General features: G+C 38.0%; 15 protein-coding genes across 17 annotated transcripts; 5 read left to right on the forward strand and 10 right to left on the reverse strand.

Moving 5' to 3' along the window:
• Window positions 1-1,929: 1,929 nt before the first annotated feature.
• Window positions 1,930-10,885, reverse strand: traf3ip2l (TRAF3 interacting protein 2-like). The gene is made up of 10 exons (XM_042484110.1): window positions 10,625-10,885; window positions 9,319-9,414; window positions 7,748-8,418; window positions 6,756-6,798; window positions 6,199-6,263; window positions 6,007-6,104; window positions 5,827-5,895; window positions 5,505-5,621; window positions 5,331-5,405; window positions 1,930-3,871 (listed from the first exon to the last, which is right to left on the reverse strand). The coding sequence occupies exons 2-10, from the start codon at window positions 9,378-9,380 to the stop codon at window positions 3,725-3,727; spliced, it is 1,347 nt and encodes a 448-aa protein (XP_042340044.1). The 5' UTR covers window positions 9,381-9,414; window positions 10,625-10,885; the 3' UTR covers window positions 1,930-3,724.
• Window positions 10,886-13,153: 2,268 nt separating this feature from the next.
• chd1l (chromodomain helicase DNA binding protein 1-like) lies at window positions 13,154-31,126 on the reverse strand. 2 transcript variants are annotated; one of them, XM_042484052.1, is made up of 25 exons: window positions 30,939-31,126; window positions 30,626-30,738; window positions 29,695-29,801; window positions 29,448-29,559; window positions 29,274-29,305; window positions 28,257-28,338; window positions 27,998-28,160; window positions 26,763-26,918; window positions 26,423-26,515; window positions 26,246-26,342; window positions 25,398-25,471; window positions 25,116-25,226; window positions 24,272-24,386; window positions 23,029-23,182; window positions 22,681-22,873; window positions 21,082-21,227; window positions 20,066-20,229; window positions 19,786-19,979; window positions 19,577-19,675; window positions 18,176-18,246; window positions 17,847-17,961; window positions 15,576-15,684; window positions 15,230-15,496; window positions 13,659-13,740; window positions 13,154-13,560 (listed from the first exon to the last, which is right to left on the reverse strand). In XM_042484052.1, exons 1-25 carry the CDS (start codon window positions 31,033-31,035, stop codon window positions 13,438-13,440), a joined length of 3,069 nt encoding a protein of 1,022 aa, XP_042339986.1. In that variant the 5' UTR covers window positions 31,036-31,126; the 3' UTR covers window positions 13,154-13,437. The 2 variants fall into 2 exon arrangements, with proteins under 2 accessions (XP_042339986.1, XP_042339987.1); XM_042484053.1 differs by having other exon boundaries at window positions 30,626-30,767; window positions 30,939-30,975.
• Window positions 31,127-31,667: 541 nt separating this feature from the next.
• Window positions 31,668-34,522, reverse strand: LOC121941288 (vesicle transport protein SFT2B-like). The gene is made up of 8 exons (XM_042484048.1): window positions 34,341-34,522; window positions 34,173-34,262; window positions 33,820-33,905; window positions 32,829-32,910; window positions 32,332-32,367; window positions 32,165-32,223; window positions 32,056-32,085; window positions 31,668-31,959 (listed from the first exon to the last, which is right to left on the reverse strand). The coding sequence occupies exons 1-8, from the start codon at window positions 34,404-34,406 to the stop codon at window positions 31,920-31,922; spliced, it is 489 nt and encodes a 162-aa protein (XP_042339982.1). The 5' UTR covers window positions 34,407-34,522; the 3' UTR covers window positions 31,668-31,919.
• Window positions 34,523-36,451: 1,929 nt separating this feature from the next.
• Window positions 36,452-46,254, reverse strand: tmem45a (transmembrane protein 45a). The gene is made up of 6 exons (XM_042516914.1): window positions 46,103-46,254; window positions 40,990-41,192; window positions 40,150-40,362; window positions 38,502-38,686; window positions 38,278-38,420; window positions 36,452-37,081 (listed from the first exon to the last, which is right to left on the reverse strand). The coding sequence occupies exons 2-6, from the start codon at window positions 41,183-41,185 to the stop codon at window positions 36,985-36,987; spliced, it is 834 nt and encodes a 277-aa protein (XP_042372848.1). The 5' UTR covers window positions 41,186-41,192; window positions 46,103-46,254; the 3' UTR covers window positions 36,452-36,984.
• Window positions 46,255-53,328: 7,074 nt separating this feature from the next.
• Window positions 53,329-60,915, reverse strand: lnp1 (leukemia NUP98 fusion partner 1). The gene is made up of 4 exons (XM_042512005.1): window positions 60,733-60,915; window positions 56,695-56,940; window positions 55,217-55,315; window positions 53,329-53,496 (listed from the first exon to the last, which is right to left on the reverse strand). Exons 1-4 carry the CDS (start codon window positions 60,913-60,915, stop codon window positions 53,329-53,331), a joined length of 696 nt encoding a protein of 231 aa, XP_042367939.1.
• Window positions 60,916-66,688: 5,773 nt separating this feature from the next.
• Window positions 66,689-76,650, forward strand: tomm70a (translocase of outer mitochondrial membrane 70 homolog A (S. cerevisiae)). Its single transcript, XM_042483992.1, has 12 exons — window positions 66,689-67,001; window positions 69,051-69,224; window positions 71,061-71,187; window positions 71,281-71,390; window positions 71,487-71,635; window positions 72,337-72,544; window positions 73,281-73,415; window positions 73,525-73,632; window positions 73,748-73,864; window positions 73,958-74,055; window positions 74,715-74,837; window positions 74,926-76,650. The coding sequence occupies exons 1-12, from the start codon at window positions 66,768-66,770 to the stop codon at window positions 75,077-75,079; spliced, it is 1,737 nt and encodes a 578-aa protein (XP_042339926.1). The 5' UTR covers window positions 66,689-66,767; the 3' UTR covers window positions 75,080-76,650.
• A 1,351-nt stretch (window positions 76,651-78,001) lies between these two features.
• On the forward strand, window positions 78,002-94,728 carry tbc1d23 (TBC1 domain family, member 23). 2 transcript variants are annotated; one of them, XM_042483664.1, is made up of 19 exons: window positions 78,002-78,054; window positions 80,994-81,105; window positions 83,017-83,122; window positions 83,691-83,895; window positions 83,994-84,117; window positions 84,896-85,020; window positions 85,492-85,538; window positions 85,623-85,726; window positions 85,884-86,006; window positions 86,091-86,183; window positions 86,280-86,450; window positions 87,015-87,057; window positions 87,707-87,813; window positions 87,945-88,087; window positions 89,154-89,198; window positions 90,829-90,917; window positions 91,013-91,148; window positions 92,034-92,228; window positions 92,859-94,728. In XM_042483664.1, exons 1-19 carry the CDS (start codon window positions 78,017-78,019, stop codon window positions 92,941-92,943), a joined length of 2,091 nt encoding a protein of 696 aa, XP_042339598.1. In that variant the 5' UTR covers window positions 78,002-78,016; the 3' UTR covers window positions 92,944-94,728. The 2 variants fall into 2 exon arrangements, with proteins under 2 accessions (XP_042339598.1, XP_042339600.1); XM_042483666.1 differs by lacking the exon at window positions 89,154-89,198.
• A 2,391-nt stretch (window positions 94,729-97,119) lies between these two features.
• nit2 (nitrilase family, member 2) lies at window positions 97,120-106,219 on the forward strand. Its single transcript, XM_042483914.1, has 10 exons — window positions 97,120-97,191; window positions 97,392-97,510; window positions 99,424-99,544; window positions 101,869-101,957; window positions 102,596-102,689; window positions 102,776-102,850; window positions 102,929-103,007; window positions 104,247-104,345; window positions 104,977-105,032; window positions 106,109-106,219. The coding sequence occupies exons 1-10, from the start codon at window positions 97,164-97,166 to the stop codon at window positions 106,207-106,209; spliced, it is 861 nt and encodes a 286-aa protein (XP_042339848.1). The 5' UTR covers window positions 97,120-97,163; the 3' UTR covers window positions 106,210-106,219.
• Window positions 106,220-107,150: 931 nt separating this feature from the next.
• LOC121941201 (T-lymphocyte activation antigen CD80-like) lies at window positions 107,151-111,784 on the reverse strand. Its single transcript, XM_042483942.1, has 5 exons — window positions 111,562-111,784; window positions 111,129-111,455; window positions 109,613-109,894; window positions 108,855-109,037; window positions 107,151-107,488 (listed from the first exon to the last, which is right to left on the reverse strand). Exons 1-5 carry the CDS (start codon window positions 111,623-111,625, stop codon window positions 107,385-107,387), a joined length of 960 nt encoding a protein of 319 aa, XP_042339876.1. The 5' UTR covers window positions 111,626-111,784; the 3' UTR covers window positions 107,151-107,384.
• A 1,043-nt stretch (window positions 111,785-112,827) lies between these two features.
• On the forward strand, window positions 112,828-118,846 carry gtpbp6 (GTP binding protein 6 (putative)). Its single transcript, XM_042483874.1, is given in 12 exon segments — window positions 112,828-113,034; window positions 113,037-113,167; window positions 113,169-113,316; window positions 114,227-114,364; window positions 115,262-115,332; window positions 115,412-115,542; window positions 115,636-115,706; window positions 115,802-115,959; window positions 116,727-116,936; window positions 117,082-117,230; window positions 118,111-118,263; window positions 118,342-118,846. Coding segments are annotated over 12 exon segments (1,590 nt in total). The 5' UTR covers window positions 112,828-112,931; the 3' UTR covers window positions 118,469-118,846.
• Window positions 118,847-119,292: 446 nt separating this feature from the next.
• si:dkey-66a8.7 (PI-PLC X domain-containing protein 1) lies at window positions 119,293-123,398 on the reverse strand. Its single transcript, XM_042483745.1, is given in 7 exon segments — window positions 119,293-119,684; window positions 120,696-120,879; window positions 120,957-120,979; window positions 120,982-121,111; window positions 121,900-122,028; window positions 122,126-122,262; window positions 123,180-123,398. Coding segments are annotated over 7 exon segments (936 nt in total). The 5' UTR covers window positions 123,262-123,398; the 3' UTR covers window positions 119,293-119,433.
• A 2,383-nt stretch (window positions 123,399-125,781) lies between these two features.
• plcxd1 (phosphatidylinositol-specific phospholipase C, X domain containing 1) lies at window positions 125,782-133,723 on the reverse strand. The gene is made up of 7 exons (XM_042512303.1): window positions 133,206-133,723; window positions 132,905-133,031; window positions 131,949-132,091; window positions 131,716-131,844; window positions 130,116-130,271; window positions 126,774-126,954; window positions 125,782-126,674 (listed from the first exon to the last, which is right to left on the reverse strand). The coding sequence occupies exons 2-7, from the start codon at window positions 133,014-133,016 to the stop codon at window positions 126,430-126,432; spliced, it is 966 nt and encodes a 321-aa protein (XP_042368237.1). The 5' UTR covers window positions 133,017-133,031; window positions 133,206-133,723; the 3' UTR covers window positions 125,782-126,429.
• A 3,717-nt stretch (window positions 133,724-137,440) lies between these two features.
• On the reverse strand, window positions 137,441-151,235 carry jade3 (jade family PHD finger 3). Its single transcript, XM_042515006.1, has 11 exons — window positions 151,070-151,235; window positions 144,940-144,999; window positions 144,759-144,841; window positions 144,100-144,257; window positions 143,794-143,984; window positions 143,380-143,591; window positions 142,455-142,622; window positions 142,242-142,358; window positions 140,651-141,109; window positions 139,272-139,389; window positions 137,441-139,093 (listed from the first exon to the last, which is right to left on the reverse strand). Exons 1-11 carry the CDS (start codon window positions 151,134-151,136, stop codon window positions 138,276-138,278), a joined length of 2,451 nt encoding a protein of 816 aa, XP_042370940.1. The 5' UTR covers window positions 151,137-151,235; the 3' UTR covers window positions 137,441-138,275.
• A 2,959-nt stretch (window positions 151,236-154,194) lies between these two features.
• rp2 (RP2 activator of ARL3 GTPase) lies at window positions 154,195-160,321 on the reverse strand. The gene is made up of 5 exons (XM_042484065.1): window positions 160,037-160,321; window positions 157,902-158,570; window positions 156,830-156,944; window positions 155,174-155,259; window positions 154,195-155,071 (listed from the first exon to the last, which is right to left on the reverse strand). The coding sequence occupies exons 1-5, from the start codon at window positions 160,199-160,201 to the stop codon at window positions 154,988-154,990; spliced, it is 1,119 nt and encodes a 372-aa protein (XP_042339999.1). The 5' UTR covers window positions 160,202-160,321; the 3' UTR covers window positions 154,195-154,987.
• Window positions 160,322-163,814: 3,493 nt separating this feature from the next.
• slc9a7 (solute carrier family 9 member 7) lies at window positions 163,815-200,442 on the forward strand. The gene is made up of 16 exons (XM_042483655.1): window positions 163,815-164,599; window positions 169,275-169,477; window positions 169,560-169,637; window positions 173,230-173,306; window positions 174,767-174,879; window positions 174,968-175,073; window positions 175,481-175,622; window positions 175,763-175,868; window positions 178,492-178,580; window positions 179,551-179,664; window positions 179,933-180,044; window positions 180,248-180,401; window positions 189,321-189,381; window positions 190,939-191,021; window positions 193,511-193,616; window positions 197,996-200,442. Exons 1-16 carry the CDS (start codon window positions 164,326-164,328, stop codon window positions 198,257-198,259), a joined length of 2,082 nt encoding a protein of 693 aa, XP_042339589.1. The 5' UTR covers window positions 163,815-164,325; the 3' UTR covers window positions 198,260-200,442.
• The last annotated feature ends 9,007 nt before the right edge of the window (window positions 200,443-209,449 follow it).

Consider the following 209,449-nt stretch of genomic DNA (forward strand, 5'->3'; position numbering starts at 1 on the left):
CTTGTAAAGTTGCTCAGGTTTCAAGGGGATAACTAGTCAAAATGACATTTTGAAATGTCAGTGTCAAACTCAAGCTGGATTCCTCCTGAGCAGTGGTGGAAGTAAAAGTACAAATACTGTGAAAATACTCCACTAAAAAGTAAACTGGACAGGAAGGAAATGAAAACTATAATCTGAAAAGTAAATAAAGCTGTCAGAAAAACACAGTGGAGAAAAAGGTGCAGTATTTCTCTCAAAGATAAGGTGGAGTATAAAGGTGCTTAAAAAAGAAATACTTAGGTAAGGTACCAATTTATACTAAAGTTCTGCATTTGAGTAAAAGTACTTAGTTACATTCGACCACCGCTCCTGAGCGCAGAGAGACAAACAGCACAAACTGTCTAACACAGTCAGCGTGTTGACAGATCTGTTGTTAGCATCAAAGCATTCCTACACTTTTGCGTCCTTGTGCGTCACTCTTAAACAGAAAAAATGCAGCTCACCGTTTGAAAAAAGCCCACGAAGCCCTGCAGGCGAAACCAGTCCCAGGTTTCTGCATGTCTGTGGTTAACTGTCACGTCTGGGATCAGCATCACAAATACTGATTAATGGTGTCCCAGAGGAGAAGGTATTACTGCAGAGACGCCGTCCAGCACACCTGCAAACACAGCTCTACAATTCTGATTATTAGAACATTTTCAAAATTAGTTTTATGATTAATCCACTGAAAAACAGCTCCTGTGCAACAACGTAATTAACCGACAGAAATATCAACGTATGATTCATATAACTTCATGTTTCTGTTGGTTTCTTTCAGGGGTTAAATTGGCTTTAGCACCCAGTGAAACATAAATTTAGTAATCTTTCAGTTCACATTGCAGCTGCTCTTGTGGTTAACCAGCAGTTTGTGATTTGTAGAAAAAAAGGGCTAAAATGTGCCAAAACAATGTGGCCTTCCGAGCATTCAGGAAGTTGGCACCTTGTTTACCAGTGAAGACAATTTCTTAAAAAACAAGAGTGTGACATAATCTTTCTTACCATAATCGTCCCTCTGAGACCTGAGCAAACTGGCTTGTTTTCTTTTGTAAAAACATGGAATATGAGTTTCAAAAAAAAGGTAAAATAAATAAATAATGATAATAAAAATATGGCTTTCTGGAAATGTTTTTTCCATGTTTTTATTACTATAAACTTAAAAATAATTTCTATCAGTCTCTGTTAAAACGATATCTAATGTCATTTTCTTGTCACCTTTTCAGAATTTCTTACAATTTGTCAAAAACAAAGAGAAGAAAAAAAAATACACAACAACAAATAAACAGATAAAAGAGATGGATATAGATTTAAAAACAGTTCATACAATTTTTTTTATAAATATTGATTTCTGGACTTTTTTTAAATTATTATTATCAACTTTTAATGATTTACCCCCAAAGAGGGTGTGGCATTAGATTTTAAATTAGTGAGAGTGATTAGTGAACAGATTTTTGAGTCACATTAAACATGATTTTGAAGTTTTATGAGCATATTTTGAACATTAGCTGAAACACAGTATATTTCCAAAACATCCTGGTTACTCCACATGATTTCCCGACCAGTAAAACATTTTTTTTTAGTTTTAAAACTTTTCCAGGAAATTTGTGACCATGGGAGCCCTGTTTTATAAATAAATGTTTAATTCTAATGCTGCCAATTCAGCGGTTGTAGAAGACCCAAAAAAAAGTTTGGATATAAACTGTAAAGATATCCAAATCTGCCTCCACTTTAAATAATATCTGTCATGCCCCAAGTGTCATTGCTAATCTCTTACAAATAAAACACTAACTCCATCCAGGTGCAGCTGTTTGCATTAGATAAACACTGTAATAAGAAAGATAACAGCGCTGAGGCAGCGCGTGCTGCTGCCAGTGTTTACTTCTCATAAATGAAAACTCTACAGAGTCATCAAACTATTCATCATATCTGTCATCTCTTTAATTATAGAACACGTGCACACGTGAGTCCCAATTAAATATCAAAAATCTTTCATTTACAATCATACATGTTCAAATTAGATAAGCCATGAATTTTAAATTCTGCTTTTCAAGAATAAACATTGTACTTGTCAGGTTGTGAAGGTAATTAACCTCAAGTAGCACCAGTAAACATCAACATGCAGCGTGGTGCACACTGAGACCAAAAGCAATATATTACCTCCAATTCACATCAAAAACTGGCATTTTTCTGTGAGTTATGTGGAATTTAAAGGCACTAATTACACTTAAACAAAATATTCCAGTAGAAAAGATCACACAGCACCCTTAAAGGAATACATTAACCCCCAGATAATCATCTTTACATCAAATATTCAACCTGAAAAAAAGTTGTTTTCTCCCATGCCTCCACTGTGAATGAACAATCCAAACACTGAGGGTGAGAGTGAGGAGCTCGCTTTGAACAACAGCAAAACTGTATCAAAACATCAGTTTACAAACTCTCACACAACCTTTGCAGGATGATCCAAGGCCACTGATCCAGCTGTAGGATCCGTACTTCTATTTTCTGACGCGGAACTAAACTGAAAGTGACAAAGCTTTGTTCTCAGACTCCACCGATACCGAGAAACGCGTCACGCGGTTGGACGCCTCCCCGCACCACACTGCACTTTACATCCATGTCTGTTAAAACATGAATGCTTCAAAAAACAGATCAGGATCTATAAAATCAGCACAGTTTCAAGGTGTTTTTTGAGGGTTCTTGAGTTACGGCTAAAAATGCATTGGATGACGTCACCATGACCTTGATTTTCCTCCACCAGATTCGAATCAGTTCATTCTTGAGTCGAAATGGATGTTTGTGTAAAATTTGAGGAAACTACTTCAAGGACATCTTGAGATATCCAGTTCACAAAAATGAGATGGATGCAAGGTCACTGTGACCTTGACCTTTATCTTTCTGATGCAAATTTTAAAAATGCACTGCAGGAATTAAATTATGCCACAAGCAACAACACGCCTGAGCAATCAGATGGAAATTTCATAGTAGCTGGTGATTTTTGGGGCACCTGCTCTACCAACTGAGCCACTGGACGCCTCGTAGCTGGTGAATTTAATCAACTCATCCTTCAACTTGTAACTATAATTTTGCCTTTTAAACTTTGTTTAAAAAAATGACTAATAAATCTGCATTCTACTTTCTACCTTTAAACATCAAAATCTAATCAGCTCAGAGTCCAAGTAACTGTTTGTGTCAGATTTGAAGAATTTCCCTCAAGGTTTTCTTGAAGAAACAAGAATGTGAAGAATGTGCCGGTTGGACAACCAGAAAACATAATGCCTCCAGCCACGGCTATCACCGGCACGAAGGAAAAAAACTGTCCTCAATGCCATGAGTTATCCTTTGATTGGACAAAATGGTGCAAAAAAGGACTAAATTACAAGTTGAACGCACTGATGGCAACACTTAAGCGGACAACTACGACTTCAATTTTTCAAGAATTTTCTGTTTCTGGATTCTTCATTCAGCATGGAGGCATACTAGAAAAACAGAGTTTTCCTCAGTTTTCAGTGTAACATGGGGTGAGTAACTGACAAATGTTGTTTTCCTGAGGATCGAAGTATTCCTTTAACATCACACTTAAACTCAGGAAACATAAAAGCGTTCTGGACGTGTTTTCCCGTTCACCTCAAGAATGACCAGCAGTTCTCCAGAGAGCAAGTTTCTTTCAAAGATTTCAGTCCAGTCTGAGTCTACAGGTCGGAGGTCTCTATATGGGGATGGAAACAATAGTCGGTAGTTCCCCGATAGGAGGTGGATTGTACTTCTCGACCCTCATCAGCCGCCGCAGGATGTCATCCCGATGGAGCGGCCATTCGTAAATATGCGTGTTTTGGAGCCAGTTTGGGACGTGACACTATGATCATAGAAACACAGAAGAGAAAGACAATCAGACGGCTGAGGAGAAAGGTCCAGTGTGCAGGATTTAGGGGGATTTATCTGCAGAAATTGAATATGATATATCGAGTATGTTTTCTTTGGTGTATAATCAACTGAAAATAAGTTTTTGTTACTTTTAAATGAGCCGTTTATATCTACACAGAGAGCGGATTCTCATCCATGGAGATCACCATGTTGCACCGTCATGTTTCTACAGCAGCCCAGAATGGACAAATCACACACTAGCCTCCTTTACACTTCCTGTTCAAGGTGGAAATATTGTGCCATTATGCCACTTCGCCATTCTGTATAAAAGGCGCAATGTGGAATCGTAAGATAGATTCATCTTCAGTAAAAGAGCCGAAACAGTGTCTCTGTAAAGGGGACAGCTGGCAGGACGGATGTGATGTTTTGACGGTGTGTTATTCATGCAAACCACCATGGCAGATTTTAAATAGCAGCTGATAGCAGTTAGCGGCTAACTCGCAGAAGAACAGCAGCCAAAAATATCCACAACTTAAGAAAACAATTCGAGAGCTCCTTACCCGTCGAGCAGAGGACGAGATCGGCCGCCATATAACAGAGAAGTTAGAGGATTGTTATTGCCATGTAAAGCCATTATTGTTGAGAAAGAGGTGTTCGTGTGCTGTTTTCTATCATACTCAATGCCGTTTTATTTCTGCAATGCCGGCATGCTGTCTATAGTCACACACTGGAGTAGCATGATGCTGTCGGTGTTTGGTTTTGTATAAAATTGCAGAAAAGGCCTGAATAGGGCCATTCGTGTTGCACACCGTCATTAGCAGCCCCTGCCTGGAGAGCATCGGAAAAATGCTGATTTATTTAATCATGAAACTGCTTTATTCAGTGTTTTTAATGGTTTAAATCATCTTATCCGTTTGTTTTGGAGAGAAGAAGACCCCTACTAATAATTCGGCTCCCACTCCAAACCTCCTGAACTTCTGCATCTTAAATTATCAAAGAAAAAAGATGAGCATACAGAAGAGGGCGGTGGTCTCCGACATGCCAAACAGCGTTGGAGGCGCATTGATTTGTAATATGAAGCAGCTTCATTTAGTGGTTTGACCTGTTTAAATTCAGTCCGTTTGTTTTGGAGAGGAAGACACCTCTGCGGATAATTCAGCTCCCAAAATAATAAACTGACTGGGAAAAGTTTCAGATGGTTGCGATCCGCCATCCTCACCGCTAGACAACACAAAAACTCCCGAAATCTTCCGCAATGTTCCTTCAAAACACAGACAGCGACGCAAATTTTGTCTTTGCTCTGCAAATATTTAAAAGGAAATCCTCATATAGTGTGTCACTGTACATATGTACGGTGTGTTTACCCGCACAGGAAATTGCATAATCACACAGCAGGATGTGAATAAAGATCAATGAGTTTATTCTCCTTTTCATGAGGCAAAGAAACTAACCTTTTTAGCTCCGGGGAACACGATGGGAATAAACCTGAAATTCTTGCTCCCATTTTGGATGAACTCATTCTGGAGCTAAATGCAAAACGGATGAAAAAAAGGAGACTTAAAGGATCAAATTAAAAGATTTTATAGTGAATATTTCTTCGTTTGGACTCGGTAAGAGCTGCCCACCTGTTTATGTATGTAGACGGTGTTGAAGGTCCTCTCGTCGTTCTCCAGGCCGACCGGGGAGGCCGTCACTGTCTCGTAGTACTTGGGACTGATGATGATGATGATCAGGTACTCTTTCTGGGTGAGGGGGCAAAAGAAATATCACTGCTTTGCAAACGCTCACTGAGATATTTTCAGAGTTATACATGCTTGATAAAACATGTTCACTCTTGCAGGAAGAAAATGAGCTCAAGATGATGCAACAACGTCCCCAGTTAAGCAGATTACTGCATAAGAAGGGCTTCGTCTTTTTATGCATTTTTTATTTTGGAAAGCTTCTTACCTCGCTGAGGTACCGCTCCATGAAGTCTATCTTGCTTATACTCCTGAACTGCTGCTCAAAAATATCAATCTGAAACAAATGAACACATCAGTCAAAAAGTTCGCCCCCTAAAAAAAAAACATGCAACATTCAATTTTATTTAACAGCTCGTGACAAAACATAAAAACACGTTATACGTACGTGTGTGTCAAAGCCATTGTGTCGCAGCAGAGCTACAAAGTTGATGATCTCGTTGACGTGCTTGTCGTTGTCCGCTTCATAAGTGACAAACACCTTCCCTGTATTTGAGACAACGATTAAATAATGAAGGAGCATAAATAGACAGATTGGTAAATACTTTGATGACCTGCAGACGGACTGATGGACACTTACTCTGCTCCAGAGAGAGCGACGTGCTCGGAGGAGGGTGCTTCTCTTTCGCGGGAGCGTTGCGGCCGCTGCAGTAAATTAAAGATAGTGAGTTAAAAACATGCAGCAAGAGTGGCTCAAAGATGCTCACTGTGATGCAGAAATTTTCAATGTTCACACATATTTTCCCGGACAAAATTTCAAAACTTTTTCATGGCTTTTCGGGTATCCATTGTAATGTTTTTCCTATTGCACTTTTTTCAAACACATCTGATTCAAACTCTATTCAAACGTCACTGACAGACGTAAAAGGTGAGAGGGGAGGTGGGGAGAAAATGAAGAACCACCGTCAACCACTACAGAAAAAATGTGCCGTTTTCTAACATTATGTCAAAGGTTACAAACCTAAGATTACTACAACACTTCCGTTACACACAACACAATTTCACGATTTTTCTAAAACTTTCAGAGATATCTACCACTTTCTTGACTTTTCCAAGACTGAACATTTTTATTGTGAAATTTCAGACTTTTTCCAGGTTTTCCATGAAGGTGGAAACTGATTATATTAAAAAACTTACATGTGTGTGTATCCAGCTCCAGGAAGTCTGCAAGCGCCTGGATCTAAAGAAAGACAGAAAAATCCATTAACCCTTTGAAACCTGGATCAACATCAGTTTTCTTGTGCTGTTTTCAGACGCCTTAAACAAGCATTTACACCGTTTTCTCCAAAAAAACATGGCAAAAAGGCTACTCAGCTACTTTCCATGTTTTTGGCAGAAATCAAGCCAGTCTGCTCAGGTTTCAAGGGGTTAAAGGGATTGTGCTTCAGATAGTGAAGCAGCATTAGTTTACTGCTCGTCATTGTTTTCTGAATGCCATGCAGCATGTGTCTGTGCAAAAGTGTATATTTCGAGGGGATGCAGGGGACACTTTTTTTTGATTTTGTTCAAAAACATGGGAAGAAGGCAATGAGCAACTAAATGGAAATGGCCAAAAAATAGCACAAGATTTCTTGAAGAAAATTACCTTAAAAGAAGCAACAAAAAATAAAAGTAAATAAATAAGGGGAAATATATATATATATATATTATATATATATATATATATATATATATATATATATATATATATATATATATATATATATATATATATACTTTTTTAAATATAGTTTTAGATATATAATTATAAGATTTAGGAATTTTGTTTTCTGGACATTTTTCCCTATTTTTTTGGATTTCTAATAACCCCAATACAGGGGTCACCATTTTCCTTTTGTTTTTGTTTTTTTTGTTTGTTTTTTTTTGCACTTTGTGGGACTTTTCTTGACAAGCTGCTCATTGCATTTTTCGCCATGAACGAAACAAACCCTTTTCTCATGTTTTAAGAGGTCTTAATGCTTGTGAAAGAAGAAAAACTGATATCAATGTAAGTGTTAAACGGTTGATATTTAGTTAATTGTGCAGCTCTACCAGAATGGAGAAAAATAAGCGACATTCAAAATTTTGTGGCATATGTTTCTCCCCTCTGTGTGCCATGGTGTCTGCGTAAAAAAAAGTGGTAGACTTACGGTACGGGCCGTGCGCTGGGTGGTACTGAGGCCAGGGGTGTTTGTTGGCCATGGGCCCCTGTTGAAGGCGTCTGCAGGGCACTGAGCGCAGCAGGGGGCTCCCTGTGGCGAGCACGAGTATGGAGATAACGTGTGGTGACACATGTTGCCTGAAGGCGGGTTGGAGCAGAGAGAGAGCGGCTGCTCTAAGCTGCTCATGCAGGTGCTGCCAGGGAGCGAGCGACAGGAACTTGTACCCTGAGAGGCAGCTGTCTCCAGAGCAGCCGGAGTAATCTTTGCGGTTCAGAGAGGACGGCAGGCTGTTGGGATACCCCGACCAGCTGCTGGCGAAGCTCGGGTGGAGCCAGGCGCCGTCAGCCTGGCTGGGGAACGGAGTGGGCTGGCCGTACCCGGCAGGTAAGCTGCGGGGAGGCTGGTAGGAGCAGAAGCTGGAGGCAGGATGAGGGACAGTGTGTGTGTTTTCCTGCTGTCGGTCCAGCTGCTGTCTGCTGAACAGGGAGTCACCGGAGAAGACGGCGTGCTCCAGAGGGCGGCGGTGGCCATTAGGGTCAGAGATGGAGTCCGGCTTGTGGACTGTGCTGGCTTCTCGCTCCTCTGTGCTCATGGTCTCATCGTCCTCTTCAGGCGTGTTGTGATGGCTGTAAAAGTATCTGCTCAGCTGGCTGACGTGACTGTGAGTGAGAAACAGATTTTATTATTTTTTCTTACAGTTTTATTAATTGAAATTTTCAGGGCGATTATTTATCAGCAGTGTCTAAGGTTTAATGCCATTTCCAGACAGGAAAATACACTCAGTACATGGAAAGCATAATGACAATAATATTTGAATAATAAAGGCTGAATTAAAATTAATACATGAATAGTAGATTATTTATTTTCTTCCATTTGAGGAAGAAATTTTAATAGACATAATGCTAAAAAATAATAATATAGATTGAAATAATAAAAAGAAAATTAGAACTAAAAGTAAATATGGAAAAATAAAATAAAATAGTTGGTAAGAGTAATTTATAAATAAATAAATAGATAAGTTATTGGCCTCTATTTGGGGAAAAATTGTAAAAATAATAACAATTACAGACTAACAAAAAAAAATTAAAAATTAATTAAGAATAAATTTAAATATACATATGTAAATAAAATTAAATCAATGAATGTAATAGTGGTCTATAAAAAATAATCTAAAAAAATAAATCAACAATAAAAAATAAACAAAAATGTCCCCCATTTGAGGAAAATTGTTGTAATAATAATATTAAATAATTTTAAAAAAAAAAGAGTAATAAATAATGAGTTAAAAACACTATTAATTGGTAGATTCCTTAGCATCATTAATGTAGATGAATATTGATAAGGTTGACCGTCACTTTCTGTGGAGCTGCTATTTCACTCTCACAGGTTTGCAGAGCGCAACAGTGCGCTCTGCTGTCATTATTTCTTATCAAAGTCAGAGATCTACAGTGGCGAGTTGAAACAACATCCGTATTAAAATATTTGCATATAAACTGAACAGCAAAAAGCAGCATGTTGAGTTGTGTCCCGCATATTGTAGCAGTGTTTTTTGTTTTTACCTATTGGGTGCTGAAGCTGAGTAGATTGAAGTGGGGAGCATCATTGGGCCGCCTCGAGACATCCATGTGTGTCCGGTTTAAGATGCACCTGAAATTCTGTGGAAGACATTTCGAACAATTAACCAAACTGACGACACATAACACAATATTTGAAAGTAAAACAGGCTAAATTTTGCATTTCAACACATATAAAGTAAAACTGTAACATCCCACACTTCTGCTGCTGGTTTGCATTTACATGAGCCCACATTTCAAGTTTCACCCACACAGGGGACTTTTCTCAAAATGTTTGGTGGGTAAATTCTCAAGAGACAAATCAGCTCACTTGTGGGAATGAAGACATGATGCCTCTGGCTGACAGAAACAAGACTCAGATGGGAAAACCACAAAGCTTTCAAAAGAGTCAAAAGACTCTGGATTTCTCAGTAATAAGATAATTCACAGCTATATTCCCACAGTTCTGTTCACAGCATTATTCATAACAGACACTAAAAACCAGCTTCCCACAAACAGCATTTAAAAGTCTGTGTTGTTATCACCTAAAAACAATATGCTAATTTTGACACAAAAAGTTATTTTCAGGGCAATATACATTATTTTTTGAAATGTAAATATGCTTATTAATTTCAGAGATACATAATGTTTCCATAAAGGCTTAATATGAATGTAGGTCTATAAAATTTCACTTTTAAGTGTTGTAACCCTACAATAAACCCCTAGTAGTTCCTGTATATGTAAATATACATTCATTTATTAATTTGTTTTGTCCTGAAAGTCACATAAATTAATTTTTCCATAACTCAGTGCAACATAAAGATACTTAATATGAATGTAAGTCAATAAAACCTCACTTTAGGTGTTGTTATCCTCCAATAAACCGCTGATAGTTCCTGTAAATGTAAGTACACACTCATTAAAAACCTCTGTGGTCGCGCACACACACAGTTTGCACTTTCCACTGTGTAACTGACCCAGATAGGCTCCGTCTAACCTTTTATTCCGTGCTGATTTTATTCACTTTAACACAAAAAACACACCTCCAATAACACATTTTGACGGAGTTTTTATAAACTTTGGTTGGAACAATATTTTTTTAGCACTGAAATGATCTTTTAAACACAATTCAAGAGTGACGGTTAAGGTTATAACAGCTAAATAAAGATCTTTGTCAGTGAAAGGCTGCTTACTTGCGTGTAAACTGGCGTTTGATTAAAAGCGACAAAAGTACACGTAAACAACTTTATATGTGGAAAACAAACAGGCAACATGTTGTGTAAGTCAAGTGCAATTACCTGACGAAACTTACCGTCACTGCTGTAAATGGACGAGTCAGGTAACTCAGCCTCCGCGTGCGTCCACAAAATTACCGGCAAAAATGTGACCTTTAAAAGGTATTTTGGTTAAAAAAAAACAACAACAAACAAACAAAAAAAGCGTAACGACTTTAACGTAAATGACACGAATAAACTCTAAACATACAGACGTCCTTTTCGTGTTGTCTCCGCGAGGTAAAAGACAAATATTTGCGCACGAGAGCACTGTGCTGTACAGTTTCCAGCTGAGCAGCACCGCCCAGCTGACTAACTCCACCTTTCAGCCTCCCACACACACACACACACACACAGAGTAGCCTATATTTATGACACAAACTCGGGTTAATTAGTGTTTCTACTGAATCAACTGTAACCAGGCAGCACTTGCGTCAGCACGAACCTCCCACACAGCAGCTGTTACAGGAAGGTGACTCCTGATTTTACTTACAAATAATAATTTAAAAAAACAACATTTCTTTGTTTAGAGAAGGGGTAGGCAACCTGTGGCTCTAGAGCCACATGCGGCTCTTTGGCCCCTCTACAGTGGCTCCTGTGTCTCTGACTAAAATTATATGGAAATGAATGGCGATTATTTTTCAAAAGATTTTCATTCAATTTTTCAATTGCATAAATATGTAGCCTGTACACAGAATGTGAAAATGTATTAGCATTTCATTAACTAAAATATGCATCATATTTCTGTGGCTTTGGTGCCTTTTCTGCTAAATTTTGCCAAATCTCAAAAGTGATTGACTAGCTATGGACTCCAAACCCAACATAGGCGAAGTCTCAGAGGAAAATGGTGAAGTTAATAGTGCATGGATAGATCTTTTAATTTTTACCACCAACACTGCAAAGTTTAACCAGTAAGTAAAAAAAATAATAAATGGAGGTAAAACATATTAACGAATGCTCATATAGACCCATTAATAATATTGATAGGCTAGTTTTACTACATCCCTTGTGTTACCTGCGGCTCTTGTGTTTAACTGTGTGTAGTAAAGAGCGAGAAGCTGATGATTTATGGACCGACACCATGATAAAATATCAATATGGTACTTAAAGTTATGCATTAAATAATTTATATATATCTTGAAAAGGTAATGACACTACTCTTGCTAAAAATCACAACATATGGATCTTTGTCGAGAGTATTTCTTGAATATTGTTAGTATGTTAGTAGAAACGTTAGTATAACCAATAAATTGTGATGCTGAGCAAGAGCAGCGTGCAAAATATTCTTTTAAAGACTTAAGTGATGCTTCTTCTTATGCAGCATTTAGATGCTCTTCACAAGCATTTAAACCTCTGAAGCCTCAGAAATTGGTTTGATTTTCTTTGAAAACAGGGAAAAACTTGGTAAGAAATTCCCCGCAAATTGCAAAAGTGTTAAAAGTTGAAAAGAAAAATGACCTCAAAATTGGGGGGACTGTTAGATATTTTTAAAAAATGGGGAAAAATGTCCAAAAAATATATTTATACATTTTAAATTTTTGTTACAAAATATAAGCATTATTTATTTATTTTGTTTAAGGCCATTCAGGCCATTTTCTTGTTTGTTTGTTTTATTTTATATTTTACTACACCTTTTTATTGCTTATTATCTGATAATTTTCCTGTACTTTTTTACTGATTACTTTCCAATTTTTGGGGTAATTTCTTGTGAAGTTGCTAATTGCCTCCCTCCCATGCTTTTGAAAGAAATCAAGCCATTTTGCTCAGGTTTCAAAGGTTGTAATTTATATAAAAAAACAAACTGTGCGCAGCTTAGATCTGGTATTTTACTACTTTCTGTTGAAACTCGACTGTGTTTCAGACTGAGAAGAAATATTGTTTAATGTGCTGTTTGACTGACAGAAATAAGTTTGTTTTCTATTGCTCTTTTTATTGAAACCTGCAGCAATACTTTGTTTAATAACATAAAAACAAATATTGATTTGGATGATGCACAAAGATGCTGGTTGCACATGAAATATTTTGATTATCTAGTGACTTGAAGAAAGTCTGGGAAACTGGGAAAAATAAGCTCTGCATCAGGATAAACTGCAAGTTTTATAGCTGTTCTTTCCAGTGAACACTTCATATCAAAATGTTATATGACAGATAACAGTAGTATTTTTATGGGGTGGGAAAATAAATTGATACAGCATAGTATTGCAATACTTTGCATGGAAATGTTTCATTGGCACAGAGATGCCAAATACTGTTTTTCCCTTTTCAGTGTATAAATTGCCAAAAGTCAAATACAAATTTAACTTTTGTTGGCTTCCTAAAATAACAAAAGTGCTTTTTTAGTCCACTAGAAACATTTTGCTACAGTGAGAATGATTGAAGTGAACTTTAACTTATTAAATAATACAGATGTTGGCAAAGTTTCATTTGTGGTTTCAAAAAAAGTAATAATCTTAATATATGTTATTCCAATCCTCATCATATCAAAAAACATTAAAAATTGCAATAATGTATTGTGACTGAAGTATCGTAAGGCCTCAGGTGATTCGCACCCATACTTACTGCGCACACTACTTATAATGTAGCAAGTGACGTGCATTTCTTTTTAGCTCTTTGGTTTTTAAATGTGTGTGTTTGTTTCATCAGATGTTTTATAATCAAGTGCGATTATAAAGATAATTGTCATGACACAGCAATAATAATAAACTACCTATAAATCGGTAATTGTAAACTGTTTTGATATAATTTAACACAAATTGCATTTTCAAGTAACCCCCCGAATTTAACTCAAGCTTGACCCAGAAGAATAGTTTCAATAAAAAAAGAGAGTTTAAAAAAACAATGAAGCAGAGTGTTATCTGAGCCGATGGAGGAACGGGGAAGTGTCGACTCTTCGTTGTTTGGAGAAGCAGGACTCCAGCCAGTCCTTCTGCACGGGGACAGCCTGCGTGTACTGACGCACCAGATCCTGGAGCTCCTGAGTCACACAAAGCACACAGTACATTTTTAATAAATAAATCATTTTGGGTTCGGGCATTTTTGGCAGCGTGCAAATTAATCAGTGAAGATACTGACAAGCGAGTGGACGCTGTTCTCCACCTCTGCGACGATGTGTGTGACCTCCGGACTCATGATCTCCTCCTCATCTCCATCATAAGTGCACTGCAGCTAAGGACATTTCTGACTACAAATCTTTATTTCACTGTAGTGAGATTTTTATGCTTTTGACATCAGGGTGTCTTCAGGTATCAGACACTTACATTTGATGCTTTAAGACCTTTTTCAAGATTATTTTTAACTATATTTAAGAGTCTTTTGGGGTTATTAGAGCATAGTAGTACATATGTAGTCCCATGCAGAGGCAGGATTGATGCAGGAATATGATTGTTGAGTGATTTAGGTTAAGCTACATTTAGCTGACAGGTAAGTGCATGAAAAAACGGCATTAGATACTGCGCTGGGATTAAAGTCGGGATGTGCATTATTAGGTGATTGGTTGGTTAAACATTGCTACCCCCACTAGCCTGCACCAGAAATACTAGTTGGTTAAACATGTTATTGAAATAATTAATATTTTAGTTAAAACATGCTTTACACAAAAATGTCATGTTGCCCTAGTCAAATGTTGCTTTATAAATGAACATCATTTTTTAACAATATAAATAGCGCAGATTAATGTGCAAAGTGTTACACATTTTGGCGGCGATTAAATTACGTTTTTGCTATTGAAAAATGGGATAAATGATATTAAATGGCTCATATAATATGTGCAATACTTTAGTATGTTTTATAGGTTAAATTTTGCTCAATTTTGACTTCTCTGATTTTTTTTTTTTGCTGTTAGACTAGTCTATGTTTAAACTTAAGTTTATGTGTCAGGGAAATTAGTCGTTTACAGATTTGTAACATCAGATACGCGGACCTTCATGCTGAAGCGTGGGGACTCACAAAACAAAAACAAATCAAGAGATGAAAAAATGGAATTAGGTGAAATGGTGGCCTCGAAAACACAATTAATGACTATTAAGGCCTCACATTTACAACACTGAACCTGTGTGTGGGATTTAGTGGCATCTAGCAGTGAGGATTAGGTGAAACTTCTCCACTTCCAGTTAGAACTGCTTTAGTATTAACTGTTTAGATGTTCATTATGTTGTATTATTATGTTTAATTTGTACTCTTGTATATTATTTGCATTCTTTGATCATTTTTACTATGTAAAGCGTCTTTGAGTTCTATAAATAAAATGTATTATTATTATTATTATTGTTTCCTCCTTTCCAAAACAAAGGGAACTCACCGATTTAAAACAGAAAATATGTAATGAGGCAATTTCACATGAAAAATTCAGTCTTTTTTCCCCAAAAATTCATTGCCCGTGGCCAACACAAAAACGTGACTGTCCCTATCTAGAGGCAGCTTCTGGTTTGTCCGTTTTCAAGTACTGCAGAAACATGGCGGGGCAACATGGATTTCTCAATTATTATCACATTTTTGCAAATTTGTCCCTCTAAATCCACCACACTGGACTTTTAAGACTTTTAAAGACTTTTTAAGGACCTACAGACATCCTGGACATATATCATGAATTATCTGACAACAATCATTTCAGTTCAAAAGCACAATGCTTCCGGTCTGAAGGATATGTGATGAGGTAGCGGGACAGCCTCTTCCTCTCTGATGCAGGCAGGTTGTAGAAAAACACACGGACCCCCCTCATGAAATCTGGGAGCTCTGTGGGGCCGCGGCTCTGAGGAGCAGCTGAAGGGCCGGGGGTTTCTGCCTCTGTCTCGTCTTCAGACAGCCTGTCGGAGTCGTGCGGCTGTGGTAAAAGGGAGGAAGTTGAGGATGAGGTCACAGGTGTGGGCGTCAGACCTGGAGCCGTTTTCTTTGCTGCTCTGTTGTGATAGTATCTGTCAGGTGAGTTAAGGGAAAATGACTCCAAAATTCAGAGATTCTCTGAAATATAACATTTTAGATTTTGAAAGATACATGAACGTGGGGATGCCTCTGGAGGCCAGGTGTTTCCTGATGAGCCTCTCTGTGCCGTACCAGTTGAAGCCTTTTGTGGAGTGGCCGATGCGAGGAAGATGTACGCTTGCTTTGTAGAGGAAAAAAAAAACAAAGGTAAGCATGACTAAGCATGAATATTTCACTGCTAAAAAGATTTTTTTTTTCATAAATATGGGCTGTCTGTGCAGTAGAAAGACACAGATACATTTAAAATTTGTGCTATTTGAACACAGAAAACAGAGAGAAAGGGGTGCTGTATTTGCTTTTGCTCAAGAAGTAGAAAACCTACAACTACCAGAATGCACTGCGCTGCCGCCAGACTAATATAGGCTCATGTGGGTGGGTGACAAAGTGCAAGGTTGTTCATTGAGCTAAAATGGTGAGCTAAAACATGCCTTCAAAAAATGGGTGAGAAATGAGCAACACAGTAGGAGAATCTTGGTTTCAATTTGAGTACTTTTACCTTTTGATCTCAGTATTTTTAGCCTATGTCATCCAACAATACAATATTATGGTCATGGACAAAGTTCATATTGACAATGCAATGAGGAAATGACCCAATAATTAACAAAAGTACCAAAAAATTCCTGAAAATTTGCAAAAAAAAAACACCATGTAATATTCAAGATTTCTGTACTTTGTATAAATGTAATAAAATCTGGTTTTGGCGTCTGCTTTAATTTTTTTTTATGTTTTTACATTTTTTATTTTTTTTAATTGTTGCTGTTTTTGTTTGGTTTGTCAACATATAAGATAAATTTGCAGAAGAAAGTCGCCAAAGACTGTTTTATTTATAAGTAATATCTGCTATGATTAAAAACCCAAATAAAGACACTGTTAAAAAAACAACAAAAACATGTAACTGACCTGGGAAAAAGTGCTTTCTTAAAAATAATTTTAAATATTTAATTATGTTAATTAGAAATATAGTTTTCTTGGCATTTTCCCTAGCTTTTTAAAAATATTTTAAATAAAAATATTTTAAAAGCTTGTCTGAGCTGTAAACTGAGAGACGAGCAGGGAGATTTTGGCGCTGGTGAGATGAAGGGAAATTTACCACAGTTCATTTACATATACTACACAAAGCAAGTTACAAATCTTTAAATTATCTCCTGAACTGCTGCCTCCTGCATTTCCTGTGTTTAATGCTCTGCTAGAGCTGAACTGCAGTAGCACAAAATTTTTGCTTTAAGTGTTCACCTATTGTGTCAAGTAACCTGAAAGAAAATTGAAGTCTTCTCATGCATTGTTCTCCAGTTAATTGTGGTTGTGAGACTTTTCCTGAGGACACAACGTGACGCTAAGATGTTCTGCAAATCTTGTCAGTCAAGTCTAACAACTCTCATACCCCTCCTTTCTGTCTGTCCTCACAGAGACTTAATTATCAGCATGAATGTGTTATTGGCAAGAAACAAATGTCAGCAGACAAGATGACATGACTAAAAATATCTTGATTTTACAGACGACATGAAAAAGATTTTGTACTTTTTGTTTAACCCTTAGGGACTGATTGGCGCATTTTACGTGCCTTTCATTCTTCATTTTTTCATAATTGTTGTTGTTTGTTCATGCATGATTGTGTCTTTTTGTTTAATGTGGCAATTTCCAGCTCAGCTCCTACAATAAAATACACCGTGGAAACAAAATAGTTACATTCAGACTGTTAAGTGCAAAAAATGTGCCATTGAAACCCATTCAAACTGCAATCCCACAGTCATCAAAGCGTAAAAACATGCTTTGTATTATTTCTGGGTGTCAGTCTGGACTTTTTCCTTGGAAATAGTCATTTTATACTATTTTCCACATGATCACATCTTTTTTTTTTGCCATATTTGGCATATGGAGAAAATACATGCTTTTTCTACAAGGTGCACTTTCACAAGTAATGTTGCTGCCAATTATTGACATATCCCAGGCTGTGAAGATCAAAAATAAAATAAATCAACTGCATGTACTATACTGAAAATCATTTATTTTGCTTTTTTTTCATCTAAAAACATACAGCACCATGAAAAAAAAAGCATTTAAAGGGTTAAAATTCTCAAAAAATTATGAAAATTCTATAATTATGATTTGGACTGATATTAGTCAAAAATTAATTCAATGAAAGGAGAAAATAATATTAATGTATAATATTTTTTAAAGCTTGATTTTGAAAAGTGCATTTTGTTTGCAGAGAGATACGAGTGTGTGCAGTATTCAAGCAGGCGCTAAGGGTTAATAACGTTAATATTGTGTACTTGTCTGTACCCTTGTGTCTTTTAGCTGCTGCGTAGATCTTCTTCAGACCTTCATCCAGAGCCGTCAGAAGGATCCCGGACAGGTTGTTCGCTCTGTCTCGTTGCTGTGCGACAATCAGGGCCAGCTGAGGTAACAGGAAGAAGATCAAAACAGCAATATTTTATCACCGCCACTGTTTTATCTGCTGCAGCTCTGCATATCTTCACATTTCTGTAACCACACCTAAACCCAAACCCAGTGTATCACACTGTTGATCACTACTACTGCAAAGACCCAAGCATGCATTTCCAGTTAGCTTTGAGTTTTCCTGTGCAGAGTTCAATTTTAACAGAACCTACCTGATCCTGGCCGTCTAATCTGGACTGTTTGTCATCGATGGGGAAGAGCAGCACATTTCCAAGGTCCAAATCTGAAACATGTTTACACTTAAAATCTGTCATGTATTTTCATTTATGTCAATCAGACATTACAGATGAAGATGTGCAAAGGGAAAACTCTACGTCTTTCATGTAATCGATTGGAGCAACAAATTCCTCAGCTCGAGTTCGAAGCTGAAAAACTTCAGTTCTCCCTCCATCAAGAGCCGTCATTTGACTTGAAAGTGACAAATTTGGAGGCAGGAAGAATAACTGGCTAGATTTCACGTCTGGGCAGTCGGAAGGCGTACTCTAACGCTGCTCAAAAACAGAACTTTTTGTTTGATTCCTATGTTTCCAGAATTGAAAACTGCATCTCAAAACATGAGTGAAGAGGATGTTATGGACAGTGACATTTTGTCAGTGTTTTGGCTGACTCGGATATTCGAGCTAGAGTATACCTCGCAGCCAAAGGACGCGTCTGGTGGGGATGAGCCAGAGCCTGAGCTGCTGAGAGCAAACACACACTGATGGTGCCTTTGCTCAAATTACCATCTGATGCCAACAGAAACAATCATTCTGCTGCGATAACTTTCGGCATGGGAAGCTGCTGACGACACCAACCACGAGATTTTGCTCACAATTTTCTTATTTATAGCGTAAATTAAGCTACTTTTTAATCCTTCCTTGTGGTAACTTTATTTTGTGTTTATTATTGTTGCTTTGGAGTTGTATATTTTGGTTTTGTATTTTTGCTCCATGTTGTCTGTAACTTTTGTTGCTGCCTGTCTTGGTCAGGACAAAAGAGATTTTTTATCTCGAGGTTTTTCTGGTGAGATAAAGGTTAAATTAGAATATATATATATTAGAAATTACAGTGCGAACTAAGCAGGTCAGATCAGGCTCAGGCAAATAACTGACATAAATCCATCCATCCACTGTCGTCTGCTTATCCGGGGCAGCAGGCTGAGCAAAGGCCTCCAGATGTCCCTCTCCCCCAGCAACACTTTCCAGCTCCTCCTGTGGGACCCCGAGGCATCCCCAGGCCAGATGAGATATGTAATCCCTCCGGTATATTCTGTTGGATGTGCCCAAAACACGTCTAGCGTGAGGCGCCGAGGAGGCTTTCTGATCAGATGCCTGAACCACCTCAGCTGGGCCATTTCGGCACAAAGGAGGAGCGGCTCTCCTCCGGATGTTTCAGCTCCTCACTCGATCTCCAAGGCTGAGCGCAGCCATCTTCCAGAGGAAACTTATTTCAGTTGCTCGTATCCGCGATCTCATTCTTTTGGTGACTACCCAGAGCTCATGACATAAATGGTGACCAATTTTCCCTTAAATGGCACAAATCTTCCTTTTCTTTGTAATCATGGTTAATCTCACCTTTCATCTTGCCAGCCAACTCATATGTCTTCCGTGGTTCATCTGATCTCACCTCCAGAGCTGTAAACAAGCCTCCCCGTCCCCACCGGCCTGAGTCATCTACACACAAATCCATACTTTAATCAAAAACAAGACAAACTGGAGACATCAGTTTATCACGATAACTGACATGTTGCTATGGTAACGATAAGGTTATAAAGGTTTCATACCGACACAGTGGACGATGATAGCATCTCCCTGAGCGGTGTGAGGGTGAGTAACATCCCCCAGGACGTAGTTGATGGCCATGCTGTCAGAGTCTGTGGAGCAAACGCTGCTGTCGTCCTCCTCTTCGTCGTCTTCTTCGCTGTCCACAGACGGCAGGCAACGTGATCTGTAGCCGCACGACTCCCACCACGCCATTCTGCAGGATAAGAAAACAGCTTAGCCTGCGTCTAATTCGTGAAGTCACTAAGAAGATGAAAAATTACTTAATTGACAAATATTTACTTTTTCTTATATTTCTGCTCTTGTTGCTTCTTCTTCGCCTCCTCCTGAATTTTGGCTCTCTTGGCTGCAGCCTCCTCACGCCTCTGGCGCCGCAGCTCCAGTTCAGCCTCGGTGAGAGGTTTCCTCTTCCTCGTGGGAATCCCAAGAGTGACTGACAGTGAAACCTGGGAACGTGCAGTAAAAAAAGAAAAAATCACACAATGTTGACTTTATTATTTTATAGCACCTTTAACCCTTTAACCGTCACATTTTACACGCTTTACGTTCTTCTTTTTTTTTTTTTTTTACAATTTTGGCAGTGTTCATACATATGGCATACATATATGCAAGGTTGTGTATTTTTGTTTAATTTTGAAATTTCCAGATCTGCTTCTACAATAAGTCTTAAATATTTTGTGTAAACAAAATTGTTACATTTATACTGTTAAGTGCAAAAAAATGCCCCAATGAAACCCATTCAAACCGCAATTTTTGATCCCACAGCCATGAAAGCATAAAAACATGCTTTGGATTATTTCTGGGTGTCATTCTGGGCTTTTGTCTTGGAATTTGTAATTTTTACTATTTTCCACCTGATGATGTTGTCGATGACGTTTGTGTGTTATTTTTACTTCATATAAAAACAGTGGTATCATGACAAAAACCTGCCATTTAAAGGGTTAAAAATTCTGAAAATCACTGAATATTTGATATTTATGATTAGGACTAATTGGATGGTTAAAAAAAATAAACTGAGAAATGAAATTAGAAAATCATATTAATGTATAATAGTTATATAGCCTGATTTTGAGAGGCCCACATTGTGTGCAGAGCGGTATGAGTGTGAGTATTTGACACTGCACAAAAAATAATAATGTATAAAAATAAATGCATTGACATATTTTGGCTGTGATAATAAAAAAATCTAATTAGCATGTAGTATATTTAAAATCATCATACAGCCCCACTCCAAAAGATCCAAATTATTCCTTTTAAACACGTTGCCATCAGCTGTGACTGACGGAGACAGAACTTACTCCAGCTTTGTGTCTCAGAGCTCGTCCCTCTCCTGCAGCTCTCTGAAACTCGGCCAGCTGCTCCTCCAACAAACGGTCAAAGCTCATCTGGTCTTCGGAGCTCGGGTCTTTACTGTAGTCTTTCCCCTCAAAGTAGTACATGTGGTCTGAGGGACAGGAGAGCATGATGGTGATGATTAGCCTTTACCGTAGTTACTGAACGAGAGTAAAACAGGCAATCCTGTTCAAAACAGCATAGCATGATAGTGAGGGCAGCAGCCATTTTCACATGTACCATTGCCACTGCAACCTTTGCAGCTGGCTAACGTTCACGTATTGCAGCACGTCGTGAACTCACGGAGGTGAGGTACTGCAGTAACATACAAATGAGCAGTGGAGTCGTCATTTTCTAAATTAGCACTCTGTTACTTTTAAAGTATCACCCTACCTGTTATTTTCCTCCTTTTCTTTTGTTGCCATTAATTTCATGTTTTTGAAACACAATGTTTCGTAGGTGCCTCTGAAGTGACGGCTGCTGCTCAGCGGACAGCAAAGAGAGACAGCAGGGATAAACAGCGTGTCGATCAGCATCAGCGCATTATCAGTGTTTCCCAGAAATGATAACTATTGATGGTTGTAGCTGAGGACAGGGGGGTTTATCCTGTGTGTACACGTGCTACTTTTTTCATCATTTTGTATCAGGTCTCTAAACTAGGACATTTTTGCGGCTCTGTGAGTGCAGCTTTTTTTCCTCAGCAGCAGTTTGTGGTGGATGACTGATCTGTCAATGATAGAGATGATAGTCCACGATTTCACAGAGGAATTGTGGATTCATAACTTCCATGTGATACGCTCAACTTTTGAACAGTTATGCGATGCGATAACACCCCGTAGTGCCCGCTGCATCATGCCCGAGGGAACCAGTTCCTACCGACACACACAAAGCCATAACATCATGTGACTTATGAAAGCGATAAAAGCATTTCCATCACAGCTTTGCTAAATATGGCTTTTTCTAATCACCTGAAATACCCCTTATGCATGTGTAAAACCACCTCATGCATGTGTAAAAATGTTTTTGAAGCAAATGGGAATTTTTTCGAAATTGACACGTATTGATTAGGCATATTTTATATTCGTGATTTCAGTTTGAACAATTTAAGGGTTAATGGAAACCTGCCAAGAGAAACACTTTTTTTTCCTGTTTAATAAGAGAAAAAGATGTAAAAACAGACCAAAAAAAGATCTGAAACTTGATATCTGTTGTCACCACAACAACTAATAACAATCTGTTATTTTCTTTTTTTTTTGTACTAGTCAACTGACCACTGCAAACAGTTCAAGGTTTCTATGATTACTACTTATAACTTTTAAAAATAAATATGAACCCACTTGACCCACCCATCTGTGGTGCATTTTCATGCATGGCTAAGTCTGCACGGTGAGAACCAAAAGTAAAAGTGAGATGTTTCCACGCCAGAACAATCTGTTTAACAACAGAGCGCGCAGCCGTGTTCTCACCAAACCGTGAGATAAAAGTCACGTGTTTGACCTCAAACCAGCTTAAATACTCTGAATATTCAGCACACAAAAAACAGAGATTTCAAAGATAAAACGTACTCTGGCCGTCAGATTCAAGGCCGCTCTCTTCCTCCTCCTCCTCTTCCATCTCTTCTCGGAGCGATGTGAAGTCTTCATCCACCCACTGACCATCGTGTGTCGGACCGAGGATCTTCTCCAGTTTCACATCCTGTACAGAGCTCTCCTCTGATGACAGAAGCTTATCAACCCCAAACTTCAAGATCTCACTGAGCTGTGGGGGACAGGAAACATGAGTGGTGATGAGAACTGGTGGAAACAGAAAAACATAAAAGTGGACACAAACACTGAAACTGGGGGCTGCAGGATTCGAGGAACATAGATAATGGTTGTTTTGGGTTTTTCTGTGAGATATCAAAGTTCACAGACCTGCAGTCCTGCAGCAGCGGACTGAGCCTGGTCCAGCAGAGAGAAGCGTCCTTCTTCAATAACAGTGTTGGTGAGGTGCAACTTAGATACGGCACGAGCGTACATTATTTCCTCCACAGTGTCTCTTGCCAAAAGGCGGATCACTTTTACAGGCCTGTAATGAGTCACAGGCAATTTAAGGTAGTTTTGTATATAAATATACAAACACATATACTTCACATTCAAGCTCATGCCAAAAAGCTCACACAACAATAATAAAGTCTTTCGCCAACAAATAAAGCTATATGTATTTCAAAGTATGCTGGAGTTTTGGTGTCTGTAGAGTTCTCAAAGGGCCAAAAAGTCATAAACCAAACTGACCCATGTTTGATAGCTATTTTTTTTAATTGAATAATTCGGGCCTTGATAATCGTGTAGTGAACATCTGATATCGTGACAGTCCTGAGCTGGGGGACCCACAGTTTTAGTCGAAAGTACAGAGTATGGATCAAGATTCATTAAGCAGGGTATTTCTGTGAAGTCTTAAAGGGGAACTCCAAAAATTCAGAAGATCAAAGTTAGTTTAAAGGTCTAGTGAGCATCTCTACATATGTGAAACAAGCTGTATAGAGACTTTTGTGACTCCCGTGTGAAGTCTGATAAATGTCAACTCAGTGATGTTAATTTTGACAACATATGTTACTTATATTAATAACGAAATTGGGGGAAGACTGGAGTTGGAAATAAATGAGCTCGCCAGACCTCTTTAGCCCGCTCCTCATCTCTGCTTCAGGTTAGCCACCTGAGACTACATGAGCTGCCATTAGCATAGCATACCTGAATTTCTGAATCTGAATTGCAAGCGTCAGAGCTGCATTGTGGGTAATGTGGGCTGAGAGATCAACCACCATACAACAGAGAGAGTAAATAATTGTTGTTTACATGTTATGCTATTGTTATTATTGAGAGAGTGCTGCCAACGTGTATGTTATAAGTCACGCTGTTGTGTTAAACATCACAGTCGTCACGCTTCTTTTGCTTCTGTGATGCCAGCATGCTGTCTTTAATCACACTCTGGAGCGTCATGATGCTGCTGTTGTTTGGTTCTGTGTAACAATCAAAAGGCCGCGGAAATAAAGGGACTCTATAGTGCAATCTTCGGTAAAAAGGGCAAGCGAAAAATGCACCTTTAACAAATACTACAGCGACTCAAAGTGGTATATTATAATGTAGTCTGCTTTAAGTAATCTGTAATTATCATCACCTGTTCTGACCAATCCGATGGCAGCGAGCAGCAGCCTGCAGGTCATTCTGGGGGTTGAAGTCGCTGTCCATAAAAATGACCGTGTCAGCAGCTGTGAGGTTCAGACCCACTCCACCTGACACACAAAGCACACAACATATGAAAAAAGTGCACGCTTATTACTTATACATTTATTTACTCATGGAGCTTCAAAAAATATACACAAAATGTGACCATCTGTGACAGGAAATTTGGTTTCTCTGCTGACTTTCACAAAGCGGTGAGAGAAGTCGCTGGCCTTATTTACATCGCAGTGTGTCATCCTGCCGCAGCTCATATCTCTGTGTGATCAGCCCCCTTTCCTCTCTCAGCGAGTTCTATGAAACCGACTGTAGGTTTACACGAGCAGCTCAGTCAATGTTGACTTATGATACAAAATTACTCTGTTATCAAATCTGCCGCGATGTTGTCGAGAAGATGAAATTCATCACTTGCAGCACCTTTGACGAACATATTAACTATAGTTAGCACAGAAACTCTGAGCTGCAAATATGTAAAACTGTCTCATCAGCAGCTCCGAGCAATTTATGTAACAAAAGCGGCTGCAAAATTAAATAGTTTAATATGTTTGTGATACACACAACAACCGACCATAATTAAAGTGAAAAAAAAAACCCTCTGAAATATAACTCAACAATAGTCCAAATAATAAAAAAAACGTAAATCCTGCTTCTAATATTCTGTATCCTTGATATATTAAAAACCACAATATGAAGATTATTGATGCCTGACAATGTTCAAGTTACTCCTACACGTAAAAAGGAAACATTTTGCTTTCCTGTTCTCGGTTTGGGGTTTCAGTCACCTGCTTTAGTGCTGAGGAGAAAGACAAAGATGTCTTTGTTGCTGAAGTTCTTCACTGCTAGATTTCTTTCCTCCCCTCGGACGGACCCATCCAGACGTTCATAGCTGTAATCTGAACAGAGAAGCTCAGTTTCGAAATTACTTGTGAATGAAAATAAAAAATATATTGTTGATTTTTTGCAGTTAGCAAGGAGATTAAAAATAGCGTAGACGGTTGCCCCTGTGAGTTTAGAAACATAATTAAAATGAGGTAAAGTTACTGAAACATCAGACAGATCTTTACCTCTGTACTCCATGTAATCCTGAAGTATGTCCAGCATCCTCGTCATCTGAGAGAACAGCAGGACCCGATGGCCCCTTCACCCGCCAACATGAAAAGAGAAATTAAGTGAGACTCTGACAATCAACTGCTTTGTTATCAGTACACTCCACATTCTCTACTTTTCAATAGTTTTACTATATTTAAATTATTGTGCTGAGGTTTGGGGCAGTAATTACAAAAGTTTCACTTTTCATTTTTAATGTCAGATATCTGGATCAAACTAACTCAATATTCTTACAGTCAAAACTATTAAAATTCATAGATCTTGTGGAACTTCAAACTGCACTAAATTAATGTTTAAGGCTAAAAATTACCTAAAATGTTCCAAAATTGTTCAGTAATTGAAAGGGCGGTTACAAAACGTAATTTAATGTGGAGCTAAAACAATGTCCAAACATAAATCAGTTTAAAATAAAGTATAAAAACATGATTTTCACAAGTCACAGGGATCAAAAGGAGGTTTGACAATCACAAGCTGTTTACATGGGTTACTGTTTATTTATTTGACTATTTTATTTTTTCCTAGTTTCTCTTCTTTTTTGTAAAAAATAATGAAAAACAGTAAATATTTCATTATTTGAGCATAGGTTTAAATTAATAAGGAAGCTGGTTAATTAAATTCAATGACTTATGGAGAAGGGATGACATCTATCTGCATTTGTATAATAATTTCTCTATTTCCTTTTTTACATGTTAAAAAAAAATCAAACCAGAAGTACTTTGTACCAGTATCTAGTTCATGTGGTGTGACAGTCAGACTGAGATAAAATGCCACCAGGTGGAGCCCAACACCAAACAGACAGACTAACCCTCTGTGAAGAAAAGTCAGTATGCTGTCCAAAAGGCAAAGTTTCCCACTGGCTTCAACGAGATGCTCCCCCATCTCAAAAGGCTCTGGCTCCACTCCTACGCAAGAAACCGGAGGAAACTTTAAAGTTTCATATATAATTCCCCTAAGATCTCGCTTGTTTCATCATTCATCTCACCATCAAACAGGTACGGGTGGTCAACACACTTTCTCAGGTTCATCAAGATGTTCAGCAGCCGGTTCTTGTTGCCCTGCTCGTTTCCAAAAACCTCTGAAAACAGAGATTCATGTCCTCAAAAACAGAATTCTAATGGTGCACATTAGTAGCGTTAAACTGATAAACTGTCCAGGATATATTAGCCATTATTATCTTATTGTAGATTAGCATATCAGGTTTGTGTGTTTTGTTGATAAGAAACATAAAAAAATGCCGTACAGAAATGGCAAACTAGGTTTGGAGATAAAACAGCATGAAAATTTAATTTCTCCATTATGGTGATAAATGACAGGAGTCTCACCCAGATCCTTCATCAGAATGGCTTTGTAGTATTTTTTCTGCAGAGCCGACATGCCGTGGTACACCACCAGCTCCGTCTTCTTCGGCAGATCGACAGCCACCTCTGACTTGACTCGACGGAGCAGGAAGGGCTCCAGGACGCTCTGCAGCTCAGCAGCTGGAAACAAAAAGCACAGTGTGAGGGATGCAGTAAGCCGGTGTTGATTTAATGAGCAATTACCCGGGTTATTTGTGCAAGTTTTCCCTGAACAGAACTTTTCAACAACAAGTAACGTACATCAAACACATCCCAGTTAATGTAACTATTTATTTGCCAGTTGATGAGTGAAAGAAGGGTAGAAACAGGTACAGAAGAAATGCTGCTTTGAGTCATGTTTTTATAAATAAATTAAAATTCATTTTATGTTTCTTTTATTAAACATAAACCCCTTTTTTATTTTATTAAATTTGGTGTAATTATCTGTTGTATTTTTGAAAAAAAAAAGAACATCCTTATTTTTTATTGACTTATTTGTTAAACTGTTTCACTTTTTTTTTAAAGATTTTTTTTGGCATTTTTGCCTTTATTAGATAGGACAGAGTGGTAGCGTGAAAGGGGGAGAGAGAGGGGACACTGCCTTCATATATGGGGCACCTGCTTTATCCACTAAGCCACCGGATGCCCTAAACTGTTTCACTTTTAAAATACATTTCTTTATCTTTAATATCAGCTCTTTTAATCTTATTTTTCACCATTTTTAATTGCTTTTCAATACACTGTATCAGCAATTTTTTAAAAAAAAAAACAACACCATATTCCACACTGCAAAAAAAGAGAGAAATATAATAAATAAAAAATAAAACGTAAAAAATCAAATAAAAATGTTTTTTTTTAAATAATTAAAATTAAGTACTGTTAATAAAGTAAATTAGGTTAACTACTTACAAAGTTATATTTTGCATAGATTTAAGAGACAATAAATACATTTCAACTAAGCATGTGCAAGGCTGCCATGATTTAAGAATCTGACATTAGACCCATGAAGAGCAAATCTCATATTCTCTAAAACTTAAGACTCTTAAAGTATTCTCAATCCAACGTTTAAAGTATATTATCTATTTTATATCTGTGAATAAAAACAAATATAATTTTAGAATTATTTCATCATGTTGACGATGGTGATACTTCATCTCATGATGATCATGTGACGTGATTTTAGGCTCAGAGACAATAACACAAATGATATCCTTTCATACCAAGAGCAGGTTGACTTTTCACATCGGAGTAAGATTTGGCGAAACTGTCCGACTCATCAGCTGTGAAGATGTTGGGCTGAATGAAGCTCAGCAGGGAGTGGAGCTCCTGCAGGTTGTTCTGGATGGGCGTCCCCGTCAGCAGGACTCTGAAACCAACTGAGAACTACACAGAGAAAAGCACAGGGGAAAGTTAGAGCTAAGAGAGGGAAAGACAGACAAAAGAGCGACTTGACAGCTCAAACCATGTGCAGCTTTGCACCTGCGTCAAGACTTTGTGCAAAAGTGAGTTCTGGTTCTTCAGTCGGTGAGCTTCGTCCACCACGAGCACCCTCCACTTCCACCTGAGGAGCAGAGTGAGGAAGAACTGATTACATCGAAACAAGATGAGTGCATGAGAACTGACCTATAGCTATTTAACATAAGTCCTTATGGTGAGATTTATTTCTAACAAGTAAACTACTTTTAATATCTATGATGCAAATGCATAAAGTCTACTTTTAAACACACACAAAAGCACCAAATGTCTAATGCACAAATTACACATTAGACAGCTGCTGTGTGTAAATATAGGCATTAATTCATTCAAATGCCAATGCATTACTTGGTTCAATAAATAAGTTCTTTGCTGGTAATGTCCCTTAAAGTGACAGTTGGTAACTAGATAAGACAAATAATCTGTGAAAAAAATATTACACCTCTACCTGCTCTATTGCCTTGTAGCTGTTGATGAACTGTGGTCAAACTGGACTGTGTATGATCAAATATGAATTGATTTTCTGTTTGTTTTGTGTTTTTTATTAAAGTTTAACACATTTAATAACAAATCAGACAATTTTGAAACTGTTTCACTCTCAAAAAACAATATTTTATCTTTAATATAATCTCTTTTAGTCTTATTTTTTAACCAGTTTAATTGGTTTTCAAAACATTGCATCAGCATTGAAATAATCAATACATCCCTCTAAGTGAAAAGGGAGCAAAATATAACACATCAAAAATTAAACATATCAATTTAGCTTTTTCATATTTGCTGGAACTATTTTAGTTTCTTTTATTAAATGTAAACACTTTTTTCCTGTTAAGTTTTTAGAAACTTTTTGGTGTACTGTTAGCTGTAAATTGAAAAAGTTAATCATTCTGGTGGGAGGTGCTTGATATACCCATTTATCTGTATCCGACACGGCTGTCAAACTTTCTCATTTGGTAAAACAAACAAACCTCATTCTTGCTATGTTTTGCCAAAAGATCAAATCAGAGTTTCTGATAAGACACTCACTGTTTTAAGAACGAAGTATCTTTGAGACAAAGCTGTAAAGAAAAGATTAAAAAACATGTCACAGATGGAACTTAAAAAACATTATTTGTTCTTGTAATATAGCCACAGAGCAGATGTATCATGTTCAAGCTGTATTTGATTTTTGTGATATATTTGAAAAAAAAAGCTTCAGACCTCATATGTAGTGAGCAGAACATGAAATTCCTGTGTGTCTGTTTCCATCTGCAGCTCAGCGCGTCTCTCTTTGTCTCCTTTGTAACACACAACAGTCAGAGACGGGGCGAAGCTGTGACCAAGTAAAACACAACTTTAAAAGTTTTCTAACAAGTAGTTTACATTCTATAATGGACAATGTTATAGGTAAAATATTGTTTTAAATATAAATTTTTGGTTGCAGATGAATTAATAAATGTGACTGTACCATTCCAGCTCCTTTCTCCAGTTTTCCATGACAGACAGCGGGCTCAGCACCAAAAACGGACCTTTCTTCCCCAGAGCCCCTGACATGTAAACCAGCAGAGAGATCGTCTGAAGACACAAATCATGATAATTAACTCTTGTCGCACGAATAAATGACATAAAATCAACAGTCTTGACACTTTTTTTGAAGCAGTCAACAGCTCCTATATCATTATTGTAGTAATGGGAAAAAGGCTGTAATAAATAATTGATTACTTGATCAACAGAAAATTACTCTGATCATCATATAATCACTTTGGTATTTTTTAAAGAAAAAAAGCCAAACATTTGCTAGTTTCAATTGTTTTATTAACTGTGGGGTTTCTAGCAACTGCTTTGCTTTTTTTTGTAAACTGTGTTTTTAAAGATGCTATATAAATAAAGCTATTATTGTTATCATTATCATTTTTATTATTATTATTACCGTCCTGGATTTGATGCCACTCTCTAATAAGTCACCTTTTTATAAAGTGTTACATATTTAATTTTTTTAACAATTTATGAAGTTAACCCTTTGAATTGTAAGAATTTCGGTTATAGTTCTTGTAAATAAATAAATAAAGAAGGGAGAAGGAAATGAGCAACTTAGACAAGCCATGCCCAAAAAATCAGCAAGAAATTAGGAAAAAGTCACAAAACAAATTACCTGAAAATAAACAACAAAAAATGAATAATAAAAAGAAATGGACTCAGAAAAAATGAAAAAGTATATGTACACATTTTTTATTCTGTAACACACTTTTTAATATATTATTATAGTAACTATGAACACAATTTTCTATTTTTCCCTCTATTTTTCCCCTTTTGAAAACTAATTTTTTGTTACTATATACTTTTTTTTTCTTTAGCAATTTGTGGGACATTATCATTAATATTATTTACATATTTCCCACCTGACAGGTTTTCCCCAAGCCCATCTCGTCTCCTAAAATGCATCCCTGCTGGCTCCTCAGGCACTGAGCTAACCACTGCACACCGTCCAGCTGGTAGGGTCTCAGCTGGATCCCTGAGAGGACACAGAGCAACATGAAACTCCTAATGGAAATAAAAGTAGGTTAAAAAGGAGAAACGCCTGAATCATAAGCCTAAAAGCACAAAACAAGACTGTCAAAGTAGTTTAAACGCAGCCGGTAGCTAGCTAGCGTTAGCTTGCTAAAATGAATGAGCACGATAGTGACTTCGCGGTAAGTTCACGAGCCTCCGCACCTCTTAAACCCCACTTCTGTAGGTCGCTCTGAGACACGGAATCCGTCTTCTTTTTCTCCGCCACGCTGTTTTTTATTTTTGACAAAATGTCTGTCATGTTTGCAAACCGACGGAGTTAGCACAGACACTCAACTTTCCCCGGACATGTACGGACAAGTGAGTCCCGCTCCGTGTTGTTGTGGTCTGAAGTCCGGCTGCACTTCCTGCTTCCGAGTCACGCGAGACTACGACAAAAGCACGCGATAGGCGGAGCCGCGCGCGTTTAGTGCAGTACTTATATGATTCGTACCATCAAATATTAAAAAAAAGAAAAAAGTTTAGAAATATGATCAGGAAAAAGTACTTTGAGAATTAACAGTCAAAATATGCTATGCAGAAAACTTAAAGAAAGTATAAAAAAGTATGGAAACAAACAACTTTTGGAAAAAATAAAATAAAATAAAAAGCACACACCTAAAAAAGAGCAATTTAAGATCAAAATAGTAATTCAACTGAGTCTCACCTATTTGTGTTTCTCATAAATATTATTTAGATTATAGAACAATTTAAGATAAGATTTATTATTTCCCTTCTGAGAAATTTGTCTTGTTGACAAATATAAGGAGCATTAAAGTAGCAGAAAACTTTTGCTTTTTGTCAAAATTAAAGACATACACACCATAAAGTGATGCAGAAGAAAGCACAAATTGGTGCTCCTCTCAGTGATGGAAATAATGAGGCTGTCCTGTGTTCATTTTAAAAAATCATTAATATTTATTACAAATATTTACACATATTGCAAACCCACCCAGGCTCATACTTGATAAAATTGTAGTCAAAAAGTAATTTATACATACAAAAAAAAAATCTATCAGCTCAGTTAATGCAGGCTAAGGACTCTGAAGCAGAACCACGAGGAGGCCGATCAGTAACTTCAGTAAGAGACCGTCGTCTTTCTAAAAACACTTCATGCAGCCGGAGCCGTCCGATCAGAGACACGACTCACTTCATGAACACCGACACCAGCTTCAGTATCGCCTCCCTGGAAAGTAAAACACATAAAATCAGACATTCAGACGGGATATGAATGACATTTAAATGTCTGCAGCTGGTTTGAACAAATATATAAAAGACAAACCTGACAAACGGGATGTACGACAGACTGTACCTAAAAAACAAAACACATTTGATGTCACAAATTACAACTCATTACAGACAGAAATCCACGATCAGACACTGTGACTCACCAGGCAAACGCCAGGACTTGCAGGATGCAAAATAACAAAGCAAGTCCAAAGTTCTTCCACTGCAAGAAAAGATATGTATAATCACTGATCAGGTGATATCAGACTTAATCAATACTGTATAATGTTTTTAAGTAATCAGAGGTGATGATAACTGTTTTTGTACTGACCCAGAAGGCTGCGCAGAGAGTCAACACCAGGCAGGTCTACAGGAAGAAACAGCACAAATTTAACTCACAATATGGATTTTTTTGTGCCTTCATCCTCCATAATGATAGAATAATAATTTCAACTTTTATTTAACAGCTTTGGTCACATTTGACCTTCTTTAATGCTTGACGATTCTCTTATTTTATGCCTCATGACTATTGTCTTACAATAAAATTCCAGTATGTGATATAATTGTATTTCTTTCTCTGTCATTGTCCCAAAAACAAGCCCCATTTGAAAGAAGAGTGATAAAAAAAAATGTTTTAAAGGTGAAATTCACAAGAGGTGGAATCAGGTGACTTTTTAAAAATATATATATAATCTAATAATAATTCATCTTGAAAAAACTTGGATATATGCATGACACACATTTCAAGATATTTATGATATAAGAAACTGTAACCTCTATCACACCTTCATACAAACGTGTGAAACACATGAACATTTGTGCACTCACAATCATAATCGTCGTGGCCAGCGCTCTCGTTTTATCACACATCCTTTTCAACTGCTTCAGCGGCCCCAACAGAAACATGGTGCTGTTGGACAAGATCACAGGATAAAAACAATATAAACACAATTTATGCAAATTCCTCCTTAAAGTAAAACAATTAATATTTCATCATCAGCTGCTTCAATGTGATTTTTTTTTCTGCTACAGTTTTTGTCTTTGAAATCTTCAGTGAAATAGTAGTTCAGTTATTGGATCAGACACACAGACTATTAATCTCCACAAAGCATAGGCAGATCCAATTTATTATATTTCACAGAAATATGATGTGATATAACTTCTTGCTTTTCCTTCTTAACTTTGATCATTTACAATCCATTTGTGATTTTATACACATACGTTAGTACCTCTAAATGTCCCTAAAGTTGTTATTTGTCTTTTTTTGTATTGTTTTGTTTTGTCTTTGCCTCGTGGCTTTGATTTTTGATTGGTATTTTTAGACTTTTCGTTTTTAAAATAATTATTTTTAAATGCACAAGTGGAAATGTGATATATTTCTGGAACTGCAATCGTACTATAATTTGAGCAACTGTAAATAAAAACAAATCATTGCAAAAAAAATTAAAGAAAAAGTTAATGATTAAAAGTTACGTTAATTTAATTAGACATTAAATAAGTGCTAAAAATTTTTAAATAAAACAATAAAAAAGTGAAAAAAAAGAAATAAAATAGAAAAACGATCATAGTGATTAAAATATCGAATTTAATTATTAATAGAATTAATAGAAAATAGCTAAATAATTCAAAGAAGAGTACATTTTACAAAGGAAAAAAACAATAAAGGGAAAACAGCAAAGACAACAAAAAAGAGTGACTCACACAGTCTGATCACCCATCAGACACAATGCATTAATACATATATTTATGCATACCAAACTTATACAATAGCAAGCAAGACATGAGTAATCTGATTAGTTCTTGTGTTGTGGACACTGACCTGCACAGAGTACAAATGTTTCCAAAAGTGTAAAAAACAATGAAGAGTGTGAGGCCGATCCTGGGGAGGAAGAGACAACACACTCCCTGCAAGACACACATGAACACAGTTTATCTGTAGCATTATTTCTGACCTCGTGGGTCACACATTAACCTTAAATTTCCTCTCTGAGCTGCAGTTTAAGGCAGCACTGCTTCAGAGTTACTGCCTTAATGAATGAGCATCACAGCTGCAACATTCCTCAGATCCAGAAGAACCAGTATGATCACATCTCCTCTCCCTCTCTCTTCCTTGTTATGTGGATCTCCAGATGACAAAATGAGGTTATTATTAAAATTATTAAGCATGCTTACCAAAAGTGTGCACACGCCCCCCACCACGAAACAGGCGACGAATCCCTTCACACGTGTCCCCCAGCCCAGAGTCGACGCTTCATTCACAGTCTGCGATAAATCAAGATTTATGAATTAAAACCTCAGCTGAGGTCGATTTAAAGTGGTGTAGGCTGACTTTATTTTTACCTCTAAAATGGTCCGGTCGTCTCTGCGCGCCTCCTCACCGCTTAAAACCGATTTTAATTTATCCATAGTTTAAAAAAATCTCCAAAAACTTGACTGGATTAATGAAGAAATCTGGTTGTTTCCCGGAGCGACAGAGAAAAATTGCCGGTTTCCTCAAATCTGTGTGGATGGACAACAACGTCACGTGGCTGCTGCCGAGATGAGGAGCCGTCAGGTATCCTACCTGCACAGGTGAGGCAGCAGAGAGGTCTCACTCTGATCTTTTTTTGCACCACATTAATCTATATCACAGCACAACAGCGAAAGATTGACCAAAATGAGCCCAATGAAAAAGTTATGAAATATCATAAACAAATAAGGACACTATAGACACTATTTACTTTCTAATATTCCAATTTATTTTAGATGATTAGCCTATTTAACATCTATTTTCTAATATTTGTGATAGCCCGTACTTGTTGATGGCTGTTGACTATACAGACAAAATTCCAAATCAAGCAAAGTAGCATATTGTTGCTTTTAGGCTCATGACATAGTTAAACTAGTTAGTGGATCATCAAAAATAATCAACAGCTGTTTTGTTTATGGATTTATAATTTAAGTTATTTATATGCAACAAGAGGACACATTCCTATTTCTTTTACAAGTGAGGATTTGCTATTTTTCTGTCTTGTGTGATAATAAACTAAGCGTCTTTGACTGTACCAGTAAATCTTACTATACTAAACTAAATATTGATATTGGTATTCAAGGGTCTTTAATGTTGCAAAGGGAGATGCTGTCATGCAAGAAAAACTCCATCTTGATCTGACAATAATAGCATCATCATTATCATGTTCTTTTTGACATCTTTTACAGTTTTACATTATTCTATAAGCTACCTCATTTGTTAATGAATCAATAATCAATATAGTTTTCAGTTACTCGAAGGCCTCAGTATATGCAATTGCCCCAAACTGTTTGTGTATACCAGGATATCTGGAAAATAAACTTCAGTATCAAAGCCACGGTTGTCAGACACAATGCATGGTGCACAATTTAAAGAACAGAGTGACTGGTCTTCTTCAGCACAGACGATCTTTGTTGAAGCCTGTTGCCAGTAGATACTTCATGTTGTGTTGTGCTGTGGTGACAAAATTAACAGGAGCAATTTGTGGCACATATGATACCATTACTACCTCCTGCTGGGATGACTCTGTGGTGCACAAGCTGGTTTAAATGTGGTAAAGTGCGATTTTACTTATGTAATTAGGAATATGAGTTAACACGTGTAGTGTCAGATTTTGGTCATATAAACCTTAGTGTCACAGAGGCATTAATTCTGTGAATTCTTATTCTTATATTTCTCTTATAACTTTTTAAATAGAAAGGTGTTACTAAAAACTCTGACTAGAACCATAATCAGGATCTGAAAAGGATTTATTACCTAGTAACCTAGTATTACCTAAAACATATTAAGAGGAAATAAAAACAAGGTAAAGTACTCCAACTCTTAAGAATATAAATATAGATAGAAAAAAAAAAATAGAAAAAATATGACTTATATATATATATATATATATATATATATATATATATATATATATATATATAGTTGCCTGCAGATATTTCCTAAAGATTATCTCTGTACATTGCACACTTTATTAGTTTTATACTTCATCCTGTGAGTTTTGCACATTCTTTGCACATCTCTGCATGTTGTCTTTGAGTTCCTTTAAAAGCACTTTATAAATAAAATCTATTATTATTATTATTACCCCACACAGTTCTGCACAAAACTACCACTACTAAAAACTGGACCAGTTTTTTCAGATGTATTTTGCCTATTTTTAAAAAACTATAGAATTTTTTTCATTGTCAATTTATATATTTATGTGTGATTTTTGCAATTCTTGCTTTTATTGTTAAATTATTTTTCTCTTTGTGAAACACCAAAATTCCAAAGTAAATTTCCTTGTATGTTAAAACCTACATGGCAATGAACTGAGTTCTGATTTAATGACTAAATGCTACATTGTATTAATACTAAAAAAAACCCAAAAAACAAAACATGCATGAACAATTATAGCAACTATGACATTTTCAGTAATCAAATCAAATAGCAAAATCAAAACATTTTAACAATTTTAATAAAATTATTATTTTTTTGGCATTTGGGTTAGGCTCCCATGTGTGACTCAATATTATGAAACAAAAATGCATGTAAAATACCTAAAGACATGCTTTCCAGTATTATAAAATAAAGTGGTGATGATGATTGTTTTCACCTCATGATGGTGCCACAACACCAAAATGTCTGACGAGAAGTTTGTCAAGTCGAGTGAAAAGCGTGCAATCCATAAAAAGCTGACTGTTATGAGTTCACTTGTACTGCATGTGCAAATGAATAATGAAAAGTATAAGAAAGGTGTGTTAGGCCACAGTAAAATAAATAGCACTGAACGATGAGAGTAAGGCTAAAGGGGTTTACAGCTGACTGTATAAGGCAGAGGTAGAGATATATTTCTAAAGTAAAGCATCCAGAAAACAACGTCCGTGTCCCTCTTCCGTCTGCACGCTTTGCTTCGAGTCGTACTGCTGCTTGAACTGCAAACATCATATCCCTGATTTAATTGTGATAAACACGAGTCACAAGCAGTCCTCTTCATAAAATCTCGTCCTCTGACTCTGGATCGCGGTCTCTGGGCTTCAGAAGTCCCATTTCCATCGGAGGAGTCTTCCTCAGTCTGGAACGAACCACGCTGCAGAGAAAACACGAAAAACAGTCAAACATAACATGAACTGTTCTAAGAGACGCACTCAAATTGTTATTCCCAGTGTGGATAAATATTCCAGGACAAAAGCAGCAGATCCAGACTGGACTGCAGCATTTAAGGACAGCCCTATAAATGAGTGAGTGAGTGAGTGAGTGAGTGAGTTAGTGAGTGAGTGAGTGAGAGAGTGAGCGAGTGAGTTAGTGAGTGAGTTAGTGAGTGAGTGGAGTGAGTGAGAGAGTGAGTGAGAGAGAGAGTGAGAGAGTGAGTGAGTGAGGAGTGAGTGAGTGAGTGAGTGTGAGTGAGTGAGTGAGTGAGTGAGTGAGTGAGTGAGTGAGTGAGAGTGAGTTAGTGAGTGAGTGAGTGAGTGAGTGAGTGGGTGAGTGAGTGAGTGAGTGAGAGAGTGAGTGAGTGAGTGAGAGTGAGTGACTGAGTGAGTGGGTGAGTGAGGAGCGAGTGAGAGAGAGAGAGTGGGTGAGTGAGTGAGTGAGTGAGTGAGTGAGTGAGTGGGTGAGTGAGAGAGTGAGAGAGAGTGAGTGAGTGAGTGAGTGAGAGAGTGGGTGAGTGAGTGAGTGAGCGAGCGAGGTGAGGATGAGCGGGTGAGAGAGTGAGCGAGTGGTGAGTGAGTGTGAGTGAGTGGTGGGTGAGTGAGAGAGTGAGAGAGAGAGAGTGAGTGACTGAGTGAGTGAGTGAGTGAGTGAGTGAGTGAGTGAGTGGGTGAGAGAGAGAGTGGGTGAGTGAGTGAGCAAGTGAGTGAGCAGGTGAGCGGGTGAGCGAGTGGGTGAGTGAGCGAGTGAGTGAGCGAGCTAGCGAGTGAGAGAGTGGGTGAGAGTGAGTGAGTGAGTGAGTGAGTGAGTGGGTAAGCGAGTGAGCGAGCGAGCTAGCGAGTGAGAGAGTGGGTGAGTGAGTGAGCGAGTGAGCGAGTGAGTGAGTGAAATTATCTGCTCAAAATTCATCAGAATCGCTAATCTAACACACTCACTCACTCACTCACTCAAATGTCCTGCAGTTTGGCAGTTGGGTTTAATGTACATTTACTCAGTTGTCCTCTTCTGTTATTGTTGTGAATTTTATATTATATGAAATATGCCTCAATGAGTAATCAGTTCACTCAATGATGGTAAAGAGGAACCAGTTCAGCCATATATTAGCTTTTAACCTCGTCTTGTTGGTTTGGTTCTTACCATCCGACGATGCAATAGATGGCGCTCACGATGAGCATGGCGAAGGCGAGATGCCACGAGTAACACATGGTGACGAACATCATGTTGTTGTGATCCTTTAGGTCCCACTCAGGGCCGTGAGGAGGATACAGCACAAAACCGATCTGGATCCAAAGAGAGCATGAGGAGTTACTACCTTTTGCCATAAACTTCCACTCATACGTGCAGCACGTGCTCAGATTTACCTGCCAGAACCAGCTTCCCTGCAGCAGAGTGAGCGTGCAGCGCAGCAGCTCCAGAATGATGTTTCCTCGGTGGAAAACCTCCAGGAAGGCGACCAGAGCCTGGCCAAAGACGGCGTAGAGAAGGAGCTGGTGCACATGGACGTCTAGCATGCTCCTGCCGTGGAGGTGGTAGAAGAAAAGAAATCCTGCAGAAACAAGAGACAGAGATAGAGGTGGAGAGACATTGCCTTTAAGTTTCATGCTGACATTTGTTTGATTTTCGAGCTGTCAAATGGCATCTTGACTGCAGGTCTTTTCATCTGCTCGTCTCCTTTGACCAACATGAAGGAACATTTCCACCAGTGTGACAAAAAAAATGTCCGTCTAAGCCATTATAATGAGAAAGTTCTCAAAGTAATGACTCGGTATCTCAAAATAATGAGAAACTTCTTTCAAAGTGCTGACTAAATATCTCATTAAGAATGATAAACCTAAGTAATTCAGATTTACTTTGGCAGAACTGTATGGAAGACAATTTACGCAAGTATGATAAAAAAAAAATTAAAAATCCTGTAAGTCATTATAATTCAAAACTTTCCTGAAATAATGAGTTAGTTAATCAAAATAATAAGTTAATATTGTAAAATAAGAAACTTTCCCAAAACAATGAGAAATGTGAGATTTCACATCTCATATTACTGAGTTAGTATCTCAAAATAATGTCTTTGTATCATTTCCCTTTTTTTCAACATATTTTAACACAACATTTTGAGATACTAAGTCATCACTTTAAAAAAATCACATTATTTTGAGATTGATAAATCTTTTTGAAGAACTTTCTTATTATTTTGAGATACTACGTAATTATTTTTTACCATACACATTCATTATTTTGAAAAAGCTTTTCATTGTTTTAAAATAATAAGTCATCATTTTAGGAAGGTTTCTTGTTATAATGACTTGCAGGATCATTTTTTTTCATCACATTTGAAAAAATGGGCTTCTATAGCATAAAAAACTGCTGATGTATAGTAGAATACACAGTTTATCTATTATAAATCAGTGATTTACCAATAATCTATTTAATGAGTCCTAAACACAATGTGTTGCAAATTTTTATTTTATTTATTTATGAAGGGACAGTGTGCGATGATATCAGAGTGCAATAAAACATTTAGTAATCAAGTATTTAAAATGAATGAATAAAGAGTTTAATTTGGCAAACTGAAACCAATGGATAAACGGCTGAAAGAGTTAACTCAAAGTAATGAACGCCTGGCTTCTGCAACTCCTGTAGTACAAATAAAAAATTTGACCCAACTTACCTAAACATTTACGGTTAAAATTTAATTTGTATTTAATTTTGTAAAAACTGTATTTTTTTTTTACACACATTAAACAACATAAAATCCAGATTATGAAACATGAAAAAGTGTGTCAGGAGAGGTCAGTAGTCCTTGATAATATCCAGTTCATGCATGAATTTGGAAAAAAATTTGGAAAACACTGATCTAAATAAATAACACTGAAGTGAAGACAAATTCAAATTATGTATTTTAATGTATTCCATTTTATTATCTTTTTTTTTTTTTTTTACCTCTGTTAAGTTTTTTGGGAGTTTCTTTAAAAAGCGCTCTAAAAGGAAATGTATTAACTGTCCTTTTCTTACCTTCATTAAAGAAAGCGATGGCCAGCATTATCCTGTCCAGAGCCAGCGGCGCGGCCTCGGTGGTGTGGATGATCAGAGACACGGTCGCAGCCAGGCCAAAGAACAGATACATGGTGGCGTGCTGCCAGTTCATCAGTTGTTCCCAGTGTTTGTCTGCAGAGTCGTACAGCTGGAGTCTCGGCCCGCCTGCTGCAAACTGCTCTGCCAGCATCCCTGAGGGGGCGCACAACGGAGCAAACACTCAGATCTCCGTCATCAGAGAGTCAATACTGCAACACTACTATACTGTGCAGATACAATACTTTTTTTTATAGCCAAATTTTACAGATGCATTTACCCCTTGAAACCTGGAGCATACATCACTTTACTTGTGCTGCTTTCAGATGTCCTCCACAAATATCTACACCTTTGAGCTCCTAATTTGTGCAATTTCCGTCAAAAACATGTGGGAAAAGGCAATGAGCAACTTGGAAAATGTCCTGCAAATTGTAAAAAAAAAATAAAAAAAACAGTAGATTTAGATTTTTTTAGCTTGTGAAACAGTCATGAAAACTATATATTTATGATGATCATATTTATGTATAATGTATGTATATATGTATAATTTTTTAAGCAGTTATTTAGCTAATTTTTTTAATTTATTTATCCATTTTTTACTAATTTCTTGCCATTTCTTTTGGATGATTACTCCTCATGACCTTCTTCCCATGTTTTTGAAAGATATCAAGCAAATCTGCCCAGGTTTTAAAGGGTTAACAGGCTCATTTAAAAGCCACTGTTTTTCACAAGTTCACAGCATCTGTTTTTGTGTTTTGTCAGTGAAAACAGAGATCTGCTCACCGACGAAAGAGAAGAAGAGTATGACAGAGCTTTCGATGATCTCCAGACGGCGCTGTGACGCTCTGCTGGCCAGCCGAGTGGAACCGATGTTCTTGTTCCTGCGGCTGGCGTGCCAGAGCGAGTGCTTTCCTGCCCACCAGATTCCAGCTACCAGGAAGAAGCTTCCAGGGAGCGCGTGGCCCTTAAAGCTTCCCATTACTCACCTGAATCACAGGAGGAGAAAAATGTATTAAAATAAATATAGAAATAGCAGCATTATAAAGTAATGATGGCAGGAAACCATGATTTTTGTTTTCTTTGAAACCTTGCCTTTAATGAGCCGTATGACCCTTTGAAAACGAGCAAATTTGTTTTTATTTCTTTTGAAAACATAGATAAAAAAGGCAATGGAAAACTTGGAAAGAAATGTCCCAAGAAGAAAGAAATTTTACCCCTAAAAAAAATTGATAAAAGAGTGGGGGATTCCTTCAATACAACCCCAAAAATAGGGAAAGATGTCCAGAAAAAAATATATATTTATAATTATAACAACTTAATATTTAGAATTATAATACGAATATAATAAAACATGAAATAAAATATATAAATCTATAATTTATAATATATATTTTTTAAATATATAATTTATTTTCAGGTAATTTTCCAAAAAAACGAAAAAAAAAACAAACAAAAAGGGAAAATATATGTTTCATTTATTTACTATCTTGATTACATATTTAAAATTATGTCACAGAATTATTATAATTTTTTATCACTTTTTTCAGGTCATTATCTTTTTTTTTTTTTTTTTTTTTTACTTTTTTTCCCCTTTTTTTAAATACTTATTTCAAAAAATTTTCTTGTACTTGTTACTGTTTTTTTGCTCATTTTTGGCCATGTCTTGTTAAGTAGTTAGCTTCTCAGTATGTTTTTGAAAAAAATCAAAACAGCACACTCAGGTTTTCAAGGAGTTAATGGTCTACAAATTTAATTTCTTCTTGATCTGCTGAGTACAAAGCAGGGTTTTATTCTCAATATTGCCTTCATATTACACCAGCAAGAAAAATATGCTGGTTTCTTTTAAATGCAGATTGCAAATGTAGGAAAAACAAAAGATAATTTCACCTCGAATACAGTTTCTTATACAGTTTCATAAAGTACATATACAGTGTTCTTAGACAGTATATTTAGCCTGGCTGGTGTAGAAATAATAAATGGGAACAGAAAAGTGGAGGAGTGCCTGCAATTTAGTTAAACAGCATAATCAGTCATAATTACTGTGTGTGTGTGTGTGTGTGTGTGTGTGTGTGTGTGTGTGTGTGTGTGTGTGTGTGTGTGTGTGTGTGTGTGTGTGTGTGTGTGTGTGTGTGTGTGTGTGTGTGGTGACAGCCCTTCATCTGACCTCAGGAGAAGTGTGTCTAGAAAGGGAAAAAAAACCCATTAAAGGGGCAGTTCAATCCCAAAATCAAAAATACATATTTTTCTTATCTGTAGTGCTCTTTACCGCTCTAGATTGTTTTGGTGTGAGCTGCCGAGTCCTGGAGACAGAGGTGTTTGCTTTCTCTCTATTACAATGAAACTAGATGGTACTCAGCTTGTGGTGCCCAAAGCACCCAAAAAATACGTACAGACAGACATGTCTCTTTCCAGAAATCATGACCTGGTTACTAACCTTCTTGATAAATAGCACTACATAGCAAAGTCAACACAGCAAAGTCAACACAGAAATGTTGAGTTCCCCAAAGTTTCATGTTATAAATGCATAGTTTGGGTCCCAAACATTAGGAAGCTGTCGGATTCAAACTTGCATCTGTTGGGCATTTTGCAAAATTGACCTAGTTTGTATAAATGTGCAGAATCACATATAGTGACAGTATTTCAGCCACTGCTTGGCCAATTTGGAAACTATCTGGTTGATTTTGGGTTATTTTGAGGATGATGAATCCATCTCTTATCAGTTCTTATAGCGCATGTAACTAGTGTACATATAATCCTCTGTTCTGATATATTTGGATATAATTTTGTTTTAAAAAACAAAACGAAACTGTTTTTAGGACTTGTGTGTACCACCTGTTAAACATGACTTTATTATACTTTATTTGCCATGCTACCTGCCGTTCTTACTAACATTTACCAACTGTGTATATCAACTCAGTGTGATGATCTGCGAATTTAATGTTAACCTCGAGCATTGTTCTATCCATGTGTTTATAAATAAAGTACTATTTATAACTAATGTGAAGTTATTTCAATTATTTCAAATACATTAAATATACAGCGTAAATTACCTGTGTAATCCAGCAAATTCAATGTCCTCTAAAATGTCTAAATTAGATAAATATTAATTCAAAATCAGCCCAAATGCAGTTAAAATATGCAGACTTCTGGTTTAAAACATAAATGCTAAATTTTGAAATTATAAATGGAATCAGCACCCTCAAAAAAAACCCAAACCATGCAAATAATGTCCAAATGGGCAAAGCAGCAGCTGAAATTATGTCAGTATATGCTATTATGCAAATGTATGCAAGTTGGGTATATTATGCAAATTGACCAACATATGCATGTTAGCATCTGGCAGTTTCCTGATGTTGGGGACCCATATTATGCATTTATAATGTATTTTTTTGTTCATTTCTGGGTTCACAATGGAGCTGTATGGCTGGCAAACTAACAGGTGAGAGGTGAAAAATGTGTATTTTTGATTTTGGGGTGAACTGCTCCTTTAACAGTGTCAGCCCTGTACCTTTAAAGATGTGATTCTGGTTGCAGTTTTTCTGTTTGGGTCATACAGTGGCACAGTGATTGCATGCTGTCTCTGGTAATCATTAGCCATCATTTTCACAATTAAACCTGCACTGAGTGATGTGTGCTGCTGTCAGACAAGGCCGCTGCACATTTACTCTCTCCGGGGAACAAACGAACGCACAACAAAAGAGAAAATGATAAAAAAACAAACAGATTTCAAAGTCGGTCATGTGTTGTGCACTCTTTTATCCATTGTGTGGCTTCACTGTAAATATGAAATTAGGAGCATAAAGACACTTTTTCAACCTGTTTGACCTCTTAGCAACATATAATGGTTTGTAAACTCTGAGAGCAAAGCAGCAGTGATTTCAATAGTGAGCAGAGGATGAGAATAAGGTGCACTTATTCGGCTCTTTTGTGATGGAGATGACAGACAATATTCTGCCCGGCAACAAAGGGGAGCTTTTGAAGGCGGACACTGAATACAAACAATTGTTTGAGATGTTAAACTGAGCTCATCTGTGTCTGATGGCCTCTTTTTTGCCTGTGCGACCTCTCCAGACGGAGGAAAACACTTCGGTCGCCATGGCAATCACTCTCTCATGTCACTGGAGCGCTGCTGGAAGAGTCTTCAGTGTTAAGCTGATTTACTCGTAATCAACAACGACATCTGTGCAGCTTTGAGTTCAGACTACTTCAGTCGAGGGTTTCTGTGAATAAATACACATTACATTATCACTGGAGAGTACATTTACTCAAGTACTGCGCTTGAGTACAGTTTTGAAGTGCTTTAGTTGGGCCTTTCCAGTTTATGTTACAAAATTAAAATAATGAAATGGAATGGAAATAATGGAAAATAATGTCGAGAAAGTACATTATTTTTATCCAGATAATTATTTTTATTTTATTTTTTTTTTTTTTTTTTATCTGATTCTGAATTGTAATGGACTTTTACTTTGTAAAACCTGAGGGAGATATTTTCATCCAAAATTTTTCTCTATGAATTTTCACTGAATTTTATAGGAATTAAACATTTGCTAATTGCATTTAAACTAAATTTTGTGTTGGAGTTTGCTATATAACAAATTCTAAATTTCATCAGAAATATTTATATTTTTATTGTAAATGCATATCACCTGCAAATATTGGTTATCGCTTTCATTAAGTACGAATAATTGGTTTCAGCCTTGAAAAAACAATATTGGCCGACCGTCTATTTCTATAGTGCTGGACGTTTTTCCCTCTACTCCTGATTACACTTAGTCATAACTGGAGTGTGAGAAAATATCAGTACACTGAGCAGTACTGTACTGATTCTAAATAATTGTTTACATTTTGTAAAGTTTCTTAATTTGTTTACCTAAAGAATCCTGCAAGGGAGTGTGACAAATACTTTTGTTCACATGTTTAGTGGTGAGTTCTTTATATTTTAACATTTTTCTTATATTAGAATTTTAAAAATCACATACATCATCTTGCCAACAGTACTGTAATATAAAATGTATTCTTATTTATATACAAAAAAAGAAAACATATTTATCATCTTTAAAATGCAATTTTAATGTATTAAATGTAATGTATTTCTATGCTACTGTAAAGCACTTTTACTTCTGTGTCTGAATGGTGCTATAAAAATAAACTTGCATTTCCTTGCACTGTATATACAATATACATTGTACTGCCAGATTATTATATTTTTGTATATTAAAGTTTCTATCTTGCCAATGCATAGCTCTAGTCATAACAATTGTACTTTATTTTATTTAAAATAGTATAATTAAGCTACCTATCCACTGAGTGATGGGTCTTAAATCTATAATCATACCTTTCTCATTTTTACAGTTATACAAACAATATGCAGGTTGAGATAAATCATGGGTATTTTTAATTTGTTGATGACATCATGGAGATGTTTTTCTGAAGGTGTAGTTTCTAACTAAGGAAAAATGGAAAAAAGAAAAGTCTCTATCAGTGACTAAGCTTTAAAAATCAACATTTAAGCACACTGACACAAAGTGCTTGCTGTGGTTTTTGCTGTGGAAGAGCAGACTGAGGCTGTAAACTTTATGAAAGAGAATAAGAGCTTACTAAGCAAATAGAAACATAGAAAGTAAATCATTAAAGTCTCACCATGTGATACACGAGGCAACATCTGAGATTATGGGGTGTAAAGATCAGCATAATGATGAGTTTGGTGGTTTAATGAGTCTAATATAAGAGTTTCTTGTAGTAAAAAAACAAACTTTTATGGTATTTTTGTAGAGTAAAAGCAAAATGTTTCTTTGAAACTACAGAGTATCTTATATAGGTATAACTTCATGAGTTAATGAACAGGATGCAGAAACCGAGAAGATCTTTACAGCAGAGAGAAAAAAGGGGGTCTTACCCAAGTATGTTTGTCTCTGGAGATGAATAAACAGCTTCAGTCAGAAAAAAAATCAAAGCATCTTCATTTCTCACAAACTGTCCAAAGAAGATAAAAATCTCCTCAGTTCCTGCAGGACTCGAAGTAAACATCAGCTGTCTGCTCTCGGTCTGAGTCCCTGCAGCCTCGAAACGTTTCACAACCCTTTTTCTCCCAATTTTTCCGACTCCAAACAATTTAGTTTTTTTTTTTAACCCCTTAAATGAACTATCCTATTGGATCACAGAGGCGAGCTTGCGTCATCAGGCCGTGCTGTCATTGGCTGGAATCCACGTCACTCCCAGGTGTCCTCTGTCCACGTGTGCACTTTCACTCCGCCCGCTCGTGCTCGGCTCGGTCCCTCCCTGCTCGGAGGAAACCGCTACTTTCCACCCAGACAGGGCAGGCCGAGCCGGTCCGGGACAAGACCTCCGCACGTAGGCTGGAAGACTTCCTGATGTTCCGGCTGGAGGTTCACGGCCTCCACTGTAGTTGTCTTATTCACTCAAAATCGAGAGGCAGTGATTGTTGTGTAAGGAATTTTTTTTTTTTTTTTTTTTTTTTTTTAAAAAAAGCCTTTAGTGTCAATAAATAAATAAAAAAAATAAATAAATAAAACGGAAATAAATAAATGCGTTAATAGATAAAAATAAATAAATAAGGAAAAATAATTATATAAAAGAAAAATAAGTACAGAAACAGACTGAAGAATAAATAAATAAATAACAGACGTTGAAATAAAAAAAAAAAGGTTAAATGCATAGATAAATGAAATTTTTTTTAAAAAACTTATTTTTTTCTACTGTTTTTTTAGCATGGTATTATTTATTTTGTTAATTTCGCTTTTTTGTTTATATCCACATTTATTCTTTAGGGTGTATTTGCTCTTTCAGTTTTTTTTTTTTTGTTCTTGGTATTTTATTTATTTTTTGTATTTATTCTCTAGCTTTTATTTCTGTTTTTTTCAGTTTTTAGTACTTATCTAAACATTTAGTCTCTTTTTTACTGATTAACGTCTGTATTAATCTTTTTCATTTTTATTTATTATACACCAATCTCAAAAAACACTTATTTTAGGGTAGTTTAGTACTCCTGTCACATTTAAACTTTATAAATTTATTTATAAAGGGTAAAACAGGAAGTGTTGTGTGCTGTTTCTCTTTTCCACAATTGCTCCACACAATCAGGAATAACATTTTGAGAAAAGAAAAGCTGAAATCTTCATTACATTATGATGGCCTGTGAACAGTAAAGTTTTAGGGCAATGTGTAGTGTTTTCGACCACTGGTTGTGCTCTGGAGCGATGTTTTTATAAGTATGCCTTGAGGTGATGTAATGCACATTCCTGACATTAACTTCATGTTATTCTGGAGTCTGTTGGGCTTCAAAAAACTCAGCATATAAAATATGTACAGTTTTAATTAAGAATTGACATGCAAAAACACAGGATAAACTCAAAACAAGGAAGTACGATGACAGTTAAACAGTGAATAAGATTAGCACCATGTAGACCACTTAAAATACACATTACATTACAGCCATATTGACCTTTTTTTCTCAAACACAGGTGTAACTAATAACGTTGACAATGACCACATTCCTGTCAGGTTTGTCTGTGACAGCTGTTATATTGTACATGCTGACACACAGATGGAGTCAAACAAACATTAACATCATCTGTTACACCTGTGCTTTTTAGTCAAAACATCTGTCTCAAGACAGGTGTATTATGGTATTACCATTGTTATTATGGGATTTGAATAGCTTTGAATACTTGTTATTACTGGTCTTTTTACAGGTCACATTGTTATAATCTGGACATTGTACACAACTTGACAGAGAATAATTATTGTAAATAATTCAGAAGACACTGAAAAGTGTATGTTTGTAGCTAGTGTTACATCAGTGTGTACTTGGCTTATTGTTTGTTGATCCTGGTCTTACTTCAGCGTTTAAAGCCTTCGCAGTGTGAAACTGGCTGTACACAGCTAGTCTGTATTTATTGTTCTGAGTAAAAATACTTGAAAATGTGGGACATCAACAGAAAGAAAAGACAATCCAGAAACCACATTTGTGTAAATATAGCTCACTTCCAATGTAATTTTGTCTTTAAAGAAATAAAAATTGACTTGGATACCTTTAAGATAATTAGAGGTGTAACGATCCATCGATCTGCATCGATATATTGATTAAATGAGCAACTATCACGTAACAACAGTGCAAAGTGTAAACATCAATCCATATCATCCTCTTTCAGGCGAGCCTTTATTTTGAAAGTCTGTGTCACCGTCACACAGTGTCCGGCAGATGATGGCGAGCAGCCGAGAGAAAGACAATGAGGATAACGCTGTTAACTCAGGAATAAATCATCAGTGTGATATTGTAAATACTTATTTATCTTATATGGAGATGTTTTGTTTTTGGAGAAACTGCGAGTCCGCAGATAGCGCACATCATATGTAAACAAAAAGCCGTACTGAGGAAAACAATATACCTGCCGGGCCACTTCACTGACTTCTTGCTAACGTTACGTTATCCGTGATGTTCTGTCAGGAGATGCGGGGACTTAAAGCAGCAGTGAGTAGGAGAAAGCATAAATAATAGTAACTAAAAAGTTATGAGTAGAGGAAAAGTCTGCTAGCCGCTAAGCTAATTTCTGCAATTTAAAATGCCATAGGCTTATGCTAATAACATTAGCATGTTGTATATGTGGGGGAAATGTGACCTACGAAAGACAGTCGTTGTGTCTATGACAGTTATTATTGAGTTTTATACTTTAGTGAAAAGATCTTGATGTTAATCCATGTTTTGAGGAGCTTGTCTTCAAGTCAGACAACCCAGAAGTTTTAGGAAAAAAGATCTTGGTTTGATTTAAAATGAAAACATTTTTTTTTTCCAGAAAGTGTTTTTCAAACTTATGAACCAATTTTGATTATCTCTAATTATGTATGTGTTGTTTTTATATATTCTGGCCAAAAGCAAAAAGAAAGGGGTGGCAGCTTTTACTGTAACCGACTGTGATAAATGAGCATATAATATCGGCCCATATCGATCACAGGCCCCTAAATTGAATTGAATTGAATCGAAACTTTAATCTAATTTTAATCTTTAATCTTTTCAATATCAACAAATATCCTATAATAGTCCAAAGTATTGATATAATATTGTATTGCAATGAAACCCAGTGTTTTACACCCCTAATACTAATCCTAATACAACTTTAACTACAAACACATACATTTTGGTTGGACATACAGTAAATCCAAACAAGATCACAGTGGATTACCAGGATTAATGAATTAACCCTTTGAAACCTGAACAACCTGGTTTGGTTTCTTCCAGAAACTTGGGGAGAAGGGAATTTTACAAAAAATTACCCAAAATGTAGCAAAAAAAATTACCTTAAAATATGAAAAAAGGTAAAAACAACCCCCCCCCCCCCCAAATCCAACAACAAAATGAGCTAAAAAAAACCCACAACAAAATGCTAAAAATATTTTTTATTTTATTTTATATATACATATGTGTGTGTGTGTGTGTGTGTGTGTGTGTGTACACTCGGGCTTGGCACACTCTGGTCTCAGTCAAGTCTTTATTCATTCATTCATTCAAAACTTCATTAAAGACTCAGCTCAGAGAGAGGTCCATAGGTGTCTTTATTGTTTTGTGTAGTATTTTTGTGCTTGTAAAAAGATTCTTAAGTAGGCTAATAAAGCCCAAACTCAAAGCCAAAGGGAGCTCTCTCTGCTCCTAAACTGCCTGAAACAGCTCATTTGAGTTTCAGTGTTTACTTCCGTAACTTGGTGACATCACAATGTAACATATAGAACAGAACATGCATAGAGAGAGCCAGCTGACCAATCAGAGCAGACTGGGCTCCCAGATGACCAATCAGAGACACATAATGCGTTATTTGAACAGTAATGCATGAAAACCTATTCTAGTAGACCCCCAAAATAGAAATTTGATGCCAAAAATGAGCACAATGGGGTCTCTTTTAATGGGAATTATCAGAAGTTAAAGAAATCATAGATACGGGTACAAAAGGTATATCGACCAGCGTGTTTAAAACACTGTTAGTGCATTAAATGGCCATGGTTATTGCTATGTGGCTGTGGAGGAAGTCAGCCCAACTGGTCACCAATGTATTTTGACATTGATTTTTGGTTAAATTTAGGTTGTGACCTCAGGTGACCAAAATTCAATGCCAGGAAATTGTCTAATGCCTAGACAGTTGATGTAGAATACTGACATAAGATGATTCGGACATTTTGTTCCTTTCAAGTTGTGTTAAGTCCACATCTTCCAAATGTCTCATGCCATTGTCATCTTGATGAAAAATACTGACATTTAGCCATGAGGTATGAAGGACAAAACCCAACATCTGCAAAATGTCATTTAACATAAAATTCAATATGGGTGTACCTTCATATTTAAGATATTGTTAATTAAGTCTCGCCAAGAAAGCAAATCAATTCCAAAATGACAAATTATTCCTTTAAGGTAAACAAGATGTGCAGAAATAAAAAAGTATAAAAAGAATATAAATAAAAAATATAATAATAATATTAATAATAACAATAATACATGATATATATATAATAAATCTTAAGGAAATCTGCTCTGTAATTTTGCATTTCTTATCTGACAAAAAAAAACTCATATTTGGTCATTAATTCAGACATTAAATTCTTATCTGATGAAATTTAACAAATGTGCATCAAATTTCAAGTTCTCTCTCTTATTAAGGGGCTGTTGACTCTCACACAGTGTGCAGAGTGTTTCAAACACCGAGGAGGATTTAAAATCGAGTGCTGCTTTGAGTAAAACCTCACATGCTGATGAAGGAGCAGCGGGAGTTCATGCAGGAGGTGGAGGGTCAGTGTGTCACATGCAGGCATGGCAGGTGTGGGTCCTGGACTGTTATGGGACTTTGATGCGGGACGAAGACCAGTAGAGGGGCTTCGGCATGAACACATGGACACGGCATGCAGGACACGTCTGTTTTTTCCACAGCCACTGCTCCATGCACTGAAACACATTTTTAAAAATATGTTACAATATCTGGTGCATCTATTTTTCACTCAGGCTGAATGTTTATGATTAATGCAGGTATTGATTTCTCTCCCTCATGCCAGGAGCTAATTTCCAACATGCTATAGAAAGCATATGCACGACAGGATGACCCTGACCCCGCCGTGAGGAGTTGTCACATGCTTTACCCTGTTGTCAGGAGTGCAGTTATAAAAGAGTCCGAGCACATTATGAAGCAGCTCCAAAGTACATACATTTAAACTTCAGACTTTATTTTCTTGGTTATTTATGGACTTTTTTCTGTTACAAGACAAAATACATACACTGAAGTCATGACTGAACACAAAAACGTGCATCAAATACGTCTCAATTTTGAGCAACAACGACTAAAAGTTACTGGAAACAGTGAAAGGAAAGACACACCCAAATAAACTGGACCAAATCAATTAGATCTACTTTAATCACATAGTTAAACTTTTTTTTTTTACTTTCCACGCTATTGAAATCACATTATTGTTGCGCAGAAAGGCTCTTGGTTAATCTCCTTGTGTGATACTCATTTGATGAATGTAACCAGAAAGATATTGGCATATATCTTGAGGTCAAAGTCAAGTTAAAAACTATGAGTCCTAATTGGACAAAAAGTACTTTTACATGAAAAAGAACATTATGACATGCTTTCTATAATACTATGAAGCATTTTTTATTATTATTATTATTTTTTTCTCCTTTGGAAATTTCAGGCAAGAAAAAGTACATGGTTGCGTTAGGTCAATAAGAGAATGTAGTTTGGTTTAGAAAAAAGATACATTAGTATTAAAAATATTAGAATATGTACATTTTAATAACTTATGTTAATTTACATCACATGACATATGTCACCAGCATAGTATCCTACACATACTAACACCCTGTGTTGACACATGAACAGCGGGCTCGCACGTAAAAGTCCAGAGTTTGTTTGACCCTTTAATCTCGCCTCTTGCTCTTGTTATTACGGCAGTTAGCAGGACAGTTTTCAAATGACGCCGTCAAGAGCTTCTCATGCCACCACTTGAAGATGCTTCTGTTCGTCGGTATCTGACACCAACTGGTCACTGACCAAGCATTGATATTTGACAAGTTTGGAGTGAGACCCAGGTTGTTTTCAAATGTTCTGCAGATCAGAACGATAAATCAATCAGTCAAGAAAATAATATACAGATTCATCGTTAACCCTCTCAAACCTGAATCAGCTTCCCTTTTCTTGTGCTGCATTCACATGCCTTTTACAAGTATTTAAACCTTTGAACTCTTTCAAAAAGCATAGGGGAAAAAGTCACGAAATTTGCAAGAAATTTGTAGCTTTGGAAAATCACTTTAATAAAGAGCTAGGAAAAAATATCTGCAGAACTGTTTCAGCTTATCATTATTATGTATTTAGAATTATTTTTTACATAATTATTATAATTTTTAATTATATGATTATTATAGAATTGTTAGAATTTTTGCTTCCTTGTATTTTTCTTCTTTTTTTGATAGATTTCTTACTTTTTTTTTTTTTTTTTTTAGATTTTTTTAGAACTAATTTTTAGGTTATTTTCTTGTACTTTTGACTTTTTTTTTTGCTAATTTCTGGGTCATTTCCTCTTAAGTTGCTCATTGCCTTCAATTTTTTCTTTATTTTAAAATTTTATCATTATCATTTATCATTATTATCATTAGCTGCAGCTCTAATCTCATTTATAAAAGAGGCACATATATATTTTACCACTGTTAAAGTAGGTCCAGCACATATTTCCATGTGACAGTACGTAAAGCAAACACAAGCAGGAAACTTTAAGCACTTGTCATTTCTTTTCATTTCATACTCAGGTTTTTTTCTAACAAGGATTTTTAAATCCCATTTATTTTAGGCAAAAAGATTTGATTTTTAAAATGTTTTATCGTTTCTTTTTATTTAAATTCTGATTTACACATCCTCCTAAATTTGGCTTTTGACACTGAGGAGACAGAGTGGCAGACGCCGTGATGGGATCCAGTGGAAAGTTGTAGGTCAGGCACAGCCAAGGCCCTGAGATTTTAACACGTGAACTTCACAAAGTTCAGCAGACAGTCCCGACGTTTGGCTCAAAGTTTCCATTTTTCCATTTTTCCACGGATGACAGGACACCTCCTCCCTTTACAGAATGATATCAGCGATGTCTCCGCAGGGAGAGTTGACGGCGGGGCGTGTGCTGCTCCTTCTCCATGGAGATCGGTCCGTCTGCAGACTTCCTCCTCTCATCTGAGAGCTTCCTCAGCTGACAGGCCGCCGCCTCGCTGCCGCTGCGGGGCCGACCCTGCTCTGACCTCCGAGCCGCCTTCAGCACCCACCAAACGGAGACATCGTGATAAGTCAGTCCTCAGCTGATAGGGCGCTCCATGAAAGGTTTCAAACCAGTGTTTTCATACCGCTTCACATCATGCATATCCGGGAAAGAGCTGCAATCATGCCTGTTTGATCTGATAATGCAGGGTCTGACATGCAGGGATTGGAGTGAACGCTGCTTTGCAATGGGAAGGTAAATACATTGTAAAGGAGACACGTGGGCAGATTACTGAACAGGCCTGACAGGCACAGGCCGAGCAACCCAAAGAGTCAGGACAGCCCTGTTACCAGAAAAAAACGTTTGCGTTGTACCTTCCTGCAAACCACAGATAAGTTACCTTTGTATTAATTATATGTAGTCAATCAAAGTTTCTGATTTTGTCATCAGGTGGTGGAGGGGAAGGAGGATGGTGTGACACTTAGGTGAGACTGCTGCAAACCTGCAGACTACTGTTCCATATGGAGGGCCGACAAACCAACAACACTGTTTTTTGGCAAGTTATTGCAGTCAGTGTGTTTACATGATGGTAGAAAAACTTAAATTATTGTGTTAGTCCGACTAAAACTGAACTTTTAAAATACATTTTAACATGTTAATCCGACTGAAAGAGTACATTGCATCAGAGTACATTGCATTTTTTTTTTTAGAAATCGGACTAGCACATCCTGTTAATAAGATCTGAAATAGTTTCTTCCATCATGTTAACGCCTCAGTTGGACTTGAGCTGGACTCGGTGTTCCTCCGTACTGTAAAACGGGTCAGGCATTAAAATAAATATAAGCACTGAGAAGGGGTTAAATCAATTAAATTAAACATATTTTTTAAATCTTAGCTTAGGTGAAAGACATACAACTTGAAAAGGTAGTATTTTATATTTATTTTAAATAAAAAAGTCCCACCCCACCATATCAGTTTAAGTGACGCAGCGGTTTTTGTAGTTAGTAAATAGTAGGTTTTGTAAATAAACAGTTTTGATTGTGATTTGGTCCAAATCATAGACTGTATATAAAATACAAATTTATTCCAACTAGCTGAAAGGGGTCATATCTCCACCTGCTGTGGAGGAGTCGGACAGATTTCCATCAATAAATCGATTCTCCCCCCCGGTGCTTGTATACTGGGACAAGGACAGTAGTTAAATTAAATGGCCTAATTGAGCTTTAACTGTAGCTTGACTAAATTTTGCAAGTAAATGCGTCACAAAACATCACCAGGTTTCCTTTCAGCATTTGAGCCCTCAAACCTTCGTGTTTTTTTTACTGACCCATTCCTGCTTTTCCATCAGCTTTTTGTGCCAAAAACTGCGTGTTTTAAGACGAAGCACGATTTCATCTAAACCACGACAAAGTGTTTTTAACAGCTCAACCTAATCACATGTTCACCACAGCGTTGTTGAGAAGGTTTTATCTGAGACAAAATCATGGGAAAATGTAACATATTCTTGGTTTGCAGAAGCATACAACATGAACATTATTTCTGGAGACTGAGTTAGTCAGGGACACCCATGACCTTCACTTACAAAATGTTACTCATATTAATGTGTACCGACCAGGAGGAGTACCAAAAAGAGACACAAAATGACAACAGGAAGACACAACAACCAGAAAAAGACACTAAACAACACAGATGCCCTGTGTCCACAGATCCCACTGTCTCATAACCCGCCCATGAGGAGACATGCAGTGAGTACGACCTGTAAAATATGTTTTACCTCTTTGTGGAAGCGATGTGTGCAGTGCAGCTCTTGAACTCCTCCTCCATTATTCTTCATGTCCTCATGACAGATCAGGCACAACTTGTCGTCCTCAATCTGTAAAAGAAAAAAAAAGAATCAACTTTGTTTTTAAAGCTCAACTTCTGACCTTAATGAAATACTACAGTAATTAGCAGTTAATCTCTGGTATATTTAAAGTATTAATGCTTGCACTTTACTTTCACAACTCCAGTGTACTGGCAAAACACAAATATATTTTCAAAGAGTGAATGGAAAAAGAAGCTTGAAGTTGATAACAAAAAAAAACATACAACAGTTTAGCTCCTTTTGAAAAGCTTTGTTGGCTACAGTACACATTTAATCACAGATCATTCTCTAGAAATCGAATCTGAATAATGCAAACTATAAATGCACTGTATGCTGTAATGAAAAGCAAATATACAGTATGTATACGCAGTGTGAGCATACAGAGAAGTCTGTTTTCCCTTTCATATTGAACAACAGAAAACTTCAGAAAGTAAATATTAACTTAAACTGTTTTTTACATTACCAGAAATAAAAATTAACAAAAAAGTTAAAACTACAAAATTGTGAAATGTTTAAATAATACCAATGTGTAAAATACAGCGGTGATCTGTCCCTTTCATAAAATGTGAAAAATCTTTTTCTTTGTCCTGACAGTATCAGAAAAGATCAGTGGTGAAATAAGTACATATACTCAAGTAAGCACAGTTTTGAGGTAGTTACTTGAGTATACTCATTTTATACTTATACTCCCCTACATCTTAGGCCAGTAGGCCAGTATGGTAGTTTTTACTCCACTGTGTTTATTTGGAAACATGAGTTTCTTTGCAGATAAATAAAAAAAAGGAATAAACAAATGTTGAAATAAATATGGAAATAAATGATAAAATCATATTTTTTAAATTAACTAAACAGGACACAATTAGATAAAGATCTTATATATGTTTATTTATGTCTGTGTTTCTGTGTCACTGTGAGGTACCAGTCTCTGCATTTATTTCTTCATTTATTTTATTTATTTACACATTCATTTACTCTTTTATTTATTTATTTTTATTCCTGTATTTTTTTTTTTTTACATATCATTTATATAAATAATGATTTAGATTATTTATAATATTGTCATATTTATTGATTGATTGATAGTAAACATTTGATTGCAGGACTTTTACTTTGTAAAAGATCTGAATACTTCTTACACCTCAGCAAAATATACTGTGGACTTTACAATAAATAATATGAGTTTTGGGGACACGTCCATAATCCTGTCAATATACTAAGATAATACACCTTATAATGCTCTTTCGAAGCTCTTTAAGGGCTTCATAATACCCGATTAGAGTAAAACCTGATTCACCCTCCAGTTAAAAGGTTAATCTAAAACACACTGGGCCAGTAAAAAAAAACTGTATAAACTGCTTAAATTTGAACTTTATAATACCCCAGCTCACCAGAGACATGGTCCTCTTGTCCCGGAGAATCAGCCTCTTCTCCAGTGACTCTGTGAGCTCGGGGATGGTGGTGATGCGGTTCTCTGGGATGGCGGTCTTGGGGCGGCTGTTGTCGTCTGAGGAGGAGCGGCGAGCTCTCTGGTGGGGCCTGGCCTCCCCCTTCTCCTCCCTGGTTTTGATGTGGCTCGGGCTGGGAGCCATCGTCGCTGCGTGCAGCTTGTTGAGCTTCATGGCGTCTAATTGTGACTGTGGAGTGAGCAGAGGAAGAGTGCTGTTACACAACTTCAGTCTCAGCTCAAAGAGAAACGTGAAAGTTTCTCATAAGATCAACTGTGAGAACATAAAAGCAGCAGGCGGACGACCAGGCTGAGCGTCTGTCTGTCAGTTCACTTAATCACTCTTAATATTCTTAAGCAACGTGTTTGTAAAGCACCAATCTAATTATAGTTTTCCTCTCGACTCGGGTCATTCAGTTCACTGATGATTTACACAACAGCAGTAATCAGATTACACATAAGTTACAAAACAGTTTTTTTTGTTGTTTTTTTTTTTTTGAGGGTGCAGTCAGAATAAAGCTAATAAAAGTTAATATTCTGATTTTGACTTGGTCCACTCTCATCAGTCACTGCTAACGTTTAATTAGGTTTGTTGATGATAAAATTAACTTAAGGAAAAATATGCATTTAATCAGACTTGATGCAGCAGAGTCCTACATTTCCCACAGTGCAATTCAATAGCATCTGTTATTTAGATCCTACTGTTTAGTAAATGTCCACCTTATTTACCAGTTTCTTACACAGATCTTCTTTAATGAATTTTAAGTCTCAAAACTAAAAATTATCCCTCATACCTGATAGCAGTTTCTCCCAGTTTAAGATATTTAATCATTTAGACTGAAGTATATATAGTTTATCTAATAAACTACCTAAATTTATTCATTTATTCTTTTTTTATACGTGTATTTATGTCTGTTTTTATACAAATTACTTTGATTATTTATGTATTTATTAATATTTTTTTTAACCAATCAATTTATTTAATTTTTAATATAAAGCATCATTAATATGATAAGCGACACAATTCTGTTTTGAAAATAAATAAATAAATAAATAATACGACATTTTTAAAAATGAAATCAAATTTTAAAAAAAGAAGATGAAAGAAAGAAAACCAATAATAACCCAAAGATGATAAGATAGTCAACACTATCATAAGTTACAAAGCTACATTTTGCATTGATTTGACAAAAGATAAGTACAAACTGGTTAACCAACCACGTGATTAAGGGCTTCCACGCTTTCCAAAATCTGTAGAATTAATATTAGTTTTTGTCAGCTTGTATTTATAACGGGGCTTAGATAAAGAAAAGTTTGGCCCATTTATGTGTCTCTTCACTTAAATGTTGTGGATGTATTTGGGTAATATGCCTGTAAGTCTCAAAGGTAAAGCTTAAATAAGTCAGTGCAGTGGTGCTTGGTGGTGGTGTGAAGCGTATTTATAATGTATTTATCCTAAAACATGAACATATATCCAGTACACAATATACTATATCCTTATGATTATCAGTGGTAGCATTAGCAGAATACATGTCAAGTCAATTTTATTTATAAAGCTCATATGACACTCTGTCCTTAGACCCTCACAACGACTAAGGAAAAACTCCCCCAAAAACCCTATAACGAGGAAAAACGTAGAAACCTCAGGAAGAGCGACTGAGAAGGGATCCCTCTTCCAGGACAGACAGACGTGCAATTGATGTCGTAAAAAGCATTTAAATTACAGTAGATGGCAAAAGAGTGCATATGTAAGCATAATGTGTGTAGTAATGAGTGATTCTGTGTCACAGTGTGTGTGTGTGTGTGTGTGTGTGTGTGTGTGTGTGTGTGTGTGTGTGAAGCGAGAAAAAGTGTATGTGTTCTTAATTCTTCTCACTCTTTTTATTGTTTTTTTTTTTATTTTCAAGCTTTAGAAATTATTCTCTGATTGTATATTTGAGTCCATGAACAGTGTGTAAAAACACTGCATACAGTACATATACAGTTTATCAATCGATTTATGGATTAATAGCTGGGTCATTGTTGGGTCATGTGACTCATCTGTCCTCTGTTGGCAGAAGCTTTCACATTGAAAAAAAATCAAACTTTCAGCTGAGCTGCAGCCATCAGGGCTTTTTTTTGACTCCATCTAGAGCCCGATCTATATCAGCATGTGTCCTCATGTCTCTTATCAGCTGCTTTTGTTCCCCCACAAAATTTACCAGTTAACTCTGAGATGATTTTTTCTTTGGTTCCTTCAAATGTGAGCAAAACGTTAGTGCAGATTTAATCATATAACAATATGCCAACAACACTTCCTGTGTGGAAACACAGATAAATTACGCGTACACTCACTTGTGCTCATCCCGACACAAATCCATCTAAAGCACACAGGCTGATGTCTACATTTTGGTAAACGGTGAACAACAAGTGTGTGACACAGGGAGCCATCCACTATTTGAAATGTTTGGTGGTATTTTCAGCATTTGTTGTATGTTTTGTTGTTTTGTAGTTTTATGGTTAAATGTTGTTTTAAATTAAGTAACTTTGTGTTTGATGTTAAATCATCCTGGGATGATACATTTCAGAATTTTTAAAGTGAAATCAAATTAAATCAAGTGAAATCAAATCATAGTGAAGCAGTGAACTGAGTCTAGTCAGGTGGTCACTGTTCGACCACAGTGATGTAAAGTACTACAGAGAACTAGTACTCACTAGTAAGACACTCACAGCGTTACTGACTGCACTTTGTTGGTTTTCTTTTGAAATTTTGCATTTTGCCAAAAAACAGTAGAGGGAGTTAAATAAACTCATGTTTCTGTATGTTGTTTATATCTGTGCATGTCTGTGTTTGTGTGTAAGCATCATGTACTTGTACTTGTACTTTCGGTTGGTGGACACAAATTACAGGTCAGGACACCCTATAACTAAACACATTAACAGACCTACAGAGCCGGCATAGCGCTCATACCAGTGTGTGGGTTTTCCACGTCTGCACAGTGTTCGCATGCATTAATCTATCGTCGTTGTCTGCTGAAATATAAATAAGATCATGCTCTGTTTCTTTTACAACAACATCACCTAAATATACTGTCCATATTTTTATATGTGTTTTCAAACTGACACAGTTTGGTTCATGAAGGTAGTTGCATTAAGAAGTTTACGTCAGTTTAAAATGCTCTTTGTGCTGTGATAAGACAGGTTTTATGAATAGAGGAAAAACTTAAGATGAGACCGTTAAAAACTGGATCGACATCAGTTTTCTTGTGCTGTTTTCAGACACTTTTCACAAGGTATTTAACCTTGTAAAACCTGAGAAAAAAGGTCTGATTTCTTCTGAAAACATGGGGGAGAATCAGGGAGATTCAGTAAGATTCAGGGAGCTACTTGGCAAGAAATGTACATTTAATTGCAACTAGTAAGAGGTGACATGAAACATTAAATGACAATTTGTTTTTTAAAAGGGGGGGGGGGGGGGGGGGGGGGGGGTCAAAGGTAGGAAATGTATACTTGATTTCAAATTTCAGCACTTTTTTTTAGAGCATCTTCTTGTTTGTTTTTGTTTTTAGGTTTTTTTTTTACTTTCTTTCTTTCTTTTACTCATTTTCAGGCAATTTTCTTGTTACGTTTTACTAATTTCATGTTTATTTTTGGGTTATGTCTTGTTAAGTTGCTCATTGCCTCTTGCTTGGGTTCCTAAGGGTTAATTTCACACACACACACACACACACACACACACACACACACGTTAAAGCAGCTTAAAAAACTTGCAACACATATACAGATACTTCATGTATTAATAGTTGCACAGGATAATTGTAGTAGAGTAGTATTTTCACTGGAAAAATGCAGAAATAGATAAATATTTTTGCACAGTAAGTGTTACAAATATTGCACAGTAGGAACGTGTGTGTTGCAGCTGTTTATATATCAGTGCAAATACATTTTGTGCACTAAACAAAGTCACACATGCATGCATCCATTCAGTGCTGGTGATTCTTACCACAGTTGGGAGTGATCTTCGATCAGCTTGTGTTTTTGCAGTTCTTCTGAAACTGCGCTTCCTTTCTCTGGAGTGTCCACCTTCTGCTCCGTGACCCCAGTAACTACTCATCCATTTTGTGAAGTTACCGTCATCATCGTCATCGTTATCCACAACGAAAGCAGGCAGCAGTCTGAGAGACATGCCGGAGTTGTGCAGGGAGTCCCGGTCCAACAAATGAAAGTGTGATCTCAGCCCAGTGAGCTGACCTACTGAGCCTGTGACTGACTGGCTGCTCTACCACACAACAATCCCACAAGGCAAAGGTAAACTCAGATCCCTGTGCAGCCTGCACCACTCTCGCTTTAGTTGTGTTATTCTTGGATGATCCAAAAATAAACAGCAGAGCTTTTCCTGGAGTCTTTACACAAGTGAATCCGCTCTAATCTATTTAACGTAGCTGGTAGAAAGTAAAACTGGAGGTGATGGGAATGAGCAGGGAGGCGGGAGGCAGAGAGGAGTGTATAGTATTTTGTATCTGGGTGGCTGATGTGACTACTGCTTTTCCATTACAGTCATGGGCCTGGGGCTAGACAACTGAAACTCCAATTTCCCCATACTTTCCACTCGCTGAGTACATCAAACCTGTCAATAATTATGGAGTGCAGGCTCTCCTGTCTGCTGCACTGTGAGCCCGGGGCCTGTGTGATACACGACAGAGGGAGTGCATCCTTTATATTGCACTATGGCACTACTGAATCATATTTACTTCCCTCTTGTCTTTGTTTTTTTTTTTTTTTTTTCAAATCTCTTCAGTGCAATTGTCAGCAACTGGAAAAGCAACATGTGCACAATTTGGAACCAATGTATCTGTGATTCCTGCTAAATGTCACTGAAATTAACATGAATTAGCCACGAAGAGAAATAAACACAAAATTATCTCAAAGACACACAGTACAACTATGAAGAAACACAAAATTACAAAAATAGACAAACGTATCACAGAGTGGAAACAAAACAACTAAAAAGAGACACAAAACAACCAAAAAAGACACAAAATAACCTTAGAGACACAAAACAAGCAAAATAGACAGATTGATCTCAAAGAGACACAAAATAACCAAAAATAGACACAAAATTATCTCAAATAGACACAAAATTATCTCAAACAGACACAAAATAACCAAAAAAGACACAAAATAACCAAAAAAGACACAAAATTATCTCAGACACAAAATAACCAAAAAAGACACAAAATAACCAAAAAAACACACAAAATGATCTCAGATTACAACTTTAAAGACTCACAAAACAACCCAAAAAGACACAATAAATGACAGAGACACAAAACGACTGCGAGACACTAAAGAAACATTGAAGACAATGAGACATAAAGTGACAAAAAAGACACAAAGTGACTACAAGGAGAAACAAATTTACTACTAAGAGACGCAAAACAGCCACAAAATAAATACAAAGAGACACAAAATGACCAAAAAGATGTATAACGACTATAAAGAAATGCAAAATTACAATGACAACAAAAAAATAAGCAAAAAACAGCACAAAGTCTGTGTGTCTAGAGAAGTGGTGGGGCCTTTTGCATGTCTGTGTTCAGGGACTTATTGTCTAATATCCACTCACACATATAAAATTCAATCTCATATTTGAATACAAGTTGTTTGGAGGACAGTATTTCTCTTTTTATACAAACATTGTTTAGTCCCAAAAGTACAAAAAAACCCAAACAAACCATAAATTGTGCAGATTAATTGAGGATGAGAGAATCTGACTGTGAACATCTGATTTAATACATATTATTTATTTCAGTGAATTCAGTGAAGAACATATTATTACCAGCATTAAACATGCAGGATGCTACAGAGTCATAGTCGAGTCTTAAAGTGTTCAACACGAGTCATCGGAGCGCTCTGAAAGTGACATAAGAGACACGTGTGTCACTGAGCGTGTTATTTAAAGTTACCATATCCTGTTATATCACTCCAGTGACTTATATTCTCATACAGTTTTCTAAATGTATAATTTGTATTTTAAGTTTTTGTTTGCATAAAAACTTTGCATGGTAATTATGTATAAGCTGCAAAGTAAATATCAGATGAATAACCACTTTTAAAAGTTTTTTTGCCTTATGTTTTCAGCCCTAGGTTTAGAGGAATTTCTTAATATGGAACGCACACTTGAACATGAACAAAATCTTCCCTCACACCTTCACAAACTGAAATGTTAAAACTTCTGCTAATCGTTTCAGGGAGCTGAGTCTCCGGGAGGAGACTAATCTGGTGGAGTGCCGTTATGAGACATCCACGCTGCTTTATCATGTAACCTTAAATCAAGATTACAGTAATCTGTTGTTTTTCCAAAGATGGAAGCCAGGTAAGGTCGCACCTGATCTCAAACAACAAAGAATAATGAAATAACAATAAAGTCTTTGTACATATCCCAAAAAGATATTAGATTTTTTAAAAATCTTCCATGCACATTTTTTTTGAATATCATTCAGTGGTTTATAGATCTAGAAAGATTAGTCAAATTGACATGTTTTTAGTGCCTTTAGGGGACAATTCAGCCCAAAACCAACACCACATGTTTTCCCTCTTAGCTGTAGTGCTATTTATAAATCTAGATTGTTTTAGTGAGTCACAGTGTTGGAGATATCGGCCGTCTGCCTTTTCTCTAATACTGACTGCATGAAAAATTTAAGTACATATAACTATTAGTCTTAATTTATGTTAACAATATATTTAATTGTATATATTAATATATTAAAATATATTATTATATGATTTTTTAGTTATATTAATTTAATATTGTGAAGTTGTTGCAACTTAAAAATGACAAGTTTAATTAAATCAATCATCCAACTGCTCACAACTTCAGTAAACTAGGTCTGCTGTGCTATATATGTTTGCATTCTGCTGGTTGCAAACTAGTTAATCGTGATGGTATATTCTTTTTTTTATTTTATTTTTTGTGATTAAATTCTAATTTAGCTTTTGTGCATTGTATAATATAAATCATATACACATAGCCGCATCTCATGCATATGTGCCCACATGTTTTACAAATTTAAACAGGTATAAAAAACAAAACAAAACAGAAAACAAAACACATTTAGTATAGTAAATCAAATAATAATGACCAAGCTAATTCTTTAAAAACAAATTCGCCTGACCTTTTCCATTACCTTAGCCAAAGCTTATTTACCATGGCTTCATTTGACTGGGCATTAGAGAGTTCCAGAGATATTATGTTGTATAGTACAGTAACCCTTTGAGTAATATGGAGAGTGTGTATGTTTGTATTTACTTAAACATGTTAACAAAACAGAACTTGCAGATCTCCTCACTTCATCACTGGCAAAATCCACTTTGTCATGATCAAATTAAGTCAGACCAACTTGGTTAACTGAAGTTTCTAACACTTAGAAAGAACGAGATAATTTCACTTTTTATTTTTAAGTTGCAACAACTTTCCAAAATTAAGTAAATACAACTTAATTTCAAGTAAACTTAACAATTACATGTAAAGTAAATAGAAATTAAGATTAATAGCTATACATGGTTACATTTTTCAAGGCAATTACTCTGTGTGTGTGTGTGTGTGTGTGTGTGTGTGTGTGTGACAAATCTACTAAACAGTATTAGAAAATACATTTTTTGGAACCAATAAACCAGACAATACGAGGCCAACAACAAACTGTATACCTGCAGGAGCATCTGAAGTTAATCTGATTAAATTATCTAACTGGAACAATTAAGAGTATTTACGCAGTTGATCCTAAAAGATTTCCAAAGCATTTCACTTCTCAGCATTAAAGCAGCACAAACATTTCCCAGTGATCACAGACTACCAAACATCAGGCGGCACCGGGCGGCTAAAACTAAGCCGGGCTGTGCTAACAATAGCAGACACATTTTACAGGAATAACACACAGACAGTCAGGAATAGCTGGAAGATCAGACATTATTATTGTGACCTCTGTCAGTCGCCCCTCTTCACCTCTTTAACGCAACATCAGCAACTTCATCACATGGAAGATGCAAAGCTATTGTGTCGCATCGTGTGTTACATATATTTTTAGTGGCAAAACTGGTTTATTTACTTTTCAAAACAGGCTGCTGTGTCAATGTAGAATGGATTATTTTGGGGTCAGCGACATGTGTTAAACTATTTAACCAGAATAGACCAAAATTTCTTTTACCTTTTTAATTTACTTTTTTTTAAATTTTATTTCCTTTCATTTGTGGTTTGATTGCTTTTATTGTTTCCTTTGTTGTTGTTTTTGATATATTTCTTTATATTATTTTATACTGACATCATGTATCCTGCATCTTGCATTATTTGTCATCTGGTTTTAACTTTATCCTAACTCTACCCTTGTTTTTAATAGGACTGTTTGGTTTTCTGTTTTTGTATCGCCGTCTGTGTACCCCATTTCTGCTTTGCTTTGTCAAAGGACTTTGTAAACTCTGTAAAAGGCGCTACATAAATAAAGTTATTATTATTATTATTATTAAAAAGTACACAATTTCTACATCTTTCATTCCTAATTCATAAATTTAAAAAAATATGTTTATTAAGAACAAAAACGCCACTTTTTATTTTAGTGCAAATCCAAAAGAAACATGATGTGCCAGACAGTCTGCATTTTCCCCTCATGAGGGAACAGTTGTCCTATCAGGAGTCTGTGTTTCTCTTCATAACATAGGCTCTTCTCTAACCAGCCAAATACAGTTGACTTTGGAAACTGTTCATTGCTGATCTCTGTTTGAGGACAGATGTCCTTGGGCACAAATTGAGCAGTCAGGCTGCAGAGCCGTCCACACAGACCAGCACAGAGCTCTGAAATGGGACGCAGAGGAGACTGAACCTGGCAAAGACACAAATACAATCCAACTGAAATGATAAATCAACACTGATCCTGACAGAATGTAGGGCATTGGTTTTGAGTCTGGAAAACATGTGTGCAATTTAAAAAAGGAAAATATCCTTCACTGTTGGAAACTATTAGACTGAATTTCAGCAGTATTTCTATCAATAATAAGCATTTTCTACAAAGTATTTTCGTAAAGAACGAGAACATGCACAATATACACACAGCAATTATTATTCAAGTGAGGATGTCTGAACAAGAGTGGTTCAGAGGGAGAGTCAGCAACAATGTCACCTAGTGGCTGGACTCAACCTGCACGCAGATAAAGTGAATAATTATTATAACTTTGGCACAATTTTTATTTCAGCTCAAATTCGAGAAAGTCGAGAAAATTAGATTTGTTTGTTTATTTATTTATGCATAATTTTTTTTTTTTTAGTAAAGAAATTAGTAAAAAGTTACAAGCCAGTTATTTGAAATTAACACACACACACACACACACACACACACACACAAAAAAATAACCAGAGAATGGCCTTAAAAATATACATTTATGTGACATCATTTCAAACATATAATTATATAAAATATATAAAAATAAATAATATATATATAATATATATTAAAATATATAATTATGAGAATTTTCCCAGTTTTTTCACCTTTTACACGTTTTTTGTTGTTGTTTAAATTCGCGGGAAATTTCTTGACAAGATGCTCATTATCTTTTCTCCCTTCAGAGGTTTAAATGTGAAAAGCTTCTGAACGCAGCACAAGAAAACTGATGTCGATCCTGGCGTTAAAGGGTTAAAACATTTATTATTAATCAAAAGGTAATCAAATATATCCACTTAGCCCTGCATTGCCTGTATGCAGTACTTAAAATACTTTATAAATAAATACTTTATTAATTGAGCCTATCACTTTTTTAAACAGGCAGGTCTGTAACACTTTACATTTTAAAACCGCTCTGATATCCTGTTTGGACTACAATATGCTACGGTCGTACTACAACTACACACAGCCCCGTGGCTCCTTCGCCAGTATCCCATGATTCCTCGGTGTCGCTGTGACCTCGCGGAGCACGGGAAGAAGAAGCAGCGCTCGCGCTCACGCTGTGTAGTAACGTTACTGGCTGCTAACTGCCTCTCGGTTGTAGATCATGGCTGCCTCTAAGCCAGTCGAGCCGCAGTCCGGGACCGGGCTACCCCGCTGGCAGCTGGCGTTGTTAGTCGGGACTCCCATAGTGCTGGGGGTCGGCGCGGTTTACCTGTGGAACCGGAGCCGGACGAAGGAGAAGAAGGGGACCGGGGAGCGGAAAACACCAGAAGGCAGCGCGAGCCCCGTGCAGGGCCAAGACGGCGCAGCTCGAGCCAGCCGAGAGCAGGAGAACATGGTAACGACACCTGCGGACACCGGGCCTCCGGTACCGCTAATGTAGCATTTCACACGTTAACAGGATCCGCCTCAGTGCGCGGCGCTCATTTTACTCACTAAATGCGCCGTTGCTGTTTAAGTGCCGTCAAGGACACCAAACGTTACTGACACTGACAGCTACCTGCACGAGAGCAAGGCCGACAGCAGCCGGTTCAACGGTGCTGGATTAGCAGCTAGCTCCCGTAAGCTATTAGGGCAGTTAGGTTAACCAGCGCCGTTACAAATGTTTAACAGCTAGTAAATTAGTCGTTAAAGCGCAAGTGGAGCTAATTTAGCAAGACGTTACAACTCCAGCGAGGCTGCTTAACTGTAGTGTTTCGGCCATGCTAGCTAACGTTATCTCAACTGAGAGAGGGTTGCCACCTTAAGTGTGGAAAAATAAGGGACACCTTGTCACTCCCACGGCCACGGAAAACCTGGAGAAGTCATGTAATTTCACGTTCTCGTTTTCCAGGCCTTGGAAAGTCAAGAATTTGTAAAAATCACTGCAGAATATTGTAACCCCCTCCTCCCCCGGATATATACGAAGTCGTATACCAATATAGATATCGTTTTATCCACTTTTCCGCCTAATGTTGGTGATCATCAAGTGTTTTCCGTTTTGTGAAATCAGCATGCTGTCCGGACTACTTGAAAAGTTATGGAAAGGCCTTGGAAAATGGCACGTGAAATCAACAAAGTGGCAAGAGCATGAAAACAGCAAAGTGGCATAAACTCTTAATCACAGCTTTGTGACTGTAATGTTTTTGGCCATGCTAGCTAACGTTATCTCAACAGTGTGGAAAAAGAAGGGACACCTTGTCACTCTCACGGCCATGGAAAACCTGGAAAAGTCATGGAATTTCAAAATTCCTAAGCCTGGGAAAGTTATGGAATTAGTGAAAATCATTGATAGTTTTGCAAAAGGAATTTTTTAAGGATGCACGATAGTGTTTTTCTTTCTGATATCCGCTATGCTGATGTATAAAAAGTCATTTGACAGATACAGATATGGTTTTATCCACTTTTTTTCCCACCTAATTTCAGTGATCATTAAATCTCTTCTGTATTGAAAGTAACGTAATACTATGCATACTCTTACGTGTAACCCAGTGCTTTTAATGTATGTAATTTACTCCACAAAATAAGAAAATACTTAAAGTTAGGGTTGATGTATTGTACATACTCACTTTGTTTAAAAAGACAGGTTTATGATATCGTCATATCGTCATAATCGTCATCCACATGTTTACCAATACTGATATTTCCCTTAAAAGCCAACATCTGCTGATACCAATGACATGCTGATATTATTTTGCATCCCTAATTACTCATCACATGTTGTAAATTTTCATCAACTTTTGTAGTTGGTTCCTTGGAAAATCATGGAAAAGCCTTGAAATATGATCCATGAAAACAGCAAAGTTTGCAACAACAAATACATCCATTCGTTGCACATGGGAATAATTAAAAATTGCACACATATTACAACAGTGCTGTTCTGAACAGTAAAATAAGAAATACAATCATACACATTCAAGCTTAGGTGGTTGTGTTTGGTGCTTCCAAAATAAGTTGAATTGGCTCGACTTCGGCCCTTTCTGACAAGACGCCGTTCTGACAGACTTAAAGTGAAAGCATAGATTAGCCTCCCCTTTCTTCCCAGTTTACTTTGTAAATGGACTGCTTTTATATAGCACTTTTTTTTTTTTACCTTTACAGAGAAAGTGTTTTACAAAATCTCAAACCTTGTGATTAATGAGCAACTGCTCCACCTCCCGAGCCACAGCCACCCAAATTTTTAGGAATATTGTCAATTTGATGGCATTAAATCCTTGATACAAACCCACAGTTCAATTGCAGGGCACTTTGTAAGATGCTAAGGGATCTTTAATGATGTAGAAAACTGTCTTTAGGCCCCGAAATCCTTAAACCAGTCCACCGAGTCACAGGGGACATCATTTAATCAATAACTGTTGCCTTCTCTCTCTCTCTCTCTCTCTCTCTCTCTCTCTTCCCCCCCATTCAGAGCCCGTTGGATCGGGCCCAAGCAGCAAAGAACAAGGGCAACAAGTACTTCAAGGCTGGCAAGTATGAGAACGCCATCCAGTGCTACACAGAGGCCATTGCTCTCTGCCCCTCAGACCAAAAGACTGATCTGTCGACATTTTACCAGAACAGAGCAGCAGCCTACGAGCAACAGGTTGGCACCACCTTTGTTTAATCTGTGCAGAGATTGTTGTTGAATGTCCTCGGAAAAACACCTGTCTCTTGCTGTTATGACAGTGTGGCATTGATTTTACATTGATTCTTTTGCAGAAATTAACAAAATACAACATTGTAGCTGTATTCAGAGTTGAAAAGCCTTCAAGGTCAATACTTTTTGCTAACTCCTTTTCACAACTTGAGGAGAGTTCAGACTTTTTAAAGTGCGCTTGTATAATGTACTTATCCATAGTCAGTGTATTACATACAGTATATGGCACTCAGCACGCCGCCAGAGAATGAGAGCGGAGCGGAAACTGTATACCATAATATGAAAATTGACTTTTATCATGCCATGTATATTTGCTTATCTATGGTATTGAAAAAAAGAAAAAGAATCTCACCGGCGCACGCACATATCCTATTCTCCTCAACTGCCTGTCAGACGTTTTACACATATTTCCAAAAAAGGCTCTCAAGTCTGTTTTATAATGAAACATTTGTTCAAGTGAATAAAACGCCTTTGTTTTCATTCTTTAAGGGTTCATTGTAAGGGACAATAATAATTGTGCAATACTGTGATATCGTGAAACAGTTGTATTGTCTGAAACAAAACTTCCACTACCACACCATTGCAACCCTAATCTTAACTATACCATACATTTAAACTGATATTCATTTATTTATCGATTTATTTTTTAGGACGCTAAAATACATTTTGCTGCTGCCCCCTTTCACAGCAGTACATTGCTTAGCTTCTTTGTGGGTACTCCTGCTGGCTTCTCTCCACTCCACTCTCATTCTCCGGCGGTGTCTCCCTTGTGTCTCTTAATGTCCACTCCGCTCTCATTCTTCGCCAGTGTCTCCGCCAGTGTCTCCGAATGTCCACTTGCTTTTATTCTCCATCGTTGTTTCCGAATGTCCGCTCCACTCTCATTCTCGGCCGGTGTCTCCGCTGGTGTCCGCTCCGCTGTCATTTTTTTGCCGGTGTCTGTCTCGCGTGTGCATTATTGTGCATCACTGGTCTTACATATTGGTTATTATTATATTGGGATATGGAATAAATAGTGTTTTTTTCCCAGATTTTAATGGTTGCATTACAGTAAAGTGAAATACTTCTCAGCTTATCAGAGAGTTGTTTTAATACTTGCCTTTACCCATTTGGTCATTATATCTACATTATTGATGTGAAATTGTGGTCATATTTTAAGTACCAATAGTTATTCCTACAATATTGTCACATCAAAGAGGGTATTTGGTTAAAAACAAAAAGTTAGATTCTGTCTCTCAGTCCTAGCATTAATGAAGTGCTTTTAGGAGAATCAAAAATATCGATATATATATTGTCTATCGAGATATAGCCTAAAAAAAGAAATGTAATTTTCAGCCCATCTCGCCCAGTAATACTGACCATGGATAAGCACCTCATACAACCCTACTTAAAAAAATCAGATCTGTCTCTTTAGAGCAAGAAGAGATTGCATGCCCCTGCATCTAACATTAGTTACTCTGGTCGATGTGATTCTCTGTAAACCATCAAATCTTGTCAAATCTTTATACCCTCATGTTTGACTGAAGGTTTTCTGCACAATGCTTAATACAGCGTCATAATGTCTTACTTTAGCTCCTCAACTACAAGTGTCATATTGAAACTTTGCTACAGATGCTGTTTCTGTTTTAGAGACTGGTGTTATATGTCGGTCTTCACACATCAGTTTCACTATGCTGTAGGTTTCTAGGTCCACTTCCAAACATACGCGTCTGTGTCTGCATGTCTGTATATTCAGATGCACATATGTTTTGGAAGATAACCAGCCTGTGACTGTTATTTCAGATGAAATGGACAGAAGTGGTCCAGGACTGCTGTCAGGCTGTGGAAATGAATCCACGTTATGTCAAGGCTCTGTTCAGGCGGGCTAAAGCTCTGGAAAAACTAGACAACAAGAAGGAGTGCCTAGAAGGTCAGGCACTCCGCTTTCTTTCTGTTCTTTTACAAATTTAACTTAAAATGTGACAGTTACTGAAAGTCTGTTTGTTCTCTGTGTATCCTCCAGACGTCACAGCGGTGTGTATCCTCGAAGCCTTCCAGAACCAACAGAGCATGCTGCTGGCAGACAAGGTGCTGAAACAGCTGGGAAAAGAGAAGGCCAAAGAGAAATACAAGGTACTTGCCTTTTTTTTTTTTAGAGTTTGATTAGTTTTTATTTCCCTGAATTGTCACAGTAAACTCATTCTCTTTCTTTAAACCCCTCTCCCGTAGAACCGTGAGCCGATGATGCCTTCTCCTCAGTTCATCAAATCCTACTTTAGCTCGTTCACTGACGACATCATCTCACAGCCGCTGCAGAAAGGGGAGAAGAAAGACGAAGACAAGGACAAGGAGGGCGAGGCAGCCGAGGTCACTGAAAGGTTAGACAGTCCTTGCTCAGTATCAATTTAATTGGTACATTTAGGCCGGAGATATATTTGCTGTCTAACTTTTTTTTGCGTACGAATCCGACTGTGTCTGGCTGCCTCATGAGCTTTTCTGTATATACTTGACTATACGTGATGTCTGTTACTGGGGGATACCTCTAGAGGGCACATGAGAGAGCTCAGGCCGTGTACAACTACTGGATGTGTGGGATGCAAACAACGGACATAACAACACTTGAGGAGGTTACTGTCATGTTAATGCTGAGATCAAGGCAGAGAAGGTGACAGCAGCGACAATGTTGGTGGCGTGCGAGGCCTCTAAATAAAGCCCGTCAGAACAATTGGGATAACGTGTTTCTTGGCTGCCAATGCGAGAGATTGATGATGAAAAGCACCACCAGTACTTTCACATGTCTGCTATGACTCTACACAGCCCCTGCTGTTTGTGTACATACTGCATCTTGCATCTGTACAACCTTTTTCTTTTTTTTTCTTTTTTTTTTTGAGGATGGCCAACGCACCAAACTGTCTTCTCTTTTTAAAATACTTGAAATAATGGTAACCAGTGGTTAGAAAATAATTAATAGATAGTGGGCTAACACTACAGCATCTCATCTCACCTCAGAGCTCTTAAAAAGTATGATCTACCACCAGGTAGATTAAACTTTTCCTTATCTGTTTTCTCTCCTCTTTAGCTCCGGCTACCTGAAGGCAAAGCAGTACATGGAGGAGGAGAACTACGACAAAATCATCAGTGAATGCACCAAGGAGATTGAGTCCGGTGGCCGATACACTGCAGAGGCCCTGCTGCTGCGCGCCACATTTTACCTGCTGATTGGTAACGCTACTGCTGCTCAGCCTGATTTGGACCGAGTAATCAACATGCAGGACGCCAATGTGAAGGTTGGGACTGTTTATTTTATTTGTCTGTTCTTAGTTGATTATGCCAGGGCAGTTCAGCTGCTGGGATAGTGAATTAGTAAGACTTTAAGGGACTGCCAAAATTTATTGCCACATTTCCTTTGCATGGTTTGATTCTATTCAGCTCATTTTTGGTGCTTTTCTCTATTTTGTTTCCTACTGCGGCTTGCATCCCCTCAGTGTAGGCAGCATTCTCAGCTGATTGTCGTAGCATTGCCACATTAAACTGCCATGACATCATCTTTGCAACCAAACAGAGAAATGTCTGCACTTTGTCAATTTCACAGTGTAGTGTACGCTGTGGTGTTTGTGGTTTGTGTTATTAAAAAAAAAAAAAAAAAGCGGTCTGCTCAGCGTGCTTGAATCCTCATCTGAAGTGGTAAAGTAAAAGGTACCACAACTTTTTTCTAATGAAGAAAAAAAGAGTGAGTCAAGTTAAGTTGAGTAGAGCTGCGCTGTACCATGCAGTGCAAATGCTTTGGATTTGATTAAATGTACTGTGCAAGACACCAATGTTGGGAATAGATTGATATAAATACTGAGAAACACAAAAGGGACAGAGTGAAAAACACTGGAATAGACTTAATATCGGTGCATGCATTTTCTCACAGTTTATCGCATGAATTGTCTCCATAAATAAAGAGGTCCGTTATGAAACACTTGGAAAGCTACAACCTGACAGCCTCTCTTTCTTTGTACTATTTTCTAATTTTAACAGCTACGAGCAAACGCTCTGATCAAGCGGGGAAGCATGTACATGCAGCAGCAGCAGCCCATGCTCTCCACACAAGATTTCAACATGGCAGCCGAGATTGACACATGCAACCCTGATGTCTATCACCACAGGGGTCAGGTAGGAGTGTAGTTGAATTTCTTTATCATCAGTTAAACTGCTCAGTTATTGTCAGAGGTGTCTTGAAGCATGCTACAGTGCCTCCTCTAAAATATGTATTCCCTCTCAGCTGAAAATCCTGCTGGACCAGGTGGACGAGGCGGTGGGAGACTTTGATGAGTGCATCCTGCTCAGGCCCGACTCTGCTCTCGCCCAGGCTCAGAAATGCTTCGCTCTTGTAAGTAATCCACTACAGATCATTTAAAGAGTGCTTTTACCTAACATATACAGGACGATAATGGATGCTACAATTCAAGTTCAGCAGTTGAGTTTCTTTTTCTTGTGTCCTTCAGTACAGACAAGCATACACTGGAAACAACCCGTCACAAGTGCAGACAGCCATGGACGGCTTCGAGGACGTTATCAGGAGGTTCCCCAAGTGTGCCGAGGGCTACGCTCTCTATGCTCAGGTACAGAATATTTACACATCAGTAGGTGGCTGGATATGTAATTCAGACAGAAAATAGCAGCTTTAAGTCTTCTTTATCTGTGTGCATTTTCAGGCTTTGACTGATCAGCAGCAGTTTGGGAAAGCAGACGAGATGTACGACAAATGTATTGAACTGGAACCAGACAATGCTACCACATATGTCCACAAGGGGTAGGCATTTTTCCCTTTATGTAGGCATATTGTTGAAGCCACTGGAAACATGGCATAGTAGAAATAGACAAAAGTGTCTCCTCAAATATCTGCAAAAACCTGAGTGAAAGACTACATTCACAATAATTAGGAAGCATTGTTCAAAAACGTCTTATTGTGCTGTTAAGACCATTTTTCCTGACTGTTAAGTTGTGGCAGATCATGTTTTCGGTTGACATCTCCCTCGTTTTGAGTTAATGTTTTATTTATCTGAGATTTAGAGGCATTGTTGAAACTGATACAAGGCGATGCATACAAGGCTCAGTGTGTTTTATGCAAAAAGGGCGACACGGGAATTGAGAAATACAAAATCGACAAGAAAACTCACCTTGAATTTAATTCAAATTGACATTAAAAAGTTTTAAATCTAACTTAAACTTAAACTATGCAAATCCTATAAAAAAAAGAAATCCAAACATGACCAAGACCAATTCAAACCCCAAAAGCAGTGAAGTTCACAAAACTTAAGCGACAATATTTTGAATTTGGATTGAAACGTGGACCCTAAATTACATGTTTTGAGTGCTATTGTAGATTTTAGCTTCGAGTGGCTTTAAAATAACATCTTATTCGTGCATGTAAATTATTCCTGTCACTAAATGTTCAATGTTTGTTTCCAGTTTGTTACAGCTTCAGTGGAAGCAGGACCTTGACTTGGGTCTAGAGCTCATCAGTAAGGCAATTGAAATCGACAACAAATGTGATTTTGCCTATGAAACCATGGGAACCATTGAAGTCCAACGGTGAGTTAACAGTTCGACTCATTCCACGAATCACATAGATCATAGTGTTTTAGAAGAGCTTGAAATAACCAGAGCGTTTTCTTTTCAGGGGAAATCTGGACAAGGCGATAGAAATGTTCAACAAGGCAATTAACCTGGCCAAGTCCGAGATGGAGATGGCCCATTTGTACTCGTTATGTGACGCAGCGTACGCCCAGACTGAAGTGGCGAGGAAGTACGGGCTGAAACCTCCGACACTGTAACGTCTTATGCCAACCGATCGCCAATCTCAGTCTTCATTGCTGAACCTAACCGTGTTAAAATGCAACTGTCTGACTTAGCTTTTGATTTGTTGAAAAAAAAAGAGTACTGGATAATGAAAGGAAGAACCCTGAATATTTACACCGTGTTTACATCACTTTAAAAGGGTGGTTTGTTCTCGCTGAAAGAAGGATTGCTATTCACAATGAAGCCGAGGCTGCGCTCCTCTAGTTGTTTTGGTGGTTTGCTATCGGGGGACGGTGGGTGGGGGCTCTTATCGGAGACAGCCCATTGCTGACACTTTATTCAGTCATCATCAACCCTTTTTATGGCTCAGAATAAAACGAAAGATAGTGTCGTCTAGAGAGAAAAACATACATGAAAGGCCATGTATTCCTGTCTGAATTAATAGTAACTATGTGAAATGTAAGTGAACTGCAGTCTCTTGAAACAATTCCCGACATTACGGCTTTCGTGACTCTTTTAAATCTACAGAAAATACTGTGAGAGCTTTACATAGTTCTAATGGACTGCTCACTTGTTAATTTATGCAGATCTAAAGTGTTTGGGTTTTTTTCAGCTCCTTTCATGTGTAACATACACTATCAGTTCCGAATGCAAGATTAAAATTATAGTCAAATGTGTAATGTCTGTGTTTGTAATGCTGGAATCTGATCCCATGGATACGGGGCTACAGAGAGGTTAGTTTAGCATCCTCAAGTTCGTTTGTTTTTTTTTTTAAAGATGGGATTGCCTGTTTTTTTTTATATATATATACTTTGTGCAGCATGTTCACTTTATAAATAAATGTAAATGCAATGCTCGTGCTGTCTTGAACACTAGGAGAACTTCAACCATAATATATAAGAGACTTTGGGCAAAAACATTTTTGATTAGAAAAACTTCACAACTTAATGTATTTAGTTTTTTTGAAAATGTTATTTTTTAATTGCCTCTAGTGTCAGACGATGTCACAAGGGATTGGATATTCAGCGTTTTTTCTTAGCTCAACTTAAATTGAGAAACATGGTTTCTTTTCTATTTTATTGTAAAATGTTTATTTTTCATGCTACATTGCATCTTTTGACAGAGTAACCCGAAGACAGTGGTTTTATTTTTTCTGTCCTTATCAAATTATATTCTCACAAACCGAGCCTTATTGTTTCCGAACCACATGCAGCCCCGAGAATCTCTTGGTCCAGTGCAAGATTTGGTTCTCAAGTAGCATCTATACTGTAGTCTGTAAAAAAATAAAGTGAGCCAACACTGCTGAATGTTTGTGTGCTTTAACACTTTCAGCAGTTTTGGCTAAATTTCATTAAATGTGTGGTAATGCCAAAGAACCAAGTCATGCATTCCAGCTGCAGCTGCTGAGGACGACTCCTCCGCAAAAATCATCTTTTCTTAAAACTTACAAATGAGTTTACCTTTGAGAAATCGATGCAACCATCAGCAGATGACCTGCCGATATCCACAAAAATTTTGGCTGTTTAATAGAAATTATACTGATATGTATGGTGACCAAAGTGAAAGAGAATATGAATCCTAATAAAGTTATAATTCCTGGAATGAACTTCAACTGCAAGTTTATTTTAGACTATAAATCATCACATTCTGCAACTCAGTCTTTCTGTATTGACTGAAATCTGGAACTTTGTCACAGTTTTCATGCCATGCATCAAGACTGTTTTTTTTTTGTTTTTTTTGATTTGTTTACTTCTCTTGCTTAACAAAAAAAAACAGTATTTCACTCTTAAAAGGGGCTTTTAATTCAGCACATTTGTCAGAATGAATGTTGGCATTGCACATTTGTATGTTATAATGTAGGAGATATGTTGAATTTTACAGCTTTTTTTATGTGTGACGATGCTGTGGTTTTGTGAGGTTCGGGTAAAATACCTGCTTTTGTCTCTACAAGCACGGCTGGAAATTCTTAATTGAAAAATACCTACTTTTCCTGGTCTCCAGCAGTGGTCTCGCCTCAGTGTCACATCATCCAAAATCTCCTACTCTTTAATCCTTTGAAACCTGGAATGTTATACCTCTTTTGTGCAGCGTTCAGACATCCTTCACAAGTATTTAAACCTTCGAACCCTGAGCAGGTTTTATTTCATTCAAAAAACAAATGAAAAGGCATTATTTAATTAAAAAAAACATGAGAAAAGGCACTGAGATGCTTCAGTGCCTTTTAATAACACTCATTTTTTGCAAGAAAAAAATGGTAAAAAAATAAATAAAAAAGCTAGGGAAAGTGTTCAGACAACTATAGTTAAAATAACTGAAAATTAATTAAAATGATTGTACATCATTTGTTTTTTAGAATACCTTTTCAACTAATTTTATTGTTTTTATTTTTTAATTTTTTTGTTTAATTGTATTCTTTTTTTTTAACTTTTTGCTCATCTTAGTGTAGTTTTCTTAAACTTTTTTCCTATTTTTAATAATAGTTATTATTGTTACTATTATTATTATTATTATTATAAACTTTTATATAGCACCTTTTTATACAAAAAATGCAGCAAAAGTGTAAAAAAAAGAATACAATTAAACAAAAAAAATAAAAAATAAAAACAATAAAATAGGTTGAAAAGGTGGACACACAAGATCAGTCTAAAAAATTTAAAATAAATAAATAAATAAATAAATGCATCATAGCTCAATAACAGAAAAAGCATAAATCTTAAAATAATAAAACCTAAAAATGTTAAATCATAAAATATAATATATATAATATATTATTATATAATACATATATATAATAAAGTATTTTAAAATTTATGGTATAATATATAACAAGAAAACAGTATGTTCAGGTATTTGATCAATTACATAAGAATGATTAGTTTCGGTCACGAGACAATCCCTCATCGAGCAGTGACAGCGTCTCGCGACAGCTCGGCCGAGTTGACGGCACCTGACGTGTCTCCGTCAACACAACAATGGCGGACGCCGCGGAGGAAGCTCTTCAGGGCAGCTGGTGAGACGATTTCTTATCGGACTAACATCACGAGAGGCGTCTTCTTTCGATGTCAAACAACTGCGTCGGTTTTATCTGACAGTATTTGATATAAAATAACTGAATTTAAGTTTGAGTCGTTGATGTGCTCCGCTGACAGACGCTAACAGCTAACCTGAAGCCAGTCTGTACCGTTACTGCTCGGCAGCTAGCCAGCTAACGTAAATTAGCCAAGTTGTTTCTGATAAATTGGCACATCAGTCGTTAAAAAAAGACACAAATAACTAAAGAGTTTTTGAGAAAGTTCCGTTAAGTTATCTTTTTTTTTCATCACTTTCTTTCGAGCACAGATGAGTTTATAGGAAAAGCCTGTTAGCCAGCAAGCTAACAATAACTAGCTAGATAGCCGGTGTTTGACGAGTTCTGCTTCCCTTTTTTTTAGATCATAGATAAATACATTTGTTTATTGATTTTCAATCAGATTTTGAATCAGAATGAGGTCTACATAATGTGAGCACATACAAGATTGTGACGTACATATAAAGCGTGACACGAAAGAGGAGCAGAGATTTTAGATTGAGCAAATTAAAAACATTGTTAAGATAAAGTTATAATCTGTAAACATTAAATAGTTAATCACCTTTTACCTTTTTTGGTAAAAAAGGTCGCGCTTTAACCATGGGTTAATCAGTGGAGTGCAACATCCAAAATCCAGTGAGCTTAAACATTAAAAAGGTTGCACGTTTAAAATCTTTAAATTAAGGAGGAAAAAATACTAATTTATTTGGTTGACATTACTATTATAGTAAATGTAAAGAGAAGATGAGGAAAAGGTAATGGAAAAAGATGTTGATATATACAGCAGTAAAGGTGGGAATCCCCTCCTCATGATCCTTAAGTCACAGTATAATATTATTGTTATTTTAAATGTTGCTATAATATTTATTGCGATATATAGCAAACTATTACCTTTTTTCAGCTGTAAATAATGCCACCAGAGGACAACTTCAAAGTTATTTTTTCCATTAAGATAAAGTGTTCAGAATCAGAAAAATGCCACTTTCAAACAATTTTTGGTGCAAACATTAAACATACAATAAACATATTAAGAGGAATGAAAGTATTATGAATATAAAAATGTACATTAAAAACGTGGTAGAGATACTTTTTAAGGGTATATAACATGACAAGAATGTACAAAACAGCTGTTTCAGAAGCTGTTGTTTTTTAATTGTGGAAAATATGTATCTAGTAGACTAAAAAATGAACTGATTTTATTATTCTAGTAGGCTATCAAAAGTATAATTAATATTTACAATATTAATAATATCTATGATAAGAAATTAGTAAATCAGTGCTTGCCATCCCTGTACCGATCCAACTTAACCACAAAAAAATTAAAATTTTTCCCCGACCCCAAAATGCAAAGTAGTTATTGAATATTTGTCCCCTGAAAGTTTTCTTAAGAAGAACTTAAAGCTTTATTGATAAGCACAGCTTTTTATCTTGAGGTAAATTTATTATTTTCTCTACTTTAAGCTCATATAAAGCATCCCACACCTATTGACATTAAAATGACAGTTAGGCAATCTTCCAATTCAAGAAAATGAGTTGTTGGGCTAAAAGAGTTTGAATCAGTCTGTTTAGCTGCCAGTTTAAGTTTTTCAGGAAGAATGCCAAATAGAGCTGTCAAAATGTCTAAATCAGTGATAATAATACATGGAAAAATATTCAAAGATTTTCACCTAAAACTGACGTAGTCTAGGGCATGAACAGAAAGTACTGAACAAAGACGCTGGTTCTGTTGTGCAGTGAGGATCCATTACTGGAGAATATTTTATTTCATTTTGCTCAGTTTCCGGTCAGTCAGTCTGACGTGAGTTCTGCTTCCTTTTAAATCCTGCTATAGCCCTGACCCTTACTCCAGTTTGTTCCTTTCATGTCTTATACTCAACATGAGTTTAGTGATATCTGATTAAGGTAATCGTGAATTTTTGGACTTATTGTGACTGTAAGAGCTGGGCGTGTGGAGATAAATATCATAAACAGATTTCCATATCTGTGTGCGTCATGATGATATCTGCCTGGAATGGAAAATCACCTGTTATCTGGTTGAGCACAAGTCATTTGTTTTGCAGTGATAATTTGTTGCACAACAATTTTTGGGCTGTAGTAAATGAATCAAAGGAAGCTCCTTTATAATATTGCCAAATCTACACGCTGAAGAAAGGTGTCTGGGCAAAAATGTCGGTGTGGCAATAAAATAGTTAGAATTTGATTGTTGTCCTGATCTTTACTGCACTGATATACACAAGTTTAATCGCTAGTGTGCACGTTGTCTTATTTTTACAAATTGTTTAAAAAATGTCAAACATAATCACAAGTGTTCATTACAAGTTTCTGGAGAGCAGAGTTATGGCTTAAAATCCTGTTTAATCCTGTTTTGACAGCATTGAAATAAGAAAAGTTTATTATGTTTTTTATTTTTTTTCTCAAATAACAGTTAATGGATTTATCGATTAAATTTCACCTGTTCGATCAAATTCTTAACGACCGATTAATCAGTCATTAAAAAATTGTTATCATCCGTAATTGTCATTATTTAGTGTTTGGTAATTTCACTTGAGAAGTGACTTAAATCCAATGATTAATGGGTTTTCAAAAAATAATCTTTGTTGCGTTATTGTTGTTTAATTACTCGTTATAGTATTATGAGTATACTCACAGTATAAAAGGACACGAATAATAATAATAATAATAATATTTATACAGCGGCTTTCACGATATCCAAAAGACAACTACAAATAAATTATTAATGATTTTCTGTGATGAATTTACAACATTGTGGCAATGACTGATGAATGTTACACATAAAAAAATCTTATCTTTGTTTTTATGAACATTTATACTTGGCTTGATCTGTTAACTTTTGTAACTCTGTGCTGTTCTGTCCTCTTCAGGGACCAGGATCTAGCTGAGGCTCTGGACTCGGGCGGCTCTGACATGGAGATGGAGCGGAGCATCATCCAGGTCCAGGAGCATTCAGCTCAACACCGGGCCAAGATGTGGAAGGTGAGAGGGCGTGATGGAGTCCACACACACTGAAAGTGACAATGTACTCAGCAAAATATAAAACATGTAATCAGCAAGATATTATGTAGATGTATGAATCAGCAGTGCTTCTGTTATTAGAGTCCACATGTTATAACGAATTACTCTCGTCAGACACAAGTCAGCGGACTGGAAAGACCAGCATCTCAGGTTCACATAACGTAAAGGCTGTCACTGTCACACACCCTCATCTGAGGCGTCAGCTGTTTGAAAACACATACCTGCAGCATGTTTTTACATATGTGAACAAAAGATGAACGGTTTTTGTTTGTACAGTTACTCAACACCCAAACATTTCAGTAAACACCAGCCACCAGCCTGCTAAAATATGCAAGTGGCTGCTTGATTTTCTTCACTCACCAACCAAAAAAAAACAAACAAATGTAATTAATTGACCGGCTGAAAGATTTTGTAATACCAAAAAGTTAATTTCCAACCATGGCACATTCCTGCTTGTTTGTACTTTAACTCTAAAAAGTGCCACCAGGAGAAGAAGAAAAGCTCTCCTTTTTGGGTTTATAGATTTCACGTTGTTGTTGGCTGTGCTTGCAAAATGCCACTCTGTGAAAAGATATATTGTCTACTCCACCTTTTTGTTAAGCTGCTTTTGAAAAAGGTGTTTGTATAACATCCATCAGCAGGGTGTTTGACACCCAGCGTCCCTGATCCTGGGCTACCGAAGCAGATGTGTAACATCCTAAAACAAAAGGAGATTGTACTGTTGTCTTACCTGTGCTGTGAGGAACATTTTGTAGCCCTAGATTAACTAAAAGTATTAGTAAGGCAGAGAGTGCCTTTTAGTTTTAGTGCTATTTGAGTACATAAGGTTCAAGCATATTACATCCAAAAACAGGCCAGTTTTATGAAATCTGGGAACCCTGCCTGAACGACACACAGCCTGGTGATTTTCCCATCATGCTGCAGGAATTTTCATAATTGTTCTTATTTTACATTATCATTGTAACCTCTGGTGTTGCATGTATAAATCTGAGGTGTTGTTCTGCGTTTTGTGTTTTGTTTCTGTTGTACTTTTTCCTCTTCTGTGGATTTCATAAAGTATCCAACTAAATGTTGTTTTTATTATCAAATAATTTCATTTTAAAGATGAATTGATAAATCATGAAGTCTGTAAAATGTGAAAGAAAATGTTGAAATTGCTATTCATAACATCCCAGAGCCCAAAGTGACGTCTTACAACCAACAGTCCAAAACCTAAACATTTTGCTTTAAAAGTAACTCAAATGATTAATCAGTTATCAAAATAATTGGAAATTGATTGTCTTTCGACTAACCGGTTAATCGACTAATCATCGCAGCTCTAATGTATCCATCTTGTACTTGATGTAAAAGTGAAAAATAATAAATATATTGTCACAAAAGCATGTTTAACTGTTGCTGTAGATAAGCTTAACCAGTTCAGACCATGCAGTATAGCATTTATAAAGCCTCCTTTCTTGGTTTAGTGGTTATTTAATTGTTTGAAATGAATTGATACAGTCGGGACAGACAGTACATTTTGCCAAGAGCACCATCTGTCATTTCTGATTCGTTAATTGGTTGTAATTATGTCTGTTTATATCAACATGTAAAGCTTTGCACCTAACAAATTCTTAAATGGTGTAAATAACTTAAGCTAGTTTATTTTGTTGCAAACACATAACTGGGACTGCAAAAATTCCTGTTTTTGTCTCCTAATATCAAACGTTAATATATCAAATCATGCGGCTACATCTGTAGGGAGAAGATGTTCGTTGGTGGAGCAGCAGTTGAGTTACTGATTGCAGATTAGTCTCAGTCATGTGTTTTATTAATTGTCCTTTAATCGCTCTGTAGCTGCATGTTTATCATCGATTCTTTGTTTTATGTTGGCAGATCGCTCTGAATGTCTCTGGAAAAGGAGACAGCCTGTCTCCCTGGGACGGCGTGCTCGATTTACCAGAACAGACTCTCATTCACAACCGCAGTCAACAGCTGATTGGTGAGTAAATGAATGTGCCCCTAATTCCTTGATGCAATCCCGGATTTTGGAATCGCTGCAATAAAAGTATGTAGTCAGCAGCAAAACAATGAACAGAAGGAGCTGTTTGTGCAGGGCCGACATGTGAATCCCCCTCCAAATGAAAAGTCCCAGACATGATTTAAACAACTTATATGATATAATAAAGTCCACGTACAAAATGGTAATAGCAGCAAAAAGTAAAACTAGAGATTTGTGTTTATTTTCTTATTTGCAGTCTTCTAGTAGCTGAAGAACATGGTTTCAGAGAAACAAATTACTTTAAATAGTCTGAGCTTGTGACATGTTGACAACAGGATGTGCTGGAGCTCAAAATAGAAAGCCACTTTTGAGAGTGGAGCCTAGAAAAAGTATGCACACAGAAAAAATGCTCTTTTCATGTATTATTTAATAGCTGTGCTAAACCTGTGATCAGCTGTCTTTGTCTTCACTGCTCAGCTTCTCGCTTTTTGAATGTGGTCACTTTTGTTTGTGATGTTTCTATTGAAAAAGCTTCTGACACACAGTCTGTGTTGGTTCCCGTGTTTAGATCAGCTGGAAGCATCCGAGGAGGAGAGGAGTGACATGGTGTCTGACGTTGAGTCGGTCATCACGTTCTACTGCAAGTCCCGTAACATCTCCTTCACCCCGGAGCTGAGCTGGCCGCACCTGCTCAAACCTCTGCTGGGACTTCAGCTTCCCCGCAGCGATCTCTACAACTGCTTCTACGCCGTCATGAACAAATACATCCCCAGGTGAGCCGTGTGTTTTCACTGCTTCACATACCACTCAGTAAGAGGTTAGGAAAAGGATACTTTATAATTTTAAAGCGTCTTAAATCTGTCTGTTTCAGGGACTGCGTGCCAAACGGCCGACCCTTCCACCTGTACAGACTACTGCTGCAGTACCATGAGCCAGAGCTCTGCTCCTTCCTGGACACCAAAAAGATCACACCTGACTCCTACGCCATCAACTGGGTACGCATGTCTTCACAGTCACAGCTTCTCTGAGTCATTCTGACATGTTTTTGCAAAAACTATGACAAAATATTTTCGTTGACAGTGTTTTTTTCCCATGACTAAGTCAAAACGATGCCAAGACGGCACTTGCATCATAAATACCTGGAGCACACCGCATGTGTGAGCAGTGCATGGTGCACGATTTTCCACATTTAGGACCACATATCTCGCTCAAACATTAAGTCGTGAAAGCTCCTGCATTGTCAGCAACACGGTCCTGCAAATATTTCACAATAAAATGCATTGTGTCGACAACAGACGGGATTCTGTCGACAGAGACGTTGTCAGATGACTTTTATTTTAAAACAGAAGCAGGAAAGTTTGATTTAAACAGATATTTTTGTATTTCTCTGTCACAGATAAAGACGATGAAACTGTAATAAAAGGCTGTATGGAATCAATTTAATTATCAAAACACGATTTTCACTGTCTGTTTCTGCTGACAACCGTGCATTACGTGCGGAAAAAAAAGGCGAACCACTCTTTCTCTTGACGTGCTGCGGCTGCTCACACAGGCAGTGTGGCGGCTCTTACTTGTTAACATGGCTGCTAATCATCACTCTAGCTTTAAAAGTGAAATGCTCAGATTTTTAGTCAACTAAAACTTGACTAAAAAAGAAAACAGGATGTGGTTGACAAAATCTGATAAAATTAACGAGGACATTTGAAACAGGACGAAGACTAAACTTAAAAAATAACACCAGTGTGAACTCCTGTGTTTTCGTTTCCTCCACAGATGGGCAGTCTGTTTTCCAGCCACTGCCTTCCCGACGTCACCCAGGCCTTGTGGGACTGCTACTTCCAGCAGGCCGACCCCTTCCTCATCTTCTTCCTCATGCTCATCATCCTCGTCAATGCCAAGTAGGCAGCCGCTCGTGAAAGCGCCACACAAACATGATCATATTAAAGAGCCCTTTGAAACCTGAGCAGATAGGCTTCATTTTTTTAGAAAACAAGGGAAAAAGGCAATGAGCAATTTCAGACACCAAAAAACTGCAAGAAATTTGTGAAAACGTTAGTACAAAATTCCCTCAAAATTGGCAAAAAAGAAAGAAAAATAAACTTCAAAAACAAGCAAATTACATTTCAATTCCAATTACAATTCAATACAACATTTTTGGACATTTTTCAAAAATCTTGCAATTTGCAGGACATTTGCTGCTATGTTGTTCATTGCCTTTTTTTCGCATGTTTCTGAAGAAGAAATCAAAACAATCAGCTCTGGTTACTAAAGTTAAAATACTTCAAACACAATACAAGAAATGTGATGTTGATCCAGGCTTAAAGGGTTAAATGTGAAATGTGATTTGTGTTTGTTTGATTCACCCTCAGAGAGTCCATCCTTTCACAAGAAGGACAAAGCAAAGAGGACATCATCAGTAAGTCGCTGCCGTTTGATTTGTGGTTTTTGTGTTTAAACTCACGTTGAACGTTGGAGTTAAACGAGGCTTTCTCCGTCACAGAAATGCTGGAATCGTCCCCATCTCACCTGGAAGCCGAAGACATTGAAGATTTGTTTTCTCTGGCTCAGTATTACCAGAGTAAGACCCCTCTGTCCCTCAGAAAGGTGAGTCTCTGCGTGCAGTCCGTGTTTGTGTTTGGAGAAGTGCTGAGCAGAACAAAGACGGTGACGAGGATGCTGACAAAGAGAGAAAGGCAGCTGCACAAGAGACCTCGTTGTTTCAAAGCCGTCATTGTTTGTTTTGCTTTTCCCGCCCTGACAGATGAACCAGAATCTGTTTGGGAGCAGCCTGGTGGCTCTGAAAGAAGAGGACACGGACCTGAGTCAGGCGCTGTGTCTCCCGGTGTCTGTCCCTGAGATCCTGCAGGCCAACCAGCTGCAGCAGGTCAGTAACACTCAGCTCCCTGAAGTCAGCTATGAGATAAGACAGAGAGAGATATAATGTGATGATAATGGATTTGACTTCCAGGACGGGGTGCGTTTCTTTGTGGTGGATTGTCGGCCTGCAGAGCAGTACAATGCTGGACACCTGTCCACGGCCTTCCACCTGGACTCTGACCTGGTGAGAGTATAATGCAGAATGTTGATTCTGTGGTCAAATGAATGCAGTATATGAATGTTTTCAGAGTAAGAAATGTGTTTTCTTTTTCTCTCACAGATGCTCCAGAACCCCTCTGAGTTCGCCCTCTCTGTGAAGTCCCTCTTGGAGGCTCAGAAACAGTCTTTGGAGTCCGGCTCCATTGCCAGCGGAGAGCACCTGTGCTTCATGGGCAGCGGCAGGGAGGAGGAGGACATGTACATGAACATGGTGTTGGCCCACTTTCTACAGGTGAGAGATATCACCAGAGACGATAGTCGGAAAAAAAATAGCTCTAGATCAGCGATACTCAACTTGCTTTTTGGGGGCAATTTTTGCAAAAAGAGAGGAAGCCGGGGGCCTTTTAAAAAACAATAATTAATTATTAATAATCTATAATTATCTGTATATATTAAATAAATGTATGCTTCTTTTCAATCTTTTATTTTTTGTTGTCCTCACTCATATTTGTCAAAATCCAGTTGCAGCGGGTCAGCTGTACACAGAGGCTTTTTTAGGATTTTAGGACATTTGGAGCTTAGCTGGACCTCTGTTGGTGGTCGGGGGCTTTTTTTGTTTTTATGTTCCAGAAAAATCCCAGCCTGAATAACTTTATTTTAATGTTGCATTAGAAAATAGTGGGCGGGCCACACATCACCCCATGGTTCAGATTTGGCTCACATGCCTTAAGCTGAGTAACACTGTTCTAGTGCCATTTGCTTCCCTTTTTTGTGTAACTGAAATTGTAACATGATCTGTAGTTACCAGTTTTTGTTTTTGCTAACATCTTTGCTAATTTAAGGTTTTCTGTTACAGAAAAACAAAGAATACGTCAGCATTGCTAAAGGAGGTTTCATGGGTAAGTAGGTGAATATAAGAATACTGACACACTGGAGCTAAATTCTGCATTAAATTCTGTGTAGATTTATCACTAAAACTCTGCACACAAAGACAGAAATATCCACACACATTATAAAGCCGTGCATACGCCTGGTTCTGTTTATGAATTTCTATTAGTGTGAAACTGGGAGTACGAGCTTCATTTCCACAGAGCAGCTGTCATTTTCAGTGATTTCATTCATTTAACTTGTATCAAAGCAGACTTGATAAAATGCTTCATATTAAATGGTAAATGAAAAAATCAATATATGATGTGAAAAAAAAACAATAAAAGACCACACTAGTAATTAAAGATCGTACTGACATATAAACTGAAGACAAAAAAAACAAAATCTGAATTTGGCAGCCTAAACAAGGTTTTATTATTAGATTATGTGACTCACCATGTGTCTCATCTCCACCTTATATCTCAAGAAAACATTTACGTATGGTCTGAAGGAGGTATTAGAAGCACACTTTCTGACCACACAGTCTTCTGTAATGAACAAAATAATCACCTCTGGAAAACTGTGTGTGCATGTTTTTAATAAGAACACATTGTTAATATTTTTTGCCCATTTTGGATATTTGTGTGAAGCAAAAACTCAGTGGACTTTGTGTGATTTCAGCTCTCCAAAAGCATCTGGTGGACATGAATATTGAGGGTTTGGACTCTTCATACCTCCACTGGATCGTCAGCACGTCAGGATCTCACAGCAGCCTCAGCTCGGCTGATGTAAGTGGACAGAAACATTTTTGCTCAGTAGTTTGACTTTAAATCAATGAGATATTATGTTTTTATCGGCTGAGCGCTGCTATATTTGACATGTTCTGATTACATTTTTACTTCTTTTTATCCTGTTACAGGGAGAGTCACTAAGTAGCCCTGGAGACGGCAAAGGCGTCAAGTCTTTGGTCAACAAAATGACGTTTGCTCTAAAGTCCAAATCAGTGAACGTGAAGGAGAAGATGATCAGCTTCATCGAGAATACCTCCACTCCTGTAGACAGGTGAGACCCGAGTTCTTCCTCTGAAGCCCAAACCTGCACTCCCGAATCACACACTACATCTGCTGTCGTCACAATTACCAATTTATCAGTTTTTAACACATTGATTCTGAATATTTGAAACGGTTTTAATACTTATTTTCCACTTTATCAATACACTGGCACCAGCTGCGCTCTCTCACGCCAACTTATTCTTAATGTTTAATACTTTCATTCAGCTGTTCTCTGCTACTAATCAAGCAAAAAAAACAAGTTGTTGTCATGTTGTAGCATTGTTGTATTTTTCTTTTAATGAAATTAAGTTCAGATTTTAATTCTGTGACTTCAGTCATTTTTTTACAGGGGTATTGACTCACAATATAAGTAAAGGAATTGAATTAAAGTAAGAAATTCCAGTTTTGTGACAACAAAATACATTTTTATCCTTTACCTTGTCATTTTTAGGGGATTAAAGTTTTGCTACATTTGGTTTGTAAGGCTTCAATTATATATGAATTCAAGATTTTAAAGGTATAATTCTTCTAAAAATATATAATACTAAAAATAGAACAAAAAACAATGAAATCACTTTATCTGGTAAACAAATGTGACATTTCTTTTCACAATTCGCAGTAAATAAATGTGTTTAATAGTTTATTGAAAATAGAATAATAATAAAATAATAACTTAGTATCTCAAATTTATGATGTAGTATCTTAAAATGAGATGAAATAATGAGTTATATTTTCATTATTTTGGGAAAATGTCTCTTTATATGACTCAGCAGGATCTTTTGTTTTCATCACACTAGTAGAAATGGGCTTCCATAATAGTAAATACTTAAATGTGTTTTTGTCCTCTTTGCATCTGACTGAACACATTGTCGGGTGTGAACTCTGTGGCCTGTAAAAATGTTGAAAGGCTTTTCTTCTCACACATTTAATGTCCCACTGGTCTGATATAAACATGGACTTGACTATAAAATCTGAGAAATTAAGTCATTTGATGACTGTAAAGTTACATTTAGTCTCACAGTTTTTTGGATTTTTTAATTTAAGTGTACCATACCTTGTGCCTTATTCCATGCTAGAATATCTTTCAATCTGCCGTGGCCAGAGAAGGTGATTCCAGATCGGTAAGAGCTCCCTGACATCGAGCTGTTCGTCACCAGCATGCCCACTGGCTGTAGACCCGCACCGGTCGGCGGGATCGTAGGCGCGTTAGCCTGTCTCACATTAACGCATGCTTAGTAAATCAGCATCTCACTCATGTAACAGCCCTACACGTTCAAGAAGTTTAAAGGGACAGTTTGGATTTTTTGAAGAGCGGTTATATGAGGCACTTATCCATCAGCATGCCCCAGTTAAGAGAAGCTGCAGGAGCACCACCACAGAGGCTAAGCAATGTAATATTATGTACTTTTGCCCCCTAAAAAACATCAGTTTAAATGTACGCTATATTTAGGATATTTTCACTGCTTTACCATGTGGTCAGACAGCCCTTTCTTACAGGGAGCTAAAGCTGTAATCTATGCTCTCTCTAAAGCCAACAGACTGCTTTGACAAAAACTGTGATTTTACCTCACAGGACACAGCAGATGTTGCTCACAGGAGTTAGTTTGTTTGTTATTGTTAGGGTTGGGTACCGAAAACCCAGTGCGAGTATGTGCACTTGGACCTATTGAGCGGTAAAATGTTATATTGCAAGCTCAAATTTGCATTTGCAGTAACAAAAATGCAATTCTTTCCTGTCGTTGACTGTCGTTTTCTGCTTAATTTTGAAAAAAGAATCAATCCAGGCAGCATTTAGGTAACAGTACAGTTTTAAAAATATTGTTTGGAACCAGTATCGGGGTAAAAAACCCAAACAATACCCAACCCTAGTAACTGTGTAACTTAAGTGTTAATTTGAATCTATCAAAGTCACACAATAACAAGCGAACTCATCGAGGCAGCGATAGACCAGCAAATCCCATGTTGTGCGAAGTAAAGTGGCTGTTTTCTGTTTTCTCAGTGAAGTCTGGTGGCTTCAGAGAGCAGAGATAACTGCTTCAGTTCTTGTTGGAAAGAGAGAAAAAATATTCTCAATAAAGCGTACCCTTGAACTGCTCTCTCCGTCCGCAGCAGCACATTACATAACGTCAGTGTCGGTATTCTTGATTGCGTCTCTAAACTTGAAACGAAGTGCAGTCTGTCACACACTGACTGCAGAAAAGTACCTCATACAACCGCACTTCCAAAAATCCAAACTATCCCTTTAATCTGTCGTCATGCTTTCACTAACAACATTCAGCACTGCTGTTTAGTGGCACCACTGAAGCTGCTGTGGCCTCTCAGGGAGCATCGAGCCATCTTTACATCCACAACTCACTGAGGCTGTCGTCTGAGTAACATGAGGTGTTTAAGATCAAAACTTTAGCTTCTCTGCTGTTTGCTTTGAGATGCTCTTAACAGTCTGTCTGTCCATTTCATTGTAGATGATAGTCAGGGCTATGCAGCACTTTTAATCCACTCTAAAAAAAATAAATCTACACTGCTGATAGCCCTGAATATCATGCACTGACTAATCTAGCTCTTCTGGAGTATAAATGTCTCATTTAACCTCTTTCTTTGTGATAAACAGCATAACTCGGCAGGACATGACATGGCTATTTGTGTGCAACCTTGCTGGGGTGTTTTTGTTTTCATCAGAGGCATTTACGTGCCTCGCGTCCTTCGCTCAGTGCAGATGTGACGCTCTAAGTCTTGTTTTGTTTTCCGTCTCAGGCATGTGAGCAGCAGCGACCGCGTCGGCAAACCTTACCGGGGGGTGAAGCCCGTGTTCAGTATTGGTGACGAGGAGGAGTACGATACAGGTAAACCCACACTGAGCCCGTGGAAATTTAAAGAGTTTTCAAGATTAAAAATGTTTGAATAATCTGACGTTTATCTCATCTGCTGTTCTCCACAGATGAGATCGACAGCTCATCCATGTCAGACGATGACAGGAAGGAGATCGTCAACATTCAGACCTGGATAAACAAACCAGACGTAAAACATCACATTCCATGTAATGAGGTGAAAGAAACAGGTCACATGTTCCCCAGGTGAGCTCCTGAACTGATTTGGTTAAAATGAAAACTGAAAACTTTTCCTCTACAACATTTCCAAGTGGTGTTTTTCTTGTTGCCTTTATATATATGCCTTTAAATATATATTTAGTAATTTCCACACCTCAAAAATGTGCTTAAAATCCAAGCAAATCCCTGTGTTTTAGCTGCTTAAATGGCTTTGAAATTAGCTTCATGGCGCACTGTGAATGACATCACAATCAAGGAGTGCTGCTGATTGGTTTGTTGTGAATCCTGGACAGAGTTAGTCATTGATCCAAGGACAACACTTACGTGGAGATATCAGATATCGTGCTTTCTTGTCACTCCTGGTTCGTTTTCTGGCTGCTAGTGTTAATTTACGTAAGCAACATGGATTTGAACCGGAGTCCTGATCTCACTGTAATTAAGACAGAGTCAAATATACGGTAATATTATAAATACACTGTTACTTGAAATAAATGTGAAATAGTTGATGTACCTTTTTTGTGACGTAAATCAAGCCATTTTCCTCGTAGGGGAATTTTACCAAGTCAAACGCAGAATTGAAAAGTGAAAACGAGGCTAATAGGGAACAAATCCAAATGCAGCTGATGCCATTATTCTATAGCCATCACATTGTGCAATCAACATTTACTTTCTAACAATAAATGTAAGTATTTCAACTTTAATGTGTGCAGAAATACACACATTAAATTCCTCACATGAATCCCTGACTCTCATAGCCTCGAGCTGTCGTGGGTGTTTCAGGTTGAATTGGGTAATTAGGGGAGGAAGTTGCATTTAAAGGTGACTAATCGTCACTGCCTTAAACATGAGTGAACGGTGATTCAGGAATCCGTGAATCACGGCTCTGACTCTGTTCTCCTGTCGTTCTTCCAGCCACTTGTTGATCACAGCCACTCACATGTACTGCCTGCGCGAGATCGCCTCGAGGAAAGGTTTCGCCTACATCCAATCCAGACAAGCACTGAACTCCGTGGTGAAGATCACATCCAAAAAGAAGCACCCAGAACTGATCACGTTCAAGTTCGGCACCAACAACTCAGCTGGAGTGGAGATATCAGCAGTCGAGAGGTGCTTTTCTACAGAAGCAGAGTTCAAATTTAATATCCTAATGATCAGAAAAAGCCCTAAATGGGTGTAATTTTAGGATGGAGATGCAGCCCAGCGTGCACCAAGTTCTTCACATCAAAACACACAGAAGACAAAAAGACATAATAATAAAACCTGCATTTAAAAATAAAATCAGATTAGAATAGAAAACATAGTATGTATCTTCAAATTGAAAAAAACCCAGTAAGATAAAATAAGGATAAAAATTGAATGCACAGAATGCACAACATAAGAAGGAAAATGAAATAAAACCCAGCATAAAAATAGAGTATATAAAATGCATTTTTTTTTTTCAAAAATGATTTTTTTAGGGCTTTTATTGCCTTTATTTGATAGGACAGCCATAGTGTGAAAGGGGGAGAGAGAAAGGGGATGACATGCAGCAAAGGGCCGAGGCCAGACTCGAACCTGCGGCTGCTGCGAGGACACAGCCGCTGTACACGGGGCGCCTGCTCTATCAGCTGAGCCACCGTGCGCCCCAAAAAATGCATAAAATTAAATGCAATAAAAACACGTGTACAGCTGCAGAATTTATTTGTTACTGTCAGTCTTGTCTCCTGTGTGCTCACGTTTTCTCCTCCCTCCTCTCAGATATTTGATACCCAACGCAGGCGATGCCACCAAGGTCATCAAGCAGCAGATCATGAAGGTCCTCGACGCTCTGGAGAGCTCGTAAAGCGAGACGACGGGGTCGTGACGGCCAGCCGTGACACGAACTGTAAGAAGAGTCTCTGTCTGCCGAGAGTGACACCTTCTCCTCCCGCTCTCCCTCCTGGACAGACCCGGTGCAGCGTTGACCGTGAGGCCCTGTGTGTCAGTGTTTGGGACCTGGGTGTGCACACTGCTGGCTGCGGGCCTGTGGGACACGCTGTGTGTGTTGAAATACTTAGGTGCTCCGCAGTCATCTTCTTAAACTAAGTTAAGAAATATTAGTTATGCTGTATGTTCTTCTTCATTGTTCAAACATGGGATCTCATCAGTGCAATTCTACTTTTGGCGACGTCCCTCTGGCCTTAACGTAGCGGACTGACCGACCTGCTCGATCACTACATGACTGACCTTTGACTTCTCGATTCTGACCCGTTTGTTTTGCTTTTTGCAGTGAACAGTATTGCTGCTCAGTCGTGTCTCTTAGTTTAGCTCTCGGATGCTCTGAGAGCAGATTTAACGATCGTTGTTCTGGTCGGACTACTTTAACAACATCAACACGCACATTTTCAAAAAAACGAAGCATTGCTGGCACATGAGTCGGGTTTCCTACAACTGTTTTTGATAACTTTGATTTCCCAGCAGGCCGCCTTAAAGAGAAATTATTTGAGGACGTTTATAAATACACAGAACTTTGCAATGTCGTTTTAAAAGCATATCCTGATAGTTAAAACTGCAGTGAAACTTAAACTGGCTTCTAAACCAGCTGAAGCTCCCCTTCTTTCTAGAGTGAGAAGTTCGCCTTTTACGGTTTTCTGGAGTTGATTTATTCTTTGTTTTTACATATAAATATGAATAAAAGTTATGTTAGGCTCTTTAATTTTGACGACATTGGGCAAAAGTACCAATGAGCACATTTATTCAAGTGGTCTGTGAGAACACTTGACGTCTGCTTGGCTTCATTTTCTGGCTTCAGAATATACAGCCTGTGATGCAAATTTTGGCCATTTTCAGAGAGAACAGCTGTCAGTCATGTCAATCACTGATCTCGAACTGTGATTTAAACTGATTTTGACACTTAGTTCATTTAGTTAAAGCGACAGCTCACATCTCAGTGCTATTCATCGTTTTTACAGACTACTTTAGATAAAACCATTTCCTTTCTGTTGGAGAATGTGCAGTCTGTGCAGCGCTGGGTCTGAAATTTAGCTTTGACTCGCCTCTGCAGCAGCTGCTCCTGTTGTATGCAGGACGGCGAGGCGGCACAACGGCGTGATATTCCTGCCTTGAGCAAGCTGTGTAAATGCTGCTTATGAAAAAACTATTTTAGGCTTTTTTTCTCATTTTGGTCAACATGACACTTGGCTTTAAAACGTGGTGCACTTTTGGGGGTCCTGGTTTGACCCCAGTTTGCAAGCAGCGATCGACATGATTGACAGCTGTGTGTCAGAGACTCCTTTGCTCTGATTGGTTGTTTTAAGGTTCTTACAGACGCCATCAGGAGCACTCTGAGGAGACAGAGGAGCATGATTTTTTCACAGATTATCTGTCTCATGTACGACTGTCAAGATCTTGTGATGGTTAAAGAAAACTAACTTTTTGTTGTTTTTGCTAAAAAATGACCTACTGTAGCTTTAACTTTGTCTCACAGCAGTCTGATGTAGCTCTCAGAAAGCGCCGCTCGCTGCCCCTCTGGACTACATTAGTATTATAACAGGAGCGTCAGTGACTGTCGTTGTTAAACCTTTGAACCCAAAGCAAATTGGTGAAATTTCACTTTTAAAAAACAGGAAAAAAAGCAATGAGCAACTTGAAGTATTACACAAATTGCTAGAAATCAGTAGATTTTGAAATGTATTTAGAAAAGGCAAGGGAAAAAAGAAAAGGTTAGGGAAAAACTATGTTCGAATTATCAGAATTGTATATTTTCAATTGTTACGAAATTATTATAATTAAGAACTTCTTCCAGGTCATTTTTTTGTATTTTTTTTTCTCTTTTTTAAATTTTTTTTTCGATACTTTTTTGGTAATTTTATTGGTACTTTGTTCACTTAACTTTTTACTAATATCTTTCTATTTTTTTTATTACTTTTTTCCAGATTTCTTTTTTTTTTCTTGCTTTTTCTTTTTTCTTGCTGTTTTTTTTTACTTTTAGCTTTTTTTTTTCTTTTTTTTTTTTAACTTTTTGGGGTGTTTTTTTTTTCAGTTCACTTTTTACGAATTTCTTGCTCATTTTTGGGTCATTTTTCTTTCGCTGCTCATTGCTCTCTTTCCATGTTTTTGAATTGTATCAAGCCGATTTGTCTCAAAGGGTTAAGAGCTTGAGCACCTCAGTATTTTTTCCATCCCATTCTGATTCAGTATGTGAAAGATAACCAGTTAACCTGTTAGAAAATGTCTGGGTGAAATAAATTATTATAGCAGCTGGACGTCTGTTACTGTAACCGAAGTTTAGAGAGAAGAGATCGCTGTAACGAGGACTGTGTTTTTCACAGCTTTGAAAGGAATGAAAAGATAATTTGTAAAAAGAAAAGTCATTATATATCTATGTTTTCAGATCTGTCTTGTCTCATCGTATTATATCTCAGCAGCTTTAGTGTGCTTGCCACTGTTGCCTTCGGCCTCATGCCTGTGATGTGTGATATTGGCACCAGCAGTGGCAACATATCACAGAATATTGCTGCTTCTCCTCTAATCTTTAACTCGGTTTCGGGACATTTTCCTCGCTTTGTTCTTGCTTATTCATTCATCCGAAGTCTAGTCGTGCAGGTTCAAAGTGTCAAAGCGTCTGAAGTGATGCGGCTCCAGTTGAAACTTCTGTCCAGAGAGGGTTAATCCCCGTCATCTCTTTAACTTTAACAAGGGGAGAGGTCAAACTGAGTAAAAACGTGGCACATTTGGGTGACGAAAACTTGAATTACAGACTCTTAAATCTGGTCTTTCTTCACTCCAGTCTTTCACAGCATTCCCATGTAATCCATGCATTGTGTTGTAATTTTGTGATATTTTTCAGTATTGACTGGAAACTCCTCGATCGGGAGTCTTTACTCGGTAACATCGGTGGCAGAGGATGTCAACCACTAGTCGAAATGCAAAATGTCTCAAGTGTAATTTGCACCTTACTGTACTGCTATTATTTTCTAAGCGTTTCTGTTTTTAATAAATGGAGATTATTCGACTGCACCTGTGGAAGTCAAGTCATTTATGCATTATTTCACTTCTTTTTTTTCTTTTTCCTTTTCCCCCCTTTTTTAAAATAAAAATTCTTAGTAAGTTGTTCAGTTCACTTTTACAAATTTTTTGGTGGTGACTTCATTTTTCTTTACCTGTTTTTATTTCTTTTTTTACTTTATTTTTTTTCCCTGTTTTTGTATTTAGTTTGATTATATTACAATACGAAAGAGACGATTCACACAGCAGGCACATTTGCACATCTGGATAAAGTTGTTTTTTGCAGAGTAATTATTGCTTTATGTTCTGGAAATTATAAAAACACAAATTATATCAATTAAGTATGTTAGTTATAAGATATTCGTCACTTATTTACTGATAAGAGTTGACTTGAACTGTTTTTGTTTGTATTTTTACACAAAATTATTTAGCAAAAAAAAGTTTTTTTTAAAGGGAAATAAAACAAAAAAAAAACAATGCAGTGAGAGACAGATAAAAAAATACTAGATAAGTAAAAAAAAAATTATTACAATTATAATAATGCAAAAAGATAAAGAAAATCTTAATTAGAAAAATAAATTTAATTTTAAAAAAGGAGGGATAATGAAGATAATGAACCTAAAAACTTGTGTTCATTAATTTGGAATTTTCCCAATATTATTAAAAAACAAGTTGACGACATAATTTAGGGATTTTAGTAAATATATTAGCCTACTGATGCTGTCATTGGAAAAAATATATTTTTAATAAACACTGAAACCGGATTGGCAGCTGAACACCCGCCCCCTGCTGACGTAGGTTCAGCTCCAACTTTCACAATAAAGGTCCTTAACTTTACATGAGCGCTAGTATGTATCATAAAATGACTTAAAGTCAGAGAAACAACTAATTACTTTATCATGCATTCATTATCACTGTTTCGTATCGTTACGCTTTGTTTTACCGGAGCTCTTTAACAGCATAAAACCGTGCCAGAGTCTTACACTAACTTTATACTCTTATTTTGAAAAACACACACCGGAATCACGTGCCCTGTCTGCCGTGGACTGTGAGACCAAACAGGACTTTTCTGCATACATGTCCACTTTAGCCAAAGCCATGTCCAGTAAGTACAAAGTCTTCCACCGTGTGTTATGTTTTTATTAAACTTTATTAAACCGAGAGCGTTTACAGCTGCAGCCTAAACTCCTCCTCTGAGTGTCGACACCGATTTATGATCGATCCGTGGTCGACCCCACGGATCGATCATCGACAGACACTCAGAGAGTCTCTGAGCTCTAACAGTCACGTGTCCTGTGCTCACAGAGTTCAGGCTGGCGGTGGTCCAGCTGCAGGTGAGCAGCGTGAAGACGGACAACCTGAGCAGAGCCCGGAGGCTGGTGAAGGAGGCTGCGGGACAGGGGAGCAAGCTGGTGCTGCTGCCGGTGAGGAGGAGCAGGGGGGAGGAGGAGGAGGAGCAGGAGCAGGGGGGAGGAGGAGGCTGGTGAAGGAGGCTGCGGGACAGGGGAGCAAGCTGGTGCTGCTGCCGGTGAGGAGGAGCAGGGGGGAGGAGGAGGGAGGAGCAGGGGGGAGGAGGAGGCAGGGTGAAGGAGGCTGCGGGACAGGGGAGCAAGCTGGTGCTGCTGCCGGTGAGGAGGAGAGGGGGGGGAGGGAGGAGGAGGAGGGGGAGGAGGGAGGCTGGTGAAGGAGGCTGCGGGACAGGGGAGCAAGCTGGTGCTGCTGCCGGTGAGGAGGAGCAGGGGGGGGGGGGAGGGGAGGAGGAGGAGGAGCAGGGGAGGAGGCTGCGGGAGGAGCAAGCTGGTGCTGGCTGAGGGAGAGAGGAGGAGCAGGGGGGAGGAGGCTGGTGAAGGAGGCTGCGGGACAGGGGTGCAAGCTGGTGCTGCTGCCGGTGAGGAGGAGCAGGGGGGGAGGAGGAGGAGGAGGAGGGAGAGAGGAGCAGGGGGGGGAGGAGGCTGGTAAAGGAGGCTGCAGGACAGGGGAGCAAGCTGGTGCTGCTGCCGGTGAGGAGGAGCAGGGGGGAGGAGGAGGAGGAGGAGGAGCAGGGGAGGAGGAGGCTGGTGAAGGAGGCTGCGGGACAGGGGAGCAAGCTGGTGCGCTGCCGGTGAGGAGGAGCAGGGGGGAGGAGGAGGAGGAGGAGGAGCAGGGGGGGGAGGAGGAGGGTGAAGGAGGCTGCGGGACAGGGAGCAAGCTGGTGCTGCTGCCGGTGAGGAGGAGCAGGGGGGGGGAGGAGGGAGCAGGAGCAGGGGGGAGGAGGAGGCTGGTGAAGGAGGCTGCGGGACAGGGGAGCAAGCTGGTGCTGCTGCTGGTGAGGAGGAGCAGGGGGGAGGAGGGGGGGAGGAGGAGGAGGAGGAGCAGGGAGGAGGAGGCTGCGGGACAGGGGAGCAAGCTGGTGCTGCTGCCGGTGAGGAGGAGCAGGGGGGAGGAGGAGGCTGGTGAAGGAGGCTGCGGGACAGGGGTGCAAGCTGGTGCTGCTGCCGGTGAGGAGGAGGAGCAGGGGGAGGAGGAGGAGCAGGGAGGAGGAGAAGGAGCAGGGGGGAGGAGGCTGGTAAAGGAGGGCTGCAGGACAGGGGAGCAAGCTGGTGCTGCTGCCGGTGAGGAGGAGCAGGGGGGAGGAGGAGGAGCAGGGAGGAGGAGGCTGCGGGACAGGGGAGCAAGCTGGTGCTGCTGCCGGTGAGGAGGAGCAGGGGGGAGGAGGAGGAGCAGGGAGGAGGAGGAGGAGGAGGAGGACCAGGGGGGAGGAGGAGGCTGGTGAAGGAGGCTGCGGGACAGGGGAGCAAGCTGGTGCTGCTGCCGGTGAGGAGGAGCAGGGGGGAGGAGGAGGAGCAGAGAGGAGGAGGAGGGAGGAGGAGGCTGGTGAAGGAGGCTGTGGGACAGGGGAGCAAGCTGGTGCTGCTGCTGGTGAGGAGAAGCAGGGGGGAGGAGGAGGAGCAGGGGGGAGGAGGAAGAGGAGCAGGGAGGAGGAGGACCAGGGGGGAGGAGGATGCTGGTGAAGGAGGCTGCGGGACAGGGGAGCAAGCTGGTGCTGCTGCCTAGTGGTGAGGAGGAGCGGGGGGGGGGGGGGGGGGTGGAGGAGGAGGAGGAGGAGGAGAAGGAGGCTGCGAGGCTCCTGTTTTTTTGTGTGTGTTAAAATGTTTTGTTTGTCATTGTTGTGTTTTTTTTTTTTTTTTATTCTTTTTTCAGATTTTAATTTCAGGTTCTTTTCTTTTTACTTATGTCTAATCTCTTCTTATCTCTGCCTGCTTCCCCTGTTTTGAAGGAAATCGTCCCAGATTTCAAAGGGTTAAATTCTGACTCTGAGTCTGAGAAACTGATCGTTTCTTCTCTGTCACGAATGCAGGAATGCTTTAATTCTCCGTACGGGACCGGCTACTTCCCTCAGTACGCAGAGCGGATCCCCGGAGAGTCGACCCGGCTGCTGTCAGAGGCGGCCGCGGAGAGCAGGGTGTACCTGGTGGGAGGTAAGAAACCGTCTGAGACTGACGTAAACTGTTTATACAGAAATATAAAATCTTTATTTACAGTCTACGGCACGGACACACCGCGCGGGTCCACAGAGGGACAGAAGCTTTTCTGTAAATCTGAATTTGAACGTTTACTTATTATAATAAAAGTAAAAGAAGTCAGTCACCGATAAGTTTAATACTGTTTATTATATTATAAACAGCAGACAAAAACGGACGCGTTTCCGCTTTCTTCAGCGTTACTGTGTCGATGTGTGTGACCCACAAATTCATAATTTGATCATCGGCAACAAGAATTTAATGTTTCTTCTAAATCCATGAAAACAAATACAACATAATTACAGGAAAAACATACTTTTACATGCATAAATATGTTGAGGAAAAAACACTTACATGTACATTAACTGCGAATAACAACCACGACCTAATAATCAGTATTCGGAAAATGTTTTACTGTTTTCTAAATCTGCCAAAACTCTGAAGAAACACTTTTGACCCACAAACAGCATATTTAAGTCTGTATATTCAACTCTTTGTATAAAGAATAAGAAGAAAACATTTCCATTATTTTGATAAAAGTAGTAAGGACAATATTAATTACAAAAATTAGGCCCCAAAATACTAAGTACATAAGAAACATAAAATAATAAACGATGTAAGACTTTTTTTTTTATCAGCTGCAGAGTTAAAAAATGATCCCAGTTACGGAAATATTTGTTTTTAGTGGAGGCGGCAGCTTAAAAAAATGGCACCGCAAAGCAGGTGGTCGTAGTTACATCACTATTCCTCATTTAGGTTTAAGATTTTAGTAGCAATTCAACAAAAATTAATGGGTATAACAAAATACGAAAGGATTTTTTTAAAAACTTTTTAATATTTGGGACACACGTTTCTGTATTAGAGATTAATAAAAAAAATGTTTTCATGAATTTTAGTCCTGCGGAAAATTCCCCTTTTTTTTTTAAAAAAAAAATATTTTTATTAAATTTTCAATGTTGAAGGCAAACTACAATAAATGTTATGGACACCATATACAATTTTTTATTTATTTTTTATCTTTTAAAGCTTTGACAAAGACCCATTGTTGTAGAAACATGTTGGCTTTTTTTTTTAATGATTTTTCCACATTAATAAAGGCTTTTTTTTTTTATTATTAAACCTTTTATTTAAAGAAACTGCTCATACACGTTGCTCTTAATTTGTACACATATCATCATCAAAGCAGATAAGGAAAATAAAATAGGCTAAAAAAGAAAAGGGAAAAAAACAAAAAAAATCACATAATCACAAAAGAAATTTTGAGAAATTATAATGATAACTGGAGAATAACATTAACAGCCATGAAAATAACTGAGTTTGTCTGCCGCATATGCACCGTCCTTTATCTGTGATTTCTCCTGCGAACAGTAAGTTAACGTGGGACGATAACAGCGATGACAACAGCAACACAAATGATAATAATAAATGAAATTAAGATAGTTTGCTGCAAACGTTTATAGCACCAACTAATAAAGGTTTAATTGCTGAACAGAAACAGAAAACAGAACCAGATGAGTGGAGTCAGAAACCAGAGGGTTTTATCACTTTACTCAGCCTCTTGCCTAGAAGTTTCTAGATATTTTATCAGATTTTCCAGTAACTTTCAAACTTGTTCAAGCCTAAGAACGAATGTTAGCTTCTCCATTATGAAAATATCCTGAACCAGTGAACCTGTGATTGCTTTTTTACTCGCTTATATTAAAATATTACACATATATTTGTTTTCAGGGCCCTTTACAAAATCCGGTCCTTTAATGTAATTCCTCCTCGTTGCCTGGATTTATTTCCTCTTTATCCCATTTAATTAAATGCATCTATAGAATAATCTTTATCAGGTCACTTTGATTTCGTACCATAAAACCCACAATAGTTTTTTTTTTAGTGACGACAGACGTTTTGCACGTATGATGTGTGCATGAAGCATGAAACATGTACAGCAGAAGTGAACTGGCGCACCTCAACGCTCTGCAAACATCATTATTGTTATTAATTGCAGGTGTGATTTACCTGCAGTGACATGTCGAGATGCTGCGGAAATACATTAAAGTGTCTCCAGGAGTCGTTAGAAGTCATTTTAGACGCGAGAGAAGTCCGTAATATTTGCAGAGGAGGGTAACTGAGGAGAATATCTGTTTTTTTGCACCTGCAAAAATGACTTTGTAGTTCTTCCTGCAGCAACGAAAAGCTTGTTTTATGTGCACGGATCAGTGAAATCATACAAACACATAAACACTTTTTTTTCCACAGTGGAGGAATAAATCATGTGACTTGTTGTTGTCCAGGATCCATCCCTGAAGAGGACGGAGGGAAGCTGTACAACAGCTGCACGGTGTTCGGACCCGACGGAGAGCTGATCCTGAAACACAGGAAGGTGCGTGTGCATACAATTAAACATGAAGAATAAAGAATTAATTAAAGACAAACTTTAAATATACGAATTAAAATGGACGACATCACGTAAAAGCAAGTCTGTAAAAAAATGGGTTTTAAGATGTGATTTAAAGTGCTAATTTTCTAGTATTTCTTCTTCATTTTACCTTTTTTGTTATTTTTATTTTTTCAAATTTCCGGGTCATTTCTTCCTATGTTGCTTCTTGTCCGCGTTCTATGTTTTTAAAAGAAATAAAGCCAATTTTCCCAGGATTTCAAAGGGTTAAATTCTGACTTCAAGTCTTCAACGCGCGAATCCGAGTCCAAGAAACTGATAATTTCTTATCTGTGCATCAGCCACTGTGTTTATAGATTATAAATTGTTTTCTGTAACAACCTAATAGAGATTACAGCTGACATTCACCACTTTAAAATGTATTTATTTTTATTTGACATCTTGAGATTTAAAAAAAATAAATAAATAATAATTTTTCAGGAGTGTCTTCACCAATACAGGCAGCAACAAAAAGTTACAACATGGATAAAAAAATAAAATAAAATAAAAAAATAAAACTCCACAATAATCTAAAACAAGAACAGAAATGTTCCCCTTCACCTCTCAGTGTTTCCTCCTTTAAGATTCACCTCTTTGACATCGACGTTCCAGGAAAAATCCGCTTCCAGGAGTCTGAGACTTTGACCCCGGGCCACAGTTTGTCAATGTTTGAAACACGTAAGTGAAGTTTCTGAATTCGGTTTATTTCTCGGCAGCTGGACGAGCTTCTCGTGAGTCCGTTTCTCTGTGATTTCCTCCCGCAGCGTTCTGTAAAGTGGGCGTGGGGATTTGCTACGACATGAGGTTTGCAGAGCTCGCGCAGCTCTACGGCAGGAAAGGTAAAGTGATTATGGCGTTACTGTTGCTGTTTTTTAAAAGCGTGCGGGAGAATAAATCCGTTTTCTTTTCGTCGTCAGGCTGTCAGCTGCTGGTTTACCCCGGAGCCTTCAACATGACGACCGGTCCGGCTCACTGGGAGCTGCTGCAGAGGGGGAGGTCAGACGGAGACACTGTCCAAAATCCCTTCAGTCAATTTAGTGAAGACACATTTTACTTTTCAAAAATATTTATTACAGAGGGAACGAAATATCTTAAAGGGGTTAATTCAGGTCACCAATGCAGCGTTTCGCTCTTAAAACGTAAGAAACATAAACTCTTAACTGGGATTCAGTTCACTCAAATTAATCTCAAATGTGAAAAAGGATTTTATGAATCGTTTTTTCTGGCGTTTCGTTGTAAAATGTAAAAATAATTGGTAAAGTATTTTTTTGTGAAGTAAATTCATGAATTCCTTTTTTTAAACTCATGATGGGACTCGAAGCGGTGGAGTCTCACGTGATTGAGGAACACAAAACCGGAAATAAATGCCAGATTTTTCCCGCTTCTGATAATCCAACGATAGATAATAATCCAACATTTTCGGTGGACAAAAAAGTCATTTTTTATGTTTTAAAAACATTTATCATCAAAATAAAATTGTCCTTCATTTTTTAATATAAATTAAAAAATTGGAATTGAAACTCTGTAAACTCTGTTTGATTCGAATGATTTTATGATTTTATCTACAGAGGAAGAGGAACGGAAAAGAGGAAATAGTTCCTGCAAGAAAAGCCTAAAGTTTGACGATTATATTAATCTGGTCAGCAGTTACAATACTGCTGTGTTTCTTTGGTTAAATGTCTAATGTAGGTTTTTCTGTTCATGAATCAACTTTAGAAAAGTTAATATTCTGTTAAGACTAAAGTGGAAATAGAAAATGTTGACAGCACAGTGTGATGGCTATGGTTGAATATTTGTTTTTTTCCATTTTAATGCCAAAATAATAATGATCTGCACCGATTTTCAGAAGCTGCAGACGTAAAATAAAAAAGCATGCATTTTGAAATTTTAAAAAAACTAAAAAAAATATATATATATATATATATATATATATATATATATATATATATATATATATATATATATATATATATATATATATGTATATATATATGTATGTGTAAATGACTGAGATAATACCGTCAAACAGCTGGTACCTAAAATAAGAGTGATGTAATTATAGTTAATCGATGCATCATTTTCTACATTTTGGATTTTTGCAACAGTTTAAAAAAGCAAAACCAAAAACTGAGCTTTTTTGTGATTGTGTCCAGGACAATTAACTGATAATTATGAATTATTTTATTCTGTTGCTTTTTTTAAAGCTACAATTTTTGTTTTTTGTCTCCCTCGCAGGGCGATTGATAACCAGGTGTACGTGGCCACAGCGTCTCCTGCCCGAGATGAAACGTCTTCATACGTCGCCTGGGGTCACAGCACTGTGGTAAACCCGTGGTACAGTAACAGCCATTCATTTCATCAGTACACCTGCTGTTTAACAGGGTCCCCGCGGGGCCTTAAAAAGTCTTAAAAGGCACTGAATTCATCAAAATGTCTTTAATTAATTTTTCATAAGTCTTAAAAATGCTAAGACAGGTATCGTTTATGAAAATAAAATTCTGACATTGCATTACGTCTCAAAATAATAGAAAAAAAAAAAAAAAATAAAATAAAAAAAAAATCACAGAATACCGTTTGCATTGCTGACATCCAGAAGTCATGTTTTTTTTTTTTTTTTTTTTTTTTTTTTTAGTAAAGTAAATATTTGGGTAAAATTTTCCATGATCCTTAGTAATAAGTGTCAGGTCTTTTTTTCCACATTTTTCCTTCCACTTTTGGTTACGGTGAAATCGGTCTTAAATTTTGCTGAGTGTTTTTTAAAAAGTCTTAAAAAGTCTCTCATTCCACCTGCTGCAGCTGCATGAACGCTGGTTCACTGCTGAAAGCCGGCAGTGTTTTTCTGGGGACACACTTTCGGTTTCATATTAAAAGCTAATTGTTTTTTGTTCTCTGTGAATATTTTCAGCGCTTGAATTTTGCAGACTTGTGATTGTTTTTCTCCGATTGTTGCGTTCGGTCGTTGCAGGGGTGAAGTTATCTCGAAGGCCGGACCGGAGGAGGCCGTTATTTATGCCGACATCGGTGAGTGAAAGAACAGTTTGAGTTTCAGCTGCTGGACTGAATCAGGTTCTGGCTGCGAGTTTTGAAACGGATCTGGTTACTGGACAGGAGCACTAACTGGAGGCCCATTTCTGCCAATATGATGAAAAAAACAGATGCTGTAGAAACTTTCTGAAAATAGTGACTTGGTGTTGCTAAATAATTACTTTTTTATGTGTAATTTGTACTGATGATGACTTTATGGTGATGTTTTTTATACATAGTTTTTGTCTGTTATTATTATAATTATTATTTCTTTTTTTTTATGACAACTCTACTTATAAAGCACCGTTAATGCAAGTTTTTTAATGCAAGATGAAGGATCCATAATGTTAAAAATAATACAAACAGACTCAAACCAACAAGCAATAAAAGCAATAAAACCCCAAATAAAAGGAAGAAAATTAAATAAAACATTAATAAGTTAGGTAATATAAATAACATGTATGGAATTCAATTTTATATTATATTGTTATGTTATTTATTATTACTGTAAATTAGTGATTGTATGACTTTGGATACGTCCTGTTTTTAACTGCGCTTTGTAAGGGTGTCCTTGATTGCTTTGAAAGGCATCTATAAATTAAATGTATCATTATCATTATTATGTTGATAATTTTTTTTTTTTTTCAGTAAATCTTGAAATAATGAGAATCTTTCTCATAATAATTATTAATATCTCAAAATAACCACTTAGTATCTCAAAATAAAGGATAGATAAACTGTTTTTGAGATACTAAGTCTTTTTTTTCTGGAAAATTTCTAATTGAGATTATTTTGATAAGTCATTTTGAGAAAGATTCACAGTATTTTTTTGCTCATTTGTTATTGTGCAATACTTAATAATTTTTAAAAAAAAGTAGTAGAATTTTTTATTACCAAGTTTTATTACGACAACAAGTTTTGTCTTTATATTGGCTTTTTTTTCATTACATTGGCAGAAATGGGCTTCCGTACTATCAGTTAATGTAAAGCAGTTATATTTAATTACATTATTTTGTTTAGTGTTGTTGTTTTTGTGTATCACTAAACCTCTCTGTGTTGGTGTTTGTTCACAGACCTGCAGTATTTAGCCGACATCCGGCAGCAGATCCCGATCACGCTTCAGCGTCGTGACGACCTCTACGCGGTGACGTTTCTGCAGGACGGATCGAGCTGAACGCCTTGACCTCGAGACGACGGTGTGTGAAGGTACCGACACAAACTGTGCAGCAGATCTCTGCAGCAGAGCAGATCTCTGCTGCACAAATCTCTGCAGCAGCAGATCTCTGCAGCAGAGCAGCAGACGCTGCGTCTTCGTCTTTCTCTGAAGCACCAGACTTTATCGTCTCAACTGATAAAAACAAGAGATGCAGTTTTGGGATGGTGACGCTCATTTCTGAGGGATGAAACTGGTTTGTTTTGTGTGTCTGTTGCTGAAATGAGAAATTAATTACTTTAAAAAAAAAATGTCAGTTTTGGTAAGCATTTTTACATTTATCAAGTAAAAATAAACATTTTCTGGGTAAAATTTGTCTGTAGCTGCAACAATTAGTCCATTATTCAGTCAACAGGATATTAACCAGCAACTATTTTGAAAATAAATAAATTGTTTTGTTTTGAGCAAAAAGCTAAAAATGTTATTGTGTGAATGTGATTTGCTGCTTTCCTTTGTCTTACATAAGAGTATTTTTTGTCTTTTTGTTTAGAAATGTTGTTTTGACAAAAGACGACATTTGAAGAAGTTATTTTAGCTTCAACAGGCTTTTCTTACTGTGTTTTTCTAACATTTTGTAGATCAAACAATCAATGAATCGAGAATTTAGTCAATAGGTGAATTGGTAACAAACATAGTCATTATTTGTAGCTTCTTTAATTCACTTGTTATTACTGGAAATTGAACGTTTGGGTTTACTGACAAAATGCAGCAGTGAAAAATACAATTACTTTGCCTTTTTTAAAACTTTTTTTTCTTTTTTTGGTTCACAAATATTTCACAGATTGTGGCTTCAGATATTTCAAAAATGAAAGCATTGAGTTCTTTATTGTCATATTTTATGTAATTATGGAAAAACCACCAAACCAACAGATCTGTAAAAATTTAAATAAAAAGGCTACGTGTACGGGTTTGAGTTTCTTTATTAAAGGAAACAAACGGAGCGTCCCGTAAACGAAGAGTTCTCAGGAGTCGAAGTGGTGAAATGATTTATTAACTTATAGAAACTAACCTTAAACCGGTATCGACGTCGTCTGTGTAAAAACACACCACTTGTGTTGAACATTAAAGTGATGAACCCAGCAGTCACAAAAAAAAACATATTTACAGATCAGTGCGTCGGATCAGGAAAGTGACACTTATGAGGATTTTGGGGTTTTTTTTTTTTTTACACGTCCGTCTCTTTTTCGCTCCGGCTTCATCGCCTCCGTTTCCTCCCCGTACGGTCGTCGCCTTCTGTATCCTGATGACAACAAACATTAATTACAGTTAGAGGATTTCACAAAAGCTCATTTCACACAAATACTTGTTCCACCGCTGCAGAATAAGCACAGCTGTACGTTTAAGAAGTATTAATTTGACATATTTTTCATAAAAGGTTTGATTTTATCAAAGGTAAATCGTCGTCATTTCTGTCGTTTCACTGTCGTTGTCTGCGTCGTAGCTGTGTCATCGTATTTCTTTTTCACTTAATTAATATTCCTATTATTAATATTCGACTGGTCGTCATTCGCTTGTATGTGATGTCATCAGTCAGTGAGCTGTCACACTGTCGTCTGTCTGCGTCTCAGCTGATGTGACGAATCTTTTTCTGTGCAGATTCAACAATGTACTAAAGAGTTTGGTTTTGGGTCAGGATCATCCAAAAGCATCTTGCAAAATGCAACCGGATGCAGTAGGACATCCTGTTACTTTTTTGGACAGTGTATTTAACATACTATGTATTAGTTAATCATTTTCTGGCAGACTAAATAGCTGTTTGGATGTGTGTGTGAAGCATCCACGTTTTTTACTGCGACATTCATTTTTGAGGTCACCTGTCACGGCTACAAACGACTGTCATGCATGTAAACTGCAACTTGACAACAACTTGAGGCATGCAAGTGCAAGGTGGTAGTTCTGGTTTTTCTTGTGAAATATTTGACACTTTCACGCCTATGGGCCTCGAGGAAAAAACTTTGCTGTAACAATTCTCTTCTCGCTTTATTTACGTAACTACACACCACACATTTTACAAAAGGCTGTTGTTAGGTGCATTTCAGTGTCTTTATTTTATCATCTTTAATAACTTATGTAAAGTGTCTTTGAGCACTTGTCTTTAAAAAGCACTCTACCAATAAATTTATTATTATGAATTTATTATTATCTATAACATTAATATCATCATCATAATCATTTTATTAGCATTATATTTGATTTGATCATTATCATCGTCATTATTGATCATTATTATTATTATATTACAAGTATTGTTATTATTATTATTATTTATTATTATTATTAATAATAATTATTATTATCATTATTATTAATAATATAATAATAATAATAATATACAATGTAGGCTGTGTACTCATTTCTAAATTGCAACATACTTAATTAAGTGAATAATTAAGTTAATAGGAAAGAAAGAGTTTCTGAGCTGAAGTTTGGTTCGCCGCTGATTGAGATGAGCAGAAGACAACAAGCAAAAGATCTAATTCCAGATAAGAAGTAATGAATATTAAAATGATGTTAAAAACGTCTCTCAGTAGCCTCTGAGGAGTTTTTGGAGAAACTCTGAGACTCGTGTAAAAGTGGGCGGTGTGAGGTTTGTGTCAGACGCTCACCTCTTTTCGTCTGCTCCTGCTCCTTCTGGAACTCTTTCTTCTTCTTCTTGCTGATTCTGTCCAGGTGGATCTGATAAATGACGCCCGCCAGCACCATGACGCCGACCACCACGCACAGACCCGTGCTGAACATCCACATGGCCTCCGACGCTCGACTCTTCACCGGGCTGCCCTTCCCTCCATCTCAGCACCAAAAAGAACCAGAGATTAGTGAACAAGCTGCGTGTTTAACCCTTTAAAACCTGATTTGACATCAGCTTTCCCGTGCTATGTTCATCGCCTCTCGCAACTTATTTAAACCTTTGAAACTTGAGCAAATTGGTCTGATTTCTTTTGCAAACATGGGGAAAAAGGCAATGACCAACTTGTCAAGAAATGTTCCACGAATTGCAAGAAATTTGTGAAAGGTGACAAAAAAATTACCCAAAAAATTTGTTTTTAAAAGGGGCAGAATTGTGAGAAAACTATCAAAAACTAAGGAAAAATGTCCAGAAAAATACATACATAATATTTCTCAATGTATTTTTATTTTTTTTCCTACACTTGTACTTATTTCCTTGTAATTTCCTTTTATTTATTTATTTATTTATTTTTTTTTACTTTTTTATTATTATTATTTTCAGGTCATCTTCATGTAACTTTCTACTAAATTTCTTGCAATTTTTTGGGTCATGTGTTGTTAAATTACTCATTGTCTCAAGAAATAAAACCAGAGGGTTAATAATAACTGAATGAATCAGCAGCGAGCGATGACTTACAGGTTGTGGATGACAAGGTTTCGTTCATGGACAGGTTCTGTATGACGCAGGACACGCTGTCGTCTTTGGAAACGTTGACCGTCAGGAGGCTGGTGACGTTGTACAGATTGGTGTTGGGGAGCGGGGCCACCTTGGTCATCACTGAGCCTTCGGGGGGCTCCTCTGTGTTGTTGATGAGCCAATAAACTGCAGGTTCGGGGAAACCTCCGCTGGACTGACACAAGAAGGTCGTCTCCTCTCCGTCTTCTCCTTCCTTCTGCAGCCTCGGGAAGCTGAAACTGGCTGCAAACAGCCGTCAAAGACGAGAGTTAGAGATCACATCGCTCCACTGTTCAAGTCCCTGAAGTCACCAATTTAACCTTTAAATTTCTTTCATTTGTTTATAAAACTTTAAATGCCCTTAATCCTCCATACGTGACATTTTCTTTCATTTAATGTCCCAGCCTCCACTGTTTTACTAAATATTCCTCACAGTTCCCAAAATAGTACTGTTGAGAGGGTTTTCTGTTTTTATGCTTACCTAATTTTATCCCAACTGTTTACTTTTTATTCTATTTAATCTATTTATTTATTCTATAAACTTTTACTGTAATTTTATTTGTTTTGTTTTCTTTCATTTTTTAATATTTTATTTTCTTTCTGTTGTAATTTTCTAGCCTTGCAAAACTTTATGCACAGTGGTTTGTGTTATTCTTTAAACAGTGTTATTTCAATTTGACTGTTGGTATGAAGGTGCTATATAAATAAAGTTGAGCTGAGTTAGGGACTGTTCATTATTAATGAAAAGGGAAGGGGCGGTGCAAAAAGAAGGAGGCATGTCAAGTAATTTTTTAAGACCTGGGAAGGAAAATATGTTTTGTTTTGTTTTTGTAATTTCTGCTTAGAGGAGGGGCAACAGGTTTAAATTACTGTATTTTGTATTTATTTCACTGCTGATTTAAAAAACAAACCCAAATTACATATTTTTTAATAGACAGAAACGGTAAATACAAAAAATATGATTTTCAAACGTATGATGATCCTTGCACACATTATGTGCGAAAAATGCTTCCATCCGTAAAAAAAAAAAAAAAAAGAACAAAACTGAGCTTAAAATAATGATATTTCTCAAAAATCACTTAATTCTACTTGTCATTCAAAATTCGATTAAAAAAAATCTTTGCACGAACTACCAGCATGCACGACAAGAGTGAAAAATCAAAGCTTTTTCAACTTTTAACTTTAAGGTAAAGTTAAGGTAAGAATCAAGCAAAAGATCTGCACGCTGCATTTAGAAAAACTAAAATTCATTTTAATCTCGCAACTTTTAACTTTGAAACATCAAATTTGTAAAAATAATAACTAAATTCACAGTGGAGGGAGGGTGATGCAATTTCCTCAAATTACACAGGAAGGCTGAAGAAAAACTATTTGTAGCTTCAGGGAGGATCAAAATAAACTCTGCCCCTCCTCTGGTAAATAAAGAACAGTCCCTTAGTAAGTTATACAATATTCTTCTGATAACTTTGTCACTGACCTGCAGTCCTGAGGCACACGGTGCACAGCTCGGTGCTCTGATTTTCCCCTGAATTGACGAAGAGGCTGTAGTTTATCTGCTGCTTTGATGGATCCACGGTGGGCAGCAGCTGCAGGGAGAAGTTCCCGGTGAGTGCAGCATCAGCCGGGGTTGTTGCTCTGTTAACGCTCCATTCCTCCACATCTCCATCCTCCTTCACCACTGATGTGAGCACCACCTCCTCACCTCTCCTCCACTCGATGGAAATGTTCTCAGAGGACAATAACTGCGGGTAAACGCAGGGCAGAGAGACGGGCCGCCCCACTACGCCCAGGACGCACTGATCCTCTGCGGAGAGAAGTCAAACATGGAAGATGTAAATCAGCTGTAAGTTCCGGAGCAGCTGCTCATCTCAGGTGTGTAACATGCATGAACAAACAGCGACTCATCTCACCCAGACAGGCGCAGAAACCGAGGAAGCTGAGCAGCAGTCCTGCGCGCCACAGTGCCGCCGGCATCGCCCGCTGTGGGCACGTTTGCGCACAAAAGACGAAAAAAACAATTCAAATATATTTTCCTCTTTGAACAAAAAACGGAGACAGACTAATCACCAACAAATAGGACTGTCTAACCTCACTTCCTTACTCTCTCGCTGCCGTGAACAACTCATCGGCTCACCTTGCTTCACTGAATGAAGTCACTGACAGTCATGTTGCAGCTTGTTGAGCCATTCCTGCTCCCTCTCTGCTCTCCTCTGATTTAAACCACCGAGAAGAGAAATAACACAAACTGTTAAACTAGATTCAAACGCAGAGTTTAAAGTTTAAAGTTTAAAATCATCAGCCCTCCGTTTCCATCAGCGTAACATCCTGTAGAGAGGCACCTTATGGAGATTGGTCCGACCTGTTAGACTTCTTTTCAGGTCACACACGCCCACACCCACACGCTCTGCTGCCGGCAGCGAGATCAAAAAACAAATAGACATCCACCGACATTCAAACTCAAACCTGAAGGACAGCACCCTTATTAAAATGATATTGTTCAAATGACCAAAAATTAGGGAACATTTTTTTTAATCATTTTTAATGAAAATGCAAACTCTGTACTTTCTCCTATAGACTGCTTGTGTGAGAAAAATTCAATATAGAAAATGTAAATAATAGTAATAATAATAATAATAGTAATAAGTCCAATAATAATAATTTTAAAAGACAAAAAATAACTATGCTTTTCCAGAAGCAAAAAAAATGCATTTTACAACAATTAACAAAATATATTAATGCTATTAAATACTTTACCAGAGGTTAAACATTGAAAAATAAAATTTGCACTTTTTATGAAAGTGATATGAAATCATATAAAATGCTTCTCTTTTTTTTTTTACTTTATTGAAATTAAGTACCTCACAATCATTATAACAAATCATAATAATCTTAGTGGTTATAATAAAAGAAAACAAGATGAAGTTAATTACAGACAGCTGACAGTATATATATATATATATATATATATATATATTATATATATATATTTATTATTATATATTGATTATTATTCTATCGTCTGCATTTCTCTTAAAAAATGCCAAAAATCAAGTTTAAACTGCAGGTTTTAGTGATAGTAAAGACCTTTGAACAGCAGGGGGCGGTGTGCGCTTTGCATGCTGGTTTGTGATCCTTCAGCGCGCGAGAAGAAGAAGACGAAAACGTCAACAGCTGATCTGATGGTGACCTCGTGCCTCAGTTTCAGCATGATTTGTGTAAGTTAGTTTGATCGGGAAAATCTGAGCTGTGAGTTCAGTCAGTCCGAACATCTGGAGACACGATGAGGACACTGAGGAGGCTCCAGTCCTGGTGTCCTCTCCTGCAGAGACGCTGCTCCTCTCTCTGTCAGAGACCAGCGGTCTGCAGACTCCTGCTCGCTCCTCATTTGCTCCTGCAGCCAGCTGCTCAGGTGCGTCTGCGCAGCACATCAAGAGGTTTTCTCTGTCCGCGTGCAGGTCCAGAAACAAAGATGACTCCAGCAGCGGTGAGCACGCGGGATTTAACCATGAGGAGGAGGGGGGAGGAGGAGGAGGACTTCATAGATGACAGAGAGGTGGAGGAGCTGTTTCAGCTGCAGGTCCCTGCAGGAGAGCATCAGCAGCACAGAGTGTTCATCGTGCACCCTGATGTGAAGTGGGGCAGCAGGAAGCAGCACCTGACCACAGGTAACTACACCTCACAGCACCGTGACGCAGCAACACCTGAGACTCACAAATATAAATGTATTTTATTCACGTTTTTTGGCGTAACATAATGATAGTGATTGGCCAATCTCAGACAGTCAAAAGATAATCCTCATGCGCGGATTTGTTTATACTGATACACAGACCAGGGGTCGACCTTTATTGGTTTTTTAGGGCCGATACTGATACTATTTATTAGTAGTTAATGAGTCCGATATTTGGAACCGATATGCATTTATAATAAAAATGAAAATGTTTTTGTCAATATTTAGATTTTGGAATATAACAGACTGTAACATAAAACTTTGTTTAAATGCTTTTAGCAAATGTTTTCTCAACTTTGAAACTTTCAACATCATATACAGCAACTTTTATTTATTTATTTATTTTAATAAAGTCAAGTGACAATTTAATTAAAAAGACCCAATGTATCCTATATACAAATGTGTACTGCGGCCTTTCTGTTCCTCTTTTTCTCATTATCTTTTATTATTTTGTGCGGTTTTAGATACTGCACATATGTGTGTGTAGATATTGGTTGGAGTTGATTGTCATAATCAGAGAGAGGTTGTCATGGCCTTAGAATATTTTTTAGTATTTTATGACTTATTGTTATTTTAGAAATTCATTACTTTGCACCGGGGTCATAATAAAATCAAGCAAATGTACCCAAAAAAACATTCAGTAAAGAAAAAATAAATAAAATTTGTGCATTTTATCCTATGTGATAAGGAAATCCTTCATCTATAATGTAAGCCACTGGTTATAAATATTTGACATATTTAAAGAAAATACAAGGAAGTAGTAAATGGGGGCAGAAATGTTTCTGCGTCACGGCAGCGGCCCGTGTGACCGTGTGACCCGCTGATTTATCTGGCCTCTCTGCGTGCAGCTGAGCTGATGATGGCCGAGGCCGTGGGGCTGGTGAACACTCTGGACGACTGGAGAGTCGTGGACACGATCATCCTCTCCACCAAGACACCAGAGAAGAAGAGGATATTTGGCAAAGGCAACTTCCTGTCTCTCACAGGTATTTATCCCGTCTGTGCTCGCCTGCCTTTAACCCTTTAACACCTGGATCTACATCAGTTTTCTTGTGCTGCATTCAGACGCCCCTCACAAGAATTTAAACCTCTGAAACCCAAAAACTGGTTTGATTTTTTTTTTCAAAAACAACAAACAAATAAAAGATAATAATAAGCAACTTGGCAAGAAATGTCCCACATGCCATAAAAATTAAAATTATCTGAACATTAGCAGATTATTGGATATGATCCAAAAATGTTTAGATTTTCAGAAAACTATATTTATAATTATATGATTATCTCTGGAGGCCATTTCTTGTTGTTTTTTAAATTTTTTTTACTGCTTTCTCTTTTTTTTAATTTCATGTAATTTTCTTGTGACTTCTTAAGAATGTCTTTCTATTTTGAGGGCATTTCTGTTAAATAGCTCGTTTGCTTCTATCAGTGTGTTTTTTAAAAATTAAACCAATATGCTCATGTTTCAAAGAGTTAACTCTTTACAACACATGTCCAAGAAAATCACAAGAAACAATAAAATTATCCAAAAAAAGAAAAGTAAAATAAGAAAAACAAATAAGAAAATGACCTGAAAAAAGTGCAAAAACCCTTTTTTAAAAAAGGGCCTTTTTTGCTGTAACACAATTTTAAACATATAATATATATGATTGAAATTTAATGATTGAAATATAGTTTTCTGGACATTTTCTTTAGATTTTTGATAATTTTGCATCAACTAGTTTTCAGGTCAATTTCTGGTCATTTTCTTTGTTTTTCTTGCAGTTTGTGTGACATTTCTTACCAAGTAGGTCATTGCATTTATCCTCAAGTTTTTGAAAGAAATCATGAAATTTGCTCAGGTTCGAAGGGTTAATGCGACTCGTGTGCTTTTTTTCACTGTTTAGAGAGAATCAGGAGAACAGCAGGAATCACTGCGGTGTTTGTGAACGTGGAGCGTCTGTCGGCTCTGTCTGAGGTGTGCTGATCTGAAATCGCTCTCTGGCTGCACACAGGAGGGTTTTCACACACTGACGGACATTTTCTCGTCCATTTAGAGGGAGCTCGAGGAGGCCTGGGGGGTTAAAGTCTTTGACAGATACTCGATGGTCCTCCACATCTTCAGGTGCAACGCCAGGACGAAAGAGGCCAAGTTACAGATCTCTCTGGCAGAGATCCCTTTGTTAAGGTGCCTTTGAGCACTCAAAGTGCCCCACCTTTAACATATTTTAATGTTTTTCCCCTCAGCCATTAAAATTTTAAATGTCTCCATGTGATTTAGATCTCGTCTGAAAAATGAAATGGCAAATTTGGATCAGCAGGGCGGAGGATCGAGATACATCGGAGGTTCAGGTAACATCCCTGAACGATAAAAGGCAGCACACACACACACACACACACACGCCTCTGCCCGGATGTTGCTGCAGCTCTGTGATTGGTCCTTACAGGTGAGACTCTGTTCGAGGTGCAGCAGAGACTGCTGAAGGAGCGCGAGATGAAGATTCGCTCAGCGCTGGAGAAACTGCGGAGAAAAAGGCACCTGCTGCGATCTCAGCGCAAACACAAGGAGTTCCCCACCGTCTCTGTGTTAGGATATACCAACTGTGTGTGAGAGACTGCAAACAGTTTGAGAAAATAGTTTTCATATTGCTTTGTTTATCTGTTTGATATTTCATTTCATTTAATTTAACCTGAGCAAATTGGCTTGATTTCTTTCCAAAAATATGGGAAGACAGCAGTGAACAATGAAAGAAGTGAAATTAGTAAAAAGTAAAAGGAAATTACCTGAAAATTGGTAAAAAAAATAAATAAATAAATAATACGTAAAATAAAATTTAAAAAAAAAAAGAAGTACCCGAAAAGAGAAATTATTTTGTTACACAATTAAAATACGCAATTATGATAATTATTAATATAGTTTTCCTTAATTTTTCCCCAGAAATTTTTCACTAGTTTGTCAAAAATTATTTTCTAAATCTACCAATTTCTTATCGAGTTGCTCATTTTTTTCCTGATTTTTGAAAGAAATTGCACCAGTTTCCTCAGGCTTCAAAGGTTTTATTACGAGTAAAAGGTGACTTAAATCTGCACAAGAAAAGTGACGTCAGTCAGGTCTCAAAATGTTAATTGAATTTACTATAATTAATTTACTGTAATTTTTTTATTTTATTTTATTTTATTTAAAAGGGACACAGCGTATTAATGAACATCAGTATAGAATATTAATGTTAATGTGCCAGAGTTAGCAGGACTGCTGATTTACATCCGTAGTTTCTTGGCTGGAAACAGACAGTAGAAATATTAAGAAAGAAAAACAAGAAAAAATAGAAAACAATAATTACAACCATTCATACATCCTTTATCATCTGTTCAGGTAAAACGACCCTGATCAAAGCGCTGACTGGCGACAGCGGTCTTCAACCCAGAAACCAGCTGTTCGCCACGCTGGATGTCACCGTCCACGCCGGCCAGCTGCCCAGCCGCATGACGGTCCTGTACGTGGACACCATCGGCTTCCTGTCCCAGCTGCCGCACCAGCTCATCGACTCGTTCTCCGCCACGCTGGAGGACATCAAACACTCAGTGAGTACCTGCCGCTCACATTGAGGGTGTTTATTTGCCTCCACGCCGGTGACAGCTGCTGCCGCAGGCATTGTGTTTTTAGAGGTGTGCACGAGCCTCCATATTTGAGAGTAAAGCTGCTGACTTGTCTTTCTCACACTTCCAGGACCTGTTGGTCCACGTCAGAGACATCAGCCACCCAGAGACGGCGAATCAGAAGGTCAACGTGCTGAATGTGCTGAAGAACCTGCAGATCCCCGACAGGCTGATGAACTCCATGATAGAAGTCCACAATAAAATCGACCTCGTTGACAAGTAAGAGAAAACATCTTCAGCTTTGGGAAGATATTAAAAAATTCCAGTTGAGATGGAAAATAAGACCAACTTTATTCTTAAAGGCTTACATCAATATTTGTCAGCTTTTCCCGTGTTTTTGTGTCTAAATATAACTGATGGGAGCAACAATTTTTTAAATTGCAGTTGGCAGCGATCCATCTATGCACAAGAAGATCACTACAGTCACTAACTCTGGTTTGATTGAAATAACTTAACTTAATTTATCCAGTTAGATATGAAAATATGCTGGCTCCATGCACGCTTAAATTACTGTTTATTTAAATGAAGTCTGGTGGGTTTGGCGAAAACGATTTTTTGGGTTGTTTCTGGTTTAATAAAAAAGATCTTACTCTTTAACAAGAAAGTCTTTCTCTGCATGATCTTTTCCATAAAATTTCCAGACTTATAATAAAACACTTTTTTTAACAAGCTGAGCCTGTCAGTGGCAAAAACAAGCACTTTAAGTTAATCTCATTAGTTACTTAGAAACAAAAACATGGCAAAATGCAGTCAAAAAATACACAAGTTACCCCCTTTCTGTGTCATAAAGCCAAAGCTTTACTTACAACACTGAATTTAGGTAATAAAATGACTCATGTAACTGCACTCGAAACAATAAAAGACATTGAATTTAGGAAACTAATTGTAGATACAATATATAGTATTATATAGTATTATTATGAATGGCATCATTTTTCTTTTTACCTTTTTGTGTGTTCTGTGTAAATACAGTTATAATTATTATTTTATATTAATTTTAGATTATTTTTATTGCAGATTTTATATATACATATTCATATCCTGTTATATAATTTATATTAATATTATTTTTAAAAATAATATTTTGTGTTTGTCTCAGCTATCAGTCAGCTGAGCCTGACGTACTGCCCATATCCGCCCTGGAGGAGCGAGGCCTGGGTGAGCTGCGGAAAGCAGTGGAGGAGGAGATTTTAAACTCTACAGGAAAACACATTTTAGATGTGAAAGTCGACCTCAGCACTCCTCAGTTAAGGTGAGAGCTGTTCTTTTCTCTCTTTTTTTTTAAGAGTAAAAGAAGCATCCGTTAGTTAATGTGCGTCTTCGTCCACAGCTGGCTGTATAAGGAAGCCACCGTTCAGGACGTGCAGGTGAATGCAGACGAAGGCTCGGCCGTCGTCAAGGTCATCATCATCAGCGCCGCTGCTTACGGACGCTACAGGAAGCTGTTCACAGGCTGATAACAGAGTAGAGAGGAGGGTGATCCTTCATGCTGCAGCGCCAAAGAAAATACTGCTCCATGTGGACCACAGACATCTTTAAAAAGACTGTATGTATTGTACAGTGTATTACAATAATGGAAAATATACATTTTGGAAAGAATAATGTACGTTCTTGTAAAAAATTGCACATTAGAGGAGATAATCAGAAGTAAATACAGATTTTCCTGTCAGAACTCTTTAAGGAACACGCACCCCAAAAATGACCATTTGTAAATCAGTTACTCGCCCTGTGTTCAGTTGAATTTTGAAGAAAGCTTTAATTTTCTCACATACGTCCAAGCTGTACACTGAAACTGATACTGATTTTTTTTAGGGGGCTAAAATATGTTGTGCTGTGTCCACAGCAGTATAGTGTTGTGTGGGACAGAGGAGAGGGGGGCGGCTGGAGTGTGACTTTTTTAATTTAAAATAAATATAAAATACTGACTGACTTTTTAAGTTTTACGTCCCTCTGCTAAGCCAAAATTAAAAACACAAGCCCTTCTTCAGTGCTTTCATTTTTTTAAATGCCTGAACTGTTTTGCAGCACCCCTCCCTCCTCATAAATAACAAACAGTCCCTATCTCAAACCACAGAGGGAGGCCGGTGCAGAAACCAGAAACCAGACTTGGATTATGCTGCACGACTTGTTTGAGAGTTTGTAACAGTTGTTTTGATATAGGTTTGCTGTTGTTAACGTGGACCCCTGTGACTTCAATTTATCAAAAATATCTCTGTATCTGGATTCGAGGCATGTGCGAAAAAAGTTTTCTTCACGAATTCAGCGTTACACAGGATGATTAATCGATATAAAAATGGTCATTTGGGGGGTTAAGCTTCCCTTGAATGTATACAAAAGTGGATTTAAATGGACAGAAGTAAAAGAGGAGATGAGGTATACAGTGGCAATGTCAGGGATCAGTGCCCATGGAATAAACTTTTTTTTATCTGACGGCATTTTTCCGTAGCAGTTTTTGGTTCAGTCCAATGACCAGAGAGCAGAGCGGAAGTGGACCCACAAAGTCTCCTGCGATGATGTTGAGGCTCTGGGGGTCCGACCCGGGTACCTGCTCCTCCAGCCAGCTCCTCAAACACTCCCAGTTACTGAAGGTCAGCGTCCGCAGGGATTGCTTCGGGTTCTTGGTGATGTAGTACCGATCAGCTGTCAGGTTCAGACCAGAGACGAAGAAGCCCTCTGGAAAAACGGATACCGTAAAACTTCAAATATAAGCCCAGTGCTTTTTACAAGTCGGGTGTGGCGACATATTATGACAAATGAAGGCTTTTGTCAGTTATAGTGTCGGTCTCGATACCATGCAGTTCAATTATACAGAAGTTCTTTGGATGTATAAAAGCGGGTTTTTGGTTATCAGTTTAGTTTGCTGCTTAGATCACACATACAAATATCTATTTTTAAACTTTTGTCAATATGGACACGCTACACAATGTCAAGCTCAAGTTCTCAGTTTTATTTATAGAGCCCATTATCACAAAACAAGGTTTGCCTCAGAGGGCTTTACAGTGTACGACATCCCTCTGCCCTTAGCCTCACATCACCCAAGAAAAATATCCCCAAAAAGAACCCCTGTAACGGGGAAAAAAAAAGGAAGAAACCTCAGGAAGAGCGGTAATGTTAGCTTGGTAAGATTCTCCACATTTTTAATCATTCAGTTAATTTTACTGAAACCATGAGCACCAACAGTAATATCGGCAAAGACGCAAAAATATAGATATGTAGATGCAGAAGACTATTTTTTAAAAGTGAAGGAAAGAGCTGTATTTAAAGTTATATATTTAAAATAAATTATTTTAAAAAATTATTAGAATTCTTAAGTTTTTTTTCCATGCCATTTTTTGCTTTGTATTTTTTGTTTTACTTTATCTTTTTTATTTTAGTTTATTATGCAATTTTTCTGGTGATTTTTTTGTGCTTTTCGCAGATTTCTTGCTTACATCCGGGTCATTTATTCTTTTTTTGCTTGTTAACCTTCTTTCCATGTTTTTTTTTAAATAGCCACTTTTTCCAAGTTTCAAAGGGTTAATTAAATAATTTCATTACCATCTTTGCTGAGCAACAGTTTTATGTAAAAGGAATTCAAATTAATATTAATTGAATTTTTACGGTTATTTATGGAAACTTTATTAATGGAAACACTTAGGTGCAGTGAACGTCAGATATTTGGGCCAAAGTGTAAATGACACCCACCTGGACGTCCCAGGTCTTTGTTCCAGTCCAGGTATCTGATCACTCCCTGTGCCGTGCGCTGGTTGGCCCACCAGTAAGGGATGGCAGGCCACAGCTCCTGATGTCTCGCTGCGATCTGGGACTCGTAGGACAGGACGACCTGGTAACCGGACGCCCACAGACTCCGCAGGGTCAGGACCGCTTCCTGTGGAGGGCAGGTACAGTTAAGTAAAGGCAGTGTCTTTTTATTCCCTAAATTAGCTGTTAGAGGAGAGAATCAACCTTGCAGGGACAGAGTTTAGAGCGAACAGCTTCTTCAGCGAGAAAATAAACAATTGATGGAGGCTGTCTTCGATTCCCTCGAAGTGGCTGCAAGCAAGAATAACAATCTCCTTTGGGTGAGACTCCAGCCAGGTGGCGACAGACGACAGCGTTTCCTGTAGAGGAAGCATTAAATAATAATAAGCTTTAACTGTATATCACCTTTCATACAAAAAAATGCAGCCCAACGTGCTTCACAACAAAGAAAATACATGCACTAACTGCTTCACATCAAGACATAAAGAGACATAATAAAATCCTCAATCAAGCTTTTAAAAAATATTGTACCCCAATATTATTTTCTACTTTCATTTAGTTTATTTTTTAACCAACATCAGGCCTTATCATAAATATCAAATATTCATTCATTTTTATTTACTACATGCAGTAGATTTTTTCTCTAAATGATCACGTTTAGAAATTATTTACAGCAACATTAATTGTGACAGTGCACTGAGATGAAATAGCATGTGTTTTCTCCATATGCCAAATTTGGTCAAATTTAAAAAAAAAAAAAAAAAGCTCAGAATGATATAAAATAATGAAACAATACAATACATGTTTTTATGCTTTGATGGCTGTGGGATCAAAAATTGCAATTTGAATGGGTTTCAGTGGTGCATTTTTTTTTGTTTTTTGTTTCCACTGTGTATTTTAGACTCGGAGCTGACCTGGAAATTCCAAGATTAAACAAAAATACACAATCTTGCCAAATGTATGCCATATACATGAACACAGCCAAAATTATATATTAAAAAAAAAAAGGAAAAAGAAAAAGAAAAATGTGCCAAACAGTCGCTAAGGGTTGATTTTAGGTGATTATACACTAAAGAAAAAATACTTATTAGCAGACAATAGATGCTCTAAATCCTTCACACTGGACCTTTAGGATGATGATACTCACCAGCACTGTTAGGTGTGTGTATATGACGTGTGTGAAGTACAGGTCGCTGGATAAGTCGTTGGGTTTGTGTGCGATTCGGAGATCAAAGTAGCGAATCCCCATCGAAAGCTGCTCCTCGACACTTTTGTCCTGAGAAAGAGCAATTTAAAATAAAAATATCTCTATAATTATATGTTACACCACAGCAAGGCTTTCTCAGTCCCACCTTTCTTTACACCACTCACACCTGTGTCGTAGCCCATTTAAAGATGGCCGGTCTGGTAAAACAGTAGAAAAGTCGATCCAGGAGTCTGAAAGAGTCGGACTCAGACGGGACCAGCGGGGAGTTTATGTCCAGACAGTAACTCATGGCATCGTGGCTCCCTGAAGCAACAGACACACGAAAAGACAGGTTAACCCTTTTTCAGGTACCACATACCAACTCTGAACTGGGACAGACTGGTTTCAGGTAACACACACCTTCAATGCAAGCATTCATTTATTCCCTCAAAAGGAATGAATATTTGAATGATGTCTTCTCTTAGTGTGTGTGTGTGTGTGTGTGTGTGTGTGTGTGTGTGTGTGTGTGTGGTGATTGTTTTGTGTGACTGACTATAGACTACAGTCTTGATCATAAAATAATAAGAGAGAGATGGCAAAAGTAGTAATAAAACATAAAGAAGAGGAGGAGGGCGTGCTTAATTAATATTAGGAAACATAAACAGTTCAAAACACAAATGTATTTACAATCAAAGAAGACGATAAATAGTAAATATTCACATTTTAGACAGTGGAATGAGTGAATTATTTACACTTAAATGTATAAAAAAAAATGCCCAAATAATTTTAAGTGTTTTAATATTGCGGACCTATTCAATATAACAATATAATGAATTAGATTATAAATTTAAAAAACTGCAGGGCAGAAATGAAGTTTTTCGAACTTAAAGAGATAACAATCATATAAATTGTTTTTCTGATTTTTTTTTTTTTAACTCAGAACTTTTTTTCTGTGAAAACTTTTCTCTTATTTCTATTTTGTTAATTTGGGAAATAGAATGAAATGTTTTTGTTTGTATTTTTAGTGAATGTATTATGCTTTCATAACAAACTAACAACAGACTGGACTTTGTGTGTGTGTCTTTCATAAAATAATAGAAAAAAAATCTCAGTTTTACCTTATGCGTCACTTTTTCCAGTTTTTAACTTATGATCACATTGATCGGGGAGAAATATTCTGCACTTGTGAGTTACATTACAAATGTCGGTGTAAACAGTAAAAATCGGCTCTTTATATTTACCGGGAATGGCCAGGTCAGTCAGCGGGGTGTCCCACAGCTCCTCCGGCAGAGCTGCCATCCAGTCCTCGCAGCTCAGATCCATGTTAGTCCGCAAGACCTGCAGGAGACTCACCGAAACCAGCTCTGAAGCATCGATCCCAGGAGCCTGCGCAGGTTAGTCATCATGAGATCGATCCTGTCCTCTTCCTCTTTCTAATTCCTTTAAACGATCCACCACAAACCAACAGAGAGGAGCAGGAGGAGGAGCAGGAGGAGGAGCAGGAGGAGGAGGAGGAGGAGCGGGAGGAGCAGGAGGAGGGTGAAACTTTGAATTTCCTGATTCTTCCGCAGGTGTTGATTGACAGCTGCGCTACAAAACACAGCTGCACGTGACACTCGTGTGGGAATTCACCGGTGTTTTTTGGGAGATCACTGTGCTTTTCTATGTGATACATATCTCTGAACATGTCAGTCATACCTTGTAATGCTGTAACGTGAAATACTTAGTGCTGTCTGGGCGGACTCGTTGCTATGACGTTGAAAAGGGGGCGGGAAATTCTCAAACAGGAAGTTGGAGTTTCTGAGTCTTTTACATGGGCGTAAAATAGAGAATAATAGGGTGAATGAATGGATGATTTTATATACAGGCCTCTGTGTGTGTGTGTGTGTGTGTGTGTGTGTGTGTGTGTGTGTGTATTATATATACATATGTATGGATATACAGTATATATGTATATATGTATTTGTATATGTAAATGTATGTGTGTGTGCATTTCATACATTTTTAGCTAATGCAAGGCAGCTTTGTATAGCACATTTCATACTGTTATTCATCTTTACTTCTCAAAATAAGTATTTCTGTTCTATTTATTCAATCAAAAGTGTAAAATTATAAATGCAAACAACAATTAAATCTTAGAAAAATAAAAGCGATGAGGGTCCGTGTATCATCCGTTCATTAATTATTCAATTCATTCTGGAAAATTAAGAAAAACAAAAACGAGTGACAGTTTATTTGTTTTTCTGTAGAAACGAAATACTGAAGAAAGACATTTATTACATTTCTCATTATCTGCTTAAAAGTAAAAATCAGATAAACAGGAAACAAAAAGAAAATAAGTCAAATTTACGTTGTTCTTTTTTAATTTTTATTTATCTATTTTCTTAATTCAGAGTGCATCACTCTGCTGCGGCCCCCTGCTTCACGTGTGTGCCATCAGAAGAGTGGTGCTCAGAAGTGAGGACATGATGATGCAGAAGATTTCAAAAATATTCATGGTATTACCACAATTAAGGTCCAATTCAATCCCGTGTCTCTGCCAGTGTCTGCTCTTCTCCCATTCTCTGACGGTGTCTCTGCCGGTGTCCCCGCTGGTGTCTGCTCCACTCTCATTCTCTGGTGGTGTCCCTGCTGGTGAACGCTCTCGTCCCATTCTCCACCGCTGTCTCCGCCACTGTCTCCGCCGCTGTCCACTCAGCCCCCATTCTCCGCTGGTGTTTTCACCGGTGTCCCCGCCAGTGTTCCCAGTGTTGTCTGCTCCGCTCTCAATCCCCGCTGGTGTCTCTGTCGGTGTCTCCAAATGTCTACTCCGCTCTCATCCTCCGCCGGTGTCACCGCCGGTGGAGAATATAGGGTGAGTATTGTCAAAACGGGACACTGGCAAAATGGGCCAGTTAAGCTTTGCAATGATTTATATTTTCAAGGAATACACTAAATAACCCAGTACCAGTGTCTATGCATTGCTTGACAAGTATATGATCAGAAAACAAAAGGTCACCCGGATATGACATCATATTTGTATTTGTATATTTGTTAATTTTTTCTTTTGCATATTGTAGTAAAGTGATATCATGTTTGGAGCTCAGACGAGTGGAAAATTCTGTAAATTGTCCAAGAACGCAAATTTTCAAATTTAACAATACTCACTATATATACATATTTTATGGGCACCCATAAAACTGCAGAAAAGGGGACCTAAACTAACATTAAACATTGTCATTATAATCACATTAACCTCCCTGAGTGTCGTCATGTTCGTTGTTTACTTCATATAAATCCAGAGGTTCTTTATGATCTGAATTATCTGGTGTGACCTCTAGTGGGATCCTCCAGTAACAAACGAAGTACACTGGCAAGTATGTAAATGATTTCGCTCTCCATGTGAACGCTCTGTTGGGCTATCTCCAGCCTTACACAGCTTAAACCACCCAGGTTAACAGCAGGCGCTTATATGTGAATAAAAGCATTATTTTCTTATTTTAAAAAACGTGCTTTGTGGCTCTTAAAATCATCTAAATAATGTATCTTTACATGAATTATTTGCCTGTTTTACACCATTGTTTTGATCCCAGAACAGCAGAGTTTCAGACAGATGATGTAACATTAAGTATTGTGATGGGGCGTAAAAGCATTGAACACAAACTACAAAGGGGACACAAAAGCTTTCCCCCCACATTGTGACCCTTTAGGGACTCCATAGTTTGACAATCCCTCCTGTTGAAAACACAGACACGGTCACTTCTTTTGTGTTATTGAAACAAATGCCTTTGTAAGTGGAACAGGCATCTTAAACTGAGACATTTCAACATTTATTTGTAGATTTAACAGTCAGTGATGACGTGATTGTTTAAAAATGCTCATTTTTATTGGAAAAGCTCATCTCCACAGGCACAGCGGTGCAGCATTATTTTAAAACAAGGTTTAATAACCTTTTGGCTCAAGTCAATTATAAGTAAAACAGTCAAGGTTGGGTTCATGCAAATAAGATTTCCATGCATTTTGCATAAGTTTCATGTCTTCTCTACATTCTCTATGGATAAATACATGTGTTTTAGGTGATACATTTTAACTACGTCTCAAAACTTGCTGCCCACATGTCATGATTATAAAAGTTTGTTACCTACGTTACATCCACATGTGCTAATTGAATACATTGTTTGTGCTTACTCGTCTAAAATGCCTACGTCAAGGTGAGATTAGTTGTAATATTATTGCTCTGGTCATCATAACATAAAACTGCTTGCTGACTCGTGGAAACTGATACAGTACATTGCATAAATAGTGAACTGAATGTAAACAAACAAGTGCAGGTAGAAACAGAGTCTGTTTTTCGAGCAGCTTAAAGACTGAAATATACATTTCACTGCCTCCAAATAAGTGCATTTAAATTAATAATTCAAGTACTTTTTCTGTCACTCTTAACAAAACAAGCTCATTTCATGCTGTGGTTCACTTTTTTTTGTAGAATAATGCAAAATGTCACATGAAAAGTCACGAGGACCATTTCAGTAGTTTCTCATTCAGTCTGACGACAGTCGGTACAAAGTGGCTCTCTGTGATAAAGTCCCCAGCGATGATGTTGAGAGAGCCGACTCTGGAGCCGGGAGTCTGCTCTTTAACCCAGCTCAGCAGCGTCGGATACGTGGACATCACCAAGTCCTTCAGGGACTCTGTCGGATGTGTGCAGATGTATTTCAAGTCCTCCGTCAGATTAATTCCTGTGACGAAGAAGCCCCCTGAAACACAAAATATGCACAATATTTATGAGTGCTGTAGGTCTGATTACAGAGTCAGTTACAAAAGTAATAAATCATCCATTAGCTCATTTAGATTACCTGGTCGGCCATGCTGTTTCCTGTGTTCAAACTCCTCGATTAGAGCCTCAGCTTTACATTTGTTGGCCCACCAGTAAGGAATGTGTGGCCACAGGTCACTGTGGCTGCTGGTTATATTGTGTTCATAGGACACAATCACATTGTGGCCTAAAGCCCACAGGTTTCGAAGAGTTAAAACCTCCTGAAATCAGCAGAATAACATAAAAACTTCATTTTCTCTCAAGCATGCTCTAAATTACATTCAAAGTATTAGACTGGTGTTATTCTATATTTTTCATACTTTCAAAGAAACCCATAAAAACACCAAAACCAGATTTCTTGTAATTGCTGTTATTACTCAACCCATATACCAGAAAAAAATATGTTTCTGCAACCTGTGATTACATTACATTTGCATATTTCATAGGTTTCATATCAATGTTTCCAGGTGAAAAATCACATCATCTTTTTTTTCTTCAGTTAAAATGCAAAAAAAAACCATGCCTAAATGCTGACCTATAATATCACAATTACAATATCTGTCAATATTATTGCAAAGTGATTTTTAAAAAATTATAATTACTTTTATTTTTTGCATATTTGAACAGCACCAGCTGGCAGGAAAGGTTCCCACAACATTGGCGTAAACGTTACCGACAAATATCACTTAAAATAATGCTCCTTTAAGGTTAAATGTTGACTACGACATAAACTGCAACATTGTGAGGATGTTTTGGTGATGGTGAGAGGTGACAAATCACAGAATGTTCTGTGAAAAATGTTCCCACAATGTAACATGAGAACAAAGTAATAACGTTTTTAAGCAACATTCAGAGCATGTTGTTGAGGACTGATACCATATTTAGAAGAAAACCTAATGTATGACATGTAAAAAAAAAAACAAGCCCATACATTTTTAACATTTTTTTGTGTTTACAGAGAACGTTATCCTAACTTTGAGAAGAATGTTCTGAGAACTAACAGAAAACTTGCTTGAAACATTACGGGAACCTGCATTATAACATTCTAAGAATGTTTTTAGAACCAAAAATTTTAAGCTTGAGAAACATTGCGTTGGTTGCATTGCAACATTCTCAGAACATTTTAAGAACCAATAATTGCTAGCTGGGGTAACATGTTACAGTAATAACATTAACAGTAACAAGTATTGTAAAGAATAACTAAAAAAAAACCCCAAACTTCATTAATAATAGGAAATTACCACAAATACAAACATCTCATTAAAACCTTACTTTTTTGTGAACGCCTCCTAATTTAAAATCCAGCAATTAATCACATCCCTGATTCTTACTTAGAAACCGTTGCGCGGCGCGCGCACGTCACAGAACAGCGAGCTAACGTTAGCTTGGCGGATGTAAACCGTTAGCATGCATTCACCGGCTGGAAATTATTAATTTCATTACATACTTTCCGGGAGGCAACGAGACGAAAACATCGTTTCGCGAGGCAGCGGTACTAAAACTTCTTCAACTGCGAAAAACAAGAACATAAACCTCCTGAAAAACCGATTATAGCCGACAGCACGACAACCAGAAGCCCCAGGAAATACACCCCACCAAAGGTGAGCCCTCCTCGGCCGCAGCGGACGGCTGTAGCCCTACTCTAGATACACAACCAGAACTGGATTTTAATGGTTGACAACAGGCTACAAGCGACAATGAATGGAGCTTGTGGCTGGATATGTGGTGGGTGAATTTTGAGTAACTCCATTATGGTCGCTCCGTCTTTCAGACAAATCTTTGGGAAAATCCCGGTCACAGGCAGCAGAAGACCTCCAGGTAAGAAATAACACAAGCTAACATTACCTAGCTTTAGCTGCACTTAAACTGAAAGAGATTACTTTGACTTTCACAGAGGTGCAAATGCAAAGTCAGATTTTTTTAGGCTAAAGTAAATCACACAATTACCAACTTTGTGGGGGTGTAATGAAAAAGTAATGTAACGAGTAGTGTAATGAATTACTATTGAGAGCAGGTGATCAGTAAAATAATAATGTCACTTTTAAAAAGTGTAATGAGTAAAGAGATCACACATTACATTTTTGAGTGACGAGCCCACCAAGGTCAAAGGTATGATATTATATGTCTTGGGGTTTTTTAAAACTGTGGTCCTTGCTAGATGTCCACCAATACTAGTTTTTCATGGCCGATATGGCTAGCAATTACTGGTACTTAATGAGACCGGTAACCAATATTTGGGACCAGTACGCATTGACAATAACAATGAAAATATTTCTGTCTAAGTTAAGTATTTGGAATATAATAAAATCCAACAGAAAGCTTCGTTTAAATGCCTTCATTAAATGTTGAATCAAAACTGAACCTTTCAACGTCATATAAAAATAGTTCCCTGAGGTTTTACAAAGAAAAAGTTCCTCTTATGCTGACACTTTCACACATGGGCATCATTAAAATAAAACGCTGATACAGATAATCAGCAAAATGCCAAATATTGGCCCCAATAATAATCTGTGGACTCTTAGTCCTTGCATATATAATTTCAATTGCGGGGCGCTGTAGTTTTTTTTTTTTTTTTTAAGCAAATGTCACTTAAACAATAGTAAACAGCATATTTGTTGGAGACTGTTTACACATTTGGGTTTTCATGTGCAATGTTTCAAGAGGTACCTTAGATTTTTTTTTTTTTTTAATGTTAAGGGACTATTGGTTATTCATGAGAGGGGGTTCAGGGGAGAAATGCTATAAATGGCCACCTTTTGTATTTATTTAAATACCGTCAGCATCCCAAAACCCACAAGTGATTTGGAAAGACAATTTTTCTTTTAAAATCTCCAAAATCACACCATTTATCATAGACAAAAACAGTGAAATATGGTTATTAATGGTGGCGGGAGGTCATGCATTTTCTCCAGTCACTAAGGGGGGATCAGAGGAAAATATCTGAAGCTCCAGAGAGGGTCATGATATAATAAAAACCCAATGTCCCAACCACCCTCTTACTCAAATATCAGTCATGCACAATTCCTAAAATAATTGTACTTTTAAAAGTTCAATAAAAAATGTAAATACATGTTTGATAAACAACATTGTATATTCAGTATTCCCATTTTCAATGATATCATTATTTGCTGTAAACTGCTGCCAGAAATCATGTTTATGTTATTGAAAAAAGTTTTACAGTCGCTGCTGTATTGAGTATTTTCAGCAGGATGGTGTAGGTGCAGGAGCACAGAGAAATAAGTTATCATGATTTGGGTACACAGACAACACTTCTTAGTAGGATCAATCGTCTCTTGGTTTTGGTCTTTCCATGGGATTTATTGACAACAGGAAAAATGTAGATTACAGACACTCTTATATGAAACTAGCGCTTAAGTTTTACCGTTTTTGGACAGAGTTTGGAGGTGAATGTGTTGCGTATGGTCGTAAGCAGCAGCATGTGGAGCTCCGGGCTCAGTCCGAGGAAGTGGCTGAAGGACAGGATGAGCACCTCTTTGGGATGAGCATCCAGCCACTCTCTTATCTCCATCAGAACAGTCTGCCAGGAAAACACAAGTTAGTCTGCTTCTACAGCTGTACTCTGTAATGAAATGCACAATTTACAGCCTTATTTGAAAAGCTAAAAGCTCACGTGAAACTTGTACCACTGCCAGGATCAGATATCCGGTAGGACAGGATTTTTGGTTGTCATGCATGGGTATACCATAGGATGGAAGTCTGTAACAACCTGCCAGATCTGTTCTGGATAAACAAGATATTTTTCCCCTCACCACCTGCCAACTCTCCTTGAGCTCTGCATGAGGAGCATTCAGATTTATCATACAAGAATATTCTCAGTCTTTTTCTGTAGCTGAGCTGAGTACCATAGAGATATCATGGAAATGCTTGCCTGTTGATTTTGTCCCAGTGGGCCACCTACACTCCACCTGCTATGCGAGGATGGCAAAATCACATTTAGAAGGAAATGTGGCTGCTTTTGTTCCCACTAGAGCCACAGTGAAAAGATTTATAGAAAAGTGATGAAGTCCTGACTAAGAAAACTGCTGCAGCACCCAATACACTGCGTTAGTATTAGGATTAGAAATCACCACAGACCCCGTGATACGATATGATCACAATATATTATCACAATTATATATAATATATATTTAAATGTGTTGCAGTATGCTGAGTATTGTGATAAAATGTATTGCGATATATTTCTTTTCTGTAATTCTCTTTTTATTGGTTTATATAAATCCTGCCCCACTAGCATTTTATATCTATATTTTTCAAGATTGTATCTAAATTAGAATTTCCAGTATTGTGACAACACTATGCTGGGTTTTATATTTGAAAGTGTCTCCAGCTCCACGTGATTATTACCAGCAAAGTTAATGGTACACATAAGAAAGGGGCTTAAAGTGTTGTTACATAATTTTTAAAAGAGGAAATAACGCCTGCTTCCTCTTAAAAATGAAATGTTGAACTCAAAAGCAACAAAATGCACCCTTGTCTGTAATGACCTGTAGTTTATGGTGGCAAAGTTTAGACTGATATCATCAATATCCTTTAGCATTTATTATTATCCTGTAATTATTACTTGTGGCCATGATGTTCAGTAACATTTTAAAATGGACATGAATAACCCGTTTATGATTGTGTTTTTGGAGCATTATTCTTAATAATAATAATGCCGTTTTCCCACTGAAATAACAAAAAAACATACAAAATTAAAACCATTATGTAGATGTTTGAGTTTTTTTTTTAGGTGACAAAACATTTATAACAAATTTAATAAAAATCTTAGAAAAGCAGAGGTGGGATGATTTAGTATCTCACTACTGTGATAATTGTTTGCTGAGCATGGTTGTACTGTTCTTTATAGTTATCTTTATGGTTATTGTTATGGAAACAGATGGCCTTCACAGGAGCATAAATACCACTGTGTTATAGTGGACGTGTGTGTGTGTGTGTGTGAGTGTGTGCTGTTGTGAGTTCACCTCCACAGTGAGTGTTGTGTATACTCCGTGGTAGAAGTACAGATCGGTGGAGCTGTCATTGGGCCTGTGTGCGATTCTCAGGTCACAGTATCTGACCCCACAGTCCAGCTGCTGCTTTATAGTGTACTCCTGCAAGACAGGAGATGCAGAATTTATTATGAGGGCTAGCTTTAAATTATTGTTATTATAAATGAGTAAACAATAACCTGATGTGTATTTTTAGGATTTCTCACCTGCGTTATCGCCCATTTGTACACAAAGGGGCGAATGAGAGGCTTCATGTATTTGTCCAGCTTTTGAAGCATGTCAGGCTGGGTGAGGTCAACAGGGGATCTGTCATTCATATCCAGACAGTAGGTTATTGCATTGTGGCTGCCTAATTGGGGAAGAGATAATAAACATAAGTCATTACTAGACATGTGACTGCTTTATGTAATAGTTTTGGTGGCACTGAGAGCTACTGCAGCTGAAGAAAATACATGCAAATACACAAAAGACACGCAAATGAGCATGGGCCACCTCAAACAGAAGCTAGAAAACAATCTGTCAAAGAGTTAAAGTGTTGTCAGCTGGAGAGACCGAGGGCGGTTGTAGCAGCTATTGGTTTTGATGTTATTACTCAAAAACAACTTACTATCTGGATTAGGGATGAGAACTATAAACTGATGATCGATTAATCAGTTGTTAAGACTTAAATCGAGTATGTGAAATTTATTCGATAGGCTCCGCAGTGGCACAAAAAGCAGATCATTTTTGATAAGACATAGCTGCTTTTCCCATCAGGATAGAGGCATGAAAAGCACCTGTTTTTCTGAGGCATTGCTGTGTTTCCTGCCGGATTAATGACGCAAAATTTGTTTTTTTTACCAAGACATTGCTCTGTTTCCTGCTGCGATGGCACAAAAAGCGCTTGTTTTACTGTGACATCACCACTTTTCTAGCAGGTATTGTTCCCCTAGAACCACGTATTTTAAGCCAAAACATGATCTTTTCTAACCATAACCACGTGTTTTGGCTTTTTTAACCACAGCATAATTGGTCTGAAGAAACATACAATACAATCTGGTGATGTTGCACAGTTGTCCCTGGTCTCCCCTACGCTAAAACCACTCACACAAATCTACACTGTCAACACTCAGTTAACAACCTATTCATCCACACCACGTCCTGCTGTTGTTTGGCAGCCTACCTGGGATGGCCAGGTGGTACAGTGGGATGTCCCACAGGGCGCATGGCAGGTGAGACATCCAGCTCTCCATGGGCAGCTCTCCCAGACGCATCTCTCTCCCCACCGAGGACATGATGAGCACCGGCGTCTGCACCCCGTCAGTGAACACACATATAATGATTATTAATGATGCTTCCTGTTGTGCAACATCGGCAGTTTAATGGCATTGTGGTTTGTTTTTATTGACTATATATAATGAATGTGCACGATGTGCCGAAAACTTGACAGACAGTAATGCGAGAGCTGTTTATACCACACTTACTTGATCAAACTGCTGCTCCCTCCACCCGCCAAACCAGCCGAACCACCCAAACCACCACAGAGGGCAAACACGACGAAACTAAAGCTGAGGGCGCGTGCCTGCACAAATCCATCCTAAATCGCGTGAACATGTCATGGCTGCACATAAAACATGAATGATGTGATCCGGAGATAAAGCGTGGCCGTGTGTCCCTCCCAGCAGCTCTGTCTGGCTACCTTTTACACCTGCATAGCCCGGGATGACGAGGACGGTGGGCCCGGCGCATCGTAGCTTCAGTTATCGATTATCCATTTCGATCGAGTATCCACCGTGTGACCCGCCGGCTCAGGTGCATCAGCAGAGAGTGAGCTCCTCGGTACGCCGGGAGCCTGTCGGTCTCGTGAGGTGCAGCAGCGGCAGTGCGCGGGGAGGGCGGCGGCACCGCCTGCTGACAGATCAGCAGATGCAGAGAGGCTCTCCTCTTAAAGAGAAACGTTACGGAGAAAGAGTGGGCAGAGATGTGCTGATGCTCCACCTGCTCTCTGTGGCTGGAAACTCCCAAACATACTGCAGCCCTGCTCCGGCCTCTAGCTCTCATAAGTGATGTCACAGGAAGTGTTTCCCAACAGCTGGAAATGCCACAACACCTGGTGATACGTCACTGATAGGTGTGGCCAGAGGTGCTCAAAGCATCTCTCTGGGAGCTGGTAGCATTTAGCTTTAAGCGTTGCTGTGTTGAAGAAGTCATGGTGCTGTTTTAAAAGATAGATACAGTCATCATATTATTTACATCAGTTTGGGCTTCTGTTGCCCAGTGATACTCAACTCATGTTCAGCAGGCTAAATCTGGCCCCCAACCATTTTTAGTTCACAATAAAAATAAAGTGATTCACGTTGGAATTTTATTTTTGTACTTAAAGTATACATAAGGTGCCACAGTGCATAATAACAGCATCAAAATAGTTTGTTTATTAAAAAAAAATGTCATATGGAGGATCCCCTTTATCACCCTAAAATTATTGAAATGTCCCAAAATCCTTGAAATGCCCTCAAATTAGTGAAACTTCCCAAAATACGAAAATATCTAGATCTTAGAAAAATCCCAAAATCCTACAAACATTCTAAAGTATAAGAAAAATGTCAAAATCCTAAAATGTCCTAAAATCCCAGAAATGCCCCAAATCTTAGAAATTATGTAAAATCTTAGAAACATCCTCAAATCCTAGAAACGTCCTAAAATAGGAGAAACATTATACATTATGAAAAACGTCCTAAAAACCTAGCAATGTCCCGAAATCCTTGAAATGTCCCGGAATCCTAGAAACATCCTAAAATATGTGAAACCTACTAAAATAGGAGAAACACCCTAAAATGCATGTTTGAAAAATTAGGTTTATTTTCTGATAGTTCTCTGTTTCTTTAATTGCATTTTGGATAGTTTTACTGCTTCAGGCCTCATAAAGTGATTGAAATGAAGGGAGCTGAAAAGGAAGCATCACTTTTTGACTGCAGTTACCTTAAAGGGTTACAATGTTGGTGATAACATCTGTGTTAGGAGGTGAGGGACTTCTTCATTCTGTAAAATGTAAGTAAGATGTGTACAGGCAGACTAAACTATATTTAGCTGTTGTAATATTTTGGTTTGAGATGCCGTCCACATGCAACGTGGCAGCTGTCTCTTATCTTAAAAAGTACCCAAAAGGTGTAAACAGGTAATGATTTTAGAACTCTGACCTTTGTGCTAAAACAGACTTCCCCAGAGGATATTGATTCAGTTGTTTGTTTGTGATAATTTGGTTGGTCAGGTCTTTCTCTGCTTCTTCAGCAGGTCAATAAACCCTGAAACAGCACAAACCAGTGTGGTGAAACTAGACAATCTGCCTGCAGAGCACGTTAAGTCCGACCCTGCTGACTTTGGATCAAACCAGACCTTTCCCTGCTCTGCCTTTCTCTGTTAAATGCCTATTTCATAGCACATATTTTGGCATGTCATCAGTGAAGGCACAGATTTAATTTAGCATTAATAATGACTGCATTTCATTCAGTTTAGCTACATGTACTCACAGAGTCTCAGAACTGTACATGTTGCCTCGCTGACCCAAATAAAGTGTATAGAGCCATCATTTATTACTGTTTCTTTAAATGCTATGAAAAGGCAACATGTCTGCTATGAAAAAGGACACATAATCTAAATATAGCCAATGTTCTCCACTGTACAACACACTGTGTACAGTGGTGCTTTTACTTGCTAAGTATAGAGTTGCTGCCATCTAGCTGTACTTACAAATAACTGATATGGTGCAGTACTACTATAAGTACTCTACTGGTAGTAATCAGCCATTCATTATCTTTTTCTCTCCTCACTCCCAGTTAGAGTCGCAATGGTATAAGATTTTCATGGTGCGATGTCTGTCTCATAAATGTCACTATTTCATGGTATTACAGAATTATTATTATTATTATTATTATCATTATCAGTTACAATGACCCTTAAAGGAATGAAAACAGAAGGGTTAGTTTTCATTCGAGTGTATTATCACTAGAATTAAGACTTGAACCTTTTTTTTCAATAGAGGTGTGTGTAAAAAGTCTCCCTTTTGAAAATAACTAAAATAAATGTGAAATTTTCCACCTAGTTGCAACTTTTTTAAATACCAAGGATAAGTAAAGTTCACAATACGATAATCAGCAACTTTCATATCATGGTATATCCTAAAACCGGTATGTCACTGCAGCCTTACTCTTAGTAATACTTACCTTCTCAAGAATATATTCTATACAATTTTGCATTACAACTTTTGACTATATTGCAAGACTGTGCATCTCACGATTAGTTTCATATTGGAAATTCTTATAATATTGACTACACAAAAAGTAATACAGATTTGCATTTTTCATCAAAGTCAAACACTGAGAATTTATTCTGGGGCTAAAAATAACAAAATGTCAACACCAAATGCTTGGTCAGAGTATTTATTTGTTGATCAGACACCCTTATTTAAAATCACGATTTTGTTAATATTATGATGTTTGAATTAAGACACCATCAAACTTGGATGCCTTTTTTTAAAAAAAAAAAAAAAGAAGAAAAAAACAATGCTTTTGTGGTGAAAAAAAAAGTCAATACAAAGTAACATATCAAGAGAAGTACTGAATTGGCATCTGTATCAAAAAATCTTAACAATGTCCAGCACTAGTAAACCAGTTATTTCAGGTCGTTCACTATCCAAAAAATGTGACACAAGTAACAGAAAAGACTGCAAATATTTTGCGTTCCTAAAGTAATTTTAAGTGAACTGGTCTGTGGTGATGAAGGCTGATCATGTGATGATCTGAGGCCAGTAAAAGGCAATCTGACTGCCATCAGTTACAGATCTGTACTGTGTCTTTGCTTTTTTGCATTCAGTTTCAGGTAAACGATACATCAGGCAATATAAAAGAACGTTTTACTCCCATTTCTTCCCATTCTAAGACAAAAACTTCAATGATTCATGATCCTCTTGTCTAACCAGGACACCACATACTATTAGCTGCAAAACCAAAATGTGTGAAAATCATTCTTTTGCATGAAAGGCATTTGAGTTTATAAACTGACCAACTACTTGGCAAATGTAACAAGGTCATCGGATCAGTTATCACCTGCGAAACAGGTTTACTGTAACAGACAGTGTGCAAGAAACTGGTGCAGCAGATACTAGAATTCACTACAAAGTTCCCATTTTTCAGTTTTAATTTTGTTGACAAATTTTATTTTAAGGTCCAGTGTGTAAGATTTAGGGGGATTTAGTGGTGTGGATGTCAAATTGCAACCAGCTGAAACTTCTCTTGATTAGAATTCCTTCAGTGTTCATTGTGCGGGAGGTTTTTAACGAAGGGCACAGAGGATTCCTCCTCTCTCAAACAAATGGCCTGTTGATTTAAAGTAGTAATAACACTGAATAACTCAGTTTCACGTACAATTCAGTGTTTCTCCTAAACTGTTTGGCGCTTTGGACATGGGCTGCTAGCCCAGCACCTGCTAGATTGTGCTCAGCTTTTTTCTCTGATAATTTAAGATCCAAATGCTCTAAAGGTTTTTACTGGGAGCCGAATTACCTGCAGAGGTCTCCTCCAAAACAAACAGACCGGTGATTTCAGCTTTTTAAAAACACTAAATAAAGCATTTTCATGTTCCGGAGTGTAATTTTTTGAAAACTCGGTTGCCATGTAAACTGGCAACACAACCACAGATTTTTTTTTTTAAAAACGCAAAGTTAAGACCTATCTGTTTTTAGTAGGGCCATTCTCATCTAAACATGGCCTTATTCTTGTTGCTCTTCTAAACTTTCAGACAGAACGAATGGATTAAATCCTGATAGTGAAGCAAGTCATCGCAGAGGTTGACATGCATCTCTTTCTCCATGTAAGTCTATGGGAAAATGCATTTTTGGGCCAAATGGCATCATGTGATGAACTTGGGAGTTATAATTTCACTATTTGGCCACTATGAAAAGTGGCTTCAAAGCCCTGCACACTTCCTGGGGACCTTGGACCTGCTCCCTATGTAAACATCAGCAGCTCATTTAAAGGACACAAAAACAGGAATTCGTATTTTTGGTGTGATTATACACTACTGAAAACATACTTATTATATTATATTCCATTTCAGCCAGTATATCCCTCTAAAGCCTAAACGTTGGACCTTTTAAGTATCAATAAAAAGGAATGTTTGTGATTCAACATTATTTACATCCCAATTTGAACATCTTTATGTACAGCAGTTTCAGTCAAAGGCAGATTGACCCTGTGTTTGGGCGAGAAGGTGATACAAAGTTGTGCAGAGTACAAAATGTAATTCTAGCCACAATGAAATGCGAGCATAAAGATTTATTTCTTTCAAACCAACACTTACACGGGGCTACATTTCCCACTGGGGGATGGTCTTAATGACAACACCTTTCATGCATCTGCATCTACTATGTATACAGCACCACTGGCGCTGGGTCTTGGTCTGGTCCCTGATAAACATGTTAACAGAGACTGCCTGGCACTTGGGAAGAACGCCACAAAGTCAGGAGAGCGGCGGCAGTGAGCGGAGTGAACAAACAGCTGTCACCTCTGCACCGGGTGTCTGGAGCCCAGCGACTGTTTCCCACGACTGACCCCTCTCCTCGGAGCGTCTGGCTGAGGCAGCCCAACCTGCCGCCTGTGCCTCCCTTTGGCCTCTGGTTCTGAGTCACTTAGCTCCAGATCAGGACAGTATCCATCACTGTCCTGGTATGATCTGGCGCTTTTCACTTTGTGTTCAGACACGGGTTTATCCCATAGTCTCTCCTTGGCTGAGCCCTTGCGGGACAGTTTGTCAGAGGCCCGCAGGTCCTCTGTGGTCCGTACCAAGTTAATGGTCGCCTCTTTGAAGGACCTGCCAAAGTGCTCCATGGCAGACTTGCGAAAGCTGCTCTTGTCCAACACAGGATGTGAAGCATCCTGGTCAATGGGTGTCTGGCAAGAACTGTCCCTCTGAGCTACAAACTTCTCTAAGAGGCCGTTAGATTTGGCCAGGCACGCACGCTCTTGGTCCAGTTTGCCGTTACTATTGGATGAATGACCATGCAGAGCAGCGTGCAGAGCTAAAGGTTTGCCTGTTGGTTTAACAGGCAGCGCCTGGCTGCGCGAGTGGCTCGAGCCAGACAGCCGTCCGTTAGAGCGCTCCTCTCCCCGACTGCGTCCATGCAGCTGCGGCTTCCCCTGACCCTGCCCTTCACCTGCATGTTCAGTAACATTGCCACTATTGTCCGGGCAGAGCGGCCCGTTCCCAGATTTGGAATTTCCATTTCCAAGAGTTGAGGATTTGGGCATTTTCAGCTTCAGAGTTATCCTCGGAGGAGGACGAAACAGCATACTCTCCACTGGAGATGAGGAAGGAAGGCCTGTTGATAAAGAAAAAAAGACAAACATGTTCAATCTGCAATGGTTCAATTATCAAGGAAAAATATGGCAAAAAAAGCAAAAATAATGCAAAAGTATTGGAATCCATGTTTTTAATTTCAAAATGTGTCCTTGTAGTGACAAATTAACTGGCAAACTGAAGCACAGCAGATGGCTCACCAGCAGAGAGCTCCTGGTTCATGAGCTTCACGTGCAAGTTGAACATCTGCTCCTGGGCTTTGCTCTGCAAAACCTTCAGCTTCTCTCGACGACTCACCATGTAGCACAAATTCCTCACCTGCAGTATGAGAAAAATATCCATTTAAAACAAGCACCACACACTTTAAAATGTGTATTAATGCCCGTAAAGCTCCTTTCTGCTCTCTGCTAAGACTACACTGATCTTAAAATATTAATATGTGAGACTTTAAGGCCATGTTTCTTAGGTTATAAATATTCTGCATGTACAGCGCCTTTAAAAGCATTCACCAATGTGGACTCAGATTGTATTGTTTTACAACTTTGAATCACATAATTTTCCAGCTTCTCCAGTGTGTGGGATCTGCTGCTTTTTTTTACTGTTTATAATAATAAACTAAATGTTTTTGTGGGTTTTGACTGTGTGTCTGACAAAACAAGTAGTAAGACAACAAACCCTTGGACTTTGGGAAACGCCGTTTTTCACCATTTTTCCAAGCCCTGCCACATTTCTTATTGGTTTGAGGTCTGTTCCAGGAAAATAATGTTACTGTTTTCAAGCCATTCATGTGTCGTTTTGGGTTTAGGTTTTTGTGTTGATGCCTTGCTGGAATATAAATCTTTTACCAGGTGTCAGTTTTCTTGCAGACTGCATTAAGTTTCATCTTGGATCTCTAATTTTTGCATCCAATTTACTCTCTAATTCTGCATGTCTTCTAGAGCCTGTTGCAGAGTTTTGCTGCTGATGTGCGTTGATTGATTTAATTTAATCATGTTGTAAAAAGAAGGAAACACAAAAAACGTATGGCCTTCATTACTGAGTGGTCTGTGAGCATCTGTCGCCATAGCTTTTGCGCAGTGTGTCCCACACAGTTGGCGCTAGTCGGCTCTTGTCAGCCGGCACTCAGTGAATGAAATCACTCTGGCAGTTCAGCTCAGTGTATGAGAAAACAAATGGATGTGAAGAAAGCTAATAACATTTATATCTATGCCGCTGTGTCTATTTATCTGTATTTATATTGATATTCTTTATCTTATATTCTTGGTTTGGCTCTAAACTCTTATCTGCACCCCTCCTGAGTTTCAGTCCCATTGCTGTTGCTGCTATCAAACCAGAATTTCTCTCCAGGGATTAATGAAGGTTTATCTTATCACATGTAGGCATGTGTTTTGTGCACACTGGATCATTGCAGATTTCCAAGACATTTCCAAGGCTCTGTACTGTACAAGCTATTAAAAATATTATATATTTAAAATTAGGTTATAAAATACATTATATACTCAGCATAATGCTCTGTACCTAAAAGTACTGAGACTCAGCACTAAAGACTTTTGCACTGCAGTGTAAAAAAAACACCCACCCTCTCTAGATCCTGTCGCAGGTGCATGAACATCCGCATGCGTGTGTGGATGCTGTCCTCCTGAGGCTGCAGCATCAGGTTCTCCTCGTCCTCTTTAGGGGGCAGCAGAGCTTTGTTGAAGTTAGCTTTCCTCTTCAGCTTCCAGTACTGATAGATGAAGTCCACCAGGCGCACTGACAGCCTGAGGGCCTGGGCCAGCTCCTCCTGCTGGATCAAAGTGTAGAACTCCTCCTCCAGCTCCTGCAGTCTCTGTGCCCGCTGGCCCACCTTCTCCGCCTCACCAGGGGGTTTGGAGCGAGCTGGGCTCAGGCCAGCCTCCCCAGCTTTAGACTTGCTGTGCTTCAGGCAGTAAGACTTGAATTTGACTTCATCTCCTTCGTCCAGGATGGTCTTCATCTCCAGGCTGTGCTCAAAGGCACATGTCACATGGAAAGGAGTGGTGCAGTTCTTTACCGAGCACTGTGGGGCGAGAGGAGGGGGAAAACTGGTTACTATGTTTATATGGACTACAATCCAACTACTATGAATAACAAAATTATGACCAGAGCAGGATTTTAAAATGTACATATTTTGCAGTAACCCAGAGTTTACAGGACGTGTTTCATAGCTGGATTACTGTCCGGAAAGTTGTGGGGTAGTTCTCAGAAAATACCTTATACGTGTAACTTTAATGAAAAGTTTGACATTATGTCATCTCTATGAACAAATGTCTGCATATGTGTGAAGAATCTGTAGGCAACAGCATAAGATTTTGATATCACAAGCGTTGTGGTTTCCCTTTATAGTCCTAGTAGTTTTGACAAATCAGTATTGAGCGGACGTTGGTTGCCTGAAGGTAAAACCGTCCGTGTGGTGAGCAAAGGACAAGAAATGCAGTCTCAGAAAGAGATTGGCAGTCATCTGAGAACAATTTCACATTTTATTACCATTTTTTCCAGTTTAGCTGCATTCTTATACAGATATCTGTTTATGGATGTTAGCCAAAATGTTGTCTGGACCTGTTTAATATTGCTAATCGAACTGTTTACATTGAGCAGCACACAGAAAAGGAAGTTTTGGCCTGGATATTGGATATACGCTGGATCTCTCAAAATATCAACCTTCACTCCCAGAGGCTAGATCATAGTCATGCAATAGCTGATGGGTCCCGAGATTAGACATTTTGGGAAATCAACCTATTCTTTGCCAAACGTTGATGAGAAGACTGATAACTGTCTTGTGTCTGTATACTATATGGAGCTATAGTAACTTTGCATATCTTAGCCCAGAAACTGGAAACATGAGGAAACAGCAAGCCTGGTTTTCCAGAGGTAACAACATTAGCCAACCAACACCTCTAAAGATCCCTCAACATTTTATTATATCGTACCGTATAGATTTATGCATTTTTATAAATTATTAATCCCTACATATACATATAAAAGCTTTTATTGTATTCATAGTTATGTGCGCAAAAGCAAATGGGCATGTTATAAATCCCAAACTACTCCATTAATGTGCATTTTGTTACTTGCAGAGTTGTTTGCAAACATGATTTTATTTTTAATTTCGTTTTTCCTGCCTGTGATGTATCTGGCACAAAATTACTCACCTGGATACACGCGCCTGTCTTTAATTTACACAGACTGCAGATGAGAGACCAGCGGCTGGGCGGGATGTGGGACACTTTGGTGATGGGCTCCATCCTCTCCGGGCAAGCGATGCTCACCTTCAGAAGAGGAGAATAAACAGCATGGTGAGACGTTTTTTAACACTTACTGCAGAACAATACAAAGAGGTCAGGAGCAAGTGTTGATTCAATTACCTCTGGTATCCACAGGGCACAGCTCACATGAGCCCACTTGGTGCCTGCTCGAGTCGCCTTCATGGCACCGCCCTTCTGAGGACACAGAAGGCACTGCGGGTCAATGCCGAGGACACACGTCCTGCACAGCCAGTTTCCAACAGGCACTTTGACGATGCCGTAACAGGCCTGAGGAGAGACAGAGCGCAGCAGGTAGGAACGTTTTTGAGACTGATGTGCTATTAAAGGTAAGTCAATGTGTAACATTTATGGTCAATTGGTCAATTTATGGTCTATTTTAAGTGTCTGACAACTTATAGAAAATCCTACATCACGATAGAGTTGGCCATTTTTCTCAAAAAAATAAGGTCCTTATAAGTCCTAAATAAGGACTCAACAGAGTTTGGCAACCAGAGCTATCTTGGTTAATCTTTCCATAGTTCCAACAATCTTGTTTCAACAATTGAAATGGGCCCTTAACTTATGCAGTACAATTTAAAACATCTTGGCTCTATACACACTTACTGTTTATTTATTTGGATTATGGTGGGTTTTGGCAATAGTGATTTTGGGCCTTTTTCTGGTAAACAAAAAGGATCTTACTCTTTAACAAAAAGGTCTATCTCTGTAGGGATCCTTCTCATTAGTTGTCAGACAAAAATACACACTTTTAGTGGATGGGCATTGACAGTGGAAACATACTCTGAGTGGTTACATTGCAGCCTGTTTTGGTGCTGCCAGCTGCAACAGTGTCTCTAAATACTGGACCATTTTTAAAAATTGTTGTACCAATCAGTCACTTGGACACAAAATCGTGAAAATAGGGACTCGGTCACAAAATACCAAACTTACCCTTTGAAATCAAATGTTGATAACTAATAAGTGTAGTGTGTCAAAATCAGGCTCTATATGTTTACTGTGTGGTGAGAGGTGTGCAGGTGTTTACCTGGTGCACACAGATGTTGCACTTGTCACAGAACACCATGTCGTTCCCTTCTTCGCTATCGGGGGAGCGGCACACGTCACAGATAACGTCCTCGTCATATTCAATCCCCAATCCTTCCACCGTCTCAATGGCGTGGTTCATGTTGTCGTGGCACTGACTCTCCAGGGCCTCCATGGCACGCTCCATCGTCAGCTCGTCTATGGGCTCCTCCCCTGGAAGACAAACAAGACCAAAACCCCCACATGGTCAGAGAAAGCCCAGCAGACTGTCAGGATATCATCAGTCTGGATCTTAATGCTCTTATTTCCCGCTCGGGGAGACAGATGTCCTTGTTTTATAGATACAGACTTCACTGTCCAACAAACAGCACAATGTCAATTTCATGGTGGATTATCCCCTGATCCTGTTCCTTACCCATGCGGTCGAGCTCTCTGTTGAGTGAGTGCAGCCAGTAAAGGTCCATGTCATCCAGGTCATAGCGACACATGGCCTCTGCCAGCTCTTTGATGTTGACGTAACCCGGTTCTGTTGACTCCTGGCTGGAGCACTGGATGTACTTCCTCTGGTGGCTGTACAGCACCTCCTTGGATTTCTCCACAATAACTCTGAACACAGAGGATCAAAATCTGTCACTGCTGCAAAGCTCTTCATTTGATGTTCAAGTTGTTGTAGAAAAATGTGGACTTTGCAGTCACACTTCTGGGGATCAGACAGCGTTACCTGACTGACGGCTCCGGGATCGTGTCTGGACTCGCCGGCACCTGGACTCCTTTCTCCCACTCCATCTTCCAGGTGTCTGCCAGCAGGTAGTAGTCCTCTGGAGACACGTGGTGGGAGTCGGGCAGCTTCATGGCACTGATCAGGTCTTTTCTGAACACCTGCGGGAGAGGCCACGGCACACAGTCAGTCAGACATTGTTCCTCAAGTTTAAACCCACAGCGAGTCATTTATGCTTCTGGGGGTCTCTCAGTCGAAACAATAACTAAATGACGATGACGTAAAGTACCGTGGGATCATGGGAGTTGTTGTTTCTCTTGTTCAATAACCTCCATTGCCGATAAAAATCTATCTGACGTGACTCAGGCAGAAATCAAGGCATAAGTTAATGGATAATGGATGGCTAATGTACTTAAGTTTTGAACTCTTACGTAACATCTCGTGTTTCCCATGTTTCTCCAAAAGTTAAAGCCAATAGTGTTTAACTGTATATGATGACAAGTGACAAAATGAAAAGCAACATTACGTTGGATAAAATTATGGATTTGTTTGGAATCTTTTTTCTTAAATTTTGAATAATATGAGAAGAATACTAAACAAACAGATTTCTGTTTATTTTTACACATTTCAATGCAGAAAAGTAAAGAAGGAAAGGAACTTACTTCAGCCGGTTTCTTCTGGTTGGAGGTGGGGGTTCCCGATTTGCTGCCATACTTATTGGAGGAGCAGAAAGAGGTAGAGGGACCTAAAGAAAGAAACAAGGCGTAAATAAATACATGTAAGAAATAGCACAGAGAATGAAATAGCCCGGTTTATGTTATAGGGTCCTTTACGATGACTCACTTTCATTGTCAGAACTGTCGCTGCTGCTTGAGGACCTGGAACGTTTCATCCTGTAACATCCTGAGGAAGAGGAGAAAACATAAATGCATAGAAATTAGGGAGTTTTATTAATTAACGAATTTAAACAACCAACAGTGTGCACACTGGAGATGTGTTACTCACAATAAATTTCAAATCTAAAAGCATGCTCCTCAGATAAACCCTTAACCATTTTATTTTTTTATTTGAATTTTTGGCTGGAAAATAAGATTCATAAAGCAACCCAATGATATGTCTGTTCACAAAGATTCATTGTGCCTGTATACTTGGATCTGCATTTGTTAAATATTATATTTTGGCCAAAAGCCTCACTGTGAAATGTCCAGTATACTGACCTACTAATAGTGTCTGTGAATAATCGTGAAAACTTAATTTATCAGACAGAATCACCATTTAGCATTAGTACAACACGTCTGGTCGTGTTTATTTATATAGCACATTTAAAAACAATTAAATTTTACCAACTTCCAGCACAAGTTAAAAATCAAAATAACATCAGTAACAAAAAAAGCACAAATAGTAATAAAAAGACACAACAACAACAATAAATGGCGATAAAAAAATAGAGGGCAGGGTCATAATGTGCATAAATCCCAAACGAAATATTTATCTTGTAGGAAATTTTAGTTTTAAAAACCAAACGCCATTACAAACATCTTGAATGTTGTCCTATTAGTGTCAGTAGAGGGGGAACATTTTATCTAAAGCTTAAAGTTCTCTATCTCTTTTTTTGTTGGCATTTATTTGACAGTTTAAATCGATGGAAAGCAGAGCCGACAGACACCGCAGGTTTACAGTGTGCGCCTTTAGCCTACTGAACCACTGGGACGACTCATTAAAAGGTTTCAAAATACTGAGCGACTCAAAGCCAGAGTAGCTCTGAATACAGTACGCTGTTTCAACAGACAGGACATGCCTCACATTCCCCATGAGGACAGGAGGGGTAGAGGGGAAAGAGCATGAAGCCAGTCCCACACGATACTGTAGTGAAAGTAAAACACACTAATGCCAACTGCTGAGTGAAAGCAGTTTGTTACTAGTTACAATGTCCAAATTACAATTATAGGCTATAGCTGCAATGATCCTTTTTTTTTTTTTTTTTTTTTACAGCTATTCTGATCATCAAATAATAGTTTTAGGAATGTTTTACGCAAAAAAAAAATCATTTTCTGGTTTCATGTTTCTTAAATGTGAGAATTTGGTGCTTTTCTTTGTCCTACATAATAATAACTCAGTAGCTTTGGAGTTTTGGACTTCCAGTCGGATAAAAATGACCATTTTGAAGATGTCACATTGGGCTCTGGGACATTACATAGAGCAAGTATCAGATCAAGAAAATAATGGTCAAATTAATTAATAATGCTGTACAACTTATTGTTTTTCTTTCCCAACTCTGACAACTGCTGATCCATTTGTGAATTTAAACACATCTGTTAATACCTCCAAATGTACCTAAGGTTTAGTATTGGTATATTTAAGTAATAATATCCCTATAGTTAGTGTGCTTTGTTTGTTTGTTGTTTGTTTTTCTTTTTTGCTTCTTTTCTTTTGTTTTTGATAAGTATCTTTGTACTTTTACTTTTTTACTTTATAAAATAATATTTTCAATTCCCTAAATGGAAACCTGATACATTTTTGGAACTGCGGTTGCACTGTAATTTGAGCATCTGTTAATAAAAACAAATCTTTGCAATCAATCAATAATAAGCAATAATGAAAATAATCAAGAGTTGCAGCCGGGTTATAATAATTTACAGACTCTTTCGTAAAGTACTTTTATAACTTGAAAATCGTTGGTCACTCCTGGATGTTTCCTCTTGACTAAAACTTATTTTAAGATCAAATCACACAAATGTGCCACAGTGTGCTGTGTGTTCACCTCCTCAGCAGAGCCTGCTGCTGCTGCTGCACTCTAAACGCCCGACATCTGTTAGTGACACAAGTGTTTCCATCTCTGAACAGCAGCAAACTTTGTTCAGTTACTCACGACTGACGAATAAACAGACGGTAAATAATGTGACGTTTTGGCTGTGTAAGTACAAAGATACATTTCTGATGTTAAAATGCAGAGATGGTATCCAGAACTTTGAATTCACATTCAAATAGCATATCATGTTACTCATATTCCCGTGTTTCTATTTAGTGTTTTCACACCTTTTTAAAAAAGCATTAGCCTTTTCTCATTCCTTTTTGTGCCCTTAAAGTGCTCCAGCAGTGAAGCCATTAGATGTCAGACAGAATATTAACCCTTAAACACCTGAGCAAAAGAGTGGGAAGACAGCAGCCGCAACAAAAAAGAAATGGATGAAAAATTGGCAGGAAATTATATTTTGATAAGTATCCTTTTACTTTTACTTTATAAAATAATATTTTCAATTCCCCAAATGGAACCCTGATACATTTTTGGAACTGCGGTTGCACTGTAATTTGAGCATCTGTTAATAAAAACAAATCTTTGCAATCAATCAATAATAAGCAATAATGAAAATAATCAAGAGTTGCAGCCGGGTTATAATAATTTACAGACTCTTTCGTAAAGTACTTTTATAACTTGAAAATCGTTGGTCACTCCTGGATGTTTCCTCTTGACTAAAACTTATTTTAAGATCAAATCACACAAATGTGCCACAGTGTGCTGTGTGTTCACCTCCTCAGCAGAGCCTGCTGCTGCTGCTGCACTCTAAACGCCCGACATCTGTTAGTGACACAAGTGTTTCCATCTCTGAACAGCAGCAAACTTTGTTCAGTTACTCACGACTGACGAATAAACAGACGATAAATAATGTGACGTTTTGGCTGTGTAAGTACAAAGACACATTTCTGATGTTAAAATGCAGAGATGGTATCCAGAACTTTGAATTCACATTCAAATAGCATATCATGTTACTCATATTCCCGTGTTTCTATTTAGTGTTTTCACACCTTTTTAAAAAAGCATTAGCCTTTTCTCATTCCTTTTTGTGCCCTTAAAGTGCTCCAGCAGTGAAGCCATTAGATGTCAGACAGAATATTAACCCTTAAACACCTGAGCAAAAGAGTGTGAAGACAGCAGCCGCAACAAAAAAGAAATGGATGAAAAATTGGCAGGAAATTTTATTTTGATAAGTATCCTTTTACTTTTACTTTATAAAATAATATTTTCAATTCCCCAAATGGAACCCTGATACATTTTTGGAACTGCGGTTGCACTGTAACTTGAGCATCTGTTAATAAAAACAAATCTTAGCAATCAATCAATAATAAGCGATAATGAAAATAACCCTTAAACACCTGAGCAAATTGACCTGATTTCTTAAAAAAAAAAAAAAAGTGGGAAGACAGCAGCCACAACAAAAAAGAAATGGATGAAAAATTGGCGAGAAATTAGTAAAAGGTTAACAAGAAAATTACCTGAAAAAAAGCAACAAAAAGGAAAGAATATAAATGAAAACAAAAAAATGACCTGAACAAAATTTCTGTTAAAAAAACAAACAAAAAAAAAATTCAGTTATTTTTTTCTTTAATTACATAATTATAATAATTATATACTGTGGACACTTTTTCCTTTTTATTTGATTATTTTCTAGTGATTCCCCCTTTTTTAAGATAGTTTTCACGGTCAGTTTCGTGTCACCTTTTACAACTTTATTACAATGAGCCCCGCATTTCTTGCTAGGTGGCTTATTGTCTTTTTCTTCATGTTTTGGAATGAAATGAGGGTTAATTGGCAGGTTGGATTAATGATTTACTAAAAGCGTACATACCAGACATTTAGTGGCTCCAGCTTCTCAGATCCGTGGATTTGGTACATGTTTATGTTTTATTTAATTAAAAATTGGATGTCTTTAGGGCTTGGGCTATTGATCAAACAAAACAAGCAGACTGAAGACGTCTCTTTAGACTCTGCAAAATGATGCAATTTTCATAATTTTATGACATTTTATGGAGTAAATAATCAAAACACTATGTATGGTGTTGCAGTATTCTTTCTTGTATTTTATTTCAGTAGGATACTGTTTGGTATTTTGCACTAGCAGTTTTGGGTTGCACGTTTTTTTGTTTTTGTTTCGGTCAGACTACAAACACAGCAACTCAGAGTGGGATGTGCACATGGGAAAAGTTTTTTTGGAGGCTTTCCGAAAGAAAACAATAAATTTTAACCAAAACCACAACTTATTCCTGACTTTAGCCAAGAAATCTATCTGGTAGAGAGCCCTTTAGAAAACGTCTTCTAACTGTGTGGGATTTGGCCTAGTTTCTCCTGTTTGTTGTTCTTCTGGTTTTACTACAGCCAACAAGTAGTTTGTTAACAGACAGTTGTTACTAGAGACAGAAAAAAACAGGAGCACGATTGTAACAGTGTCACTTTCACCTCTCCCTCTCTATTGTCTCTCTGCTGGACTGCTTACATACCATTGATCTGATGTGATTTATTACGAACATGTAAAAAAGGAAAAAGAAAAGACTATTCAAACAGAGCAGACAGACATATTGAAAATAATTTAGTGTGTGTGTAGCAACACACATGCGAGGTAGATTTCTTTTCATCACAGCCCAGGATATGTCAATATTTTGTAGCGACATTGATTGTGACAGTGCACCTATAGTGGAAATAGCATGTATTTTCTCCAAATGCCAAATATCGCCAAAATAGCTTTATCAGTTGAAAAATAGTAAAAATTTAAAAAATTCTAAGCAAAAGCCCAGAATGACACACAATATAGTGTATGTTTTTATACTTTGATGGCTGTGGGATCGAAATCTGCAGTTTGAATGGGTTTCAATGGTGCATATTTTGCAGTGTGAATGTAAGAATTTTGTTTAAAGTGTATTTATGTATTCCATATGTATGAACACAGCCAAAATGATCAAAAAAGAAGAATGAAAAGCACATAAAATGCACAAAACAGGCCCTAAGGGTAATCAAATCATGTCACAGTCTGGTGTACACTGTTACACACCATTATCACTCAACAGCATGACTAACTTGTCTCACATATATAATATATTATTCTGTTATTTTTGTATGCCTTTTAATAGTTATATCTGTTACTTTTAATGCTTTCTTTTATTAACTTACGTCCTTTATCTGCTGCAACAGTTTTCTCACTGAAGATGAGTGGAGGTGTAACTTATATTTTAATTACACTGTAGTTTGATGTAAATACAGTTTTAAAAAAGCCTGAGTCATTCACCAGAGGTCAGCACAACACTAAAATATGAGCCACTTCAATTGTATCTCCTGCATACACTTCCAGTGGGCTATAAAGCGGTTGGGGGCTGCAGGCAACGCATATATGCACGGATGTGACATCACACTGTCAAGAGGTTTCTGGGTAACAGGAAACAATGACCAAATTGCGGTTTCTACCTTGTTTACATTTCTTTACTCGTAACTTGTATTGCCCTAAATGTAGTAACGTGTAGGTGCTAACTGGAACTTGACTGAGCCACGAGTGGACGGGCTGCCTTTAGAAAAATAAAACCGTAAACAACCGAGTGCCTGCCCTGCCCAGAGAGCCCCGTTGGCGCCAAACACACACACACACACACACACACAGGCCTTTTTGCACAGCCTGCACAAAACTATACCGCTATCACTCTTAAAGTGTTACATTGTATATTTTCTTTAATAATTTACAGTACATTTGAATGATTGTACTGTTCTCGTTCTCATTGTGTTCTTGAATTTTGCAGCATTTTAGTTTTATTTCCACTTTATGCGTTTATTACATGCGCCAAAGCAAATTTCTTAACAGTGGAAACCGATCTTGCAACGATTGTGATTGTGTAGCGTGCTGCACTGCAGGCTGTGGAGAAATCAAACACGGGCGCCACCATCATACAAAGATGTCACTTCCTAGAGCCATTAAGACGAATATTCATGCAGCTCATCTCGGTTTATTTTTTTATTGTAGGGAACAAGGAACTATCAGAAACACGTTCACTTAATAGTCGCTAATATTAATGTAACTTAGGAGCAAAAGGAGACCTGAGAAAGCGTAAAAAAGGGTGCAGGCCCCGTGGCCTGGATAAACCATGCAGGGCAAATCCTGGCACACTGAGCCCCACTCAACACACGAGCATATTGTTCACGTTCCTCCCGTCTTACCTCCAGTCCACGCGCTGCTGTCCGCTTTATTCCGACCACATATCAGTCCAGGCCAAACTTCCAACATACGCCTATAAAAACACGGGATCTGGATCTGGCTATGGATTAAATTGGGGAATTTTGTATCCCACCACAGTGGGAATCTCCAGGGCAGCAATCTGTCCACCACCACGGCACAACAGCTCTATTGTACCGCGCCTCCCGCCGGGTCCTAAACCCCCTCCGCTTTCCCTGGGTGCGCTCGAATAGTCCACTGGCGTTAACCTCCATCCACAGAGCACAACAGAGTCCTCAACAGTGATGGTAAATGAGGTCAAAAACTGACACAACTATTAACAGATAAATAAATGAAAAGAGAAACGTATAAATGAAATTAAAAAACAAACAAAGAAATAAATGTAGACCTAAATAATACATGCTTTAATCAATACAGAAAAAAATAAATGCTGAAAAAATACATAAATGTTGGAAAAAACTAAAGAAATACTGAAATAAATAAACATTTTCAAAAAGCTAAAATAAATGCATAAATGAACTAATAAATGCCTACTGTATTAACGCACAGCCACATAAATACATAATAAATTTTGTCCTCAATTTTGTCCGCAACAGTGACAGTAAAGGTGGTCAAAAACTGACATAACTATCAATACCTAAATTAAAAGAGAAATGTATAACTTACTAAAAAAATAATAAATAAATGTATACCTAATTAAAAGTATAAATGAATGCTGAAATCAATACGTAAAAAAAAAAAAAATGCTGAAATAAATAAATGCATACTGTACATAAATGCTGAAATAAATAAATACATTTGGAATTTTAAAAATTGAATAAATAAATGGTGAAATAAATTAATAATGCTCACCTCATTTACATGCAGGTATATGAAAACATAAAAAATGTGGTTGTAGAAATAAATTTAATTTTTTATGTCCTGTTAAATTATCAACTTTTCTTCATGAATTTATTTATTAATTCATTCATTTACTTATTTATTTTATTTTATAGTCATGTATTTATTTTATTTGTATTTATTTACTGATAACTGCATTTAGTTATACATTTATTTATTAATACATGTATTTGTTTATTGATACTTAAGTCATTTTTTCATCCTTCATTGGTTATAACACACTGATATTAAATAACCAATCAGACAGTCACCTGTGTGAATTGAGAAATTCTACAGCTTTTAATGTGGTTCTGTTATTTTATAAAGACAGGGCATAGCTTTAAGTGTAGAAATTTCAAATTACAGACAAATGCGCATTCATAAAGACAACTTGCTCTACAAAAACTGCATTCTCAAGTACAAAATGTTTACAAATACAAAAAGTACATCACAAGAAGTCCCTATTTTTCTGAAAGGCATCTGTGCAAAACAGTTTGATATATCAGGATAAATTTAGATAGTGGGTGAAGTGCAATGTGTTTACATGTTATCGCTGATAAATGAATAATTGATCGCCCTCGACACAGACTGAGTGAAGTTGAGCTGTTAGCCATTGACCGAAAAGATCAATACTTAACCAAATGATAAAAATGCTGTTTTAAGTAGGTGGAAGTCAAATAGCTGAAGTGAAAGCCGCTTACTCTGATTCACTGATGAAGACGACACAGTGTTGAGAAACTCAGCATTCAAAACCCATGATTCACTCTGCTTCAGAAAAACGCTGCTATGAGTGTTTTTTTCCATTCAAAAATGAATCCAGTCTCTTAATATTTAAGAAATGTGCTTCTCTAGCAACACATAGGAAAATAATTTCACCAGCTTAACACAAAAAGCATGCAGTTTGACAACAGTATTATTTGCAGTCTGTTCAAAAATTTCAAATAGCTCAAGTTGAACTTTAGGATCTTTTAACAAAAAAGGATGTCGATCAGGTTACAAAGAGGAAACACAGTGTTTCCTATAACTTTCTGACATCCTTAAAACCATGTGGTTTTGCTGATGATGGCTCCCAGAGAAACTACACTAACTTACGAGGATATTATTTTACAAACAAGGGCTGCAACTATCGATTATTTTTGTCATTGATAAATCTGTACATCATTTTCTCTATTGACTTATTTGTCAATAAAATGCCCTAAAATATTAAAACACCCTATGTAATTTCAAGAGCTGAAGGTGACGTCTTCAAATGGCATGTTTTATCCAATCAACTGTTCCAAAAATCCAAAGCTATTTAGGTTATTATCATGTATGACAAAGAAATTCTCACATTTAAGAAACACCAAACCAGTAAATGTTTGACTGTTTTTTAAGTAAGTAAGTAACTTTCTGTTCATTGAGTAATCGATGAACCAACCTATGATGTGTTGACATGAACACAGACGGAAGACGGCAAATAAACACCTTGTGGACGGCACGAGAAAAAACAAAAACCAACAGTGAAGAGACATGCATGACGATATGTTACAATGATGATGTCATATTGTTTACAGGGAAGGGAATACACTTTATTTTAAATTATTTTCTATTTATTAGCGTTGCAAAATATTTAATTTTTTGCCAATATACAATATAGTGATATAAAACAACAAATTTGGCTGATAACTGATATATCCACTTTTTTCCCCACCTAAATTTCGTGATCATCGAGTCTTTTCTGTGGTGGATTTAAAAAGTATGTGGGCTGATTCCGATATAAAACCGATTTTGGCCGATACCTATGAAAGGCTGATAATATCAGCATTTTGGAGAACTCAGATAGTTCATTTTAAGCCAATTCTGGTCGATACTGATAAAATGCAGATATTATTGTGCATCCCTAGTGTTTATTATTTCATGTTACTTCTAGTATCTGTTAACAATAATGGTGCAGGCTGCCTGTGTTGCATTGTGTAAAGGAAGTATATAACATCTGGCAAAGGACGGCCAAAGGTTAAAATATTTCATATATACCCTGTATTCTCTGCCAGCCTCACCTAATATTACTGTCCTATTCCCGTCCAGTAAAATAATGTCCAATTGCCTAATTGTCTCCCTGAGTCCACGTGAACGCAGCATAATCGTTATTATAGCCTGTTGTTGCTTACATTGGCTTGAATTTGTCACCCTGTAACCAATATCACTTTTTTTTAACAATACAGGTGTGAACGACATAAAAAACAAAATGACATCACTTGTAATGAAACTTTTACTAAAAATTATGACAAAGAACATTAATTTGTGTCTATACAAAAACATTCAGCAGAGTATAAAACAAATATTACAAAATAAAAATGATCACATGAGTTGCCTACATCAAAAACCCAGCAATTTTACAATGTTCACACAATTTAGTGTAAACAAAATCAGTTCATCTGCATGAACAGCGAGATACATCGCATAACATCACAACTCAACTTTGGCCTAATAGATATCAGTACAGATGTAGTTATTGTCTACACAGCATGTCTCAAATATACATTTCAAACAAGTCCATTATCTAATCCACATACACAAATAAATCTTTGTAAGCAATAAAAATATGATTTTTATACATAAAAAATATTTTCCCTCAGGCATTCATGTGCTCATGGTTTTTTTCCACTGCGACGACGGTTTCAGACAGTAAAGAAAAACAAGCTTTAAATTAAAATGACTTACATTTACAGCAGAGAGCCACATTCACAATCGATGAAAAGCAACAAAATACATTCAAAGAAATATAAATATTCACAGCACTCTTAGTAACTAATGGATGTCAGGTGGTTTACAGCTAATGTTGTTGGATGACGGGGGTGAATTGTTTTATCCAAGGCTTTATCAAACACAGTCCTTAATTCTTTTCATTGCTATCTAATTTTTTTAGGACAAAAAACAGGCAAATAATCAAACTCTACTCATACTCAACCCGAGCTGGACGGATGGGGGTTTTTAGAAGATCAGATCTAATGCTTGACGAGTGGTTTATTATGATAATTAATCGTTCACAAGCCCATCTGCATGTCAGCGAAGTTAAAGAAGTTGTCCACGTCTTGAGAGGACGTATTTTTGTTATCAGAGACAAAAACCTGTGGAGAAAATAAGACGTAAGTGTTTTGATTTTTTTTGTTACCAAAAAAGTGAAGTGTGTAAAACTAGAAAAGACAGAAGCAAAACCACAGTAAAAGTACCTTAGTCCCACTGAACACTTCATTAGCGATGTTCTTGCAGGCTTCCACGACTCCGTCACCGTTCAGCTCCAGGGCAATGACAGGACCTGTAGCAGTGAGATAAGAGAGTCAAAAACAGCCCTTACTGCTATATTTGCGATTTCCAAACATATTTAACGACTTAGCGACTCTGCAGCTACATTTACACTACAGCTAAATTTAAGTGTCCCTTTCTAATGTAAAATCCTGTTACTTAATTTGGGCTGCACCGAATAGTTCAAAGCCTCATTCATGACCTTGACATTTAAAGTCCAAATCAACATTCGAATGTTCCACAGCTTTTTTGCATGTCTAGTCAGTCTGTTTAAACCAGGGTCCATATACTTATAACTGTGCTTATGCTTTTTTTCCCTAATATTTATAAAGCTGTGTGTATGCCCGTTTTTTTAAATCTAAGTCATTGTGGAGCGGTGCGCCTGTGCACAAGCCTCATTTCCACTCCCACAGTTTACCATTAAAAGCATGTATAAATGCCCTTAAACATGCATTTGCATTGCTATATTTGTGCCTCTTTACCATTCATTAGACCTGTCGATGACAGAAAATAAACCTCAGTTTCAGTAACTGTGTTACATCACAAAAGTCTCCAACTGCGCCAGAAGAGCTGTCAGTCATTACGCACGGCTGTGGATATTTGTAGTGTCCATACCATAGATTCATGATGCTTCTGCAAGCCGTCTTCGTCGCAAAAGCTGTATCATTAAACCTGATCAATGATTCATTCATAGCGCTCACGTTGAAACTGACTATAAAGTGCTTCAGGTTCTGTGTTTTTTCATTCTTGAGTCTGCGTGCCTATATCTCTGTGGAGACGAGGCTGCAAGACGATTTTCCCCTCAAAGACAATAAAGCCAAAGTTGAAGAAGTTAAAGAAAGATGATTTAATTTAAAAAAAAAAAAAAAAAGATTTTGTCATTTAATCAGATGAATCACATTATTCAAATTTAGGATTTTTTTTTACGTGATTAAGGCAAAAACTATGAAGACAGACATTAAAAGCTTTATTCCAAAACCTCAACAGAAGCCTCAAATGTAAAAAAAACAAAAAAGACAAATAGCCCTAGCTTTAAAATACACTTTGGTTATGAAACAGTAACTACATTTAAGTAGTCATTTCCAAATCTGAGTGCTGATTCAGTAGAATTTTGTAACACCACATCAGCGCTGGAAAACTTAAGTCATAACGTCATAATCAAAATCATGTTAGCATGTTGGCTAAGTCATATTTTAAGCATCTGAAAAACAGCAGAAAAGAAGAGCAAACTGCAGTCTGAGAGGTAATACAGCTGCCTTTGATTTATTCGGGTGGAAGAAACTTTGATACAATAAGTTAAAGAAAACAGTCATTAAAAGCATTATATCGCTAGTGGAAGATAACAAACTGACCCTCTTTGACAGTTTTGACATTTTAGGACAAAGTGCATGCTGTTCTGCTTAAGTATGTGCAACACAACTTGATACTCATTAAATGAAAATAAGTATAAACAAGCTGCAGCTGAAGGCTTATGAAACTGCTGGGTCGGATAAGATCTTCATACTCGGCTGACTGAGATCCTGAGCTGCAGCAACAACACAAAAACAGCACAAAAAACTCACACACAAAAAAAAGAAAATTACCTTTGGTGATCCACTCCACGAGATCCTCTGCATTGCTCTGAAACACTCTCTTCACATCTTCAGGTTTCATTGAAACTTCCTTTGTTTGGATCAGCACAAAACCTTTAGCAATCGCCTGAGCAAATGAGATGGAACAAAAAGTTAGGCAATAAAAATCCAAGTATATATACACACACACACACACAGGAAACAAACTGGACTGCAACAAGACGTTTTTACTGTCCAACATGTGGATCCAGTCTCATGCTTGTGTGATAGAGTAATGTGTGATTTGCTAACACCACAAACATCACAGGAATGTTTAAGTAGCAGCACAGACAGTTTAACGTGGCGGTTTAGCATTTCAGATGCAGCTTTCGACAAGTTTAAAGGCAGCTTAACAAAAGACCTTTTGGGGGGAAAAAAAACACATTACTAGTTATATTTATAGATGTTGCACACAAACGCTTAACACTATTGCAATATTATCGAAAAATGTTTGTTTACTTTATAAACTACTGCATGGTTTGGTTCACCTGTTGCTTTAACAGTTTATTCGTACAATTCATGGTGAAATCAAACCAACATGATCAACAACAAGGGAGTACGTACATAAAACATGGTTCAATAAAAACTGCTTTTTCAATTACAGCCACAAAACAGTGGAAGGCTATTTTTTCCCCCGTTATAGAGATTTTTGCAGAGATCTGAAGAGACTCTGCCCTCTGCCCGTACTTTCTTATTTTCTGTTTGTGATGTTTATAAGCGTATACCCTCACAGCGCTCAGGTGGGGTCAGACCCTATGAAGCAATCTCTGAAGAGACATGGTGCCAAAAACGTGAAAATAGCGAAATAAAATGCAGAAAGAGAGCCTTTTTTACTCTTACTTCGGCTTGTGATCCTGATCACAAACCCTTTAAAGTACAGTCAGAGCATGGCTACACCCAAACCCTTTATCAGTAAGTAAACTCTGACACACCACCAGTTTCCATTTACACACAAAAAAGATTGACTTCCTCCTTTTTAGCACTTCATTGCCAGTGGTGTTTAAGTGAAACCACCTCGCACTCAGGACCTTTTTGTTCCTCTCACCTCATCGATCAGTTTGCGGGCGTTTGCAGTGGTGTACTCTCCTGCGAAGAAAACAAAGAGGCAGGACTCTTCACTATCCTTACGCCTCCCTCCCTTTGTCAAAGGCACAATGCTGCGTTCTGGATCAGCGGAGATTCGGACAGACTTGAATTCAGACTCCGGGTCAGGGATCGGCAAATAATCCAGAACCACTGCAGCCTCTGGCAACAAGCTCCAGTTGTTCTCCCCAGAAACCGGCGTGAAGTCGTGGATGTTGCTCCAGTTGTTGTTGAATATGCTGAGCCCGGCGTCCTTGAAGTGGAAGGCCAGCTCCGGGTAGTAGTACTGAAAGCAGCCGAACTTCATACCCGTCGACGACTCGATGATGGGCTGAGTGGCGCAGCACAAGAATGTCTCCATCTTTTTACAGTCTCGTGTGCGGAACTGCTGACAGGCCACCACGCACTTTATGTCTTTGCAGTCTCTGAAAAAAATGCTGCCCTTGGTTGGTCCGAGAAAGATGCGGCAATTGACGCAGTCATCGATGGTGATGGTCGCCGAGTGGTCGAACACGTAGATGTTGCAGTTCTCGCACTCCTGGATGACAAACTGTTGTCCGTTCAGTTTGCCAGGAAGACGTCCGACTGTGACATCTTTGAGCCCCGTCAGCATGTAGTCTTTGGGATCAACCTGAGCAAAAAAAAGTGACTGGATTAGAAAAAAAACATTTATTTATAGATGTACCAAACCAGAATCTAATACTATTCCACCATCCTCCATCCAATAACAATACTGCTATTTTTTCCTCCATCCAATAACAATACTGCTATTTTTTAAGACTTATATCTCACTAGAAGACATTAACCTCTTTCATGACGCTAGGACGCCAGCATCCTCACTAGGATGGCATGATGTAGCAGGCGCTACAGGAGGCATTAATGGATCACATAACTCTTCAAAAGTTGAGCGGATCATCCGGAAGTTCTGAATTCACAATTCCTCTGTGAAATTATAGACTATCACCTCCCAGAAATCCCTCATGCGTGGCCGCTCCCACGTATAAGGGGCTTGTCTTTCCGTTATCGATGACATAACTTGCCTTTGTCGCCTTTGACTGGAAATAATGGCGGCTAATGCGGTGGCTGCAATAGAAATAAACCTTCTAGTATCTCCATCGCCATGCTTCTTGAAATGTTACCGCAAGAGGAGAAGTCGCATAACAACACTCAATGAAATGCAGTAATCTTGCAATTGTGTTTTATCGATATTTTGCAAATATTTTAAAAACGACAATATGGGTTTTATGGTAGGGAGGGGCTCAGTAAAAGAGGTTATTAAGCATTATAGACACGCTTATACATGTCAAAAGGCCTAGGCATGGTATCTATTTAATGTTTCACTAGCATTACAGTTGTTTGGCTTGTTTATACATTAGTGTTATTTGTTAACTTGTCATCTTACAGGTGTGTATTAAGCTATTTTCAGACTACCGGATGCTGCATGGTTTAGTGTATAATTTTGGTTGACACAGTTAAAGGTGCAACATCCCATGAGTCAAAACGGAAGTTGAACCACCTCTTAGTCAACGCCTGTAATGTCTAAGTTAAGTGTGTGTTGGTCAGCTGCGGAGCAGCGAACTGCCAGTGTTGTAATCCGATAATGAGATCACGCTGGATACATTCAGTGAGAGGCCTACAACTCAAGTGTTGTTAACATATAATGAGCATCACATGCATCCTCGGCTGGTTAAGTAACAGTTAGTATGTAAAGCTGAATATTTTCGGATTGGGTGTCGTGATAAAATGCTGCTGCGCAATCTCAGCACGTAAATAGAGTTGGTTTACCTTCACAGGAAATCCGGTGAAATATACAAACAGCGGCTAAAGTAACATTACTAGCTGGTACACTGACACTCGTAGATACTTTGTAAATGTGGGCGAACTTTAATATGTTTGTTGCACAGACGCTGGTTACATTTTTGTCCATAAATTAAAGGTGTAAAAGTAGCTAACTGCACCTGAAAGCGACTTAAGACACAGTTAACAGATGTTAAGCGGTCAGACAGAGTAAGTTTTGTTGATTAAGACTTCTATTTGACACCAGATATGCGTTTTTTATTTTTTTTATTTTATCACTTAATTTTGCAGGTTATTTACCTTTTCTCTCTTATCCCAGCTGTACTGCTTCGGCGCCTCGTCGGTGTTGTTGCCAAGGGGAACCGCGTTGCTTGTCGTCGTAGTTTCGACAGTCGTTGTTGTCGGTGTACGTTCATCTTTTTCGGCCGACTTTCTTTTGGATTTCTTCGAAAAGAAGCACCCCATTTTGGTCTCTCAGTGGTCACCAGGTAGGACCAGTTTGTCTTGCCGTAATGTGAGCTGGGAGAAGAGAAACTGTGAGACTGGAGCTTACGAGCACTTGAGTTGACAAGATTTTTTTTTTTTTTTTTTGGCTTCCTGTTTCCCAGCTTCGTCTCGCAACCAATAGGCATCGAGGTAGTCGTTACAACAGCCAATCACAGACTCGGATTTAGCGACGTAATCACGTAAAGGCGGTCTGAACTCTTGAGGCGTTTATGTACAATTATGTGGATTTTGGTTTCTTAAAAAAATCAAGAAAAGATTTTTAAAACATTAAATTAGATACTTATAATTAATCAAAAGGGACCATGTACAGTTTAAAACATAAATGTTACCATTTGACGCAACATACCAGATTATATTTTTAGACCTTTTTTGAATATGCAGTACCGTGCACGCATCTTTATATTTATATTTTTATATTATGAGCTCTGATACTAGTTTTATATACTGCTCAATTTCTATATTTTACAGACTTTTCACACTAAGCATATTATCCACTATTCATAAGATAATTTCAATATTCACATATTAATGCTTATTGACTGTTACTGTATTTCTTTACATTTATATTTGTACACACTTATATATGCAGCATATTATAGAGGCTTGATTTCTAAAGTATTCAAATATTTACATTCTGGTGCTAATTGTTTACTATCACTGTATTTCTTTTATATATTTATATTCTATATACTTGTGTGTTACTTATTTCTACTTGCGATAATTTTCTATGCGGGCATCAAAGTGACTATCATGAACCATCATTTTCATGGTTCAATAAAATATTTCTGACTTCAGTCCCTTGGCAGGTCTGAACGAAAACGGGACAATAACAAACAAACAAAAACCTCACACAAAACAAACACACACAATAGCACTTATAAAATGATACACACAACATGAGACAGACAATACAACATAAAACTACACAAAAAAGCACATCACACACAAAACACCAAGTATGGTTGTACACATGGTAAATAGGTATTTATACAGAAAGAGACATAGCAGCTAAAAAAAAGGACAACAAAAATGAACAAGGCAAATGTAAACACTTATATGGAATTAAAAAAAAAAATGGAATTATTAATGTAACTGTTTACTTAATCCACAACGTGTTTATATTCCTTTTCTTAGTTATAAATATAATATCTCATGTCTATAGTACATAAAATAAAAAGCACAGACATAGAAGATATTCTTTGCAAGTTAAATTAAATATGCTGATTCATTCCCTGTCAAATTTTACTTTGACCGTTTGCACCTTACTACATAAATATCTTCAGGGAACTCCCTTTACTGTTTATTGCACTTAACATTTGTTTACATTTACTTATACTACATGTATTTATATTTACACTACTTGTGTTGTAAGTGCATTATATGTTTGTGTCTTGTCTTGTATCTTGTTTCATATTTGTTTTCGTATGTTGTTGTTTGCATGAATGACTTGTAACATCTTTCTCGTCTTTTATCTACACTTCATCTACCGTATATAATTATACAATACCTACTACTGGGAAATATATTTGTGTTTTATAGATGATGACATGATTTCCTCCTCTCTATTTTCTTTTTCTGTGGCAAAACAATCCACTCACCACAAAGTAATTCACTCTTAAATATGTTCTCTCAAATTTGACCTCACCTCTTGCATCAATGATTATTGAGGAGGATCACCCAGGTCAAATCCAAAGTCTTTGAATTACTAGACTACCCTGAACGCACCATCATTTACACAGTGGACACACCTCTCTGGGTGTTGTCTGCCTTTGCAACCAAGCTGCTTATACAAATTTATCAGCTCCAGTGAAAATATCTTAAAGAAAAAAATTATAATATCATGAGATAAAATAAAAAAGGTGATAAGAGTCTTGAATCTAACATGTATTATAATAAGAGTGGGTTTTTTTTTTTAGACAGCAGCCAGACAGGTTTATATATTTGCAGTGTTTCTGGAGTGAGAGGTAAAAGGATCACAATCATGCACAACAAACCACAAATAACATGTAACCCATGTCCAACCAGACATCAGATTAGCTTGCAACTTAAGCCACTCGGCCACTCTAATAATAGGTAATCCCCCATCATGCCTCTGAGAGATGCTCCAAAGCCCGGCCTTTCTCTACATCCCCTTTTTATTCTGTGTAACCACATGACCGTTAAGTGACTGATGTAATACAAAACACAAATGCTGGGGTAGGTGATGTAAGGCAAAAGCTCTACTGAATGGGCATCTGAGTATTATAGTTCATACAGTGTAAAACACAAAACAGTGACAGAATTTAAATTTAAAAATAATAGCTAAGGTTGCTTAAAGTAAACATTTCACCAGACTCCCTTTAATGCCTAACAACAGCTGATTCTCGTCACAGTAATGACAAATCATATGATAAAACCACATGTGGTGCTAATGGTGACTGATTGGCCTCCAGGTGCAAGTATTGCATAACTTTTAAATTCATTTTGAGAGATTCATCCTCTTCATTTATCCACAAGGTTTGCTTACTCACTGTTGGAGTAGAGAGGAGGGAATTTTTTAACATTAATATTAATTTGAGATGGTATATATTTTGGTATTGTGTTTTTATTAGTGTTTTAGGATATTTATTAGTTTCATGATTATTGGAGAGTTGGTTCAGATGGATTTGGGCGGTGACATTCATAATTTATATGAGTATCTGCTCTTCACCTGTGTTGGAATAGGAAGTGGGTCGCTGTATTTTTATTTTGACTGCACGTTTTGACTCATTTTGACTCACTTTGTGCACGTTATAATAAGTTGATTCCTTTTCTTTAATACATTTTTTAAACATATTTTTGAATCTAAGGAAGTCTTTTGTTGGCGTGTTAGACAGTAGACCAGGCCCAGCCTCAACCTCTCAACGACTTTTAGTTTATTTCCTGTAGCCACTACAATCGCAGCGGACCTCAGTGGGAAATATATGGCAGTGGAGCAGTCCATCAGATCGAGTGAAACCAGCAACACTTCTGTTGCAGCACATAATGGCACAAGGCATAACTAGAATAACCTGTTTGGGGTCTCGGGGTTGTTGAAGGCCCCCTTGTCCACTGACAATATATAGGTATCAACTAGTGCAGCTTTAAAGGGAAACTTCAGATCTTCTGAAGTGAGGTTATATGAGGTATTTATCCAGAATCAGTGTATTACATGCAGTAGATACCAGTTGGCACGCCCCCAGTTTGGGGCACAGAAGCTAACCAATGTACTGCTGTGGACAGAGGCAGCTGCACCTAAAAAAATCAATATCAGTTCAGTTCACATCTTTTATTTTGATTAAATTAATGACATTAACACCATAAATTGATGCAGAAAAAGACCAAATTATTGCATAAAATTCTGTGTTGTATTCTCAAAATTTTCAATTTGAGTTTATTTGTTTGCAAACAAGATGAGATAAAAACAAGCAGATAATAACAAACAGAGCAAAAGTTTTGCAGGAGAGCAAGAGTATTTACAGTCTATTCAAATACTGTCTGAAATTCTCTTCCTAACATGACAACATGCCACACAACACAAGTAGTTATAATAATTGAAATGAAATCTGCGCCGTTGAACGTAGGTAATATACTTTGATAAGTGTCTCATACAACCCCAATTAAAAAATAATAAACATATTACTCTGCCCCCCCCCTCCAGTTATGCACCCCTGGTGTTTGTACCACCTCTCACCCCACTAGGCCACATTATCTGAACCGGGTATTTGCATCTTGCAAAATGCTGGACTTTTACATCCTACGTGGATTTCCTGTTTTTTAGCGGACCAAACTGCAAATTCATCAAATTCTAAGGACAATGACTCAGTAGCTTGAGTCGGAGGCAGCCTGGAGCGACAGTGTGATCTGCTCTCCTCCACAAGGGCAGCGCAGTCTCACTTCCGAGCGCCTTCCTCGCCTTTTTCTCCACGGCGCAGTGTACCTTTAAAAGGTTGAACTCTCCAGTCTACGGTCTGCGAGCTCTGGATTGTTTCCCCACTCGGCTCAGCTGTGTGTACCTTCCAGCAGTGACATGGCATAGAGGCGGTGAGCTGTCAGCAGCAGCAGCAGCAGCAGCATCCTGCACCATGGACGCTCTCCGACAGCCGAAGCGCAGCGGAGCCTTGGACACGATGATGCCCGTTTGGATCTTATTGAGCGCGGTGTCCGGGGGGCTGAAGGCGGAGGACGGCGGAATAGAAGAACTTGCCACCGAGAAGGAGGCTGAGGAAAGTCACCGACAGGACAGCGTTAATTTGCTGACATTCATTTTGCTGCTGACCTTAACGATTCTCACCATATGGCTCTTCAAGCACAGACGGGTCCGTTTTCTGCACGAAACCGGACTGGCAATGATTTACGGTGAGGCTTAGAGGTTAAACACACAAACACGTACACACTCGCTGCTTCACCAACACCACCTTCCCGCAGGCTTAGCATGATTCAGTCTCCCCGGTGGTTGCACAGCGGCTGTACCGAGGCGACCAGCTGATAAAGCCGGAGGTACACACATGATTTTAAGTCTGAACAAATGCACCGACGCGCCTCCGCATTTCCACCAGCTCACATTGCTCCTAATTGGCTGGGCCAGTGCTAATTTCTAGAAGGTGCTGTCGGCTGCTCAGCCTCGGCTACTCTCCGCTAGGCTGCTGCATGTGCAGCTTTATCCCTGATTGACCGGGAATCAGCACCCTGACATATCTGAGGGCACTTACACCCTCTGTCTGTGGTGTAATAAACTAGATTACAGCCTAATGGGCATCGTTTTATCTCGTATAACGCCATTAAAATATAAATTCACATCTGATACAGTTGTTGAAGTAGCTACTTGTAGAGCATCCCCCTGCCAAGGCTTATACAATGTTCCTTTTAAATATTTGATACACCATCTTTAAATCCTTCAGAGTGTTTAACCCTTTGAATCAGAGCAAATTTGCTTGATTTGTTTCAAAAACATAAAAAGAAGAAGGCAATGAGCAATTTAAAAGGAAATTATGCCAAAAAGAACACGATTAGCTTAAAAAAGCAAAAGAAAGTGACCTAAAAATTATCCAGAAAAAAAAGTAGAAAAAAAAGTAAAAATAAAAGGAAAGTAAAAAGAAGAAATTATCTTAAAAGGTGCTTTTAAAAATAATTCTGTAACAATTTGAAAAACATAATTATAATAATTATAAATATAGTTAAATGGACATTTCCCCCTAGATTAAAAACAAAATCTAAATCTACTAATTTCTAGCAATGTGTGGGATATTTCTGGCAAAGTTGTCAACTTTTTCCCCTTTTTTTCAAAAGAAGTCAAACCGGTATGCTCTGGAATTAAATACTTGTGAGAGGCATCTGAACCCAGCACAAGACTGTTGTTGATCCAGGTTTCAAAGGGTTTACAGGGCAATGGGAAAAAAGAAATATATTACATAGAAATATATAAAATCCATAATTTGCATATGTATAAGGGTGGGCAAAAATCGATATAGAATAGTATCTTGTTATTTTTGTATGATGATATTGTATCAATACAGGATGTCAAGTATCGATTTTGTTGTTGTTGTTATAGTTGATTAATATTGGAAATACAAATTCAACTTGGGTAGACTACTAGAATAATAAAAATCAGTTCCTTTTCCCAATCCACTAGACATAGTTAGCTGCAACAAAAATGACCAATGTGAGATGAACATACTTGAAACTTACGTGTTGACAAAGGTTTCCCTTTGGGACATAATTTGCAGTTAAAAATGTTAGTAAATCACAATATATCACAATGTATGTTACTGTTATACTCAGCATAATGCAGCATGTATAAAATTACAATGTTATTGTAATTGTGACTTAAGTATCGTGATAATATCGTATCGTGGGGCCTCTGGTTATTCACACTCCTACTATGTACTCACTTTTCCCATTAACTAGCTGTTAACGGTGAAGTCAGAATCAAAATCAGAAATGTTTTTATTGCCCAGTAACTTCGCATTTACAAGGAATTTGACTTTGTGATTCGGTACATAACATTAACCTTTTGGAACCTGGAGCAACATCGCTTTCCTTGTGCTGCTTTCAGACACCTTTTACAAGTATTTAAACCTTCAGCCGTCTCATAAATGAGAGAGATTGCCTTTGTCTTCGGTCGTTAAAGGCTACAGATTTTAAATTAAAGGTAACCAGTTCATCCCAGTTGTAAGTGCTGTTTTCAGCCAGGTTAACATGTATTTCTGTGCCAGTTAGTTTATGTTTATTCCTAGTGGGACATCCACATGAGCACAGAGTATTCACGAAATAGTCTAAAATATTACAAAGTCTAAGGAACACTTTTGTAGCAGCAAAACAGTGGCAGATACAACAAAAACAAAGCCTGCCTTTTATCATCTGACTGCCTGATCAGATAACATAACCACAGCCTCAGTGAGTGCAGTGTAATGTCTCAGAGACGCATCTGTATTTTGTTTTTCTTTTTTTCCCACATATCTTATCAGATTGATCCCTGTTAGTCATTGCTACAAATGTCACTTATTAACCAGTGATGTCACATAAGGAGAACAGACTTTGATTTGTTCCTTTCACTTTAATAGAAAACAGTTTTTGGTGTTTTTGCAGTTAAACTGCCTGTAGTTTTTCAGCTTCACATGTATTTGGCCCATGTTCTGGAAGTAGGTTTGCGGGTAGCCTAAAACCCACAAAGAGAGCATGCAGAAAATACCAACTTCTGCACTCCAATAAGTGATTCAGAGTCTCTCCATTTAAACACAACTGGCTGAAAAACGTGTTTATACATCAGTCTAATCTATTGCTCCTCCTGGGCCTATGTTGCCTGCTGTCTTGTTTTATAGAGATGTCTTTCGTTGTCTGGGGGGGGGTTTGTGTTCATGTAGTGTTGGTGGGTTCGCTGATGCTTGTATGTATGGACAGACTGTGAAAAAGAATTTCCAATGGGACGATAAAGGCTATCTATCCTGCTAAACCCAAATCAGTTTGCTGCTAATTAAAATCTGAATCTGAGGATGTTATGTTGTGTTTTCCATGGTCACGGCAGTTACGTGTGCTTGTATGTGCTGTTTGTGTTTGTGTGTCTGTTTTGTGAGTGAACTTCTCGAAAGGAGCCGCCTGAGGTTGTTAAATGGTATTCGTGTGTTCGTTCGTGTGATGTCTGAAGGTCGGAGTTTCTGAGTTTGGAAGTAGTTTTTCGGACTTTGTTGTGTTCATGTGCTTTGAGTTCGTAAAGTGGGAACAACATGGAAGCTACAAACATTGGGTTGCAATTTAATGCAAACAAGAGGTTGAAAGCTGTTTCCAGTTTACTCATATTATTTTTAATATTTTTTATGTAATATATCTTTATATTTAATCTAGGTCACTTCATGGACAGCAGTTAAAATTAATACCATATCAGACTTTACATGTGACCACTTTTGCCCACCATGTTCATGCATTTATGACTTGAAGTCGTCACCTCGTCTTACAAAGTAACGTTATCAATGTTAGTGTACCGGCCTGACACGCTACAGCTAATATATGCTTACACTAAAAGTAAATGATAGCTATTAGGAACAAAATAATGAAATATATCATTTTTTATTGTCAGTTGTTGACCCTGTTTTCATGCTTTCCTCCATTTCTGCTGCCCTAAAACGTCACACAAACGTCACAACTTGGGTATCATCAAAATTTTCCAATTTCCCACTCGAAAATTTTGTTACCTTAGAATGAGTTATTTATATCTACGTAGGAAGCGGGTCCTCATCAACGGAGTTCACCATTTTGCACCACCATGTTTCTACAGTAGCCCAAAATGAGCAAACCAAACACTGACTCCAGTTTTCACTCTGCCGCTGTAGTTATCAACCACTTCACAACGAGGATTGTCGCAAAAATACAGACATACATTTTTACTGTGAAACTGCTTTATACTGTGTTTTTACTGGTTTAACTCACCATGTTGGTTGGTTTTGGAGAGAAAGAGACTTCTGTGGATTATTTGGCTCAAAAACCTGAATGACTGGATCTTAAAATATCAGAGACAAAAAGGTGAGCACACATTAGCAGGTTCTGGGGGGGCAACATCTTTGTGTTGAACTGAACAGTGTTGAAAGAACGAAGTATTATCCCCCTAAATCTTACTACACTAATATTTAATATTTGTAGTGAAAAACTTGCTTTTAGAAGTTGTAGTTGGATTCAGTTTAATGTAACGGAAGTTAAAACCCACATTTTGTTAGAGCACACTCTTTGTATTTTTTGGACTATCACCAGTATAAAAGTGCTGCCAAGTGGAAACCTTGTCCCAATATTGATTTGCTGTATAAAGAGCAGACTCTACAGAAAAAAAAACTGTGTTGTCAGTTGTTCATTGTGTTAATCAAATCAGTGATTCAGATTAATACAATTTTTAGTGACAGTTCAAAGAAGGAACATGGCATCTTTTATCAGCGACTTAGTTTCCCTTTGTGTTACTTCCCAGTTCAAACACATGAAACCTCCCATGAGCTGGAAAGAACCTAAAGTTTGTGAACTATTTTGCAAGAAACTAAGACAACAGGCGGTTTGACTCTTAACAATTAGTGAAAGTCAACACTATTTCTGTTGCAAAGCTGTCACTATTTGTGTGTGTGTTCAGGCCGAAGCCAGAGCGTTATATACGAGGTTAACCCTCTCTGGTGGGAAGAGTGAGTGCGGTGCTGGCAGCTTTGCTCTGTTAGCCTCCTGCAGATAACTGCTGTCTGATCAGGGGATTTATGTTCTCTAACTGCCTGCCTCATTCCTTTTTTCCTGGCTTTAGCTCTTCCCACAAGCGTCTCCCCATTTTTCTTCCTTTGCTCTGCTGCTCTCTCGGTGTCACCGCCTGATCCTCGGGGCTTGTAAAGCAGAAGCACCTGCAGAATCATCCAGAGCCGAGCAACTGGCTGGATGAGATTGATTTTGGTGGCGTTTGTTTGTGGATTGTTTGCCCCACATTCATTAACTGAGACTTCATCTGCGAAAACACGTCTAAAGCTTTACACTCCTCGTGCGTTTTCTTGTCTCACAGTGGTTGTTTTCTCCCCAGGTTTGCTGGTAGGTGTGATTCTGCGGTACGGCATCCCTGCCACCAGCTACCACAACAAGACACCCCCGAGCTGCTCGCTGAAGGAAGGACCTGTCAGCACCCTGCTGCTTAATGTCAGCGGCAAGTTCTTTGAGTACACCCTCAAAGGGGAGATCAACTCCAGGGAGATTCACAATGTGGAGCAGAATGATATGCTGCGCAAGGTCAGAAACTGTCAGAGAGAAATTCTTCATTTCTAACTTTTCCACATTTACCTTGTTAATTTGAATTTCTCATCTCTTCCAGGTGACATTTGACCCTGAAGTTTTCTTCAACATATTGCTGCCTCCAATCATTTTCCATGCTGGGTACAGTCTAAAGAAGGTGAGACGTGGCATGTCAAATTCAGATTTTGTGAGGCTGAATTTAGGTGATAAACAGTTGCTTAAAGGAACAAAGTGGAAAATTTAGGGGGATTCAGAGGTATTTAGTGGTGAGGACAGGTGAGCAAATTGCAACCAGCTGAAACTGTGCGTCAAAGAAAACACATTTATTATATTATGTGCCATTTCTGCTAATATATCCCCCTAAATCCTACACTCTGGACCTTTAAGAAGATGTTGTTGTATGCTCCAGGTGGACGAATCTGCTGCCACAAACTGCTGTCTTATTGGACAGATGGTCCTCTAAGAAAAGCGCTCATTGGCCACGGACAGCGTTCAGTGTTGACTGAACATAAGTGGACCTTTTGAGGGGAAGTCCAGAGCAGATGTCTTTCATTTCCTCTCTGGCAAATACAAACGCTGATGCTGACAATATGAGCAGGTTCTGCTTTCACTTGTTGTAGCGCAACAGATCTGTTGTATTTGGGGAAACCTCAGTGTGGCTTTGTGCTTGTCATTATTAATCCCTCACTAAATTTACAGTAAGTGAATTTAACTGTGAGTTGGTGCTTTTTATGTATCAGAACTGTGGATCTCCAGAAAAAGTGCTTCAGTGGCCTGATCTTGAAATAATGGAGAGTGAAATGTGTTTAAACAGCTGGTGACATCTGATCCGCGTTCTTATTGTGAAGGCTCACCTCAGACTTATCCAATTATACAGCGATAGATGATATCAAGGAGAAGTCAGACATTAGTGAGGAGAAGTGGCCTTGTGCTTTGCTACTGTGAAGAGCATCTTATGAGGATCTGACCACGGGTTACAGTGAAGGGATTGAGATTTAATTCAGTTTTAACCAGGTTAATTAGCAGCGTGGCCTCTGGGATTGCAGTCCTGGTCAGTTGCAGTTTGCTAATGCTGCGTCGCAAATTTCTCAGCAACTGTTGGATGGATTGTCATGAGACTTTGTACAGACATTATTGGGCGCCAAAGGTGGAATTTCTGATCCTGTTTTCCACCTGATATAGTTTTGATATTATCTCACTTTTCTTTCATTTGAGGCAAAAAAGTTTCATGCACACACACATAGATGCATAGGAGGACAATGTCCATATGTGAAGAAAATTCCTGCACACTCTCTTATTACTTGCAGTAAACTTTAACAGTTTTTCGGTTCTCAGACCTTCATCAGGTTAACTACTACAACTTTGCCTGACGAAGATCTACGGAAATGTTGTATGCTTAATAAAGTTAATTAAAAGTAATAGGACAATGTTTAGGTATTTTAAATTATTTACTTATATTTGATGCAAAAACTCATATCTAACAACATGTTATATGGAACTGTTCACATTGTGTTTACATTATATGATATAATGTTATTCTTTTAAAGTTTAATCATAATCTAAATGTCTAATACGGATGTTAAATCTAAATATATTTAAATGAGACCGCTGGGTAAAGTTGGCCTGTAGTTTCATCATATGGAAGTTGACTCAGTTTTATTTAAAGTAAGTTGGCTATATGCAGCTTTTGTAAACATTTAGATTTCATATTTAGATATAAAATGTAGACATATTTATTTTCAACTTACTCAATAAAGTTAACCGTTACATGTGACATGTTTGCTTAACATGAATTTCTGTCTCAGATGTGAGGAAACTGAGCTAAATATTCAACATATATCAAAATGAATGATACTCCCATCAGCCTCAGCTGTACTTTACGTTATACATAATGTTATATAATACTTTATACCATATCATAAAATAATGTTTAATCAAGTTGTCTTACTACTTATAACTATATACTGAATATACATATAACTATATAACTGAATGTTGTGGGATTTACAGCCGTGATAGTGTATGCACAGGTTAATAATGTTAGCTAATTTTTAATTAGTCAGAATATCTCCTGGTGGCAAATGCAGTTCAACTGGTTTGCATAAATCAAACCAGTTTAAACTGTAATTACTCCAGTGATTAAATAAATCCATGTCTCAAACATTTTAAGTTTTAAGTCAAGAGCGCAAGAGAAGATACTGATTTTCCAGTTCAGGGAAAATGCTGCTATGATAAACAATGATTAAATAATGTGTAGTTTTTATTATAATTATAAGAATTGCTCGTGTGTCTCAGCAGTGCTATTTAGTGAAGTGAAGTATTTTTCTGATTAAGCATATGTCAAATAGGGTCTGCTATTATCATTATTGCTGTTATTGATGTAATAACACAGCAGCAGCTGTGGCTCAGAGGTAAAGCGGGTCATCCTCTAATTAGCGAGTCAACGGTTTGATCCTCCTCCTTGTACGGTAGCGTCAGCCACCAGTGTGTGAATGTGTGTGTGAATGTGATGTGTAGTGTGAAAGTGCTTTGAGTGGTCAAAAAGATGACAAAAGCTCTATGTAAGTACAGTCCATTTAAAGCAGATAATATTGATACAAATAAAAATAGTTATTTGTTATATTAATCGAGTATTTTAAAAAACAATTTTTGGAATAATTAATAAATTAGTTATAGATTAATTGATTAATCAAAAAAAGGTCAGATTAATTGTGAAAAATAAGATAAATTAATATTTGCAGATAATTCAGTCCTATCAGGAGTGAATAGGTTTAATCATTGTATAATGTAGTGAGACTCCAAAAACTACAGATAGTTTTTGGAGTCCTACAGACCATTATCAACACTGTAGGTTAAAATTAAAATAATCAACCATCAATCGATTGTTTCAGCAGCATTAATCTGCTGTGTCACTGTTAAATCTGTGCCAGCTGTTGGTTCTCATTATCTACAAGGTTTCTAAGGTTGGTTGTTAGAAATAATTTTAAAGCTACTGAAAATGTATTGACATGCTTTTTCCTGTCAAACTGTAATTTGAGATGGAATTTGCTGAGTCAAACAACAGTCCCCAGGAAACGGGAAGCCGCAGCACGCGTCAGGCTATTTTCTTAAATCATCCGTTGCAGTGGGAGTTGAGTTTAAACGCTATGCTAACAGCTCGAGAGGGAGAGACAGAGGCTCTGATGTTTGTCTGCCTCTTTGTTTGTTAACGTGTCGCCTCAGTTGATGTCTTCTCTAGATCAATGTAGCAAAACCGGATTGTTACTGATGTGCATATTTTTGCGTGGTTAGCTGTGTGTCACCTGACTGTGCAGCCACAGAGCAGCTGTCATGTACATCCTGAAATATATTAATCAGAGTATTTCTTTCTTCCCCTCTATTGGAGTCTTTTATGTTTTATTTCCAGATATCACTCCTGACAGTCAGTGAGGAAAAAGGCACGTTTCCTCGAGAAATCTGAAGTAGCCTTTTTTTTCTTTGACACTCGGCTTTGGAAGTGATCCAGAGAAAGTGTTTGTTTTGGATTTCTTGTTTGTTTTATAACCAGTCAAACAGCTGAATCTGTGTTTGTGTTTCAAGATCTGTTTGACAGGGAGTCACTCGCCCACCCGTGGACGTTAATGACCCGGGGCCTTTGTTGATTCTTTACGTGTTTTGTAAAAGAAAAGTAAAAAAAAAAATGTGTGTTGCCCTAACTTTGCTAACTTTTGTTAAACCTATTCAGAAAATGTGTTTTTCTTCTTTTCCAGAGACACTTCTTCAGGAATCTGGGCTCCATCATAACCTATGCTTTTCTTGGCACTGCCATCTCATGTTTTGTTATTGGGTGAGTGCTCAACTTCTGATTATGAAATGTCAGTTTAAAACCAGGAACTTAAAGGGACAGTTCACCTCTAGATTCAAACAACATAGTTTTCCTCTTACCTGTAGCGCTATTAATCAGTCTAGATTGTTTTGGTGTGAGTTGTCAAGTGTTTAAAATATCAACCAGCAGCAGATGCAAAGTAGCACGAAGCTCTAATTGGGTACGGTGTATCAAATAGTAACATTTATGTTTTAAACTTTACATGATCCCCTTTAAATATAATAGATAAATAAATAGTAATGTAAAAAGCTAAAAATAGAAAAGCCAAGATGACAAACATGTTACAGCGTTGAATATTAAAAACATTTACATTCAATTAAAACCAGATCTGAAATAAGTCAGAATGGTTGAAGAGTGTCCAAGTTTAAGATTAATTTTTACTTGTTCACCCCTATTTTGGGGAATATGATGCAACAAGCTATTCTGAAACAGACTTCCAAGGTTATGTGAGTTTAGAGTGAAAGGGATTAAGTGAAGGGAGGTAGCATGTGTTTCACATTTGTTTTGATCAATAAAAACCAGTTCTGTTGTTGCCTCACAGCCAGATGTGGCCAGCTGACTTATTTCTAAAGATGTCAGTGGTGGGAGCTGTAAGGATCACCAGTTATGAACCTTTGGTGATAAACAGCATTAAGTGACTTTAATGTAGAGGCTGCAGCTTTTCTATATGACATCTCCATAATCTAAAACACATAAAAAATGATTCAGCTGTTTTATTTCTGCATAACAAGAGATAACAAAAAGGGGAAACAATTCTAATTTCTGTATACCTTATTTTATCCTTATTTTATCTTACGTTTACTAGTATTATCAAGTGGATATTATCCATTTGAAAATGCATTCTTTCTATTCTGATTTTATTTTATTTTTCATGCAGGTTTTATGATGTCTTTTATGTGTTTTGATGTTAAGCACTTGGTGCTTTTAATTTCTTTCTTGTGAAACACGTTGGGCTGCATTTGTTGTATGAAAGGTGCTATACAAATAAAGTTGATTATTATTATAAAAAGCCAATAATTGTTCTCCATGTATTAGTCAGGATGTAATAGGGTGCTTAAAGTTAAGTTTGTCATCATAGTTCTTAAATGAAACCGCTTACAACAAGGTCTGTGGATTATCTTAAATAACCGGGTCATGATTTATGGAAATGACATTGCTGTTAAGTTTTTCAAATTTGGCGCTTTGAGCACCACACACTGAGTGCCATCTTTCTCCGTTATGTTACGTCTCTACGGCAGTTATCTCCAAAACTCTACAACTCACACCAAAACAAGCTAGACTGATAAACAGCACTACAGGTCAGAGGAAAACTATGTGTTTTTGATTTGAGGGGAACTGTCCCTTTAATGATCAAACCTTGCTGTTTAAAGAGAACTTAATGTACCTTTTTGTTCTCCTCTCACCTGGACATCCATCAACAGGAATTTGATGTATGGTGTGGTCAAACTGATGCAAGTGGTCGGACAGCTGACTGACAAGTTCTACTACACTGACTGCCTTTTCTTTGGTGCCATAATCTCGGCCACAGACCCAGGTACGACATGCTGACAGTCGTCCAGCGTTATGTGCTGCAGTTTGTGGCTGTTTATGTAAAAGATTTTTTCTTCTATCTGTATGTGTAGTGACGGTGTTGGCCATCTTTAATGAGCTCCACGCAGATGGGGATCTCTACGCTCTGCTGTTTGGAGAGAGTGTTATGAATGACGCAGTGGCCATTGTGCTTTCTTCGTGAGTCAGATTTCAGCCCTGTTAACCAGTATCTGCCAAACTCATCACCTTCTCTCGTTTTACACCGGAAAAATCTCTTTCTCTGCCTGTTTTTTGAGCTCCTTTTGCCTTCTGATGTTGAAATTCAACACTGAAGTGTGAGACAGAGCGGCACCGCTTTGCATCACTGCTCTTCTAGACAGACAGACAGACGGCACTCTGCCTCCCTCTGCTGGAAGATTACAAAACACCTACTACTAGAGATATTTATGAATAATTACATTTTGGTCTATAATTAACCAAATAATGGACATAGAAATAATTTTCGAAAAAAGCCAAAATGAGATGAGATGTGAATCAAATAAAAACATTATTGGAAATATTTTGCATTTATGACAAACACTGAAATGTTTTTTTGCGTATTTCAGGTCAATTGTGGCTTACCAGCCCAGTGGAGCGAACACACACATGTTTGATGCCTCAGCCTTTTTCAAGTCCGTGGGGATTTTCCTGGGTATCTTCAGCGGCTCCTTTGTGATGGGTGCAGCCACAGGAGTCGTCACCGCTCTCATATCCTTCTCTGACACCTACTTTGAAGTGAAAACACAGAGAAAAATCCAATTGATTCAAGTTTCAATTGCAAATAGGTGTGTTATTGTTGTGTTTAGTAAAAGTTCAAAACAGTGTTGTGTCTTTAACTGGACTCCCACGTCACCAAGTTCACCAAGCTGCACTGTTTCCCGCTGCTGGAGACGGCTCTCTTCTTCCTCATGTCCTGGAGCACCTTCTTGCTCGCCGAAGCCTGCGGGTTCACAGGTGAGCTGCAACGGGGAACTACTGTCGAGGAAGTGGTGGCATTTTGGGAAGCGGGCACCAGACGGCTTTGGTCTGGATTTCTAAAGACGTCTGTCAAACTTCTATCTGACTTAAAGGTCCAGTGTGTAGGATTTAAGGAGATATATTGGCAGACGTGGAATATAATAATCATAATTATGTTTTCATTAATGTATAATAAGTGGAAACTAAGAATTATTGTGTTAGTTCAGAATGAGCTGTTAATGTGTACATAGGGAGCAGGTTCTCGTCTACGAGGATCCCCATGTTGCACCGCTGTGTTTCTACAGTAGCCCAGAGCGGACGAAGCTCTAGTCTAGATAGGGCCGTTTTTTTTTTATGTTGCAGTAGCGGCTTGAATTTGCCTGGAAAGGCTTGGAAAGGGAGGAGTAAATAATCAAAGATTCTCATTCATCTATGTTATGGTATGTCTACAAAAACACATCAGAAACAACTTTACTTTCTTAATATTGTTGAAATTCTTCTGTTTAAAGCAAGTCTGGTTGCTTTTAACTTAAAAAAAGGCAAAAAATGTGGAAAGAGTTGAATGTTTTAGTTAGACTATGAATAGCACAACCTTTATTCAAATATTGAATTCATTTTTTTCCACTTTGAAATCTTTTAGATTTATGATATCATAATTTGTTAGTTTGTGGCCCTTTTTTTTTTTGAAAGAACATGAGAGGTACCTAAGTGATTTAGTATTGTATTTTATTAAGTTGTAGACAGGTTAATTAAAGAACAGTCAATTTGAAGCAGAAGAGGCCAACATATGCATATTTTTGGTCCTTGTTTGGGTAAAGCTCCAAAAACACTCAGTCCTTCATTTCCCATAATGCAGCTAAATTCAATCTCTAATTAGTCTCTCCCTGCCTGTTAAACATCAGCACAGTTTTAAGGTTAGGAGTTCACAATTTTTTTGTCTTCTTATTCTGTTAGCAAGAAGACATAGCAAGGCCACAAATATTTATGTATTTTTTATGTATTATTTTTATATTGTCAGCTATTTAAAAAAAATATAGATACCAAAATCTCTAAATGCATTTTTGGTAATGACCACTAGGGGGCTCAATGAGCCCATTGATCCAACTCAGAGGTTATTTATTTATTTATTTATTTATTTATTTATTTAAAAGGGACCATGTGCAGTTTAAGCATAAATGTTACCATTTGATGCACTGCACCAGATTATAATTTAGAGCTACTTTACATGAGGTCAAAACAAATTCACAGCACAATGACATAATAATACAAAGTTGTGCATGTAGAAGAATTTACCCACCAAACACCAGCGTTTCACCAAGTCCAGCCCAGTTCTTCTGCAGATGGCCTGCACTACCATTACCTCTGTGCTGTAAATGTAATCACCTCAGATCTTGACACGCCAAGGTTAGGACTGCGAGCCAATCAGAGCACAGAGGTGAACTAAGCGAAACACTCTTGTGGCTTTGTGGGTACTTTTAGCATCTACTCATTGCAGACTGCATCTGTGCAGGGAAAGGCCCTCATCTTTTAAACCCCAGTTAATGACACAAGTTTCCTGCCAGTGTCGCTCTTCTTGTGGCCAGTAAACTGGGTCTTGTGGGGAAAAAAGAAAGTGTGGTCTTTCAAAAGATGCTTTAGTCTTATATATTTTTCAAGTTGTTAATGATCATTGGTGAGTGCATTTTCTCAAGATAGAGTCATTTAATTCCAAACTGTCGATTTTGCTGAATAATGTAATTATGAGCAAACTGAGTGCTGGTAAACTGTCCTCAGAGAGCTCAGTCTGCCTGTTATGCAAATGAAATGTGACAGCGACTTAAATAGAGATTATGTAGCAGATGTGCAGCAGAGGAAATTAACAGATAATATGACACACAGTAGCAAAGCAACAAGAGGAATGAAACGCTAATCTTTGCTTCTGATGTCTCTACATTTATTAATTTTCTTTTTTTTTTCCACAATATTTTTATTTAGATTTTACATATTTTATAATACATCTTATCACCATATAACACATAATATATAGCTGTGACATAACACAGAATGAAGAATAAAAGAGTATTTAAAGAAATATAATACATAAAATAACAATAAAATGAAACAATAAAAAAAACAAAATGCTCCTCATATGTTAAAACTGGTAAGCTATACAAAATGGAGTACCATAATTTCAATTGCTAAATATGAGACACATTTAAAAGACAAAAAAACCCAACAAATTAAGTACATAATTTACATAAACTCAGAATCTGCATTGTCCACAAAAATGTATCAATGCGGTGATCATATGACAGATCTAAATCCTTCACATAATTCATAAAGGGACTGCATATGTTTTCAAAAATATTCTGTTTGCCTTTTAATGTATAAGTTAGTCTTTCTAATGGGTGGCATGATAACACAAATCTTATCTACTGATTTGTGTTTGGTCTGTTAAGGTTTTTCCATAAAAGTGCAATACATTTTTTAGCATAAAGCAAGCCAAGGTCTGTGAATGCACGTTCGTTTTTACTATAATTATATTTCACTGGATACAGGAATTTATGAATTTTCTATTGCATATCCAAATTACTCTGTCTCTTTGTATTAAATGTGTCTCTTTGTGTGTGTTGTCTCTCAGGCGTCGTGTCCGTGCTGTTCTGTGGCATCACGCAGGCTCACTACACCTACAACAACCTCTCTGCGGAGTCCACCAAACGCACCAAGCAGGTAGCGTCTGATCACTTCCCGCACACGCAGCCCCGCTTATTTTGGATGGTTTTGAACTCTGTGACATATGAACAGGGTGCTCGGCCCCGGTGCCAGATGGCTCGATGATCAGCCCGCTGTGACCTTAATCGGGGTTGTCTGAGGACATCCCTCCTGACACGACTGTTTAGTTTCTCAGAGGGAGGTCAGCCTTGAGGACGGGCTGCAGATTAGCACGAAGACACCACACAGGGTGACACATTTTGGGATGAGTGCTCCAAGTATTCTGGCAGGTTACTCAGTTTCAAAGAAAGCTACACATGCACATCAGAGAGGGAAGGTTAACCCTTTGAAATCTGGAGAAACATCACTTTCCTTGTGTTTCTCTCGGACGTCTTTCTCAAGCACGTACACCTTTGAATCCTCAACAAAAAAAGTACAAGACAAAAAGGCAATGAGCAATTTAGTAAAAAAAAGTTTCACAGATTGCATTAAATTTGTCCAAAATTAAAAAGCCAGGCAAAACTATATGTATTATTATCAAAACTACAGATTTAAAATTTTGTTGAGTAAAAATTAAAGTAATCATTAATTTAAAAAATATTTTAAATTATTTTTTTTCTTTTTTTAGGCACATTTTCCTGTGCCTAAAAGTGACAAATCCTTTTGCATTTCCAGTTCCTTCATCTTGTTCTTCCCGCTTAGAGCAACAAAATGCAGTCGGCTGAGCAGTCATCATGGCAGAGTGCCGCTCTGTCAGCCTGGGAGAGAAAAGAAAAACAACTCCCAAAGCTTTTCGTGATTCTGAGGGAATAGATGAGGCACTTAGCTCCAGCCAGAGGACCTTTTGCAGTGTGGAAACTCTGTGAAATCCCCCTTATTGAATCTGAACATTTCAACAATCTTTCTGTGGATTTTTTGTTTTATTCTTGCTGCGTTTTCATATGTTTCTAAACTGATATTCATAACGAATATTATATTTTTCACACAGCTCTTTGAGGTCCTTCACTTCCTGGCTGAAAACTTCATCTTCTCCTACATGGGTTTGGCTCTGTTCACCTTCCAGAATCACATCTTCAGCCCCATTTTCATCATTGGAGCTTTTGTATCCTTTTGAGACACAACAAGCGTGTTTGTCTGTTTCCATGTGGGGTTACCCCTCTCATGGACAAAAAATGTTTCCACACCTGCAGAACTGGGTCATACTGGATGACTTGGAGACTGCAGGTCCCTGTGGACATGCCAGAGTTTTGTGCTATTTACATCCCAAAAGATAATAAGATCATAAGAAAGAAAGATGTGAAGTTCACTTTCATGTATCACTTTAGTCAGGACACCTTGTTCAGTCAAAGAGTTCTTAACCTTCCTGTCAGATCGCCATATTCATCGGAAGAGCTTTCAACATTTACCCGCTGTCCTTCCTTCTCAACCTCGGCAGACGGCACAAGATCAAAGGAAACTTCCAGCACATGATGATGTTTGCAGGTATGAAAAGCCACTTTCATGTTTTTTTTCTTATAATTTCAGATTAAATGTGATTGGACAACAGTCTAAAATCTTAATGTATGCAATTTTACCATCCTAAAATTAATTAATAAATAAAAACACTTAACAATCACGATAATTGGAGGAGTTGCTATTTTTTTCTGTCAGCTAATCGACTAATCATTGCACGTGACCCTCTACAGGTCTGCGTGGGGCGATGGCGTTCGCCTTGGCCATCCGGGACACGGCAACTTACGCCCGTCAGATGATGTTCACCACCACGCTGCTCATCGTCTTCTTCACTGTCTGGGTGTTTGGCGGTGGGACGACACCCATGCTGTCCTGGCTGCACATCAGGTAACATCACAGTTTAATGCATATAAAATAAAATCTGCATTTCCTTTTGGATTAACCTAAAAGTCCTCAGAGCTTAATGTATCCCATTCATGAAAATGACCAATATTAAAAAAAAAAAATACCCACAGTTAATTTGTCCGAGGGTGATAACTTTGGTAATTGATCAGGGATTAACTTGTTGGATAGGTAATGCTGGAGGAGTGTTTTCATTCAAAGTCAACAAAAAATACATTACCTTTCATACAAACATACAGCCCAAGTGCTTGAGCAAAAAATAAATAAATTGGTTAATTAATTAATAAGTAAATAAATAAAACAAAAAATAAAAGAAATTGCAAGACTATTAAAAAAACAATCAAACAAAATAAATAATTAAAAATAACTAAATAAAATTCAATCAAAGAAAAGAAGATAAAATCAAAACCAGGGATAAAAAAATGTAAAATCAATTATTCAAACTTAAGAAAAACAAGGCTATAGCATTGCTCCAAACGAAAAGCCTATTTAATTTCCTTTTACAAATGACATCACATTATCCACAGAAAGATGTCATGGTGTGAAAAGGATTCAGACTCTGACAGAAATTTCATGATTTCATTGAAAGTGTGTATAGCTTTTGAAGAATGACCTAATTGTTCACACTTTACTGTGTTACACATACTGTTCCTTCTTAGCTTTTATGAAATATATTCTGTGAAAGTCATGCATCTGTATTTATCTCAAAATTTTACACAAGGAGGCAAATGACAGTCGAAAAAAGAAGAAACATTCAAAACAGAGCTAAAACTGCAGTTTCTGCCGCTGGATTGGTTAACTGTGGCTTCTAGAAGCTACTATCCAGCGGTGGAAAATACTTTCACTGAATTACTGTACATAGGTACAATTGCGAGGTACTTGTAATTCACTTGAGTATTTACATATTATACTAAGTTGAGTCTACTCCACTTCGTTTGCCAGCCACCCTGAAAAAAGACTCACTTATTTTTTGGTTACTGCTCTGTCTTTGTAGAGCAGCTACACGTTTCCTCTGTGTTTATAATAGTTTTCTCCTTATCAAAATCAAATCAAAATCTTGGAGGAGTTGTCCAGGAGGTGGGGCCAGAGTTCTCCGCTGCTGCTGGCTTATACCCACAGCTTTCAAATCTTTAAAGAAATATCTGCGTTTTATGTTATAGCAGATCGATAGGTTATACTCTTAGATTCAACACAAACTCATAAAATCAAGATCATTTTTAAAGCAGGGATGCCACCCCTCCCTTGTACAACATGATCGTCCTATGTGACAGAATAAAGTGCAACGTCCCTTACTGAATGTGGGACGTGATTTGTCCCAACTTTTCGTGCATTCCCTACTCTAATGCACGCGCAAAGCTTTCCATGCTCGAGATGACGAAAATAAACAAGCATCTTGTTGGAAATAAATCTTACAAAGACCAGTCTACCCCACCCTTCCTGAATGATGTTTGGCTAAAGGCTAAAATTACATTCAAAACAAAAAAATAATTCAAAACAAATAATTCCTAGATAAGAAACAGTACTGTGCTTTCTGATGAAACTAAGTAATTGGACATTGGTGGACATTAATTCACCAAAGCATCCCCCATCCTTTGTGGGAGGTTTATGATTGAAGGTCAAAATTAGATTTATTGTACAAGTATAATGATATTTCTGAGTTTTTCAATCAGTTCTTGGTCATTTTGACAGGCCAAACATTTTTCACACATCTTTTGTTTGTTTGTTTTACTCCTAAATATAATTGATGCAACTGTGCTTTACTTTTATTGACACTTTATTACCTTAAAAGTAGCAGAGGACTTTGAAATTAGTGTCTGGCACTTAAAATCTTATAGGGAAGGGCCCCCAGACCCCCTGCTTGATTTGTGTCCCCCTGGACATGGGGCCACAGATGATAAGTCATTTTTCCACATTTAGGGCAGCAGCCTTTTTTCCTCCTGAGCCAAAAGTGATGCTGAATCCACCGTTGAAACAGCTGTTTATCACCAGCCTGCCATACCACTAACTGCTGAAGATGTTATCAGCATTAGGTCTGCATGCCTATCTGTCTGTTTCGAGCCCAGCCTCACTTATTTTGGTCCGCCCGTGACGCACAGGGGCCGGGAGCCTCCATTTGTCATGATAAAGCGGATTATGGTCGCGGTGATGTGTGTGACAGCAGCAGAGGCGGCCTGAGCGAACAGGCTCTGTTTAATATGAGTAATGCCTCCTTGTAGCGAGCAGGAACTATTGTGTTAGCTGGAGGTTTAGAGCGCTGCCAAAATCTCCCCCATGAACTTGTCGCCATGGTAACCGGGACATGTGGTGCATGGCAGGCAGATATCTTGGTATCATCCTTTGTATATGTGCATACATTTACACATTTTGGCTCTTTTTGGGGGGGGGCGCTTTGAAAGGAGGAGAACTCGGACATAACATCACACAGAGCATTAAAACAGGCTTGTAGTGTTTCTCTCCAAATTTAATGCTGAAGAATACATTTGCAAGTGTCGTTTACTGTTTTTATGACACAGTCCTCTGGCTGATGAGTCAGACAGAAGCAGCAGTTGTGATGAGGCGTCGGATGTGGATGTGATGGAGGTGCTGAGATACCAAACATCTGGAGTGAGAGGAGACGCTGCTGGTTGCTGTTATTGGGTTTTGATGGATGGTTTGTGAGCGAGCAGGTGTGCAGCTTATCTTCGAGCCTCGGGCTGTAAAGAAAAGACGACATCCCAGTGAGCTCACGCTGGGTCAGGCAAGAGTTATAAGCTTCCAGCTCCAATGCAGAAATTTTCAGGTGCATCTATTCCTCTGAGCAACAGACACTTAAACATCTTCAAGCCCTTTTATAGACCAGAATGTATTGGCTCGAGAGCCTGATTTTAGGCAATATTTTAAAAATAATCATTCAATATATTAAAACAATTACAATTAGTGAAAGAAGTTTGAACTAGAAAAGTGCACTCTCTAGAGCGCAGATTTCGTTCAGGCGACCAGGCAGCTGACGGCCACCCGAGCTGATTGATGGCGGTCACTCTAGACAATTCTTGTAATTCCAGTAGACTCGCTGCAGCGCATTTCAGAAAAGCCCTAGAAGCTAAGAAAAATACACACCGCCTCTATTTTTGACTGAGGTGTGGCGCGTTGCACAGAGCATATCGAGTGTTTCTGCCAACAGGCAGTATGTGGCTATGTGTGGCGGTATGTAAAATATAGATAGAATATAATCACGAGGATGATTATATTTTTAATAACTGAAAGAGCCTCAAATCTTTGATCCGTGTGGTTCATAACTAGACTTAACATTAACTTTGTCTGCAGGCTATACAACAAGTACAACAAATAAACACACTTAAAATAGACCAAAAAAGAAACTATTTGAGTTTAAAGGCACAATTATCAAAGACAGATGACCAAATCTACAAAATCAAGCAGTCAAAACGCTCTGATCTTGAAATGTTCGCTGTGCGGCAGACAGAACAAAACCAGGTCCTGCCCGGTGAATTTGTCCCTCCCAACTGCCTTACAGTCAAGATGGCAGCACAAATAACAAAAACAGCATCTAATTAATGTCATATTATGCTTAACTTTAGTGGCTCTTAACATATCAGGTATTAAATTAATTTGCAGATGCTCAAAATTAGTTCAAAATATGACCAAACTTCTCTATAGATGTCAATTTTTGAGTCATGGTGAACACTAATATGTGCCCTGCAACAAGTTTTCTTATTTTCGGAAGCTTGCGTCCCCCACCAACCAATTAAGAGAAGCCAGCAGTCAGTGATCGTGTAAAACAGTCAATAAAACAGATTTTTCAAAATTCTGAATGAAGTAGCAGCGAGGGTGTGATGAGGTTAGACTGGAGGATAAAACAGAAGTGCTGAAATAAGTTTTTAACACTGAAAGATGCTGATGCAGCTCACAAAATACAATAATAAAAGCTGGAGTGGAAGTTAAATGGAAGTGAAAGAAGTTGTTTTTTTCCCCACTGGTACAAGCTTCAGTCTAAGTGTAAGAACTTAATGAAGGTGAAGTGAGTGCAAGTGCTGCAAGGAGTTTAAAATTCAGCCGAAGTTCAAACACTGAAAGGATTCAAATCAAATATAAGCGTAATAAATTGAGCTGAAAGTGAAATCAGATAAGCTTTCATAGACAAAAAGCAATGGGTTTGTTGTTGACATTTATGTGCTGGAAGCAGTTGGATCATCAGCTGAAGAGTTATATTTATTTCATCCAGTGTTTTTTTTATTTATTTTTTATTTGAACATCTGCTGAGCCTCTGTGCCAAGTCCGAGGATTAGTGCATGTCCCCAGAACAGAGCATCATATTTGGCAGAGACTGTTGCCAATTACTGTTTTGAAAACACTGAGCGGTCACTGTTATCCGCTCTCGTTTATGTCTCGTCCTCCATTAAACCAACACTGACTGCAACACGATGATATGCTTTTATTTAAAATGTTTGATTCTGAGAAATATCATATAATCGGGATAGTGATTTCGGGGCTGTTTGTGGTTAAACAAAAAGGATCTTACTCTTTAACATAAAGGTCTGTCTGGCTCCTGCCATCAATCAGGAGGTTTAAATTTCCTCGGAGGGCCAAATCGAACAGATATTTGAGGCCTTTTTCCCATCAACATTTGTGTTTTTGATCATGCAGCGCTCTTAGATAAGTTGTATTAGAACACTTTTTCTTCTGCATTTCATGTGATTGTGACATCTGTTGTATATTACATGCACTTATTTCGATTTATTGTGTTATTTTATGATGTTGTGTATGATTTTAGTTGTTTTGACTACTGCTGCAAACCAAATTGCACTCATGGACAATAGAGACTTTCTAGTCTAATCGCTGTAGGGTCCTCTCCATAATGTTTTAATGTTTCACGCTTTGTCTTAAAACTGGACCACTTCAAAAATCTTAGTCCCCATCAGTCACTTAGACACAAAACATGGAAAAATAGGAACCAGGTTGAAAAACACTACAGTTACTCTTTGATGTTGACATGCTCTATACTGAGTGTATGTGTTTATGATGTGACAGCGTTGGGATCAGCGAAGAAATGCAGGAAGAGCGACGCCGGCTCGGAAAGTGGGAGTACTCCAGGTGCTGTATCTGAATGTGTGCAAACTCTCTGGGAGTAACTGGTGTTGGGACGGCGTGTGGTTTCTTCGGACTGGAATCTGTCTTCTTCACTGTTTAGTTCTGTTTTTCTGATAAAGGGGAACATTGGGTATCTATAGAGGGCTGTGGGAAAAGCTGACACTCATATTTTCCAAACACTAAACTGGATGGATAGCAGGGTTCCCATAGTAATAGAAAAACTATAAAAGAAATGAAATATCCCAATCTTATTTTCCAGGCCTGGAATTGAAATTGATAGAAAATCATTGAAATTTCTGGAAAAGTCATGGAATTTTTCTTGTGTGTAATAAAATTGTCACACTATTTTAGGGGCAGAAATCACCAGAGGCCCCACAATACTTAAAATATTATCACAATATAATAATATGGCCATTTTAAACTTGTTGCAATATGTTGAGTATTGTGTTGGTACATATTTTGCAATATATTGCGATACATTACCTTTCTTCATCTGCAAAATAATGTCCCCAAAGCAAAACTTTTTCAACTTTTTCAGTTTTATCTCATAAGATAAAGTTTAAGTTTTTCATTTCAATCTTTTTTTTGCTGTAAATTGTATCTAGTAAACTGAAAGGCAATACATTTTATCATTCAAGAAGGCTGCCAACAGTTTCATTTAAAATAAAAAAACAATACCTTGCATTTGGGTATCCATATGATATTACCACACAAAAATCCAGCGATACTTTGCTGTATCGACTTTTTCTCCCTCATTGTGTAACACGGTGGTGTGTTTTTTTTCCCTGTGGATGATTTTTTACCATCACGTACTTTTCTTCTATCTAGTATTCTGTCTCTGTCTTCATGTTTGCCAGCTAGATAAAATTACGTTTGAGTTTTAGTCTAATAAGTTTGAAAAACAGCAGGCAAGCGGGCAAGACATTTATCTTTTAGTATCACGAGTCCTTAAATTTTCTTGGAAAAGCTTTGAAGTTTTGTCCATCAAAATGTGTGGGAACCCTGTGTTAGTATCAGAAAAAAACTAGATTTGAGTCATTAGACAGATCTCTCAAGAGAGCAGCATAGTTACTGTGACACAGCAGCTCTGGCAGATGTGCTGCAGCTCCTTGTGGAGTTACTGAAGCGAGATGATTATTCACTGTTTTCTCTGTGAGATGTGAAACCCAGAGTTCGTCTCTTTGTTGCATCTGTGTGTACTGTCCGCCAGCTTTTTCACACAGAGGTGCAAAGAACAAATCTCACACTGTGCTCCCCAGAAGCAGCTCAACAGACCAGTGTGAACTGATCTGAAAGAATATGTGCAAAAGAGGAAGGCGAGAAAGAAACCGAGAGCTGTGGGGCGAGGGTTCCTCCATTTTGACTCTGTTTATAATTGCATGTCTTCCCTAGAGGACAGAATCCCTGCAAATTGCTCGTGTGGACTGTTTGATTGGTTTAAGGAGGGAGGGAATGTTTCCAGGATTAGGATTAAAGGTTAGTGGGTGAACTGAAGTCAGTGTAACACTCTCTTACGTAAGTCTGCGTGTGTAAAACGTTTTATGGGTGTTTCTTATCAGAGGAAACGTGTGCTGGGCCGTGCTTCTCTTTGTTGGGGCCCTCCGGCAGATGTATCTTGATCTTAAAATCCACTCCTTCCTGACGCAGCGCTAGGCGGCTTCTCACCTCTTTGTTTTCACAAGTTCTTTGACTTCCATGCAACCTCCAGCCACCGAAGATCTTCTGTGTTTGCGTGTAGAGGAAGAAGTCCTGAAAGGCAGTCTGATACCTGCTCCTTCTCAAGTTGCTAAAATGGAAAGCAGAAAATGCAGCTCCTCATGCCTTCGGAGGGGATATTTTTTTCTGCGGCTGTCATGGAAAAGTCTAAAGATAACCATGCACATGAGTTACACCTCCTACTGTACGGAGTAGTTTCAGAAATAACCATGAAAGGCTCCACGTCTCTGCCTTGGCCCCTGTCCACAAGGATTAGACTCAACTGCTCCAGAGCTTATGTGAATTAAAAGAGACCCTTTAAAATCTGCTTGTGTTGAGTTTAATCCTTCTCTGCTGGTAAGAGACACCAGGAGGGAATTATTTCCAGCTATGAAGACTGAATATGTGCTGCAGAAACTTTAAAGCAGTTGAGGAAGCTACTGTCAGCAGCTAGTTTACTTGAAGCACAAGAATGGAAATGGTTGAAATTGCTTATAAGTAGGCGGGTTTCCATTAACCCTAAAATTGAGCAAATTGAAATTTTGAATATAAACTAATCCCAATCAAACACGTCAATTTTGAAAAAACTCCCAATTATCGCAAAAAAGTTAATACGCTTGCGTGAGGTGGCATTACAGGCGATTTGAAAAAGCCATATTTCGCAAAACTGCCAAAACACTTTTTGGCTTTTATAGGTCACATGATGCAGCAGGAGCTACAAGAGCTGTTAATGCATCAAATAACTCTTCAAAAGTTGAGCCGACCATCCAGAAGTTTTGAATAACAATTCCTCTGTAAAATCGTAGACTATCAGCTCCCAGAAATCCCTCATTCTTGGCTGCTCCCACATATAAGGTGCTTGCCTTTCCATTATCGCTCACATAACACGTGGCCTTCGATTGGAAATAATGAGGGCTAGTGTGATGGCTGCAATAGTAATAAACCTGCTAATGTTTTGAACATCCTTCGGCATGCTTCTTGGAGCGTTATCGCCAGAGGAGAAGTAGCAGAACATCACTCAGTGGAAATGCAGCCATCTCGCAATTGTGTCTTATCGTCATTTCGAAAATATCATGAAAGTTTTGCGCAAATGAAGCCAAAACAGAAGTGCGAAAAACTGCAGTTTTTCTTATGGCCACTTGAGGCTGGCTCTGAAACAGAGTCAATAGAGGCCAGTGTTAAAATGCCCTAATTTACAGCAGAAATAATCATGTTTACAGCCTAATACAAAAAACGCTTTGGTCGCTATGGCAAATTTTAACATTCATGACATCTGTACAGGGAAGAATTTTTATATAACTCACCTGTTTACTTTTCGTTAAGGCTGAAAGTATTACAGTATAACGTTAATGATACAGTATATTGAGCTAAAATGGGTCTATTTTGACTGAGGGATTTTTAGTGTGTACTTTATGCAGTAAATCTGGTTTAGTTTGTAAGAAAAATCTGAAAAAGCATTTTTTTTTAAATTAAAAGACAGTCACACACAACAACTTCCTTTAAATGTTTCTTTTAGCTCTTCTTGCATGCTGCAGTGTCTCTGTCTCTGGGTCAGGGGTGACTTGATGGTGATTTCCCCAAATAACTGAAAGTTTGTTTTATGAGGTTGTGGTTTTGTGTTTTGAGTCATGAGTCATAAAGTTAATAACTGTTCCAAATCTCTCCCTCACACTGAACTACACAAACTGTGTAAAACCTTTTTTTTTAAAGCTTCACACTGTTTTTAGGTGTATTGGGATGAATGCTAATTTGCAGCATTTTTTCCAGCCACTAAAAGGTTGAATAATCAGCACTTTGATGTGTGGGATATCAAAGAATCGGCTGCTGACACGTATCAGAGCCACAAAGAGAACAAACAAATCTGAACTGTGCAGCTGCAGCAGCCACAAAGAGATTTAGATCATGTTTGTGTCAGAGTCTCACAGAATCACGGGAAATACAAATGAAAACGGTGAGCAGAGGTCGCAGGTGGGGAAGTCACAGACACACTGACCCAGGGGCTGAAAAATACTGCTGATTAACATCTAACCAGATATGAGCCACATTTGTAACAATGTTTGAAGTAATTTATGTCATTTTCACATATTGTAAATATTTTCTTTCTACTGTCTTCCTGTGATTCAGGGTTGGTGTGGACCCAGATCAGGACCAGCAGTGTGGAGACAGTTTCCAGGTCTTACAGGGGGTGAGTGTCTTAGAAGTGATTTATTATTCACTGTAAGTCATCGCCACTGCTTTCACCGCTGAAACGATCCCACTTCTGCAAATTTATATTGATGCAGTGCAGAGACTGTAAGTCTGAAGACACGGAAGTTGTTTAATTTGTAAGATGGAAATGACTCATTTTCTGAGAGCGATTATGAAATATATTACTAGAATTACGATTTAAGTTGAAAAAATGAAACGAAACTGAACCAGAAGTTTCTCACAGCATGGCATTTATGTACGATGGAGGGGATTTGTCATTTTACTCTGAAATGTGTTTTAATCATAAATGCAGACAATCAACATAATTTACTTTAATGAGCAAGAATCTAATCAAACATCCATAAATCAATTATACTTTAACTGCACTCATAACACCAAACTGTATAACATGCTGAATGTGTCAGTAAAAATGCTGAAACACAGAAAACGAGACTGCATGCTCGTAGTCTTTCCTGTACACCTTTATAACAGTAATTATGCCATTAGCACTCAGCCAATCGACTCTCATGTTGCCTTTATTTCAAAATAAGAGCCTACTAATACTCATATGCCGGTTTTTTAAACAAGGGAAAATCTTCTAAATGTTAAACTTCTTTCCCGTTGCCAGTAGTGGATGAGTATGCCACGAAAACGGTGAAGAACAGGGTTTAGTAAACAGTAGAAAGCAACATGGAGGCCAGTGAAAAACAGTGGTTACTTCTTTTTTTTATATATCATACTTATTCATTAACAGTAACTGTACATATTGTATTTGCAGTATTGATGATGCTGATGACAGTGAATGACGGTGGCAGCGTATATTGCACTTGTGTGCTATATGCATGTATGCATTATTGTGACTGTCAGGACCTGTTGATGGTGCTGTGTACTACATTGGAAATGGTTTACGTTATGAGGAGATATTGTCATTTTTAATTCTCACTGAATTATTATAGGCCCTTTGGAGGTATGATGTCCACTAAGTAAACCGCTCCAGTGGAGCATGAATATGCAAAAGTACAAGTCACCCTGTGTACAGATTAGCACACAGCGCTGCTCTACTGGCAATGAGAAAGCAGTCTATAGCCTATTTTAGCGGGTATATGTTTGAAAAACCTACCTACATGCACTAGTTTTGGTGGAAAAGGGGTATTAGTGAGGGTGTGTGTTTGTGTTCATGCCACTTGGCCAAAGGGGGTTATGGTGCGAGTGGCTTATTGCAAAAAAGACGGTAACTTTCAAATGTTTTCACAGTCTTGTCCAAGGTTGATCATGAGCTAAAAAACAGTTGATTAATGGTTCATGCCAATTGGCAGAAATGGGCAAAATGTGGATGGATCAGAGCATGTGGTCACAGCTATAGCAAATTTGTTCTTGTTTTTTACTGATAATTAAACAAATTGATCCCCTAGTTGAGTTCTAGCAACCAAATTTCCTGAGAATGAAAATTACTGCAATAATTTTACCCTGATAACAATGTGTCAGCCGGGATCTTTTTGTTATGCAACAAATGTTGCTCGTACTAACATGTTGATTTTTGTGTGTGTTTCTCCAGGATGGCGCCCAGGCTGAAGGACAAAGTAAAACCAAACAGGAGAGTGCCTGGCTCTTCAGACTGTGGTACACCTTTGATCACAAGTATCCTTCATGTGCTTCACAGAACCAAAGACATAAAAAGCATCATTTGCTTTTAGGCCACGAGGTAATTGGAAGTGTTTGAAGTAGTGCAGCTCCTTGTAGTGTTAATAGGTCTCATATCCACTCGTCCATAAAACTCTGAGTCACAATTGGTGTCTGTTTTGCATCACTCTGCAGTATGGGATCAAAATAACTTGCTTAGCTCAGACTGGCTGCAAAAACAGACTCCAGTAACTGTGTTTAGCAGCTCATTTCCTCCCTCCTCCCCTCCCTCCGCTGAACAACTCCCTCCCCAGGTGGCTGATTGTGTACCTGCTTTTGAGCAGAGCAGCTGCGTTTCACGGCGGAGACTTTCTCCCTGGTGACACGTGCTAGACGCAGCAGAAGCGAGCAGGGGGGAATTTTCTCTGAGGCTGAGATAAACATACATGACACGGAGCTGTGGTGCAGGGAGGTTAGGGACTTTGTTCCCGGGTAGCAGACCGTGCTGATTTAGACAAGTGAGTTTGATTTCTGATTTCGGCGCTCTCTGCTGCCAAGCGCCACAGATTTATTTTACTCTCAGCTGCTCGCAGGATCCCTTAAAGATTTAAACTCCAAATATATCCTGCTGGCAGACATCCTCAGCATTATTAAAGCACAATTCATCATTTGAAATGTTTTTTTTACGGTGCAGGAGGAGAACTCACTGACTGTAAGGTCTGTTTTAATCTAAGCAGGCTGACAGTATAAACTGTTTTGTGCTTGAATTGGCTTCTGCAAACCGTTTTATCGGATATTTTGGTACCACTATCTATATAAAAGGTCTGTGAGCTATATTAAGGCCTTTATTTTGAAACAGTGTGGATCTTTTGTAGTGAGGTCGAATGGGGTACTTTTCCATGGTCAGTGTATTACCTACAGTAGATGACGGTCGGCACGCAACCAGTTTGAAGAAGCAATCACAGTTCAGTCATGGAAGCTAAGCAACTTACTGCTGAAGACGGGGAGAGCCACCCAAAATAATTAATATCATTTTAGGTGTGAGCTATATTTAGAATATTTTCCCCACTTTATCCTGTCATCAGACGTTCCTTTCTTGTCATTTAAGTTTTTATTTAAGTCTTTGGATAAATTAAACATCCTATGAAGGAAAAAACAAACACTTCAATATAACCAATACAGCCATCTTATAAATAAACAAAACAAAACTAAAGAGAAATAAAGAGAAAATAAAGACATAGACAGCCCTTTCTGACAGGGAACTAAAATCATTAAATCCGTCTATTCTCACATTAAAGCCACCAGACTTCATTGACCAACGCAGTAATTTTAGTTGCTGAACACGGGAGCTGTTGGTCTACAGCTGCCTCGATCATTTAGTTTGCAAATCTTAATTTGTGACCTTTTAAATGCCGAAGTTCCTCATTAACACAAACTAACTGACAGCGGTAGACCAGCAGCTCCTGTGTTCACTGATGTTAAATTACTGGTTTTCTCAGTGGATTCTGGCTTTGAAGAGAGCGATATAACAGCACCAGTTCCTCAGTAGAAATTACTGTCTGATGAGAAGATAAAGCCGTAAAAATATTCCACACATAAACTGATGTTAATTTTTTGGTGGCTGAAATTTGATTTGCTGCTGCCCTCGTCCACAGGAGTACATTACTTGTCTTCTGTGTCAGACTCCTGTCTACTTTTCCAAACTAGTGGCATGCAGACTGCCATCTACTAATACACGGACTATGGATAAGAACTTTATACAACCACACTTGAAAAAAAAAACTTTCCCTTTAATGGTTAATAATTTACTAATGCTTTATAGATCAGTTACAAACCTTTAAATAATAAACTTTACTTATAGAGCGCCTTTCATGCAAGAGATGAAGCTCAAAGTGCTTTACAGTAAAAATGCAACACATTAAAACAGATGCAAAAAGGACAACAAAATTACACAATAAAAACATGATTAAGTAAATGATGAAAAGTACACAAGTGACGGTAACAGGGACCAACAGGAATTGTAAAATGAGAGAATTAATAATAAGAATAATAATATTAATTGAAAGCCTAATTAAATAAACAGGTTTTCAGCTGTTGTTTAAACATGTTTAGCAAGCCCACATCTTTCATAGTTTTTGGTAGGTATTCCATTATTATGAGCGCAGTTACCCAAAGCTGCACTGCCTTTTTTTTTGGTCCATTTGTAAACATTATAAACTTATCGACATTTAAAAGTGCAGACTTACACAAAAACAAGCGTTCCAAGACAAGGATGTGATTTTTGGGGTTGATTTTTGGTTGCTTGGTTGTGAAGATTTTTTTTTTCTCAACTTGCCTTGATAATAACCAATAACCAATCTTTTATGAAAGCATTAGTTGAAGCATGTAAGTCCTTTATAAAGTGTGCCATATTGTAAAAAAAAAAAGAGGTACAGATATTTGATATGAATTACATTTATTGTACTTATTTATTGCTCTTTGGGTCATTTTCCTTAATAACTGCTCAGTTACCTGAAGCCCATTCTGACACACAGCGGTCCGCCTCTCACCTCCACTCTGCCCGCATACTGTGGGCCGCTGGCGAGCTGTCTGACCAGCCCCCAGGCGTACGAGGTGAGTGTCCACATGCACTAAAAAAAACCACAACAGCAAACACACAGTGACACTCCTACATGACCAGTGATCTGTGAAAAATGCATGTTCACCGTGTAGAAACAGCAGAAAATCTATTCACTGGATGTCGTCCAGTTGGAGGATTTAAAGAAATAGTTGAACATTTTGAGTTTAATAAGTTTTAGTGCTGCTAAAATAAAAAAAGGTGAATTTTAGGTATATTTGAAATTAACCAAAGCGTTGTTAGATGTCTGTAAAAGGTGGTGGTTGTTTTTAGCCCTTTTCGTTGTTCAGACCTGAGCCTGCTGCCTCAGGAAGCCTCTCTGTGAATACTGAAGGTTTTTCTCTCAGGAGAACAGTAATACCCTCAAAGTATTCTCAGTGGCTGCCAGTAAACACACAAAGCAGCGAGGCCTTCAGCGAGAGAGAAAATGGACAGTCGAGAAGCCTTTTTGCATTCAAAGGGCACAAAAAGGCCTTTTCAGCGGCACCTCAATGATGATCGCTGTTTTGAAAGACGCTGCGCGCTGATATTTTAAACACAGAAACACTCTTTGACGGGACCGTCACACTTGGATCCACTTTGGCAAATTCCCCTATTCATTATTAATACTTTAACGTGAAGGTTTTTTGGAGTATTATACGCTCCTCTCGCTGCGACCCAAAGAGCCTGTCACTGAAAACAAAATGCATTTTTTAACAGCACAGTAGATACAAATCGTCTCTCATTTAAAGCTGATTCTGAGAAAGTTTAGCTCCTTTTCTGTCCTGCTTTGTTGCTGTTGGTTTGCCCGCTGCCTGCCAGGCGGCCGTGAGTTTCGGTGGTTCATATAATCAGGAACGTCCAGCGCTGTGTGATGCAGAATAAAGAGGAACGGGATTAAATAAAGCTCCCTGCCTGTTTCCTCTTCAGTTATGGATATAATTAAATGGGGAGGGAATAAAATGTTCCACAAACACGAAAACTTTGTTCCCCATTGACCTCAAACTGTCATTTTAAATATTGACATTTAAATTATTGTTGAAGCTTCAAATTTGAAGGAATTTTAGTTTTTCCGTTTTGATTGTTTTGTTTTTAACTAAGGGTTGATAGATTATCAGCCTGGATGATTATTGCGGCTGAGATTTGGTATTTTGCCAATAATCTGAATCAGCATTTTATTTCAGTGATTGCCAATAAAGTTAATTAATTAAAAAGTACGAAGAAAGTGTCAGAACAGGAGGAACTTTCACTCTATAAAACCTCAGGGAGCTTTTTTTTTAAAATCTAAATTTTCACTTGAATTTATATAAAAAAAGTTGCTGGTAACTTGCTGTATTTGATGTTCAAAGTTTCAGTTTTTAGTTTTCCGTTAGAGTTCATTTTATTCCAAATTCTAAATATTGACAGAAAGATTTTCGTTTTTATTGTAAATGCAAATCAGTTGCAAATATCGGTCTAATTAAGTACTAGTAATCGGCCCTGAAAAACCAATATCGATCAACCCCTAGTTTTAACTCAGATGTTGTCTCATGTGAGGCAGTTGAAGTTCTTAATAAAAGAACATAATAAAATAAAGAACATTTAAACTAATTTATTAATTTAAACCAGTTCGAAGCGTTCTGTCACACTGTGTGCTAACAAAACTCCCGAGGGCTTTGCTGTCTAAAAGACTTAAACTCACTGTTTTTGAAGGATTATGCTGGCAATATTCTGCTTTTGTTATTGTCAACAAATCCCACAAAAAGACAAAAACAACAGTGCATTAGTCCTTCTTTTAATACTTTCCAAACGTCTGTGATTTCCCTCTGAATCTTTGAAAATATACTATGCTGGATTTTCTTTTAGAACAACGTATACACTCCTACAGAAGTAATCTGCTCTTATGACCCATATTTTTCTGCATTCTCATGAGAGAGGAGAGACAACATATCGAGAACGCCTAAAGGGAGTTTCTTCAAATTCGACACAACGATTAACTGATTAGACTTGATGGTCAAAGGTCACCGTGACCTTGCATCCTTCGCATTCTTGTGAACTTAATATGTCATGAAGGCCTGAAGGGAGTTTCCTAAAAATCCATGTGGACTGAAGAATGAATTGATTTAAATTTGATGGTCAAAGGTCACCTTGAACTCACAAAACACTTATTTGACAATTCACACATATTTCAAACAGGATATATTGATGAAGTGATGACATTTTATAACCTCAAAGGTCAACTTCACTATAAAATAATAATATAAGTAAAACACCTTTCTGCCCATTATTCAACATCATATCTCAGGAACAGGAAGGGAGGAATTTGGTCAGATGCTGAATTGTTGACACTAATTTTGGATTTTATCTTGAAACTCTGCTGATTGATTAGATCTAGATGTTCGCTGCTGCTGGTGTGTGCGTGTGTGCGTGCGTGCGTGCGTGTGTGCGTGCGTGTGTGTGAGTGAAGCATCCGTGTTTTCACAGACATGTATGTAAACTTTAAGTGTAACTGGACTTCTGCGTGGTAGTGGTAATTTTGGCTCATTTTATCTTCTCGTTTTGCTGTGTTTGAGATGTTTTTGGGCATCGCGCACACGTGTGGTCAGAACTTTCTAAGAAGGTAACAACCAGGTGCCAAACGATGAGCAACACACATCCAAAAGAAAGCTATGAAAATCGTAGACAGTTATGAAATAAAGCAAATATAACAAATCTTGGGTTGGCTTTTACTCTCACTTTAGCTGATGATATTGTTTACAAACAGTAGGCAACAAATCCTCCGTAATGTACCTTAAATCACTGTTAAAGGTGTTTTCACTGTGTAGTATTATTACTTATGCTGCCTTCAGGTGCTCCTCCGAAATAACGTTTTTACTGTTTTTACAACTTACAAACACATTACGGCCCTCCAAGTCTTGACATTTGCATGACATTTCAGGGCTGCAGAAAGCAAGCAAACAATGTCAACAATTGATGCTGAATTGCTTTCATTTACTTTTAGGAGTTGCACATTTTAGTTTATTCATCTATTAGCTGCAGCAAGCGAGCAATTTTTGAACTATAAAGCATGCTAGGTGAGTACACTAACACTGATAACGTTATTTTGTAACACGAGCTGCTGACTCAACGTCATAAATGTATAAACATGGCAATTTTTATGAATTTCCGTACTGAAAATCAATTTTTGATCACGTTAAGTATAATATGGTATGAGTGTTAGCTGCTGTCTATGTAGCGTGACCTAGATTGAATATAGAAATATAAGAATAAAACAATATATAAAAATATAAATAAACTGCTTGTTTAAACACACAAACACAACAAAGTTGGAAGAACGAAACTCAACCCTTCCGACATCACACGAACGCAGCAAAAAACACAGAGAAGTTCTGAGTTTATCTTCCATCTGTGCTGCCCTCACACATACCAAGAAAACTAAATATAGCGAGCTGAAACATGAAGTAGAAAAAAGCTCTGATGCCGTTGACTAACAGGAACAGACCATTCCCTCTTAATATACCTTAAAAATGCCTCACATATGAATGGTTACACTTTTTAATCAGGCTAAACAGTTTCCCAAAATAGCTGAGCGCTATTATTTTTAGCAAACAAACAGGTGTAAATGGTGCCTTTGTTGGCGACTATTTTCAGCCGCAGACTAAACATACTCGGTGCTGTCGTGAGTGTTGATGGCTGCAGGACTCAAAATAAACTAAAGTGCCTTCGTTCATGGTGATGAGAGAATATTTCTTTACATTTTTCTTTTAATTTTTCTAAATCTAAACATATATGTTTTCACTTTTTTTAAGGTATTTTCTCTCTGTGCTAAAAACCTGCTAAAATATCATTTAAAAAAAACCTTTTATTAACTGCATAAAATGTCTGATGGGTTTATTTAGAGTTTTTTGCCCCGTTTCCCTCCTGGATAATTGTTGGAGAGACGTGGTTATGTAATTTTTTCTTTTTTTTATCCCTTCATCCGAGTATTCCCTGTTGACCCGATGTTAACTCATCCTGTCCTCCCCGGGGACATGGGCGGACTATTGATCGTCAGCCAGTCAATTAAAGCTGTGAGAACCTCATGTGACTATTTTAAAGCTGTTCATTACTTACCCAGCATGCAACGTGAGCTTTTAAATGGGGCGTCTGACTTGCGTATCGGCGGAGGTCGCTCTGACGGCTGTGGGTGCGTTGGGTACAGTAGGTCACTGGTTTGTTGTGTTCAGCTGCTGCAGTTCAGACCACTAAGAGAGCGTCTCCTCCCTCCCTCCTGTAAATCCAGTGTCCCTTATGAGCCTTTACACTGTTGACGTCTGTTCACGCCACATGTTCCCGCTCTGTGTGTCCTACATCTGTGTGTGTGTGTGTGTGTCGCCCTCCGTCCCCTCCTCATGTTCCACTGTGGGTGTGTTTTCAGAACCACGAGCAGCTGAGGGACCCTGACTCTGACCTCCTTCGCAATGACGCCGACCTCACCTTTACGTTTGGTGACACTGCCATCACAGCTAACGGGGCGTCCGGTGGCGGCGGCGACGCAGCCGGGGGGTCAGGCTGGAGCGCCAACGGCAAAAGGAGCGGCAGCACCTCAGAGGAGGCACTAGAGCGTGAGCTGGACTCCCGTGAGCAGGAGCTGCTGAGCCGGGGCACGCGCCTGGTTTTCCCCATCGAGGATCACATCTGACCCTCCCCTCCACGTTCCCTACCTGACCCCCCACCCACCAGACCGCCTCGCCCTCGGCTCTCCTGCGGGCAGAGCGTCCAGTCCTTGGGAGATAAGAGAGAGGAGACGTGGGAGCAGACAAGAGGGGAGGCTTCAGAGCGACCCCCGAGCAGCTCACGGAGCATTTCATCCTCATCACAGAGCTGGAGTTCATCCTCCAGGAGACGCGTGTCCTCCAGTCAGGAGATCAGCTCTCCACGCTGATCCTTTCCAAACAGAAGGAAATCTTCATGCAGTGTGAGAAATCAAGCAAGATTCAATCTGCACTTTTGAACACGTGACACAGCCGGAGGGGAAAAGAAGAAGAAGAAGAAAAATTGCCCGGCAGCGTTCTCTCTCTCATCATGTGATCATCTGAGAAAAGTGGCTTCTTCACAATCACGCCCCATCTAGATGCCCATAAGATCTAACCAAACTTTAGATAGTTTCTACGTCAAACAAGAGTCCTCTGGTATATTTGTACCGTCCGTCCGAAGCTGCTGACAGACAAGTTTGTCCTTTGTCTCACACAAAAGCGTCAGTGTGTGGAGGAGATGGAGGAGCGCAGAGGGGGACAGCGAGTGCGCTCCTCTCTCACGGCTGAAGAAACAGGGGCGAAGAATGTGAGCATGTAAATAGCTACAATGCCGAGCTTTGTTCCTCTCGAGTGAGACCGCTTCTCTCAGTGCATTACGTCCCATGACTGTTACTAATAGCATCTGTGTATCTCGTCTTTGAACTGGATCTTTCTCTGCGTACTGGGCTGCTTTTCATAACAATACCAGGAACACGGAACGGAAATATTTGGATGCTGATTGTATTGTTTCTTATGAGATAACGACGATTTCCCCGAAACTCTAAAAGCAGACATGAGATGTTCACTCTAATGCGGTCAAAGAGCAATTTTAACCCTATTAAATAAAAAGCAGGCCTCCATCATAACTTGGGACCTTTTGAAAAAATTCTATATTCTTTACCGATTTTACACAAATATTTAAAATGATCAGATGCAAAGCTGCAAAAATTAGTCAATCAATCAATTAGTCGATCGGCAGAACATTAATTTACAACAATTTTGAGCATCAAAGTCATTATTTTTAAGCAAAAAAGCCAAACAATTCCAGGTTTCATGCTCCTTATATGTAAGATTTGATGCTTTTCTTTGTCATACACGATAATAAACTGAACAGTTTTGAATTTTTGGACTGTTGTTTAGATAAAACACAGTTTTAACATGTCAGCTTGGGCTTTGGGAAATCAACAGTGCATTTTTCGATATTTTCTGACTTTTTCACTGGCAAAATGATTAATTGGTGATAAAAATAGTCGCTACTTGCAGCCCTTATCAGATGCAACCATTCAAAATGTAAGAGATTAGTAACAAATGTCCTTCAAGATTTATCAGACCCCGAGCTGACCTTTGTTTTGTTTCGTCCAACCTACAGTCCAAAAATCCCAAAATACTGAAAAGATGCAAAGTACGTCTTCAAACTCCAAGATCAATACTTTCAACTTAACTACCGAATCCTAAAATGCCAAATAAAAAAAAGCAGTCGCTGATACCAAACGCCGACCATCTCTCACGCGCACGTAAACCCAGCGAGCGGTGCTCACATCAGCAGTTTTTAAACATTTAAACAAAGTGTGTGTGCGCTGTTTACCTCCATATTAGCTGTAGCTGTCCTCATACATCACCAGTAAACAGATTAATTATGGGATACTTAATAATCTAGTGTCTTGCGTGTTCCTAAAGTAGTTCATCGGTTAAGCAGTAATAATTATTAACGGACATTCAAGAGATTCCTTATTTATGTTGTACTGTTCTTTATTTTGAGGTCAGATTTGTTTTTGTTTTTTTGCAAAGAAAAAAAATCACATCAGTAGACTGATTTATTATAGCATGACGCAATTCTGATAAATGTATTTAGGGTAGGTCAAAGTAATAGTTTGACATTTTGGGAAATATAAATCAAAGACACTTGATGTTGGAGGTATAAGATGGTAAATCAAATACTCTTTCATTTTTTGGGCATTTTTGCCTTTTTCAGACAGGACAGAGTGACAGTGTGGAAGGGGGCGCCTGCTTTAACCACTGAGCCACTGGACGCCCCAATCAGATACTTTTTAAAATGAAATATTTGGGGGAATAAGATGGTAAATCAAATACTTTTTCAAGTGAAATATGAAGCAACAGCCAGCAGCTATTCAGATCTATTTATTTATGCTATGGACTTTTTTTCTGTGTCCTTCTTTAATTTATTATTATTATTATTAGCTGAGTATAAAGACTGGAAACAGGTGGAAAAACAGTGAAGTTCAATCTAAACTTAATTAATTCAACCAGAGCCTATAAAGCTAATTATCACATTATGTTGATCTTTCTCAAAGTGGAAACAGACAATTTTTTAAATGTTTCCAAGAGGTAATATTCTGAAAACATCACTTTCTGTTTCCTCCGAGCACAGAAACTAACCTCATCACAGGACGCGCTGCATTTTGCTTTTCACAGTTTCTTTAGATGTTCCACCGTTTCCTACGAAACTACGAAGAACTCACACTGATGCTGTTTGATAACTGGGGATAACTACGGAGGAAGACAAAAGCACCATCAACTTCCTGTGTTTTCATTGCACAATGGTTGACACACATCCTTTGTGCAGTGAATCGAGCCTTCGTTTTCCCCAAGATTGTAATCAGAGTCAGACAGAATGACAAAGTCATGGCGAGGCTTATAGGGAACCAAAACGCAGACGGTGTCATTATTTTACGGCCATTACAATGTGCACACAACATTTACCTCTGATAGTTACATTTCTGCCCTTAAACCTGTTCAAAACCCCAACTGTAAAACTACTTTTGGGGCGAAGTATTTAAGAAAACCATTAGATCAGAGTTTCCGCTGGTCCTTCTAAAAAATGAAATTCCAAAAATTGTGTCTTAAATGTCTTAAAAACATCTTAGAAATTGATTGGATTGTGAAGTTAATGTTACTTTTATAAAGTTGCCTTAACTTTCTGGGAAAAATTTGTATTGATCACAATATTTTTGTAACAAAACTACAAAAGAAAACCAACATGGAACCAGTAACGACTAATATAAGCTGTGCAGCCAGGTCAGAAATTATCGGAGCACATCCACGCTCATTAAAAAATTGGATTCTTGCCTTTATTGTTGGGACGGCTAGTTAGAAAGAGAAGGTGGGATTTAGGCTTTAAAAATCCAGAAAAGTGGTGTCCATTTTTGAAGATTATCTTGCTGAACAAAACATGTAAGCATCATAAACGTTTGTTTACCACAGAGCTTATTTTTGGCAATGACCCAAAATCCAATGGAAGAATTTCATTGGCTTTTAGGCGAGAGAAGCAGGGAGACGTCAGCTTCCGAGTTAAACTACAGAAAAAAAATCATCCTAGGGGCACTTTACAAGACCTGAGCAAACCGGCCTGATTTCTTTTAAGAACATGAGAGGAAGGCAATGAGCAACTTTGCAAGAAATTACCCCAAAAATTAGCAGGACATTAGTAAAAGTTACAAGAAAATTTCCTAAAAATTAGGAAAAAAGAAAAGATAAAAGCAAAAACAAACAAGTAATTGACCTAAAAAGGGTGTTAAAATAATACATAAATATATGTCTAACATAATCTTAAATATATAATTATGATAAATATGTATGCATTTTCCCATATGTTTATTTAAATTTTCGAATATTTTTCTTTTGCTCTTTTTTAGGGCATTTTTCGTTTACTTATTATTAATTTATTGCCAAGATGCACATTGCCTATTTCCATATTTCCGGAAGAAATCAAACACATTTGCTCATTTTTCAAAACTTTAAATATTTGTTAAAGGATCCAGATTTAACTTTAATGTTATTAATGCTATTTTGCTTCATATTTTTGCCTTAATATCCTTTTTTTGCCAGTATGGACTTGACTTTGCTGTTAAATTGCTCACATAATCGTCTCAGAGAGGTGAAACCTGTAAAAAAGCCTGTTAGCTGTTTGCGTCTGTCTCAGCTGCTGCTGGCTTCATATTAACAGATACAAGAGTGATATCAGTCTTCTCATCTTACTCTCTGGCAAAGCATTTCCCCAAAAACTGAACTGTTGTGTTCAGGTCTTTATGCCGCAACAGTACTTTAGGGCGGTCACTGCACATAAATAACAGGTACAGAGACTTCCCTAAACTTCGATTACAAGAAACCTGATCACATTTATCTGACGCTGAGTGGGAACACGTGTCGTTCTCTTTAGAGCTCTAAAACGATGGGAACCTCGTGCTGTGGCTCATGTGGTGGGACTATTTTACTGCGCGCTGCAGCTGCATCAAACGCAGTTTACAGTATGACATCATCTCACTTCAGCCCGGCGAGTTTTTAATGAGATAACTGACTCATCTTCCACGTGCAAATCCTCAACATGAGACTGTGACATTTCTCCAAACAGATTCATCTCCTGCAGGTTGATTTGCATTAATGCGAGCTGTTAATTATTTATCCTGCATCAATTAGCCCGGTGAACTTCTGATCACATTTTCTCACAGTTTGGAAACAACCTTTGGGATTTCCTCCCACACAGCTTCATCTTGAGGGGAAATATCTTGTTGTATTTGCGTCTCTTTGAGATGTTATTTAGCTTTTTACCCAGTAAATGTAAATAAGGAGTGTTTTCTGGGTGTAGAGCTGGTGAAGCAGCTGGTTCATCGCTCTGGGAAGAGGAAGAGGTTTTGCTGTTGTTTTATTTTTCCGGAGCCCGACACATTTTCTGTTCTCGTCTAGACATCTGAACCGCTCCCCGTTTTAAATTCACCACACAGCACGTGCCGCCTTTTTGTTGTTCTCTCCTTCGACGGCTCACAGTGGCTGCTGCATTAATGTATGAGTACACGAGGGCAGGTGTGAAAGGCACGATTGTGTAAGCGGAGAAGTCCCACACAAGTTTTATAGCTCACTGGGGACCTCCAAAGAGGAAATGAATCTCGTTACGTAAGCTGCTGCCGAGCTGTGTTGCACTGAGGGTCATTTAAATTCTAGCAGGAGTGAGAAGTAACGTGACGCTCCGTCCAACATCTCCTTTCACAGTCCGACGATGGCGGCGTTTTTCTGTATCTCGGCCATGAAGAGATTCACTTATTCACCATTTTGTTCTATTAGACGTGGACTGATTCTCACTCCGTCTCTTCTGTGATATAGATCTAGATCTAGAAAGGTTATGCAGTCTCACTCTGCACCAATGATACTCAACTTACGGCCCACAGCCCAAATCTGGCCCCCAACAGCATACCAGGTGGTGCCAGTGGAGGATCCCCCACACCCCCAACAGAGAACCTAGCTAAGCCCCTAATATCCCAAAATCCTAGAAACAGTAAGAATATACAAAATCAATCAGTACCATCTGTCATGTTTGTGAAAACGTGCTAAAATCCAAGAAACGTCCTATAATCCTAAAAATGTCAATAAATCTGGGAAACATGCTAAATCCAAAAGAAAACATTTAAAATCTGAGAAACATCCTTAAATTCTAGAAATGTCCTAAAATCCTAGATACATCCTAAAATCTGAGAAACGTCCTAAAATCTGAGAAATGTCCTAAAATCTGAGAAACATCCTGAAGTCCTAGAAATGTCCTAAAATCCTAGATACGTCCTAAAACCTGAGAAACGTCCTAAAATCTGAGAAATGTCCTAAAATCTGAGAAACATCCTAAAATCTGAGAAATGTCCTAAAATCTGAGAAACATCCTAAAATCCTAGATATGTCCTAAATCCTAGAACCATGTAAGGGGCTGCTGCGAGTGGCCCCTGGCCCTCCTGTCATTTTGGTAAAGTGGCCCCCACATCAAAGCAGGTCGAGTGGTTTAAATCTTTACGTGCAGTACAGAAAGTAACGTTTTGTCTCAAAAAAACAGAAAAAACTGTGATTTTTCTATATATTTTTGTCCCTAATTCTGTCTGTATATCTACTAACATCAGTGCAGAAAAAGACTCACATTTGTCGCCACGTCCCAGTAAAAACCGTCTAGACATTTTTCCTCTGAGACGTGGGAGCACTTTATCGACAGTAACATCGACTTAAAACGGAGGCTGCGGGCGAAAGAAATGAGCGGAGTTTGGCACTTTACCTCGAGCAGAGGACACCGGCGGGGCTCTTATATAACCTTCATGTGCACTCGTCCTCCAGACTGTTGTGCTGTCAGTCGTCTTGCTGGCTATATTTACATGCTCTCTGTACCTGAGAAATATGAGATGTAGCTCACGTGTTAATATGTGCACCTGTTGCTTCGAGGAGCAACTGGCTGCCCGGTTTAACCTTCCATGGTTTGCATGTCCACATGTTAATAAAAATCGTCAAATTATGAGACACAGTCGTGTTAATTTTGGTCTGAGAGAAGGGAAGTTTGTTGTTTGGGGTCAGCTGACACGCAGTATTTAGTTCAATCACACTCAGACTCTTTTTTTGCCTTTTTTTTCTCGCCGTTAAACGCAGTGGTGAAATGTAACCAGGTACATTTGCTTAAGTATGAATTTGAAGATTTTTGCATGAAAATCAAAAGAAAACTTTATAAAATATGATGTTTTGTTATAAATTAAATCTTTGAAACCTGAGCAAATTGGCCCGTTTCCATACAAGAACATAAAAAGAAGTAACTGTGCAAGACATTGCACAAAATATTGTAAAGAAATTACTTAAAATTGCAAGAAAAATAACTACAAATCTGAAAAAAAAGAGAGAAAAACAAACAAGGAAATGGCCTAAAGGAAGCCATAAAAATAGATTTATTTTCTATAACATTATTTTAAATATATAATTCAAATAATTATAAACACTTTTCAATTTCAATGCAAGTTGTTAATTTCCTTTTTTTCTCGTGTGCTCAGGTTTCAAAGCTTTAAAGGTTTGTGAAAAGGCGAATGAATGCAACACAAGAAAACAATGTTTCAAAGGGTTAAACTACTAATTTACTGTTAATTAATACAAGTACAGCTGAAACAAGTAGTCGATTAATCAAATAGTTGCTTGACAGAAAATTAATTGGCTATTTTTGATAAATATTTAAGTAGTTTTCTAATTTATTTTGAAAAATTTTGAGAACTGGGTGTTTATTTTCTTCTGGATTTAGTACTTTTAATGCTTAAAGTACATGTTCATGAGTATACTTACTTTTACTTATGTAACATATTCAGTGCAGGACTTGTTACAACACCACAGTGTGGTTTATGTACTTTTACTTACATAAAAGACCTGAATACTTCACCTCCACCACTGGTTACATTTGAATACATTTTCATAATTAACGAGCTATTCCTGAAAAACCTGCATTTTAAGACCCCGATGCTTCATATATCTGCTCCTACAGAGCACTTAAAATGCTATCAAGATGATTTATATCTCAATATGTTGTTATTTAGGTAAATTATACTTTTAATATACTTTATACTATGAGTCATTAATATCTGAATTAAATCCCCAGAGGCGCTGTAGTGTTCATGTCTTTGTCTGTATGCAAACTCCATTCAAAACTTTTCCACCGTGCATAAGCACGATATGATGCCACGAGCAGTCGTATCGTTTTAATCCTTTGAAATCTGAACAAACTGGCTTTATTTCTTTCTCAAACATGGGAAGAGACTCAACTCAAGAATAAATGGCCCCAAAATTAGCAGAAAATTACAAGATAATTACATAAGAATGAACAGGGAAAAAAGTTTAAAAAACAACAAAAAATGACCCCAAGAAAGTGGTGAAAATGTTTTTTTTTCTGTAACGACAGAAATGGAAATATTAAGAAAAGTATAATTATATTTTATGGTCATTTTTCCTGATTTTTGTTTGTTCTGAGTTTTGTTTTTCTAGTTGTTTCTAATACCCCCCCCCCAGATAATTTCCAGATTATTTCCTGTCACCTTTTAGGATTTCTTGCCAAGCTTTTTTTTCCCCGTTTTTTTTTTTTGTTTGTTTTTTTGGGAAAGAAATCAAACCAATTTTCTCAGGTTTCTCAGAGTTTTTTTAAATGCCAGTGAAAAGTGTCTGAATGCAGTAAAAAAAAAAAAGAAAAGTAAATTGAGGTTATTATAACTCAGCCAAAAACATTTTGAGTTTTCATAACAATCATTTTCCTCAGGGAGACGCTTCTCTGGGTTTTCTAACTCTTTATTGAGGTCAGTTTAAATAATCTTAAAGTTATTTCTGTCTTCGACAAGAGAACTTCTGCAGGTTTTCCACCCTGAACAAATTATTACAGAACCAACTTCTAAAGTTGAACACGTGGATGCTGGTAAACGTCACACCCCTCCTCAACGCGGCCGCAGCCGGAGGGATGTCTCAGCATTTTACAGTATATTAGACAAAAACTAGAAACAGTAAGAATACACAAAACCAATCAGTACCGTCTGTCGTGTTTGTGAAAACGTGCTAAAAAAGAAGTTCGGAGGACAGAGGCAGCTCTCCAAGACACGTCCGTGGGATATTAGAAAATTTCACACCCGTGTGAGTGTTTTGTCAGCGGGGCGCTGCAGCTGTCTGGATTCCTGAGGGGCCGGGGGTGGAACAATAGCTCCTCAGTCAGGCCTCTTTTCCAGAAAATACTGTAGTTTGTCCTTTCAAAGCTCTACGTTGATGCTGTTAGTGAGCCGGCTACAGTTAAGAATCGGTAATGCTCCAGATTACTGCCACTCTGAGTCTCAGGCTGGACGGAAAAAGCCACGCAGGTGAGCGCGGCCGATGCTCGCCACCCGGGATCCTGGCAGTCACCTCCCAAGAAAGACCCGTCTCGGGCTTTTTATGGCACTCGCCTGCAGGGGATTTGACGAAGGATTAGTGCTACTAAAAGGACAGAAGGACAGAGGCCGGCCGGTGTAACGGCGGCACAAACCGGCCTCTCTTCTTGTGTATTTCCCGTCCTGCGTTCTCTCTATCTGCATTAGATCCTGCTGTTGTTAAACACTGTAAAAAAAAAAAACAACAAAAAAACGCTGCCTGCTCCCTTTTCCAAACTCATCTGTGTGTGATCGGGTGCTCACTCCACTTGGATTTTCTCCAGGTGGTTGACCCGCCTCGGCCCAAAGAAAACAACTCGAGAGGGTTCAGGCTCGCGAGCTCCCAGTGGACCACATTCCAGCTGCTTGTTTTCTTATTTCACCTTCGGCCCTCAGCGTTGAACACCAGACCCCTGCGAGAGAGAAAAAAGTTTAAAATAAACCTTTAAGTTATGATGCAGCTGCGCTCTGAAACAGATACAGAGCACAAAGACCACAAACAGTTCGGTCAGGGCTGGGCGACATCGAGAAAAGCAAATATCACGACATTTTCGCCCAGATACGCCGATATTGTGGTCGACTCTTGGCGAGGTGACATTTGATTTGTGAAAGAGGTTGGAGATGGGCTGGAAGTTCAGTCCAGGTTTCTTGGGGATCGAGCTGATCGCTGCCAGTTTGAGAGAGTGGGAACCGAACCGGAGCCGAGGGAGGAGTTAATCGTTTGGGTTAAGTATGGAGAGATGGCTGGAGACAGATTTTCACCACATTTAAAGGGACGGGGTCAAGAGTACTGGGAGAACTTTTCGTTCCGAAAGTGATGGTAGACAGGTCGGTCGGGGAAACGAGGCTTTTTTAAGTTCATTGTTGAGAAAAGGGACTTGGGGTTTGAGGAGCCCGAGTGGATAATTCGTGAACGGCAGGAGGACGGAGCGGTGTCTTTGTGTCCATGCAGGAAGTCTGAGCAGGCTTGAAGACGGACAGTTAAAGCGGTTTTATGTAGAGTCTTTCGAGCTGGCGTTTGCGTGATTTCATTTGGCCGAGTTCAGGGGAACTGACCCTGACAGGAAGTCCTCCGCCACAGTGAACTGCATTTATACAGGACATGGTACGTTCTGATAGACACTTGTAGCTGAGAAAATGACCCACGGCAACTATCAGAATGACCTACGATAGATGGATGGATAGATGGATAGATAGATGGATGGATAGATGGATGGATAGATGGATAGAACTTTAATAGTGCTTTTCCAGGTACTCAAAGACACTTTACATGAAATACAGAAAGAAAAACACAAAGAGATGCAAAATTGAGAATACAAAATAATAAAAAACACTAACATGAACAGAACTGATAGAGATCCAAGAACAGAAAAAGCAATAGTCGGGAAATGAAAGCTCAGATTTGGGGAGGCAGGAACTGTATTAGTGGAGTAGGGTAAGTCTGAGTTGAGGATGTTTATTATTATTATCGTATTTTTTTGTACATAAGTAACGTACTGATAATCCTGTAAAATGCTCTTGATGTTAACATTTGCAGTTGGTCCATGGCAGCTTGTGTTTTCTATGATGAATGATTAACATCATTATGGATTCGTAGAATCGCTCAGAGAGTTTTCAGTAATTGCATAGTTGCATATTTAATGTCCTGAGTACTTTTACTGCTCTGTTACACGCTCTTTGTCACTGTGCAGCTGAACTCTCACTGCTGCACTTTAATCCAGTTATTACTGTAACATGCCGAGGCAGTCTCGTCATTTTAGTGCATTTTCTTCATTCATTATAGCCTTACATTGTAATAAAACATATTTACATAGCAGCAGGAAGCCATTTTGGAAGTGGCCGCCATCATCGTGAGAACGCCGGTCTGCGGCGGCCCGATATCCAGATTTCTTCTAAACACATGAAGCTATATTTGTACCAAATTTGGTGCTTTTATCACATGATGAACGATTTGTTAGCTAAGCCGCCCCCAAATAGTCAAGTCCAGGTTCAAACGTCAGTAATGAAGACAGAAGTGTTTCACGCACACTGCTCTGGCGTAGAGGGGTTTGCTCCAAATTTTAGAGGAAGTTGTGAGCGCTGCTGGCACGTAGCAACGGATTCACTCTCACAGCCATCAGAGGCTTCAAGCAGTGACCTTCACAAAGTTTCACAACCATGCAGCTTCTTTCGTATAAAAGCAGAGCAGAAATGAGCGGGCAGGTACGTTCAGGAGGACACAAAGTTTATCTCTTTGTGTCTATTTCTAGTCCTTTTGTGCATTTTTGAGTTCACTTTGTATCTCTTTGTAATAATTTTATATCTTTTTGGGATCATTTTTTGTCTCTTTATAGTCGTTTCTTGTTTCTTTATAGTTATTTTGCTTCTCTTTGTGTCAAATTTGCACTAACTTATTGTCGTTTGTGTCTTTTTGGGTTC

Source organism: Plectropomus leopardus, chromosome 3 (genome assembly GCF_008729295.1).
Source record: "Plectropomus leopardus isolate mb chromosome 3, YSFRI_Pleo_2.0, whole genome shotgun sequence".
NCBI classification, from domain to species: domain Eukaryota; kingdom Metazoa; phylum Chordata; class Actinopteri; order Perciformes; family Serranidae; genus Plectropomus; species Plectropomus leopardus.

Excerpts from the sequence above, each read along its gene's own strand:
- tmem45a (XM_042516914.1), bottom strand. The coding sequence starts at position 41,185 with ATGGGAAGCTTTAAGGGCCACGCGCTCCCTGGAAGCTTCTTCCTGGTA. Across the intron at positions 38,687-40,149 it reads CATCGCTTTCTTTAATGAAG|GATTTCTTTTCTTCTACCAC; the intron begins GTAAGAAAAGGA and ends TTGTTTCTGCAG. Across the intron at positions 37,082-38,277 it reads ATCTATTGCATCGTCGGATG|CGTGGTTCGTTCCAGACTGA; the intron begins GTAAGAACCAAA and ends TTTTCTCTGCAG.
- LOC121941201 (XM_042483942.1), bottom strand. The coding sequence starts at position 111,625 with ATGCCGGCGGCACTGTGGCGCGCAGGACTGCTGCTCAGCTTCCTCGGT. Across the intron at positions 109,895-111,128 it reads CGTGTGCCTCAGGACTGCAG|CCAGTTTCAGCTTCCCGAGG; the intron begins GTCAGTGACAAA and ends GGCTGTTTGCAG. Across the intron at positions 109,038-109,612 it reads AACCTTGTCATCCACAACCT|ATGGAGGGAAGGGCAGCCCG; the intron begins GTAAGTCATCGC and ends TTTGGTGCTGAG.
- slc9a7 (XM_042483655.1), top strand. The coding sequence starts at position 164,326 with ATGGACGCTCTCCGACAGCCGAAGCGCAGCGGAGCCTTGGACACGATG. Across the intron at positions 189,382-190,938 it reads GTTTCCAGGTCTTACAGGGG|GATGGCGCCCAGGCTGAAGG; the intron begins GTGAGTGTCTTA and ends GTGTTTCTCCAG. Across the intron at positions 193,617-197,995 it reads CCAGCCCCCAGGCGTACGAG|AACCACGAGCAGCTGAGGGA; the intron begins GTGAGTGTCCAC and ends GTGTGTTTTCAG.
- jade3 (XM_042515006.1), bottom strand. The coding sequence starts at position 151,136 with ATGTTGGAAGTTTGGCCTGGACTGATATGTGGTCGGAATAAAGCGGAC. Across the intron at positions 144,258-144,758 it reads ACCAGAAGAAACCGGCTGAA|GTGTTCAGAAAAGACCTGAT; the intron begins GTAAGTTCCTTT and ends CCTCTCCCGCAG. Across the intron at positions 143,592-143,793 it reads CAGAGAGCTCGACCGCATGG|GGGAGGAGCCCATAGACGAG; the intron begins GTAAGGAACAGG and ends TTTGTCTTCCAG.
- plcxd1 (XM_042512303.1), bottom strand. The coding sequence starts at position 133,016 with ATGTCCTCGGTGGGGAGAGAGATGCGTCTGGGAGAGCTGCCCATGGAG. Across the intron at positions 131,845-131,948 it reads ACAAATGGGCGATAACGCAG|GAGTACACTATAAAGCAGCA; the intron begins GTGAGAAATCCT and ends CCTGTCTTGCAG. Across the intron at positions 126,675-126,773 it reads GAAACAGCATGGCCGACCAG|GGGGCTTCTTCGTCACAGGA; the intron begins GTAATCTAAATG and ends TTTGTGTTTCAG.
- traf3ip2l (XM_042484110.1), bottom strand. The coding sequence starts at position 9,380 with ATGTCTCGAGGCGGCCCAATGATGCTCCCCACTTCAATCTACTCAGCT. Across the intron at positions 6,105-6,198 it reads GTCGCTCTCTCTGGAGCAGA|GGAAGGTGTTTGTCACTTAT; the intron begins GTAAGTGTCCAT and ends TCTCAAATACAG. Across the intron at positions 3,872-5,330 it reads TGTTCCCCGGAGCTAAAAAG|TGTCACGTCCCAAACTGGCT; the intron begins GTTAGTTTCTTT and ends CTATGATCATAG.
- rp2 (XM_042484065.1), bottom strand. The coding sequence starts at position 160,201 with ATGGGGTGCTTCTTTTCGAAGAAATCCAAAAGAAAGTCGGCCGAAAAA. Across the intron at positions 158,571-160,036 it reads GCTGGGATAAGAGAGAAAAG|GTTGATCCCAAAGACTACAT; the intron begins GTAAATAACCTG and ends TTTTTTGCTCAG. Across the intron at positions 155,072-155,173 it reads AAGTGTTCAGTGGGACTAAG|GTTTTTGTCTCTGATAACAA; the intron begins GTACTTTTACTG and ends TTTTCTCCACAG.
- LOC121941288 (XM_042484048.1), bottom strand. The coding sequence starts at position 34,406 with ATGGATAAATTAAAATCGGTTTTAAGCGGTGAGGAGGCGCGCAGAGAC. Across the intron at positions 32,911-33,819 it reads AACATTTGTACTCTGTGCAG|CACCATGTTTCTGTTGGGGC; the intron begins GTCAGTGTCCAC and ends CTTGTCCAACAG. Across the intron at positions 31,960-32,055 it reads TCGTACATCCCGTTTGTCAG|GGAGGCGATACTGAAGCTGG; the intron begins GTTTGTCTTTTA and ends TTTACTTTCCAG.
- tbc1d23 (XM_042483664.1), top strand. The coding sequence starts at position 78,017 with ATGGCGGACGCCGCGGAGGAAGCTCTTCAGGGCAGCTG. Across the intron at positions 83,896-83,993 it reads ATGAACAAATACATCCCCAG|GGACTGCGTGCCAAACGGCC; the intron begins GTGAGCCGTGTG and ends TGTCTGTTTCAG. Across the intron at positions 91,149-92,033 it reads ACAGGTCACATGTTCCCCAG|CCACTTGTTGATCACAGCCA; the intron begins GTGAGCTCCTGA and ends TCGTTCTTCCAG.
- nit2 (XM_042483914.1), top strand. The coding sequence starts at position 97,164 with ATGTCCACTTTAGCCAAAGCCATGTCCA. Across the intron at positions 102,851-102,928 it reads GCAGCTCTACGGCAGGAAAG|GCTGTCAGCTGCTGGTTTAC; the intron begins GTAAAGTGATTA and ends TTTCGTCGTCAG. Across the intron at positions 105,033-106,108 it reads CGTTATTTATGCCGACATCG|ACCTGCAGTATTTAGCCGAC; the intron begins GTGAGTGAAAGA and ends GTTTGTTCACAG.
- tomm70a (XM_042483992.1), top strand. The coding sequence starts at position 66,768 with ATGGCTGCCTCTAAGCCAGTCGAGCCGCAGTCCGGGACCGGGCTACCC. Across the intron at positions 67,002-69,050 it reads GCCGAGAGCAGGAGAACATG|AGCCCGTTGGATCGGGCCCA; the intron begins GTAACGACACCT and ends CCCCCCATTCAG. Across the intron at positions 71,636-72,336 it reads GCAGCCGAGGTCACTGAAAG|CTCCGGCTACCTGAAGGCAA; the intron begins GTTAGACAGTCC and ends TCTCCTCTTTAG.
- lnp1 (XM_042512005.1), bottom strand. The coding sequence starts at position 60,915 with ATGTCTCTCAGACTGCTGCCTGCTTTCGTTGTGGATAACGATGACGAT. Across the intron at positions 56,941-60,732 it reads GAAGATCACTCCCAACTGTG|TCACAATTAGACGCCATGAA; the intron begins GTAAGAATCACC and ends CTCACTCCACAG. Across the intron at positions 53,497-55,216 it reads CACATCGCTTCCACAAAGAG|GCGGCTCGGAGGTCAGAGCA; the intron begins GTAAAACATATT and ends TGGGTGCTGAAG.
- chd1l (XM_042484052.1), bottom strand. The coding sequence starts at position 31,035 with ATGACAGACATTTTGTCAAAAATAAAAAACAGCGTGGCGGAGAAAAAG. Across the intron at positions 25,227-25,397 it reads GGATTACATGGAGTACAGAG|ATTACAGCTATGAACGTCTG; the intron begins GTAAAGATCTGT and ends TTCTCTGTTCAG. Across the intron at positions 20,230-21,081 it reads CTCTGAGACACAAAGCTGGA|GTTTCACTGTCAGTCACTCT; the intron begins GTAAGTTCTGTC and ends GCACGTTCCCAG.